The sequence below is a fragment of the Amblyraja radiata genome, chromosome 12 (assembly GCF_010909765.2).
Source record: "Amblyraja radiata isolate CabotCenter1 chromosome 12, sAmbRad1.1.pri, whole genome shotgun sequence".
NCBI classification, from domain to species: Eukaryota; Metazoa; Chordata; class Chondrichthyes; order Rajiformes; family Rajidae; genus Amblyraja; species Amblyraja radiata.
The window spans coordinates 58342685-58605334 of NC_045967.1; the positions used below are offsets into that span (position 1 = coordinate 58342685).

The 262650-nt window shown below is 49.1% G+C and overlaps 3 protein-coding genes across 3 annotated transcripts; all 3 read right to left on the reverse strand.

Moving 5' to 3' along the window:
- Nucleotides 1–371: 371 nt before the first annotated feature.
- Nucleotides 372–19510, reverse strand: LOC116979319 (dedicator of cytokinesis protein 11-like). The gene is made up of 6 exons (XM_033030926.1): nucleotides 19430–19510; nucleotides 18908–19118; nucleotides 16972–17162; nucleotides 9877–9977; nucleotides 7084–7273; nucleotides 372–425 (listed from the first exon to the last, which is right to left on the reverse strand). The coding sequence occupies exons 1-6, from the start codon at nucleotides 19508–19510 to the stop codon at nucleotides 372–374; spliced, it is 828 nt and encodes a 275-aa protein (XP_032886817.1).
- A 3374-nt stretch (nucleotides 19511–22884) lies between these two features.
- il13ra1 (interleukin 13 receptor subunit alpha 1) lies at nucleotides 22885–53021 on the reverse strand. Its single transcript, XM_033030864.1, has 9 exons — nucleotides 52770–53021; nucleotides 44294–44451; nucleotides 40062–40209; nucleotides 38792–38903; nucleotides 35327–35511; nucleotides 29142–29293; nucleotides 27407–27536; nucleotides 24025–24127; nucleotides 22885–23034 (listed from the first exon to the last, which is right to left on the reverse strand). The coding sequence occupies exons 1-9, from the start codon at nucleotides 52858–52860 to the stop codon at nucleotides 22920–22922; spliced, it is 1194 nt and encodes a 397-aa protein (XP_032886755.1). The 5' UTR covers nucleotides 52861–53021; the 3' UTR covers nucleotides 22885–22919.
- A 5939-nt stretch (nucleotides 53022–58960) lies between these two features.
- LOC116979321 (dedicator of cytokinesis protein 11-like) lies at nucleotides 58961–238433 on the reverse strand. Its single transcript, XM_033030927.1, is given in 45 exon segments — nucleotides 58961–59557; nucleotides 71150–71288; nucleotides 73229–73329; nucleotides 80406–80450; nucleotides 80452–80600; nucleotides 81819–82029; nucleotides 94757–94903; nucleotides 97369–97482; nucleotides 98036–98158; nucleotides 113141–113247; nucleotides 118322–118502; nucleotides 120331–120449; nucleotides 121346–121448; nucleotides 123754–123870; nucleotides 136845–137023; nucleotides 147390–147501; nucleotides 147917–148000; nucleotides 148869–149015; nucleotides 150386–150457; nucleotides 151813–151938; nucleotides 153709–153778; nucleotides 156285–156400; nucleotides 159256–159345; nucleotides 161771–161857; nucleotides 165306–165427; nucleotides 166642–166765; nucleotides 167373–167465; nucleotides 168115–168180; nucleotides 168268–168455; nucleotides 168556–168635; nucleotides 171770–171892; nucleotides 172820–172902; nucleotides 180637–180759; nucleotides 181884–182093; nucleotides 184982–185122; nucleotides 188454–188537; nucleotides 189119–189198; nucleotides 190817–191000; nucleotides 194232–194366; nucleotides 194872–194967; nucleotides 195896–195959; nucleotides 198049–198131; nucleotides 201269–201358; nucleotides 201889–202005; nucleotides 238259–238433. Coding segments are annotated over 45 exon segments (5238 nt in total). The 5' UTR covers nucleotides 238361–238433; the 3' UTR covers nucleotides 58961–59446.
- Nucleotides 238434–262650: the final 24217 nt, after the last annotated feature.

A 262650-nucleotide genomic window follows, 5' to 3' on the forward strand; every position in this document is an offset into this window, starting at 1 on the left:
CTACTCTCTCACCCCCCACTCTCCCACCCCTCCCCACTGACTCCCCGCTCACCCCCTCACCCCCATACTTCCCTCCCCCCCACTCTCCCACCTCTCACCCCTCTTGATGCCAAGACCACCTGCCTGTGACAATGTCCCTCCATTCCCTGCGTATCCCATGTGTCAGAGTTTCATAAACACCACTATCATATCTGCCTCCTCCCCAGAGATGCTCCCTGCCCCGCTGAGTTACTCCAGCAGTTTGTGTCTATCTTTGTGTTAAACCCGCATCTGCAGTTCCCTTCTACAGCACTGGGCCCTATTGCACTGTGACTTGACCTCATGGACATTGTGAATGACCACAAACTAAATGGCCATCGGCCCAGAGAAGGTCAGAATGATCGTGGTTTGAAGTAGAAATGCCCGCGGGTGATCTGGAATCCATTCTACAAGGCACAGAGTTCCCACCAGTCACACAAAGACTGCCTTGTGCCAGAATGGGAATGAAAGGAACACCTTGGTTACCTGTCCCAACACGTGTGGAGGTGGATCAAGGCAATAATTGCCTGCATCAGGCACCTCCGTGCCAAACCCAGCCGACAAGCTCCTCGCTATCAACTTTTACTGTGCTCTCCTGCCTGTTAAACTTGCGTTTAGGCAGAGTTTTCAGATAGAGTATTTTGGATCTTAGAGCGTAGAGGTTTCATGTGAGCGGGGCAAAGTTTACAGGAGGTGTGCGGGGCAAAGGTGGTGGGTGCCTGGAAAACACACAGGGGTGGAGGTGGTGGAGGAGGAGGAGGAGGAGGCAGATACGATAGTGGTGTTTATGAAACTCTGACACATGGATAAGCAGGGAATGGAGGGACATGGACACATGCATCGGCTCTGACCTTCCTTCCATCAAGGGGATCTATCGCAGTCGCTGCCTCTAAAAGGCTGGCAGTATCATCAAGGATCCACACCATCCTGGCCACACACTCATCTCCCTGCTACCTTCAGGTAGAAGGTACAGGAGCCTGAAGACTGCAACAACCAGGTTCAGGAATAGCTACTTCCCCTCAGCAATCAGACTATTAAACCTGGCTCGGACAAAACTCTGAACATTAATAACCCATTATCTGTTATTTGCACTTTATTTATTCATGTGTGTATATGTTTATATAATGGTATATGGACACACTGATCTGTTCTGTAGTCAATGCCTACTGTGTTCTGTGTGCTGAAGCAAAGCAAGAATTTCATTGTCCTATCTGGGACACATGACAATAAACACTCTTGAATCTTGAAAATACACAATGAAGACAGCGCAACGTTCAATGCACTTTCAATAAAAGTGGCCGTGTGCTGGATCGAGGGTTCAGCTTCCACACATGATTTAATCTCACTAAACAAATGCAGCATTGTAATCAGTGGCAAATGTGGCAGATGGAGGGAGCTGGATGCAAATCCTCGGGTGCAGACTATTGTTCAGTGCGAGGGCATGTTCCTGGAGTTGCTACTATGCAAAGAGGTGCTTTGCATCCCGACAATGTTCCATTAACAACTCAGTCAACAGAGAGACGGTTGCATGTTGAAGAATATAGCGGAACCCAAGTTATTTTGCCCGCTCCACCCTCTACCTGTAATTAATTTAGCAGCAGTTTCCAGCCCAGTTTGGCCATGTCTCCAGAATGCATTCAAGTGTCTTAATAATAATAATAATACATTTTATTTATGGGCGCCTTTCAAGAGTCTCAAGGACACCTTACAAAAATTTAGCAAGTAGAGGAAAAACATGTAAGCGGAATGAAATAAATAGCAGAGGCATGACTAGTACACAAATTAAAGACAGAATTCAATTCAAAACACAATATGAGGCAATTCAAGCACAGATGAAAAGGGAGGGGGACGTGGGGCTAAGGATAGGCAGAGGTGAAGAGATGGGTCTTGAGGCGGGACTGGAAGATGGTGAGGGACACGGAATTGCGGATCAGTTGGGGGAGGGAGTTCCAGAGCCTGGGAGCTGCCCTGGAGATGTCTTAGAACATCAGCTGAGAGACATTCGCATCTTTAAGAAAGAACTGCAGATGCTGATAAAAAATTGAAGGATGGTGGAGGAACTCAGCGGGTGAGGCAGCATCTACGGAGCGAAGGAATAGGTGACGTTTCGGGTCGAGACCCGGAAGGGTCTCGACCCGAAACGTCACCTATTCCTTCGCTCCATAGATGCTTCCAGGTCTCGACCTGAAACGTCGCCTATTCCTTCGCTCCATAGATGTTTCCGAGTCTCGACCCGAAACGTCAACTATTTCCTTCGCTCCATAGATGCTTCCGGGTCTCGACCTGAAACGTCACCTATTCCTTCGCTCCATAGATGCTGCCTCACCCGCTGAGTTTCTCCAGCATTTGTGTCAACCTAATGCATCTTTAATGTTGCCAGCTCCGGCCATGGTTAACATAGAACGTAGAACAGTACAGCACAGAACAGGCCCTTCGGCCCACAATGTCCGTGCTGAACAACGATGCCAAGATGAACTCATCTCTTCAGTCCGCACATGATCCATATCCCACCACATCCCGGTTCCTTGGTGCACCAGAGATTAGACACAACAGGCTGGAGTAACTCAGCGAGTCAGGCAGCATCTCTAGAGAAAAGGAGTAGGTGAACTACAGAGATGTTGCCTGTCCCACTTTCACGACCTAATTCAAGATCTTTTTTACTCGTGGACATTTTTTATCATTCTAGAAAAAACGCCTCGACCTACTTGATGCCACGAGGAGTACCTACGACTAGCATTACGGCCTGCTACGACCTACCTACGACCTACCTATGACCTCGTGACGACCATGCTGTGAGTATGAGTCAAGGGCAAACTCGGCAGAGGTCGTGAATTAGGTTGTGAATGTTGGACAGGCCCTTACTCCAGCTTTCTGCGTCTGGCTTCGGTTTATACCAAAGATCCTACAGCGAGCAAGATAGTCCACTCGACGAAAAAGACGTAGTACGGCCATGGGCAGATTCATGGGTCATTTTCGGCCCCATTTCCGTAACCGGCTTCCGTCTCTGCACCCATAGATCCCGTAGCGGAGCAAAGGTTACTAGTGCGGAGACGGAAGCCGGTTACGGAAACATCCTCGTAAAAATAAAAGTTATTTGGTAAAAATCTTCTCATTTACAGAATTATAATTCATTAACACAAACTGTTCCCCCGCAACGTTGATTACACTGCGAGTCGGGTCGGGTTACTAAAATGGATGAAAAAAAGACCCACGTTCCGCTCCGTTGCGTACTACACGTCAGCCCATTGCATTTAGCAGGAGTGGTTTATCTTGCTCCGCTATAGGAGCTTCGGTTGAAACCAGCATCTGCAGTTCCTTCCTACACATGCCTGGTACACTGTTGTAAACTCGTTGTATTGTGGATTATTATGTATTTGTGTGTTGACGGGTTAATGGGTCTGTTGAACTGCAGCCAGTAAGAATTTCATTGGCCTGCTGCCAGCACATATGATAATCCGACACTCGTGATTCTTGAGTAGACTTTGCCTCTATCCCCACAGCAGATTAACAGCTGTGTTTGTCTATATAGTATGAGCTACCTTGAAGCTGCCCTGCCCATACCTGTACATCGTCTGAACACTTGTCTGGATGGAGGCCAAGACAAGGGCAAGGGGTGTTTAGCTTAGTCTAGAGATACAGCGCAGAAACAGGCCCTTCGGCCCCACTGAGTCCGTACCGACCAGCGATCGCCACACACTAACACTACCCTACACACACTAGGGGCAATTTACATTTGAACCAAGCCAATTAACCTACAAACCTGTACGTCTTCCCGGGATGGCGGGACTGTCATATGCCGAGAGAATGCAGCGGCTGGGCTTGTACACTTGTACAGTTTAGAAGGATGAGAGGGTATCTTAATGAAACATATAGGAGTATTAAGGGATTGGACACGCTAGAGGCAGGAAACATGTTCCCGATGTTGGGGGAGTCCAGAACCAGGGGCCACAGTTTAAGAATAAGGGGTAAGCCATTTAGAACGGAGACGAGGAAACACTTTTTCACCCAGAGAGTTGTGAGTCTGTGGAATTCTCTGCCTCATGGGGGGGAGGGGGGGGGGGGGAGATGGAGGCCAGTTCTCTGGAAACTTTCAAGAGAGAGTTAGATAAGGCTCTTAAAGATAGCGGAGTCAGGGGATATGGGGAGAAGGCAGGAACGGGATACTGATTGTGGATGATCAGCCATGATCGCATTGAATGGCGGTGCTGGCTAGAAGGGCCGAATGGCCTACTCCTGCACCTATTGTCTATTGTCTTTGGAGTGTGGGAGGAAACCGAAGATTTGGGAGAAAACCCATGCGGTCAGTGGGAGAACGTACAAACTCCGTACAGACAGCACCCCTCGTCGGGATCAAACCCGGGTCTCTGGCGCTGTGAGGCAGCAACTCCACCGTGCCACCTGGCTGGGTGAAGAATCTAACTAACGGTGCAGGAGCAGGCATTAGTTCCAAGTGTAACTGTGGGGAATAGTGAGGCCACATCTAGAATAGTGTGTTCAGTTTTGGTCATCCTGTTATAGGAAGTTTGTTATTAAGCTGGAAATAGTCCCGGGAAAGATTAATGTGTTGTGTTTTAATGTCATGTGTGCTGAGGTACAGGACAAAGCTTTTTGTTGCGTGCTAACCAGTCAGCGGAGAGACCATCCATGATTACATTCGAGCCGTCCACACAATACACAATCGGTGCAGGAGTAGGCCATTCGGCCCTTCGAGCCAGCACCGCCATTCAATGTGATCATGGCTGATCATCCCCAATCAGTACCCCATTCCTGCCTTTGTGTCTATCTTCACTGTATCTGCAATGTTCTGCCCCCCCCCCTCTCTCTATCTCTCTCTGTACCTTGCCCCAACCACCCTGCCGACCTTCTCCCTCCCTCCCCACCCCTGGCAGCTTGTCCCCAGGTCCTTGCTGCCAGATGAAGTCGTCAAGTCAAGTCAGGTTTATTTGCCACATACACATACAAGATGTGCAGTGAAATGAATGTGGCAATGCCTGTGGGTTGTGCTAAAACAACAGCACAGAACAGAACCAGTATTTACATTTCAGATTTAAAAAGTTTGCAGGAAATGTGAAGAATGTCCAGCACAGCTGGCCGGACTGGAGTGAACAACTTGCCAGTAATGGCCTCCAGGGATACTGTGAACCACAAATACAAATCATTATCCCAGAATGTTATTTTGTTATTTCTGTTTGTTTAATTTACTCGGTTTAAGTTTTCCAGCTTTCCTGGTAAGACTTTGACATGTTTTCCTTTTAGTTTTAGAGGTACAGCATTGAAACAGGCCCTTCGGCCCATCGGGCCCTCGCTAACCAGCGATCACTTGTTCACGCGTTCTATGTTATCCCACCTGGTACCCGACACACGTGGCAATTTACAGAGGGACGATTATTAACCTGCAAACATGCACAATAGACAATAGACAATAGACAATAGGTGCAGGTGTAGCCCATTCGGCCCTTCCAGCCAGCACCGCCATTCAATGTGATCATGGCTGATCATCCCTAGTCAGTACCCCGTTCCTGCCTTCTCCCCATATCCCCTGACTCCGCTATCTTTAAGAACCCTATCTAGCTCTCTCTTGTAAGCATCCAGAGAACCTGCCTCCACCGCCCTCTGAGGCAGAGAATTCCACAGACTGTCTTTGGAGAGTGGGAGGAAACCGGAGCACCCGGAGAAAACCCACGCGGTCACGGGGAGAACGTGCAGACTCCGTACAGGCAGCACCCGATGTCAGGATCGTACATAGAAACATAGAAAATAGGTGCAGGAGTAGGCCATTCGGCCCTTCGAGCCAGCACCACCATTCGATATGATCATGGCTGACCATCCAAAAAAGCAGTACCCCGTTCCAGATTGTTTCCCCAGACCTTGGCGGGTCTCTGGTGCTGTGAGGCAGCAACTCTACCGCTGCACCGCCGTGCCATCTACTGCAATTCTATTCTCTCTCTCATGCATCAAACAAACTCCCACCCTACCCCCCCCCCCACTCTGAATCCTTTACCACCCGCACCCCTCTCAAGAAAGGGCGAGTGTGAGTGGGCAAGGGTGTGGCACGGTGGCGCAGTGTATTGAAGAACAATATACTTAAGGGGTTGGACAGGCTAGATGCAGGAAGATTGTTCCCAATGTTGGGGAAGTCCAGAACAAGGGGTCACACACAGTTTAAGGATAAGGGGGAAATCTTTTAGGACCGAGCTGAGAAAAACATTTTTCAAACAGAGAGTGGTGAATCTCTGGAATTCTCTGCCACAGAAAGTAGTTGAGGCCAGTTCATTGGCTATATTTAAGAGGGAGTTAGATGTGGCCCTTGTGGCTAAAGGGTTCAGGGGGTATGGAGAGAAGGCAGGTACAGGATACTGAGTTGGATGATCAGCCATGATCATATTGAATGGCGGTGCAGGCTCGAAGGGCCGAATGGCCTACTCCTGCACCTATTTTCTATGTTTCTATACAATGCAGGGTGAGTACATGGGATGTCTGTGGGGTGGCTGTGTGGACAAACGCCCCAATAAAGGGTTAAAAGGCACACTGTTAATCGTACAGCATAAGAAGGAACTGCAGATGCTGGTTTTCACTGAAGATAGACACAAAAAGCTGGAGTAACTCAGCGGGACAGGCAGCATCTCTGGAGCAAAGGAATAGGTGACGTTTCGGGTCGAGACCCTTCTTCAGACTGAGAGTCAGGGGAGAGGGAAACGAGATGTAGAACAAATGAATGAAAGATTCGCAATAAAGTAAAGATGACAAAGTAGAGAGGCCATGTTTAAGAAGGAACTGCAGATGCTGGAGAAATGGAAAGTAGACAAAAATGCTGGAGGAACTCAGCGGGTGGGACAGCATCTATGGAGCGAAGGAATAGGTGACGTTTCGGGTCGAGACCCAGAAGGGTCTCGACCCGAAACGTCATCTATTCCTTTGCTCCATAGATGCTTCCAGGTCTCGACCTGAAACGTCACCTATTCCCTCACTCCATAGATGCTGCCTCACCTGCTGAGTTTCTCCAGCATTTGTGTCTACCAAGGAGACAGGCCATTGTGAGCTGTGGGCTGTGTGGGTGAGGACTACATGAGGTGTCCACTCCAGCAACACATGGCAGCTGCCGTCAGCTTCACTCACCTGCTCATGAGTGATTTCCGATAGTTCCTTCACCATGTCTTTAAAGTTGGACTTCAACCCTTCGTGATACTCCAGCTGGTCCTCTTTAATCAGCCGCTCGTTCAAATCCAGGGCCAGGCTGCAGGCCGTCACAAATTCCCTGCAACAACGTCAAAACTATCCTTGTTAGTTCACTTTAGTCTGGAGATGCGGCGTAGAAACAGGCCCTTCGGCCCACCGAGTCCGTCCCGACCGGCGACCCCCGCACATTAGCTCCATCACACACACACACACACACTAGGCACAATTTTCCAATCTCACCAAAGCCAATTAGTCTACAAACAATAGACAATAGACAATAGGTGCAGGAGTAGGCCATTCGGCCCTTCGAGCCAGCACCGCCATTCAATGTGATCATGGCTGATCATCCACAATCAGTACCCCGTTCCTGCCTTCTCCCCATATCCCCTGACTCCGCTATCTTTAAGAGCCCAATCTAGCTCTCTCTTGAAAGCATCCAGAGAACCGGCCTCCACCAAATTCCACAGACTCACAACTCTCTGTGTGAAAAAGTGTTTCCTCATCTCCGTTCTAAATGGCTTACCCCTTATTCTTACAGGAAGGGGATGCAGGGTAATGTCTCGGGGAACAGGGCAGGTGGGGTTACCGAGGGCTAGTATAGTAGCAATGGGACAAATGGCCTCTTCTACGTTATATGGACATACAGAGTCACCTGTACGGACCCATGAACAGGGTTTTATTGACCACTCATGTCGCTGCACCGTATACGTGCCGATCCACACTGTTTATACTCCAGTAATCATCACTAACGATGATCTAATCACGTGCTGGAGGCGGCTGTTTGACACACGTACACGCCCAGAACACAGTGTGGAATGTGACTGATCATCACAATGTTCCCACTGCGACCTTCAGCACCTTCACACCAGGTGCACTTCTGCCATTGTGGAGTAGACCGGGCGATGAAAGGACTTTGTCCGTCTACCACCCTCCCCCCACACACGCTGCCCAACCTGCTGAGTCTTCCTGCACCTGTCCATTCTGTAGATGGGTCACACCTGCAGGATGGGCTCAATTATTGATGGGGGAGGGAGGGAAGAGGGGGGAGAAGGGGGAGATAGTGGGGAGGGAGGGAAGGGGGGAGGGAATGAGAGAGGGAGGGGAATGGGGTGGGGAGGGAGCGGGGAGAGGGGGAGATAGTGGGGAGGGAGGGAAGGGGGGAGGGAGAGAGAGGGAGGGGGATGGGGTGGGGAGGGAGCGGGGAGAGGGGGAGATAGTGGGGAGGGAGGGAAGGGAGGAGGGAGAGAGAGGGGGAGAGGGGGGTGGAGGGAAGGGAGAGTGGATGAGGACCAGATGGAGTGGAAGGAGGTGGGGAAGGGGGGAAGGAGGAGGATGGGGTGGGGAGGGAGAGGACGGTGTGCGGGTGGGGACAAGGGGGGGGGGGGGGAGAGAGGGGATAGTGAAGGAGAGGAGGGGAAGGAGAGGGGGGCAAGGGGTTGGGGGACGGGGAGGGGTGGCAAGGACATATAGGGGAGGGGCAAGGACAGGATGATCTGCGGATCTGGAAGGAGGTGGGGCGGGGAGAAGATGACAGTAAATGAACAGAGATGAACGGGCAAGTTGGGAAGGGGCAAGTTGGGAAGGGGCAGGTGGGGAAGGGGCAAGTTGGGAAGGGGCAAGTTGGGAAGGGGCAGGTTGGGAAGGGGCAGGTTGGGAAGGGGCAGGTTGGGAAGGGGCAAGTTGGGAAGGGGCAAGTTGGGAAGGGGCAAGTTGGGAAGGGGCAGGTGGGGAAGGGGCAGGTGGGGAAGGGGCAGGTTGGGAAGGGGCAGGTTGGGAAGGGGCAGGTTGGGAAGGGGCAAGTTGGGAAGGGGCAAGTTGGGAAGGGGCAAGTTGGGAAGGGGAAGGTTGGGAAGGGGCAGGTTGGGAAGGGGCAAGTTGGGAAGGGGCAAGTTGGGAAGGGGCAAGTTGGGAAGGGGCAGGTGGGGAAGGGGCAGGTTGGGAAGGGGCAGGTTGGGAAGGGGCAAGTTGGGAAGGGGCAAGTTGGGAAGGGGAAGGTTGGGAAGGGGCAGGTTGGGAAGGGGAAGGTTGGGAAGGGGCAGGTTGGGAAGGGGCAGGTTGGGAAGGGGCAGGTTGGGAAGGGGCAAGTTGGGAAGGGGCAAGTTGGGAAGGGGCAGGTTGGGAAGGGGCAGGTTGGGAAGGGGCAAGTTGGGAAGGGGCAAGTTGGGAAGGGGCAAGTTGGGAATGGGCAAGTTGGGAAGGGGCAAGTTGGGAAGGGGCAAGTTGGGAAGGGGCAAGTTGGGAATGGGCAAGTTAGGAGGGGGCAGGTTGGGAAGGGGCAAGTTGGGAATGGGCAAGTTGGGAGGGGGCAGGTTGGGAAGGGGCAAGTTGGGAAGAGGAAGGTTGGGAAGGGGCAGGTTGGGAAGGGGCAAGTTGGGAAGGGGCAAGTTGGGAATGGGCAAGTTGGGAAGGGGCAAGTTGGGAAGGGGCAAGTTGGGAATGGGCAAGTTGGGAAGGGGCAAGTTGGGAAGGGGCAAGTTGGGAAGGAGCAAGTTGGGAAGGGGCAAGTTGGGAATGGGCAAGTTGGGAAGGGGCAAGTTGGGAAGGGGCAAGTTGGGAAGGGGCAAGTTGGGAAGGAGCAAATTGGGAAGGGGCAAGTTGGTTGTGTAGACACGTCTCTCTGCTGTGGGCACAGTAACGGGCTGATTGCGTTGGTGTTCAGGTATCTCCGTTCTCCCCACTCACCTGAACGTTTCCTTCAGTAGTTTGACTTTCTTGGCGGGGAGCTTGGCCGACTTGCCACCGTCCAGGAAGGCTCTGGCGTAGGCCAGCGGGCCGGCGTTGACCTGCGGCAAAGTACAGGACAAGCTCGTGTTGTGTGCCATCGAACAATGCACCAGAACAGACCCTTCAGCCCACAACATCCGTGATGAACCAATCTACTCTGCCTGGACCTGATCCATATCTAGTGCCTATCCAATCTGCCCTCTAGACACCACTACCGGGAGGAGGTGGCTGATCTAGCACTCTGGTGCCAGGACAACAGCCTCCTCTTGAATATCAAAAGAACTAAGGAGCTGATCATGGACTTTAGGAGGGCACATCATCCGAGGACGTACACTCCATTGAGGATAAATGGGGATCCTGTGGATAGGGTGAACTGTTTTAAATATCTGGGAGTCCACATCTCTGAGGATATGACATGGGCATCACACGCCTCAGCACTCGTGAGTAAGGCAAGGCAGCGCCTTTACCACCTCAGGCAATTGAGGAAACTCAGAGTATCTCCGAGGATCCTCCAGTGCTTCTACTCAGCGGCGGTGACAAGCATCTTGTCCGGGAACATTACCATCTGGTTTGGGAATTGCTCTGCCAAGGACAAGAAGGCTCTACAGAGAGTAGTGCGTTCGTCCGAACGCACTATGGGAACTTCACTTGCCCCCCTGCAGGAACTATACATCAGGAGGTACAACTCCAGAGCAAATAAAATCATGGGAGACCCCTTCCACCCCTGCAACGGACTGTTCCAGCTGCTACGGTCAGGCAAACGCCTCCGTTGCCATGCGGTGAGAACGGAGAGGATGAGAAGGAGTTTCTTCCCAGAGGCCATTCGGACTGTAAACTCCTATCTCACCAGGGACTAACTTTACTGAACCTTTTCCTTCCGCCCACAATATTTAATATGTAAAAGATTATGTGATTCTGCTCCATTCTGTTTGTTGTTTGTTTGTTTTTTTGCACAAAGTCTGCGAGCATTGCCTCTTTTCATTTCACTGTACATCTCGTATGTGTATGTGACGAATAAACTTGGCTTGACTTGACTTGGTATCTGCCCCACCCCCACCACCACCACCCCTGGCAGCACGTTCCAGGCACCCACCACCCTCTTGCCCTGCACATCTCCTTTCAACTTTGCCCCTCTCACCTTAAAGCTGTCACCTCCGGCCTTTGACATTCCCACCCTAGGATAATTCGCCCTTCCTCAGTGAAGACAGAACCAAAGTACTCGTTTAACTGTTCTGCCATTTCTCTATATCATTCCCCAGTATCAATTCACCTGTCTCTGACTGTAATGGACCTACATTTGTCTTATAGACAATAGACAATAGACAATAGGTGCAGGAGTAGGCCATTCGGCCCTTTGAGCCAGCACCGCCATTCACTGTGATCATGGCTGATCATCCCCAATCAGTACCCCATTCCTGCCTTCTCCCCATATCCCCTGACTCCGCTATTTTTAAGAGCCCTATCTAGCTCTCTCTTGAAAGCATCCAGAGAACCTGCCTCCACCGCCCTCTGAGGCAGAGAATTCCACAGACTCACCACTCTCTGAGAAAAAGTGTTTCCTCATCTCTGTTCTAAATGGCTTACTCCTTATTCTTAAACTGTAACCCCTGGTTCTGGACTCCCCCAACATCGGGAACATGTTTCCTGCCTACTCCTGCACCTATTGTCTATAGTCTATTGTCATCTGTGGAGAACATGGATAGGTGATGTTTCACAGAGTGCTGGAGTAACTCAGCGGGTCAGGCAGCATCTGTGGAGAACATGGATAGGTGATGTTTCACAGAGTGCTGGAGTAACTCAGTGGGTCAGGCAGCATCTGTGGAGAACATGGATAGGTGACGTTTCACAGAGTGCTGGAGTAACTCAGCGGGTCAGGCAGCATCTGTGGAGAACATGGATATGATCTTCCAACTTTCTCCCCCCCACCACAATCAGTCTGAAAAAGGGTCCCAACTCAAAACGTCCTTTTGTGTAAAGCAACATCTGTAGTTTCTAGCTTCTCGGCAAAGGATGGGAGTAGCTACAGAAACATCTGGAACAGATCTCATTATAGTGGAGTGGGAGCTGCAAAGATTTATCAAAATTCCCCTCATCTGTTATCCAACTATCACTTGCCAGGCTTTGTCCTTCCCCACCTCCCTTCCCCATCTCTCTCTCCCCCACTATCATTAATCTGACCAAGGGTTCTGACCCGAAACGTTACCTATCCATGTTCTCCACAGATGCTGCCTGACCCGCTGAGTTACTCCAGCACTCTGTGAAACGTCACCTATCCATGTTCTCCACAGATGCTGCCTGACCCGCTGAGTTACTCCAGCACTTTTTTGTAAGCCGGTATCTGCAGTTGCGATACTGGGACCCGATCCACCTTGGCATGTTCTTGTAATCAATGATCAATCTGCATCATATTGCAGGCTGCATATTTGGCAGCTAGATTACGGCATGCACAAGTTATGTTGGAACGAGAACACAAGAAAGATTTGGGCATTAAATTTGCTTTTCTGAACTGCAAATTCCCAAATCGCCCGCAAGTCCAAGTATGGATGTGCAGTTACAACTTCAAGAGAGAGCTAGATGGGGCTCTTAAAAATAGCAGAGTCAGGGGATATGGGGAGAAGGCAGGAACGGGGTACTGATTGGGGATGATCAGCCATGATCACATTGAATGGCGGTGTTGGCTCGAAGGGCCGAATGGCCTACTCCTGCACCTATTGTCTATTACATATGATGAGCGTTTGTCGGCACTGGGCCTGTACTCGATGGAGTTTAGAAGAATGAGGGGGGACCTCATTGAAATGAGCAAAATAGTGAAAGGCTTGGATAGAATGGATGTGGAGAGGATGTTTCCACTAATGGGAGAGTCTAGGACTAGAGGGCATAGTCTCAGAATTAAAGGGCATTCATTTCAGTAGGAGACGAGGAAGAATTTCTTTAGTCAAAAGGCGGTGAGTCTGTGGAATTCTTTGCCACAGAAGGGTGTGGAGGCCAAGTCAGTGGATATTTTTAAGGAAGAGATAGATTCATAGGAACATATAAAAATAGGTGCAGTAGGCCAGTCGGCCCTTTGAGCCAGCACCGCCATTCAATATGATCATGGCTGATCATCTAAAATCAGTACCCTGTTCCTGTTTTTTCCCCCATATCCTTTGATTCCTTTAGCCCAAAGAGCTAAATCTAACTCTCTGTTGAAAACATCCAGTGAACTGGCCTCCACTGCCTTCTGTGGCAGAGAATTCCACAGATTCACAACTCTCTGGGTGAAGAATGTTTTTTTCTCATCTCAGTCCAAAATGGCCGACCATTTATTCTTAAACTGTGGCTCCTGGTTCTGGACTCCCCAACATCAGGAACATTTTTCCTGCATGTAGCCTCTCCAATTTTTTAAGAATTTTATATGTTTCTATAAGATCTCCTCTCATCCTTCTAAATTCCAGTGAATACAAGCCAGTCGACCCATTCTTTCCTCATATGACATTCCTGCCATCTCGGGAATTAACCTGGTGACCCTACGCTGCACTCCCTCAATAGCAATAATGTCCTTCCTCAAATTAGGAGAACAAAACTGCACACAATACTCCAGATGCGGTCTCACCAGGGCCCTGTACAACTGCAGTAGAACCTCCTTGCCCCAAAACTCAAATCCTCTCGCAATGAAGGCCAACATGCCATTGGCTTTCTACACTGCCTGCTGTACCTGCATGCTTACTTTCAGTGACTGATGTACAAGCACACCCAGGTCTCGTTGCACCTCCCCTTCGCCTAATCTGACACCATTCAGATAATAATCCACCTTCCTGTTCTTGCCACCAAAGTGGATAACCTCACATTTATCCACATTGTGTAGCATCTGCCATGCTTCTGCCCACTCACCCAACCTATCCAAGTCACCCTGCAGCCTCATAGCATCCTCCTTGCAGTTCACACTGCCACCCAGCTTCGTGTCATCCGCAAACTTAGAGATGTTACATTTAATTTCCTCGTCTAAATCGTTAATATATATTGTAAACATCTGGGGTCCCAGCACCGAGCCTTGCGGCACCCCACTAATCACTGCCTGCCATTCTGAAAAGGACCCGTTCATTCCTACTCTTTGCATCCTGTCTGACAACCAGTTCTCTATCCATGTCGATACCCTACCCCCAATACCATGTGCTCTAATTTTGCACTAATCTCTTGTGTGGGACCTTGTCAAAGACTTTTTGAAAGTCCAGATACACCACATCCACTGGCTCTCCCTTATCCATTCTACTTGTTACATCCTCAAAAAATTCCAGAAGATTAGTCAAGCATGATTTCTGCTCATAAATCCATGCTGCCCTTGACCAATCCTGTCACTGCTTTCCAAATGCACTGCTATAACATCTTTAATAATCGACTCAAGCAGCTTCCCCACTACCGATGTAAGGCTAACTGGTCTATAATTCCCTGTTTTCTCTCTCCCTCCTTTCTTAAAAAGTGGGGTTACATTGGCTACCCTCCAATCCACAGGAACTGATCCAGAGTCGAGAGAAGATTGGAAAATGATCACCAATGTATCCACGATTCCAAGGGCCACCTCCTTGAGTATTCTGGGATGCAGACCATCAGGTCCTGGGGATTTATCTGCCTTCAGTCCCAGCAGTTTACCTAACACCATTTCCTGACTAATGTAGATTTCCTTCAGTTCCTTCCTCCCACTAGATCCTCGGTCCCCTAGTATTTCTGGGAGATTGTTTGTGTCTTCCTTAGTGAAGACAGAACCAAAATACTTGTTTAACTGTTCTGCTATGTCCTTGTTTCCCACTATAAATTCACCTGTCTCTGACTGTGAGGGACCTACATTTGTCTTCACTCATCTTTTCCTTTTTACATATCTAAAGAAGCTTTTACAGTCAGTTTTTATATTCCCCCCCCCCCCCCTCTTAATGAACCCCTTTGTCCTCCTCTGGTTAGTAGTTGTGTCAGGGATTATGGGGAGAAGGCAGGAGAATGATGTTAGGAGGGAGAGATAGATCAGCCATCACATTAAATGGCCGAGTAGATTTGATGGGCCGAATGGCCTAATTCTACTCCTATCACATGGTCTTATGAACGCAGTGGTTCAGGCAGCATCTCTGGGGGAACATGGATGGGCGACGTTTTGGGTCAGGACTCTCGTTCAGACTGATGGTGTCGGGAGGATGAAGCTGAGGGCCAGATAAAGCTCGGCAAGTGATAGGTAGATACGGGTGAGAGGCACTGTTTGTCAGATGGGTGGACAAAGGCCAGAAATAGGAAGAAGGCAACAGCTCTCATCTTGAAGGGACTCATCTTTAGTCAGGGGGTGGTGAATCTGTGGAATTCTTTTCCACAGGAGGCTGTGGAGGCCAAGTCAGTGGATATTTTTAAGGCTGAGATAGATAGATACTCGATTAGTACGGGTGTCAGGGGTTATGGGGAGAAGGCAGGAGAATGGGGTTAGGAGGGAGAGATAGATCAGCCAAGTTTGAATGGCGGAGTAGACTTGATGGGCTGAATGGCCTAATTCTGCTCCTTCAGTTTATGAAGACTAATAAAGTTATGGCCTCCAGCCTCTGGGGAGGGTGGAAATGAGGTGTTAAAGATTGTTGGTAGACAAAAATGCTGGAGAAACTCAGCGGGTGCAGCAGCATCTGTGGAGCGAAGGAAATAGGCAACGTTTCGGGCTGAAACCCTTCTTCAGACGGGTTTTAGATTGTTGTCTGGATGAGAGACTATGAGCTACATAAAGAGGTTAGACAAACTTGGATTGTATTCTCTGGAGCGCCAGAGACTGAGGGGAGACCTGATAGAGATATATAAAATTATGAGGCGTAGATAGGGTAGGGAGATCATTATCCCCAGAATGGAAATGTCTAAGATAAGGAAAGAAGTTTTGAAATGCGAAGCTGGAGGAAGGGAAAGTACTCCAGCACTTTTTGTCTCTTCTTTCCTAAAAGCGCATCTGCAGTTCCTTGTATTTACATATGAAAACATATAGAATTCTTAAGGGATTGGACAGGCTAGAAGCAGGGAAAATGTTCCCCATGTTGGGGGAGACCAGGGGTTACAGTTTAAGAGTAAGGGGCAGGACATTTAGGACTGAGATGAGGAAAAACCTTTTCACCCAGAGAGTTGTGAATCTGTGGAATTATCAGGCAACTGCATCAACCTATCACCAACAGGAGAGTGGTCCTGAACTACTATCTTGGTGACGCTCAGACTGTCTTTGATCGGATTTTACTGGCTTTATCCTGCACTAAACATTATTCATTGTTCACTGTACCTTGGTACATGTGACAAGAAACATAACTCAATTCAACCCAACCCAACCACACCCCACCCCACTCGACCCCACCCCACCCCTCCCAACCCAACCGCACCCAACCCCACCCCACCCAACCCCACCCCACCCAACCCAACCGCACCCAACCGCACCCCACCCCACCCCACCCCACCCCACCCAACCCAACTACACCAGACCACACCCGACCCCACCCGACCCCACCCAACCCCACCCGACTCGACCCCAACCCAACCCAACCAACCACACCAGACCACACCCGACCCCACCCCACTCCACCCAACCACACCCCACCCAACTACACCAGACCACACCCGACCCAACCCAACCACACCCCACCCCACCCAACCACACCCCACCCAACCACACCCCACCCGACTTGATCCCACCCCGCCCCCACCCAACCTCACCCCACCCCACCTAACCCCACCCCACCCAACCGCACCCCAACTACACCCCACCCAACCCCACCCCACCTAACCCCACCCCAACTACACCCCACCCAATTACACCCCACCTAACCCCACCCCACCCCACCTAACCCCACCCCACCCCACCTAACCCCACCCCAACTACACCACACCCAACCCCACCCAACTACACCAAACCACACCCGACCACACCCAACCACACCCGACCCCACCCGACAACACCCGACCCAACCACACCCGACCCCACCCGACTCAACGCGACTCGACCAGACCCAACCCGACCCGATCCAACTCAACTCAACCTAACCCAACCCAAGGAAGGTGTTGGGGGTCAGGACTCACTTGCACGGAGACGCAGCCTTGCAGTTTGAGCTGCAGTTGGATCATGTCGAGGCTATTGGAATCACACAGCTTCTGAAGCTCCGCTGTCCGGTCCTTCATCTCATCGAGGGCCACGTCAATGGGCTTCAGATCGATCTGCTGTTCACGTCCGACCGCGATGCGCTTCTTCACGTACGGGAAGGAGTGCGAGGCTGTGCAAAGTCACAACAAATCCGCCTGTTTAGTTTAGAAACACAGCACGGAGACAGACCCTTTGGCCCATCGAGTCTATGCCAAGCACCGATCACCCATTCACACCAGTTCTACCCTGCACATTACAGAGGGCCAATTCATCTACAAACCTGCATGTTTTTGGGATGTGGGTGGAAACCAGAGCACACAGAGGCAACCCATGCAGTCACAGGAAGAACATGCAAACTCCACACAGACAGTACCCGAGGTCAGGATCTCTGGATATGCACAATATGCTGCAGCAGTGATCGTGCAGCATCTGGAGGGACACAGTGTTGGAGTAACTCAGCGGGTCAGGCAGCATCTGTGGAGAACATGGATAGGTGACGTTTCGGATCGAGCCCCTTCAGTTTCTCCAGCATTTTTGTCTCCCTTTGATTTTTCCAGCATCTGCAGTTCATTCATAAACCACAGTGTAAGTTGGATGGCCTAGTGGATAAGGAGAACTAGGAGCAGGGATGTTCTACTGCAGTTGTACAGGGTCTTGGTGAGACCACACCTGGAGTATTGCGTACAGTTTTGGTCTCCAAATCTGAGGAAGGACATTATTGCCATAGAGGGAGTACAGAGAAGGTTCACCAGACTGATTCCTGGGATGTCAGGACTGTCTTATGAAGAAAGACTGGATAGACTTGGTTTATACTCTCTAGAATTTAGGAGATTGAGAGGGGATCTTATAGAAACTTACAAAATTCTTAAGGGGTTGGACAGGCTAGATGCAGGAAGATTGTTCCCGATGTTGGGGAAGTCCAGGACAAGGGGTCACAGCTTAAGGATAAGGGGGAAATCCTTTAAAACCGAGATGAGAAGAACTTTTTTCACACAGAGAGTGGTGAATCTCTGGAACTCCCTGCCACAGAAGGTAGTCGAGGCCAGTTCATTGGCTATATTTAAGAGGGAGTTAGATGTGGCCCTTGTGGCTAAGGTGATCAGAGGGTATGGAGAGAAGGCAGGTACGGGATACTGAGTTGGATGATCAGCCATGATCATATTGAATGGCGGTGCAGGCTCCAAGGGCCGAATGGCCTACTCCTGCACCTAATTTCTATGTTTCTATGTTTCTAACTAGTCTTTGCGAACAGATGTTTGGGTACTCAAGCATTTCAGACAAGCCCCCAGATTCAGGGACAGTTTCTTCCCAGCTGTTTTCAGGCAACTGAATCACCAACTAGAGAGTGGTCCTGAACAGTATTCTTGGTCACCCTCACACTATCTGTGAATGGATTTTACTGGCTTTACCTTGTGCTGAAAAACATTATTCCCATATCATGTATTTTTACATTAAGCCGTATACAGGATTAAATGGCTGTATAGCACGCAACAAAAGCTTTTCACCGTACCTCCATACACGGGACAATAAACTAAACTGCACTAAACACTGCACCTTGCAACACTTCATTTTGAAGAGCGGATCATTTCTGTAGTCTCCTCCCCTCGTGTCCCCTCCCCTCCCTCTGGCCCTCCCCTTCCCTCCTCCTGTCCCCACCCCCTGGCCCTCCCCACCCCCTGGCCCTCCCCTCCCCCTCCCTTCCCCTCCCAACCCTCTGGCCCTCCCCTCCAGTCCCCTCCCCACCCCCTGGCACTCCCTCCTGTCCCCTGCCCTCCCCTCCCCCTCCCCCTCCCCTCCCCACCCCCTCCCCCTCCCCTCCCCTCCCCCTGGCCCTCCCCTCCCGTCCCCTGTACGTTGGACCAGACGGGTGCTCACTGGTGAGAATGGTTCTCCGCTTGAATTGTTCCTCCACGCCTCCTTGCTTCTTCCCGGACACCGTGTACGGAGTTTCAAAGACAAACCGCGCCACATTGTGGTTCCTCTCAAAGGGGGTGGTCCGCTCCTGCAGCTGTTTCTCATCGAAGTACGGCTCCACAAACGTCACCTGAATGTAGGCAAACTTCTGGTCCAGGCTCTTTGTGTTCACCTGCACAGTGAAAGGCAGACGGACAACAAAGCAATGTTAACTTTCTGCATCTAGGGATTCCAAGATGCTGGCAAGTGGGACCAGTCCAGTATGACAATTGGTTAGCATGGGCAAGATGGGCTGAAGGGCCTGGATCCATGCGGTACAGCTTTATGACCCACCAACATAACACAGCGTATCAACGATGATTTATCTAATTTCAAGTAACTCCTATATTACTCCGCCCCCTTCCCTCCCCAATCCCTCCTCGTCCCCACCGTTCCAGCAGCAGCTCCACTGATTATATCCCTGAATTCCTGTAGTTAGCACACGCTCCCCAGCTGCAATGAATCATGATGCACTCCACCCTTGACGAGGTCATCTGATGCCAGGCCCCGTTTTGTTCTGGCCATCTCTACCTTTCAGTCAGAAGAAAGGTCCCCACCCATCCAGATGTTGCCTGACCCGCTGAGTTACTTCAACATTTTGTGACTATCTGTAGAAAAAAATAACTTACTGTCCTGACTTTGATGGTATTGCTCATCATAAACTTAGCTCAGCATGACAATACACAATAGGTGCAGGAGGAGGCCATTCGGCCCAACTTGCCCACACTGGCCAACATGCCCCATCTACACTACTCCCACCTGCCCGCGTTTGGTCCATATTCCTCCAAACCTGTCCTATCCATGTTCCTGTGTAAATGTTTCATAAATGTTGCAATAGTCCCTGCCTCAACTACCTCCTCCGGCAGCTGGTTCCATACACCCACCACACATCATGTCAAAAAGTTACCCCTCAAAAACCTATTAAATCTTCCCCCCCCCTCACCCTAAACCTATGTCCTCTGGTTCTCGATTCTCCTTCCCTGTGCATCTACCCGATCTATTTTTCTCATGATTTTAAATACCTCTAGAAGATCACCACTCATCCTCCTGATCTCCAAGGAAGAGAGTCCCAGCCTGCTCAACCTCTCCCTGTAACTCAGGCCCTCATGTCCTGGTAACATTCTCATAAACCTTTCCATCCTCTCCAGCATAACAACATCTTCCCTATAACATGGTGCCCAGAGCTGAACACAATCTCATCACACAGCCATCTCTGGCAATGATTTATACTTTAATAGAAGGTAGACAAAATGGCTGGAGAAACTCAGCAGGTGAGGCAGCATCTATGGAGCGAAGGAATAGGTGAAGTTTCAAGTTGAGACCCCTCTTCAGACTGATGTGGGGGTGAGGGGGGGGGGGGGGGGGCGGGAAGAAGAAAGGAAGAGGCGGAGACAGTGGGCTGTGGGAGAGCTGGGAAGGTGAGGGGAAGGAGGGAGAAAGCAAGGACTACCTGAAATTGGAGAAGTCAATGTTCATACCGTTGAGGTGTAAACTACCCAAGCGAAATATGAGTTGCTGCTCCTCCAATATACGGTGGGCCTCACTCTGGCCATGGAGGAGGCCCAGGACTGATTGATTTCTGGTCTAAAGAAGGGCCACCCATTCCTTCTCTCCAGAGATGCAGCCTGTCCTGCTGAGTCACTCCAGCATTTTGAGTCTAGCAGAATTAAAGGATATGGGGAGAAGGCAGGAACGGGGTACTGATTGGGGATGATCAGCCATGATCATATTGAATGGCGGTGCTGGCTCAAAGGGCCGAATGGCCTACTCCTGCACCTGTTGTCTATGTTGCTATGTTTCAGTGTCTGTTGTGATTGGAGAGCTCTTCACTGTCCCTCGGTCAAATGTCCTCAACCTTTGGAGGTAGTCGAGGCTTTGGTGTCATTTCCTGACCTGTGTTTAGAGATCCAGTGCGAAAACAGGCCCTTCGGCCCACCAGGTCTGTGCTGACCAGCGATCCCCGCACATTAACACTACCCTACACACACTAGGGACAATGTTAACATTTATACCAAGCCAATTAACCTACAAACCTGTACGTCTTTGGAGTGTGGGAAGAAACCGAAGATCTCGGAGAAAACCCATGGGGAGAACATACAATGTCCAGGTCCAGCTGCGATACTGGTCCACAGTTCGTTGACTAAATCAATGGTTTTTGTTATAAAAGATAATTGAAAGATATGTTCACACCAGTTCCATGTTATCCCACTTTCTCATCCACTCCCTACACACTAGAGACAATTTTACCGAGGGCCAATTAACCTACAAACCCGCACGTCGTTGGAGTGTGGAGGGAAACTCACGCAGTCACAGGGAGAAAGTGCAAACTCCACAGAGACAGCAGCCATGGTCAGGATGGAACCCGGGTGTGTGGCGCAGTGAGGAAGTGGCTCGACCTGCTACGCCACCGTGCTGCCGGTAGCAGTGGACAATTCCACATGGTCTTTCATTTAGTACTTTGTTACGGAGATTAAACCCTAGTGAATGAAAACTCCAACTAATCAATAAACGGGATCCTGTAACCACACACTTTATAAAGTCTCTGTCTATTATAAAGCAGGGGCAGTCACGGTGGCGCAGCGGTAGAGTTGCTGCCTTACAGCGAACGCAGCACCGGAGACCCAGGTTCAATCCTGACCTCGGGTGCTGTCTGTACGGAGTTTGTATGTTCTCCCCATGGGTTTCCTCCGAGATCTCCGGTTTCTTCCCACACTCCAAAGACGTATAGGTTTGTAGGTTAATTGGCTTGGTATAAATGTTAACATTGTCCCTAGTGTGCCCATAAACACAGGTCAGGAAATAACACCAAAGCCTCGACTACCTCCAAAGGTTGAGGACATTTGACCAAGGGACAGTGAAGAGCTCTCCAATCACAACAGACACTGAAACATAGCAACATAGACAACAGGTGCAGGAGTAGGCCATTTGGCCCTTCGAGCCAGCACCGCCATTCAATATGATCATGGCTGATCATCCCCAATCAGTACCCCGTTCCTGCCTTCTCCCCATATCCTTTAATTCTGCTAGACTCAAAATGCTGGAGTGACTCAGCAGGACAGGCAGCATCTCTGGAGAGAAGGAATGGGTGGCCCTTCTTTAGACCAGAAACATCACCCATTCCTTCTCTCTGGAGATGCTGCCTGTCCTGCTGAGTTACTCCAGCGTTTTGTGTCTATATTTGGTGTAAACCAGCATCTGCAGTTCCTTCTTACACAGATCAGATAAACCACATATAACTACAATAGAGTTACGCTCAAGTGCAAGAGGAAGTCACGATCCCTCCCGGAGAGGCCCAGCCACAGATGGGGCTTTCCACCTTGAGACCACACACATGCCCGTCGTGTAAACGACACTGTCGAGAAACGTCTCCAAGTGTCACCATCACTCACACAGATTCCCAGCATCTGGACAAGTCAAGATATTTCCTGGATCTCGCCGCTTGCCCTTGAAGCTGTGAGTCCTCATCTCTCTCACAAACCAAGGCCACCCAGCTTGTCCGTGAGCCGCAAGCTCAGAGCGTAAAATAAACAATGAAGATCAGTCCTCTCACCAACTAGGGAGCGGTCCTGACCTCCCGTCTACCTCATTAGATTATTATCTAAATGGCGTCAAGTTGGGAAAAGGGGAAGTACAACAGGATCTGGAGGTCCTTGTACATCAGTCTATGAAAGTAAGCATGCAGGTACAGCAGGCAGTGAAGAAAGTGAATGGCATGTTGACCTTTATAACAAGAGGAATCAAATATAGGAGCAAAGAGGTCCTTCTGCAGTTGTACAGGGCCCTTGTGAGACCACACCTGGAGTATTGTGTGCAGTTTTGGTAGATAGATAGGGCTCTTAAAAATAGCGGAGTCAGGGGATATGGGGATGATCAGCCGAATGGCCTATTCCTGTACCTATTGTCTATTGGACAACTCACATCTCTGCTTCCACATCTATGCTGATGCCACAAAGAGTTGACCTACCGAGTGGTCTCCATTCCCGTCCAAAAACATATCCTTCAGCAGCCTGCCGGGGTCTGGGATGGGAGGGAGGATCCATCTCCTCAGCCTGCAGTGAGATAGGATAGTTAGTCACGTGGAGGGTAAAGAGATTTGCACCATCCATCGAGTCCGCGCCGACCAGCGATCCCCACACATTAACACGTTCCTACACACACTAGGGACAATTTACATTGGTACCAAGGCAATTAACCTACACACCTGTAAACTTCAAGAGAGAGCTAGATAGTGCTCTTAAAGATAGCGGAGTCAGGGGATATGGGGAGAAGGCAGGAACGGGGTACTGATTGTGGATGATCAGCCATGATCACATTGAATGGCGGTGCTGGCTCGAAGGGCCGAATGGCCTACTCCTGCACCTATTGTCTATTGTCATTGGAGTGTGGGAGGAAATCAGAGAGAGGGTGGGTGGGGGAGAGAGGGTGACAGGGTGGGGGAGAGAGGGTGGGTGGGGGAGAGAGGGTGGGTGGGGGAGAGAGGGTGACAGAGTGGGGGAGAGAGGGTGACAGGGTGGGGGAGAGAGGGTGACAGGGTGGGGGAGCAGAGGGTGACAGGGTGACAGGGTGGGGGAGAGAGGGTGGGTGGGGGAGAGAGGGTGACAGGGTGGGGGAGAGAGGGTGACAGGGTGGTGGAGCAGAGGGTGATAGGGTGGGGGAGCAGACAGGGGGGGAGGCAAGGTGGATGGGGACAGGGTGAAAGGGGGTGACAGGGTGTGGAATGGGGTGCCTTCAGCTGAAGATGTCAAGCTTGTTCGGTGCTGCTGGAGCTGATCCAGGTCAGCGGAGATCTGTGGAATTCATTGCCACAGACGGCTGTGGAGGGCAAATCGTTTTAAGGCAGAGACAGATAGATTCTTGATTAGTGCGGGTGTCAGAGGTTATGGGGAGAAGGCAGGAGAATGAGGTAGAGAGGGAGAGATAGATCAGCCATGATTGAATGGTGGAGTAGACTTGATGGGCTGAATGGCCTAATTGTGCTGCTATCACTGATGGAATTGCCAACTATTGGGCTTGAAGCGAACTGCCAAGTCGTGTCTTACTGCTTCAGCTTGGGGAATAGCATGATTGCAGTCACAGCCACCAGCACCGGGATGAAGATGAGCAGAGCGATGCTCCAATTCCATGTTGTCCCGGCATCTTCCCCTGCGGGCAACACAGGTTTACGCGTAAGATACGTGAGGGTGGGGTAGCGTGATCAGCCCGCATAAAATGGAGCAGAGCCACAGGGGGTGAGACTGGACACACTTATGGCCCTGTCCCACGGTACGCGTTCATTCCAAGAGCTCTCCCGATTTAAAAAAATAATCAAACTCGTGGTAAGTACGGAGAATGAACGTAGCGGGTACGTCGGAGCTCGGGGACGTCTCTTAGCAGCTCGTAACGCTAACGGCAGGCACTCGGGAAGACTCGCTAACGGCAAGTAAGCACGGGAAGACTCGTGAAGATTTTTCAACACGTTGAAAAATGTCCACGAGAGCCCCGAGTACCGACGAGCGGCCATTACCGTAAATCTCCGAGTTTGAATCAGGGCAAACTCGGGGGAACTCTTGGAATGAACTTGTACAGTGGGACAGGGGGCATTAGTTTGTGTTCTCTGGAACTCAGGAGGCTGCAGGGAGATCTGATGCCGGTATATGATATTACGAGGTGCATAGATGGGGTAGACAGTCAGAATGTTTTTCCCCAGGGTGGAAACAACAAAAACTAGAGGGCAGGGGTGTAATATGAGAGGGGGAACGTTGAAAGGAGAAGTGTCTTTATTTAATACTGAGGGTGGTGGGCAACGATCGTAGTAGACTGCTCTGGTATCTTTGGTGGTGGGTGCCTTGGGGGGGGGGGGGGGGAGACAGATACGATAGTAGCGTTTATGAGACTTTTGGATAGGCACATGGACATGCAGGGAATGGAGGGATATCGGTTATGTGCAGGCAGATGAGAGTAAGTCTTGGCATCATGTACAGCACAGACATTGTGGGCAGAAGGGCCTGCTCTTGTGCTAAAGGCTCCATGTTCCAAGTGTAGACATCATTGCATGGAGGAGGGTGGTCTTCTCCCCCAGCAGAATGGGATGGGATGGGATGTATCGTCTAGTTGAGAGATACAGTGCGGAAACAGACACCATGGCCCACAGACCTGTGATCCCCGCACACTAGTCACTTCAAGGCAGGTCAAGTCACTTTTATTTCTATAGCACATTTACAAAACAACTCTCGTTGACCAAAGTGCTTTACATTGGTGGAGGTACTAACGTTATACAACATTGGTTCATAGATTAAGTACATACATCACTACATACATATAGCCCTCATTCAGAGGACGTCAAGAAAGGCACTAACATCGTCCTACACACACGAGCAACAAGTTTACATGTATATACCGAGCCAATTAAACCTGCATCGCTGATGGTCTTTGGAGTGTGGGAGGAAACTGAAGATCTCGGAGAAAACCCACGCAGGTCACGGGGAGAACGTACAAACTCCGTACAGACAGCGCCCGTAGTCAGGATGGAACCCGGGCCTCTGGCGCTGTGAGGCAGCAACTCTACCCGTTACGCCACCATGAGAATGGGATGGGGACCCGTAATTTGAGGGCGGTTTAAGGTGTGAGAGAGAGAGAGAGAGAGAGAGAGAGAGAGAGAGAGAGAGAGAGAGAGAGAGAGAGAGAGCCAGTGCAGTGAATGGCAAACACGGAGGACAGATGGACAGGGAACTGCAGATGCTGGTACATTGAGTAAAGCACAAAGTGTTGGAATGTTGGAGGAACTCAGCAGGTCAGGCAGCATCTATGGAGCAGCCAGCCTTGTTCCTATCCCACCCCGATCATTCCTTCTTCTCCCCGCTCCCGTCCGGCAGAAGGTACAGAAGCTTGAAAGCGCGCACCACCAGACTCAAGAACAGCTTCTTCCCCTCTGTTATCGGGCTTCTGAACAGTCCTTCCATAAGCTAGGGTACTGTCTGATTCACCTCTACCCCATTGTGGACATTGGACTTTGTCTGTGGAACTGATGCTCTACAATGCTGAGAACTATATTCTGCACTCTGTATCTTCCCCTTTGCTCCACCTGTTGTACTGGAGATTGTATTTATGAATGGTGAATGTGTTCTGTTTGGATCGAGTGATACACAATGTTTTTCATTGTATCTTGGTACATGTGACAATAAAACACATAAATGTACAACTAGAGTTGCCAACTGTCCCGTATTAGCCGGGACATCCCGTATATTGGGTAAATTGGTTTGTCCTGCACGGGACTGCCCTTGTCCAGTATTTGACCGCTACCACTCGGGTCGAGGGGACTGTTGGGTCGGAGCGCCGCGTCCAGCCCCGCCTCACCCGTCCCGACGTAGTGCAGCCCATGGAGTGCAGCAGCAGCAGCAGCAGCAGCAGCAGCAGCAGAAGCATCAGCATCAGCGCCTCGCCCGTGGCCATCGTCGGTCGGTCAGCAGCCCGGCCAGCTGTCCGACCTTCGGACCTTGGCTTACTGCCGACACCACCACCACCCCTCCTTCTCATGGCCGATCATCGGTTCACGAGTTGGACGGGGCGCCAGACTTTGCGCGACGTCGCGCGGCCCGGGACAAAACTCCTCAGCTGGCCCGCCGGCTGGGCTTTGTGTGCAGTCCAGCACCCGGGACAACTCATCATTCACCCAGCCACGGCCCAGTCGGTCAACGAATTGCCGTCGGGAATGTGTCCCGCATTTTGACTCTTTGTCCCTTATTTGGGAGTGAGGAAGTTGGCGACGCTACCTACAGGTCAACCCTGGGTGGCAAAGTGGCGCAGCGGTAGAGTTGCTGCCTCACAGCGCCAGTGAGCCGAGTCGATCCCCACTACGGGTGCTGTCTGGACGGAGTTTGCATGTTCTACCCGTGACCACGTGGGTTTACTCCGGGTGCTCCGGTTTCCTCTCGCATCCCAAAGACGTGCAGGTTTGTAAGTTAATTGGCTTTGGTAAATTGTCCCTTGTGTGTAGGATAGAACTAGTGTACGGGTGATCGCTGGTCAGCATGGGCTCAGTGGGCTGAAGGGTCTGTTTCCACGCTGTATCTCTCAACCTGAATCAATCTCAAATGCTGTGGCGGCTTTCTGTCAGAATGTCACGTTTACAAATTAGTTTTAGGAAACCACACAGAGTATTTTTACCATCACAGACTTTGCACAAAACACTCATGAGGCCAGAAGTGGTTCGACTCGAAACGTCACCAATCCGTTCCCCACAGATGCTGCCTGACCCGCTGAGTTACTCCAGCACTCTGTGTAACGTCACCTATCCATGTTCTCCACAGATGCTGCCTGACCCGCTGAGTTACTCCAGCACTCTGTGAAACGTCACCTATCCATGTTCTCCACAGATGCTGCCGGACCCACCCACTGAGTTACATGAAGCCTGCTGACTAACAGAAGGGCAGTGATTTCTCTTACCGAAATAGTGCTTGGGTGTCCACTCACTCCATATCCCAGAGGAGCCACATACGTCGTACATGGCCCGCACCTGGATAGAGTTCTTGGACTTGGTGTCGGCATCATTGATCTTCTCCACTGCATTCTGGCACTGCAGGCAAGAAGAATTTACAATCGTGGACAGAACCATTCTGCAGAGTAGATTACCTGTCACACCTTATGTTTTAGTTGTGGCGCAGCGGGTGGAGCTACTGCCTCATAACGCCAGAGACCACTCTTCGATCCTGACCTCGGGTGCTGTCTGTGTGGAGTTTGCACGTTCTCACCATGACCATGTGGGTTTCCCCTGGGTGCTCCTGATTCCTCCCACATTCGTGTCTTTCACCCAGAGAGTGGTGAATCTGTGGAATTCTCTGCCTCAGAGGGCGGTGGAGGCCAAATCTCGGGATGCTTTCAAGAGCGAGTTAGATAGGGCTCTTAAAGACGGCGGAGTCAGGGGATATGGGGAGGAGGCAGGAACGGGGTACTGATTGGGGATGATCAGCCATGATCACATTGAATGGCGGTGCTGGCTCGAAGGGCCGAACGGCCTCCTCCTGCACCTTCTGTCGTTTGGAGGTTAATTGGCCTCTGAACATTGCCCCTAGTCTGTAGGGAGTGGATGAGGAAGTGGATGAACATAGAACTAGTGTAAACAAGATATCTTTAATCATAAACTCACTGGTCAGGTCTGAAGAAGGGTCTTGACCCGAAACATCACCTATTTTTTTTCTCCAGAGAAGCTGCCAGACCTGCTGAGTTACTCAAGCATTTTGTGTCTATAAACCAGCATCTGCAGTTCCTTCCTTCATATCCTTAATCGGACTTTACCTTGCACTAATGGTTATTCCCTTAATCCTGTATCTGTACACTGTGGACGGCTCGATTGTAATTATATCTAGTCTGTTTGCTGACAGGACAGTATGAAGGTTATATAAATAAACTAATCATTTATTTATTTATTTTACAATAAGTGCACGAGTAGGCCATTCGGCCCTTTGAGCCAGCACCGCCATTCAATGTCAACAGTCTCCTGTCTGCATAGAAACATAGAAAATAGGTGCAGGAGTAGGCCATTCGGCCCTTCGAGCCTGCAACACCATTCAATATGATCATGGCTGATCATCCAACTCAGTATCCTGTACCTGCCTTCTCTCCATACCCCCTGATCCCTTTAGCCACAAGGGCCACATCTAACTCCCTCTTAAATATAGCCAATGAACTGGCCTCAACTACCTTCTGTGGCAGAGAATTCCACAGATTCACCACTCTGTGTGTAAAATGTTTTTCTCATCTCGGTCCTAAAAGATTTCCCCCTTATCCTTAAACTGTGACCCCTTTTTCTGGTCTTCCCCAACATCGGGAACAATCTTCCTGCATCTAGCCTGTCCAACCCCTTAAGAATTTTGTAAGTTTCTATAAGATCCCCCCTCAATCTTCTAAATTCTAGCGAGTACAAGCCGAGTCTATCCAGTCTTTCTTCATATGAAAGTCCTGACATCCCAGGAATCAGTCTGGTGAACCTTCTCTGTACTCCCTCTATGGCAAGAATGTCCTTCCTCAGATTAGGAGACCCAAACTGTACGCAATACTCCAGGTGTGGTCTCACCAAGACCCTGTACAACTGCAGTCGAACCTCCCTGCTCCTATACTGAAATGCACAGCCCTCCACACCCTGTATACCCACACAGCCCCAATAACAAGGGCAGAGACTCACCTCATAGACGACACATGAATCCCGCTTCACACTGCAAACTCTCGCTTCGTATTTGGTGCAATGTGATTTCCAGTCACTGGGAATCTCCCAGCTCACGTTAAAGCCCTCGCGAATGCGCGCCACATTTATCCTTCCTGGCGGGCGTAATTTCACTTCAAGAAAGTAGAAGGTAGTTTAGTTGAGTTTATTGTCACGTGTACCGAGGTACAGCGAAAAGCTTTTGTTGTGCGCTACCCAGTCAGCGGAAAGACAATACATGATTACAGTCGAGCCGTCCACAGTGTACAGATACATGATCAATGGAACAATGAGAATAATGTATAGTGCAAGATGAAGCTGGTAAAGTCCGATCAAAGATAGTCCAAGGATCTCCAGCGAGGTAGAGAGTAGTTTGGGACTGCTCTCTAGTTGTTGGTAGGATGGTTCAGTCGCAAGATTGTTTCTGCTTTGCTTGAGTCTGTGTCTCCATAAAGTATTTTCAGTTATTCCAACTGTTTGAGAGAACATGGGGCATAGGCTAGCACAGCAACAGGCCCTTCAGCCCACAAACTCTGTGCATGATGCCAAGTTAAACTAGTCCCTGCTTGCACGCGATCCATATCCCTCTGATCCACACAACTGCAGTCAGCTTTGCTGAAGAGTTTCACTTTAAGCCACATCACTGAGCACCAGTGTTGCACGGATCATACTATAGAACAGTCTGCACATTTAGTGTTTTATAAACTTCCCGATGTTGGGGGAGTCCAGAACCAGGGGCCCCAGTTTAAGAATAAGGAGTAAGCCATTTAGAACGGAGACGAGGAAACTCTTTTTCCTCACAGAGAGTGGCGAGTCTGTGGAATTCTCTGCCTCAGAGGGCGGTGGAGGCAGGTTCTCTGGATGCTTTCAAGAGAGAGCTAGATAGGGCTCTTAAAAATAGCGGAGTCAATGGATATGAAGAGAAGGCAGGAACGGGGTACTGATTGGGGAAGTTCAGCCATGATCACATTGAATGGCGGTGCTGGCTCGAATGGCCTCCTCCTGCACCTATTGTCTATTGGCCCAGTGTCACTGCTGAACCTGGTGCCAAGCTAATCTAATCAGGAAGCCATGTTGCAGCTTTAGAGGAGGGCTTCGGCCCGAAACGTCGCCTATTTCCTTCGCTCAATAGATGCTGCTGCACCCGCTGAGTTTCTCCAGCACCTTTGTCTACCACAGCTTTAGAGAACTTGGTTCAGGCTGTAATTGGAGTATTGTGTGCTGCGCTGGTTGATGTGGGGGCTTTGGAAAGGGTGCGGAGGAGGTTGGCCAGAGTGGTTTTGGAATTACAGGGTGTTTATTTACTGTAGGACCTTGGACCAACTTGTCTTGTCGTCTCTGGACTGTCAGAGTTTGCGAGGAGAGTTGACAGAAGTTTATAAAATATACAAGAGAATAAATAGGGTCTTTCATCCCAGGGTGGAAATATCAAAGACCAGGAGGCATGGGTTTAAGGTGAGAGTGGCAACAGTTAAAGGTGTCGTGCGGGGCAAGTGTTGTTTTTGCACAGGGTGCCTGGAATGCGCTGCCAGGGCTGGTAATGGGAGCAGATATTACAGTGGCATTTATAGGGGTTTTAGACATGGGATATGGGTCATAGAAACGTAGACAATAGGTGCGGGAATAGGCCATTCGGCCCTTCGAGCCAGCACCGCCATTCATTGTGATCATGGATGATCGTCACTAATCAATAACCCGTGCCTGCCTTCTCCCCATATCCCTTGACTCCACTAGCCCCTAGAGCTCTATCTAACTCTCTCTTACATCCATCCAGTGATTTGGCCTCCACTTCCCTCTGTGGCAGGGAATTCCACAAATTCACAACTCTCTGGGTGAAATTTTTTTTTCTCACCTCAGTCTTAAATGGCCTCCCCTTTATTCTAAGATTGTGGCCCCTGGTTCTGGACTGGCCCAACATTGGGAACATTTTTCTCTGTACTAGTATTATTCTCTGTACTATACACCCTCAGACCCAATAGGCCAAGTGGCTTCCATGCAAGTTACAATAAGTATCAACAGCTGTGAGTGTATAAATATCCTGTGTAACTATGTGGAAAAACAGAGCTACTCTGGACAATATTTATCCCTGGTTCAACATTACAAATGCAGTTTGTGGTCTGTTGCTGGTCCTTCTTTGCTGGGACCTCAGCATGTGTTTACACTGATCACCCTGCTACTAACGTTCCTCGATGAGACTGCACTCTGGCTCAAAGGGCAGTGCGGATGTTTTTTGTGGATGGATTGACAGACGGAATTAACAACTTGCCTCTAGTCTTAATGAGAACAAGACTGTGGGAGGCAAGAGGAACCTGGAGAGACAACAGCCAAGGGGACAAGCAATGGAAGGTCACTGAGGGACTGGAGGTGAGGAGCGGTCCATTCAGAGAGACAAGGGCAGGGATGGACTACTCACCACTTCTGCCTCTTGCACCATTGAGAACATCATCGGGACACACAGCATCTTTGGAGAAAAGGAATAGGTGACGTTTTGTGTCGAGACCCTTCTTCACACCTGAAGGACTCAAGGAATGACGAAGGGTCTCGACCCGAAACGTCACCTATTCCTTCTCTCTAGAGATGCTGTCTGACCCGCTGAGATATTCCAGCTATTTGTGCCTATCTTCGGAGTAAACCAGCATCTGCAGTTCCTTCCTACACATCATAGGAACAGGCCTTCTGCTCACAATATCTCACAACCATGACACCAACTGATGGTCCTTCCATAAGCTAGGGTACTGTCCGATTCACCTCTACCCCATTGCGGACATTGGACTTTGTCTGTGGAACTGATGCGCTACAATGCTGAGAACTAGATTCTGCACTCTGTATTTTCCCGTTTGCTCCACCTATAGAACTGGAGTTTGACTTGATTACATTTATGTATGGTATTATCCAAATTGATTGGACAGTCGGCAAACTGAAGCTTTTCCCTCTGCCTCGGTACATGTGGCAACAATAAATGTAGGTATAACCTCCACGCTATCAGGGCTGCTGTGGTTGAAATCTTGCCTCTGTGTTTCCGTCTGTCCACAAACACCTTTCACCCACTTTCATATCAAACATCTGCCATCTGCTAGTTTAGAAATGACTCGGGCGGCTTCTATTGACCTTCAGAGGAACAAAGTGGTGAGTCGACTTTTCGGGATGCATCACAGTTTGGTTGGGGAACAGCTCTGCGCAAGACTGCAAGAAATTGCACAGTTGTGTATGTAGCCCAGTCCCACACACACCACACTCCCCACCATTGTAGATGTAGCCCAGTCCCACACACACCACACTCCCCACCATTGTAGATGTAGCCCAGTCCATCACACATCACACTCCCCACCATTGTAGATGTAGCCCAGTCCCACACAGTCCACACTCCCCACCATTGTAGATGTAGCCCAGTCCATCACACACCACACTCCCCACCATTGTAGATGTAGCCCAGTCCCACACACACCACACTCCCCACCATTGTAGATGTAGCCCAGTCCATCACACACCACACTCCCCACCATTGTAGATGTAGCCCAGTCCATCACACACCACACTCCCCACCATTGACTCCATCTACACTTCAGACAGGCAGCATGGTGGTGCGTGAAATGTTGGAGGATTATGTGTTGTATGCGGTGGCTGATGGGGTGGAAGGTGAGGACTAGGGGGAATCTTGATCAGTTCACGTATGGACCAAGCTGCTTGCATTCTGCTTCAGGAGAGTCTGAAGAAGGGTTTCGGCCCGAAACGTCGCCTATTTCCTTCGCTCCATAGATGCTGCTGCACCCGCTGAGTTTCCCCAGCAATTTTGTGTACCTGCGTTCTGCTTCCTTCTGTTCCTGGGCAGCTTACACCCCAGTGGTATGAATATTGATTTCTCTCACTTCAGGTAGCCCCGGCATTCCCCCTCTCTCTCTCCCTCCATCACCCAAGTCACACCAGGTTCACCCTACAAACAGCTAACAATGGCCTGTTCCCTTCATCATCGTTAATGTTTGGCAAGTGTCTCCACATCTCTGTCTATATCTCTTGTTTCCCTTTCCCCTGCCAAAGTCTGAAGAAGAATTTCGACCCAAAACATCACCCATTCCTTCTCTCCGGAGATGCTGCCTGACCCGCTGAGTTACTCCAGCATTTTGTGTCTATCTTCGGTTTAAACCAGCATCTGCAGTTCCTTCCTGCACATTGCCCAATGTGTTATCGTGGGTCTCATCCTCACATTTCCTGCATGTCTCATCCTCACATTAGTCATTTGCAGAAGTTTAATAATAATAATAACTGCTCATTTCCTGGTTCAAATATTTACACAATAAAAATCACTAAGATCACAGATATTTTGAATGGAGACGTATTCATGTTAATGCAGAGTTGAATCCTGCCCTTGGCGTAGATCAGCAGTACAGCACACCAGAGGCCCTTCAGCCCACAATGTACAGCACAGGTACTAGCCCTTCAGCCCACAATGTACAGCACAGGGACAGGCCCTTCAGCCCACAATATACAGCACAGGGACAGGCCCTTCAGCCCACAATGTACAGCACAGGGACAGGCCCTTCAGCCCACAATATACAGCACAGGTACTAGCCCTTCAGCCCACAATATACAGCACAGGGACAGGCCCTTCAGCCCACAATGTACAGCACAGGGACAGGCCCTTCAGCCCACAATGTACAGCACAGGTACAGGCCCTTCAGCCCACAATATACAGCACAGGTACTAGCCCTTCAGCCCACAATGTACCGCACAGGTACTAGCCCTTCAGCCCACAATGTACAGCACAGGTACTAGCCCCGCAGCCCACAATGTCGGTGCCCAACATGATGTCAGGTTAAACTAATCTCCTCTGCCAATCTCATGGTGATCCATATTCCTCCATTGCCTGCATGTGTCCATACCCCCACCACCGTGTGTAGAATGCTTGGGCCTCTGGCTCCTGTTACACTTTCTCCTTCTCAACTTAAGCCAGAGTCCTCTGGTTCTCGATTCCCCAACTCCGAGTAAAAGACTCGGTGTGTTCACCCTGCTGCAATCTATTCCCCTCGCCATTCTCTTCACCTCTTTAAGAATCCATCACTAGAAGGAGTAAAGTCTCCGGCTGCCCAACCTCTCCCTGTAGCTCGGGCCCACGGGTTCTGGCAACATCATCTTCAATCTTCTCCGCACTCTCTCCACTTTCTGATAGTGCCATTGAAGAGCCGTTTGGATGTGCAGGGAATGGAGGGATATGGACAATAGACAACAGGTGCAGGAGTAGGCCATTCGGCCCTTCGAGCCAGCACCGCCATTCAATGTGATCATGGCTGATCATCCACAATGGATAGTGCAGGCAAGTGGTCTTGGCCTCGTGTTGGCCAGAAACATGATGGGCTGAAGGGCCTGTTCCTGTGCTGTACATTCTATGTCACTGGGGCACTGCTGAGGGTCACACGAGGTAGCAATGGAGGGGGTAGAGGGGGTGGGGAGTGGAATCACTGGTCACACACAGTTGGCACCAACATGACTGGCCCAAGGGCATGGCATCATCTCACTGGGACGGGCATTGGGTGAGCAGAAGTTGACATGGGACGGAAATCAGTATCAACACATGGGGGGTACACAATTTTGAGACACACACCCACACACGAGGTTTCGGCCGTGGGCCCTGTGGACGGTAACATCGGGAGCCGACCTGGTTGGTGACCGACTCCGAACTCCAGCAACAGCAGCTTCGCCCGCCCCGAATGGTGGGGCTTGAATCGGCCCGTTCGCGGGGCCTTTCATCGCCCGGTGGTGGCTTCAATATCGGGAGCCTCGATCGCCTCGACACAGCAATTTGTACAGCAGGGGCGGTGGAAGAGATCCCACGGCGATGAAAGGCCCCGCGAACGGGACGATCCAAGCTCCGCTCCATGATCTTTGCTCCACCAGGACGTCCCCCTCCTCCAATCACCGCGCTGAATGATTTTGTCCCCCCCCCCCCCCCCCTGCCTGCTGACTGACGTCTCCCTCGTCCAATCGGCGCCCTCCCTCGATCGGCAGTCCCACCCCCGCTGTCTTGCGGAAAGCTGAGATTTTTAAATGGGATTTTTTCCACTGTATTTCAGAATCCGGATTACAAAACATGGTTCCCCCACCCCTCAAAACATGGAGGGGACACACCACCCCCCCAGGATTTCCGCCCATGGAAGTTGAGAATAGTCACGTACCAAAGGCAAAACTCTCCAGCTTGTAGTAGAACGGTTTAATCTTCCCCCTGGCACTCACTCCTTGCACCCGACTGTTCAAAGCCGACTCTTTTAATAGCTTGTCGCCGTCAATCTGGCAGCCGGCGCGGCGGTTCCCTTTGTAGATGTAGTCGCTGCAGTTCTGAACACTCGCCATGGATCTCTGCCTGAGGGAGTACAAGGCAGGCTGGGTTTAGGGGCTACAACATACACAGTGGGCCCCGCAGAGTGACCATTGAACATCCACACTGATCACAGTGTCCGGCTCCGCTCACCCTGGTGTAGGAACAATGTCATTGGACAGGGACGGGCACAGAGGAGGGCAGAGCACCAGCCTGTCTATGAAAAGATTCAAAGGTAGACAAAAATGCTGGAGAAACTCAGCGGGTGAGGCAGCATCATGGAGCGAAGGAATAGGTGACGTTTCGGGCCAATGCAGATGCTGCCTCACCCGCTGAGTTTCTCCAGCATTTTTGTCCACCTTCGATTTTTCCAGCACCTGCAGTTCTTTCTTAAACATGAAAAGATTTGAGGACATTGTGTGGAAGACAGAGTCACTCAGCGGGTCAGGCAGCATCTCTGGAGGACGTGGACAGTTGATGTTTCGGGTCGGGACCCTTCTTCAGACTGATTATAATGTGGAAGAGAAAGCTGCAAGAGGTTTGGACATAAGTGACGGGGAAGAGAGTACAGGTGCATGGTTCCTTGAAGGTCGAGTCACAGGGAGATAAGGTGGTCAAAAAGGCTATTGGCCACCTGAGTATTGAGTATAGACGTGGGGAGGTCATGTTGCAGTTGTGTAAGACGTTGGTGAGACCACGTTTAGAGTATTGTGCTCAGTTCTGGGCACCGTGTTATAGGAAAGAAGGAAAGTGTATGGAGAAGATTTATGAGGATGTTGCCAGGACTAGAGGGTGTGAGCTATAGAGGTTGGTTGAGTAGACTGAGTCTCTATTCCTTGGAGAGCTGGAGGTTGTGGGTGATCTTATAGTGTATAAGATCATGAGAGGAATAGATTGGGTAGATGCACAGTCTCTTGCCCAGAGTAGGTGAATCAAGGACCAGAGGACATAGGTTGAAGGTGAAGGGGGAAAGATTTAAGAGGCGTCTGAGGGTAACATTTTCACACAAGGGGTGGTGGGTGTATGGAACAAGCTGCCAGAGGAGGTAGTTGAGGCCCAATGGTAAAGAAACAGTAAGACACACACACACTGCAGCACTCTATGATGGGTGGATACTGGGGATATTACAAGGATCTTACCATGCCTGGGGGGGTTTAAAGCTGGAGAGAGGAGGGATGCCCTCACCTAATTCATCATTCACCGGTAAATGTGGAATTAGAGGTGGGCACAAGGGGCCTATTCCATGTATGAAATGATTCAAGGACACAACGTCACTCAGCAATGACCTTATAGAGTCTAAAACTAGGGGGTAGACAAAACTGCTGGAGAAACTCAGCGGGTGCAGCAGCATCTATGGAGCGAAGGAAAAAGGCAACGTTTCGGGCTGAAACCCTTCTTCAGACTGATGTAGGGTGGGGAGGGGGGGGGTGCGGGGAGAAGAAAGGAAAAAGGAAGGGGAGGAGCACGAGGGCTGAGGGAGAGCTGAGAAGGGGAGGAGACAGCAAGGGCTACCGGAAATTGGAGAAGTCAATGTTTATGCTGCTAGGGTGCAGACTGCCCAAGCGGAATATGAGGTGCTGCTCCTCCAATTTCCGGTGTTGCTCACTCTGGCCATGGAGGAGGCCCAGGACAGAAAGGTCGGATTCGGAATGGGAGGGGGAGTTGAAGTGCTGAGCCACCGGGAGGTCAGGTTGGTTATTGTGGACCGAGCGGAGGTGTTCGGCGAAACGATCGCCAAGCCTGCGCTTGGTCTCACCGATATAGATCAGCTGACATCTAGAGCAGCGGATGCTATAGATGAGGTTGGAGGAGATGCAGGTGAACCTCTGTCGCACCTGGAACGACTGCTTGGGTCCTTGAATGGAGTCGAGGGGGGAGGTAAAGGGAAAAGTGTAGCATCTCTTGCGGTTGCAATGGAAAATGCCCGGGGAGGGGGTGGTGCGGGTGGGAAGGGAAGAATTGACCAGGGAGTTACGGAGGGAGCGGTCTTTGCGGAAAGCAGATATGGGGGGAGGGGGGATGGGAAGATATGGCGAGTGGTGGGGTCATGTTGGAAATGACGGAGGACTATTTGTTGTATGTGACGGCTAGTGGGGTGAAAGGTGAGGACTAGGGGGACTCTACCCTTGTTACGAGTGGGGGGATGGGGAGAGAGAGCAGTGTTGCGGGGTATTGAAGAGACCCTGGTGAGATCCTCATCTATAGTAGGGGAGGGGAACCCCCGTTCCCTGAAGAATGAGGACATTTCCGGTGCCCTGGTGTGGAACACCTCATCCTGGGAGCAGATGCGGAAATCTAGGGGGCACAGGTTTAAGGTGAGAGGGGAAAGATTTAAACGGAACTTGAGGGGCAACTATCTTCACAACACGGAGGCTGGTGGGCGAATGGAACTGGCAGAAGAAGTTGATCCGGGCATCCGGGAAGATTAAGGGAGGATCTCGAAGATTGAGGGGGGATCATATAGAAACTTACAAAATTCTTATGGGGTTGGACAGGCTAGATGCAGGAAGATTGTTCCTGATGTTGGGGAAGTCCAGAACAAGAGGTCACAGTTTAAGGATAAGGGGGAAGTGTTTTAGGACCGAGGTGAGAAAATCATTTTTCACACAGAGAGTGGTGAATCTGTGGAATTCTCTGCCACAGAAGGTAGTTGAGGCCACAGTTCATTGGCTATATTTAAGAGGGAGTTAGATGTGGCACTTGTGGCTAAAGGGATCAGGGGGTACGGAGAGAAGGCAGGTACAGGATACTGAGTTGGATGATCAGCCATGATCATATCGAATGGCAGTGCAGGATCGAAGGGCCGAATGGCCTACTCCTGCACCTATTTTCTATGTTTCTATGTAATGACATAATTTGAGAGCCTGTGGACAGCAAACATGGATAGAATGTTTAGGGTTACATTGGGGCAAACGCTTGCAAATGGGACTAGTTTAGTTTGATTGGTTTAGTGATACTGTGTGGAAACAGGCCCTTCAGCCCTCCGAGTGCAGGCTGACCAATGATCACCCCTACACTTGTTCCATGATATCCCAGTTTTGCATCCTGCTAACTCAGGACAATTTACAGAAGCCAATTAACCTACGAATCTGCACATCTTTCGAGTGAAAACCCCACGCGCTCACAGAGGGGAACGTATAAACAGGCAGCACCCGTAGTCAGGATCGAATCTGGGTCTCTGGCGCTGTGAGGCAGCAACTCTCCTACTGCCCCCGGAAGCTCAGTTGTTGGAAAAGCTGGCAGGCACCGATGAGATGGGCTGAAAGGCCTGTTTCCGTGCAGCAGGACTCCATGACTAAGGCGACATGACTCAACACTTATTTACCAGTAATGGAAGTGATAGATGGCATCAGGTGCGGTCGGATTCACGTCCCAGGTACAGTTGACGTATTCAAAGTTATAGAATACGCAGATGAAGTTTTCGACAGCAACGACACCTGCCAGAGAGGCCACACAGAATTCAGGCTGTTACTCAATCAATCTCCCGCTCTGTGGAACATTAACCCAGCCCGCAGCACACACACCCGACAAATGTTGGTGTGACAAAGCAACAGCAAGACAAGCCGACAATCCCGCAGATGTGTTTAGCAAACTCTTGTGTTCAACACCCTCTCCCACATGGTCCGTGGTTTATTGTTTCACAGCAGTTGCTGAGTCTTAGTTCTTCCAGGGAGAACATAGGTTAATTAGACCCTCAGAGATACCATGTGGATGCACCACCCAGTCCACGCCAACAACCAATCACCTTGAAACTAGCACTATCCTACACACTGGGGACAGTTTACAGAAGCCAATTAGCCTACACGTCTTTGGAATATGGGTGAAATCTGGAGTACAAGGAGAAAACGCACATAGTCACAGGGAGAACATGCAAACTCCGTACAGACAGCACCCGGAGTTGGGATAGAACCCGGGTCTCTGCCACCGTAAGGCAGCAACTCTACCGCTGCACCAAGACTACTCCGCCATTCAGTCATGGCTGATCTATCTCTCTCTCTCCCTCTCAACCCCATTCTCCTGCCTTCTCCCCATAACCCCTGACACCCGCACTAATCAAGTATCTATCTATCTCTGGCTTAAAAATAATAAATGACTTGTCCTCCACAGCCTTCTGTGACAAAGAATTCCACAGATTCACCGCCCTGTGGCTAAAGACATTCCTTCTTCTTCCTAAAAGAGCGTCCTTTTATTCCGAGGCTGTGACCTCTGGTCCTAGGCTCCCCCACCAGTGGAAAAATCCTCTTCACATCCACTCTATCTAAGCCTTTCATTATTTGTTAAGTTTCAATGAGGTATCCCCCTCATCCTTCTAATCTCCAGCGAGTACAGGCCCAGTGCCGACAAACGCTCATCATAGGTTAACCTACTCATTCCTGGGATCATTCTTGTAAAACTCCTCTGGACCCTCTCCAGAGCCAGCACATCCTTCCTCAGATATGGTGCCCAAAACTGCTCAAAATACTCCAAATGTGGCCTGACCAGCGCCTTGTAGAGCCTCAGGGTGAGACTGGTCCTCGACTATGTTGCTGGCCTTGCCGAGACAGCACGAGGTGCAGATGGAGTCTGTGCTCAAACAGTGAGAAACGTGGCCGTACCTTCATCCGAGGGGATTGTAATGGAAACCCAGTTGCTTGATCGGCAAGATCCAGTTTCGTTTTTCACATACACTCGCACTTTAAAGATAACTTTCCGGTTACGATCCACACATTGCTCCCGGTACAGAAGTGAGTTTATTTTTCTTTGCTAGTTGAAGGCAACAGAAAACAGGTGGTTGGTGCGGGAGGGGGGGGGGTTACAGTAACGGAAAGACATCATACAGAGATAACGCACACCTGGGTACAGGTGAGGTCTGGCCACACCTGGAGAACAAGGTACAGGTGAGGTGGGGCCACACCTGGAGAACAAGGTACAGGTGAGGTGGGGCCACACTTGGAGAACAAGGTACAGGTGAGGTGGGGCCACACCTGGAGGACAAGGTGCAGGTGAGGTGGGGCCACACCTGGAGAACAAGGTACAGGTGAGGTGGGGCCACACCTGGAGAACAAGGTACAGGTGAGGTGGGGCCACATTTGGAGAACAAGGTGCAGGTGAGGTGGGGCCACACCTGGAGAACAAGGTGCAGGTGAGGTGGGGCCACACCTGGAGAACAAGGTGCAGGTGAGGTGGGGCCACACCTGGAGGAGCACACAGACAGGAGCCGAGGTCAGGATCAAATCCGGGCCTCTGAGCAGTGAAGCAGCAGCTCCACCCGCTGCGCCAATAGACAATAGACAATAGATGCAGGAGGAGGCCATTCGGCCCTTCGATCCAGCACCGCCATTCAATGTGATCATGACTGATCATCCCCAAACAGTACCTCGTTCCTGCCTTCTCCCCATATCCCCTGACTCCGCTATTTTTAAGAGCCCTATCTAGCTCTCTCTTGAAAGTATCCAGAGAACCCGCCTTCACCTCCCTCTGAGGCAGAGAATTACACAGACTCACCACTCTCTGTGTGAAAAAGTGTTTCCTCATCTCCGTTCTAAATGGCTTCCTCCTTATTCTAAAACTGTGGCCCCTGGTTCTGGACTCCTCCAACATCGGGAACATGTTTCCTGCATCTAGCGTGTCCAAACCCTTAACAATCTTATATGTTTCAATGAGATGCCCTCTCATCCTTCTAAACTCCAGAGTGTACAAGCCCAGCCGCTCCATTCTCTCAGCATATGACAGTCCCGCCATCCCGGGAATTAACCTTGTAAACCTGCGCTGCACTCCCTCAATAGCAAAAATGTCCCTCAAATTAGGGAACCAAAACTGCACACAATACTCCAGGTGCGGTCTCACTAGGGCTCTGTACAACTGCAGAAGGACCTCTTTGCTCCTATATTCGATTCCTCTTGTTATAAAGGCCAACATGCCATTCGCTTTCTTCAATGCCTGCTGTACCTGCATGCTTACTTTCATAGATTGATGAACAAGGACCCCCAGATCCCGTTGTACTTCCCCATTTCCCAACTTGACGTCATTTAGATAGTAATCTGCCTTCCTGTTTTTGCTACCAAAGTGGATAACCTCACATTTATCCGCATTAAACTTCATCTGCCCACTCCCCCAACCTGTCCAAGTCACCCAGCATTCTCATAGCATCCTCCTCACAGTTCACACTGCCACCCAGCTTTGTGTCATCTGCAAATTTGCTAATGTTACTTTGAATCCCTTCATCCAAATCATTGATGTATGTTGTAAATAGCTGCGGTCCCAGCACCGAGCCTTGCGGTACCCCACTAGTCACTACCTGCCATTCTGAAAGGGACCCGTTAATCCCTACTCTTTGTTTCCTGTCTGCCAACCACTTCTCTATCCATGTCAGCACTCTACACCCAATACCATGTGCCCTAATTTTTCCCACTAATCTCCTATGTGGGACCTTATCAAATGATCCACAGCGTTAACATCAACAGCGTTAACATCAGGACCTCGCTCCCCATGCTGACTGTGAGATACCCCATCACTTGACTCAACATCCGAACACACAATAGTACAGCACAGGACCAGGCCCTTCGGCCCACAATGTCCGTGTGCCCAACATGATGCTGGGACCTACTTTTAGCTGCTTGTACACAATCCATATCCCTGTGAAAGTTTCTTGACCAAGTGACCATCTAAAAGCCCCTTAAAAATACCACTCTCATATCTGCCTCCACCACCACCCATGGCAGCGCGTTCCAGCACCCACCACCCTCTGGGTAATAAAAAACTTGCCCCTAAATCATGTTTAAACTCCTGTCCCTCATCATAAAGCTGGTGTTTCATATTTCCATCCTGGGAAAAAAAGGTTATGACTGTCTACCATATCTATACCTCTCTGTAAGATTGTTAAGGGCTTGGACACGTTAAAGGCAGGAAACATGTTCCCGATGTTGGGGGAGTACAGAACCAGGGGCCACAGCTTAAGAATAAGGGGTAAGCCATTTAGAACGGAGACGAGGAAACACTTTTTCTCACAGAGAGTTGTGAGTCTGTGGAATTTTCTGCCTCAGAGGGCGGTGGAGGCCGGTTCTCTGGATGCTTTCATGAGAGAGCTAGATAGGACTCTAATGTGCCCTAATCTCCTATGTGGGACCTTATCAAATGCTTTCTGAAAGTCCAGTTACACTACACCCACTGGCTCTCCCTTGTCCATTTTCCTAGTTACATCTTCAAAAAATTCTAGAAAATTAGTCAAGCATGATTTCCCCTTCGTAAATCCATGCTGACTCAGACCGATCCTGTTACTGCTATCCACATGTGTGGCCATCTCATCTTCTATAATTGACTCCAGCATCTTCCCCACCACCGATGTCAGGCTAACGGGTCTATAATTCCCCGGTTTCTCTCTCCCGCCTTTCTTAAAAAGTGGGATAACATTAGCTACCCTCCAATCCACAGGATCTGATCCTGAGTCTATAGAACATTGGAAAATTATCACCAATGCATCCACGATTTCTTGAACCACTTCCTTAAGTACCCTGGGATGCAGACCATCAGGCCAATGAAGAGATCTTTCTTCAGAAGGACAAAAGTTTATTGATTTGAAACATGAACTTAGATTTAGGTTTTATTATTGTCACAGGTAGCAAGGTAGAGTGAAAAGCTTTGCTTGCTATCCAATCAGAACAGATAACATTAAACAATAACCATTAGCTGTTATTTTTTCCACAGATGCTGCCTGACCTGCTGAGTTTTTCCAGACTTTCTTAATTTGTCTATAATTCAGCCAGTTTGTTACACCTGCCGAAGGGCCTGTTTCCATACTGTATCACCAAACTAAACCAGGTAAACTAGTCCCATTTGCTATATACCCCTAAACCATTCTATCCATGTTGCTGTCCAAGAGTCTTTTGAATGCCCAGCTCAACTTCCGCGCCATTTCCATTCACCCACCAGCCTCCGTATAGCGAAAATTCCCCATTTACTGGTGCCCTCCCCGAGACAGCCACAAAATGCTGGAGTAACTCAGCGGGACAGGCAGCATCTCTGGAGAGAAGGAATGGCTGATGTTTCAGGTCGAGAGCCTTCTTCAGACTGAGAGTCAAGGGGAAAGGTAAACGAGAGATATAGTGGGTAGTATAGATCAAATGAATGGTAGACAAAAATGCTGGAGAAACTCAGCGGGCGCAGAAGCATCTATGGAGCGAAGGAAATAGGCAACGTTTCAGGCGGAAACCCTTCTTATTTCCTTTGCTCCATAGATGCTTCGGCACCCGCTGAGGGGGATTGCAAGGATTTCTTGAAGTTAGAGAGTTATATATCTCTTGATATCACTGTCTATATCTTTAGTTTCCCTTTCCCCTGACTCACGATCTGAAGGGTCTCGACCTGAAACGTCACCTATCCATGTTCTCCACAGATGCTGCCTGATCCGCTGAGTTACTCCAGCACTCTGTGAAACGTCACCTATCCATGTTCTCCACAGATGCTGCCTGACCTGCTGAGTTACTCCAGCACTCTGTGAAACATCACCTATCCATGTTCTCCACAGATGCTGCCTGACCCACTGAGTTACTCCAGCACTGTGTGAAACATCACCTATCCATGTTCTCCACAGATGCTGCCTGACCCGCTGAGTTACTCCAATTGTTTGTGAGGATATTGCCCATATTAGGATGATAAAGTTTGGCAAGGACAAATAAGGATTGAGGACTAAATCTACTCATGGCAATAATAAGGGCATCAGTGGAGAAGAGTGTGGGGTTGATGCAGTTTATGGAAAATAACATTAAAAGGGATATTAAACTGATTCAGTGGGTCGACTGTTCAGTTTAAAATAAAACATACATGGGCAATGACCAAGTTGGACACCTACCTCCCAGCGGCCATCATCGTACTGAAATGAACTTTTGTATTGGTAGAGGCTGCTGGTGTCGTTCTCCAGGTGCCGTGGTGTGAGCCAGGACCAGGAGCAGTTAACGTGGCCGATCCCTCTCAGCACCACAGTCAGGTTGGTCGGGGCCGGCAGCTCCACTGTAGGGCAGGGAGACACAGGGTGTGAGCAGATGAGAGAGAGAGAGACACACACACACACACACAGGCTAACACACACACACACACACAGACATGCACGCACACACACACACACGCACACACACACAGACATGCACGCACACACACAGACACAGACATGCACGCACACACACAGACACACACACACACACAGACACACACACACACACAGACACACACACACACACAGACACAGACATGCACGCACACACACAGACACACACACACACACAGACACAGACACACACGCTAACCCACACACACACACACGCACAGACATGCACGCACACACACACTCACACACGCTAACACACACACACGCTAACACACACACACGCTAACACACACACGCACACACACGCCCACGCACAGACACACACACACACACACACACAGACACGCACGCACACACAGACATGCACGCGCACACACACACACACACACGCTAACACACACGCACACACACAGACATGCACACACACGCGCTAACACACACACACACGCACACACACACAGACACAGACACTCACGCACACACACACACACGCTCACACACACACACACACACACAGACATGCACGCACACACACACACGCACACACACACACAGACACAAACATGCACGCACACACACAGACACACACACACACACACACACACAGACACACACACACACAGACACACACGCTAACCCACACACACACACACACACACACACACACACACACACACACACACATACACACACACAGACATGAACACACCCACACGCACGCACACACACACACACACACACAGACACACACACACACCCTGACACACACTCACACTCGCACGCACCCGTTGATAGGGAACTGCAGGTAGAATCGTCCTGTAATTATAGACTAATTGACGGTGTTCAAAATGAAAGCAATACTTAAGATGCAAGTACTAATTCCAGGGGTGGCAAGAACAAGAGAGACAGAGTCGAGCACAAGACTGGGTTGCAGTAAAGGGTTAACTGTGTGGGTGAGCAACAGTTGGTGTTCTGTATTTTACAATCTTTGCTAATCTGGCCAACATTTTATGTCACAATATTTGTGGTGTTTTATTTCCAGCGGTTACTTGCTTCTGATAAAAGGTGAAAAAGTTGTGAGGTGTGTTGTCCCACCGTGAGGCTGGGCAGATTCAGACTGAGCTCAGAACAGGTTCGGCAACACTCCCATCCTCAACAGTCAAGAGTGTTTTATTGCCATATGTCCCAGACGGGATAAGACATTCTTACTTGCTGCAGCTCAACAGAATATAAGAATATGTAAACATAGTACACAACGAGGAAAGAGGAACAAAAAAGAAAATACAAGGTTAATTCCCAGGAGAGGGGAACAAGAGGGATCGAATATAGGAGCAAAGAGGTCCTTCTGCAGTTGTACAGAGCCCTACTGAGACCACACCTGGAGTATTGTGTGCAGTTTTGGTTCCCTAATTTGAGGAAGGACATTCTTGCTATTGAGGGAGTGCAGCGTAGATTTACAAGGTTAATTTCCGGGATGGCGGGCTGTCATATGCTGAGAGAATGGAGCGGCTGGGCTTGTACACTCTGGAGTTTAGAAGGATGAGAGGGTATTTCATTGAAACATATAAAATTGTTACGGGTTTGGACACACTAGAGGCAGGAAACATGTTCCCGATGTTGGGGGAGTCCAGAACCAGGGGCCACAGTTTAAGAATAAGAGTAAGCCATTCAGAACGGAGATGAGGAAACACTTTTTCTCACAGAGAGTTGTGAGTCTGTGGAATTCTCTGCCTCAGAGTGCGGTGGAGGCCGGTTCTCTGGATGCTTTCAAGAGAGAGCTAGATAGGGTTCTTAAAAATAGCGGAGTCAGGGGATATGGGGAGAAGGCAGGAACGGGATACTGATTGGGGATGATCAGCCATGATCACATTGAATGGCGGTGCTGGCTCGATGGGCCGAATGGCCTACTCCTATACCTATTGTCTATTGTCAATCTTTCTTATCCATGTATCTGTTCAAATGCCTTGTCAATGTTGTTACCATAGGTGCCTCACCTACCTCCTGTGGCAGCTCGTTCCATACACCCACCACCCTCTGTGTGAAGGCAGCTACAATAACAACATGTGGGCAGGTACGTGGATGGGAAAGGTTTAGAGGGACATGGACAAAGTGGGACTGGTGTAGATTGGGCATTGTGGGCAGAGGAGCCTGTTTCTGTGCTGTGTGGACTCACTGGTGGGATGAAGCACCCAGAACACTAATGCAATTATAAAGAAAGCACATCAGAGCCTCTACTTCCTGAGAAGATTACGGAGAGTCGGTTTGTCAAGGAAGACTCTCTCGAACTTCTACAGGTGCACTGTAGAGAGCATGCTGACCGGTTGCATCGTGGCTTGGTTCGGTAACTTGAGCGTCCAGGAGCAGAAAAGAATGCAGAAAGTTGTGACCACTGCCCAGTCCATCATCGGCTCTGACCTCCCCACCATCGAAGGGATCTATCGCAGTCGCTGCCTCATAAAGGCTGCCAACATCATCAAAGACCCACACCATCCTGGCCACACACTAATCTCTCCGTTGCCATCGGGAAGAAGGTACAGGAGCCTGAAATCTGGAACATCTAGGTTCAGGAACAGCTTCTTCCCCACAGCCATCAGGCTATTAAACTCGCCATCAAACAATCTCTGAACAATAACAGCCTATTGTACTTTATCTGTTTATTTATTGTGTATATATATATGGTCTATGGTATATAGACACACTGAACATTTATCTCCTGTTCTGTATTATGTTTACATATTCCTTTGAGCTGCAGCAAGCAAGAATTTCATTGTCCTATCTGGGACACATGACAATAAACTCTCTTGACTTGACTTGCCCTCCAACCCAGCCCGTATCCCAGCCTTCCCAAGTCAACGGGAATCGTGCGGCACGGTGGCGCAGCAGTAGAGTTGCTGCCTCACAGCGCCAGAGACTTGGGTTCAATCCTGACTACGGGTGCTGTCTGTGTGGAGTTTGTACGTTCTACCCGTGACCTGCGTGGGTTTTCTCCGGGTGCTCCGGTTTCCTCCCACACTTCAACGAAGTGCAGGTTTGTAGGTTAATTGGCTTGGTATAGTTGTCCCTAGTGTGTGTAGGATAGTGTTAGTGTGCGGGGTTCGCTGGTCGACATGAACTCAGTGGGCCGAAGGGCCTGTTCTGTTTCTATGCCAACCCCTAACCCTCGGGGGGTGGGGGGGGGGTGTATATGGAGTCAGTGGCACCGCAGAGCTGTTGAGAGCTCAGCACAGCAGAGTGATACCTGCAGCAGGGCAGAGGAACAGCAAAGACTGTGTTTGTTCCCCATTGTGCAAGAAAGGTCATGGTGACATTTTACAGAAGTGTTGAAGATTTAGGGGGTGGTGGTGGGAGAAAGAGGCTCTACTGCAGAAGGATTGGCATTCAGACAACTCCAGCTCATGAGGCAACATGGACCAGTGGTTTGAAACTGGAGCAATACACAATAGACAACAGGTGCAGGACTAGAGGCCATTCGGCCCTTCGAGCCAGCACCGCCATTCAATGTGATCATGGCTGATCATCCCCAATCAGTACCCTGTTCCTGCCTTCTCCCCATATCCCCAAAACTCCGCTATCTTTAAGAGCCCTATCTAGCTCTCTCTTGAAAGCATCCAGAGAACCGGCCACCACCGCCCTCTGAGGCAGAGAATTCCACAGACTCACCACTCTCTGTGAGAAAAAGTGTTTCCTCGTCTCCGTTCTAAATGGCTTACTCCTTATTCTTAAACTGTGGCCCCTGTTTCTGGACTCCCCCAACATCGGGAACATGTTTCCTGCCTCTAGCGTGTCCAAGCCTTAACAGTGGTTTGAAACTGGAGCACAACACAAAATGCTGGGAGAACTGAGGTTGACAGGAGACTTTGTCCCACACATCTACTTGAAACTTTCCCCTATCACCTTAAACCTATGCACCCCGAGTGCTCTTGGAAAAAGGTTCTGACTGTCTACCCTATCTATGTCGCTGATAATTTTATATCAGGTCTCGTCTCTAATCAGATGCACCAGAGAAATCAGTTCAAGTCTGTGCAGCCTCTTGTTGTAACTAATAGCCGCTAATCCAGGCAACATTCTGGTAAACCACCTCTGTACCATCTCCAAAGCCCCCACATGCTTCCTGTAATGGGGGCGACCAGAACCGAATGCTGCAGTTATGCTTAGTTTAGAGATACAGCGCGAAAACAGACCCTTCGGCCACCAAGTCCACAACAACCAGCGATCACCACACACTAATACTATCCAAGGGATGATTTTACATTTGTACCGCGCAAATTCACCTATAAACCTACACGACTTTGGAGTGTGGGAGGAAACTGAAGGTCTCGGAGAAAACCCACGTAGGTCACGGGGAGAAGCTTCAGACAGCACCAGTAGTCGGGATCAGACCCAGGTCTCTGGTGCTGTAAGCGCTGTAATGCAGCAAGTCTACCGCTGCACCCCCCTGCTGCCCCAGTGCAGCACAGAACATGGAACTGAAACCATTGGGAACAGAGAGGGTCATCGCCACATCTGTACAAAGGGAAGCGGAATTCACAACAGCTTGAACCACAGATAAGCCCTGTTTCTCCAGATTCTGTGAATATGCTGAATATTCCCAGGAGATTCTGGCTCGAGATGTACAGCTTCTGCAGATAGTTCTTCTGATTTTCACAAACAACCAACAATCTGTCCAAATCAGGATTTCTTCCCATACACCAAGCTCATGGACTTGGCAACCGCAAGTATCTCAGATGGGAATTGTCAATCTTCAGAGGAATGGATGTTTTTCTCATCTCAGTCTCAGATCTCTCCCCAAGGCAGTGGTCCCGAGTTTCAGCAGAAAACCAGGAGGGGCAGTAGGATGAGCAGCATCTGAGGAGCAGGAAGGAAGGAAGGGTCGATGTCTGTAGCCAAGGCCTGGCCTCGGGGCTGAGGGTGGAGAGGGATGGCAGCCGGGATGAAGGGGAGAGGGGGAAGAGGCGAGACAGGAGTCAGTCGGTCGATGGATGGATGGATGGATGGATGGATGGATGGATGGATGGATGGATGGATGGATGGATGGATGGATGGATGGATGGATGGATGGATGGGTGGATGGATGGATGGCTGGATGGAGTGAGCAGGGGTGAAGGTTGATGAACACATGGGGCTAGGTTGGGTTGGAGTTGGGAGATTGGGGCAGGTGGAAGCAATAGACAATAGGTGCAGGAGTAGGCCACTTGGCCCTTCGAGCCAGCACCGCCATTCAATGTGATCACGGCTGCTCATCCCCAATCAGTTCCCCATTCCTGCCTTCTCCCCATATCCCATGACTCCGCAATCTTTAAGAGCCCTATCTAGCTCTCTCTTGAAAGTATCCAGAGAACCTGCCTCCACCGCCCGCTGAGGCTGAGAATTCCACAGACTCACCACTTTCTGTGAGAAAAAGTGTTTCCTCGTCTCCGTTCTAAATGGCTTACTCCTTATTCTTAAACTGTGGCCCCTGGTTCTGGACAAAGGAAAGGCAGATGGGAGGAAGGAAGGAGGGAGGGATGAAGGGTAAAAGTGGGGTCCAGAGGGAAAGATAGATCAGCCATGATGGAATGGCAGAGTAGATTTGATAGTAGATTTGATGGGCTGAATGGCCTAATTCTGCTCCTATCACTGATGAATAACCGGTAAAGCAACAAAACGTTAATCTGGAGATGTGGGTCCGGCAGCGTTAACATCAACAGCGTTAACATCAGGACCTCGCTCCCCATGCTGACTGTGAGATACCCCATCACTTGACTCAACATCCGAACACACAATAGTACAGCACAGGACCAGGCCCTTCGGCCCACAATGTCCGTGTGCCCAACATGATGCCGGGACCTACTTTTAGCTGCTTGTACACAATCCATATCCCTGTGAAAGTTTCTTGACCAAGTGACCATCTAAAAGCCCCTTAAAAATACCACTCTCATATCTGCCTCCACCACCACCCATGGCAGCGCGTTCCAGCACCCACCGCCCTCTGGGTAATAAAAAACTTGCCCCTAAATCATGTTTAAACTCCTGTCCCTCATCATAAAGCTAGTGTTTCATATTTCCATCCTGGGAAAAAAAGGTTATGACTGTCTACCATATCTATACCTCTCTGTAAGATTGTTAAGGGCTTGGACACGTTAAAAGGCAGGAAACATGTTCCCGATGTTGGGGGATTACAGAACCAGGGGCCACAGCTTAAGAATAAGGAGTAAGCCATTTAGAACGGAGACGAGGAAACACTTTTTCTCACAGAGAGTTGTGAGTCTGTGGAATTTTCTGCCTCAGAGGGCGGTGGAGGCTGGTTATCTGGATGCTTTCATGAGAGAGCTAGATAGGGCTCTTAAAAATAGCGGAGTCAGGGGATATGGGGAGAAGGCAGGAACGGGGTACTGATTGTGGATGATCAGCCATGATCACATTGAATGGCGGTGCTGGCTCGAAGGGCCGAATGGCCTACTCCTGCACCTATTGTCTATTGTCTATAAATGTTTACACCTATTAAGTCTCCCCTCAACCTCCGACATTCCAGAGAAAATATTCCAGAGGTCTATCCCGGCAGCTGCTGAACCCTCTAATCCAGGCAGCGTTCCGGTAAACCTCTCCTCCATTCTCTCCAGGGCATCCACATCTTTACTGTAATGGGGGCGACTGGAACTGCATGCAACACTTCAAGTGACCAAAGTCTGAGAGAGCTGCACCATGACTTCTTGACTCTTGTATTGAATGCCCCGAGCTATGAAGGCCAACATACCACATGCCTATTTACCAGCCAATCTACCAGTGCTGCCACCATCAGTGAGCTCAGACTCCAAGATCCCTCTGCTCTTCATCATTAATGTTTTATTATTATTAATGTTTAGTGTTTTCTGAGTCATTTGTAACTGTCACTGTATGTCATGTTGTTACTTGTGGGCGGAGCACCAAGGCAAATTCCTTGTATGTGAATAGAAACATAGAAACATAGAAAATAGGTGCAAGAATAGGCCATTCGGCTCTTTGAGCCTGCACCGCCATTCGATATGATCATGGCTGATCATCCAACTCAGTATCCCATCCCTGCCTTCTCTCCATACCCTCTGATCCCTTTAGCCACAAGGGCCACATCTAACTCCCTCTTAAATATAGCCAATGAACTGGCCTTAACTACCTTCTGCGGGAGAGAATTCCACAGATTCACCACTCTCTGTGTAAAAAATGTTTTTCTCATCTCGGTCCTAAAAGACTTCCCTCTTATCCTTAAACTGTGACCCTTTGTTCTGGACTTCCCCAACATCGGGAACAATCTTCCTGCATCTAGCCTGTCCAACCCCTTAAGAATTTTGTAAGTTTCTATAAGATCCCCCCTCAATCTTCTAAATTCTAGCGAGTACAAGCCGAGTCTATCCAGTCTATATACTTGGCCAATAAACTCACTTACATTGTTGCTGTTAACTATATAGAACCTTCCTTCCATTCACCCTCCCAAAGTGCAACACCTCACACTTGCTCAGGTTCAACTCCATCTGCCGTCTCTCCGCCAATTTCTGCAGCTGTATCCTCTGACAGCCCTCCCCACTGTCCACAACTCCTCCGATGTTGGTGTTGCCAGCAGACACTCACCAAGCCATCTACGTCTACTTTGACGTCTAGCTCACAGGCTAGATGCTGCAATCTTGAGAAAAACATGTGTTGGATGGAGGCAGAGGGGGGTCAGAAAAGTCCCAGACCAAAGCCGATGCTGCCCGACTGGCCAAGTTGCTCCAGCACCTTGTGCTTGGTCCAAGGATTGAGTTGACATTTGTTGACAGTGAAAAGCGTTTTGTTTTGGGTGTCAGTGAAAAGACAATATATGATTCCAATCGAACCGTCCACAATGTACAGATACATGAGAACAGTCCTGAGCTACTATCTACCACGTTAGTGACCCCCAGACTATCCTTGATCAGACTTTACTGGCTTTACCTTGCACTAAACATGATTCCCATCGTGTATCTGTACACTGTCCATGGCTCGATTGTAAACATGTACGCATTGCCATTTCGCGGGCTGGTTAGCACGCAACAACATAGTTTCACTTGGTACACGTGACAATAAACTGATGATAGACACACATTGCTGGAGTAACTCAGGAGAAGAGTGGAGGGGGAGAGGATGGGGGGGAGAGGGGAGGGGGAGAGGGAGGGAGAGAGAGGGAGGGGAGAAAGGGAGGGGGAGAAAGGGAAGGGGAGAGGGAGGGGGAGGGGGAGCGGGAGGAAAGACTCACCGGAACAGTTTGCCGCCTTGACGGGCCGGGCGGTCAGCGCCAACCAGCCGGACACACAGAAGGCGAGCAGCTGCTGCAAGCGGCCGGACATGGTGCGGAGCGAGACGGCGGCGCTGGCTCCTTCCTCCCCTTCTCCTTCTCCTTCTCCTTCTCCTTCTCCTTCTCCTTCTCCTTCTCGTTTGTTTCTGTTTCTCTCTCTGTGTCTGTGTCTGTCTGTCTCTATCTGTCTCTCTATCTGTCCGTGTCTCTCGCTCTGTCTGTGTCTCTCTATCTGTCCGTGTGAGTGTTTCCCAACAACGGAACAAGCTGTAATATCCCAGCAGCGTCACAGGGCGTGGGAGGCAGCGCCTCGTCACCGCTCCTGGCAGCGCTCACACCGGCCCTTCGGCCCCACAGCCAGTGCTGTCCCCTCGCCCGATGCACAGACGGGGCGGGGGGGGGGGGGCAACAGTGACGTCTCAGCCAGACACAGCGCTGGGGGAAGACAACGGGTCGGGGTCTCAGCGTCTGTGGAGGGAATTGACAGGCGGAGTTTCAGGTCGGGTTCACCTATCCATGTTCTCCACAGATGCTGCCTGACCCGCTGAGTTACTCCAGCACTCTGTGAAACGTCACCTATCCATGTTCTCCACAGATGCTGCCTGACCCGCTGCGTTACTCCAGCACTCTGTGATTTGCTCGCTGGGTGGAATCTGGAGGCAGCTACTCGCCCACACATCATGTCACACTTTCCAGTAACTTCCCCTCAACCTTCACAACATTACTCTGTCTCCCACATCCTCCACCACCCACACTTCATCAGTCTGTCTTCTGTAAACAATGACACCACCACTCGATTCAGAATCTTAACCTTTCCTGAGGCTTTATTATTTCTCCATCTCCTGATCGGGGGAGAACGGGTCGAGCCAAAAAAACTAATATGCGAAGTCAAATCTCGAGTTGACAATGAACAGGGGGTTTCCAAAGCCCGCACATACCTGAAGGGCACTTGAAGATTCATGGAGAGTGTTTTATTGCCACGTGCCCTAAAATGGAAGAATGAAGAAGGGTTTCGGGCCGAGACGTCGCCTATTTCCTTCCCTCCTTAGATGCTGCTGCACCAGCTGAGTTTCACCAGCATTCTTGTCTACCTTCGATTATCCAGCATTTGCAGTTCGTTCTTAGACATAATGAAATACTTGCATGGGGCAGCAGTACAACAAATCTGTAAACAAAATCCACAATAAACAAGTATCTATCTCCGGTCTAAACCGGTATCTGCAGTTCCTTCCAAAACATCGTTCAGTTCACGACCAGACCCAGGTTCGATCCTGAGTTGAGTATAGGAGCAAAGAGGTCCTTCTGCAGTTGTACAGAGCCCTAGTGAGACCACACCTGGAGTATTGTGTGCAGTTTTGGTCCCCTAATTAGAGGAAGGACATTCTTGCTATTGAGGGAGCCCAGCGTAGGTTTACAAGGTTAATTTCCGGGATGGCGGGACTGTCATATACTGAGAGAATGGAGCGGCTGGGTTTGTACACTCTGGAGTTTAGAAGGATGAGAGGATATCTCACTGAAACATATAAGATTATTAAGGGCTTGGACAGGCTAGAGGCAGGAAACATGTTCCCGATGTTGGGGGAGTCCAGAACCAGGGGCCACAGTTTAAGAATAAGGGGTAAGCCATTTAGAACTGAGACGAGGAAACACTTTTTCTCACAGAGAGTTGTGAGTCTGTGGAATTCTCTGCCTCAGAGGGCGGTGGAGGCGGGGTCTCTGGATGCCTTCAAGAGAGAGCTAGATAGGGCTCTTAAAGATTGCGAAGTCAGGGGATTTGGGGAGAAGGCAGGAACGGGGTACTGATTGGGGATGATCAGCCGTGATCACATTGAATGGCGGTGCTGGCTCGAAGGGCCGAATGGCCTCTACTCCTGCACCTATTGTCTATTGTGTATTGACCACGGGTGCTGTCTGTACAGAATTCGTACCATGACCCGCGTGGGTTTTCTCCGGGTGCTCCGGTTTCCTCCCACATCTTGAAGACATGCGGGTTTGTAGGTGCGCGGGGTGATGGCTGGTTGGCGCGGACTGTGGGCTGAAGAGCCTGTTTCCGTGCTGTATCTCTGATGTATCTTGGTTTATACTCTCTAGAATTTAGGAGATTGAGAGGGTATCTTATAGAAACTTACAAAATTCTTAAGGGGTTGGACAGGCTAGATGCAGGAAGATTGCTCCCGATGTTGGGGAAGTCCAGGACAAGGGGTCACAGCTTAAGGATAAGGGGGAAATCCTTTAAAACCGAGATGAGAAGAACTTTTTTCACACAGAGAGTGGTGAATCTCTGGAACTCCCTGCCACAGAGGGTAGTCGAGGCCAGTTCATTGGCTAAATTTAAGAGGGAGTTAGATGTGGCCCTTGTGGCTAAGGGGATCAGAGGGTATGGAGAGAAGGCAGGTACGGGATACTGAGTTAGATGATCAGCCATGATCATATTGAATGGCGGTGCAGGCTCGAAGGGCCGAATGGCCTACTCCTGCACCTAATTTCTATGTTTCTATGTTTCTATGTAAACAAATAGACTAATACACTGCACTCGCTGGCACATGAGCACACCACAGCAGCAGCAGCAGCAGCATGGTCTTTCCACAACTGTCCCACAGCGGCCAGTAAACACTCAGCAACTTGCTGCGAGGCTCCAGCTGTCCGCACCATTCTTGTCCAGCCTTGCAGATCCTCTTATGGCCAACCAGCTGGGTGTTACACTGTTTAGACCCAGCCTCTGGCAACTGCTGCTTCATCAGACGGTGGATATTTTACAGGCCGAGATAGATAGATTCCTGATTAGTCCGGGTGTCAGAGGTTGTGGGGAGAAGGCAGGAGAATGGGGTTAGGAGGGAGAGATAGATCAGCCACGATTGAATGGTGGAGTAGACGAGGGAGAGAGAGAGGCGGAGGGAGAGGGGAGAGGGGAGGGAGGGGGAGGGGGGAGAGGGGGAGGGGAGAGGGGAGGAGAGGGAGGGAGAAGGAGGAGAGGGGGGAGGGGGGAGGGGGAGGGGGAGGGGGAGGGAGAGGGGGAGGGGGGGAGAGAGGGAGGGGGAGGGAGAAGGAGGAGAGGGGGAGGGAGAGGGGGAGGGGGAGGGGGAGGGGGAGGGGGAGGGGGAGGGGGAGGGGGAGGGGGAGGGGGAGGGGGAGGGGGAGGGGGAGGGGGAGGGGGAGAGGGGAGAGAGCGAGAGGGATAGATAGAACAAAAAGTGGATCAAAACAAACGGCAGGATTCTAATGAGCAGAGAGATTGAGGAGTTCTGCCAGAGAATGTTTGGAACAGAGTTGTTAATGTATCCAACATAGAACAAAGTACAGTAGGGGAACAGGCCCTTCAGCCCACAATGTCCGTGCTGAACGTGATGCCAAGACCAACTCTTCTCTGCCTGCATGTGATCCGTATCCCTCCATTCCCTGCATATCCATGTGCCTGGGTAAAAGTCTCTTAAACTCCACTATCGTATCTGCCTCCACCCCCACCCCTGGCAGTGCGTTCCAACCCCCCACCCCCCCCGCACATCTCTTTTAGACTTTGCCCCTCTCACCTTAAAGCTGTGCCCTCTAGTGTGTGAAGGAAGGGACATTCATACCCGGAGCTCAAGCTGATGATTTGATGCAAGAATCATTGTCTACCTACTTGCTTCCATGGATGCTGCCTGACCACCAGATGTTGGTTTAATGCTCAGGATTGCAGCATCTGCAGCCTTGTGTGTCTCCAGGGGTTTTGCAGCTCATTGCCACCACGTCAAAGAATCAAACACACTCATGAGTCTCGAGTTTGAAAGGCTGTGACCAGGGCAGTTCATGGTTGGAGATGCTGCCTGGCCTTCTCCCTCAGTTCACCACTAACATGATTCAACAAACAGCCGTGTTTCCCAAAATACATCCCCTCCCTTCAGTCTGAGAGGTGCCTTGAAGGGAAATCTAATGCTATTCTGTTGATATGTTCATGTTCACAGGAGCAGAATTAGGCCATTCGGCCCATCAAGTCTCCTCCATCATTCAATCATGGCTGATCTATCTTTCCCTCTCAACCCCATTCTCTTGCCTTCTCCACATAACCCCTGACACCCGTACTGATCCAGAATCTATCTCAGGTAGACAAAAATGCTGTAGAAACTCAGCAGGTGAGACAGCATCTATAGAGCAAGGAATAGGCTACCTTTCGGGTCGAGACCCTTCTTCAGAATCTGCGTCTTAAAAATACCCAGTGACTTGGCCTCCACAGCCGTCTGTGGCAATGAATTCCACAGATTCACCAGCCTCTGACTGAAGAAATTCCTCCTCATCTCCTTTCTAAAGTTACGTCCTTTAATCCTGAGGCTTTAACCTCTGGTCCTAGACTCTCCCACTAGTGGAAACATCCTCTCCACATCCACTCTGTCCAAGCCTCACTATTCTATGTGTTTCAATGAGGTCCCCCCCTCATTCTTCTAAACTCCAGCGAGTACAGGCCCAGTGCCGACAAACGCTCATCATATGTTAACCCACTCATTCTTGTAAACCTCCTCTGGACCCTCTCCAGAGCAGCACATCCTTCCTCAGATATGTTGCCTAATATTGCTCACAATATTCCAAATGCGGCCTGACCAGCGTCTTATAGAGCCTCAGCGTTACATCCCTGTTTTTGTGTACAAGTCACCTCTAAATAAATGCTAGCATTGCATTTGCCTTCCATACGACTGATTCAACTTGCAAACTAATCTTTTGACATTCCATTTGTATCGGGAATGTGGCTGGCTACTTGTACTGGGATAGTACCCAGGCCATTCGCTGAGGACCTCTTTGTGGTACCTTGACATCTATCTTTCCTGAAGATAGACACAGAGTGCTGGAGTAACTCAGCGGGTCAGGCAGCATCTGTGGAGAACATGCAGAGGTGACGTTTCACAGAGTGCTGGAGTAACTCAGCGGGTCAGGCAGCATCTGTGGGGAACATGGACAAGGGGCAGATTCGGGGAGTTCCTGGGGAGCATCAAGGGCGGCACTGTGGTGCAGCGGGTAGAGCTGCTGCCTCACAGCGCCAGAGACCTGGGTTCGATTCTGACCTCGGGTGCTGTCTGTGTGGAGTTTGCACGTTCTCCTGGTGACAACATGGGTTTCCTCCGGGTGCTCCGGTTTCCTCCCACATTCCAAAGACGTGCGGGGTTGTAGGTCAAAATTAGCCTCTGTAAGTCGCCCCAAGTGTGTAGGGAGTGAATGAGAAAATGAGATAACATAGATCTAGTGTGAGTGGATGATCAATGGTCTGCTTGGGCCGAAGGGCCTGTTTCCTTGCTGTATCTCTAAACTAAATTATGCTAAATTAAAATCATGGAGGATTAACACAAAAAGCTGGAGTAACTCAGTGGGTCAGACATCATCTCTGGATGAAAGGAATAGGTGACGTTTCAGGTAATAGAAACATAGAAAATAGATGCAGGAGTAGGCCATTCGGCCCTTCGAGCCAGCACCGCCATTCAATGTGATCACGGCTGATCATCCACAATCAGTACCCTGTTCCTGCCTTCTCCCCATATCCCCTGACTCCGCTATCTTTAAGAGCCCTATCTAGCTCTCTCTTGATAGTATCCAGAGAACCGGCCTCCACCGCCCTCTGAGGCAGAGAATTCCACAGACTCACCACTCTGTGTGAAGAAGTGTTTCCTTGTCTCCGTTCTAAATGGCTTACCCCTTATTCTTAAACTGTTTTTGGATGGCTGATCATCCAAAATCAGTGCCCTGTTCCTGCTTTCTCCCCATATCCCTTGATTCCATTAACCCCAAGAGCTAAATCTAACTCCCTCTTGAAAACATCGAGACCCTTCGAGACATCAAGAAGGGTCGAGACCCACCTTCAGAGGAAAGAGAAACGAGAGATATAGAAGAAATGAATGAAAGATATGCAGAAAAGTAATGATGATAAAGGAAGCAGGCCATTGTTAGCTGTGAGCTAGGTGAAAATGAGTTTCAGACAATGAGACTCAACAAGATGACTGTGAACCTTGTACAGCAACTTGGATGGGGGGTGGGGGGGAGACGGAGAGAGAGGGGATGCAAGGGTTACTTGGAGTTAGAGAAATCAATATTCCATCTGATGTTTCACCAAGGAGGCTCGTGTTGGGGCTTTTTGATTCAATTGGTCCGATTCATTTTGTCCCTACACACAAAAACAAATCGACTCCACACAAAATATATAAAACAATGAATATATTGAAGGTATTTTTACACACAATTGCCTGTTATGTGTAGTTACAAATTACATACACAGCAGTCTGAGATGAGAATGGGACATTTGGAGGAGATACTGGTTCTGTTTTATACTGTACACCTGGACAAGGTGCGGCCACTGTCTAGCAAGGTTTCAGCGCTCTGTTTGTGGGTCAATAACAGGTTGCAAAAGCATGGTGCTGAGGATGTTGGGCTGATCAGGCTGGAGTGCAGGGCATTGCGCTGTCGGGCAAGGCTGGAGCCTTGTGTGGAGAGTAGAGTGCTCCGTTCCATATCCGCATTGTCACCGGCCTCTTTGACTGATCAGGGCACTGGATGCCCATGGCAGTAGGTATCCAATGGCTTGCCCGGCGATGTCCCTCGCCCCAATCCAACGCTGACCCCCAGTAACCCACCACGACCTGGCCATGAGCAGCAGGGGCAGGGTTGTCTCCGATCGCCGGGCGTCAGGGAGCGGACGGGAAGGTAGACGTGCCACGGTACGTTCCGCTGATGGCACTGAAAACGTGCAGCGAGTTCCTCAGCTGCGATTTCACCAGCTCATCTTCTGCCAACATCTTGAGGGGCGGACGGGGGGGGGGGGGAAGAAAAAAAGTCACAGTTACATTGAAAGCTGGAGAGATGCTGAAACACAACGTTTTATCATGCGACACGTCGGAGATTTGCGAAGCGGTCGTGGCGAGGGGGGGCGTGAGCTGTTGGGGGGGGGCAGCATCTCTGGAGTAACAATGGGTCAGGCAGCACACCTCTGGAGGTCATGGTCAGGCAGCATCTCTGGAGGACATGGTGAACCACAGTTTTGGGTTGGGACCTTTCTTCAGAAGCTCTTTGTGTTGGTGGGGTTAAGTTACCAAAGGTGACTGTGGAAGACGTCAATGGAGAATTTTCAGACAGAGATAGATAGACTCTTGATTAGTGCAGGTGTCAGGGGTCATGGGGAGAAGGCATGAGAATGGGGTTAGGATGGAGAGATAGATCAGCCATCATTGAATGGTGCAGCAGACTTGATGGGCCGAATGGCCTAATTGTGCTCCTGTCACTTTTGGATTGATGAAGTTGGTCCGAGTTTTCACTGACCACGACTGCACTGAGGGAGCGGGGGGGGGGGCGGTCCCACTCTCTGGGGGCTCTGACCGTCTGATGGTCAGGGAACGGGCCCCCTCGCTACTCCCCCCCCCCTGCTGGGCAGTGGCTGGAAGCTGCCGGACATCCCCTCCACTCCCCAGACATGTCCTGTATCAGGATCGAGGTGCTGAGAGGGGGGATCAGGAGTTGGGGGAGGGTGGGATGGGGTAGTAGGGAGCGGCCAGACCCAAGGGGACATCACACACACACACACACACACACACACGTTGTGGGGAGCAGTAACAGCAGCTCCACGTTCCAGCCTGCCGAGGCTGGGGATTTACAGGAGACACACGTTGCGAACCCCCCCCCTCGCCCCCCGCCCACACAACAGTGGATGCAGGAATGCAGGCATGCGTTTACCCATTCAAGTCTTCAGCACTTCACAATAAGTTAGCGTGTTTGAAATAAAGGAGAGATCAGAAGGTTAATAACTTCCACAACATTGCAAACAGCGAAGCAGTGAAACGACACAGGATCTGAAGCGTGCGGCCAGATCGGGGATTGTTCAGTGGACATGTGTGGTGGCGGAGACACACGGCCAGCAGCATCATCACGGGCCGAGTGGCCACTCCCTCTTCCCCCCTCTCCCATCAGGCAAGAGGTACAGAAGTGTGAAAACGCACACCTCCAGACAATAGACAATAGGTGCAGGAGTAGGCCATTCGGCCCTTCGAACCAGCACCGCCAATCAATGCGATCATGGCTGATCATCCCCAATCAGTACCCCGTTCCTGCCTTCTCCCCATATCCCCTGACTCCGCTATCTTTAAGAGCCCTATCTAGCTCTCTCTTGAAAGTATCCAGAGAGGCAGAGAATTCCACAGACTCACCACTCTCTGTGAGCAAAAGTGTTTCCTCGTCTCCGTTCTAAATGGCTTACTCCTTATTCTTAACCTGTGGCCCCTGGTTCTGGACTCCCCCAACATCGGGAACATGTTTCTTGCCTCTAGCGTGTCCAAACCCTTAATAATCATATGATTCAGGGACAGTTTCTTCCCAGCTGTTATCAGGCAACAGAACCATCCTCTCACCAACCAGAGAGCGGTCCTGACCTCCCATCTACCTCATTGTAGACTGTTGAACTACATTTGACTTTACCTTGCGATAAACAATGTACCTTTTATCCATTACAGTATGTGTACACTGCGGACTGTTTGAGTCTAATCTTGTGTCCTCATTTATTTAACTGCAACAAAAGCTTCCACGGCAGCTTGGTGGGGTGGGAGATTGCAATCTACACGTGGTCCACCCTGTTTTGACTAATGCAATCAACCCGACGTACACAAACAAGATCAAATAGAACAAGTTGCCCTTCAACTTTAGGCCATACGCAAGAAGAAGAAGCGTACATTGGCACAATAATAAACTGAACTAAACTAACTGAAGATAGACACAAAAAGCTGGAGTAACTCAGCGGGTCAGGCAGCGTCTCTGGAGAGAAGGAATGGGTCGAGACCCTTCTTCAGACTCTCGACCTGCAACGTCACCCATTCCTTCTTTCCAGAGATGCTGCCGGTCCCGGTGAGTTACTCCAGCATTTTGTGTCTGTCTTCGGTTTAAACCAGCATCTGTTCCTTCGCACACGTTTAACCCACAAAACTGCACGTAGTTGGAGCGTGGGAGGAAACCGAAGATCTCGGAGAAAACCCACGCAGGTCACGGGGAGAACGTACAAACTCCGTACAGAGACAGCGCCCATGGTCGGGATGGTACCCGGGTCTCTGGCGCTGTAAGGCAGCAACTCTACCCGCTGCTCCACCGTGCCCTGCCCCAGGACAGCACAGAACACGGAGCGGGTCATGCAGCATCTGTGCAATGACAAGCAGAATTCACAACAGCCTGAAGATGATAAACCCTGTTTCTCTGTGAATATTCCCAGGAAATTCTCCCTCGAGACGTACAGCATCTGCGGATATTTGTTTTCTGATTTTCACAAACAATCCGAATTCCTTAATTTTTTTCGGATCAGGATTTCAGACAGCGCCCGTAGTCGGGATGGAACCCGGGTCTCTGGCGCTGTAAGGCGGTAACTCTACACATGGTGTAAAGAGATTTTCACCATCCATCGAGCCCGCGCCGGCCAGCGATCCCCACACATTAACACTTTCCTACACACACTAGGGACAATTTACATTGGTACTAAGGCAATTAACCTACACACCTGTAAATTTCAAGAGAGAGCTAGATAGGGCTCTTAAAGATAGCGGAGTCAGGGGATATGCGGAGAAGGCAGGAACTGATTGGGGATGATCAGCCATGATCACATTGAATGGCGGTGCCGGCTCGAAGGGCCGAATGGCCCTCACCTGCATCTATTGTCCTGACAGTCGGTTAGGACAATCACCACAATGATTATGCCTCAGTTTATTCTAGAAGGGAAGCAGGAATCCCATTGTATATCTTCAGTCAGACACATCAGTCCCATATTGGTGGTCCCAGGATGGAGCATCCTTGCCCAAGGCCACGCAATGCTGTACACCACTGTTGAATATCTAATGTTGGACTCACTACTGCATTGTACAGCCTTGGACCTGATTCAGTTCGAAAGCTACAATGACAGCTGCATTTAATTCAATAAATATGAATGTTTTCAGTCGGAATCTGAGGGGTAACTTTTTTACACAGGGCTGTATGGAACAAAGTTTGTTTTAAACCAGCATCTGCAGTTCCTTCTTAAACAAACTGTAGATGTGGCAACCCCATCATCGACTCCATCTACACTTCACGCTGCTCACAAAAGCAGCCGACATCATCAGAGATTTGTACCCCTCAGATTCCTATTAAATCTTTTCCATTTCACCTTAAACCTATGTCCTCGATTCACCTAAGAGACTCTGCGCATCTACCCGATCTATTCCTCTCATGATTTTGTAGGCCTCTATAAGATCTCCCTCATCCTCCTGCGCTCCATGGAATAGAGACCCAGCCTACTCAACCTCTCCCGATAGCTCACACCCTCTAGTCCTGGCAACATCCTTGCAGCTTAAAAAAACCCATCTGCTCCCAGTTTAAATTAATTCGGTGTCTGGAAAATCACACTAGCATCTTTACGCAGGGGCCAATGTAAAATAGTTTGGGACTTCTGCCGTGACCATGGAGCCAGCTGTGGAGGTCTCCAGTTCCACCGTGCCTGAGGTCACTTGTGGCTGAACTGCTCCTGTCCATTCTCACCTCCAGCTCTTCACCTCCACCTCCCCCGACTCTCAGTCTGATGAAGGGTTTCGACCCGAAACGTCAGCCCAGCCTTTTCTTCCAGAGATGCTGCCTGACCCGCTGGGTTACTCCTGAACTTTGGGTCCATCTCCGATATGTTGGACTGAGTTTAGGTGTCCAGTTTACAAGCTCCCAACCCAATGCAGACAGACATGGCTGCAAACTCTACCTGCCCGCTCATTGTGAGGGTAAGCCAACAAGACCAAAGCAACGGCAAATGCTGGAAACTTCAGCAAAGATACCCCCTCTTCTCCCCCACCCCCCCCTTCTCCCTCTCCCCCACCCCCTCTTCTCCCCCACCCACCACCCCCTCTTCTCCCCCCACCCCCTCTTCTCCCTCTTCTCCCCACACCCCCCTTCTCCCCCACCCCCACCCCCTCTTCTCCCCCACCCCCCTTCTCTCTCCCCCACCCCCTCTTCTCCCCCACCCCCCACCCCCCCTTCTCCCCCACCACCCATCCCCTCTTCTCCCCCACCACCCACCCCCTCTTCTCCCCCACCCTCCCTTCTCCCCCACCCCCTCTTCTCTCCCACCCCCTCTTCTCTCCCACCCCCTCACCCCCCCTACTCTCTCACCCCCCACTCTCCCACCCCTCCCCACTGACTCCCCTCTCACCCCCCTCACCCCCATACTCCCTCCCCCCCACTCTCCCACCTCTCACCCCTCTTGATGCCAAGACCACCTGCCTGTGACAATGTCCCTCCATTCCCTGCGTATCCCATGTGTCAGAGTTTCATAAACACCACTATCATATCTGCCTCCACCCCAGAGATGCTGCCTGCCCCGCTGAGTTACTCCAGCAGTTTGTGTCTATCTTTGTGTTAAACCCGCATCTGCAGTTCCCTTCTACAGCACTGGGCCCTATTGCACTGTGACCTGACCTCATGGACATTGTGAATGACCACAAACTAAACGGCCATCGGCCCAGAGAAGGTCAGAATGATCGTGGTTTGAAGTAGAAATGCCCGCGGGTGATCTGGAATCCATTCTACAAGGCACAGAGTTCCCACCAGTCACACAAAGACTGCCTTGTGCCAGAATGGGAATGAAAGGAACACCTTGGTTACCTGTCCCAACACGTGTGGAGGTGGATCAAGGCAATAATTGCCTGCATCAGGGGCCTCCGTGCCAAACCCAGCTGACAAGCTCCTCACTATCAACTTTTACTGTGCTCTCCTGCCTGTTAAACCTGCGTTTAGGCAGAGTTTTCAGATAGAGTATTTTGGATCTTAGAGCGTAGAGGTTTCATGTGAGCGGGGCAAAGTTTACAGGAGGTGTGCGGGGCAAAGGTGGTGGGTGCCTGGAAAACACACAGGGGTGGAGGTGGTGGAGGAGGAGGAGGAGGCAGATACGATGGTGTTTATGAAACTCTGACACATGGATAAGCAGGGAATGGAGGGACATGGACACATGCATCGGCTCTGACCTTCCTTCCATCAAGGGGATCTATCGCAGTCGCTGCCTCTAAAAGGCTGGCAGTATCATCAAGGATCCACACCATCCTGGCCACACACTCATCTCCCTGCTACCTTCAGGTAGAAGGTACAGGAGCCTGAAGACTGCAACAACCAGGTTCAGGAATAGCTACTCCCCCACAGCCATCAGACTATTAAATCTGGCTCGGACAAAACTCTGAACATTAATAACCCATTATCTGTTATTTGCACTTTATTTGTTCATGTGTGTATATGTTTATATAATGGTATATGGACACACTGATCTGTTCTGTAGTCAATGCCTACTGTGTTCTGTGTGCTGAAGCAAAGCAAGAATTTCATTGTCCTATCTGGGACACATGACAATAAACACTCTTGAATCTTGAAAATACACAATGAAGACAGCGCAACGTTCAATGCACTTTCAATAAAAGTGGCCGTGTGCTGGATCGAGGGTTCAGCTTCCACACATGATTTAATCTCACTAAACAAATGCAGCATTGTAATCAGTGGCAAATGTGGCAGATGGAGGGAGCTGGATGCAAATCCTCGGGTGCAGACTATTGTTCAGTGCGAGGGCATGTTCCTGGAGTTGCTACTATGCAAAGAGGTGCTTTGCATCCCGACAATGTTCCATTAACAACTCAGTCAACAGAGAGACGGTTGCATGTTGAAGAATATAGCGGAACCCACGTTATTTTGCCCGCTCCACCCTCTACCTGTAATTAATTTAGTAGCAGTTTCCAGCCCAGTTTGGCCATGTCTCCAGAATGCATTCAAGTGTCTTAATAATAATAATAATACATTTTATTTATGGGCGCCTTTCAAGAGTCTCAAGGACACCTTACAAAAATTTAGCAAGTAGAGGAAAAACATGTAAGCGGAATGAAATAAATAGTAGAGGCATGACTAGTACACAAATTAAAGACAGAATTCAATTCAAAACACAATATGAGGGAATTCAAGCACAGATGAAAAGGGAGGGGGACGTGGGGCTAAGGATAGGCAGAGGTGAAGAGATGGGTCTTGAGGCGGGACTGGAAGATGGTGAGGGACACGGAATTGCGGATCAGTTGGGGGAGGGAGTTCCAGAGCCTGGGAGCTGCCCTGGAGATGTCTTAGAACATCAGCTGAGAGACATTCGCATCTTTAAGAAAGAACTGCAGATGCTGATAAAAAATTGAAGGTAGACAAAAATGCTGGAGGAACTCAGCGGGTGAGGCAGCATCTATGGAGCGAAGGAATAGGTCTCGACCCGAAACGTCACCTATTCCTTCGCTCCATAGATGCTTCCAGGTCTCGACCTGAAACGTCGCCTATTCCTTCGCTCCATAGATGTTTCCGAGTCTCGACCCGAAACGTCAACTATTTCCTTCGCTTCATAGATGCTTCCGGGTCTCGACCTGAAACGTCACCTATTCCTTCACTCCATAGATGCTGCCTCACCCGTTGAGTTTCTCCAGCATTTGTGTCAACCTAATGCATCTTTAATGTTGCCAGCTCCGGCCATGGTTAACATAGAACGTAGAACAGTACAGCACAGAACAGGCCCTTCGGCCCACAATGTCCGTGCTGAACAACGATGCCAAGATGAACTCATCTCTTCAGTCCGCACATGATCCATATCCCACCACATCCCGGTTCCTTGGTGCACCAGAGATTAGACACAACAGGCTGGAGTAACTCAGCGAGTCAGGCAGCATCTCTAGAGAAAAGGAGTAGGTGAACTACAGAGATGTTGCCTGTCCCACTTTCACGACCTAATTCAAGATCTTTTTTACTCGTGGACATTTTTTATCATTCTAGAAAAAACGCCCCGACCTACTTGATGCCACGAGGAGTACCTACGACTAGCATTACGGCCTGCTACGACCTACCTACGACCTTGTGACGACCATGCTGCGAGTATGAGTCAAGGGCAAACTCGGCAGAGGTCGTGAATCAGGTTGTGAATGTTGGACAGGCCCTTACTCCAGCTTTCTGCGTCTGGCTTCGGTTTATACCAAAGATCCTACAGCGAGCAAGATAGTCCATTCGACGAAAAAGACGTAGTACGGCCATGGGCAGCTTCATGGGTCATTTTCGGCCCCATTTCCGTAACCGGCTTCCGTCTCCGCACCAAAGATCCCATAGCGGAGCAAAGATACTAGTGCGGAGACGGAAGCCGGTTACGGAAACATCCTCGTAAAAATAAAAGTTATTTGGTAAAAATCTTCTCATTTACAGAATTATAATTCATTAACACAAACTGTTCCCCCGCAACGTTGATTACACTGCGAGTCGGGTCGGGTTACTAAAATGGATGAAAAAAAGACCCACGTTCCGCTCCGTTGCGTACTACACGTCAGCCCATTGCATTTAGCAGGAGTGGTTTATCTATAGGATCTTCGGTTGAAACCAGCATCTGCAGTTCCTTCCTACACATGCCTGGTACACTGTTGTAAACTTGTTGTATTGTGGATTATTATGTATTTGTGTGTTGACGGGTTAATGGGTCTGTTGAACTGCAGCCAGTAAGAATTTCATTGGCCTGCTGCCAGCACATATGATAATCCGACACTCGTGATTCTTGAGTAGACTTTGCCTCTATCCCCACAGCAGATTAACAGCTGTGTTTGTCTATATAGTATGAGCTACCTTGAAGCTGCCCTGCCCATACCTGTACATCGCCTGAACACTTGTCTGGATGGAGGCCAAGACAAGGGCAAGGGGTGTTTAGCTTAGTTTAGAGATACAGCGCAGAAACAGGCCCTTCGGCCCACTGAGTCCGTACCGACCAGCGATCGCCACACACTAACACTACCCTACACACACTAGGGGCAATTTACATTTGAACCAAGCCAATTAACCTACAAACCTGTACGTCTTCCCGGGATGGCGGGACTGTCATATGCCGAGAGAATGCAGCGGCTGGGCTTGTACACTTGTACAGTTTAGAAGGATGAGAGGGTATCTTAATGAAACATATAGGAGTATTAAGGGTTTGCACACGCTAGAGGCAGGAAACATGTTCCCGATGTTGGGGGAGTCCAGAATCAGGGGCCACAGTTTAAGAATAAGGGGTAAGCCATTTAGAACGGAGACGAGGAAACACTTTTTCACCCAGAGAGTTGTGAGTCTGTGGAATTCTCTGCCTCATGGGGGGGGGGGGGGGGGGGGGGAGATGGAGGCCAGTTCTCTGGAAACTTTCAAGAGAGAGTTAGATAAGGCTCTTAAAGATAGCGGAGTCAGGGGATATGGGGAGAAGGCAGGAACGGGGTACTGATTGTGGATGATCAGGCATGATCACATTGAAGGGCCGAATGGCCTACTCCTGCACCTATTGTCTATTATCTTTGGAGTGTGGGAGGAAACCGAAGATTTGGGAGAAAACCCATGCGGTCAGTGGGAGAACGTGCAAACTCCGTACAGACAGCACCTCTCGTCGGGATCAAACCCGGGTCTCTGGCGCTGTGAAGCAGCAACTCCACCGTGCCACCTGGCTGGGTGAAGAATCTAACTAACGGTGCAGGAGCAGGCATTAGTTCCAGGTGTAACTGTGGGGAATAGTGAGGCCACATCTGGAATAGTGTGTTCAGTTTTGGTCATCCTGTTCTAGGAAGTTTGTTATTAAGCTGGAAATAGTCCCGGGAAAGATTAATGTGTTGTGTTTTAATGTCATGTGTGCTGAGGTACAGGACAAAGCTTTTTGTTGCGTGCTAACCAGTCAGCGGAGAGACCATCCATGATTACATTCGAGCCGTCCACACAATACACAATCGGTGCAGGAGGAGGCCATTCGGCCCTTCGAGCCAGCACCGCCATTCATTGTGATCATGGCTGATCATCCCCAATCAGTACCCCGTTCCTGCCTTCTCCCCATATCCCCTGATAGGGCTATCTTTAAGAGCCCTATCTAGCTCTCTCTTGACTCTTTCACACAGTCTTTTACTCTGAAGAAGGGTCTCAACCTGAAATGTCACCCATTCCTTCTCTCCAGAGATGCTGCCTGTCCTGCTGAGTTACTCCAGCTTTTTGTGTCTATCTTCACTGTATCTGCAATGTTCTGCCTCCCCCACCCCCCCTCTCTATCTCTCTCTCTGTACCTTGCCCCAACCACCCTGCCGACCTTCTCCCTCCCTCCCCACCCCTGGCAGCTTGTCCCCAGGTCCTTGCTGCCAGATGAAGTCGTCAAGTCAGGTCAGGTTTATTTGCCACATACACATACAAGATGAGCAATGAAATGAAAGTGGCAATGCCTGCAGGTTGTGCAAAACAACAGAACAACAGAACAGAACAGAACAGAACCAGTATTTACATTTCAGATTAAACAAGTTTGCAGGAAATGTGAAGAATGTCCAGCACAGCTGGCCGGACTGGAGTGAACAACTTGCCAGTAATGGCCTCCAGGGATACTGTGAACCACAAATACAAATCATTATCCCAGAATGTTATTTTGTTATTTCTGTTTGTTTAATTTACTCGGTTTAAGTTTTCCAGCTTTCCTGGTAAGACTTTGACATGTTTTCCTTTTAGTTTTAGAGGTACAGCATTGAAACAGGCCCTTCGGCCCATCGGGCCCTCGCTAACCAGCGATCACTTGTTCACGCGTTCTATGTTATCCCACCTGGTACCCGACACACGTGGCAATTTACAGAGGGACGATTATTAACCTGCAAACCTGCACAATAAACAATAGACAATAGACAATAGGTGCAGGTGTAGCCCATTCGGCCCTTCCAGCCAGCACCGCCATTCAATGTGATCATGGCTGATCATCCCTAGTCAGTACCCCGTTCCTGCCTTCTCCCCATATCCCCTGACTCCGCTATCTTTAAGAGCTCTATCTAGCTCTCTCTTGTAAGCATCCAGCCTCCACCACCCTCTGAGGCAGAGAATTCCACAGACTGTCTTTGGAGAGTGGGAGGAAACCGGAGCACCCGGAGAAAACCCACGCGGTCACGGGGAGAACGTGCAGACTCCGTACAGGCAGCACCCGATGTCAGGATCGTACATAGAAACATAGAAAATAGGTGCAGGAGTAGGCCATTCGGCCCTTCGAGCCAGCACCGCCATTCGATATGATCATGACTGACCATCCAAAAAAGCAGTACCCCGTTCCAGATTGTTTCCCCAGACCTTGGCGTGTCTCTGGTGCTGTGAGGCAGCAACTCTACCGCTGCACTGCCGTGCCATCTACTGCAATTGTATTCTCTCTCTCATGCATCAAACAAACTCCCACCCTACCCCCCCCCCCCCCCACTCTGAATCCTTTACCACCCGCACCCCTCTCAAGAAAGGGCGAGTGTCAGTGGGCAAGGGTGTGGCACGGTGGCGCAGTGTATTGAAGAACAATATACTTAAGGGGTTGGACAGGCTAGATGCAGGAAGATTGTTCCCGATGTTGGGGAAGTCCAGAACAAGGGGTCACACACAGTTTAAGGATAAGGGGGAAATCTTTTAGGACCGAGCTGAGAAAAACATTTTTCAAACAGAGAGTGGTGAATCTGTGGAATTCTCTGCTACAGAAGGTAGTTGAGGCCAGTTCATTGGCTATATTTAAGAGGGAGTTAGATGTGGCCCTTGTGGCTAAAGGGTTCAGGGGGTATGGAGAGAAGGCAGGTACAGGATACTGAGTTGGATGATCAGCCATGATCATATTGAATGGCGGTGCAGACTCGAAGGGCCGAATGGCCTACTCCTGCACCTATTTTCTATGTTTCTATACAATGCAGGGTGAGTACATGGGATGTCTGTGGGGTGGCTGTGTGGACAAACGCCCCAATAAAGGGTTAAAAGGCACACTGTTAATCGTACAGCATAAGAAGGAACTGCAGATGCTGGTTTTCACTGAAGATAGACACAAAAAGCTGGAGTAACTCAGCGGGACAGGCAGCATCTCTGGAGCAAAGGAATAGGTGACGTTTCGGGTCGAGACCCTTCTTCAGACTGAGAGTCAGGGGAGAGGGAAACGAGATGTAGAACAAATGAATGAAAGATTCGCAATAAAGTAAAGATGACAAAGTAGAGAGGCCATGTTTAAGAAGGAACTGCAGATGCTGGAGAAATGGAAAGTAGACAAAAATGCTGGAGGAACTCAGCGGGTGGGACAGCATCTATGGAGCGAAGGAATAGGTGACGTTTCGGGTCGAGACCCAGAAGGGTCTCGACCCGAAACGTCATCTATTCCTTTGCTCCATAGATGCTTCCAGGTCTCGACCTGAAACGTCACCTATTCCCTCACTCCATAGATGCTGCCTCACCTGCTGAGTTTCTCCAGCATTTGTGTCTACCAAGGAGACAGGCCATTGTGAGCTGTGGGCTGTGTGGGTGAGGACTACATGAGGTGTCCACTCCAGCAACACATGGCAGCTGCCGTCAGCTTCACTCACCTGCTCATGAGTGATTTCCGATAGTTCCTTCACCATGTCTTTAAAGTTGGACTTCAACCCTTCGTGATACTCCAGCTGGTCCTCTTTAATCAGCCGCTCGTTCAAATCCAGGGCCAGGCTGCAGGCCGTCACAAATTCCCTGCAACAACGTCAAAACTATCCTTGTTAGTTCACTTTAGTCTGGAGATGCGGCGTAGAAACAGGCCCTTCGGCCCACCGAGTCCGTCCCGACCGGCGACCCCCGCACATTAGCTCCATCACACACACACACACACACACACACACACACACACACACACACTAGGCACAATTTTCCAATCTCACCAAAGCCAATTAGTCTACAAACAATAGACAATAGACAATAGGTGCAGGAGTAGGCCATTCGGCCCTTCGAGCCAGCACCGCCATTCAATGTGATCATGGCTGATCATCCACAATCAGTACCCCGTTCCTGCCTTCTCCCCATATCCCCTGACTCCACTATCTTTAAGAGCCCAATCTAGCTCTCTCTTGAAAGCATCCAGAGAACCGGCCTCCACCGAATTCCACAGACTCACAACTCTCTGTGTGAAAAAGTGTTTCCTCATCTCCGTTCTAAATGGCTTACCCCTTATTCTTACAGGAAGGGGATGCAGGGTAATGTCTCGGGGAACAGGGCAGGTGGGACTACCGAGGGCTAGTATAGTAGCAATGGGACAAATGGCCTCTTCTGCGTTATACGGACATACAGAGTCACCTGTACGGACCCATGAACAGGGTTTTATTGACCATTCATGTTGCTGCACCGTATACGTGCCGATCCACACTGTTTATACTCCAGTATTCATCACTAACGATGATCTAATCACATGCTGGAGGCGGCTGTTTGACACAGGTACATGCCCAGAACACAGTGTGGAATGTGACTGATCATCACAATGTTCCCACTGCAACCTTCAGCACCTTCACACCAGGTGCACTTCTGCCATTGTGGAGTAGACCGGGCGATGAAAGGACTTTGTCCGTCTACCCCCCTCCCCCCACACACGCTGCCCGACCTGCTGAGTCTTCCTACACCTGTCCATTCTGTAGATGGGTCACACCTGCAGGATGGGCTCAATTATTGATGGGGGAGGGAGGGAGAAGGGGAGACGGGAGAAGGGAGGGAAGAGGGGGGAGATAGTGGGGAGGGAGGGGGATGGGATGGGGAGGGAGCGGGGAGAGGGGGAGATAGTGGGGAGGGAGGGAGGGAGAGAGAGAGGGGGAGAGAATGAGAGAGGGAGGGGGATGGGGTGGGGAGGGAGCGGGGAGAGGGGGAGATAGTGGGGAGGGAGGGAAGGGAGGAGGGAGAGAGAGGGGGAGAGGGGGGTGGAGGGAAGGGAGAGTGGATGAGGACCAGATGGAGGGGAAGGAGGTGGGGAAGGGATGAAGGAGGAGGATGGGGTGGGGAGGGAGAGGACGGTGTGCGGGTGGGGACAAGGGGGCGAGAGAGGGGATAGTGAAGGAGAGGAGGGGAAGGAGAGGGGGCAAGGGGTCTGGGGGACGGGGACATATAGGGGAGGAGGCAAGGACAGGATCTGCGGATCTGGAAGGAGGTGGGGCGGGGAGAAGATGACAGTAAATGAACAGAGATGAACGGGCAGGTTGGGAAGGGGCAGGTTGGGAAGGGGCAAGTTGGGAAGGGGCAAGTTGGGAAGGGGCAAGTTGGGAAGGGGCAAGTTGGGAAGGGGAAGGTTGGGAAGGGGCAAGTTGGGAAGGGGCAAGTTGGGAAGGGGCAAGTTGGGAAGGGGCAGGTTGGGAAGGGGCAAGTTGGGAAGGGGCAGGTTGGGAAGGGGCAGGTTGGGATGGGGCAGGTTGGGAAGGGGCAAGTTGGGAAGGGGCAAGTTGGGAAGGGGCAAGTTGGGAAGGGGCAAGTTGGGATGGGGCAGGTTGGGAAGGGACAGGTTGGGATGGGGCAGGTTGGGAAGGGGCAAGTTGGGAAGGGGCAAGTTGGGAATGGGCAAGTTGGGAAGGGGTAAGTGTAGACGACGTCTCTCTGCTGTGGGCACAGTAACGGGCTGATTGCGTTGGTGTTCAGGTATCTCCGTTCTCCCCACTCACCTGAACGTTTCCTTCAGTAGTTTGACTTTCTTGGCGGGGAGCTTGGCCGACTTGCCACCGTCCAGGAAGGCTCTGGCGTAGGCCAGCGGGCCGGCGTTGACCTACGGCAAAGTACAGGACAAGCTCGTGTTGTGTGCCATCGAACAATGCACCGGAACAGACCCTTCGGCCACAACATCCGTGATGAACCAATCTACTCTGCCTGGACCTGATCCATATCTAGTGCCTATCCAATCCACCCTCTAGACACCACTACCGGGAGGAGGTGGCTGATCTAGCACTGGTGCCAGGAGAACAGCCTCCTCTTGAACATCAAAAAAACGAAGGAGCTGATCATGGACTTTAGGAGGGCACATCATCCGAGGACGTACACACCATTGAGGATAAATGGGGATCCTGTGGATAGGGTGAGCTGTTTAAAATATCTGGGAATCCACATCTCCGAGGATATGACATGGGCATCACACGCCTCAGCACTCGTGAGTAAGGCAAGGCAGCGCCTTTACCACCTCAGGCAATTGAGGAAATTCAGAGTGTCTCCGAGGATCCTCCAGTGCTTCTACGCAGCGGCGGTGGAAAGCATCTTGTCCGGAAACATTACCATCTGGTTTGGGAATTGCTCTGCCAAGGACAAGAAGGCTCTGCAGAGAGTAGTGCGTTTGGCCGAACGCACTATGGGAACTTCACTTGCCCCCCCTGCAGGAACTATACATCAGGAGGTGCAACTCCAGAGCCAATAAAATCATGGGAGACCCCTTCCACCCCTGCAACGGACTGTTCCAGCTGCTACGGTCAGGCAAACGCCTCCGTTGCCATGCGGTGAGAACGGAGAGGATGAGAAGGAGTTTCTTCCCAGAGGCCATTCGGACTGTAAACTCCTATCTCACCAGGGACTAACTTTACTGAACCTTTTCCTTCCGCCCACAATATTTAATATGTAAAAGAATATGTGATTCTGCTCCATTCTGTTTGTTGTTTGTTTGTCTTTTTTGCACAAAGTCTGCGAGCATTGCCTCTTTTCATTTCACTGTACATCTCGTATGTGTATGTGACGAATAAACTTGGCTTGACTTGGTATCTGCCCCCACCCCCACCACCACCACCCCTGGCAGCACGTTCCAGGCACCCACCACCCTCTTGCCCTGCACATCTCCTTTCAACTTTGCCCCTCTCACCTTAAAGCTGTCACCTCCGGCCTTTGACATTCCCACCCTAGGATAATTCGCCCTTCCTCAGTGAAGACAGAACCAAAGTACTCGTTTAACTGTTCTGCCATTTCTCTATATCATTCCCCAGTATCAATTCACCTGTCTCTGACTGTAATGGACCTACATTTGTCTTATAGACAATAGACAATAGACAATAGGTGCAGGAGTAGGCCATTCGGCCCTTTGAGCCAGCACCGCCATTCACTGTGATCATGGCTGATCATCCCCAATCAGTACCCCATTCCTGCCTTCTCCCCATATCCCCTGACTCTGCTATTTTTAAGAGCCCTATCTAGCTCTCTCTTGAAAGCATCCAGAGAACCTGCCTCCACCGCCCTTTGAGGCAGAGAATTCTACAGACTCACCACTCTCTGAGAAAAAGTGTTTCCTCATCTCTGTTCTAAATGGCTTACTCCTTATTCTTAAACTGTAACCCCTGGTTCTGGACTCCCCCAACATCGGGAACATGTTTCCTGCCTACTCCTGCACCTATTGTCTATAGTCTATTGTCATCTGTGGAGAACATGGATAGGTGATGTTTCACAGAGTGCTGGAGTAACTCAGCGGGTCAGGCAGCATCTGTGGAGAACATGGATAGGTGACGTTTCACAGAGTGCTGGAGTAACTCAGCGGGTCAGGCAGCATCTGTGGAGAATATGGATAGGTGACGTTTCACAGAGTGCTGGAGTAACTCAGCGGGTCAGGCAGCATCTGTGGAGAACATGGATAGGTGACGTTTCACAGAGTGCTGGAGTAACTCAGCGGGTCAGGCAGCATCTGTGGAGAACATGGATATGATCTTCCAACTTTCTCCCCCCCACCACAATCAGTCTGAAAAAGGGTCCCAACTCAAAACGTCCTTTTGTGTAAAGCAACATCTGTAGTTTCTAGCTTCTCGGCAACGGATGGGAGTAGCTACAGAAACATCTGGAACAGATCTCATTATAGTGGAGTGGGAGCTGCAACGATTTATCAAAATTCCCCTCATCTGTTATCCAACTATCACTTGCCAGGCTTTGTCCTTCCCCACCTCCCTTCCCCATCTCTCTCTCCCCCACTATCATTAATCTAACCAAGGGTTCCGACCCGAAACGTTACCTATCCATGTTCTCCACAGATGCTGCCTGACCCGCTGAGTTACTCCAGCACTCTGTGAAACGTCACCTATTCATGTTCTCCACAGATGCTGCCTGACCCGCTGAGTTACTCCAGCACTCTGTGAAACGTCACCTATCCATGTTCTCCACAGATGCTGCCTGACCCGCTGAGTTACTCCAGCACTCTGTGAAACGTCACGTATCCATGTTCTCCACAGATGCTGCCTGACCCGCTGAGTTACTCCAGCACTTTTTTGTAAGCCGGTATCTGCAGCTGCGATACTGAGACCCGATCCACCTTGGCATGTTCTTGTAATCAATGATCAATCTGCATCATATTGCAGGCTGCATATTTGGCCGCTAGATTACGGCATGCACAAGTTATGTTGGAACGAGAACACAAGAAAGATCTGGGCTTTAAATTTGCTTTTCTGAACTGCAAATTCCCAAATCGCCCGCAAGTCCAAGTATGGATGTGCAGTTACAACTAGGAATTATGTCCAGGCTCCTGCAATGCAGATGTTGAAATCAGTGAGGTAACAACACGCTCTAGTATTGTCCAGATTTCAGCGCTAGTAGGGAAAGAGAGATTGTATATTGTAACAGTATAGAAACACAGGGTGCTGGAGTAACGGCAATGAGTGGGTTTCAAGAGAGAGCTAGATAGGGCTCATAAAAATAGCGGAGTCAGGGGATATGGGGAGAAGGCAGGAACGGGGTACTGATTGGGGATGATCAGCCATGATCACATTGTATGGCGGTGTTGGCTCGAAGGGCCGAATGGCCTACTCCTGCACCTATTGTCTATTACATATGATGAGCGTTTGTCGGCACTGGGCCTGTACTCGATGGAGTTTAGAAGAATGAGGGGGGACCTCATTGAAATGAGCAAAATAGTGAAAGGCTTGGATAGAATGGATGTGGAGAGGATGTTTCCACTAGTGGGAGAGTCTAGGACTAGAGGGCATAGTCTCAGAATTAAAGGGCATTCATTTCAGTAGGAGACGAGGAAGAATTTCTTTAGTCAAAATGCGGTGAGTCTGTGGAATTCTTTGCCACAGAAGGGTGTGGAGGCCAAGTCAGTGGATATTTTTAAGGAAGAGATAGATTCATAGGAACATATAAAAATAGGTGCAGTAGGCCAGTCGGCCCTTTGAGCCAGCACCGCCATTCAATATGATCATGGCTGATCATCTAAAATCAGTACCCTGTTCCTGTTTTTTCCCCCATATCCTTTGATTCCTTTAGCCCAAAGAGCTAAATCTAACTCTCTGTTGAAAACATCCAGTGAACTGGCCTCCACTGCCTTCTGTGCCAGAGAATTCCACAGATTCACAACTCTCTGGGTGAAGAATGTTTTTTTCTCATCTCAGTCCAAAATGGCCGACCATTTATTCTTAAACTGTGGCTCCTGGTTCTGGACTCCCAACATCAGGAACATTTTTCCTGCATGTAGCCTGTCCAATTCTTTAAGAATTTTATATGTTTCTATAAGATCTCCTCTCATCCTTCTAAATTCCAGTGAATACAAGCCAGTCGACCCATTCTTTCCTCATATGACATTCCTGCCATCTCGGGAATTAACCTGGTGAACCTACGCTGCACTCCCTCAATAGCAATAATGTCCTTCCTCAAATTAGGAGACCAAAATTGCACACAATACTCCAGGTGCGGTCTCACCAGGGCCCTGTACAACTGCAGTAGGACCTCCTTGCTCCTAAACTCAAATCCTTTCGCAATGAAGGCCAACATGCCATTGGCTTTCTTCACTGCCTGCTGTACCTGCATGCTTACTTTCAGTGACTGATGTACAAGCATACCCAGGTCTCGTTGCACCTCCCCTTCGCCTAATCTGACACCATTCAGATAATAATCCACCTTCCTGTTCTTGCCACCGAAGTGGATAACCTCATATTTATCCACATTGTGTAGCATCTGCCATGCTTCTGCCCACTCACCCAACCTATCCAAGTCACCCTGCAGCCTCATAGCATCCTCCTCGCAGTTCACACTGCCACCCAGCTTCGTGTCATCCGCAAATTTAGAGATGTTACATTTAATTTCCTCATCTAAATCGTTAATTGTAAATTGTAAACATCTGGGGTCCCAGCACTGACCCTTGCTGCACCCCACTAATCACTGCCTGCCATTCTGAAAAGGACCCGTTCATTCCTACTCTTTGCATCCTGTCTGACAACCAGTTCTCTATCCATGTCAATACCCTACCCCCAATACCATGTGCTCTAATTTTGCACTAATCTCTTGTGTGGGACCTTGTCAAAGACTTTTTGAAAGTCCAGATACACCACATCCACTGGCTCTCCCTTATCCATTCTACTTGTTACATCCTCAAAACATTCCAGAAGATTAGTCAAGCATGATTTCTGCTCATAAATCCATGCTGACCTTGACCAATCCTGTCACTGCTTTCCAAATGCGCTGCTATAACATCTTTAATAATCGACTCAAGCATCTTCCCCACTACTGATGTAAGGCTAACTGGTCTATAATTCCCCTTTTTCTCTCTCCCTCCTTTCTTAAAAAGTGGGGTTACATTGGCTACCCTCCAGTCACAGGAACTGATCCAGAGTCGAGAGAACATTGGAAAATGATCACCAATGTATCCACGATTTCAAGGGCCACCTCCTTGTGTATTCTGGGATTCAGACCATCAGGTCCTGGGGATTTATCTGCCTTCAGTCCCAGCAGTTTACCTAACACCATTTCCTGACTAATGTGGATTCCCTTCAGTTCTTTCCTCCCACTAGATCCTCGGTCCCCTAGTATTTCTGGGAGATTGTTTGTGTCTTCCTTAGTGAAGACAGAACCAAAATACTTGTTTAACTGTTCTGCTATTTCCTTGTTTCCCATTATAAATTCACCTGTCTCTGACTGTGAGGGACCTACATTTGTCTTCACTAATCTTTTCCTTTTTACATATCTAAAGAAGCTTTTACAGTCAGTGTTTATATTCCCCGCAAGCTTTCCTTCAAGCTCTCCCCCCCCCCCCCCTCTTAATGAACCCCTTTGTCCTCCTCTGGTTAGTAGGTGTGTCAGGGGTTATGGGGAGAAGGCAGGAGAATGATGTTAGGAGGGAGAGATAGATCAGCCATCACATTAAATGGCCGAGTAGATTTGATGGGCCGAATGGCCTAATTCTACTCCTATCACATGGTCTTATGAACGCAGTGGTTCAGGCAGCATCTCTGGGGGAACATGGATGGGCGACGTATTGGGTCAGGACTCTCGTTCAGACTGATGGTGTCGGGAGGATGAAGCTGAGGGCCAGATAAAGCTCGGCAAGTGATAGGTAGATACGGGTGAGAGGCACTGTTTGTCAGATGGGTGGACAAAGGCCAGAGATAGGAAGAAGGCAACAGCTCTCACCTTGAAGGGACTCATCTTTAGTCAGGGGGTGGTGAATCTGTGGAATTCTTTTCCACAGGAGGCTGTGGAGGCCAAGTCAGTGGATATTTTTAAGGCTGAGATAGATAGATACTCGATTAGTACGGGTGTCAGGGGTTATGGGGAGAAGGCAGGAGAATGGGGTTAGGAAGGAGAGATAGATCAGCCATTATTAAATGGCAGAGTAGACGATGGGCTGAATGGCCTAATTCTGCTCCTTCAGTTTATGAAGACTAATAAAGTTATGGCCTCCAGCCTCTGGGGAGGGTGGAAATGAGGTGTTAAAGATTGTTGGTAGACAAAAATGCTGGAGAAACTCAGCGGGTGCAGCAGCATTTGTGGAGCGAAGGAAATAGGCAACGTTTCGGGCTGAAACCCTTCTTCAGACGGGTTTTAGATTGTTGTCTGGATGAGAGACTATGAGCTACATATAGAGGTTAGACAAACTTCGATTGTATTCTCTGGAGCGCCAGAGACTGAGGGGAGACCTGATAGAGATATATAAAATTATGAGGCGTAGATAGGGTAAAGAGATCATTTTCCCCAGAATGGAAATGTCTAAGATAAGGAAAGAAGTTTTGAAATGCGAAGCTGGAGGAAGGGACAGTACTCCAGCACTTTTTGTCTCTTCTTTCCTAAAAGCGCATCTGCAGTTCCTTGTATTTACATATGAAAACATATAGAATTCTTAAGGAGATTGGACAGGCTAGAAGCAGGGAAAATGTTCCCCATGTTGGGGGAGACCAGGGGTTAGAGTTTAAGAGTAAGGGGCAGGACATTTAGGGCTGAGATGAGGAAAAACCTTTTCACCCAGAGAGTTGTGAATGTGGAATTATCAGGCAACTGCATCAACCTATCACCAACAGGAGAGTGGTCCTGAACTACAATCTTGGTGACGCTCAGACTGTCTTTGATCGGATTTTACTGGCTTTATCCTGCACTAAACATTATTCATTGTTCACTATACCTTGGTACATGTGACAAGAAACATAACTCAATTCAACCCAACCCAACCACACCCCACCCCACTCGACCCCACCCCACCCCACCCAACTACACCCCACCCCACCCCACTCCACTCCACCCCACCCCACCTCACCTCACCCAACCCCACCCAACTACACCCCACCCCACCCCACCCAACTACACCACTCAACCCAACCGCACCCCACCCAACTACACCAGACCACACCCAACCACACCCGACCCAACCACACCCGACCCCACCCCACCCTGCCCGACTACACCCGACCCAACCCAACCCGACCCAACCCGACCCAACCACACCCCACCCCTCCCCACCCGACCACACCCCACCCTTCCCGACTACACCCGACCCAACCACACCCCACCCCACCCCACATGACCCCACCCGACTCAACACGACTCGACCAGACCCAACCCGACCCGATCCAACTCAACTCAACCTAACCCAACCCAAGGAAGGTGTTGGGGGTCAGGACTCACTTGCACGGAGACGCAGCCTTGCAGTTTGAGCTGCAGTTGGATCATTGTCGAGGCTATTGGAATCACCACAGCTTCTGAAGCTCCGCTTGTCCGGGTCCTTCATCTCATCGAGGGCCACGTCAATGGGCTTCAGATCGATCTGCTGTTCACGTCCGACCGCGATGCGCTTCTTCACGTACGGGAAGGAGTGCGAGGCTGTGCAAAATGACAACAAAGCCACCTGTTTAGTTTAGAAACACAGCACGGAGACAGACCCTTTGGCCCATCGGTCTTGCCAAGCACCGTCACCCATTCCACAACAGTTCTACCCTGCACATTACCAGAGGGCCAATTCATCTACAAACCTGCATGTTTTTGGGATGTGGGTGGAAACCAGAGCACACAGAGGCAACCCATGCAGTCACAGGGATAACATGCAAACTCCACACAGACAGTACCCGAGGTCAGGATCTCTGGATATGCACAATATGCTGCAGCAGTGATCGTGCAGCGTCTGGAGGGACACAGAGTGCTGGAGTAACTCAGCAGGTCAGGCAGCATCTGTGGAGAACATGGATAGGTGACGTTTCGGATCGAGCCCCTTCAGTTTCTCCAGCATTTTTGTCTCCCTTTGATTTTTCCAGCAACTGCAGTTCATTCATAAACCACAGTGTAAATTGGGTGGCGTAGTGGATAAGGAGAACTAGTCTTTGCGAACAGATGTTTGGGTACTCAAGCATTTCAGACAAGCCCCCAGATTCAGGGACAGTTTCTTCCCAGCTGTTTTCAGGCAACTGAATCACCAACTAGAGAGTGGTCCTGAACAGTATTCTTGGTCACCCTCACACTATCTGTGAATGGATTTTACTGGCTTTACCTTGCGCTGAAAAACATTATTCCCTAATCATGCATTTTTACATTAAGCCATATACAGGATTAAATGGCTCGATTGTAATAATGTGTTGTCTTTCTGTTGACTGGATAGCACGCAACAAAAGCTTTTCACCGTACCTCAGTACACGGGACAATAATAAGTTTGAAGAGCGAATCATTTCTGTAGTCTCCTCCCCTCGTGTCCCCTTCCCTCCCTCTGGCCCTCTCCTTCCCTCCTCCTGTCCCCACCCCCTGGCTCTCCCCACCCCCTGGCTCTCCCCACCCCCTGGCCCTCCCCTCCCCCTCCCTTCCCCTCCCCACCCCCATCCCAACCCTCTGGCCCTCCCCTCCAGTCCCCTCCCCACCCCCTGGCCCTCCCTCCTGTCCCCTGCCTGTCCCCTGCCCTCCCCATCCCCTCCCCACCCCCTGGCCCTCCCCACCCCTCCCTCTCCCCTCCCCACCCCCTCCCCCTCCCCTCCCCACCCCCTCCCCTCCCCTCCCCACCCCCTGGCCCTCCCCTCCCCTCCCGTTGCCTGTACGTGGGACCAGACGGATGCTCACTGGTGAGAATGGTTCTCCGCTTGCATTGTTCCTCCACGCCTCCTTGCTTCTTCCCGGACACCGTGTACGGAGTTTCAAAGACAAACCGCGCCACATTGTGGTTCCTCTCAAAGGGGGTGGTCCGCTCCTGCAGCTCTTTCTCATCGAAGTACGGCTCCACAAACGTCACCTGAATGTAGGCAAACTTCTGGTCCAGGCTCTTTGTGTTCACCTGCACAGTGAAAGGCAGACGGACAACAAAGCAATGTTAACTTTCTGCATCTAGGGATTCCAAGATGCTGGCAAGTGGGACCAGTCCGGTATGACAATTGGTTAGCATGGGCAAGATGGGCTGAAGGGCCTGGATCCATGCGGTACAGCTTTATGACCCACCAACATAACACAGCGTATCAACGATGATTTATCTAATTTCAAGTAACTCCTATATTACTCCGCCCCCTTCCCTCCCCAATCCCTCCTCGTCCCCACCGTTCCAGCAGCAGCTCCACTGATTATATCCCTGAATTCCTGTAGTTAGCACACGCTCCCCAGCTGCAATGAATCATGATGCACTCCACCCTTGACGAGGTCATCTGATGCCAGGCCCCGTTTTGTTCTGGCCATCTCTACCTTTCAGTCAGAAGAAAGGTCCCCACCCATCCAGATGTTGCCTGACCCGCTGAGTTACTTCAACATTTTGTGACTATCTGTAGAAAAAAATAACTTACTGTCCTGACTTTGATGGTATTGCTCATCATAAACTTAGCTCAGCATGACAATACACAATAGGTGCAGGAGGAGGCCATTCGGCCCTTCCAGCCAGCACCGCCATTCAATGTGATCATGGCTGATCATCCCCAATCAGTACCCCGTTCCTGCCTTCTCCCCATATCCCCTGACTCTGCTATTTTTAAGAGCCCAATCTAGCTCTCTCTTGAAAGCATCCAGAGAAACGGCCTCCACCGCCCTCTGAGGCAGAGAATTCCACAGACTCACCACTCTCTGTGAGGAAAAGTGTTTCCTCGTCTCCGTTCTAAATGGCTTACCCCTTATTCTTAAACTGTGGCCCCTGGTTCTGGACTCCCCCAACATCGGGAACATGTTTCCTGCCTCTAGCGTGTCCAAACCCTTAATAATCTTATATGTTTCAAGGAGATGCCCTCTCATCCTTCTAATCTCCAGAGTGTACAAGCCCAGCCGCTCCATTCTCTCATGGACTCGGTGAACTGAAAGATCAGTTTCCATGCTGTATTTAGAGTCTTAGAGTCATACTGTGTGAAACAGGCCCTTCGGCCCAACTTGCCCACACTGGCCAACATGCCCCATCTACACTAATCCCACCTGCCCGCGTTTGGTCCATATTCCTCCAAACCTGTCCTATCCATGTTCCTGTGTAAATGTTTCATAAATGTTGCAATAGTCCCTGCGTCAACTACCTCCTCCGGCAGCTCGTTCCATACACCCACCACACATCATGTCAAAAAGTTACCCCTCAAAATCCTATTAAATCTTTCCCCCCCCTCACCCTAAACCTATGTCCTTTGGTTCTCGATTCTCCTTCCCTGTGCATCTACCCAATCTATTTTTCTCATGATTTTAAATACCTCTAGAAGATCACCACTCATCCTCCTGATCTCCAAGGAAGAGAGTCCCAGCCTGCTCAACCTCTCCCTGTAACTCAGGCCCTCGTGTCCTGGCAACATTCTCATAAACCTTTCCATCCTCTCCAGCATAACAACATCTTTCCTATAACATGGTGCCCAGAGCTGAACACAATCTCATCACACAGCCATCTCTGGCAATGATTTATACTTTAATAGAAGGTAGACAAAAATGCTGGAGAAACTCAGCGGGTGAGGCAGCATCTATGGAGCGAAGGAATAGGTGAAGTTTCAAGTTGAGAGTCTTCTTCAGACTGATGTGGGGGTGAGGGGGGGGGGCGGGAAGAAGAAAGGAAGAGGCGGAGACAGTGGGCTGTGGGAGAGCTGGGAAGGGGAGGGGAAGGAGGGAGAAAGCAGGGACTACCTGAAATTGGAGAAGTCAATGTTCATACCGCTGGGGAGTAAACTACCCAAGCGAAATATGAGTTGCTGCTCCTCCAATATACGGTGGGCCTCACTCTGGCCATGGAGGAGGCCCAGGACAAAAAGGTCGGATTCGGAATGGGAGGGGGAGTTGAAGTGCTGAGCCACTGGGAGATCTGGTTGGTTATTGCGGACCGAGCGGAGTTGTTGGGCGAAGCGATCGTTTAACGTAGTTTAGAGATACAGCAGGCAAACAGCCATCCAGTGATCCCCGTACACTAGTTCTATCCTACATACTAGGAATAATATACAGAAACCAAATAACCTCCAAACCTGCAGGTCTTTGCTTCCTACAGAAACGATCATAGGCCCATTGAGCATTTTGTCAAAAACATTCTTCCGTCACCGTTGTAATGAGTTCATAAACCTCGTCAATGCGCTTGTTCATGTTGGTCAAGGAGAAACACTGGGTGCATGAGTCACACAATGTTAGCAGGCAGGTCGGGCGAGTGGTTAAAATGCCAATGGCATGTGGATTTTTACAGCAACAAGATTGCAGTTTAAGATTAGAGGGGTTATGTTACAGGTGAGGCCACACCTGGAGTATTGTACACTGTACCAACCCCCTCTCCTGAACCAGGATGTAATCAATACACAATACACAATAGGTGCAGGAGTAGGCCATTCCGCCCTTCGAGCCAGCACCACCATTCAATGTGATCATGGCTGATCATCCCCAATCACTTCCCCGTTCCTGCCTTCTCCCCATATCCCCTGACTCCGCTATCTTTAAGAGTCCTATCTAGCTCTCTCTTGAACGTATCCAGAGAACCGGCCTCCAGCGCCCACTGAGGCAGAGAATTCCACAGACTCACCACTCTCTGTGAGAAAAAGTGTTTCCTTGTCTCTGTTCTAAATGGCTTACCCCTTATTCTTAAACTGTGGCCCCTGGTTCTGGACTCCCCCAACATGGGGAACATGTTTCCTGCCTCTAGCCTGTCCAAAAACCGCACACAATATTCCAGGTGTGGTCTCACTAGGGCTCTGTACAACTGTAGTACCTCTTTAATCACACTGGGACAGACAGGAGAATCAGCAGGTTAGTTGCTGGGAATGACAGGGTTAATACGATACGATAGGACTTTATTGATCCCAGGAGGGAAGTTGCTCTGTCAACAGTCATAAAAACACAACATAGATGAAACATGAAATTAAAGTGAGAGTGGAAAGGATTGTGGGTGTGTAAAGATTGGGGGGGAGGGGAGGGGAGGGGGGGGGGATCAGTCTCAGTCTAGCCCACGACAGAAGGGGGAGGAGTTGTACAGTTTGATAGCCACAGGGAAGAAGGATCTCCTGTGGCGTTGTGTGCTGTATCTTGGTGGAACCAGTCTGTTGCTGAAGGTGCTCCTCAGGTTGACCAGTGTGTGATGGAGGGGGTGAGCTGTATTGTCCAGGATGCTCCACAGTTTGAGGAGCATCCTTGGAACAGAACGTTGGATCTACTGTCGTTAGACTTGTGGATAATCATTTTATTCTCTAATCAAGAGCCAGATTGTTACCTATTTAAGTCTGTTACGGATGGTGGTGGGTGTATGGAACGAGCTGCCACAGGAGGTAGCTGAGGCAGCTATGAAAACACCATTTAAAATATACTTGTTTAAGAAGGAACTGCAGATGCTGGATAAATCGAAGGTAGATAAAAATGCTGGAGAAACTCAGCGGGTGAGGCAGCATCTATGGAGCGAAGGAAAGAGGTGACGTTTCGGGTCGAGACCCTTCTTCAGACTGATGTGGGGGGGGGGGGGGGGGGGGGGGGGGGAAGGAAGGAAGAGGCGGAGACAGTGGGCTGTGGGAGAGCTGGGAAGGGGAGGGGAAGGAGGGAAGAAAGCAAGGACTACCTGAAATTGGAGAAGTCAATGTTCATACCGCTGGGGTGTAAACTACCTAAGCGGTATGAGATATGGGAAAAAAAGGTACTTGGACAGGTGCTTGGGTAGGATAGGTTTAGAGGGATGTGGGCCAAATGGGACCAGTATAGATGAGGCATCTTGGTTAGCATGGACGGGTTGGGCCAAAGGGCCTGTTTCCGTGCTCTTTGACTCTGTGACTCTATTAATGGTAAAGGAAAGAGTGGGTGGAGATGGCTGACTCACTTCTGGGCTTTGACTTTTAGTCAGAGGTACCCAGTGGAAAATTGTCACCCTTTAGTTGAAAACAAGAACAAAAAAAGTCCCAAAGATAGACACAACGTGCTGGAGTAACTCCTCGACTTCCTCATCCACAGACCACAGTCTGTTCGTATTGGTGGAAATGTTTCAGCCTCGATAACAATCAGCACGGGAGCACCTCAAGGCTGCGTGCTCAGCCCCCTGCTGTACTCACTCTATACTCATGACTGCGTAGCCAGTCACAGTGCGAACTCCATCATCAAGTTCGCTGACGACACCACTGTTGTGGGACGTATCACTGATGGGGATGAGTCAGAGTATAGTAGAGAGATCGAGCATCTATCCATATGGTGCCAGCGCAATAACCTGGCCCTCAACACCAGCAAAACCAAGGAACTGATTGTGGACTTTGTAAGGAGTAGGAGGGGGACCCACAGCCCCGTTTATATCAACGGGTCGATAGTTGAAAGGGTCAAGAGCTTCAAATTCCTGGGCGTGCACATCTCTGAAGATCTCTCCTGGTCCGAGAACACTGAAGCAATTATCAGGAAAGCTCATCAGCGCCACTGCTTCCTGAGAAGATTACGGAGAGTCGGTTTGTCAAGGAAGACTCTCTCTAACTTCTACAGGTGCACAGTAGAGAGCATGCTGACCGGTTGCATCATGGCTTGGTTCGGGAACTTGAGCGCCCTGGAGAGGAAAAGACTACAAAAAGTAGTAAACACTGCCCAGTCCATCATCGGCTCTGACCTTCCTTCCATCGAGGGGATTTATCGCAGTCGATGCCTCAAAAAGGCTGGCAGTATCATCGAAGACCCACACCATCCTGGCCACACACTCATCTCCCTGCTACCTTCAGGTAGAAGGTACAGGAGCCTGAAGACTGCAACAACCAGGTTCAGGAATAGCTACTTCCCCACAGCCATCAGGCTATTAAACCTGGCTCGGACAAAACCCGGTTTATTAATAACCATTTTCTGTTATTTGCACTTTATCAGTTTATTTATTCATGTGTGTATATATTTATATTATGGTATATGGACACACTTATCTGTTTTGTAGTAAATGCCTACTATGTTCTGTGTGCTGAAGCAAAGCAAGAATTTCATTGTCCTATACAGGGACACATGACAATAAACTCACTTGATCTGTAGAAATGGAATGGGTGATGTTTCAGGTCAGGACCCTTCTTCAGACTGGGGGGAAACGGAGGCTAGAAAAGCCAGAACAAACCAGAACCGGCAACATGTCCCGACCCGTTCTCACCTCCAGCTCCCCCCCCCCCCCCCCCCCCCACACCCCAGCTCACCTCTATCCTTCAGTCTGAAGAAGGGTCTCGACCCGAAACGTCACCTATTCCTCCTCCCCGGAGATGCTGCCTGACCCGCTGTTACTCTAGCATTTTGTGTCTATCTTCGGTGTAAACCAGCATCTGCAGTTCCTTCCTACACAGGAAGTCCCATATCCAGGCAGAGCCTCCACGTGACCCCGGAGGCTGTAATTTCCCCGTGTGTGCACTGGGATTGTTGTCTGTGACTGAGACAAGGGCAGGGGTGAGACCAGAGAGATCGCACCCAAACCACAAACAGCACCGAACTCCGTCTGTAACAGCAGTGATGCAGGAAATACATCGCGCTCACAAGTTAAAGGAGGAGAATTCAGCCATTCGGCCCATCGAGTCTACTCCGCCACTCAATCATGGCTGATCTCTGTCCCCTAATCCTATTTTCCTGCCTTCTTCCCCTACTGTAACCCTTGAATGAATGAATAAGTCTATTGGCCAAGTATTCACATACAAGGAATTTGCCTTGGTGCTCCGCCCGCAAGTGACAACATGACATACAGTGTTTAGAAGGAACTGCAGATGCTGGAAATCGAAGGTAGACAAAAGTGCTGAAGAAACTCAGCGGGTGCAGCAGCATCTATGGAGCGAAGGAAATAGGCAACGTTTCGTGCCAAAACGTTGCCTATTTCCTTCGCTCCATAGATGCTGCTGCACACGACATACAGTGACAGTTAGGAATGACACATAAAACGTTAAACATTAATAATAAAACATTATTGATTAAACATGTGAATTAAATAAAATACCAGAGCAAAAGGAGGCTACATGTTTTTGGTTATTGAGTAGAGCTACTACTCGTGGGAAAAAGCTGTTTTGTCACCCGCTCTAATCAAGATTTTGTCTATCTCTGCCTTAAAAATATCCGCCGACTTGGCCTCCACAGCCCTCTGTGGCAATGAGTTCCACAGATTACTAACCTCTGACTGAAGAAGTTCCTCCTCACCTCCTTTCTAAAAGTATGTCCAATGTCTGAGGCGTTGGCCTCTGGTCCAATGTTTAACGAAAATTTAGTTTAGTTTAGTTTAGAGATACAGCGTGGAAACAGGCCTTTTGGCCCACCGTGTCCGCTCGGACAAGCCAACACCCCGTACACAAGTGCTATCCTACACACTAGGGACAATTTACAATTCTTAATGAATCCAATTAAGCTAAACATCTTTGGAATGTGGGAGGAAACTGGAGCACCCGGAGAAAACCAACATAGTCTCAGGGAGAACATGCAAACTCCACACAGACAGCACCCGTAGTCAGGATCGAATCCAGGTCCCAGAATATAAGTTCACTGGGATATCTGTCCAAAATATTGAATATAAAATGACAACAGGCATAACATGACGGTCAGCATTCAGAACCTTTTTTTCCCCAGGTGAAAATGTAAAAGACTAGAGAGCACAGCCTCAAGGCGAGTTATTATTAAGGGGTTGGACAGGCTAGATGCAGGAAGATTGTTCCCGATGTTGGGGAAGTCCAGAACAAGGGGTCACAGTTTAAGGATAAGAGGGAAGTCTTTTAGGACCGAGATGAGGAAAACATTTTTCATACAGAGAGTGGTGAATCTCTGGAATTCACTGCCACAGAAGGTAGTTGAGGCCAGTTCATTGGCTATATTAAGAGGGAGTTAGATGTGGCCCTTGTGGCTAAAGGGATCAGGGGGTATGGAGAGAAGGCAGGGATGGGATACTGAGTTGGATGATCAGCCATGATCATATTGAATGGCGGTGCAGGCTCGAAGGGCCGAATGGCCTACTCCTGCACCTATTTTCTATGTTTCTATGTTTTACACAGAGGGTGGTGGGTGCCTGGATCACACTGCCGTGGGTGGTGGTGGAGGCAGACATGATAGTGGCATTTAAGCGACGTTTAGATAGACACAGAGTATGGATCACGTGCAGACTGTGGAGATTAGTATAACTTGTTCATCGTGTTATATAAATGTTGTAGTGCCTGCCTCAACTACCTCCTCTGGCAGCTCGTTCCGTATAACGACCACATTCTGAATAAAAATGCTGCCCCTCGAGTTCTGATTAAACTTTTTCATCTGTGTCCTCTGGATCTTGATCCCCTATCCTGGGTGAACGACTGCTCATTCATCCGATCTATTCCCCTGATGATTTTATACACCTCTACAAGTACACCCCTCATCCTCCTGCGCTCCAAGGAATAGAGTCCAGGCCAGCTCAACCTCTCCCTGCTGTTGTGGCCCTCGAGTCCCAGTGAATCATTCTCTGTACTTTTTCCCAGTGTGACTAAAACAATATGTTTGTCTGAACATTTGTCTGAAGAAGGGTTTCGGCCCGAAACGTTGCCTATTTCCTTCACTCCATAGATGATGCTGCACCCGCTGAGTTTCTCCAGCAATTTTATCTACCTTCGATTCTCCAGCATCTGCAGTTCCTTCTTGAAAACAATATATTGGATAGACAGAGACGCTGGCTCCCATGGTAACGGCAATGTTGACAGAGCTCTCCAGGTTAATCACAATGAAGGGGATTCACAGGGGGACGCATTTGTTTGTGTGTGCAGTCTAATTATACATGACAATAAATACAGTTACCTACCAATCATCCTCACTATTCAGCAGCCCAGATAATCTAGGTTCTGATGGAGCCAATTCAGAATCAGTAGTGCAGGAGTTACTATTTGTGTAGAACCTGTTTTGCAAAAAGCCGTCCCTCCATAAACAGGAGGTAATGGTCGACTTCAGGAAGCTGCACATTCCCCAGTTTGCATTGATGCTGCCGAACTAGACATTGTTATGAAGTTCACATTCTGAGGAGCCAATATCACCAACAACTTCTCCTGGACCACCCATGTTGAAGCAACGACCAAGAGAGCACACCGACGCCTCGACTTCCTTAGAGGGCTCAGGAAATTCAGTAAGTCCCCTACAACTCTCATCAACTTCTACAGATGCGCCGTAGAGAGCATTCTATCCAGATACATCACAGCACGGTTTGGGAACAGCTCCATCCAAGACAGGAAGAAATTGTAGTGAATTGTGGACGCAGCCCAGACCAACCTCCCTTCCATTGACTCCATTTATACCTCATGTTGCCTCGGCAACCCAGCAGCATCATCAAGGACCAGTGAATGGAGGAGCCTGGTTGGTAAGTTTACGGATGCCACTAAAATTGGATAGCGAAGGTGGTTATTTAAGAAGATTACAATGGGACGATCGACTTTAGACTGGGTCAATGGGCGGAGGAATGGCAGATAGAGTTTAATTCAGATAAATGTGAAGTGTTGCATAGTTGGACAAACCAGGGCAGGACATTCTTGCCATAGAGGGAGTACAGAGAAGGTTCACCAGGCTGATTCCTGGGATGGCAGGACTTTCATATGAAGAAAGACTGGATAGACTCGGCTTGTACACGCTGGAATTTAGAAGATTGAGGGGGAATCTTAATGAAACTTACAAAATTCTTAAGGGGTTGGACAGGCTAGATGCAGGAAGATTTTTCCCGATGTTGGGGAAGTCCAGAACAAGGGGGTCACAGTTTAAGGATATGGTGAAGTCTTTTAGGACCGAGATGCAAATTTTTTTTTTCACACAGAGTGGTGAATCTGTGGGATTCTCTGCCACAGAAGATAGTTGAGGCCAGTTCATTGGCTATATTTAAGAGGGGGGTTTGATGTGACCCTTGTGGCTAAGGGATCAGGGGGTATGGAGAGAAGGCAGGTACAGAATACGGAGTTGGATGATCAGCCATGATCATATTGAATGGCGGTGCAGGCTTGAAGGGCCGAATGGCCTACTCCTGCACCTATTTTCTATGTTTCTATGTTTCTAGGACTTACCCAGTAAACAGCTGGTCCCTGGGGAAGAGAACTCAATATGTCTCATCATGTTATAAACACATTAACGCATTAATAAACACTGAAGTACTCAAAAATAAATACTATTAACAAAGTCAGCTCTTTACCCACAATCCAGCCTCCCACTCCTCGATTTCATCCACATCTCACGCTACCTCAGAAAGCAAGGACCACTCACTCTTCTCCCCTCTCCCATCGGGCAGAAGCTACAGAAGTTCGTAAGCGCACACCACCAGACTCAGGAACAGCTTCTTCCCTGCTGTTATCAGACTAGTAAACGGAGCTCCCATCAGCTGAAGGTGTCGTCACGATCTCCCAACCTACCTCATTGCAGCCCTTGCACTTTAAAAAAAAAATCAGCGCTTTCTGTGTAAGTGAAACATTATAATGCTGTGAAACAATATTGTGGTGTTTTTCATTGGCTGTTGTACTGGTGTACTGTGGGTAGATTGAATACATGCAGTGTATGGTCTGTCTGGATAGCCCACAATGAAAGCTTCTCACTGGATCTTGGAGTGCAAGACAATAATAAGGCAGTACTAATGGAGACTTGTACTGTGGGCAGTCATGTTACACAAGCGGTCTGGATACTGACACAATCATTGATTCCTCAATTTTTAGTTTTACTTCAGAGATATAGCGTGAAAACAAGCCCATCGGCCCACTGGGTCCGTGCTGACCAGCGATCCCCGCACATTAACACAATCCTGCACACACCAGGGACAATTTACACTTATACCGCCAATTGACCTGTACGGAGGAAGCCGAAGATCTCGGTGATAACCCACGGGGAGAACGTACAAACTCCGTACAGACGGCACCCGTAGTCGGGATCAAACCCGGGTCTCTGGAGCTGCAAGCGCTGTGAGGCAGCAACTCTACCGCTGCGCCACCGTGCTGCCCGATGTGTTTGATAAGCTGGAGTTGCCACTGGGGTGAGCGATTGTCCACACAGGGACAAGGGCAGAGAGGTTACAGAGTGCCACAAAACACCTTGACATGTCATGAGCGATTCATGCTTTGTGCATGATAATTATGCCTGGCTGAAGCAAAAGCATTGCATGGGAAAAGTTTAAAAAGGAACTACAGATGCTGGAAAAATCAAAGCTAGACAAAAATGCTGGAGAAACTCAGCGGGTGAGGCAGCATCTATGGAGCAAAGGAATAGGTGGCGTTTCTGGTTGAGACCCTTCTTCATACTGATGTGGGGGTGGGGGGGGTGGGAAGAAGAAAGGAAGAGGCGGAGACAGTGGGCTGTGGGAGAGCTGGGGAAGGGGAGGGGAAAGAGGGAGAAAGCAGGGACTACCTGAAATTGGAGAAGTCAATGTTCATACCGCTGGGGTGTAAACTACCCAAGCGAAATATGAGGTGCTGCTCCTCCAATATACGGTGGGCCTCACTCTGGCCATGGAGGAGGCCCAGGACAGAAAGGTCGGATTCGGAATGGGAGGGGGAGTTGAAGTGCTATACGGTAAAATGATCACGTGGGTATTGATTACGGTAAAATGTAATCACACAGACTATGAACAAAGCTGATAATTGCAACTGAACACACAGTGCTGGAGTAACTCAGTGGGTCAGGCAGCATCTGTGGAGAACATGGATAGGTGACGTTTCACAGAGTGCTGGAGTAACTCAGCGGGTCAGGCAGCATCTGTGGAGAACATGGATAGGTGACGTTTCAGAGTGCTGGAGTAACTCAGTGGGTCAGGCAGCATCTGTGGAGAACATGGATAGGTGACGTTTCACAGAGTGCTGGAGTAACTCAGCGGGTCAGGCAGCATCTGAGGAGGGAGTGGACAGGTGACATTTTGGTTTCAGACTACACAAGGGTCTCGACCCATTCCCTCCAGAGATGCTGTGTGTAGCAAGGAACTGCAGATGCTGCTTTAAACTAAAGACACACACACACACACACAAAGATGGAGTAACTCAGCAGGTCACAGCATCTCTGGACCTCCACAGATGCCGCCTGACCCACTGAGATCCTCCAGCACCTTAGTGTTTTGTTCAAGATTCCAGCATCTGCAGCCTCTTCTGCCCCAGAAAGGCATCTGGATATCGTCACAACTTGCCCCCAAGGCACTCTGAAGGCTGCTTACAATGCAGACTCAAGCTTTGCAGACAAGGCAATGTCGAGTTAACCTTAAAGGACAGGGAATAGTGAATACTCAGTGGGTCAGTCAGCATCTGCGGGGAGAGGGGAGTCAACACTTTGCCATCAATGAGCCTTCACCAGTTAGAACATGGGAGAGTACAGCACGAGGTGGCCCTTCGGCCCACAATGCTTGTGCTGAACATGATGCCAAGACCATCGCTTATCCCCCTGCCCATGATCCATACAACTCCACTCCCTGCATATCCACGTGCTGGTCCAAATGTCTTTAAACCACCAATATCGTATCTGCCTCAAGCACTGGCCCCAGCAGCACGTTCCAGGCACCCTACACCTGCTGTGTTAAAACAATCACCCCGCTCATCTCCTGTACACTTTATCCCTCTCACCCGACAACTGTACATAGAAACATAGTAAATAGGTGCAGGAGTAGGCCCTTCGGCCCTTCAAGCCTGCACCGCCATTCAATATGATCATGGCTGATCATCCAACTCAGTATCCTGTACCTGTCTTCTCTCCATACCCCCTGATCCCTTTAGCCACAAGGGTCACATCTAACTCCCTCTTAAATATAGCCAATGAACTGGCCTCAACTACCTTCTGTGGCAGAGAATTCCACAGATTCACCACTCTCTGAGTGAAAAATGTTTTTCTCATCTCGGTCCTAAAAGATTTCCCCCTTATCCTTAAACTGTGACCCCTTGTTCTGGACTTCCCCAACATCGGGAACAATCTTCCTGCATCTAGCCTGTCCAACCCCTTAAGAATTTTGTAAGTTTCTATAAGATCCCCCCTCAATCTTCTAGTCTTGGATATCTCCCACCCTGGGAAAAACGTTCTGAACTAATCTCTAAATCTAGTATTGTCTAACTTACCTATGCCTCTCATAATTTTACATATTGTTCTTAGATAGATTTTAAATACTTTTGTACACTTTGTATATAGTTCTGATGTAAACCCTGTTCCTCACAAGCCACCCGACTTGCTATGTTTCTAACGTTCTATTTTTACATTCCAGCACCTGCGATTATTTTAATTGTCAGACTTCAGGGATACAGCACGGAAACAGGCCCTTCTGCCCACTGAGTCCGTGCCGACCAGCGATCGCCCCGCTCACACACACACACACACACACACACACACACACACACACACACACACACACACACACACACACACACACACCAATGTACAATTTACAGAAACTAATGAAACTGCAAACCACGCGGTCACAGGGAGAACGTGCAAACTCCTCACAGACAGCACCCGTGGTCAAAATTGAACCCTAGTGAAGATTACTTGATTGAAGGAAGGATGGAATTACTCAGTAGGTCAGGCAGCATCTGCGAAGGGCGGAACAAAGCTAGTATTTCAGTTTGGTAATAGTTCTCTCTCTGCACAGACACTGCCCGACCTGCTGAGTATTTCCAGCACTCTTGGTTTGGTGTTAAAGGTTTTCCAGGATCCACGGCCTTTCTCCGGTCAGTTACCTTGTTGGAATCCTGAATGATTTTCACGTTCTCCGCTCCAAACTTATCACCGTACAGTTTGAGGAGTCTCTCCGAGATCTCGGGCAGTTTTGTCAGCTTGGGCTCCTTGTAGATGTACTCCTTGCCATCCTCCTCTTCAAAGAAGGCCTATAGAACAGAAGGGCAATACGACCACAACGGTGTTTAGGTTTTTTTTAATTTAGAGAAACAGACCCTTCGGCCCAACGAGTCCGTGCCGACCGCCGATCACTGGTTCTATCACATACAAGAGCGACAATTTATTGAAGCCAATTAACCTGCAAACCTACGTGTCTTTGGAATGTGGGAGGAAACCAGAGGACCTGGAGAAAAGCCACGTGGTTACTGGGAGAACGAACAGGCAGAACCCGTAGTTAGGATCAAAGCTGGTCTCTGCCACCGTGCCGCCCCTGAAAACCAATCCTGGGTGAATGGTGTCATAAGGTCATAAGTGATAGGAGCAGAATTAAGCCATTAAGCCCATCAAGTCCCCCTCTCTCTCCCTCGTCTGCTCCGTCATTCGATCATGTCTAATCTATCTCTCCCTCCTAACCCCATTCTCCTGCCTTCTCCCCATAACCCCTGACACCCGTACTAATCAAGAGTCTATCTATCTCTGCCTTAAAAATATCCATTGACTTGGCCTCCACAACCGTCTGTGGCAAAGAATTCCACAGATTCACCACCCTCTGGCTAAAGAAATTCCACCTTATCACCTTCCTAAAGGAACGTCCTTTTATTCTGAGGCTATGACCACTAGTCCTAGATTCTCCCACTAGTGGAAACATCCTCTCCACATCCACTCTATCCAGGCCTTTCACTATGCTATAAAGGTGCTGCCCTGTGTGGGAGCTTGAGGCACCTCCAGCCCGTCGCATGTCCTGGCCAGGAGGGCTAGCATGAAGGGCGCTGAGGTGGCTGCCACCCTTGTGATGGGATGAATAGTCCGAGTCCAAAGACAAGATCACAGTAGATCACACCCAGACCCAGCCACAAGTGCCCAGAGCAGGCAAGGTGCACACAGGCCACCTTCAAGTTGAAAAAGGTGCAGAGAGGATTTACGAGGATGTTGCTAGGCCTCGCGTACATGAGCTACTGGGAGAGGTTGAGCAGGCTAGGACTTTAGTTAGTTTAGTTTAGTTTACAGATACAGCGCGGAAACAGGCCCTTCAGCTCACTGGACCCGCTCCGACCAGTGATCCTCGCACATTAACACAATCCCGCACGTCTTTAGAGTGTGGGAGGAAACCGAAGATCTCGGAGAAAACCCACGCAGGTCACGGGGAGAATGTACAAGCTCTGTACAGACAGCACCCGTAGTCGGGATCAAACCCGGGTCTCCAGCTCTGTATTCGCTGTAAGGCAGCAACTCTACCGCTGCACCACTGTGACTGCCTTGGAGCGCAGGAGGATGAGGGGTGTATAAAATCATGTGAGGAATAGGTCAGGTAGATGTACACAGTCTCTTGCCCAGCGTAGGGGAATCATGAACCAGAGGCCATAGGTTTAAGGTGAGGAGGGAAGAGTTAATTGTTTACACAAAGGGTGGGTGGGTGGGTGTATGGAACAAGCTGTCAGAGGAGGTAGTTGAGGCTGGGACTATCGTAATGTTCAAGAAGCATTTGGACTGGTCAATGGATAGGATGGGTTTTGAGGGATTATGGGCCAAATGCAGGTAGGTGGGACTAGTGTAGATGTGGCATGTTGGTGGGTGTGGGCAAGTTGGGCTGAAGGGCCTGTTTCCGTGCAGTGTGACAATGACCTGCATCACCCACACCTGCCACTTCCTGCAGCATCACTGGATCCCCACGGCCCCATCACCCCACCACAACCAGCGAGCAGTGGTCAAAGGTAGACAAAAATGGTGGAGAAACTCAGCGGGTACAGCAGCATCTATGGAGCAAAGGAAATAGGCAACGTTTCGGGCCGAAACCCTTCTTCAGACTGATGTAGGGTGGGGGGTGGGGGGAGAAGAAAGGAAAAAGGAACGGGAGGAGCCCAAGGGCTGAGGGAGAGCTGAGAAGGGGAGGAAACAGCAAGGGCTACCAGAAATTTTAGAATTGAATTGGAGTTTATGCCGCTAGGGTGCAGACTGCCCAAGCGGAATATGAAGTGCTGCTCCTCCAATTTGCGGTGGTGCTCACTCTGGCCGTGGAGGAGGCCCAGGACAGAAAGATCGGATTGGGAATGGGAGGGGGAGTTGAAGTGCTGAGCCACAAGGAGATCAGGTTGGTTATTGCGAACAGAGCAGAGGTGTTCGGCGAGATGATCGCCAAGCCTACGCTTGGTCTCACCGATGTAGATCAGCTGACACCTAGAGCAGCGGATGCAATAGATGAGGTTGGAGGAGGTGCAGGTGAACCTCTGCCACTACTGTCCGCCTCATTGGTGACCCTTGCACTATCCTTGATCGGACTTTACTGGCTTTACCTTGCACTGAACGTCATTCCCTTATCATGTATCTGTACACTGTGAACGGCTCGATTGTAATCATGTCTGGTCTTCCTGCTGACTGCATAACACACGACAAAAACATTTCACTGTACCTCGGTACACCCGACAATAAACAGGCCAAAACTGAACGGAACACTGACCTGCCCATAGAAGGCCACGCGGAAAAACGTGCCCAACAGCCGGCGGCCCGTGCGGCCGACCTGAATTATCTTCTTGTAAGCTTCGTTCAAGGTGTTGTACACGAAGGCCAGCTTCTAAAATACAGAGATGAGGACCAGTCAGCAAGTCCATGAGATCCGAAGTAATACTGCGCAGCAGTTACTGGGTAACAATGCGCGAGAATCAGAGTAATAATGTGCGGGAATCAGAGTAATAATGTGTGGGAATCAGAGTAATAATGTGCGGGAATCAGAGTAATAATGCGCGAGAATCAGAGTAATAATGTGCGGGAATCAGAGTAATAATGTGTGGGAATCAGAGTAATAATGTGCGGGAATCAGAGTAATAATGTGTGGGAATCAGAGTAATAATGTGCTGAGTCACAGTGACCCGCTGAGTTATTCCAGCACTCTGTTGTCGTGGGGATTATTACTCTGGGCTGACACACATGGGATGATACATTCGGAACCTGTGTTCATGCTGCCGAACGCCTCAGTGTTTCAGTGGTGGGTGTCTGGTGTTTGTCACCACATCCATGTCCACTCCAACACACTGGGACTGCCCAGAGCAGTCGCTGGGTCAAGGCTGTGCATGTCTGGGTCGCCAGCAATAGCTAGAATGTTCCGGCAACGCTCCGCCACCTCTCACCTCAAAGTCCCTGCGCCTCTCGTAGATGGGGATGATGAGCTTGTAGATGACGGCCATCAGCTCGTAACGCTCAGCGTTCCACAGCCCGTCCACGCACTGCTCCAGTAACTCCACCAGCACGTCCTGCAGGCAAACCGGCACCACAGTTAGCAGCCTGACTACTCCCCGCTAGAGTTACTGTGTGTGGGTGTGAGTGAGTGTGTGAGAGAGTGAGTGTGTGAGAGGGTGAGTGTGAGAGAGAGTGAGTGTGAGAGAGAGTGAGTGTGAGAATGAGTGTCAGAGCAGGCGTGAGAGCGAGGGCACAATAGTGCGAGGGTGTGAGAGCGTATGTGTTTGTGCGTGTGTGGATCTGCACGTGTGTGTGTTTGTGGTTGTGCGTGCGTCTGCTTGTGCATGTGTCTGCGCACGTGTGTGCGCGTGTGTTTGCATGTGTGTGTATGTCTGCGTGTGCGCGTGTACGTGTGTGTGCATGTCTGCGCGCTTGTGTGTGTACGTGTGTGCGCGCGCACTTGTGTGTGCGTGCGTGCGTGTGTGCGCGTGTGTGTGTGCGTGTCTGCGTACGTGTGGACGTGTGTGTGTGTGTGTGTGCGTGTGTGTGTGGTCATAAGAGTCATATAGCACAGAGATCCAACTTGCCCACACTGACCAAGATACCCCATCTACACTAGTCCCACTGCCCACGTCTGGTCCATATCCCTCTAACCGTGTCCTTTCCATGCACCTGTCGAACTGTTTCTTCAAGGTTTCAAGGCTAGTTTATTGTCACGTGTACTAATTAAGGTCCATACTGTCAAACTAAAAAAAGCAGCAAGACACACAACTACATAAAAGTTAACATAAACATCCACCACTCTTAAACATTGGGACAGTCCCAGCCTCACCTACCTCCTCTGGCAGCTTGTTCCATACACCCACCACCCTTTATGTGAAAAGGTTACCCCTCAGATGCCTATCAAATTTTTTCCCCTTCACCTTAAACCTCTGGTCCTCGATTCCCCTACTCTGTGTAAGAAGGAACTGCAATTGCTGGTTTAAACCGAAGAAAGACACAACATGCTGGAGTAACTCAGCGGGACAGGCAGAATCTCTGGAGAGAAGGAATGGGTGATGTTTCGGGTCGAGACCCTTGTGTTTACCTCATCCACTCCTCTCGGGATTTTATACACATCTACAAGATCACCCCTCATCCTCCTGTGCTCCAAGGAATAGAGTCCCAGCCGACTCAACCTCTCCCTATAGCTCACAACATCGTCCTGGCAACATCTTCGGAAATCTTCTCCGAACCTTCTTCAGTCTGACACCATCTTTCGTATAACACGGTGCCCACAATAATGATGAGACATTAACGGACTTTGATGCAGATGAATGTAAGGTGTTGCATTTTGGAAAGTCAAATCGAGGCAGAACCTTGACAGTGAATGGCAGGACCCTGGGCAGAGGGATCTCGGAACGCAGGGTCATAGTTCCCTGAAAGTGGCCTCAAAGATGGTAGACAAAAATGCTGGAGAAACTCAGCGGGTGAGGCAGCATCTATGGAGCGAAGGAATAGGTGACGTTTCAGGTCGAGACCTGGAAGCATCTATGGAGCGAAGGAATAGGTGACGTTTCGGGTCGAGACCTGCAAGCATCTATGGAGCGAAGGAATAGGTGACGTTTCAGGTCGAGACCTGGAAGCATCTATGGAGCGAAGGAATAGGTGACGTTTCGGGTCGAGACCCTTCCGGGTCTCGACCCAAAACGTCACCTATTCCTTCGCTCCATAGATGCTGCCTCATCCGCTGAGTTTCTCCAGCATTTTTGTCTACTTTCCATTTCTCCAGCATCTGCAGTTCCTTCTTAAACATGGCCTCTCTCCTTTGTCATCTATACTTTATTGCGAATCTTTCATTCATTTGTTCTACATCTCTCTACATCTTTCTGTATCTCTCGTTTCCCTCTCCGGGAAGAAGAAAGGAAGGTGCGGAGACAATGGACTGTGGGAGAGCTGGGGAGGGGAGGGGAAGGAGGGAGAAAGCAGGGACTACCTGAAATTGGAGAAGTCAATGTTCACAAATAGATGGGATGGTCAAGAAGGCTTTCAGCACATTGCCCTTGTAGAGAACCAGTGTATGGGGTGTATATATAGCTGAAGAAACTCCACACTGTATCTCTAAACTGACCAATAGCCTGAGTATTCCAACATTTAGACTCACCTTTTGTTTTCAGAAACTATCTCAGGCAGTTTTTTACCCTAGACTTTCATCTGGTTGAGATTGTTGCCAAACCAAACAAGCAACTCACTAGACACCATAAACCACTCCCGTAAATATTAACCTGGACTCATTACTGGAACTGGTAAATCGTCTTGGGGTTATTGGGAGTGGCAAGATCACCTTGACATGCCCATAAACTCTTAAAGAAGTTCTATCCTGAAGCATCTCCCATGGCCCCCGCACATCCAAAGGCCAACGTTGCCATTTGGACCAATTCAAACTCAGAGTCGACATGCTTCACACAGCTCTCACTACACCTGGATTAGTACAGGTGGCAGGGGTCATGGGTAGAAGGCAGGAACATGGGGTTGAGAGGGAAAGATAGACCATGATTGAATGACGGTGTTGACTTGATGGGCCGAATGGCCTAATGCTGCTCCTATCACATGAACATGATCTGTGCCTGGCGTCTCTGGTGTGGAGGAGACCCCATTGTGAATACACCTGCATCCCTACCATCACTGGTAGTCTGTCTGTGGCACACAGCGGTAGAGTTGCTGCCTCACAGCGCCAGAGACCCGGGTTCCATCCTGACTACGGGCGCTGCCTGAACGGAGTTCGTACGTTCTCCCCGCGACCTGCGTGGGTTTTCTCCGAGATCTTTGGTTTGCCCCCACACTCCAAAGACGTACAGGTTAGTAGGTTAATTGGCTTGGTGTAAATGTAGGTGTAAATGTACATTGTCCCCAGTGTGTGTAGGGTGTGTTAGTGTGCGGGGATCGCTGATAGGTGTAGAGACAAGAGTCATATATACAGCATGGAAACAGGCCCTTCAGCCCAACTCATCCATGCTGGTCAGGATGCTCCATCCAACCTAATGTCACATGAATCGATATGAAATTCACCAAAATAGCCACCAAGTGGTCACAGGAATGGAAGGCAACCTCATCTCCGTTACACAGCTACACCTCTTCACCAGATTAAAGCTGTCCAGGGTCTGACCTCCCCAGAGGAGCATGGGGGAAGCTCAACAGGCTTGGTCCCAAGCCACGATGCTACCCCAGTAGACAGCATGCTGACTGGTTGCATCGTGGCTTGGTTCGGCAACTTGAACGTCCAGGAGTGGAAAAGTATGCAGAAAGTTGTGACCACTGCCCAGTCCATCATCGGCTCTGACCTCCCCACGAGGGGATCTGTCGCAGTCGCTGCCTCAAACAGGCTGCCAACATCATCAAGGACCCACACCATCCTGGCCACACACTTATCTCACCACTGTCATCGGGAAGAAGGTACAGGAGCCTGAAATCTGTTCCAACCAGGTTCAGGAACAGCTACTTCCCCACAGCCATCAGGCTATTAAACTCGACATCAAACAAACTCTGAACTGTAACAGCCTGCTGTACTTTATCTGCTTATTTATGTGTATATTGAACTGAACTGTTCTGTATTGTTTGCCTACAATGTTCTGTTGTGCTGCAGCAAGCAAGAGTTTCATTGTCCTATCTGGGACACATGACACTAAACTCTCTTGACTTGACTACTGGAGTTGGGCGTTTCAATGCCAGCGTGTGGAGATGGGGACTCCCTCCGCCAGAGCCCAGCCTGTGAATGTGGAGCAGGACAACAGACAGCCAACCATGTCATCTCTGGGTGCCCGCTCTACCACCCATCAAATGTTGCTGTGTCAGGGCCTGGCAGATATTGACGCCAACAGAGACAACAACAAGCTGGCTGCTCAACACCCACCCGGCGCGAGATCTAACTATTCCTTTGGTTTATTGATGTTTCATTCGCATGAAGGCGACCAATTTAAAGGTGACAAACCAACAAACCCTCCCCTCACTTCTCCCATCCGTTATTCTTCCACCCCATCCTTCGGTCCCCTCTGCCCCATCTGGATCCCCACCCACCCCCCCCCCCCCCCCCCCACCCCCACCCCCCCCCCCCCCCCCCTCCCCCCCCCCCCCCCCCCCCCCCCCCCCCCCCCCCTCCCCCCCACCACCTACATTACCTTCCGCTGACTCATCATTCACCAGCTTTTCTCTCCTTATCTCACATCCTTTCTTGTCTTTTCATCTTTGGCCTTTGTCCAACCAAGTGCTTGTCCACACCCCCCCCCCCCCCCCCCACCTGTATCCACCATGCTTTGTCCTGCCCCTCCTCTCTTCCACCTGTGTCTCCCTCCCATCTCCCACCATTCAGTCTGGAGAAGTGTCCCGACCCGAAATGTCACCAATCCACATTCTGCAGAGATGCTGCCTGACCTGCTGAGTTACTCCAGCACTTTGTGTCTCCTTTTGTAAACCAGCACCTGCAGTTCCTGGTCACCCGCACCTGGTTATTTTTGTGCACAGACCTACCTCAAGTAATGTTTAACTCCGTGCCGACGTTGTACCTTTACAGCGCATGATGTTTACACAAAAAATTAATAAAATGCCAGAGGCAAATAACTCCTGCAGTCGTACGTACACGTTAGTCGTGTTTTACTTTGGGTGTGGTGCCTATTGGACTTTCCACACCCAGTCATATAACCATATAACCATATAACAATTACAGCACGGAAACAGGCCATCTCGACCCTTCTAGTCCGTGCCGAACACATAATCTCCCCTAGTCCCATATACCTGCGCTCAGACCATAACCCTCCATTCCTTTCCCATCCATATAACTATCCAATTTATTTTTAAATGATAAAAACGAACCTGCCTCCACCACCTTCACTGGAAGCTCATTCCACACAGCTACCACTCTCTGAGTAAAGAAGTTCCCCCTCATGTTACCCCTAAACTTCTGTCCCTTAATTCTCAAGCCATGACCCCTTGTTTGAATCTTCCCTCCTCTCAGTGGGAAAAGCTTTTCCACGTCAACTCTGTCTATCCCTCTCATCATTTTAAAAACCTCTATCAAGTCCCCCCTTAACCTTCTGCGCTCCAAAGAATAAAGCCCTAACTTGTTCAACCTTTCTCTGTAACTTAGTTGCTGAAACCCAGGCAACATTCTAGTAAATCTCCTCTGTACTCTCTCTATTTTGTTGACATCCTTCCTATAATTAGGCGACCAAAATTGTACACCATACTCCAGAATTGGCCTCACCAATGCCTTGTACAATTTTAACATTACATCCCAACTTCCATACTCAATGCTCTGATTTATAAAGGCCAGCACACCAAAAGCTTTCTTTACCACCCTATCTACATGAGATTCCACTTTCAGGGAACTGTGCACAGTTATTCCCAGATCCCTCTGTTCACCTACATTCTTCAATTCCCTACCATTTACCATGTACGTCCTATTTTGATTTGTCCTGCCAAGATGTAGCACCTCACACTTATCAGCATTAAACTCCATCTGCCATCTTTCAGCCCACTCTTCCAACTGGCATAAATCTCTCTGTAGACTTTGAAACCCTACTTCATTACCCGCAACCCCACCTATCTTAGTATCATCTGCATACTTACTAATCCAATTTACCACACCATCTAGATCATTGATGTACATGACAAACAACAGTGGACCCAACACAGATCCCTGTGGCACCCCACTCGTCACTGGCCTCCAACTTTACAAACAACCATCCACCATTACTCTCTGGCATCTCCCATTCAGCCACTGTTGAATCCATCTTGCTACTCCACCATTAATACCCAACCATTGAACCTTCTTAACCAACCTTCCATGAGGAACCTTGTCAAAGGCCTTACTGAAGTCCATATACACAACATCCACTGCTTTACCCTCATCAATTTCCCGAGTAACATCTTCAAAAAATTCAAGAAGATTAGTTAAACATGACCTTCCAGGCACAAATCCATGTTGACTGTTCCTAATCAGACCCTGTTTATCCAGATGCTTATATATATTATCTCTAAGTATCCTTTCCATTAATTTGCCCACCACTGACGTCAAACTAACAGGTCTATAATTGCTAGGTTTACTCTTAGACCCCTTTTTAAACAATGGAACAACATGCGCAGTACGCCAATCCTCCGGCACTATTCCCGTTTCTAATGACATTCTAATGACAGTCATTAATTACCGTCAGAGATTTGCCTTTCTAAAGTTAATCTCATGACCAAACACAGTCAGGTGGGACTAGTGTATGTTGCATGTTGGTCAGTATGGGCAAGTTGGGCTGAAGGGCCTGTTGCCACACTGTATCATTCTATGACCACACTCATCTCAAAGTGGCGCAGTTGGTAGAGCCGCTGGTGTCACAGTGCCCATCCCAACTGCCCAAAACTGGAGTCACATCTCTGTGTGAACACAGAACGGTACAGCACAGGAACAGGCCCTTCGGCCCACAATGTCTGTGCCAACCAAGGTGCCAAGACCAACTCTTCTCTGCCTGCACCTGATCCATATCCCTCCACTCTCTGCGTATGCATGCACCTATCCAAAACACCACTGTCGTATCTGCCTCCACCACCACCCATTGGCAGCACGTTCCAGGCACCCACCACCCTCTGTGTAACATACTTGCCCCACACATCTCCAGTAAACGTTGCCCCTCCCACCTTGAAACTGCGCCCTCTTGTGTTTGATATTTTAACCCTGGGAATGAGGTTCTGGCTGTCTACCATATCTAAGCCTCGCATAATTACATAGACTGTTATCAGGTCTCCCCTGAGCCTGTGGCACTCCAGAAGGGAGGGGAGCAGGAACAGACCCAAACCAGCGGGCACCAGATGCTTGTGCAACAAACATGAAGACCAGTGCGTCGAACTACACCTCCGCCAGTGAAGCTTCCACATCTGTAGGAACTTGAAACATTTGATAGAAAGTATTTTACCAGGATACATCACAGCTTGGTTTGGGAACAGCTCCATCCAAGACCGCAAGAAATCGCAGCGAATTGTGGACGCAGCCAAGACCATCACACAAACCAACCTCCCTTCCATCGACTCCATCTACACCTCACGTTGCCTCGGCAAGGCCAGCAGCATCATCAAGGACAAGTCGCAACCTGGCCACTCCCTCTTCTCCCCTCTCCCATTGGGCAAAAGTGTGAACACGCACACCTCCAGATTCAGGGACACTTTCTTCCCAGCTGTTATCAGGCAACTGAATCATCCTACCACAACCAGAGGGCAATGCTGAACTACTATCTACCTCATTGGTGCTCCTTGGACTATCCTTGATCGGACTTTGCTGGCTTTACCTTGCACTAAACGTTACTCCCTTATCATGTATCTGTACACTGTAAATGGCTCGATTGTAATCATGTATTGTCTTTCCCCTGACTGGATAGCATGCAACACAAACTTTTCACTGTACAAGGTTAATTCCTGGGATGGCGGGACTGTCATATGCTTAGAGAATGGAGCGGCTGGGCTTGTACACTCTGGAGTTTAGAAGGATGAGAGGGTATCTAATTGAAACATATAAGATTATTAATGTTTTGGACACTAGAGTCAGGAAACATCTTCCCGATGTTGGGGGAGTCCAGAACCAGGGGCCACAGTTTAAGAATAAGGGGTAAGCCATTTAGAACGGAGACGAGGAAACACTATTTGTCACAGAGAGTTACGAGTCTGTGGAATTCTCTGCCTCAGAGGGCGGTGGAGGCCGGTTCTCTGGATGCTTTCAAGAGAGAGCTAGATAGGGCTCTTAAAGACAGTGGAGTCAGGGGATATGGGGAGAAGGTAGGAACGGGGTACTGATTGGGGATGATCAGCCATGATCACATTGAATGGCGGTGCTGGCTGGAAGGGCCGAATGGCCTACTCCTGCACCTATTGTCTATTGTCTACCTGGGTACACGTGGCAATAAACTAAATCAACTGAACTGAACTGCAAGGATTGATGCCAGAAACGCGGTGAATCTTGGGTACTGTCTCTGTGTAACCTGCTATTGTTACACACTTGTACCTGTGCATGTGCATAGTAGGATTGTTATTGAATTGCATGCACAAAAGGGATTTCACTGTACCTAGGTCCATGCGGCGATAAGTACCAGTATCCCATCCATCCAGCACATTGATGAACTGCCCTGACTGAAAGATACAGCGGGGAAACAGGCCCTTCAGCCCATCAAGTCCATGCTGACCAACGATCACCCATTCACACTCGTTCCATGTTATCCCACTCACTCATCCACTCCCTACATACTAGGGGCAATTTACACAGGGCCAATTAACCTACAAACCCGCACGTCTTTGGAATGTGGGAGGACTCAGGAGAACCCGGAGTAAACCCACGTGGTCACAGGGAGAACGTGCAAACTCCGTACAGACAGCACCCGAGGTCAGGATTGAATCACTGTGTCTGTGCTGTGAAGTAGCACCTCTACCTGCTGCACCACTGTGCCACCACCAATATTGGCCCTGAACTGGCATGCAGTTAAGGAGACACATGCAGACATGAATGTGTTAAAGCCAACTGGATCAGTCTCATAATGAACACTGTTGCATCAGACGGGATTTAACCACAATGAACAATGTATATATAGTTACCCTAACTGGCTGCCTATTCTTCATAGTCATACAGTGTGGAAACAGGCCCTTCAGCCCAACTTGCCCATACTGGCCAACATGTCCCACTAGTCTACACTAGTCCCACCTTCCTGCCTCTGGTCCATAAACCTGTCTAAATGTTTCTTAAACGTTGGGACAGTCCCAGACTCAACTACCTCTTCCGGTAGCTGGTTCCATACACCCACCACCCTTTGTGTAAAAATGTTATCCCTCAGATTCCAACTGAAAAAGTTCATATTTATTGAATGAAATGCAGCTGTCGTTGTAGCTTTCGAACTGAATCTGGTCCAGGGCTTTAGTTTGAGTACAGTGAGTCCAACATTAGATATTCAACAGTGGTGTACAGCATTGCGTGACCTTTGGCAAGGATACTCCATCCTGGGACCACCAATATGGGACTGATGTGTCTGACTGACTTTATACAATGGGATTCCTGCTTCCCTTCTAGAATAAACTGAGGCATAATCATTGTGGTGTATCCAACTGCAATTAAATGAAATGCGTAGGGTGGCACGGTGGCGCAGCGGTAGAGTTGCTGCCTTACAGTGCTTGCAGCGCCAGAGACCCGGGTTCCATCCCGACTACGGGCGCCGTTTGTACAGCGTTTGTACCTTCTCCCCGTGACCGCGTGGGTTTTCTCAGAGATCTTCGCTTTCCTCCCACACTGCAAAGACGTACAGGTTTGTAGGTCAATTGGCTTTGTATAAAATTATAAATTGTTCCTAGTGTGTGTGTGTGTGTAGGATAGTGTTAATATGCGGGTATTGGTGGTTGGCGTGGACTTGAGGGGCCAAAGGGTCTGTCAGCGCTGTATCTCTAAACTTAATTCTAGGTAGATGAGTAATGTTAGTCAGCATGGACTTTATGGGCCGAAGGGTCTGTTTCCCTGATTTAGACTCCCCTGATTTAGACTCTTTAAAAATAGGAACTTCAATATCCCTTTGTTGTGTTTTAGAATGATACTTTAAATAAACATGTAGGGTATTTAGATTTAGTTTCGTGAGACGGGATTAAGAATAAGGAGTAAGCCATTTAGAATGGAGACGAGGAAACACTTTTTCTCACAGAGGCGAGTCTGTGGAATTCTCTGCCTCAGAGGGCGGTGGAGGCAGGTTCTCTGGATACTTTCAAGAGAGAGCTAGATAGGGGTCTTAAAAATAGTGGAGTCAGGGGATATAGGGAGAAGGCAGGAACGGGGTACTGATTGGGGATGAACAGCCATGATCACATTGAATGGCGGTGCAGGCTTGAAGGGCCGAGTGGCCTACTCCTGCACCTATTGTCTATTGGCATGTAAATGGCTCACACCGACTTCACCGACCGCCCATTCACACTATTTCTATGTTATCCCACATTCTCATCCACTCCCTACACACTACAATGTTACTACGGGCCAATTGATCTACAAACCCGCACGTCTTTGGGATGTGGGAGGAAACATGAGCACCTGCAGGAAACCCACGTAGTCACAAAGATATCTACAATCTCACACGACTAGACGGAGGGATGATAAAGCCGACTCAGATCTCTGCATTGTTCAGTGTGTGAGGTGTGGTGAGTAATCGTGAAACATCAGCCCACAGAACGGATCGTAGATCCATGGGCAGATATAACAAACCTCACTCCTCACTATCAGCCCGTCTCCCAGTCATACCTAGACCCATGTCATCGTTTTCACTGAAAATGAATATAGTGGCAGTGAAATAGAGAGCGCAGAGCGGGTCTGGCAGCATCGAGCGGCAGACAAGCAGAATTAATGACTGCTGCAAGACAACTGCATGAGAAATCACGTGTTGTCTTTCCGCTGACTGGTTAGCACGCAACAAATGCTTTTCACTGTACTTTGGTACAGGTGACGGGAAATGAAACTGAAACTGAACTCCAGTCAACTGGGAAAGGAGAGGGGGAGCGAGTGTTGTGGTGCACCAACCCACCACCACATGTGTCGAAGCAATGATGCCCAACAATGCTGAGAACTATATTCTGCAGTCTGGAACTTCCCAATGTAGGGGAGTCTATTACACTCACAGAGTAGTGAGTACGTGGAAGAAACTGCCAGAGGGGGCAAGAAAAATGAACTGCAGAAGCTGGTCTGTACCAAAAACAGACACAAAATGCTGGAGTAACTCATTGGAGTAATGGGCCTGTCCCACCCACGTAACATTTTCGGCGACTGCCGGCACCCATCATAGGTCGTTACAGGTCGCCGAAAATGTTCAACATGTTGAAAATCCAGTGACGACCAGAACAAGGTACAACTCTTAGGGTGACTACTCACCACCGTACAGGCTTCACCCCGCGACATGTCGCCTGTACGGTCGTGAGTCGGCTCCTCAGTCGCCCAAAGAGTCATGGCGTCTTTCTGGTCGCCGCTGGATTTTCAACACGTTGAATATTTTCGCCGACCTGTAACGACCTATGACGGGTGCCGGCAGTCGCTGAAAAAGTTGCGTAAGTGGGACAGGCCCACAACACATCAAAAGCTTTTCAATGTACTTTGGTTCACGTGACAATAAACTAAACTAACTCAGCGGGTCAGAGAACATCAGGCAGGATTGTTGGCTTGCTTCCACTTGCTCGCCCCTACAATCAGTCTGAAGAAGGGTCCCGAGCCAAAACATCACCTCTCCATGTTCTCCACAGATGCTGCCTGACCCGCTGAGTTACTCCAGCACTCTGTGAAACATCACCTATCCATGTTCTCCACAGATGCTGCCTGACCTGCTGAGTTACTCCAGCATTCTGTGAAACGTCACCTATCCATGTTCTCCACAGATGCTGCCTGACCTGCTGAGTTACTCCAGCACTCTGTGAAACATCACCTATCCATGTTCTCCACAGATGCTGCCTGACCCGCTGAGTTACTCCAGCACTCTGTGAAACGTCACCTATCCATGTTCTCCACAGATGCTGCCTGACCCGCTGAGTTACTCCAGCACTCTGTGTCCATCTGTGCCAGATATTTTCTACCTTAGTGTCTATCTTTTATCAGGCAGATGTAATAAAAACATTTGAAAGACAATTGGACAGGTGTCTAGATGGGACAGGTTTTGAGGGATACGGACCATACGCGGGCAGGTGGGATTAGTCGAGATGGGGCATCTTGGTGGTCATTGGCATTTCCGTGCCGAATGGCTCTAGGGGTAACCAAGAAAATAACGCTAATGCAATGAGCATTCGGAGTCTCGGAGTTCAGCACTAGTTGACAAGGTGATGTGACAATCCAGTTACTCATTGAGTGTTCATATTCATAAGTGATAGGAGCAGAATTAGGCCATTCGGCCCATCATTTACTCCGCCATTCAATCATGAATCTATCTTTCCCTCTCAGCCCATTCTGCCCATAATCTCTGACACCCGTACTAATCCATCCGTCTCTGCCTATAAAACTATCAACTGGCGACCTCCACAGTCGTCTGTAGCAAAGAATTCCACAGATTCACCGCCCTCTGACTAAAGAAATTCTCATCTTTCTAAAGATACATCCTTTTATCCTGATGTTTAAGAAGGAACTGCAGATGCTGGAAAAATCGAAGGTAGATAAAAATACTGGAGAAACTCAGCGGGTGAGGCAGCATTTATGGAGCGAAGGAATAGATGACGTTTCAGGTCGAGACGTCACCTTATCCTGAATCTTATCCTGAGGCTATGACCTCTAGTCCTAGACTCTCTCACTGGTGATAACATCCTCTCCACATCCACTCTATCCAGGCCTTTCGCTATTCGGTAAAGGGCCTGTCCCACTTGCATGCGATTGCATGCGTGTGGCGCGATCAAACGTGGTCGCTTGAGGCGTACGGGCACCATATTATCTGAATGGTGGCCGATTAGGAAAAGGAGAGATGCAACGAGACCTGGGTGTCATGGTACACCAGTCATTGAAAGTAGGAATGCAGGTGCAGCAGGCAGTGAAGAAAGCAAATGGTATGTTAGCATTCATAGCAAAAGGATTTGAGTATAAGAGCAGGGAGGTTCTACTGCAGTTGTACAGGGTCTTGGTGAGACCACACCTGGAGTATTGCATACAGTTTTGGTCTCCTAATCTGAGGAAAGACATTCTTGCCATAGAGGGAGTACAGAGAAGGTTCATCAGACTGATTACTGGGATGGCAGGACTTTCATATGAAGAAAGACTGGATAGACTCGGCTTGTACACGTTGGAATTCAGAAGACTGAGGGGGGATCTTAGAGAAACTTACAAAATTCTTAAGGGATTGGACAGGCTAGGCAAGGCAAGGCAACTTTATTTATATAGCACATTTCATACACGAGGCAGACTCAAAGTGCTTCACATACAAACATGTCATACAATAAATGAAATAATAAAATGAAATAAAATAGAAGAACTAAAAGAAAAGAAAAACAAAATTAAAAATGCATTATAAAAAGTGCAAAAGTTAAAAGTGCAATGTAGTTAAGATTTAGCTGAAAGCTAAAGTAAACATAAAAGTTTTCAGTCTTGTTTTAAAAGTGGTCAAAGTTGAGGCAAGTCTTAAATCTTCAGGAAGTTTATTCCAGCTATTTGTTGCATAGTAACTAAATCCTGCTTTCCCATGTTTTGTATTTACTCTGGGAATCACTAGCAGATTGGTTTCAGAAGATCTTAGCGGTCTAGAAGGCTTATATAGTGGAAGCATGTCAGTGATATACTTTGGCCCTAAACCATGTAGTGATTTATAGGTGAGCAGCAGGATTTTAAAATCAATTCTCTGACATACAGGGAGCCAATGTAAGGATTTAAGAATTGGTGTAATATGCTCAAATATTTTGTTTTTTGTTAGAACTCTAGCAACAGCGTTCTGAACAAGCTGTAGCTGCCTGACAGTTTTTTTTGGAAGACCTGCAAGGAGACCGTTGCAATAATCTAGCCTACTATTAATAAAGGCATGTATAAGTTTTTCTAAATCTTGAGCTGACATGAGTCCTCTTAATCTTGCTATGTTTTTGAGGTGATAGTAGGCCGATTTTGTTACTGATTTGATGTGACTGTCGAAATTTAAATCTGAATCCATAATGACCCCAAGATTTTTGGCTTTGTTTGAAGTTTTCAGGGACAGAGAGTGAAGGTGTTGGGTTACTTTAAGCCTTTCTTTTTTAGCACCAAAAACAATTATCTCCGTTTTGTCCTTATTTAGTTGGAGAACATTTTGGCACATCCAGTCTTTGACTTGCTCAATGCACTGGCACAACAGATCTATGGGGCGATAATCATTTGGTGATAGCGCTACATAGATTTGAGTGTCATCGGCATAGCAGTGGTGGTCAATATTATTATATCGCATGATTTGCCCTAGTGGGAGCATGTAGATGTTGAATAAAGAGGGCCCTAAGATCGAACCTTGCGGTACTCCACACGTCACGTTGGTTGGTTCTGATACAAAGTCTCCAATGGAAACAAAATAGTTCCTATCTTGTAAATATGACCTGAACCAACTTAAGACTGTGCCTGAGAGCCCCACCCATTTTTCCAACCTGTCCAAAAGTATTGAGTGATCAACAGTGTCGAATGCAGCACTGAGATCTAATAGCATTAATATTGAAACTTTGCCAGAGTCTGTGTTAAGACGGATGTCGTTTACAACTTTAATAAGGGCGGCTAGATGCAGGAAGATTATTCCCGATGTTGGGGAAGTCCAGAACTAGGGGTCACAGTTTAAGGATAAGAGGGAAGACTTTTAGGACCGAGATGAGGAAATCATTTTTCACACAGAGAGTGGTGAATCTGTGGAATTCTCTGCCACAGAAGGTGGTTGAGGCCAGTTCATTGGCTATATTTAAGAGGGAGTTAGATGTGGCCCTTGTGGCTAAAGGGATCAGGGGGTATGGATGGAAGGCAGGTACAGGATACTGAGTTGGATGATCAGCCATGATCATATTGAATGGCGGTGCAGGCTCGAAGGGCCGAATGGCCTACTCCTGCACCTATTTTCTATGTTTCTATGTTTCTATATGGCCGCGCGGGGCCGGGCCCACTTAGAAGCGCGGAGTTGTGCGGGGCTGGTCCCGACATCGCGCGGAGCTCCGAAAAATTGACACTGTCCGAAATCTTTGCGCGCCAACGGCCTGTCGGCACGCAGGCGCATTGCGGTCGTACGCAGCGTCTAAGACGGCGTACGCCTAGCGCGTGGCGTTGCGTGATGACGTCACCACCCGATGCCCAAATTCAGTCGGCACGCCTCCTGCCCAGCTGATTGGTAAGTATGACGCAAATTACGAACTTCGCGTGTACTTAACGCGTACTTAGCGCGAACTCCGCTTCCGTTTGGTCTTGCTAAACGCATGCAATCGCATGCAACTGGGACAGTCCCTTAAATTTCAATGAGGTCCCCTTCATCCCTCTAAACTCCAGCGAGTACAGGCCCAGTGCCGACAAACGCTCATCATATGCCAAGCATGGGGCAGGTGATTTTGGAAGAGGTGGCGACAGACAGGGCTTTTACCTCGGTGTAATGGACATCTTGCATCCCCGCATCCTCTTTCATCGCTGCTTCCTCCTCGATGTTGGGAGTGATGGCTTTGAAAGCTGCACAACCTTTAGGAAACAACTCTGACAGAGGGAGAGAGAAACCAGTGTAAGAACAGATCCACCAATGCCCTCTCCAGCCCAAGTATTGCCTTCACAGACTTGTCCATGACATCACCTGTCCGTCACCCTCTCCAGATGCTGCCTGACTGACTGAGCATTTCCATAATATTATTTTATTTCACATTCCCTGTACATACAGTTTTGGTTCCCGTCTCAAGAGAAGGTTGAAGGTGATTTAGTGTTTTTCTGGTTTTGCACTTTAAACTGTCATAGTGGTTTAAACTACGATCTGGAGAAATAGAACTGGGACTTTACCAAGTAAACAAACATCTAATGCCCTTGTATAAAACCCACACCACCCTGGCCACGCTCTCATCTCGCTGCTACCATGGGGTAGAAGGTACAGGAGCCTGAAAACCGTGACCTCCAGGTTCAAGAACAGCTTCTTCCCAACAACCATCAGGCTCTTGAACACCGCACAACACGAACCTCAGCAACTGTGATCTTCCTAGATTATAGACAATAGGTGCAGGAGTAGGCCATTCGGCCCTTCGATCCAGCACCGCCATTCAATGTGATCATGGCTGATCATCCCGAATCAGTGCCCCGTTCCTGCCTTCTTCCCATACCCCTTGATTCCTCTAACCCTAAGAGCTCCATCTAATTCTCTTTTGAAAGCATCCAGTGAATCGGCCTCCACTGCCTTCTGAGGCAGCGAATTCCATAGATTCACAACTCTCTGGGTGAAAAAGTTTTTCCTCATCTCCGTTCTAAATGGCCTACACCTTATTATTCTTAGGTCGACAAAAATGCTGGAGAAACTCAGTGGGTGAGGCAGCATCTATGGAATGAAGGAATAGGTGACGTTTCGGGTCGGGATTGAAGAAGGGTCTCGTCTATGCCTCATAGTTAAACCATGGCCCCTGGTTCTGGACTCCCCCAACATCAGGAACATGTTTCCTGCCTCTAGCGTGTCCAAACCCTTAATAATTGTATACGTTTCTATAAGATCTCCTCTCATCCTTCTAAATTGCAGTGAATACAAGCCCAGCCGCTCCATTCTTTCATCATATGTCAGTCCCAGACTATGGACTGTGTCTTTGATTGCACTACTATGGTGACCTGGTTTAGTTTAGAGATACAGTGCAGAAACAGGCCCTTCAGCCCACCCTTCTTCAGACACAAACCAAAATGTCATCCATCCAGAGATGCTGCCTGACCCGCTGAGTTACTCCAGCACCCTGGGTCTTTTTTTGTAAACCAGTATCTGCAGTTACTTGTGTCGACATAGGTTTGTTGCCTGGCTGGGAATTTTAGTGAAAGTACACTTCTTTATATCGATAGCATCCGACCTTAAACATGACCACAAAAACACAGAAAGATCAAAGAGAAATATGTGTATATATTACTGCGTAGAAATAGGTAGGTGTTTACAGTAAAGTGGAAGCAACCTGAACAAATGGGAAGGAAACAATAACCACAGCTAGCTGCGGCTGCAGATTCTCCCACCGTGCTGACTGGGGCTAATTGTAACACAATACCAACTGCACGTTCTGGGATCTAACATAGAATACAAAGTGCTGGAGTAACTCAACGGGGCAGGCAGCATCTCTGGAGCACATGGCCTGAAGATGGGTCTCGGCCCGAATCATCACCTGTGAACGGTTCTCCACAGATGCTGCCTGACCCGCTGAGTTACTCCAGCACTCTGTGAAACGTCACCTATCCATGTTCTCCACAGATGCTGCCTGACCCGCTGAGTTGCTCCAGCACTCTGTGAAACATCACCTATCCATGTTCTCCACAGATGCTGCCTGACCCGCTGAGTTACTCCAGCACTTGGTGTTGATCTGTTGATCGAGCTGGGTTAGCTGGAATGAGAGGTTGGACAGACTTGCATTGTTTTCTCCCGCAGTTGCAGGCGGACTTGCTACGAGTATATAACATTATGAGAGGCAAAGATAATGTAGATAGAATCTTTTCCGCTGGGTTGAAATGTCATATTGCTTTAAGGAGGGAGGAGCAGAGTTTAAAGGAGATGTGCGTGCCAAGTTTTTTCCCCCACAGGGAGTGGTGAGTGCCTTGAACGCGCTGCCAGGGGTGGTGGTGGAGGCAGGTACGATAGTGGTGTTTAAGAGGCTTTTGGATAGACAAGGATATGCAGGGAATGGAGGGATATGGATCACGGGCAGCCAGAGGAGCTTCCTACAACATTGGCATTATGGGCCGAAGGGCCTGGTCCTGTGCTTTAGACTTTGGAGATACAGCCTCTTCGGCCCAACGAGACTATGCTAACCAGCGATCATTCTGTACACTAGGACTATCCTACACACACTAGGGACAATTTACAATTTCACCCAAGCCAATTAATCTACAAACCTGTACGTCTTTCGAATGTGCGAGGAGCCGGGAGCACCCGGAGAAAACCCACGCGGTCACTGGGAGAACGTACAAACTCCGTAAAGGCAGCACCGCAGTCAGCGTCAAACCCGGGTCTCTGGCTCAGTGAGGCAGCAACTCTACCGCTGTGCTCTACATGCAGTGGTGAAGTTGTCGATTTGGCAATAGATTATCACTGGAGGCATTGAACACAAATAGATTGGTCGTCATTACCAAGGGTACGGAAGAGACCACTCCTGCTCTCCCTGTAAATACATTGGCTGCAGCTCAGGGAAGCTTCCATTCACTAATATTTGGTAATGGGGGGGGGGGGGGGGGGGGGGGGGGGGGGAGGGGGGGTACTCTTCTGAGGCACAACTTATATGAAACAGGGCATGGAAAAGATTGAAGATTCGAAGAGAAGGTGGAGAGGGAGAGGAGGTTTCATCTAGAACTAGTTTTTATTTGTTGTACAATTCTTTTGTACCATTTTTCCAGATCCAGTGCGGATTGCTTCTAATTGTTGGTTGCATTGACTCATGGTTGACTCCCGAACCATCCAATACCTGCACCAATTGTCTTCAACCTGCCAACAACTTGTTGTCAATGGGCAATAGTTCCTGAAGAGTAACTCCTCACGCAGCCTGATCCTCTGTGAATCACTGCTGTGGTTTCACAAACTTCCGGGAGACTCATTTAAGTTCCAAAACTTCTAACAAATCGAACATGCCGAGCTAGATGTACATTGATAGCAACTCTTGCCAGCTTTCCGATGGAGTTTTGCAAATTTCAGTGAATATGCGTCACGTCTGGCCCTTTCTCCCATATACACTCAACAAACATCACTTCAAAGTGCAAAAACTATTGGTATTGTGGTTTTGGCAAATGCCTTGCAACTTTCAGTTCATTGGTCTGCTTTTGACGTGTTGCCTCACAGAGTCATAGTGTGATACAGTGTGGAAACGGGCCCTTTGGCCCAACTTGCCCATGCTGGCCAACATGTCCCCAGCTACACTAGTCCCACTTGCCCATGTTTGGTCCATACCCCTCCAAACCTCCTACATTAGAGTAGCTAGATGCATTTTCCACATCACTTGTGCAATGATGGTCTATTGAACAAAGACTTTCTTTATTTTATTATCTTTTATTAGCCCGGTGCTGGGGCGGCAGATATTTACAATATATATTAATGATTTAGATGAAGGGATTACAAGTAACATTAGCAAATTTACAGATGACACAAAGCAGGGTGGCAGTGTGAACTGTGAGGAGGATGCTATGAGAATGCAGGCTGACTTGGACAGGTTGGGGGAGTGGGCAGATGCATGGCAGATGCAGTTTAATGTGGATAAATGTGAGGTTATCCACTTTGGTAGCAAAAACAGGAAGGCAGATTACTATCTAAATGGTGTCAAGATGGGAAAAGGGGAAGTACAACGGGACCTGGGGGTCCTAGTTCATCAGTCTATGAAAGTAAAGGGCTTGTCCCACTTTCACGACCTAATTCACGACCTCTGCCGAGTTTGCCCTTGACTCGTACTCGCAGCATGGTTGTCACGAGGTCGTAGTAGGTCGTGATACTAGTCGTAGGTACTCGTGCATCAAGTTGGTCGGGGCGTTGTTTCGGGCATGATGAACAATGTCCACGAGTAAAAAAGGTCGTGAATTAGGGTTGTGAATGTGGGACAGGCCCTTAAGCATGCAAGTACAGCAGGCAGTGAAGAAAGTGAATGGCATGTTGGCCTTCATACAAGAGGAGTCGAGTATAGGAGAAAAAGGTCCTTCTGCAGTTGTACAGGGCTCTAGTGAGACCACACCTGGAGTATTGTGGTCCGGGAAACTGAGTGTTGTTTACGCAAGGCAAACGAACTTTCAACATGCCCTTTGTACACGGGGTTGGCCTGCTGCCAGAATCGGTGAGGGAATCACATCACACACAAAGTATGTTCCATAATTGCACGGGATGGCTCCAACTGGTTAGAGAGGAGTTTCCAGCGCTGCTGTTCACTGCACTGTGGCCAGTGTAATTATTTTTGCTGCCTTCACTGTTGCAGCCGTTAGAAGTGTTTCTCGTAGCTCAAGATTCAAGATTGAAGAGAGTTTATTGTCATGTGTCCCTGATAGGACAATGAAATTCTTGCTTTGCTTCAGCACAACAGAACATAGTAGGCATTGACTACAGAACAGATCAGTGTGTCCATATACCATTATATAAACATATACACACATGAATAAATAAACTGATGATGTGCAAATAAACAGATAATGGGCTATTAATGTTCAGAGTTTTGTCCGAGCCAGGTTTAATAGCCTGATGTCTGAACCTGGTTGTTGCAGTCTTCAGGCTCCTGTACCTTCTACCTGAAGGTAGCAGGGAGATGAGTGTGTGGCCAGGATGGTGTGCGTCTTTGATGATACTGCCAGCCTTTTTGAGGCAGCGACTGCGATAGATCCCCTCGATGGAAGGGAGGTCAGAGCCGATGGGGTCTTGTGCCAAGGTCAAAGGGCAAGATCCCATCAACTTGTGAACAGCAGCATCTCTGGAGAGAAGAAATGGGCAACGTTTCAGGTCAGTCTGAAGGGTCTCGACCCGGAACATCGCCCATTCCTTCTCTCCAGAGACGCTGTCTGACCTGCTAAAGTTACTCCAGCATTTTGTGTCTACCTTGGATTTAAACCAGCACCTGCAGTTCTTTCTTATACGCGGTCTACTTGCGATCTACCGTTACTCCGGGGCATGCGGTTGGAGAGGGCGATCTCCGCAGAAGGACACACCTACCTTCTGACATTGTTTTAATGATGTGAAGGAAACACATGAGGAGACTTCTGACTTCCTGTTGACTGAACTTGCAATAAGTGGGTGCCCCGCCCCCTGCTGATGCTCTCCTTTGTCCAGTCTGCAAGAGAGGTAGACAACGGATAAGTGCCAGAGAATTAAATTGATGGTTTAGTTTAGAGATACAGCGCGGAAACAGGCCCTTCGGCCCAGCAAGCCCGCGCTGACCAGCGATCCCCGCACATCAGCACTATCCTACACACACTAGAGACAATTTGGGGATGATCAGCCATGATCACATTGAATGGCGGTGCTGGCTCGAAGGGCCGAATGGCCTCCTCCTGCACCTATTGCCTATTGTCTAATTTACACTTATACCAAACCAATTAACATACAAACTGTACGTCTTTGGAGTGTGGGAGGAAACCGAAGATCTCGGAGAAAACCCACGCAGGTCACGGGGAGAACGTACAAACTCCGTACAGACAGCACCCGTAGTCGGGATTGATCCCGGGTCTCTGGCGCTGTGAGGCAGCAACTCTACCGCTGTGCCACCGTTTCGCCACTGGTCTGCGTTAGTTGAGTTGAGTTTATTACTCAGACGTGTTCCGAGGCACAGTGAAAAGCTATTTTGTTGCGTGCTGGCCAGTCAGCGGAAAGACTATAGAAGTCCACAACCGATTATCCAGCAACTGGACTGATGGGTGGACTTGATTGGGGTTATGTATAGCATCATCTAATCAGATTGTACAGCACGCAAAACAGTTGCTCACTGTATCCCTGTATACATGACCATAATAAACCTGACCCTGAGCCTAGACCTCCCTGCTCTGGGGAAATGTCTGTGGCCATCCATCTTATCTCTGCCCTCGTGATTTTGCAAACCTCAATCAGGCCTCACCTCATCCACCTACACTTCAGGGAAAATAATCCAAGCCTTTCCCAGCCTCTACCTTTCCAGCCCTCCGTACCCACAGAATCTTACTGGGCCATGGGGATTAACTCAGCGGGCCGGACAACACCTTGGAGTGAGAGAGTGAGTTAATGTTTCATCATGCTGGAACCACTGCTGTTTCTCCCTCCACAAACGCTGCCCGACCCACCCAGTATTTCCTGCATTGCCACATGTTACTTGACATCCTCATACCTTCTCTAAAGCAGCATGTAACCAAATTGAATGTGCACATTAAGGTGAACAGTAGCCTATCCACCACACCCTAGCACTAGAAATTCACACACCAAGTGCTGGAGGAAGTCAACGGGCCAGGCAGCATCTTTGGAGAACATGCATGGGTGATGTTTCAGGTTGGGACCCATCTTCAGGCTGCAGAAGGGTTGCAAGAAGGGTCCCAACCCAAAATATCACCTACCCATGTTCCCCAGATGTTCTGCTTGAACTGCAAAGTTACTACAGCACTTAGTGTGTGTTTTTTTTGTAAAAGAGAGATACTTTTGCCATTAATCTATAACCACTCTAGGAGAAACAAGGAACTGCAGGCGCTGGTTTAAAAAAAAAGAGCAACTCAACGGATCAAGCAGCATCTGTGAAGAACATGGATAGGTGACGTTTTAGGTCGGGTCTGAAGAGGGATCCTGACCTGAAGCATCGCCAAACCATGTTCTCCACAGATGCTGCCTGACCCGCTGAGTTACTCCAGCACTCTGTAAAACGTCACCTATCCATGTTCTCCATAGATGCTGCCTGACCCGCTGAGTTACTCCAGCACTCTGTGAAACGTCACCTATCCATGTTCTCCACAGATGCTGCCTGACCCGCTGAGTTACTCCAGCACTCTGTGTGTCTACATTCTAGTACTATAGGGGGCACCTACTCTGGTGCTCCAGACTGGCTAATGATAGGAAAAGTATCCCTCTTTTACAACTCAATGTATGAAGAACAGATTTTTTTTTTAAATGCCCTTTAGACAAATTGAAGGAGTTTATTTTACAAAGTCCACGGAATCGCGGCGATCCTCGGCTCTCTCCGGCGTGCCCGCGCCCGTCTCTGTGCTCAGGGAGCTGCGGGAATCATCATGTTTCAGCAGCAATCCCAACGAGGTAACGTAACCTGTTGACAGAAACACAATGCAGACTCAGTGCCCGAGACACGGCAGAATATCAATGGGAACCAGACGGACATAAAACCTCCATAAAACCACTCCCTCCTTCGCAGATAACCCGAACACAAAAACATAGGCAATAGGTGCAGGAGTAGGCCATTCGGCCCTTTAAACCAGCACTGCCATTCAATGTGATCATGGCTGATCATCCACAATCAGTACCCCGTTCCTGCTTTCTCCCCATACCCCCTGATTCCTTTAGCCCCAAGAGCTAAATCTAACTCTCTCTTGAAAACACCCAGTGAATCGGCCTCCACTGCCTTCTGTGGCAGAGAATTCCACAGATTCACAACTCTCTGGGTGAAGAAGTTTTTCCTCATCTCAGTCCTAAATGGCCGACCCCTTATTCCTAAACTGTGACCCCTGGTTCTGGACTCGCCCAACATGGGGAACATGGACAACATCATGGAATCTCTATCCCGATGGATATGGGGCAAATACAGGCAAATGGGACCAGCTTGGAGGGGGCATCGTGGTGGGAATGGGCAAGATGGGCAGAAGGGCCTGTTCTGGTGCTGTCTGACTCTGACATCTAACAGCCGACACTTGTAGTTAGAACCTTGAGGCAGAGCGCGAGTAATCAGAGGGAGTGACGCCAATCATAAAACCACAAGTCATCGGAGCAGAGTAAGGCCATTCAGCCCATCGAGTCTTTTCTGCCATTCAATCACGGCTGATCTATTTTTCCCTCTCAATCCCATTCTCCTGCCTTCTCCCTGTAACCCCTGATGCCCTCACCAACAAAACGCTGGTAAATAGGACTAGCATAGGTAGTGTGCCTTGGACAGCATGGATGAGTTGGGCTGAAGGGCCAGTCTCCGTGCTGCGCGACTGTAAGTTGTACCTGCGGATGTTAACTCTTTGTCGGTGAAGATGGCCGATCTGCGGGCAGTGGACCCGTTGATTGTTGACGAGATATTGAAGGGCAGCTCATCTCGAACACTCTGCTTTGTACAAAATGGAAGTTTAGTTTAGAGATACAGCGCGGAAACAGGCCCTTCGGCCCACGGAGCCCGCGCTGACCAGCGATCACCCCGTACACTAACACTATCACACACACACACACACACACACACACACACACACACACACACACACACGGACACACACACACACACACTCACGCACACACGCACGCACGCACACGCGCACACGCGCACATGCACACACGCACACACGCACACGCGCACACGCACACACGCACACACGCACACACACACACACACACACACACACGGACACACACACACGCACACGCACACACACACACGCACGGACACACGCACACACACACACGCACGGACACACACACACACACACACACGCACACACGCACGCACACACGCACGGACACACGGACACGCACACACGCACACACACACACACGGACACACACACACACACACACGCACACACGCACACACACACAGACACACGGACACGCACACACGCACACACGCGCACACGCGCACACACGCACACACGCACACACACACACGGACAATTTACAATTATGGGTGTTAGAGGTTTCGGGAGAAGGCGGGAGAATGCGTTAGGACAATAGACAATAGGTGCAGGAGTAGGCTATTTCGCCCTTCGAGCCAGCACCGCCATTCAACTTGATGGCGACTTGATGGGCCGAATGGCCTAACTCTCCTCCTAACACTAATGACGTTTCGGGCCAGGACCCTTCTTCATACAGCCAACATTCCTTTTCTCCATAGATTCTGCCTGACCCGCTGAGTCATTCCGGCATTCAGCCAACAAACATGTACGTCTTTGGAGTGAACATGTCGGCCACAATTCAGCAGCATGTTGACATTCTCTAATACACTTGATCCATCACAGCAGACTATTCACCAGCATGCCTATTCAGGCTCTCTGTGAGTGTTGCAACCACAGTTGACAGACAGCTCACTCTTTACTGGTGAGTTTCACCCCAACTATTTACCTCAGCCCAATCAGAATATATTATTGCAACAGGTTCCCACAGCTCTGCTCATTGTCAGGAGGAAAATATCACCATTCTCATGTGGGAGATACAAGGTACTGGTGCTGGTTTTACAAACACGGGCACAGAGTGCTGGAGTAACTCAGCGGGTCAGGCAGCATCTGTGGAGAACATGGATAGGTGACGTTTCACACAGTGCTGGAGTAACTCAGTGGGTCAGGCAGCATCTGTGGAGAACGTGGATAGGTGACGTTTCACAGAGTGCTGGAGTAACTCAGCGGGTCAGGCAGCATCTGTGGAGAACATGGATAGGTGATGTTTTGGGTCTGGACTCGTTGGGGGGAGGGGAAAAAGTGCGTCAGGTAACAGGTGAACTCAGGTGAGGAGGGCTGTGATAGGTAAATGGATGGACAAAGGCCAGACATGAAAAAAAACAGATAAACAGGCCCTTCATCCCACCGGGAGCCCACCAACCAGCGATCCCCGCACATTAACACTATCCTACACCCACTAGGGACAATTTACATTTACACCAAGCCAATGAACCAACACATCTGCATGTCTTTGGAGTGTGGGAGGAAGCCAAAGATCTCGGAGAAAACCCACGCAGTCACAGAGAGAACGTACGAACTCCGTAAACACAGCAGCCGTAGTTGGGATCAAACCCGGTGTCTGGCGCTTAGGGTTGCCAACTGTCCCGCATTAGCAGGGACATCATGTATATTGGGCTAAATTGGTTTGTCCTGTACAGGACCGCCCTTGCCCTGTATGTGACTGCTACTACAATAAACCCATCGTAAATCCAAAATATCGTAAGTGGAAAATGCATTTAATACACCGAACCCACCATCACCCCCCCCCCCCCCCCCACCCCCCCCCCCCCCCCCCCCTCCCTCCTCTTCAGTTCTCTGCCTCTGGAAGTGTTTTTAATTTCCACGTTTCAAATATCAAATCTCTTTGGCGTCTCTCAACAGCCCACCGCCACCCACCCCCAAACGACCCCACCCCCACACCCAACCCCCACCCCCACCCCAGCCCCACACCCAACCCACATCCCCACCACAACCCCCACACCCAACCCCCACCCCCATCCCACACCCACCACACCCCCACCCCATCCCCCACCCCAATAGACAATAGGTGCAGGAGTAGACCATTCAGCCCTTCGAGCCATTCAATGTGATCATGGCTGATCATCCCCAATCAGTACCCCATTCCTGCCTTCTCCCCATATCCCCTGACTCCGCTATCTTTAAGACTATCTAGCTCTCTCTTGAAAGTGTCCACAGGTTCACACTTACGGCGTTAGAGAAGGTCAGGCTGAGGGAAGTCAGGTCCTTGAGTTTGAGCCGCTGCACATTGTCAAACAGCACCTTCAGCAGCGGCAGATAGAGCAGTGCGATCCGTGCCTGCTGGCCCTGCAATAAACAAAGCAGTCATCAAACGCCCGGCAAAGACTGAACTGTGAGAGCCTGCCTGCCTGCCCCCAGCTATTTACCCAAGTCCCTTCAGCTCTGCCGCGGAGACAATCAACTCTGCAGGCTGTCACCGAGAAAAGATCACCATTCTCATTCAGTAGACACTAGGAACTGCAGATGCTGGTTAGCAGTAAAAGACACAAAGTGCTGGAGTAACCCAGTGGATCAGGTGGCATGTTTGGTGAACATGGATGGGTGATGTTTCGGGTCGGGACCCTTCTTTAGGCATTGTAGGAAGGGCAACACAGACACAGGCCCTTCGGCCCATCAGGCCCATGCTGACCGAGTCGCCCTGCATCTGGGCCATTTCTCTCTAAATCTTCCTATCCATCTATCTGTTAAAAGTCAGAATAGCATCCACTTCTGGACCTTCCTCTGGCAGCTCGTGCCAGATACAGACCACCCTCTGTGTGGAAACGTTGCCCCCAACCTCCCCCTTAAATTCATGAGTGCTTCAGTAGGAGCAGAATTAGGCCATTGTTACCCATGTCCCTTGATTCCTTTAGCCCCAAGAGCTAAATCCTATGGCCCTGTCCCATTTACGTGTCCTTGGCATGCAAATTACATGACCTCGTGGTCGGGTTGAGGCGCACGGGAATCGTTTGGCCGCGCGGGGCCAGTCCCACTGAGAAGCGCGGAGGGGTATGTACTTGCGCGGATCTCCGAAATTTTGTAGCGAACAAAATCTTTGCGCGCCACTGGCCTGTCGCGTTACTGACGGCCAAAGTGGGACAGGCCCAAGACCTTGGCGCGACGCAACGTCTCACCTGCAACAGCAGCAGAAGCAGGCAAACAATCGCCGAGCTCGGCCTGGGGCTCACGGCCGTTGCGGTCCGGATCCGCCCCCACATCTACTGTGAAGATAGACACAAAATGCTGGAGTAACTCAGCGGGACCGGCAGCATCTCTGGAGAGAAGCAATGGGTGGCATTTCGGGTCAAGACCCTTCTTTCAGACTGAACATCACCCATTGCTTCTCTCCAGAGATACTGCTGGTCCCGCTGAGATACTCCTGTATTGTGTGTCCGTCTTCAAATGACGTCACGTGCTCCAGACGGCTGTGCGGTCGAATGAAGTCGCGTGCGACCTTCGTGGGACCGTCGCACCTCAACGCGACCACGAGGTCGCATAATTAGCGTGCCAAGGACACGCAAATGGGACAGAGGCTTAACTCTCTCTCGAAAACACCCAGTGAATTGGCCTCCACTGCCCTCTGTGGCAGGGCACGGTTACAGTTGTCGTCTGACAGTGGGGGTGAGGACTCAATCCAGCATTGTTGTACAGAGGGTATGTTGGGGTTCCAGTCCACAACTCCCTGACGGTGGGTGAGAAAGCAGGCGGTGTGCTTGCCTTCAACGGGCGGGGCATCGAGTGTATTTACATTGGGAGTTTTGTGTTCACTTCTGGCCACCCCATTACGGGAAGGATGTGGAGGCTTTGGGGAGGGAGCGGGCAGGACATTTACCGGGATGCTGCGCGGATTAGAGAGCGTCGGCAATAAGGAGAGGTTGGACACGGGTTGGATTGTTTTCCCTGCAGCGCTGGAGGCTGAGACACAATCATGTCGCAGTACACAGAATGAGATATGAAGGCGGGCGCTCAGCATCGATGTGGAGTCCTGGGAGAGAGAACCTTGCAGCCGGCCCCACCAATTGGAGAGCTACCCTGAACCAACATCTCAAAACGGGGGAAGAGAGCCTGATAACGGCAAAAAAACTAGTACTTAAATTTTGGAAACACACAACTTCTTCCACTGGGTGCTTTCAAGGGGCCAAGGAAAGAGCGTTCACGTCGCGGCCCTGTTTCAACCAATCTTTCCACCACCACGCACAAGAAGCACAAGAAGCGCAAGACAGACACCATTGGGCAGATGCCGAGAAGTGTGTTCAGCTCTGGCTGAACAACTTCTATTCTTGTGTGTGGACTCGATAAGAAGAAGTAGAAGAAGTCCCTACTGTGAAGATGTGGATTACAAACATGTCCGAGACACTACATCTTGAAAATATTAGACTTGTCTTGGCAGAAAAACCAGATCATTTTTCCAAGACATGGACACACTTACCGATTTCTTACAGGGATAGTACGGCACAACTTAACTTTGGATTTAAATCCAACTATGGGTTGGGTGAGGTGGGTGGGGAGGGACGAGAGGCAGCTATATTCCCACTTTTCTCTCTCTTTCTGTTCGTTCTTTTTTTTCTATTTCTCTCTTCTCTCTTTCATTTACTCACTCTTTGGCCACACTACACTGGTAGTCTAGGGCTCCTATAATTGCTCCACTCACTTCTTCTCTCTCTTGTTCTTTTCTTTTCTTTTCTTCAAATTCAAAGCAAAAAAGTCAAAATTGAAGCTGTACAATAACTGTATAATTTTATACACCGTTTGTTCTATTCTTGTACATTTGCTACTAATAAACACATTTTTTTTTTTAACGGGGTGGGGGTGGGGGGGGAAGAGAAACTGATGAAGGCAGCGACAGACAAGCAGGTGCGCAGAAAGGAGCACGGCAACTTCAACAAACCAGAGACACACACACACACACACACACACACACACACACACACACACACACACACACACACCCAACCACACACACACACAAACACACACACACACCCACAACCACTCACACACACACACACACATACACACACACACACACACACACACACACACCACAACACACACACACACACACACACACACACACACACACTCACACCACCACCCACACACTCACACACACACCCAACCACACACACACCCAACCACACACACACACACACACACACACACAACCACACACACACCCAACCACACACACACCCACACACACACACACACACACACACACACACACACACACACACACAGACACACACACCCAACCACACACACACCCAACCACACACACACCCAACCACACACACACACACACACACACACACACACACCCAACCACACACACACACACACACACACACACACACACACCCACACACACACACACACACACCCAACCACACACACACCCAACCACACACACACCCAACCACACACACACCCAACCACACACACACACAACCACACACACACACAAACCCAAAAAAACACACACACACACAAAAACAAACACACACACACACAAACCCACACACACACACACACACACACGTGACCTTTGCCACAGGGACTGTCACTCCTGCAGCCGCAAGCGACGCTGGTTCAGCCGAGGCTTGGAGCAAGCAGCCACCAACTAGGATGCATCACCCATGGTCAGACATGACCGGGGGGGGGGGGCCTACACTGACATGATGCAGAACAGTTTGTGTCTCACAGTTTGACAGAGTTTTACACGATAACAATAACGCTCTTTCCTCCGGATTCCAGTTTCCTTCCTCGACCCATAGACGTGGGGGTTAAATGTACATTCTGCTGACAAGATGGTGCCCGACACAGGCGACTGTTTGGGTGCCGGCCACACCAGCACATCTACAATCACATATTACAATCGCTCCACACTCTTATATCTCTGCTCCAACGGCAACATATCTTACGTCAATTATGATCTTTTTAAACTCCTCCGATCTTATAAACATATAAGATTATTAAGGGTTTAGACACACTAGAGGCAGGAAACATGTTCCCGGTGTTGGGGGAGTCTAGAACCAGGGGCCACAGTTTAAGAATAAGGAGTAAGCCATTTAGAACGGAGACGAGGAAACACTTTTTCTCACAGAGAGTGGTGAGTCTGTGGAATTCTCTGCCTCAGAGGGCGGTGGAGGCAGGTTCTCTGGATACTTTCAAGAGAGAGCTAGATAGGGTTCTTAAAAATAGCCTATAGTCAGGGGATATGGGGAGAAGGCAGGAACGGGGTACTGATTGGGGATGATCAGCCATGATCACATTAAATGGCGGTGCTGGCTCGAAGGGCCGAATGGCCTCCTCCTGCACCTATTGTCTATTGACTCTCAGATCTGTAACCTTGGACTATCTTTGATCGGACGTTGCTGGCTTTACCCAGCACTAAACGTTATTCCCTTATCCTGTATCTGTACACTGTGGCCGGCTCGATTGTAATCATGTATTGTCTTTCCGCTGACTGGTCAGCACACAACAACAGCTTTTCACTGTAGCTCGGTACACGTGACAATAAACTGAACATTGCCCTGAAGGTGGGTGGTGGGAGGAGGATCAGGGGGGAGATGATGGGAAAGTGTAGAAGAGGGAATGAAGTGGGATTTGAGGGAATGAGATTGTCGGGCTTTCACTGACAGCCAGCGGGTTTCTTCATAGTCATGAGGAAATCAGAAGTGATAGCATCTTATCCTGTTGCATAACAGCTTGGTTTAGTAACAGCCCTGCCCAAGTCCACAGGAAATTGCACAGTTGTGTATGTAGCCCAGTCCATCACACAGTCCACACTCCCCACCATTGTAGATGTAGCCCAGTCCCACACACCACACTCCCCACCATTGTAGATGTAGCCCAGTCCCACACAGTCCACACTCCCCACCATTGTAGATATAGCCCAGTCCATCGCACAGTCCACACCCCACCATTGTAGATGTAGCCCAGTCCCACACACACCACACTCCCCGCCATTGTAGATGTAGCCCAGTCCATCGCACAGTCCACACCCCACCATTGTAGATGTAGGCCAGTCCCACACAGACCACACTCCCCACCATTGTAGATGTAGCCCAGTCCCACACACACACCACACTCCCCACCATTGTAGATGTAGCCCAGTCCCACACACACCATACTCCCCACCATTGTAGATGTAGCCCAGTCCATCACACAGTCCACACTCCCCACCATTGTAGATGTAGGCCAGTCCCACACAGACCACACTCCCCACCATTGTAGATGTAGCCCAGTCCCACACACACACCACACTCCCCACCATTGTAGATGTAGCCCAGTCCCACACACACACCACACTCTCCACCATTGTAGATGTAGCCCAGTCCCACACAGTCCACACTCCCCACCATTGTAGATGTAGCCCAGTCCATCACACAGTCCACAATCCCCACCACTGACTCCATCTACACCTCACACTGCCTCGGGAAATCAGCTGACATCATCAAGGACCACTCCCACCCCGGTCATTCCCTCTCCTCCCGTCGGGCAGAAGATACAACAGTTTAAAGTCGCCCACCACCAGATTCACAAACAGCTTCTTCCTGGCTCTTTAGTTTAGAGATACAGCGCGGAAACAGGCCCTTCGGCCCACCGAGTCCGCGCTGACCAGCGATCACCGCACATTAACACTAAGCTATACACACTAGGCACAATTTACACATCCGCCAAGCCAATTAACCTACAAACCTGTACATCTTTGGAGTGTGGGAAGAAACCGGAGATCTCGGAGAAAACCCACGCGGTCACGGGGAGAACGTGCAAACTCCGTACAGACAGCACCCGTAGTCACGATCGAACCCAGATCTCTGGTGACGCAAACGCTGTAAGGCAGCAACTCTACCGCTGTGCCACCGTGCTGCCCACCATGTTATTAAAATATTGAACAGTCCTGCCATAAGTTAGGGTGTAGTCCCAATCTTCCAACCTACCTCACTGCAGACCTTGCATTTTTTGTATTTGCACTTTTGGCCTGATTGTGGATTTTGGAAGGAGTAGGAGGGGGACCCACAGCCCCAAAGCCCCATTTATATCAATGGTTGAAAGGGTCAAGAGCTTCAAATTCCTGGGCGTGCACATCTCTGAAGATCTTTCCTGGTCCGAGAACACTGATGCAATTATCAAGAAAGCTCATCAGCGCCTCTACATCCTGAGAAGATTACGGAGAGTCGGTTTGTCAAGGAAGACTCTCTCTAACTTCTACAGGTGCACAGTAGAGAGCATGCTGACCGGTTGCATCATGGCTTGGTTCGGCAATTTCAGCGCCCTGGAGAGGAAAAGACTACAAAAAGTAGTAAACACTGCCCAGTCCATCATCGGCTCTGACCTTTCATCCATCGAGGGGATTTATCGCAGTCGCTGCCTCAAAAAGGCTGGCAGCATCATCAAAGACCCACACCATCCTGGCCACACACTCATCTCCCTGCTACCTTCAGGTAGAAGGTACAGGAGCCTGAAGACTGCAACAACCAGGTTCAGGAATAGCTACTTCCCCACAGCCATCCGGCTATTAAACCTGGCTCGGACAAAACTCTGAACATTAATAACCCATTATCTGTTATTTGCACTTTATCAGTTTATTTATTCATGTGCGTATATATTTATATAATGGTATATGGACACACTGATCTGTTTGTAGTAAATGCCTACTATGTTCTGTGTGCTGAAGCAAAGCAAGAATTTAATTGTCCTATACAGGGACACATGACAATAAACTCACTTGAACTGTCTCTGTAAATATGGAGCTATAACATTGTGACTGTATATTCCACACTCGGGTATTTACCACATGCATGACAAGTGGTGCTTGTGTGTGACATGACTGTGTCATGCGTGGTATAATTTGACACGGCATCAGAACACACCCGGATAGTCACGGTTATAATACAAAATATTCAAATAACATAATATCTTTATATGCAGACGAAGTATTACTGTATATCACAAAACCCCAAATCAGTATACCAAACATATTAAATCTAATTGAGGACTTTGGATCTTTCTCAGGATATAGATTAAACTGGAACAAAAGTGAAATTATGTCGATAAAACCGAAAGACTCAACACATCTCAACATCTCAACCGAAAGACTCAACACAGGCAGCTTTGCCACTGCTACACGGGTGGTTTTAAACTGAATAAGGGGGGTGGGGTGTCGAATGTGCTAGTGGAGGATGGAGTTAAAGGGAAAGGGTTTCTTAAATGTGTGAGCGTAGAGACAGAGGGGTGTAAAATGAGGGTAGAAGCAATAGGTAGCAAGGTGAAAAGTAAAAGTGGCAGGCCGGAAAATCCAGGGCAAAAATCAAAAAGGGCCACTTTTCAACAAAATTGTATAAGGGGTAAGAGTGTTGTAAAAACAAGCCTGAAGGCTTTGTGTCTCAATGCAAGGAGCATTCGTAATAAGGTGGATGAGTTGAATGTGCAGATAGCTATTAATGACTATGATATAGTTGGGATCACGGAGACATGGCTCCAGGGTGACCAAGGCTGGGAGCTGAACATCCAGGGATATTCAATATTCAGGAGGGATAGAGAGAAAGGAAAAGGAGGTGGGGTAGCGTTGCTGATTAGAGAGGAGATTAACGCAATGGAAAGGAAGGACATTAGTTTGCAGGATGTGGAATCGGTATGGGTAGAGCTGCGAAACACTAAGGGGCAGAAAACGCTGGTGGGTGTTGTGTACAGGCCACCTAACAGTAGTAGTGAAGTTGGAGATGGCATCAAACAGGAAATTAGAAATGCGTGCGACAAAGGCAAAACCGTTATAATGGGTGACTTCAATCTACATATAGATTGGGTGAATCAAATTGGCAGGGGTGCTGAGGAAGAGGATTTTTTGGAATGTATGCGGGATAGTTATCTAAATCAACATGTAGAGGAACCAGCGAGAGAGCAGGCTATTTTAGACTGGGTATTGAGTAATGAGGAAGGGTTAGTTAGCAGTCTTGTTGTACGTGCCCCCTTGGGCAAGAGTGACCATAATATGGTTGAGTTCTTCATTAGGATGGAGAGTGATATTGTTAATTCAGAAACAATGGTTCTGAACTTAAAGAAAGGTAACTTTGAGGGTATGAGACGTGAATTGGCCAAGATTGACTGGCAATTAATTCTAAAAGGGTTGACGGTGGATATGCAATGGAAGACATTTAAAGACTGCATGGATGAACTACAAAAATTGTTCATCCCAGTTTGGCAAAAGAATAAATCAGGGAAGGTAGTGTATCCGTGGATAACAAGGGAAATCAGGGATAGTATCAAAGCGAAGGATGATGCGTACAAATTAGCCAGAAAAAGCAGCATACCGGAGGACTGGGAGAAATTCAGAGACCAGCAGAGGAGGACAAAGGGCTTAATTAGGAAAGGAAAAATAGATTATGAAAGAAAACTGGCAGGGAACATAAAAACTGACTGCAAAAGTTTTTATAGATATGTGAAAAGAAAGAGATAAGTTAAAACAAATGTAGGTCCCTTGCAGTCAGAAACAGGTGAGTTGATCATGGGGAACAAGGATATGGCGGACCAATTGAATAACTACTTTGGTTCCGTCTTCACTAAGGAAGACATAAATAATCTGCCGGAAATAGCAGGGGACCGCGGGTCAAAGGAGTTGGAGGAACTGAGTGAAATCCAGGTTAGCCGGGAAGTGGTGTTGGGTAAATTGAATGGATTAAAGGCCGATAAATCCCCAGGGCCAGATAGGCTGCATCCCAGAGTACTTAAGGAAGTAGCTCCAGAAATAGTGGATGCATTAGTAATAATCTTTCAAAACTCTTTAGATTCTGGAGTAGTTCCTGAGGATTGGTGGGTAGCAAACGTAACCCCACTTTTTAAGAAGGGAGGGAGAGAGAAAACGGGGAATTACAGACCAGTTAGTCTAACATCGGTAGTGGGGAAACTGCTAGAGTCAGTTATTAAAGATGGGATAGCAGCACATTTGGAAAGTGGTGAAATCATTGGACAAAGTCAGCATGGATTTACAAAAGGTAAATCATGTCTGACGAATCTTATAGAATTTTTCGAGGATGTAACTAGTAGCGTGGATAGGGGAGAACCAGTGGATGTGGTGTATCTGGACTTCCAGAAGGCTTTCGACAAGGTCCCACATAAGAGATTAGTTTAAAAACTTAAAGCACACGGCATTGGGGGTTCAGTATTGATGTGGATAGAGAACTGGCTGGCAAACAGGAAGCAAAGAGTAGGAGTAAATGGGTCCTTTTCACAATGGCAGGCAGTGACTAGTGGGGTACCGCAAGGCTCAGTGCTGGGACCCCAGCTATTTACAATATATATTAATGATCTGGATGAGGGAATTGAAGGCAATATCTCCAAGTTTGCGGATGACACTAAGCTGGGGGGCAGTGTTAGCTGTGAGGAGGATGCTAGGAGACTGCAAGGTGACTTGGATAGGCTGGGTGAGTGGGCAAATGTTTGGCAGATGCAGTATAATGTGGATAAATGTGAGGTTATCCATTTTGGTGGCAAAAACAGGAAAGCAGACTATTATCTAAATGGTGGCCGACTAGGAAAAGGGGAGATGCAGCGAGACCTGGGTGTCATGGTACACCATTCATTGAAAGTGGGCATGCAGGAGCAACAGGCAGTGAAGAAAGCGAATGGTATGTTAGCTTTCATAGCAAAAGGATTTGAGTATAGGAGCAGGGAGGTTCTACTGCAGTTGTACAGGGTCTTGGTGAGACCACACCTGGAGTATTGCGTACAGTTTTGGTCTCCAAATCTGAGGAAGGACATTATTGCCCTCGAGGGAGTGCAGAGAAGGTTCACCAGACTGATTCCTGGGATGTCAGGACTGTCTTATGAAGAAAGACTGGATAGACTTGGTTTGTACTCTCTAGAATTTAGGAGATTGAGAGGGGATCTTATAGAAACTTACAAAATTCTTAAGGGGTTGGACAGGCTAGATGCAGGAAGTTTGCTCCCGATGTTGGGGAAGTCCAGGACAAGGGGTCACAGCTTAAGGATAACGGGGAAATCCTTTAAAACCGAGATGAGAAGAACTTTTTTCACACAGAGAGTGGTGAATCTCTGGAACTCCCTGCCACAGAGGGTAGTCGAGGCCAGTTCATTGGCTATATTTAAGAGGGAGTTAGATGTGGCCCTTGTGGCTAAGGGGATCAGAGGGTATGGAGAGAAGGCAGGTACGGGATACTGAGTTGGATGATCAGCCATGATCATATTGAATGGCGGTGCAGGCTCGAAGGGCCGAATGGCCTATTCCTGCACCTAATTTCTATGTTTCTATGTTTCTATCTCTTGAAATTCCCCTTTAAAATAGCCATAGAAAAATTCAAATATTTGGGAATTGAAATTACTAGAAACTATCATGCTATGTTTAATGCCAATTATAGTCCCTTCCTTAAGAAACTAAATAATCTAATCAAATTCTGGAAAATGCTCTCGATGTCTTTAACAGGTCGAATAAATGCTATAAAAATGATCTTTTTACCACAAATCCTATATTTATTTCAATCAATTCCAATATATCTTCCAAAGAAGTTTTTCAAAAAACTAGACTCAGACATTACAAATTTTATATGGGATTATAAATCCCACAGAATACAAAGAGCACACCTTAGTAAACCAAAAGAGATGGGTGGTCTAGCGCTCCCTAATTTTATGTACTATAATTGGGCAGTAAATATTAAAAATATGATTCACCTGCTGGACAATTCTGCCCAGCAGGTGGACTGGATTGTAATGTAGAGAGAGGACTGCGCTCAGTGTAATACAGGAGCGACTCTCCTCTCACCAATGAATCTGAATAACAAAAATTATAATAAAAATCCAATGATACATAGTACAAATAGAACTTGGAAACAAATAAAACAGAATCTAAAATTAAGAAATCTATCTCTTTTAATGCCAATAGTCAATAACCCGTCGTTTAAACCTTCAATTATAGATAAATCATTTACACAATGGGAAAGAATGGGAATTAAAACGCTCGGAGACTTGTATGAATTAGGAAAATTATTATCATTTCAACAATTACAACTGAAATATAATTTGAAAAATAATCAATATTTTAAATATCTTCAAATCTGTGACTATCTGAAAAAATACACAAAAGACTATCATAACATGTCCCCAGACTTATTGGATGAAGCCATGAAGACAAAGGCTGAATCAGCAAACCTAATATCATACTTATACAACATTATTTTAAATATAGAAATACCTACAACTGATGGTATTAGAAGAGACTGGGAACAAGAACTAGCTATAAAAGTTTCAAGAGAGCTGGGATAAACACTTACTATATGTGCATAAATGCTCGATCAACGTACGACATACTCTAATTTAATATAAAACATTACATAGACTTGACTCTCTGAATAGCCGCACAAGAGTTCCTATGTGTGTAAGCACAAATGGCAAATAAAGTTTTTGACCTTTGACCTTGACATAGACTATATTATTCAAAAACTAAAATAAATAAACTTTTCCCCAATGTCTCACCCACTTGTGATAAATGTCAGTCACAAGAAGCTAACATAGCGCACTCTTTTGTTTTTTGTATAAAAATCCAAAAATTCTGCAACAAAATATTTGAAATCTTCACAAAATTAATTAAAATAAAACTTGTACCAAATGCAGAATGGAACATTTTTGGAATATCGGAAGGTAACCCCGAACTAAACGTGTTTCAAAAGAACTTACTTAATTACGGGCTAATAATGGGGAAAAAAGCTTATACTCAAATTCTGGAAAAACGCTCCAATACCAACAATAAAAATGTGGATTTCAAACATGTTCGAAACACTACACTTGGAAGAGATGTGACTCCTCCTAGCAGGCAAAGCAGACCACTTCCAAAAGACGTGGTCTGCATTTATGGAACTATTACAAGCATAAGGTGCAATAGTAATTTAAAAAAGAAATGGTACCAGGATCTGGTAACGGGGGGGTAAAAAAAAACAAAACGCAGTTGGTATATCCTTTTTTGCGAGTTTTGTGTTACAATAGAGCGATTGTTTTTCCTTTTTTTTCTTTTCTTTCTAGGGTCTTATTTCCTTTCTTTACTTCCTTCTCTAACTTCTTCCCTAAGGGGCTTTCTTTTCCAAACACTTTCCTGCACCTTCACGATTCTTGCTCACTTTCCTTACTTCTTTTATTTCTACCTTTTTTAAAGCTCGAAAAACGAAGTGGTACAACAAATGTACTAAGATATATCGGATGTGTATTACTGTAATTTACTGTACTTCTAATAAAAATTAATTAAAAAAATAAATTAAAAAAAACTTGACACGGCAGTGTACAGACAATGTTTCCCCCTGCATCTTGGTACGTGTGGCAATAGTTGGCCAAATACAAAATAGAGAAAATGTAGACACAGAGTGCTGGAGTAGCTCAGCAGGTCAGGCAACATCTCTGGAAAACAAAGATCAGTCTGAAGAAGGGTCCCCACCTAAAACATCACCTGTCCATGTTCTCCAGAGATGCTGCCTGTCACGGAGTTACTCCAGCACTTTGTGTTGTTTTAACAACCAGCATCTGCAGTTCCTTGTTCCCAGAGGAGGTGTAGGTAGATGTTTGCATTGGGAAAGGTCAGGACATGGACCTACACTGGCACCTAGTGGTAGAGGCTTGAACTACAATGTGAGACAATGTTTAACAAATGACGACTAAACTGGGGCAGGAAAAAACACGATGACTCATCATGAATAACCGCACCCATACTGGCCGCACTGTGGTTCATGTCTGGCACTGTCCCAAATATACCCAACATAAGCTCAAAGACAAGCACTAAACGACACAGAGTGCTGGAGTAACTCAGTGGGTCAGGCAGCATCTCTGGAGAACATGGGGGGTGGCATTTCGGGCCAGGATCTTTCTTCAGACCAAGTTCTCCACAGATGCTGCCTGACCCGCTGAGTTACTCCAGCACTCTGTGAAACGTCACCTATCCATGTTCTCCACAGATGCTGCCTGACCCGCTGAGTTACTCCAGCACTCTGTGAAACGTCACCCATCCACTACCATGGGCAGGGCAGGGCAGGGCAGGGGAGGAGAGGGCAGGGCAGGGCAGGGGAGGAGAGGGCAGGGGAGGGGAGGGCAGGGGAGGGGAGGGCAAGGGCGGGGGGGGGGGGGGGGGGGCGGGGCGGGGCGGGGCGGGGCGGGGCGGGGCGGGGCGGGGCGGGGCAGGGCAGGGCAGGGCAGGGCAGGGCAGGGCAGGGCAGGGCAGGGCAGGGCAGGGCAGGGCAGGGCAAGGCAGGGCAGGGCAGCTGAGGTAGGCGTGGCATTGGTACCTTGTTTGGATAGCGTCCGTCGAAGGCGTGCTTCATCATCAGGCCCTTGATGTTGGCGATGGCGGTGTGCCGGATGTCCTGGGGCTCGGCGAGGGAGAGGCCCAGCTCCCGCAGCGCCAGACCCACCAGGAAGTGGTGCCGGCAAAAGTCATCGCTCAGGGTGGAGTCCAGCTGCAGGTCTGTGGGGAGAGCACAACGTTAACACAAACCACACGGGTACAGAAGTGTGAACACGCACACGCACACATCCAGATTCAGGGGCAGTTTCATCCCAGCTGTTATCAGGCAACTGAATCATCCTACCACAACCAGAGAGCGGTGCTGAACTACTATGTGAGTCAGTGCCGGGAAAACAGTTGAAAACTGAGGAATTTGGTTTGCAAATTGGTAAATCAGGCAATTTTTTCAGTCAATTTAAGCAAGACTGCTCTTGGGGAGCGGCGGTGAGGAGCGACCTTGCAGGTCTGTGCACGGGGCAGGGATTTAGATTCTTAGATCACTGGGATCTGTTTCGGGGTAAGGGGGAACTGTACAAAAGGGACGGATTGCATCTTAACAGGTGTGGGACCAGCATTCTGGCAGGCAGGTTTGCCACTGCTACACGGGTGGTTTTAGACTGAATAAGGGGGGTGGGGTGTCGAATGGGATAGTGGAGGATGGAGTTAAAGGGAAAGGGTTTCTTAAATGTGTGAGCGTAGAGACAGAGGGGTGTAAAATGAGGGTAGAAGCAATAGGTAGCAAGGTGAAAAGTAAAAGTGGCAGGCCGGAAAATCCAGGGCAAAAATCAAAAAGGGCCACTTTTCAACATAATTGTATAAGGGGTAAGAGTGTTGTAAAAACAAGCCTGAAGGCTTTGTGTCTCAATGCAAGGAGCATTCATAATAAGGTGGATGAGTTGAATGTGCAGATACAGTGGCTTGCAAAAGTATTCATACCCCTTGAACCTTTCCACATTTTGTCACATTACAACCACAAACGTAAATGTATTTTATTGGGATTTTATGTGATAGACCAACACAAAGTGGCGCATAATTGTGAAGTGGAAGGAAAATGATACATGGTTTTCAAATTTTTTTACAAATAAAAAACTGAAAAGTGTGGCGTGCAAAAGTACTCAGCCCCCTTTACTCTGATACCCCTAAATAAAATCCAGTGCAACCAATTGCCTTCAGAAGTCACCTAATTAGTAAATAAAGTCCACTTGTGTGTAATCTAATCTCAGTATAAATACAGCTGTTCTGTGAAGGCCTCAGAGGTTTGTTAGAGAACATTAGTGAACAAACAGCATCATGAAGCCCAAGGAACACACCAGACAGGTCAGGGATAAAGTTGTGGAGAAGTTTAAAGCAGGGTTAGGTTATAAAAAAATATCCCAAGCTTTGAACATCTCACGGAGCACTGTTCAATCCATCATCCGAAAATGGAAAGAGTATGGCACAACTGCAAACCTACCAAGACATGGCCGTCCACCTAAACTGACAGGCCAGGCAAGGAGAGCATTGATCAGAGAAGCAGCCAAGAGGCCCATGATAACTCTGGAGGAGCTGCAGAGATCCACAGCTCAGGTGGGAGAATCTGTCCACAGGACAACTATTAGTCGTGCACTCCACAAATCGGGCCTTTATGGAAGAGTGGCAAGATGAAAGCCATTGTTGAAAAAAAGCCATAAGAAGTCCCGTTTGCAGTTTGCCACAAGCCATGTAGCCATGTGGGGGACACAGCAAACATGTGGAGGAAGGTGCTTTGGTCAGATGAGACCAAAATTGAAGTTTTTGGCCTAAATGCAAAACGCTATGTGTGGCGGAAAACTAACACTGCACATCACCCTGAACACACCATCCCCACTGTGAAACATGGTGGTGGCAGCATTATGGTGTGGGGATGCTTTTCTTCAGCAGGGACAAGGAAGCTGGTCAGAGTTGATGGGAAGATGGATGGAGCCAAATACAGGGCAATCTTGGAAGAAAACCTGTTGGAGTCTGCAAAAGACTTGAGACTGGGGCGGAGGTTCACCTTCCAGCAGGACAACGACCCTAAACATACAGCCAGAGCTACAATGGAATGGTTTAGATCAAAGCATATTCATGTGTTAGAATGGCCCAGTCAAAGTCCAGACCTAAATCCAATTGAGAATCTCTGGCAAGACTTGAAAATTGCTGTTCACAGACGCTCTCCATCCAATCTGACTGAGCTTGAGCTATTTTGCAAAGAAGAATGGGCAAACATTTCAGTCTCTAGATGTGCAAAGCTGGTAGAGACATACCCCAAAAGACTTGCAGCTGTAATTGCAGCGAAAGGTGGTTCTACAAAGTATTGACTCAGGGGGGCTGAATACTTTTGCACGCCACACTTTTCAGTTTTTTATTTGTAAAAAAATATGAAAACCATGTATCATTTTTCTTCCACTTCACAATTATGCACCACTTTGTGTTGGTCTATCACATAAAATCCCAATAAAATACATTTACGTTTGTGGTTGTAACGTGACAAAATGTGGAAAAGTTCAAGGGGTATGAACATTTTTGCAAGCCACTGTAGTTATTAATGACTATGATATAGTTGGGATCACGGAGACATGGCTCCAGGGTGACCAAGGCTGGGAGCTGAACATCCAGGGATATTCAATATTCAGGAGGGATAGACAGAAAGGAAAAGGAGGTGGGGTAGCGTTGCTGATTAGAGAGGAGATTAACGCAATGGAAAGGAAGGACAATAGTTTGGAGGATGTGGAATCGGTATGGGTTGAGCTGCGAAACACTAAGGGGCAGAAACCGCTGGTGGGTGTTGTGTACAGGCCACCTAACAGTAGTAGTGAAGTTGGAGATGGTATCAAACAGGAAATTAGAAATGCGTGCGACAAAGGCAAAACAGTTATAATGGGTGACTTCAATCTACATATAGATTGGGTGAATCAAATTGGCAGGGGTGCTGAGGAAGAGGATTTCTTGGAATGTATGCGGGATAGTTATCTAAATCAACATGTAGAGGAACCAACGAGAGAGCAGGCTATTTTAGACTGGGTATTGAGTAATGAGGAAGGGTTAGTTAGCAGTCTTGTTGTACGTGCCCCCTTTCAATCTCTCACTGGCCCAGGGTGTTGTCCCCACTTGCCTCAAGACATCAACCATCGTGCCAGTGCCCAAACAGTCAGCCACAGGGAGCCTCAACGATTTCCGCCCAGTGGCACTCACCCCTGTCATTGCTAAGTGCTTTGAGCGGCTGATCTTGGCTCACCTCAAAGCCAGCCTCCCCCCCACACTGGACCTCCATCAGTTTGCCTACCGGGCCAACAGGTCTACAGAGGACGCCATATCGGCGGCCCTACACTCTGCCCTGACCCACCTGGACAACAACAACTCCTACATCAGGTTGCTGTTCATTGATTTCAGCTCCGCTTTTAACACTGTCATCTCCGCCAGCTTGATCACCAAACTCAGCGGGCTTGGCATCTCCACCTCCCTCTGCAACTGGACACTGGATTTCCTCACCAACAGACCACAGTCTGTTAGGGTCAACAACCTCACCTCCACCACTATAACACTGAACACCGGCGTGCCACAGGGCTGTGTGCTCAGCCCTCTCCTCTACTCCCTCTTCACCCACGACTGCATCCCTAAGTACGGATCCAACGCCATCATTAAGTTTGCTGACGACACCACGGTGGTAGGACTGATCAGTGACAATGATGAGTCAGCCTACAGAGAGGAGGTCCAGCACCTGACAACCTGGTGTGCCAACAATAACCTCGTCCTCAACTCCAAGAAGACGAAGGAAATTATTGTCGACTTCAGGAAGGTCAGAGGGGGCAGACATACCCCCATCCATATAAACGGGACTGTGGTGGAGCGCGTCTCCAGCTACAAATTCCTCGGGGTACACATCTCGGAGGATTTGTCCTGGTCCCTCAACACCTCCAAGCTGATCAAAAAGGCACAGCAGCGCCTTTACTTCCTGAGGAGGCTCAATAAAAAGCCCACCTGTCCCCCCAGATCCTGACCAACTTCTACCGCTGTACCATCGAGAGCATCCTGACCACCTGCTTCACGGTATGGTACAGCAGCTGCACTGTTGCGGACAGGAAGGCACTACAACGGGTGGTGAAAACCGCGCAGCACATCATCGGTGCCCCGCTCCCTGCCATGGATGCCCTCCACCGAAAACGGTGTTTGAAACGGGCTGGGAAGATCATTAAAGACCTCTCCCACCCCAACCATGGACTGTTTGCCCTCCTCCCATCAGGGAGGCGGTACAGGAGCCTCAGGTCTCGTACCAGTAGGATGAGGAACAGCTTCTACAATCATACCGTCGCATTGCTGAACTCGGAGTCCCGCCGATAGATTCCTCCGGTCCCTCCGTCCCCATTGTTTAATTATTCTGTATTTTTTATTATTCTGTATCCTCTTTTTTTTTAAATTTCTATATGCACTGCTACTACGGACTGACGCAAAACTGCATTTCGTTGTACCCATACTCAGTATTTGTGCAATGACATTAAAGTTGAATTGAATTGAATTGAAGAGTGACCATAATATGGTTGAGTTCTTCATTAAGATGGAGAGTGATCTATACCGGTATATATACCAAAATATTTTTTTTTTAAATTAGACTCTAATATTACTAATTATATTTGGGACTATAGATCACATAGAATCACAAAAAAACACTTATGTAAACCAAAAGAGGTCGGGGGACTTTCACTTCCGAATTTTATGTATTATTACTGGGCAGTGCATATTAAGAATATGATTTATTGGTTGGATAGTTCTACCCAATGCTCGGTGTTCTGTTTCACAGAGACATGGCTCACCCCCAGCTCCCCAGACTCAGCGGTCCAGCCTGAAGGGTTCTCCATCCACCGCATGGACCGTACCCTGGCATCTGGGAAAGGGAGAGGAGGGGGCGTCTGCCTCATGGTCAACTCTGCGTGGTGTTCCGACGTGGCAGTCCTGTCCAACTCATGCTCTCCACACCTCGAACATCTGGCGGTGAAGTGCCGTCCCTTCTACCTCCTGAGAGAATTCACCTCCGTTATCCTGACCGCGGTCTACATCCCACCCCAGGCAGACGTCCGTCTGGCACTGGAGGAGCTGCAGGCCGTGGTCAACAAACACCAGACGTCTTACCCCGAGGCATTTACCACCATTGCTGGGGACTTCAATAAGGCGAACCTCAAGAAATCACTCCCCAACTTCCACCAACATGTCTCCTGCTGCACCAGAGGACCTAACACCCTCGACCACTGCTACACCACCATCAAGAATGCCTATCGTTCTATCCCTCGCCCTCACTTCGGTAAATCCGACCATACCGCGGTGCTGCTTCTTCCTGCCTACAAGCAGCAATTAAAGAGCGCACCCCCAGAAGTGAGGACAGCACAGAGCTGGTCGGGAGGGGCAGAAGAACAACTCCAAGACTGTTTGGAGTCTGTAGACTGGGCAATGTTCAAGGACTCGGCAACGGACTTGAACGAATACGCCACAGTCGTTACAGACTTCATAAAGAAATGTGTGGAGGACTGCATCCCTACAAAAACCTTCCGAGTGTTTCCCAATCAGAAACCTTGGATGAACTTTGAGATCCGCACTCTCCTGAAGTCCAGACACAGGGCATTCACCTCCGATGATACAGTGGCCTAAATGAAGACCAGATACGACCTTGGTAAGGCCATCAGAAAGGCCAAAAGGGACTTCTGCTCCAAACTGGAGGACGAGACAGATGTTCGGCAGCTGTGGCTGGGTCTGAATGCAATCACCTCCTACAAGGCAAAACCAGGAGGCAGCTCGAATGCCGGTGTAACATCACTCCCTGACGAGCTCAATGCATTTTACGCACGCTTTGACAGGGAGAATACTGATGTGCCTTCCCGATCCCCCATTCGCTGCGATGGCATTTCAGTCTCAGTCACAGAGGCCGATGTCAGGAAATCCTTCAGAGGGGTGAACCCCCGAAAAGCACCTGGTCCTGATGGTATACCCGGCCGTGTTCTAAAAACCTGTGCGGACCAACTGGCGGGAGTTTTTACGGACATTTTCAATCTCTCACTTCTGAGGTCTGAGGTCCCCACCTGCTTTAAAAGGGCATCAATTATACCGGTGCCCAAGAAGAGTAAGGTGACATGCCTCAATGACTATCGACCAGTGGCACTAACGCCGGTGGTGATGAAGTGCTTTGAGAGGTTGATCATGGAGCAAATCAACTCCTACATCGACAAAAACCTGGACCCACTGCAGTTCGCGTACCGCCACAACAGATCAACGGTGGATGCGATCTCGCTGGCCCTCCACTCCGCACTGGACCACTTGGACAACAAAAACTCATATGTCAGGATGTTATTCATTGATTACAGCTCGGCATTTAACACAATCATCCCCTCCAAACTGGTTACCAAACTCGCAGAACTGGGTCTCTGCGCATCCCTCTGCAACTGGATCCTCGACTTCCTCGTCCACAGACCACAGTCTGTTCGTATTGGTGGAAATGTGTCAGCCTCAATAACAATCAGCACGGGAGCACCTCAAGGCTGCGTGCTCAGCCCCCTGCTGTACTCACTCTATACCCATGACTGCGTAGCGAACCACAGTGCGAACTCCATCATCAAGTTCGCTGACGACACCACTATTGTGGGGCGTATCACTGATGGGGATGAGTCAGAGTACAGAAGAGAGATCGAGCAACTGTCCATATGGTGCCAGCGCAATAACCTGGCCCTCAACACCAGCAAAACCAAGGAACTGATTGTGGACTTTGGAAGGAGTAGGAGGGGGACCCACAGCCCCATTTATATCAACGGGTCGATGGTTGAAAGGGTCAAGAGCTTCAAATTCCTGGGCGTGCACATCTCTGAAGATCTTTCCTGGTCCGAGAACACTAATGCAATCATCAAAAAAGCACATCAGCGCCTCTACTTCCTGAGAAGATTACGGAGAGTCGGATTGTCAAGGAAGACTCTCTCTAACTTCTACAGGTGCACAGTCGAGAGCATGCTGACCGGTTGCATCGTGGCTTGGTTCGGCAATTTGAGCGCCCTGGAAAGGAAAAGACTACAAAAAGTAGTAAACACTGCCCAGTCCATCATCGGCTCTGACCTTCCTTCCATCGAGGGGATCTATCGCAGTCGCTGCCTCAAAAAGGCTGGCAGTATCATGAAAGACCCACACCATCCTGGCCACACACTCATCTCCCTGCTACCTTCAGGTAGAATGTACAGGAGCCTGAAGACTGCAACAACCATGTTCAGGAATAGTTACTTCCCCTCAGCCATCAGGCTATTAAACCTGGCTCGGACAAAACTCTGATTATTACCAACCACTTTCTGTTATTTGCACTATCAGTTTATTTATTCATGTGTGTATATATTTATATCATGGTATATGGACACATTTATCTGTTTTGTAGTAAATGCCTACTATTTTCTGTGTGCTTAAGCAAAGCAAGAATTTCATTGTCCTATACAGGGACACATGACAATAAACTAACTTGAACTTGAACCCAACAGACAGAATGGATAAAAATGGAGAAGGAGGATTGCCATCCTTGTAATATAGGAACGATCCTCTTCTCCCCAAAAAAACTGAATAACACAATATATAAGAAGAACCCAATTATATATGGTACAATAAGAATTTGGAAACAAATAAAATTATCTTTAAAATTAAGAAATCTATCACTGTTAATGCCAATAGCGAATAACCCTTTATTTAAACCATCTCTTATTGATAAGACATATAACCAATGGGAAAGTCTCGGAATTAGAAGGATCGGGGATATGTACGAAATGGGAAACCTACTATCATTCCAACAACTACAATTAAAATTTAAATTGAAAAACAACCAATATTTTAAATATCTTCAGATTTGCGATTTCGTGAAAAAATATATACAAGGATATCAAAAAGTAACTCCTGACTTATTGGAAGAAGCAATGAATATTGAAGCTGACTCACAAAAATTAATATCATATTTATATAATAGTATTCTAAATATAGACCTACCATCGACAGAGGTACTTAGAGAAGAGTGGGAACGGGAACTAATGATAAAAATTACGAAGGTTAAATGGGAAAAATACCTGATATATATTCACAAATGTTCAATTAATGTAAGACATAATCTAATTCAATTTAAAATTGTACATAGATTATATTATTCAAAAACAAGATTGAACAAATTTTATCCAAATATATCCGCCACTTGTGATAAATGTCTAGCCCAAAAGGCAACTATAACACACTCCTTAGTTTCCTGCATAAAACTTTATAGATTTTGGAAGGATATTTTTGAAATATTTACAAAATTATTCAAGACAAGAATGGAACCTAATACTGAAATGATTATATTTGGCGTAATGGAAGATGGGAATAAATTGAACACATCTCAAAATCTATTCCTTAACTATGGTTTAATAATAGCAAAAAAATTAATTCTTAAATTTTGGAAGGGTACATCAATACCAACGCTTAAAATGTGGATTGCAAGTATGTTGGACACCGCTCTTCTTGAGGAAATGCGTCTCCACCTAATGGATAAATCAGACCAATTCATAACGAGTTGGTCTCCATTCGTCGTTTTTTTGGAATCATATGGTGCAACACAATTGTAAAAAATAACTGTTTCAGGACTGGACGAGGGTTGGTCAAGACTATAAATAATGATCTTCTTTTCTTTTTTTTAATTTTCTTTTCTTTTCTCTATTCTCTCTCTCAACTTTCTTCATTTACTCGTTTTCTTTTTTCACACACTATATATTTCACATCTTTCTATTCTTTACTATCTAACTTCTTTTTCTTATTCTAATCTTTTTTCAGTGTAATAAAAAAAAAAAAAAGAAGTTGTACATAAAATGTATTATGAAAATATATATTAGGCACTTTGGTGCCATATGACTGTACTTACTTCTAATAAAATAAAATATTAAAAAAAAAAAAAGATGGAGAGTGACATTGTTAATTCAGAAACAATGGTTCTGAACTTAAAGAAAGGTAACTTTGAGGGTATGAGACGTGAATTGGCCAAGATTGACTGGCAATTAATTCTAAAAGGGTTGACGGTGGATATGCAATGGAAGACATTTAAAGACTGCATGGATGAACTACAAAAATTGTTCATCCCAGTTTGGCAAAAGAATAAATCAGGGAAGGTAGTGCATCCGTGGATAACAAGGGAAATCAGGGATAGTATCAAAGCGAAGGATGATGCGTACAAATTAGCCAGAAAAAGCAGCATACCGGAGGACTGGGAGAAATTCAGAGACCAGCAGAGGAGGACAAAGGGCTTAATTAGGAAAGGAAAAATAGATTATGAAAGAAAATTGGCAGGGAACATAAAAACTGACTGCAAAAGTTTTTATAGATATGTGAAAAGAAAGAGATTAGTTGAAACAAATGTAGGTCCCTTGCAGTCAGAAACAGGTGAGTTGATCATGGGGAACAAGGATATGGCGGACCAATTGAATAACTACTTTGGTTCCGTCTTCATTAAGGAAGACATAAATAATCTGCCGGAAATAGCAGGGGACCGCGGGTCAAAGGAGTTGGAGGAATTGAGTGAAATCCAGGTTAGCCAGGAAGTGGTGTTGGGTAAGGGGTCACAACTTAAGGATAAGGGGGAAATCCTTTAAAACCGAGATGAGAAGAACCTTTTTCACACAGAGAGTGGTGAATCTCTGGAACTCTCTGCCACAGAGGGTAGTCGAGGCCAGTTCATTGGCTATATTTAAGAGAGAGTTAGATGTGGCCCTTGTGGCTAAGAGGATCAGAGGGTATGGAGAGAAGGCAAGTACGGGATACTGAGTTGGATGATCAGCCATGATCATATTGAATGGCGGTGCAGGCTCGAAGGGCCGAATGGCCTACTCCTGCACCTAATTTCTATGTTTCTATGTTTCTATCTACCTCATCGGTGACCCTTGGACCAGCCTTGATCGGACTTTGCTGGCTTTACCTTGCAATAAACGTTATTCCCTTTACCATGTATCTGTACACTGTGGACGGCTCGATTGTAATCATGTATTGTCTTTCTGCTGACTGGATAGCACGCAACACCAGCTTTTCACTGTACCTCCGTACACGTGACAATAAACTACACTGGACTGAAACAGTGCACAGAGGCACGCTGCCAGGATGATGCCAGGACATTCACCAGGCTGGTGAATCTGTGCGATTCATTGCCACAGAAGGCTGTGGAGGCCAAGGCAATGGGTATGATCAGATTCTTGATCAGTGCGGATGTCGGAGGTTATGGGGAGAAGGCAGGAGAATGGGGTTTGAGAGGGAGAGATAGATCAGCCATGATTGAACGGTGGAGTAGACTTGATGGGCCGAATGGCCTGGTTCTATTCTGAGAACTTGTGAACATGAGTGGCAGGTGTGAGCTATAGGGAGAGGTTGAGGAGGCTTGGAGTCTAGTCCCTGGAGCACAGTTGGATGAGGGGGGATCTTATAGAGGTGTATAACATCATGACAGGAATAGATCGGGTATTTCATACAGTATGTTCCCAGTGTCGAGGAATCGAGAACCAGAGGGCATGGGTGATGACGGGTGACTGACCTTGGGTCCGCAGCAGCCTGGCCTTGGTGAAGGACATGGGCAGGTTGAGCGGCACAAAGTGCTCGTGCTGACACACCGTCTGGAGGAAGTCTAGCCGGTACTCGGCAAGGACCTGCGGAGAGAGAGAGAGAGAGTGAGAGGAGAGTGAGCAGGGGAGAGAGAGAGAGAGGGGGAGAGTGAGAGGGGGAGAGGGGAGAGAGAATGAGGGGGAGAGAGAGAGTGGGGGAGAGAGAGAGTGGGGGAGAGAGCATGAGGGGGAGAGAGCATGAGGGGGAGAGAGAGAGTGGGGGAGAGAGTGGGGGAGAGAGAGTGGGGGAGTGAGCAGGGGTTGAGAGGGGGAGAGAGAATGAGGGGGAGAGAGAGAGTGGGGGAGAGAGAGAGTGGGGGAGAGAGCATGAGCAGGGGGAGTGGTTGGGGCGGCGGCGGCGGTGGGGGGGTTGGACAGGGCTGGTTGGTGAAGGGATTGAAAGTGCAAGACAACAGGGTAGAGTGCGGAGTCACGGTGATGGTGGGGGTGAGGCTCTGACCTTTGTGTCCTTGGAAGAGAAGCAGCTGAGGTAGTCGTTGATCAGGTTGAAGATGAACCCTCTGTCCATCAACGTCAGGCACCGCTGTGAATGATCAATAGGGCAAGTTATTGACTCCATCTACGCCTCATGCTGCCTCCGCAACGCCACCAGCATCATCAAGGTCTAGTCTCACCCCGGCCACTCCCTCGTCTCCCCTCTCCCATCAGACAAGGCGTACAGGTTTATATTTTAATTGTGTCAGGAGGAACTGCAGGTGCTGGTTTAAACCGACGATAGACACAAAAAGCTGGAGTAACTCAGCGGGACCGGCAGCATCTCTTCATCCGCTATCTTTAAGAGCCCTGTCTAGCTCTCCCTTGAAAGTATCCAGCACCACCATTCAGTGATCACGACTGATCATCCCCAATCAGTACCCCGTTCCTGCCTTCTCCCCATATCCTCTGACTCCGCTATCTTTAAGAGTCCTATCTAGCTCTCCCTTGAAAGTATCCAGAGAACCGGCCTCCACCGCCCTCTGAGGCAGAGAATTCCACAGACTCACCACTCTCTGTGAGAAAAAGTATATCCTCATCTCCGTTCTAAATGGCTTACCCCATATTCTTAAAATGCGGCCCCTGGGTCTGGACTCACCCAACATCAGGAACATGTTTCCTGCGTCTAGCGTGTCCAACCCCTTAATAATCTTATATGTTTCAATTAGATTCCCTCTCATCCTTCTAAACTCCAGAGTGTACAAGCCCAGCTGCTCCATTCTCTCAGCATATGACAATCCCGCCATCCCAGGAATTAACCTTGTAAACCTACACTGCACTCCCTCAATAGCAAGAATGTCTTGGTTCTTGGTTTCCTGGTCCTCCAAAATATTCCAAATGGAATTTAAACTGGATGCCCTTCCTCATATTTCCTCAAATGAGGGAGGTTGCAGGGAGTGGTGGACAGGGTTACTCACCTTCATGAAGTGAGCCCAGCTGATGTTGACACTCCGCGCTTCGTCAGGAATCTCCCCGCACCGGAGGCTGACGTGCGGAATGATGGCCAGGAGCAGTGATTGGACGGCGTGGCGGTATCCCGTTGGGAATCTCTGCGTCCTGGACACCTGGAATCACACAGAGGCCCAATCAGCAGTGTCACAGTCACAGAGTGGAAACAGGCCCTTCGGCCCAACTCGCCCATGCCGACCAGCATGCCCCATCTACACCAGCCCCACTCGCCCATATCCCTCTCAACCATTCCTATCCATGAACCTGTTTGACAGTCCCAGCCTCAACACCTCCTCCGACAGCTCGTTCCATACACCCACCACCCTCTGTGTAAAAAGTTACCTCCTTAATCCGATGTCCTCTGGTTCTTGATTGCCCTAGTCTCGGTAAAAGACTCTGTGCATTTATCCTATGTAATCCTTGCTGGATCTTGTACACCTCTATAAGATCACCCCTCATCCCCCTGCGCTCCATGGAATGAAGTCCTAGCCTGGCCCAACCCTATAGCTCAGGCCTTCAAGTCCTGGCAACAAATGTGTCCTCACCCATGTCCTGCACATCTGCAACGTGACCTCCCGACTTCAATGCTCAACACTCTGACTAATGAAGGCCAACGTGACTCAAGCCTTATTCACCACCCTGTTGACCTGTGACTAGGTTCAAGGAACTGTGTACCTGCACTCCTAGATCCCTCAGCTCTATAACACTCACTCCCTGTCTACCTGTGACACCAGTTTCATGGCAGTGTGTACCAGCGCTCCTAGATCCCACTCCTCTACAACACTGCCCAAAGCCCGACTATTCACACAGAGACATCACACAGAGGTGGGACCGGACAGAGCGAGTGTGGAATGTAGCTGGACACATGGTGAGTGTCGCTGGTCACCGTGCGGTGAGGAGTGGCACTGGAGATTAGAGGGATGAGGGGGTATCTTATAGAAACATATAAAATTATAAAAGGGCTGGACAATCTAGATGCAGGAAAAATGTTCCCAATGTTGGGCGAGTCCAGAACCAGGGGCCACAGTTTTAGAATAAAGGGGAGGTCATTTAAGACAGAGGTGAGAAAAAACTTTTTCACCCAGAGAGTTGTGAATTTGTGGAATTCCCTGCCACAGAGGGCAGTGGAGGCCAAGTCACTGGATGGATTTAAGAGAGAGTTAGATAGAGCTCTAGGGGCTAGTGGAGTCAAGGGATATGGGGAGAAGGCAGGCACGGGTTATTGATAGGGGATGATCAGCCATGATCACAATGAATGGCGGTGCTGGCTCGAAGGGCCGAATGTCCTCCTCCTGCAACTATTTTCTATGTTTCTATGTTTCTATGTTTGGTCACATGGTGCAGTGAGGAGTGTCGCTGGTCACATGGTGCGGTGAGGAGTGTCGCTGGTCACATGGTGCAGTGAGGAGGTACATCGACACAGTGATGTCTTCAGCCACACAGAGCTGTTCTTCATTATCCCCAGGAACGAGGAACTCAGCCTTACCTTCATACCGTTCTTCGCGATCAAATGCAACACCATCGACTTGTTCAACAGGTCAAAGAAAAACCACGAATGCTGGAAGATTAAACACAAAGAATCACTCAGCCAAGCTCGCCCTCTCAGTACAGACCCGGATTAAACATAGTCCTTCTGTGGCCTCTCCAGGTCTGCATGACTCGCTGAGTATTACAGCACATGGCCCCAGATCACCGCCAATCCACCTTGATCTCCCTCCTCCCCCCTCCCGAGTTCTTGCCGACCTTGTACCTATTCCTCCCCTACCCCCCTCTTGAGCACAATAAACAAAACTGAACTGAAGAAGGGTCCCGACCCAAAACGTCACCTATCCATGTTCTCCACAGATGCTGCCTGACCCGCTGAGTTACTCCAGCACTCTGTGAAACGTCACCTATCCATGATCTCCACAGATGCTGCCTGATCCGCTGAGTTACATAGAAACATAGAAAATAGGTGCAGGAGTAGGCCATTCGGCCCTTCGAGCCTGCACCGCCGTTCAATATGATCATCCAACTCAGTATCCCATACCTGCCTTCTCTCCATACCCCCTGATCCCTTTAGCCACAAGGGCCACATCTAACTCCCTCTTAAATATAGCCAATGAACTGTGGCCTCAACTACCTTCTGTGGCAGAGAATTCCACAGATTCACCACTCTGGGTAAAAAATGATTTTCTCATCTTGGTCCTAAAAGACTTCCCCCCTTATCCTTAAACTGTGACCCCTTGTTCTGGACTTCCCCAACATCGGGAATAATCTTCCTGCATCTAGCCTGTCCAACCCCTTAAGAATTTTGTAATCTTCAATCTTCTAAATTCTAGCGCGTACAAGAGTTACTCCAGCACTCTGTGAAACGTCACCTATCCATGTTCTCCACAGATGCTGCCTGACCCGCTGAGTTACTCCAGCACTCTGTGAAACGTCACCTATCCATGTTCTCCACAGATGCTGCCTGACCCGCTGAGTTTCTCCAGCACTCTGTGTATTTTTTAATCTTGTTCATTTGATGTTCATCAGTGACAGGAGCAGAATGAGTCCATTCACCCATCAAGTCTTCTCCATCATTCAGTCATCGCTAATCTATCTTTCCTTCTCAACCCCATTTTCCTGCCTTCTCCACATAACCCCCGACACCTGTACTAATCAACAATCTATCTATCTCTGCCTTAATAATATCCACTGACTTGGCCTCCACAGCCGTCTGCGGCAATGAATTCCACAGATTCACCACCCTCTGACAAAAGAAATTCCTCCTCATCTCCTTCCTAAAGGATGGTCCTTTTTTCCGGAGGCTGTGACCTCTGGTCCTAGGCTGTCCCAGGAGTGGAACCATCCTCTCCACATCCAGTGTATGTTAGTTGCCTGCGAGTGAGAAGCCGGGAGCAAGCGGGTGGGTGATGGAGAGAGACTGACCTTCAGCAGCTTGTTGATGGTGAGGATGTCGGCCGATTGCTTGAGGATGATGTTGATGGATTTTGCCAGCTCTTCGTGCGTGGTCCTGTCACCCAGCGGCACGCACTGGTCCGTTCTGAAAACATACTGGGGAAGGGAACTAGTCAACTCAAGGTCGCTCGCTGCCTCTGCATCTCTCTCTGCTGCCACTCATCTCCTCCAACTCCACCTGCCCTTGCTCCTGCTTGTACGGGCCATGGACTACAAGCTACAAGCACCTTCACTCTGCATTGTAGAGCCAACCTCTTCACACCCACAGCCCACAGATGACATCCCTGGTGAACAGGTACAGGGATAGAGGGGGGTTTGGGCCAAACATGGGCAGGTGGGAGTGGTGTAGATGGGGCATCTTGGTCGGCGTGGGCAAGTTGGGACGAATGGCCTGTTTCTGTGCTGTATGTCTCCATGACTTAATGACCACACAGAAACTGGTCTCTTGACCCAACTAATCACGTTGTTGTCTATGGTCAACGCTGCTTCAACACTGTGCTGTTGTCTATGGTCAACAACTGACCTATTGGCTGTCCACGCCAGGGCGGAAACCGCTGTCAAAACATGGGGGGGGGACACAATTTCTTGGTTGCCGCATGCGCACACCCGCTAGGCTTCGGACGTGGGCCCTGTGGACGGTAACATCGGGAGCTGACCTGGTTGGTGACCGACTCCAGCAACAGCAGCTTCGTCCACCCCGAACGTGGGGCTTGAATCGGCCCTTTCGCGGGGCCTTTCATCACCCGGCACGGCATAAAACCGGCTGCAGGATCTTCCATCGCCCGGCGGTGGCTTCAATATCGGGAGCCTCGATCGCCTCGATGCAGCAATTTGACCGCGGGGTCATGGAAGATCCCGCGGCCGATTTTAAGCCGCGCCGGGCTGGGCCGGGCGATGAAAGGCCCCGCGAACGGGCCAATTCAAACTCCGCTCCATGATCTTTGCTCCACCAGGACGTCTCCCTCCTCCAATCAGCGCGCTGAATCATCATGTCCCGCTCCCGCACTGCCTGCTGGCTGATGTCTCTCTCGTCCAATCGGCGCCCTCCCTCGATCAGCAGTCCCACCCCCACTGTCTCACGGAAAGCGGAGATTTTTAATAAAAAATTTTCACCGAATTTCAAAATCCAGATTACAAAACATGGGGGGGATTGTCTCCCACCACTCAAAACATGGAGGGGACGTGCCCCCCCCCCCCCTTGTCCCCCCAGGATTTCCGCCCATGCACTCCTAACCTTCTGCACCTTTCACCCAGGTGGCTGGCACCATGGCACAGGTGGTCGAGTTGCTGCCAGTGCCCGAGACCAGGTAGAAGCGGCTGGTACCTGTGTGGATGACTATCTGACTATGGACGTCTACTCAGTTCAAGTCAAGGAATTTCAGCCTGGCACTAATTAATGTTCCCAATCTTGAATCTCTCCAGGTGTAACATAGAAACCATCCTACTGGGATGCATCACAGTTTGGGAACAGCTCTGCCCAAGGCTGGGAAAAACGGCAGGGATTTTTGGATGTAGCCCAGTCCGTCACACAGACTAGTCTCCCCACCATCGATCCCATCTGCACTTCACACTGCCTAGGGAAAGCAGCCGACAGAAACAAGGTCCACTCACCCCGGCCATTCCTTCTCCTCCCCTTGGCTCAGAGATATGAAAGCTTCAATGCAAGTACCTGTGTTTCCAGCACAACCACCTGCTGGCTCCACGAGACACATCATCATCTACCATGTGTTCAACAGAGAGGTCGACCTTTGCGTTAAACAGTGACATTGGCAACGCCAAGTGGAGTGACCACGATCACAGCTTCAACATGTGCTTCTGTCCAACTTGCAGCCCAAGTAGATATATATTCTTAAAAAGTTTAACTACCTTTATATAAGATCGCAGAAGGTGGTCCAAGCCCTCCTCGTGACACTTCGATACCATGTGTATCATTACTCTGTAAAACAGACCGTGACAGCAAAGTGTTCATGTAATGAAAGAAGAAACATCAAATAAACAGCAGCCCCTTGTGTTTCCTGGCCTCTCACTCAGTACAGGCACCAAGTCGATTGTCTATAGGATCTATAACACAGGGCGGTTACTGGACTAGCAATGCAGAGACCAGTGTTCCCATCCCAGCACAGAACAGAATTGACAGCATGCTGTTGTGATTCACACAAGACTGCACAATATAATGTCTCAGGGACCACACACACACACAGGGCTGGGTGGCTGGGTGAGTGAGTGGGTGGGTGGGTGTTTAGTGTGGGGGCCGATGCAGCAGAGGCAGACTCAGGGTTGAGAACACACACACACACGCACGAGCACACACACACGCGCGCACACGCACGCGCGCACACACACGCACACACGCGCACACACACACACGCGCACACACACACACACACACACGCGCGCACACGCACGCGCGCACACACACACGCGCACACACGCACACGCACTCACACACACGTTCCCCAGTAATGTACATGCGAAGGACACGTAAGTGGGACAGGCCTTTACTCAGAGGGACAGGCAGCATCTCTGGATAGAAGGAATGGGTGATGTTTCAGCTTGAGACAGAGATGCTATCTGCCCCGTTGGGTTACTCCAGTATTTTGTATTTATCTTCGGTGTAAACCAGCATCTGCAGTTCTTTCTTATCACAACTAGAAAGCAGTCCTGAACTACTATTTACCTCATTGGTGAATCTCAGACTATATTACATTGGACTTTATCTTGTACTAAACGTTATTCCCTGTTCATGTGTCTGTACACTGTAAGTGGCTCGATTGTAATCATGTATTGTCTTTCCACTGACTGGTTAGCACGCAACAAAAGCTTTTCACTGTACAATAGACAATAGGTGCAGGAGTAGGCCATTCGGCCCTTCGAGCCAGCACCGCCATTCAATGTGATCATGGCTGATCATCCCCAATCAGTACCCCGTTCCTGCCTTCTCCCCATATCCCCTGACTACGCTATTTTTAAGAGCCCTATCTAGCTCTCTCTTCAAAGCATCCAGAGAACCTGCCTCCACCGCCCTCTGAGGCAGAGAATTCCAGACTCACAACTCTCTGTGTGAAAAAGTGTTTCCTCATCTCCGTTCCAAATGGCTTACTCCTTATTCTTAAACTGTGGCCCCTGGTTCTGGACTCCCCAAACATCGGGAACATGTTTCCTGCCTCTAGCGTGTCCAAACCCTTAACAATCTTATATGTTTCAATGAGATCGCCTCTCATCCTTCTAAACTCCAGAGTGTACAAGCCCAGCTGCTCCATTCTCTCAGCATATGACAGTCCAGCCATCCCGGGAATTAACCTTGTAAACCTACGCTGCATTCCCTCAATAGCAACAATGTCCTTCCTCAAATTAGGGGACCAAAACAGCACACAATACTCCAGGTGTGGTCTCACTAGGGCCCTGTACAACTGCAGAAGGATCTCTTTGCTCCTATATTCGATTCCTCTTGTTATAAAGGCCAACATGCCATTCGCTTTCTTCGCTGCCTGCTGTATCTGCATGCTTACTTTCATAGACTGATGTACAAGGACCCCCAGATCCCGCTGTACTTCCCCTTTTCCCAACTTGACGCCATTTAGATAGCAATCTGCCTTCCTGTTTTTGCTACCAAAGTGAATAACCTCACATTTATCCGCATTAAACTGCATCCACCATGCATCTGCCCACTTCCCCAACCTGTCCAAGTCACCCTGCATTCTCATAGCATCCTCCTCACAGTTCACACTGCCACCCAGCTTTGTGTCATCTGCAAATTTGCTAATGTTACTTTGAATCCCTTCATCAAAATCATTGATGTATATTGTAAATAGCTGCGGTCCCAGCACCGACCCTTGCGGTAATTCACTAGTCACTGCCTGCCATTCTGAAAGGGACCCGTTAATCCCTACTCTTAGTTTCCTGTCTGCCAACCACTTCTCTATCCACGTCAGCACTCTACCCCCAATACCATGTGCCCTCATTTTGCCCACTAATCTCCTATGTGGAACCTTATCAAATGCTTTCTGAAAGTCCAGTTACACTACATCCACTGGCTCTCCCTTGTCCATTTTCCTAGTTACATCTTCAAAAAATTCCAGATTAGACAAGCATGATTTCCCTTTCGTAAATCCACGCTGACTTGGACCGATCCTGTTACTGATATCCACATGCGCTGCTATTTCATCTTTTATAATTGACTCCAGCATCTTCCCCACCACCGATGTCAGGCTAACTGGTCTATAATTCCCCGGTTTCTCTCTCCCGCCTTTCTTAAAAAGTGCAATAACATTAGCTACTCTCCAATCCACAGGAACTGATCCTGAGTCTATAGAACATTGGAAAATTATCACCAATGCATCCACGATTTCTGGACCCTCACAATAGAACGTGACAATAAACTGAACTGGGCTGAAGGTGAGATGGAAGAGAGGGTGTATATGAAAATGAAACGGATGAGGTACCTGATGGAATTGACAGCCACCTCGCTCTGGCTGGTCCTGGAGAGGATCTGGAGTAGCTGATTCAAGATGGTTGGCAGGAAGTTGACCATCACACACATCTCCATGGCGTGCAAACACTGGAAACAAACAGAGTCACATCTCACTGTGAGCGTGTGCACCTGGAGGTGTTAATGCTCGCTGCTCCAACTCACATTGGAACAGAGGGCACAGCCTCAGAATAGTTGAGGAGTTGAGTACAGGAGCAAAGAGATCCTTCTGCAGTTGTACAGGGCCCTAGTGAGACCACAGCTGGAGTATTGTGTGCAGTTTTGGTTCCCTAATTTGAGGAAGGACATTCTTGCTATTGAGGAAGTGCAGCGTAGGTTCACCAGGTTAATTCCCGGGATGGCGGGACTGTCATATGCTGAGAGAATGGAGCAGCTGGGCTTGTACACTCTGGAGTTTAGAAGGATGAGAGGGGATCTCATTGAAACATATAAGATTGTTAAGGGCTTGGACACGCTAGAGGCAGGAAACATGTTCCCGATGTTGGGGGAGTCCAGAACCAGGGGGAACCTTCATAACTTTTGTACTATTTCACCGATTGGAACAAAACTTATTTGCCTTGCAGCAGAAAATGGTGAGTCAGGTGGCAAAAAATCGTAGCGCTATGGGGAATGGTTTTTGAGCAAATTTAATTACAACGCAGACAGGAAGTGGTCAAGATGAGAGTTTTAGTAATACATATAGATAGAATGATGTTCATGGCATATTCTATTTTCACACAGAGGGTGGTGGTGGAGGCAGATACGATTGAATTTAAGAGACTTTTTATAGGCCCATGGATATGTGGGGAATAGAGGAATATGGATTATGTGGAGGCAGATAAGTGATAGTCTTGGCAACACGTTTGGCACAGACATTGTGGGCCAAAGGGCCAGTTGTTTGCTGCACAGTTCTATATTCCATGTTGTATGTCCAAGCTCTATAATATCAGCATAAGCCTGGCATTCAGCTGACTTCCTCGTTGCTCCTCACACAACCCTGTCGCACAGTACTGGCATTGGCTGTGAGATGTTGGCTGTGGGAAGTTTCACAGGCCCATCGATTGCTGGAGTAACTCAGCGGGTCAGGCAGCATCTGTGGAGAACATGGATAGGTGACGTTTCACAGAGTGCTGGAGTAACTCAGCGGGTCAGGCAGCATCTGTGGAGAACATGGATAGGTGACGTTTCACAGAGTGCTGGAGTAACAGCGGGTCAGGCAGCATCTGTGGAGAACATGGATAGGTGACGTTTCACAGAGTGCTGGAGTAACTCAGCGGGTCAGGCAGCATCTGTGGAGAACATGGATAGGTGACGTTTCACAGAGTGCTGGAGTAACTCAGCGGGTCAGGCAGCATCTCTGGAGAACATGGATAGGTGACGTTTCACACAGTGCTGGAGTAACTCAGCGGGTCAGGCAGCATCTGTGGAGAACATGGATAGGTGACGTTTCACACAGTGCTGGAGTAACTCAGCGGGTCAGGCAGCATCTCTGGAGAACATGGATAGGTGACGTTTCACACAGTGCTGGAGTAACTCAGCGGGTCAGGCAGCATCTGTGGAGAACATGGATAGGTGACGTTTCACAGAGTGCTGGAGTAACTCAGCGGGTCAGGCAGCATCAACGGAGGGAATGGACAGAGAACGTTTTGGGTGGGGGCTATCATATATTAAGAGACATATGGGCAGTAAATTTCGTTTAGTTAGGACTGGTACATGGATAAGATAGGACAGACTGAGAGGGATATGGGCCAAGCGTGGGCACAGAAAGCTCCCAGAACCCAGGCCATTGGTTAGAACTGGAACTGGGTTGGATACAAACGAGGGCTGAGGTTGGCTGGTATGTTTGTTGTAAACTGTCTCCTCGCTAAATCTCAATTTCCACTCCAAATTTGGACAGAAACACAAGGCTAAGATTTGCTCGGCGAGATTTGCTTTAATGATCACAATCCTGATCCAAAAACAAGAGAGAAAGAAAGGGGGAAAGGGAGACAGAGAGACAGAGAGACAGAGAGACAGAGAGACAGAGAGAGAGAGACAGAGAGACAGAGAGAGAGAGACAGAGAGACAGAGAGAGAGAGACAGAGAGAGAGAGACCGAGAGAGAGAGAGAGACGAGATGAGAGAGAGAGGACCGACGGAGAGACAGAGAGAGCGAGAGACAAGAAGAGAGAGAGAGAGAGAGAAGAGAGACGAAGGAGAGCAGAGAGTAGAGAGGAGAGAGGAGAGAGAGAGGGAAGAGAGAAGAGGAGAGAGACGATGAGAGAGAGAGTGCACGAGAGAGAGATCGAGAGGACGAGCGAGGATCGAAGAATATTGAGTGCACATCACCACACTTTAAACTTAAAAGGGTAGTATGATCTGTTAAAATTTGCATGAGCAAATATATGATATATGGAATAAATCTATAGGTTTTCAAATAATACTGTCCACAGATGGGGACTGTAGGTGTCATGGAGTCATGGGGAGAGAGGCCATTCTGCCCACAACATCCGTGCCAACCATTGTCACTAATCCTACATTAATCCCATTTTATTTTCCACACGTTCCCATCTGGTGCTCCCAGACTCCAGCACTCACCTACACTAGGACCCATTCACAGTGGACATTAGTGACCAACATGCACGTCTTTGGGATGTGTCAGGAAACTCACGTGGTCACAGGGAGCACGTGCAAACTCCACACAGCCGGCAGCCGAGGTCAGCATCGAACCTGGGTCTCTGGCACTGAGAGGCAGCTGCTCTACCCGCTGCAACAAATAGGGCCTCTTATGTACGAGATTATACAAGAGTTACTGGAATGAATATCCTGCACAATACAACATGCTGAGTTACTCCAGCACTTTGTGTCTTTTCCCCCCGTGCTACAAAAGCTTTTCACTGTACCTCAGTACACGTGACAATAGACTCAACTGGAAGATTCGCAGCTCACTCGCCACCCAGCAATTACCTTCAAGTGTTTGACAAGGTCCGCTGTCATCTCCTGCCCTGGTGACTGGTTCATCTGGCAATGGTGGAAGAAATTGTGCAGGTACTGGTCCTGTGGACAAAGCACACATCACATGGGCAGCGGAGGTTAGTAGGGCTTGTGGCTGGAACTACAAGACATATCATTCACCTCACCCATGCAATCTTCTTCATTGCCTCCATTAACCTGTGCGTGCCTCTGACCAGCTGGTTGTGAGTTGGAGTTCACTTGCAGGTCTCACCTCCCATCTCTGGTGTCTACCGGATATGTGGGAGAGGATTGGGCCCTACTTCTCGTTTTCCCCGAGCCCACAGCCACCAATGGCCTCTTTCCTTTACGGTTGATACTTTCATTCATTTGTTCTACATCTCTCTACATCATCGTCTATATCTCTCGTTTCCCTCTCCCCCTGACTCTCGGTCTGAAGAAGGGTCTCGACCCGAAACGTCACCCATTCCTGCTCTCCAGAGATGCTGTCTGACCCACTGAGTTACTCCAGCGTTTTGTGTCTCTCTTTGGTTTGAACCAGCACCTGCAGTTCCTTTCTACACACCAGGTGCTACATTTGCTGGTGTACACACACCCCGGCTGAATTATAGACAAAGTAGGAAAGTCTGGAAAAACTCAGCAGGTCAGGCAGCATCTGTGGAAAGAATGTTGCCTGACCCGCTGAGTTACTCTAGCATATTGTGAGGTAGACAAAAATGCTGGAGAAACTCAGCGGGTGAGGCAGCATCTATGGAGCGAAGGATTAGGTGACGTTTCGGGTCGAGACCCTTCTTCAGACTGATGTGGGGGGGGGGGGCGGAAAGGAGAAAGGAAGAGGCAGAGACAGTGGGCTGTGGGAGAGCTGGGAAGGGGAGGGGAAGCAGAGAGAAAGCAAGGACTACCTGAAATTGGAGAAGTCAATGTTCATACCGCTGGGGTGTAAACTGCCCAAGCGAAATATGAGGTGCTGCTCCTCCAATTTACAATGGGACTCACTCTGGCCATGGAGGAGGCCCAGGACAGAAAGGTCGGATTCGGAATGGGAGGGGGAGTTGAAGTGCTGAGCCACAGGGAGATCAGGTTGGTTAATTCGGACCGAGCTGAGGTGTTGGGCGAAGCGATCGCCAAGCCTGCGCTTGGTCTCACTGGTGTAGAGCAGTTGACACCTAGAGCAACGGATGCAATAGATGAGGTTGGAGGAGATACAGGTGAACTTCTGCCTCACCTGGAACGACAGCTTGGGTCCTTGGATGGAGTCGAGGGGGGAGGTAAAGCGACAAGTGTAGCATCTCCTCCTTGGATGGAGTCAAGGAGGAGGTGATTCCTGCCATAAGTCTGTGGAGGTTTCTCATGTCTGTTACTCAGTGTCCATGTCTGCCCCTTTGCCCTGCCACACCCAGCAATGGACTGGGCTGCCATCTTCAGTGCTGCTCAACACTCTGAGACATTGAGTCCTGGACCTTGCTGCTGAGAGGGCAGCGTTTGGGGAGATATCCTCACCACTCCTCCATGTACAGAGGCAATTATCACACCACAGATTTACACTGACAGGAGATGGTCACTTGGTGATTCCCAGCCGCACCAACTCAAAGCCCCACCCAACAATCTCTCCAGTGCTTTTGCAAATCTCCAATGCTAACTCTGTATCACAGAATCTGCTTCCACGCTGCTTCCGATAGAGTTGACATGTCATGGCAACTTTCAGGATCAGAGATATATTCCTCTGCCCTTGTACCAGTTTACTCAAAATCGTGTGCTGCGGTTATCATTTCTCCTGTTAATAAAAGCAGTTTCTCTCCAAATAACAACATTCATTAAGTGCAGGAAGGAACTGCAGATGCTGGTTTAAATCGAAGGTAGACACAAAATGCTGGAGTAACTGTGGGACAGGCAGCATCTCCGGAGAGAAGGGATGGGTGACATTTGGGGTTGTGGAGGGTCTTGACTTGAAACGTCACCCATTCCTTCTCTCCAGAGATGCTGCCTGTCCCGCAGAGTTACTCCAGCATTTGGTGTCTACCTTGTAATTCATTACACACTTCATTAAATCATTAGTTGCCCTTCTTCCATGCTCTAAACTGAAGTGCCAGCTCCGGGTGGCCTTTCATCTTCCTGTTCCTCTCTGGAGCATGTTTGGTTCCTTCATCACTGGTCCTCTTTGGGAGAAGTCCTCTCCCCCATCTCTCAGGTCTGGAGGTCCATTGGAAGCTGTTGCCCACAGATGGACCAGGTCCACATCCATCCAGGTGACAAACTAGAACACCTCCCTCTGCTCCACCTTGGTTTCTTGGTCCTCCAAAATATTCCAAATGGAATTTAAACTGGAGGTGGTGGAGGGAGGACTTAAGCCAGAAAGGGTTTTTGGGAAGAAAGAGCTACTTTAAATGTAATTGTATCTGGTTGGGTAACTATAGTTGGGTGGATATTATTCCATGCTTGAATTGTGCGGGGGAAGAATGAACCTGGAGTTGTGTGACACTTGTGGGACCATCACGCTGGAGATACTTACCTCCGTGTAGATGGTGGACACCAAGAGGTTTCTCACTTTCAGCAAAGGCTTTCCTCCATCGACCCACTTAATGTCTGGAGCTGCATGCTGCCAGGGGAGGAGGAGAAGTAGAGATAAACGTTCATACTGCAATTCAGGACATTTTTATGTGGATTAGTTTTCAGTGCAGGCTCTAGAATGGCCGGATACGAGCTTGTATTGTCATACAACATGCAAACAGGCCACTCGGCCCATCCTGTCCCTGCCGACCAATGCGTACCCCTCCATATTGATCCCATTTTCCAGCACTTGGCTCTTGCCCACACCTCTACACATGTGATATTCAAACACTTATCTATTCACTAGGGTTCAACTACCTTCTGTGGCATAGAGTTCCACAGATTCACCACTCTCTGTGTGAAAAATGTTTTTCTCATCTCGGTCCTAAAAGATTTCCCCCTTACCCTTAAACTGTGACCCTTTGTTCTGGACTTCCCCAACATCGGGAACAATCTTCCTGCATCTAGCCTGTCCAACCCCTTAAGAGTGTTGTAAGTTTCTATAAGATCCCCCCTCAATCTTCTAAATTCTAGTGAGTACAAGCCGAGTCTATCAGTCTTTCTTCATATGAAAGTCCTGACATCCCAGGAATCAGTCTGGTGAACCTTCTCTGTACTCCCAGCTTTAGAGGGATATGGGCCAAACATAGGCAGGTGGGACTAGTGTAGATGGGGCGTGGGCAAGTTGGGACGAAGGGCCTGTTTCCACGCTGTGTGACTCTGACCAGCTTTCCTGACAGTACTGTAGCTGGCTTGTGATGGGACCAGCTAACTCGCACTGTGACCAAGCAGTCAGCTCCAAGAGTTCACAACCACAAATAAACTCTGATGGTTCACAAACTATGAATGGGACAGAAGCCAAGTCTTGTGATTACAGTTCAGTAGCACACAGTTAAATGTTGACTTTCATTCCCAGTTGCATCAGAGCAGCTACAATTCCAGCGGTCTGAGGATAAATACAGGCCCCTGTTTAAACGCTGGCTTTGTGCGGCACGGTGGCGCAGCGGTAGAGTTGCTGCCTCACGGCACCAGAGACACGGGTTCAATCTTGACTACGTATGCTGTCTGTAGGGAGTTTGCACGTTCTCCCCGTGACCGCGTGGGTTTTCTCCGAGATCCTTGGTTTCCTCCCACACTCCAAAGTTTGTAGGTGAACCTCCAAAGTTGCAGGTGAATTGGCTTTGGTATAATTGTCAATTGTCCCTAGTGTGTGTAGGATAGCGTTAGTGTGCGGGGATCGCTGGTCGGTGTGGGCTTGGTGGGCCGAAGGGCCTGTATCCGAGCTGTATCTCTAAACTAAACGAGTCTGTGGCAGTCTCTGGCCTCACCAACACTGTACACTCACTGATGGTGACTTCATCACCGCTTCCCTTCTGGAGAAGAGCACGGCCAAGACATCGACAGCCAGAGAGAGTTTGTGTCAGAAGCTTCAGCTGCCACAACTGAGCAGATCATTAATCTACACTGAGTGCCGGAAATCTCCAAGGACCATGGGGTTTCCACAAAAACATTCCTTTCCTGCTAAGGGCCATGTGTTGCCTTGGCTATCTCAACCCTTAACTTGTACAATCTCTGCTTCCTATCACGTGGCCGGCCACATTGTACAATCATCACTGAAGCCAAACACAGCGAGAATGTCAAATCTCAAGGCGCTCAGCAGAGTGATTCAACTGAACTGAATTGAAGATCCCAGCAACAGGTCACATCGAGTCCGTGCCGGCTACCGGACACTCGTTCACACTCATTCACACCAGTTCACACCCGTTCACACTCGTTCACACCCATTCACACCCATTCTTCACCAGTTCACACCCGTTCTACATTACCCAACATTCTCACCCACTCCCGACACACCAGCAGCAACCCACAAACCCGCACGTCTTTGCCATGAGGGAGGAAACCGGGTCACCCAGAGGAAACCCACGTGGTCACAGGGAGAACATGCAAACTCCACACAGACAGCAGGCAAGATCAGGATTGAACCAGGGTCTCTGGCGCTGTGAGGCAGCAGCACTACCCGCTGTGCCGCCGTGTTGCCTCCCTAGGGGTTAGGATGGCAGTCAAGTGTTACACAGCCCCTCAGCTTTCCCCCTTGCTAATAGCTTGGGCCATGAAGCAAATGTGATCAAGGGTTATATGGCATGAAGTGGCCGGCAAGGCTGCAACCTCCCTCTGACTGTCTCACAGTCATGTGTAGTCACTGCTCGCTGGAAAGCCTCACACGTAAACGGGAGAAGTTGTGATAGAACAGTATAGCACAGGAACAGGCCCTTCGGCCCACAATATCTATGATGCCAAATGAAATTCATCCCATCAACCTGCATATGGTGATATCCCCCCAATCCCTGCCTGGTTGAACAGCCCCTCAATCACCACTATATCTGCCTCCAGCACCATGGTGGCGCAGCGGTAGAGTTGCTGCCTCACAGCACCAGAGACCCGGGTTCAATCCTAACTACGGGTGCTGTCTGTGTGGAGTTTGTACGTTCTCCCCGTGACCTGCGTGGGTTCTCTCCAGGATCTCCGGTTTCCTCCCACACCAGACTGATTCCTGGGATGTCAGGACTGTCTTATGAAGAAAGACTGGATAGACTTGGTTTATACTCTCTAGAATTTAGGAGATTGAGAGGATATCTTATAGAAACTTACAAAATTCTTAAGGGGTTCGACAGGCTAGATGCAGGAAGATTGCTCCCGATGTTGGGGAAGTCCAGGACAAGGGGTCACAGCTTAAGGATAAGGGGGAAATCCTTTAAAACCGAGATGAGAAGAACTTTTTTCACACAGAGAGTGGTGAATCTCTGGAACTCTCTGCCACAGAGGGTAGTCGAGGCCAGTTCATTGGCTATATTTAAGAGGGAGTTAGATGTGGCCCTTGTGGCTAAGGGGATCAGAGGGTATGGAGAGAAGGCAGGTACGGGATACTGAGTTGGATGATCAGCCATGATCATATTGAATGGCGGTGCAGGCTCGAAGGGCCGAATGGCCTACTCCTGCACCTAATTTCTATGTTTCTATGTTTCTACAAAGACGTGCAGGTTTGCAGGCTAATTGGCTTGGTATCAATGTAAAATTGTCCCCAGTGTGTGTAGGATAGTGTAAGTGTGTGGGGATCGCTGGTCGGTGCGGGCTCGATGGGCCGAAGGGCCTGTTTCTGAAGAGGTGGTGCTTCTCGTGGAGATGAACAGAACACTACCAGCAGTCTCCACCCTCGTGTGAAACACTTGGCCCGCACATCTCCTTTCAACTTTGACCCTCTCACCTGAAAGCCAAGTCCTGTGATATTTCCACCCTGAGAAAAAGGTCCCGTCTACCTGACCTATATAGCAATGCTGCCGTCGATATTCTGTTGTGCTGAAGCAAAGCAAGAATTTCATGTTCCTATCTGGGACACATGACAATAAACTCTCTTGAATCTTGCTCTTAATGCTCTAAACATCTCCCTGGTCTCACCTCGACCTGGGAAGGGCCAGGTGGATAGATGATGGACATCTCACCTTCTTGCTGTCAGCAGTGTGCTGGCCCAGGTATCCTGGAGGAAGGTTGGTCGATATCGCTAGCTGCTGCTCCGACGTCACCACACGGCCATCCCTCAGCAGCGGCAGCCAAGCAAACCCAACTAAACGAGGGAGAGAGGAAGCAAGGCAGTCACTGGGTGCAGCACATTCACACATTGAGTCCATGCCCCGTTTTTGGCCCATATCCCTGTGTCAAACATCATCAATGATAGCAGCAGAATTAGGCCATTCGGCCCATCGAGTCTATGCCACCATTCAATGATGGCTGATCTATATTTCCCTCCTAACCCCATTCTTCTGCCTTCTCCCCATAACCCTGACACCCGTACTAATCAAAAATCTATCTATCTCTGCCTTAAAGATACCCATTGACTTGGCCTCCACAGCCTTCATAGAACATAGAAGTATCCAATTCAATCCATATAATACAGATACTGTTTCCCAATTCATCCATTGCATTATATTAATTTAGTGTTGTGGAAACATGTGTAACAGCAGGTCTGCCTGTACATGACATTAGAGGCTGCACACATGTCTTTTGCCACTAGATGTGTCATTAATATTGAATGCTAACTGTAACATGGAATTAATTCCCAAAAAAGGTTCAGTGGAGAGATATCTATCTATCTATCTATCTATCTATCTATCTATCTATCTATCTATCTATCTATCTATCTATCTATCTATCTATCTATCTATCTATCTATCTATCTATCTATCTATCTATCTATCTATCTATCTATCTAACTATCTATCTATCTATCTATCTATCTATCGGTTGATATCAATATATCTATCTATAGATCTATCAATCTGTACAGGAAGTAGATAGAGAGATAGAGAGAAAATAGGAGCAGGAGGAGGCCATTCGGCCCTTCGAGCAAGCACCGCCATTCATGGCTGATCGTCCCCTATCAATAACCCGTGCCTGCCTTCTCCCCATATCCCTTGACTCCACTAGCCCCTAGAGCCCTATCTAACTCTCTCTTAAATCCATCCAGTGACTTGGCCTCCACTGCCCTCTGTGGCAGGGAATTCCATAAATTCACAACTCTCTGTGAATAGATAGATAGATAGATTTTTTTTTGATTAGTGTGGGTGTCAGGGGTTATGGGGAGAAGGCAGGAGAATGGGGTTAGGAGGGAGAGATAGATCAGCCGTGATTGAATGGCAGAGTAGACTTGATGGGCCGAATGGCCTAATTCTGCTCCTATCCTTTATGAAAAGTGTTCAACCAAGATGAGTGAAGACAGGACATGGATTGGATTGTAGGTCAGCATCAGTCTCGGTCGCTGGGCTGATGAACCACACTTACCCTGCGACTCCACGGCCTCCCGCTTCTTTGTCGTGCCCTTGCTGTTGATGTCACAGCTGACATGGTAGAAGGTGAACAAGAGGTGGTGCTTCTCGTGGAGATGAACAGGCAGCTCCACCTTGATCTACAAGGGCGTGGAAAGACCAGGTGAGGAGTGGTCCCATGTCAGGATTCACAGACAGAGCCCACTTTGCAATAGACCTTACTTGACAGGCTAGAGGCAGGTAACATGTTCCCTATGTTGGGGGAGTCCAGAACCAGGGGCCACAGTTTAAAAATAAAGGGTAAGCCATTTAGAACGCAGACGAGGAAACAATTTTTCTCCCAGAGATGCGAGTCTGTAAAATCATGGGGCGGAAATCCTGGGGGGATCAGGGGGGGACATGTCCCCCCCCCCCCCCCCCCCCCTGCTTTGAGAGGTGGGGGACAATCCCCCCCATGTTTTGTAATCCGGACTTTAGCAGCCGCTTTCTAAGGGCTGAATCGGCCAGTTCGCGGGGCCTTTCATCGCCCGGCGCGGCTTAAAATCAAACTTATGCGTCGAGGCGATCGAGACTCCCGATGTTGAAGCCCCCGCCGGGCGATGGAAGACCCCATGAACCCACGCAGGTCACGGGGAGAACGTACAAACTCCGTACAGACAGCACCCGTGGTCATGATTGAACCTGGGACTGGTGCCGTGAGGTAGCGACTCTAACGCTGTGCCACCGTGCCGCGATGCGGGGACTCACCTCGTTGTAAAACTCTGGACTCTGCTGATGATGCAATACCGTTGCACAGGTTCTGGTGGTGAATATTGGATCTCCCGGCTTCCCATAGATACACTGTGGACAGTTATAAACAGGTTCACATTCTCATTCTCAGCACAATCTAGTTATTACCATCATTCTCAAAGCAACAGCAATTCCACAGTAACTGCATGAAAGCTGCACTGATGACATATGGTTTTTGCAATGATGTGTTATTGATATTAAATGGTAAAATGTTGCATTGGACATATGCTGAGAGTTTAGAAGGATGAGAGGGCATCTCACTGAAACATATAAGATTATTAAGGGCTTGGACATGCTAGAGGCAGGAAACATGTTCCCGATGTTGGGAGAGTCCAGAACCAGGGGCCACAGTTTAAGAATAAGGGGTAAGCCATTTAGAATGGAGACAAGGAAACACTTTTTCACACAGAGAGCTGTGGAATTCTCTGCCTCAGAGGGCGGCGGAGGCCGGTTCTCTGGATACTTTCAAGAGAGAGCTAGATAGGGCTCAAAGATAGCAGAGTCTGGGGATATGGGGAGAAGGCAGGAAAGGGATATTGATTGGGGTTGATCAGCCATGATCACATTGAATGGCAGAGCTGGCTCGAAGGGCCGAATGGCCTCCTCCTGCACCTATTGTCTATTGTCACATAATCACCTGGGGGTTTTGATTGTACCACCCTGTTCTGCATTGAATCACAAGATACACAGACTCTCTCACCTTCAATGGGGATGTCTTATCTGCATCAGAATCCCTCACCTCCACACAGACTGCAATGTTCCTTGCCTGAGGGCAGGGAGAGAGACATCAGTACAAGACACAGTCAGGGACTTGGTAAACGAAGGGTTCAGACATCGGCTTTGAAATAAATACCTTTGCAAAGGTTTTCTGGTTGTCATATTTCAGCTGAATGGGATAAACATACATGTGGTTCTTGAAGGTGGTGAAGGGATACATATACTTGGCGATGTCGGCCACAAACTCCTCAACTTCAAAGGTGACATGATCGCAGCCGGCTTCTGCAAAAGGCTTCACGGGAATGTAGGATGAAGTCACACAATCTGAATGAGACAAAGAAGATGTATTTCACTGCCCGCAGCGGCTACAGGTTTCCGACAGACGGCTGGCTCAGCAGGCTGGATAAAGAGATGAAATACTCACTGGGAATGTCGGGAGAAACAGGCTCGATGGTGACCTCAAAGTTTCCGGGAATCACCTGCAGCTTGGATATTTTCTCTGCCCTAAGTAGGAACATCGGGAGTGGATTGGAAACACACCACAAAATAATCGGAATCAACGACTCCTTGCAGGATAATGGTTTGCAAAGCTGCAATTATTTCACATATCCCTTCCTCAGTAGACTGAGGAAATTCAACACGGCTTCAATGACTGCTACAAACCTCTACAGATGCTGCACAGAAACAGGCTGCCGGGATGCATCACAGCTCGGCTCGGGAACAGCTCTGCCCAAGAACACAAGGAATGACAGAGAGTTGAGGATCACACAGACCAGACTCCCCACCATTGACCCCATCGCCAACTTAATTGAAGGCATGTTCCTTCCCGGCTAATCCTTCTTCTCCCCACTCCAGATGGGCAGAAGGTGCAGAAGCTTGAAAGTGCGCACCACCAGACTCAGGGAAAGCTTCTTCCCCTCTGTTATCCAAATCCAGTGTCTATCTGAGGATCCTATCTGCCTCTACCACCACCTTACAAAGTATCTAGACACCCTGTGTAAAAAAAACGTGCCCACTCTGACCTTAAAGATATGCCCTCTAGTCTTTGCAGGAAAAAGGTTCTGACTGTCTACCCTATCAGTGCCTCTCGAGGTTGATTACGGCAGAATCATTGAAATAACTGTATATCACTGTATGTCATGTGCGGGTGGAGCACCAAGACAAATTCCTTGTATGTGAATACTTGGTCAATAAATGCATTCATTCATTCATTCATGATCATAGACCATAGAACAGTTCAGCATAGGGACAGCTCCTTCAGCCCACAATGTCCATGTCGAACATGATGCCTAGTTAAACCAATCTGCCCGTGATCCATTTCCTTCTCTCAAGTCTCGCGGTGCTGGCTCGAAGGGCCGAATGGCCTACTCCTGCACCTATTATGTATTGTCTCCCCATCAGTAATCCCAGTGCTCCTGTTACTAACATCACATACTTGTCAAGGACCAACATTCCCGGAAAGACCAGAGAGAACAAGGCAAACGTGCAAATATATCACGAAAATACATATGTTGATAGAATGGAGCAGCTGGGCTTGTACACTCTGGAGTTTAGAAGGATGAGAGGGGATCTTATTGAAACATATAAGATTGTTAAGGGTTTGGACACGCTAGAGGCAGGAAACATGTTCCCGATGTTGGGGGCGTCCAGAACCAGGGGGCCACAGTTTAAGAATAAGGGGTAAGCCATTTAGAACGGAGACGAGGAAACACTTTTTCTCACAGAGAGTTATGAGTCTGTGGAATTCTCTGCCTCAGAGGGCGGTGGAGGCCGGTTCTCTGGATACTTTCAAGAGAGAGCTAGATAGGGCTCTTAAAGATAGCGGAGTCATGAGATATGGGGAGAAGGCAGGAACGGGGTACTGATTGGGGATGATCAGCCATGATCACAATGAATGGCGGTGCTGGCTCGAAGGGCCGAATGGCCTCCTCCTGCACCTATTGTCTATTGTCTGTTTCCTTGCTGTATCCATGACTCAGCATGCCATAAATATCAACCTCAATGAAAAGGCCTTCGAAGAGTTAACAAAACCTGCGGGGAGAAAGCAGATCAGGTTTTCACGGTCGATCTGAAGCCAGAGGTTTCGGAGAAGATTAGAGTTCAAGTAATTAGTGGCAAATGTTTGGATAAAAAGCGATTGAGCAATGGCAAGTTGCCGATGAAAGAAAATGCAAAACACCAGCTGCAGGAAGCTGCTCCAGGTCTCTCAACGCAGGGGGAAATATCACAGAGCACGGCAAGGGTTTAGAACGTTCGAACGCAGAGAGGAATGGATAGTTAGCATGTGGTTGTGTCATTGTGGTTGGCCCAACGGCACATGAAATGTGAGCATTCAAACCTGACATCATGTCTCCTTCTCTCCCCCCCCTTGGTCTGCCCTGGCAGGAAGTGTGGGAAAGTGGCAGAAATATTAACCAATTCATCTTACGCCAATAAGCTGCTTTATTCACAAAGGAACGGGGGGGGGGGGGGGGGATGACAGACCAGAGGGCAGGAGTTCAGGATAATTAGCACAAGGCTCACAGTAAGATTTAATTACATTTACTTCACTGGATCAGTCTTGGATAAGGCTTTCAGCATTTACAGTGATCCAGACTCTCCAATTTAGCCTCATATCTGAAACATTCTTTCCCAAGTTCAGAAGTGATAGGAGAAGAATTAGGCCATTTGGCCCATCAAGCCTACTCCACCATTCAATCATGGCTGATTTCCCTCTTAACCCCCTTCTCCTGCCGTCTCCCCATAACCCCCGACACCCCAGCAAACACCCTGGTGAATTGAAGACTCAGGAACAGCTGCATCCCCTCTGTTATCAGGCTTCTGAACGGCCCTTCCATAAGCTAGGGTACTGTCTGATTCACCTCTACCCCATTGTGGACATTGGACTTTGTCTGTGGAACTGATGCGCTACAATGCTGAGAACTATATTCTACACTCTGTATCTTCCCCTTTGCTCCACCTATTGGAGTTCAATTTGACATGGTTTACAAGGTTAATTCCCGGGATGGTGGGACTGTCATATGTTGAGAGAATGGAGCAGCTGGGCTTGTACACTCTGGAATTTAGAAGGATGAGAGGATATCTTATTGAAACATATAAGATTATTAAGAGGTTGGACACGCTAGAGGCAGGAAACATGTTCCCGATGTTGGGGGAGTCCAGAACCAGGGGCCACAGTTTAAGAATAAGGGGTAAGCCATTTAGAACGGAGATGAGGAAAAACTTTTTCACCCAGAGAATTGTGAGTCTGTGGAATTCTCTGCCTCAGAGGGCGGTGGAGGCCGGTTCTCTGGATACTTTCAAGAGAGAGCTAGATAGGGCTCTTAAAGATAGTGGAGTCAGGGGATATGGGGAGAAGGCAGGAACGGGATAGTGATTGGGGATGATCAGCCGTGATCAGAGCGAATGGCGGTGCTGGCCATTGGTATATCTGATCTGTTTGGACAGCATGTACAACAAGTTTATCACTGAACCACAGCACTTGTGACAATAATAAGCCTGAACCAAGGATACAAGGAACTGCAGATGCTGGAGTCTGGAGCAAAACACTAACTGCTGGGGAGACCCAGAGGATCAGGCAGCATCTGTGTAGAGGCGCTGGTATTTTTTTAACATAGCGTAACAAAAATGTTGCTCACTTTTTGAAGTCTGCCAGCATTTTGAGTAAGTCTTCAGTAGACAACTTGCTGCTATCTTGCTTGTAAAGTGGTGAGAACTTCCCACTTGTGTCCAAAGTGCCTTCAGAGTCTTTAAACACTGGTCTGGAAGGGGGAGAAAACACAATATTCATTATTTCAATCTAATTTAGAAAGATATTTAATTTGAAGAAATGGAAGTATTAGACCCTGCAGCTTTTCAAAGTGAATTAAGAAGGACACAAAGTGCTGGAGTAACTCAGTGGGTCAGACAGCATCCCTGGGGAACATGGACCTTGATTAGTAAGGTTATGGGGAGAAGGCAGGAGAATGGGGTTGAGAGGGAAATGATTGAATGGCGGAGTAGACTCGATGGGCCGAATGGCCTAATTCTGCTCCTATGACGTATGAACTGATGGATTGGTGCCATTTGGGGTCGGGACCCTTCCCCAGACTTGGCTGGGAGTGATTTGTGAAGTTTCAAAGATGTAAAAAGACTTTCTTAAACCCGTCTTTTCTTCATTCTTAATGTCAAATTTAATCTCGGAAACCTGAGGGAATACAGCACATCTACAATAGCTCTGACCAATCTCTACAGATGCCGCACATCTTGCCTTGATTTGTGATAGTCTGACTTGGCAACAGCTCTGCCCAAGACAGCAAGAAACTGTTGAGTTATGGATGTAGCCCAGTCCATCACACAGACCAGACTCACCACCATCAACTTCACGCTGCCTCGGGAAGGCAGCCTACATACGCAAGGACCACTCACACCCCGGAAATTGTCCCTCTTCCTTTGGGCAGAAGCTACAAAGGCTTGACAACACCTTGCAGCAGAAGTAGGATAGGTATGCGTTCAAGAGAGAGCTAGATAGGACTCTTAAAGATAGCGGAGTCAGGGGATATGGGGAGAAGGCAGGAACGGGGTACTGATTGTGGATGATCAGCCATGATCACATTGAATGGCGGTGCTGGCTCGAATGGTCTACTCCTGCACCTATTGCCTATTGTCTTTCAGTCGTGGGTTGGTGAGGGTCTCTGTGAACCACTGACCTTGCAGCCCAGGCGAAGGCCATCCTGTACCCGCCCAGCCTGCTACAGATCTGCTTTGCAGCTTTCAGGACCTTCTGCACCGTCTGGAGATAGAGAGCAAAGTGTTAGAGCAAAGGTGGCCACAGGTCACACTGTGTGGGTACCACTCACACCCCTGCTGATCAGCATCCACACTCCACACCATCTTCACCCGCAACACATCAACACCATCCTGGGAAAGCAGCCGACATCATCAAATACTGTCCCTGTCCCACCCCGGTCATTCCTTCTTCTCCCCGCTCCCGTCTGGCAGAAGGTACAGAAGCTTGAAAGCGCGCACCACCAGACTCAGAAACAGCTTCTTCCCCTCTGTTATCAGGCTTCTGAATGGCCCTTCCATAAACATAGAAAATAGGTGCAGGAGTAGGCCATTCGGCCCTTCGAGCCTGCACCGCCATTCAATATGCTCATGGCTGATCATCCAACTCAGTATCCCATCCCTGCCTTCTCTCCATACCCCCTGATCCCTTTAGCCACAAGGGCCACATCTAACTTCCTCTTAAATATAGCCAATGAACTGGCCTCAACTACCTTCTGTGGCAGAGAATTCCACAGATTCACCACTCTGTGTAAAAAATGATTTTCTCATCTCGGTCCTAAAAGACTTCCCTCTAGGAAGTCTAGGGTACCATAAGCTAGGGTACTGTCTGATTCACCTCGACCCCATTGTGGACATTGGACTTTGTCTGTGGAACTGATGCGCTACAATGCTGAGAACTAGATTCTGCACTCTGTATCTTCCCCTTTGTTCCACATATTGGACTTGAGTTATCTTGATTATATTCATATTTAGTATTATCTGATCTGTTCGGTTATCATGTATAACAAAGCTTTTCACTGTACCTCGGTACACAATAAGCCCAGCCAGGTGCAGTCTGGTGGCTCTGATCACCACCAGATGATGTGTCCATGTGCATGTCTCTTGTCCCTCTTCCCCCCTCTCCCATCAGGCAAGAGGTAAAAAGTGTGAACACGCACACCTCCAGATTCAGGGACAGTTTCTTCCCAGCTGTTATCAGGTATCTGAACCATCCTACCACAACCAGAGAGCGGTCCCAAGCTATCATCTACCTCATTGGATACCCTTGGACTAACTTTAATCAGACTTCATCTTGCACTAAACGTTATTTTTTCAGAATAAGGGGTAAGCCATTTAGAACGGAGACGAGGAAACACTTTTTCTCACAGATAGTTGTGAGTCTGTGGAATTCTCTGCCTCAGAGGGCGGTGGAGGCCGGTTCTCTGGATACTTTCAAGAGAGAGCTAGATAGGGCTCTTAAAGATAGCGGAGTCAGTGGATATGGGGAGAAGGCAGGAACGGGATACTGATTGGGGATGATCAGCCATGATCACATTGAATGGCGGTGCTGGCTCGAAGGACCGAATGGCCTACTCTTTATCCTACATCTGTACAATGGTGAGCTCGATTGTAATCATGTATAGTCTTTCAACTGACTGGATGGCATGCACCAAAAAAGCTTTTCACTGTAGCTCGATACACGTGACAATAACTAAACTAAAACTGATGTTGGCCTCGTCAAGGGGACATAAGGCCCTCATTCACCAATGAACAGCCCGTCTCTGTGCTGCATGTTATGGGCGGAAAGGTCAGCAGTGTTACATCTTCAAACGTCCCGGCAATCGAGCAACAAAATTATACTTGCAGCAACTTTACAGTCAGGTTAACTCAGAATGGAACAATGATGAGAACTATATTCTGCACCCTGTATCCTCCCCTTTGCTCTACCTATGGTGCTCGAGTTTGACTTGATTGTATTTATGTGTAGTATACCTGATCTGTTTCGACCCGATCTCTGTGGATGGTCACCTTGTCGTGGTGGAGAAGCTTGTGTGGACCTGAGATCCTGAGAGCGATGCCATCTGGAGCTATGCTCCTGGTAGGGCCACCCATGGCGGTAAGGTCAAGGGGGAGGTCTCTGACAAAGAGCCAATCCAACCAAGACCTCAACGGTGGTCCGGTTTCCTCCCACACTCCAAAGACACACAGGTTTGTAGGTTAAGTGGCTTCTATAAATGATGTCTAGTGCGTGTAGGATAGTGCTAGTATACGGGGTGATCGCTGGTCGGCGCCGACTCGGTGGCCAAAGGGGGATGTTTCTGCGCTGTATCTCTAAACAAAATCAAAGCCCAAGGACCAAAGGCACCCTGACATGGAAGTGGCATTGGAACCATAGATATGGTAGACAGTCAGAACCTTTTCCCCAGGATGGAAATATCAAAGACTAGAGGGCATAGCTTTAAAGAGAGGTGCGAAGTTTAACGACGACTAGACCAAGTGGGACCCGTTGGTTCCTGTCCCCTCAACGCGCGTTTGCGGGGGTGCGGCCTGTGGCGTCACATACACTGACCATCCCCCACACACACACTGACCCCCCCTCTTGATATTATATTAATATTATTCATTCACTCCTTTAACCCCATCCCCCGCCCTATCCACTCACACATAGCCCCCAACTCGCAGGCACGTCTAGAGAGGGAGAGAGAGGGGGGGTAGAGAGAGAGGGGCAGAGAGAGAGACAGAGGGGCAGAGACAGAGAGAGAGGGGCAGAGAGAGAGGGGCAGAGAGAGAGAGGGAGGGACAGAGAGAGAGAGGGGGAGGGACAGAGAGAGAGGGGGAGGGGCAGAGACAGAGAGGGAGGGGGTGAGGGGTGGGGGGGGGAAGAGGTTTTTTTACATAGCGGGTGGTGAGTGTATTTCAGATGGTGGTATTTCAGAGACATTTAGATGGGCACATGTACATGCAGGGAATGGAGGGATACAGGTTATGTGCAGGCAGATTAGCGGTGATCCTGACCATGTCCAGTACAGACATTGTGGGGCTGAAGGGCCTGGTGTATGTTTCTATGAATGAGCATGATTGTGCTGCACACAGATAAACATCAATGTTTTATTGCCCAGTGCTAAAAATAAAGATGATGTAACTGAACTGGATATTTGGAATCACATACGTTAGTTTACTCATCAAACTGAGGCATAATAATGTATAAATATGTTCTGGACATACTGTAACCGCAGATGTCAAACCTTCAATCAAGGAACAAAATCAACTCTATACTTTTCATACAACATTTCCTTCTTTGTAACATAGATCTTCTGAAGCATCTCAACTCGTGAGTTAACAGTGCGTTAACAGGCCATTCGGCCCACTGAGCCCACGCCGACCAGCGATCCCCGCACACTAACACTATCCTACACACTAGGGGCAATTTACATTTATACCAAGCCAATTAGCCTATAGACCTGGACGTTATTGGAGTGTGGGAGGAAACTGGAGCTACAGGAGAAAACCCAGGAAGGTCATGGGGGGAGCACACGGACTCCACACAGACAGCACCCGTACTGAGGATCAAACCCGGGTCTGTGGTGCTGTAAAGGCAGCAACTCAACTGCTGGGCCACTGTGCATCCCTGGCAGTGTCCTGGCAGTGGGACTTAGACTACTGTTAGATGCAGCTTCACCCCACAGGCAAACTCAAATCTGTAGCAACACTCGAAGCCTGTAGCAACACTCGAAGACTGTCCACCTCACTGGGACTGTCCACCCCACTGGGACTGTCCACCCCACTGGGACTGTCCACCCCACTGGGACTGTCCACCCCACTGGGACTGTCCACCCCACTGGGACTGTCCACCTCACTGGGACTGTCCACACCACTGGGACTGTCCACCCCACTGGGACTGTCCATCCCACTGGGACTGTCCATCCCACTGGGACTGTCCACCTCACTGGGACTGTCCACCCCACTGGGACTGTCCACACCACTGGGATTGTCCACCCCACTGGGACTGTCCATCCCACTGGGACTGTCCACCCCACTGGGATTGTCCACCCCACTGGGACTGTCCACCCCACTGGGACTGTCCACCTCACTGGGATTGTCCACCCCACTGGGACTGTCCATCCCACTGGGACTGTCCACACCACTGGGATTGTCCACCCCACTGGGACTGTCCACCCCACTGGGACTGTCCACCCCACTGGGACTGTCCACCCCACTGGGACTGTCCACCCCACTGGGACTGTCCACCCCACTGGGACTGTCCGCCCCACTGGGACTGTCCCCCCACTGGGACTGTCCACCCCACTGGGACTGTCCACCCCACTGGGACTGTCCACCCCACTGGGACTGTCCACCCCACTGGGACTGTCCGCCCCACTGGGACTGTCCGCCCCACTGGGACTGTCCACCCACTGGGACTGTCCACCCCACTGGGACTGTCCACCCCACTGGGACTGTCCACCCCACTGGGATTGTCCACCCCACTGGGACTGTCCACCCCACTGGGACTGTCCACCCCACTGGGACTGTCCACCCCACTGGGACTGTCCACCCCACTGGGACTGTCCACACCACTGGGACTGTCCATCCCACTGGGACTGTCCACCCCACTGGGACTGTCCACACCACTGGGACTGTCCACCCCACTGGGACTGTCCACACCACTGGGACTGTCCACACCACTGGGACTGTCCACACCACTGGGATTGTCCACCCCACTGGGACTGTCCACACCACTGGGATTGTCCATCCCACTGGGATTGTCCACCCCACTGGGACTGTCCACACCACTGGGACTGTCCACACCACTGGGATTGTCCACCCCACTGGGACTGTCCACCCCACTGGGATTGTCCACACCACTGGGACTGTCCACCCCACTGGGACTGTCCACCCCACTGGGACTGTCCACCCCACTGGGACTGTCCACCCCACTGGGATTGTCCACACCACTGGGACTGTCCACCCCACTGGGACTGTCCACCCCACTGGGATTGTCCACCCCACTGGGACTGTCCACCCCACTGGGACTGTCCACCCCACTGGGACTGTCCACACCACTGGGACTGTCCACCCCACTGGGACTGTCCACCCCACTGGGACTGTCCACCCCACTGGGACTGTCCACCCCACTGGGACTGTCCACACCACTGGGACTGTCCACCCCACTGGGACTGTCCACCCCACTGGGACTGTCCACACCACTGGGACTGTCCACCCCACTGGGACTGTCCACCCCACTGGGACTGTCCACCCCACTGGGATTGTCCACACCACTGGGACTGTCCACCCCACTGGGACTGTCCATCCCACTGGGACTGTCCACCCCACTGGGACTGTCCACCCCACTGGGACTGTCCATCCCACTGGGACTGTCCACCCCACTGGGACTGTCCACACCACTGGGACTGTCCACCCCACTGGGACTGTCCACCCCACTGGGACTGTCCACACTACTGGGACTGTCCACCCCACTGGGACTGTCCACCCCACTGGGACTGTCCACCCCACTGGGACTGTCCACACTACTGGGACTGTCCACCCCACTGGGACTGTCCACCCCACTGGGACTGTCCACCCCACTGGGACTGTCCACCCCACTGGGACTGTCCATCCCACTGGGACTGTCCACCCCACTGGGACTGTCCATCCCACTGGGACTGTCCACCCCACTGGGACTGTCCACCCCACTGGGACTGTCCACCCCACTGGGACTGTCCACCCCACTGGGACTGTCCACCCCACTGGGACTGTCCACCCCACTGGGACTGTCCACCCCACTGGGACTGTCCACCCCACTGGGACTGTCCACCCCACTGGGACTGTCCACCCCACTGGGACTGTCCATCCCACTGGGATTGTCCACCCCACTGGGACTGTCCACCCCACTGGGACTGTCCACACCACTGGGACTGTCCACACTACTGGGACTGTCCACACCACTGGGACTGTCCACACCACTGGGACTGTCCACACCACTGGGACTGTCCACCCCACTGGGACTGTCCACCCCACTGGGACTGTCCACCCCACTGGGACTGTCCACACCACTGGGACTGTCCACACTACTGGGACTGTCCACACCACTGGGACTGTCCACCCCACTGGGACTGTCCACCCCACTGGGACTGTCCACCCCACTGGGATTGTCCACCCCACTGGGACTGTCCACCCCACTGGGATTGTCCACACCACTGGGACTGTCCACACCACTGGGACTGTCCACCCCACTGGGACTGTCCACCCCACTGGGACTGTCCACACCACTGGGACTGTCCACACCACTGGGACTGTCCACACTACTGGGACTGTCCACACCACTGGGACTGTCCACACCACTGGGACTGTCCACCCCACTGGGACTGTCCACCCCACTGGGACTGTCCACACCACTGGGACTGTCCACACCACTGGGACTGTCCACACTACTGGGACTGTCCACACCACTGGGACTGTCCACACCACTGGGACTGTCCACCCCACTGGGATTGTCCACCCCACTGGGACTGTCCACCCCACTGGGACTGTCCACCCCACTGGGACTGTCCACCCCACTGGGACTGTCCACACCACTGGGACTGTCCACACTACTGGGACTGTCCACACCACTGGGACTGTCCACCCCACTGGGACTGTCCACCCCACTGGGACTGTCCACCCCACTGGGACTGTCCACACCACTGGGACTGTCCACCCCACTGGGACTGTCCACCCCACTGGGACTGTCCACACCACTGGGACTGTCCACCCCACTGGGACTGTCCACCCCACTGGGACTGTCCACCCCACTGGGACTGTCCACCCCACTGGGACTGTCCACCCCACTGGGACTGTCCATCCCACTGGGACTGTCCACACCACTGGGACTGTCCACCCCACTGGGACTGTCCACCCCACTGGGACTGTCCACCCCACTGGGACTGTCCACCCCACTGGGACTGTCCATCCCACTGGGACTGTCCACACCACTGGGACTGTCCACACCACTGGGACTGTCCACCTCACTGGGTTTCGGACATTGTGGGAAGCCAGCAAAGGAATTACTGGGCCCCCGACAGGGAGATCTTGCACCTTCATTAGTCAATGGGGCAGGTGCTGGAAGACTGGAGGGTGGCTACTGTTGTGATTTTATTTAAGAAGGGCAACCAGGACAAGGCAGGGAACTACAGGACGGTGAGCCCGATGTCCGTGGTGGGAACGTTACTGGAGAGGATACCAAGAGACTTGATCTATCTGCATTTGTAAAGACATGGACTGCTGAGGCCTTAAGGGGTTGGACAGGTTAGATGCAGGAAGATTGTTCCCGATGTTGGGGATGTCTAGAACAAGGGGTCACAGTTTAAGGATAAGGGGGAAATCTTTTAGGACCGAGATGAGGAAAACATTTTTTACACAGAGAGTGGTGAATCTGTGGAATTCTCTGCCACAGAAGGTAGTTGAGGGCACAGTTCATTGGCTATATTTAAGAGGGAGTTAGATGTGGCCCTTGTGGCTAAAGGGATCAGGGGGTATGGAGAGAAGGCAGTTACAGGATACTGAGTTGGATGATCAGCCATGATCATATTGAATGGCGGTGCAGACTCGAAGGGCCGAATGGCCTACTCCTGCACCTATTTTCTACGTCTATGTTTCTGGTCAGCATGGTTTGGGTAATCGAGCTTCATGAACAAGCCGGGTATTTTGAAGAAGTACATTTCCTTTAAACATTCCCTCCCGCACCTTGTACTTATGCCCTCTAGTGACGGACATTTCACCCTGGAAAATAATGTTCTGACTGTCTACCCCGTCTATGCTTCTCATAATTTTATATATTTCCATTAAGTTTCCCCTCAATCTCCGACGTTCCAGAGAAAACAATCCGAGTTGATCCAATCGCTGCCTGTGGCTGTGATCCAGGTGGATGTGAGGATGTAGAGGGGAGCACATTATAATGAGGGCCCCTACATGTGGGGCCCGGAGCCTGAGACCATGGACATACCTTGCTGGTGTCAGAACCTTTAATGTACGGCTCGACACACTGCGCGATCCCGCCCTGCAGCACCTTCTCCACACGGGCCACCAGGTAGATATCTGGGTGTGGGGCAGTTACGGAGAATAATCCCTGTGGTAAACACACACACACACACACATTGGTCACACAATGGCCAGCACAGATCCCACCCAGTATACAGTTCATTCACCTTCATTATGCACAAGATAGTACCCCATGACAACCTGGTTCAGGACACCTGTGGCCAGCCCAGGACAAATGTCCAGGACAATTGGCCAATCACCAGGACAATGGCCAACGGACAGGCAATCCAGCCTTCGTCCACTGATTCATTCAGGTTCATTGCCCATACACAGGGCAACGTGAGAACCTGCTGCAGGAGGTCCTTGCCCTGAGATGTTGGAGATGAGCTGGGACCACCGGTCACCCTCGCTGTGTCAGGGACCCCCTGTCTGGCGGTATTGGCCCTCCACAGTGTCTGAGACCCCCTGATTTGGGGTACAGATCCTCACAGTGTCCAGGTCTCCCTGAGACGGGGAGTGGGACCCCCACTGTGTCAGACACCCTTGTTTCGGGTGAGAGACCCTCGTTTGTCAGAGCCCCAGTGTTGGGGTATCAGGCCCTCCGTGCATCAGAGACCCCCTGATTTGGAATGACGGGCCCCCCTCACTATTGGTTTGCCCCTGTTTAGGGTAACAAACCCTCACTGTGTTGTAGACCCCCGGTGATAGGGAGTGAGACTCGGAGACCCCAGTGTTGGGGTAATAGGACCCTTGGTGTGTGAGACCTCAACCTCCCCCTCCCCCCACTCATGGTGGGATATTGGACCCTCAAGAGACCCCATGTTGGGGCATCACTCACTGCATCAAAGACCCCCTGTGTGAGATATCGGACCCTCAGAGATACCCGTGCAGTGGTATCAAACAGTCACTGTCTGAGAGACCCCCCCCCCTCCCATCCTGGGGTATCAACCCCCATTCTATCAGAGACCCCAGTACTGGTATATCTGACCCCCACAGCATCAGAGACCCCCGTGTTGGAGTATTGAACCCCACTGTAACAAGACTCCCCCCCCCCCATCATGCCATGGACCCCTTCAGTATCAGAGCCCCCCTGTGTCGGTGTGTTGGACCCCCACAGTATCAGAGCCCCCCTGTGTCGGTGTGTCGGACCCCCACAGTATCAGAGCCCCCCTGTGCTGGGGCATTAGACCCCCCACTGTGTCAGCGACGTACCTCTCTAGGGTAGCGGAGCAGCGCCTCGTCCACCACCCTTGCCCGTCTGCCAGGACTCTCGCCGGCCGTCCCGTTCACCGCCCCTTCCTCCGCTCCGTCCTGCAACATCTGCCGCACAGCTGGCGGGTTGAGGTCCACCTGGAAATCCGCGGAGATCTTGCAGTTTTTGTTTGTGTCGAAGAGGGCCAGCGTGACGAAGAAGGGCTCCAGCTGTAGTTGGCACAAGGGGCACGGAGAGAGGTGGCAATGAGGGTGACGTTGGGCAGGTTCATCACCCCAATGGGAGATGACACTTCATCGTGACCAGTCTCAGTGACATCCACAACTGACGTACACCAAGAGTCGCCACATAGACAACGCCGACAAATTCACAAAGTCACAAAAACATAAACCATCTGTAACACAAGGTGCCCATGTACATTTATCTAGCACCCTGCATCATCCTACTCCAGTACAAGCAACGACTGAACAACCTACACAGGTTTGCATGTTCTTCCAGTGACCACGTGGGTCTCCTCCAGGTGCTCCGGTTTCCTCCCACATCCCAAAGACGTTCTAGTTTGTAGGTTAATTGGCTGTAGATCTCCGTCAGCGGGTGGGAAGTGAATGAGAATGTGGGATAACAAAGAACTTAACGGGTGATCGGTGGTCGGCGTGGACTCGGTGGGCTGAAGGGCATGTTTCCACGCTGTATCGTGTACAGTTTTGGTCCCCTAATTTGAGGAAGGACATTATTGCTATTGAGGGAGTGCAGCGTAGGTTCACCAGGTTAATTCCCGGGATGGCGGGATTGTCATATGTTGATAGAATGGAGCGGCTGGGTTTGTGCACTGAAATTTAGAAGGATGAGAGGGTATCTCATAGAAACATATAAAATTCTTTAGGGATTGGACAGGCCAGATGCAGGAAACATGTTCCCGATGTTGGGGGAGTCCAGAAACAGGGGCCACAGTTTAAGAACATGGGGTAGGCCATTTAGGACTGAGATGAGGAAACACTTTTTCACACAGAGAGTTGTGAATCTGTGAAATTCTCTGCCACAGAAGGCAGTGGAGGCCAATTCACTGAATGTTTTCAAGAGAGTTGGATATAGCTCTTGGGGCTAACGGAATCAAGGGATATGGGGAGAAAGCAGGAACGGGGTACTGATTTTGGATGATCAGCCATGATCATATTGAATGGCGGTGCTGGCTCAAAGGGCTGGATGGCCTACTCCTGCATCTATTTTCTATATATCTTTTGATCAATCAACACAACGGAATTTTTCACATGCACTCATGGTTGAAGCGTCGAACACGTAAACCACCATTTGAACCGCATATTGATCCCAAAGCAATACCCTGCTAAACCACCAGGAGGCACTGACAGAGGTAAACACTGGCCTGGTCCCCAGGAGGAACCCTCTTCTTCTGACCAGACACCTTCATGAAAGAGGGATGGAGTCATAGAGTCATAGAGTGATGCAGTGTGGAAACAGGCCCTTCGGCCCAACTCGCCCACACCGGCCAATAATGTCCCAGCTACACTAGTCCCACTTGCCTGTGTTTGGTCCATATCCCTCCAAACCTGTCCTATCCATGTACCTATCTAACTGTTTCTTAAACGTTGGGATAGTCCCAGCCTCAACTACCTCCTCGGGCAGCTCGCTCCATACACCCACCACCCTCTGTGTGAAAAAGTTAACCCTTTAATTCCTATTAAATCTTTTCCCCTTCCCCTTCATCTTGAACCTATGTCCGCTGGTCCTCGATTCCCCTTCTCTATCAGAGACTCTGTGCATCTACCCAATCTATTCCTCTCATTACTTTGTATACCTCTAGAAGATCTCCCCTCATCCTCCTACGAACAGAGACCCAGCCTTCCCAACCTCTCCCTATACTCACACCCTCTAGTCCTGGCAACAACCTCGTAAATCTTTTCTGAAACATTTCAGGCTAAATGCGGGCAAATGGGACTAGATTAGATTGGACATCTTGGTCGGCATGGGTTTTTGTGCTCTGTGATTCGGAAATAAGTTTCAGAGACAGAGTTGAACACTCTCAGTTTATTTCCCACGGTGGAGGATTCTAAAACTAGAGGGCACAAGCTTAAGGTGAGAGGGGAGAGATTTAAGAGCGATTTATTCAGGGAGTGGTCATATGTGGAATGAGCTGCCAGAGGAAGCTATAGAAGTTGATTCAGTAAAACATTCTAAAAGACATCTGGAAAGATAAATGGAAAGGGTTTAGGGTCTGGAGGTCAAATGCAGGCAAATGGGACTAGCCCAGTTTGCAGACGTGGATTAGATGGGCTGGAAGGCTGTTTTCATGCTGGGCAACTCTTTGACTGTCTGTAGCCTTCCTAAACAAAGTGAAACTTTTTAAAAATAGGAGCGGAAATGATTCAATTTCATACCAATCCAGCCCTCCGCAGCCAATACTGACATTCCTTGAATTCCAGAATGAATGCACACAGCAGAATTGTTCCATTCATAACCGGAGACCCCTCGTGGGAGTCTGGAGATAGATACCCAACATTCTGGATGAAACCAAGACAGAGTGCTGGAGTAACTCAGCGGGTCAGGCAGCATCTGTGGAGAACATGGATAGGTGACGTTTCACAGAGTGCTGGAGTAACTCAGCGGGTCAGGCAGCATCTGTGGAGAACATGGATAGGTGACGTTTCACAGAGTGCTGGAGTAACTCAGCAGGTCAGGCAGCATCTGTGGAGAACATGGATAGGTGACGTTTCACACAGTGCTGGAGTAACTCAGCGGGTCAGGCAGCATCTGTGGAGAACATGGATAGGTGACGCTTACAAGTGGGCCCCATCTTCAGTGCCCCCATAATGGAGTCAGGGGATATGGGGAGAAGGCAGGAACGGAGTACTGACAGTAGATGATCAGCCATGATCACATTGAATGGCGGTGCTGGTTCGAAGGGACGAATGGCCTACTCCTGTACCTTTGTCTATAAAACTCGTTCTTATCACTTATGTGGGTTATTTAACTGGGAGCTATGTTCGAACACACATGCCTTCATCAATTGTTTTAACGGTGCATTTATATTGCATAAACGGAACATTTTGCACGTGAACGGATTGAGACAAAGACAACTCACGTTGGTCATCGTTCCATCTCCCTGCTCACTGACCAGGCCTTGCAGAGCGAAACTCAAGTTGTGGCATTTGACCAGAAAGCGCTTGCCAAACTTTTCCTCCAATGGCCTCACCTCTGGTTCAATGCCCGAAAAATCCAGTTTCTTAAATAAAAATATGGCACATGGTTTTAACAGCTGATGTCAGAAGTGGATGAACATGCATCACACAAGTATTTCCCACAAAGACCTGGCTATGCTGTGTTCTGGCATTCCTCCTTCTCTTTCCGTTTGCAAACATACGCAAAGCCCAGTCCATCATTGGCTCAGATCTCCCCACCATCGAAGGGATCTATCACAGTCGCTGCCTCAAAAAGGCTGCCAGCATCATCAAAGACCCACACCATCCTGGCCACACACTGATCTCTCCACTGCCTTCGGGAAGAAGGTATAGGAGCCTGAAAACTGTAACGTCCAGGTTCAGGAACAGCTGCTTCCCCACAGCCATCAGGCTATTAAACACAACAACAAATAAGCTCTGAACTACAACAGATTATTATTATTATTATTGCACTATATTTGGTATTTATTGGGTATATGTGCATGTGTACACACAGTGAACTTTTTTATCTCCCGTTATGTATTATGTTTACATATTGTGTTGTGCTGCAGCAAGCAAGAGTTTCATTGTCCTATCTGGGACATCCTGACTCTAAAACACTCTTGGCAGAAGTTCAGTTTAGTTTAGTTTAGTTTATTGTCACGTGTACCGAGGTACAGTGAAAAACTGTACGGTGCATGCTAACCAGTCAGCGGAAAAATCACACATGATTACAATCAAGCTGTCCACAGTGTACAGATACAGGATAAAGGGAATCATGTTTAGTGCAAGATTAAGTCCAGTAAAGTCTGATTAAAGAGAGTCCAAGGGTCTCCAATGAGGTAGATAGGAGGTCAGGACCACTCTCTAGTTGGAGAGGACGGTTAGTTGCCTGATAACAGCTGGGAAGAAACTGTCCCCGAGTCTGGAGGTGTGTGTGTTCACACTTTTGTACCTCTTGCCCGATGGAAGAGGGGAGAAGAGGGAGTGGCCAGGGTGCGACTTGTCCTTGATTATGATGCTGGCCTTGCCGAGGCAGCGTGAAGTGTAGACGTGTAGATGGAGTTAATGGAGACACACGGCTCTGACTTTGGTTCCCACTCCTCTCCAGTGACTGACTGCCCGCCCATCCAGTCTCAGTCAACTGACGTCGACCGAACCAACAACGACCAATTGGGCCTTACAGGAGAGCACTAGGTCACTCCTCACTCTCTGTAGCTGCCTTATGAGGAATGTGGAACCTGACCAAGTAATGCACAGTTCGAGCATCTTTGCTTCATGCTCCTCTGGGTACAAACATGAGCTACAATAAATACACTGTACAACATCATGAGGGGAATAGATCGGGCTAATGCAGACTCAAGGTTCAAGAACCAGTGGACGCAGGTTTAAGGTGACAGGAGAAAGAGTTAATAGGAACCTGAGTGCGAGATTTTTCACACAGAGGATGGTGGTTGTACAGAACGAGCTGCTGGAGGAGGTAGTTGAGGCAGGAACTATAACAACTTCTAAAAGACACTTGGACAGGTACAGGTTTGGAAAGGTTGTGAAGATGGAGGCCAAACATGGACTGGTGGGACGAGTGTAGATGGGGCACAAAAAAATGCTGGAGAAACTCAGCGGGTGCAGCAGCATCTATGGAGCAAAGGAAATAGGTAACGTTTCGGGCCGAAACCCTTCTTCAGACTGATAGGGGGTGGCGGGGAGAAGGAAGGAAAAAGGGAGGAGGAGGAGGAGCCCGAGGGCTGGGGGATGGAAGGAGACAGCTCGAGGGGTAAGGAAGGGAAGGAGACAGCAAGGGCTAACAAAATTGGGAGAATTCAATGTTCATGCCCGCCGTATGCAGGCTCCCCAGGCGGAATATGAGGTGCTGTTCCTCCAATTTCCGGTGTTGCTCACTCTGGCAATGGAGGAGACCCAGGACAGAGAGGTCAGATTGGGAATGGGAGGGGGAGTTGAAGTGCTGAGCCACCGGGAGGTCAGGTAGGTTCTTGCGGACCAAGCGGAGGTGTTCGGCTAAACGATCGCCCAACCTCCGCTTTGTCTCACCGATGTAAATCAGCTGACATCTAGAGCAGCGGATGCAGAAGATGAGGTTGGAGGAGATACAGGTAAACCTCTGTCGCACCTGGAACGACTGCTTGGGTCCTTGAATGGAGTCGAGGGAGGAGGTAAAGGGACAGGTGTTGCATTTCTTGCGGTTGCAACGGAAAGTGCCCGGGGAGGGGGTGGCATGGGAGGGAAGGGAAGAATTGACAAGGGAGTTGTGGAGGGAGCGGTCTTTGCGGAAGGCAGACATGGGGGGAGATGGGAAGATGTGGCGAGTGGTGGGGTCACATTGGATGGGGCATATTGGTCAGCATGGGCAAGTTGGTCTGAAGGGCCTGTTTCCATGATGTAAGATTCTATAAGCTTTATTCTTGTATGTAAAATTCCAACAACAGAAAATCAGGAGATTTATGAAACTGCCTCAAACTGGGGGTAGAAACATTTCATTCAATAAATGCAAAAGGCAATGAAGGTAGACAATAATGCTGGAGAAACTCAGCGGGTGAGGCAGTATCTATGGAGCGAAGGAATAGGTGACGTTTCGGGTCGAGACCCTTCTTCAAGTACTGTTACACTTGATTGCATTTTTGCTATATTGTATTTTTCCACACAGCAAATTGAATATAAACCAATTATTGAATCAGGAAACACAATTTATGTATTATTGGGGCCAAATTGGATATAAAACGATTTCAATCAAAAGCTAGACAACCACTTAAATGCTACTTTGGAAATTCACAAGCAAGACAAATGCTGCCTTGGAAAAACAACAGTTTCAGAAAAAAACTGTTTCCATGTAACCTCCCCGCGGTAATCAGATTCCATTGTGTTTTAATAACACAGTCTGTCAGTTTCACAATGGGAAGCCATTGAAATTGGCAAGCAATCACTTCCTTTGACACTTGACGGAATATCTTTGATCGGACTTTACTGGCTTTACCTTGCACTAAACGTTATTCCCTTTATCATGTATCTGTACACTGTGGACAGCTCGATTGTAATCATGTATTGTCTTTCCGCTGACTGGTTAGCACGCTACAAAGGCTTTTCAGTGCACGTGACATAAACAATAAACGATACTCTATTGAACCATGTGACATGCAGCCGTTATTACTTTAGCTTTCAGTAACAAATATAAACTTATTGCTATTAACAAGTTTATTTTGGACAATCATGTTGGGGAAAAATAACTTATTGCGAGTCTGATGCTCTCTGGATGCAAACCCCATTATCCCCGTTGTCACGGTTGATTGGATACAATGCAAGGTTTCATGGCAATGCAACTATCACACTGTCACAATAACTGTGTGTACTTTACACAGTAGATCACGCTGCCGCCATCCCTACCTGTGCCTCCGCATCCATCGCAAAGAGTTTACATCTGCCTTCGTTGCGGCTGAGTTTGTTGTGGTAATCTGATTCACGGGCATACTAGATAAAGAGAGGGAATAAAGAGAGAGAAACGTTAGCAACTTTCCCCACTGGCCTCTGCATCTCCCCCTTTGCTCTATCTATTGTACTGGGGTTTGACGATTCTATTCATGGAGTGTACCATCTACTCTCTTACGACAGCATGCAATAGACAATAGATAATAGGTGCAGGAGGAGGCCATTCGGTCCTCGAGCCAGAACTGCCATTCAATGTGATCATGGCTGATCATCCACAATCAGTACCCCGTTCCTGCCTTCTCCCCATATCTTTAAGGACCCTAAACAAAGCTTTTCTCTGTACCTCGGTACACGTGACAATAATGAACCTAAACCCCTTCACCCTTACCTACAGACGAGGGTGTCAGGGGTTGGGGGGGCAAAGGCAGGAGAATGGGGTTTAGGGAAAGACAGATCAACCATGATTGAATGGCAGAGTAGACTTGATGGGCCGAATGGCCTAAATCTGCTCCTAGAAATGATGAACAACAAATATTCCCCGGCAAACGGGACCCACTTGGTCTAGTTAACCTATAAACCTGTCTTTAAGTCATTTCCAATCAAACAATTCTAAATAAGATTACCTTCATTAACTCAGGGTGCATACTCTTCTCCAGACTCTCCATCATGTTTTCAGATTTGCCCTGGCTCAACGAGTCTTCGTCTGGAAAACAAACAGAGGCTTTCAGAAGATGCCGGTCCCAGCAAGGCCCTGGTCTCAGCATGGGCGATGTATTGGATCACCAGGCTGGTCCAGACCACAGCCCAGGTGTGGGGTCGGGGGTAAGTGAGTCAATGTGATCCTATCCCTCATCAGGACCAGAGAGAAAAGCAGGTCCCAGCCACCCACCACCCTCTGTGTACCCTCTTGCCCTGAAGAAGGGTCTCGACCCGAAATGTTGCCTATTCCTTCGCTCCATAGATGCTGCCTCACCCGCTGAGTTTCTCCAGCATTTTTATCTACGTTAGAGAGAAAAGCATGGTCTGTACGGACCTCTCATATGCGGAGGATTCATTCCCAATCTTCCAATCTACCCTATAGTGACCCGGGCAATTGTGCATTATTGACACAATTTAAGGTGAATCTTTCGCGGAAAGGGCGATGGTTGTTTGGAACGAGCTGCGAGAGGAGGTCGTTGAGGCAGTGACTACCCCAACATTTAATAAACAGTTAGATAGGTACATGGATACGACAGGTTTGGAGGGATACAGGCCAAACGCAGGCAGGTGGGACTAGTGTAGATGGGGCATGTTGGCCAGTGTGGGCAAGTTGGGCCGAAGGGCCTGTTTCCACACTGTTCAGGATGACTCAATTAACTTTCTCTGGAGCTACAACAGCATATTGTGCACTGGATGCTGTCTGCATCAGGGGGTAACAGCAACAAGGAGATGAGGGAGGAAGTGGGATTGTTTTCTCTGGAATGCTGGAAGCTGGAGGGAGACTTTCTGGATACATAACACTGATGGAAGGCATGGATGCAGTAGAGAGTGAGAACCATCATCCCAGAATGGGAATATCGAAAACTAAACCACATGGCTTTAAAGTGAGTGGGTCAAAGTGTACAGATGATGTGCAGGGCAAGTGATCGTACACAGAGGGTGGTGGGTGCCTGGAACTTGCTTCTTGGGATGATGGTGGTAGATGCACATGCCATAGTGGTACTTAAGTGGCTTTTATAGACGCATGGATATGCAGGGAAGGGACGGATCACTTATAGGCAGAGGAGATTAACTAGGCATCATGTTCGGCACAGACATTGTGGGCTGAAGGGCCTGTTCCTGTGCTGTTCCTCGTTCTATGTGGCATGGGATACTTTATTGTCGCCCGTGACAAGGCAGGGGGAGTTTCTTTGCTGGAATACCAAAGGAATACAGATGGAGACCAGCTACGGTGCTGACAAACTTATGGCCCCTGTCCCACTGTACAAGTTCATTCCAAGAGTTCTCCCGAGTTTGCCCTGATTCGAACTCTGAGATTTACGGTAATGGCCGCTCGTCGGTACTCGGGGCTCTCGAGGAAATTTTTCAACATGTTGTCTTCCCGAGCTTACCTGCCGTTAGTGAGTCTTCCCGAGTACCTGCCGTTAGCGTTACAAGCCGCTAAGAGACGTCCCCGAGCTCCGACGTACCCGCTACGTTCATTCTCCGTGCTTACCACGAATTTGATTTTTATTTTTAACTCAGGAGAGCTCTTGGAATGAACGCGTACCGTGGGACAGGGCCATTACTCAGTCCTCCTTCGTCCACCCCCACAGTGGTTCCCCTGGGCAAGAGTTAATTACCGATTCCCGTCTCTGACAAGTCGCCGTTCCTCCTCTCTGACATGGAACCGTCAAAGTTGCTCTGGATGACTTCCCGCAGAGTCGTTATCCACTCGTCCATCTCCTGCTCACTCTCCGCAGCCAAGTGACAGCTGCACTTCTCCTGCATTCGGAGCTCAAAGCCGTAACGCCGCATCTTGGAGCACTGGCGGTGGAAGCAGGTGCATGGATTTAGTGCCCGCACACTGGACTCACAGCAGAGGCATGGATCTAGTCCCCGCACACTGGACTCACAGCAGGTGCATGGATCTAGTCCCCGCACACTGGACTCACAGCAGGTGCATGGATCTAGTCCCCGCACACTGGACACACAGCAGAGGCATGGATCTAGTCCCCGCACACTAGACTCACAGCAAGTGCATGGATCTAGTCCTCGCACACTGGACTCACAGCAGGTGCATGGATCTAGTCCCCGCACACTGGACACACAGCAGAGGCATGGATCTAGTCCCCGCACACTGGACTCACAGCAGGTGCATGGATCTAGTCCCCGCACACTGGACACACAGCAGAGGCATGGATCTAGTCCCCGCACACTGGACACACAGCAGAGGCATGGATCTAGTCCCCGCGCACTGCGACTAAATGGCCTCACAGTTTAATGGGCCGATATCGGGCACGGTTTTATCAGGTTTTATTTTGTTTGGAGATTCAGCACGGAAACAGGCCCCTTAGCCCACCGAGTTCATGCCAACCAACGATTCCCGTACACTAACGCCATTCTCACACGAGGGACAATTTACAATTTTACCAAATCCAATTAGAGTACAAACCTGCACGTCTTTGTAGTGTGGGAGGAAACCAGAGATCCCGAAGAAAACCCACGCAGGTCACGGGGAGAACGTACAAACTCCGTACAGGCAGCGCCCGTAGTCAGGATTTAACCCGGGTCTCTGGCGCTGTGAGGCAGCAATTCTACCGCCACGCCACCGTGCTGCCCTTGTCTTATGAAGAACGTTTTCACACAGAGAGTGGTGAATCTGTGGAATTCTCTGCCACAGAAGGTAGTTGAGGCCAGTTCATTGGCTATATTGAAGAGGGAGTTAGATGTGGCCCTTGTGGCTAAAGGGATCAGGGGGTTTGGAGAGAAGGCAGGTACAGGATACTGAGTTGGATGATCAGCCATGATCATATTGAATGGCAGTGCAGGCTCGAAGGGCCGAATGGCCTACTCCTGCACCTATTTTCTATGTTTCTATATTTAGAGGGGCTGGGTTGTATCTGCTGTATAGAAGCGGGAGAGAGGGGCAACTGATACAATGAGACCCTGTGAGGTCTTGTCGGGGTGGATGTGGAGAGGAGGTTTCCTCTTGAGGGGGAAGCTCAAGACCACGAGATGAGGAATTTTCACTCTCAAGTCAAGGGTCATTGGAAGCTTCTTCCTCATAGGATAGTGGAAGTCGCGTCCCGGGATATTTTTAATGCAGATCTAGCGAAATTGTCATGTTGTCAAATGCTGTCTTGGAAAAGAAGTTAAAGGGAAAAACACTGCAGTTCTGGGCACCACATCTTAGGAAAGAGGTGACAGTTCTAGAGGGGGTTCAGGAGGGATGGACCTGAGATGGAGAGTGAGGAGGAGGGACAGGAGAAGCAGGGATGGTGGGCCTCGCAACTGGGAGACACTTTTCCCATTGCCAGATATTAAAAACACGGGAACGTGGAATGATGGGAACCAACCAAACGTGATGTGAGGAAAATCTCTGGGAATTTCTGGGAAGAGAATGATGGCTTGTTCAAGTGCGGTGGCCAATAGAATCAGGAAGGATGCAGACATGTGGGTGGTGGGCAGGTGGAACTAGGTGGGAGGGGTAACAAGTCTTGGTGACGAGGAGAAAGGGATAGAATGGGTAAAGGAGGGGAGGAAGAACCAGGGAAGAGCGATGAGGCTGCGGACAACACTAAATAATGTGGAGATTAGATGGGTCAGACGTATTCTTGGTGCAAAAATCTGTATGGGTGATAGTATCATCTCAATGGGCCAAAGGGTCTGCTTCCATGTGGCACGACTGTACAAGACCTCTTAATCCTCTTCTCCCCACCCCTCTCCCCCACGAGTGTGGATATGAAGGACAGTCAAACAAGATCTTTGTTTTACTGTTTAAAGGGCCTGTTCCACTTGGCAATTTATTCGGTGACTGCCAGCATCATTGACTGACGTATCAGGGTGACCGAAACAGTCGCAGCGTGACCACGTATTGACGTGCGGTGTTTTCTTCAAGTGTCGCAACAGTTTTTTGGCGCTGCTGGATTTGGCAATTTTCTAAATCTTTTGGTGACCCTGATATGACGCCAGCAGTCGCCGAAAAAATCACCAAGTGGGACGTGGAGCATGTGGAGCAACGGTGAATCAACCTCCTGGAGTTCGGGTCAACATCGATGAAACGTGGGTGGAGAGATGAATGGCTTCCCCTTGTGTTGATGCTTCGAACTCCGGCTCATTGGGCCAAACTCTCCATTGAACCATAATGACAGAGGGAGACTAATAGGAGATTGGTCACCTGAATGATTCAAGCAACAAGTAATAAGATATATGCTGGACAGCACGGTGGTGCAGCGGTAGAGTTGCTGCCTCACGCTGCCAGGACCCAGGTTCAATCCCGACTACGGGTGCTGTTTGTATGGAGTTTCAACGTTCTCCCCGTGACTGCGTGGGTTTCCTCCGGGTGCTCTGGTTTACTCCCACACTTCAAAGACATACAGGTTTGTAGGTTCTTTAGCTTCGTATAATTGTAAATTGTCCCCAATGTGTGTAGGATAGTGCAAGTGTGCAGGAATCGCTGGTCGGTGCAGGCTCGGTGGGCCGAAGGGCCTGGTTCCCTCCTGGGGATCGCTGGAGAAGAGCTCCGACAGCCGGTCTGTGGCCTATAACATCCTGAGGCTGCAGTCTCCCGTGAGAAAGCGCCGATTCGGGACCTCCAAGCCGCGGAGTGTGTTAGACCGTCGAGGTTTCAATCATCGCGACGAGAGGGCTGTACATCGGCCGTCTGTAGCGGCGACTACGGAGGGTTCATGGCCCCGACCACAGGTGAACAAGGAGGAGGACTGGCTGAACTTTGTTGCCTCCCACCACAGTGAGAATGCTGTGGTGGATGTTTGTGTTAAATCCTATTGTGTATTGTGAGTTCTTTTTAAGTGTATCGCTGCTGGCAAATTCATTTCACTGCACCTTCGGGTGCATGTGACAAATACAATTGACTTTGACTTTGGTTCCGCGCTGTATCTCTAAACTAAACAAAGCAATTCACTGCAGACTGATCACACCCCTTTCTCACTGAGGGAGATGGGCAGGATTTACAATGGCTAGTTTTTGGGCCTGACTGATTTTCCACACGAGATGCATTTGGATTATTAGCCAGCAAATATGTTGAAGATATACCTGAACAACATCAATGCAAGAATCCAAAAATATCGATCCTTTAGACTCCTTGAAACTCTTCTCGTCTTTGCAGAAACAGAGACTGTAGGAGCCATCGGGAAGTTGGGTGAGGTAACAGAATCTTCTCTTGAAAACCTGCAGAGAAACAGAAGTTTATTTGGTTGGAGTAAATGGTGCCGTTACCTCTCAGCTCATCAATCAACGGTCCAGGATTCGGCAATGCAATGCAGACTTGAATCTACAAAACTGGGCTGCAATATCAGTGCGAGTCTTATAAACGATATCAGATCCCAGGCTGAATATGTCTGTGGTGTTTGATAGTATCGGCAGAATCAAACCACGAGGAGCTGGTAAATATGAGAAGATTTAACAAATATCGGCCAGCTGAGTGCTGGAGTAACTCAGTGGGTCAGGCAGCATCTCTGGAGAACATGGATAGGTGACGTTTCACACAGTGCTGGAGTAACTCAGTGGGTCAGGCAGCATCTGTGGAGAACATGGATAGGTGACGTTTCACACAGTGCTGGAGTAACTCAGTGGGTCAGGCAGCATCTGTGGAGTGGATGGACGGTTGATGTTTCAGATCAGGACGTTTCATTGTTTATCCTCCCCTCTCATCGCCAGCAGCCGTTGGTCTTACCCGGATGGTTACACTCATGGCGTTGTTCATGTGGGCTTTATAGAGCCACCCTTCCATGACGTTGCCTCCTTTCTGTGAGCACAGCGATGCAGCGTCCTGTGGAGACACAAGGTCACGGATGAGTCACCGGTGTTCGAGTCATTGCATTGCAACGCTGAGAAACAGGAATGAATGTGTTAACATATGATGTGTGTTTATCGGCACTGGGCCTGTACTCACTGGAGCTTAGAAGGATGAGCGGGCAACCTCATTGAAACTGACCGAATAGTGAAAGGCCTGGATAGAGTGGATGTGGAGAGGATGTTTTCATTAGTGGGAGAGTCTAGGACTAGAGGGCACAGCCTCAGAATTAAAGGATGTTCCTTTAGAAAGATTAGGAGGAATTTCTTTAATCAGAGGGTGGTGAATTTGGGAAACTCATTGCCACAGAAGGCTGTGGAGGCCGTCATTGGATATTTTTAAAGCAGTGATAGACAGGTTCTTGACCAGCAAAGGCATCAAAGCTTATGGGGAGAAGGCAGGAGAATGGGGTTAGAAGGGAGAGATAGATCAGCCATGATTGAATGGTGGAGTAGACGAGATGGGCCGAATGGCTTAATTCAACTCCTACGACATGTGAAGGGACTTTGGACGCTGGAATCTTGAGCAGAGCACAAAGTGCTGGAGTAAATCAGCAGCTCAGCCAGCAATTAGGGCATGGACAGGTGACGTTTCAGGTGGTCTGAAGAAGGGTCCCAACCTGAAACATCACATATCCATGTCCTCCAGATATGCTGCTCCAGCACTCGTGTGTTATTAAACTGAGGTGTATTGAACATGCAGTCTAATGGGAAATTCTTATCAATAGAAGCCACTTGCTCACTACGGGGTGTCTACATGTTTGGCTTCAGAACCTGCCCTGTTTGCGGCCACCATAGGACCACCTCCCCATCACATATCACATGCCCCCCCCCCCCACCCACCCACCGTCACACGCACCAACCTCCTGCAGCCCACTCAATCTGGTGGGAAAATCACTGCGTACCTCATCTGCGTCTTCATCAACTTCAAACAGTTGCACTGGCAGCTTCTCCAGCTGATGTACTTTGCTACGGGACAAAAATCATTACAAAGTGATTCAAATCCAGGAGTTAAAAGAACAAAGAGCGGCAGAATTTGACAGCAGAGAGAAATCCTGTAGTGGGACCTTGTCCATTCACTGTCCCCAACACTCCCTTCCTGGACATTCCCCCCCCTCCCCCCCTGGACACTCCCCCCTCCCCTGGACACGCCCCCCTCCCCCTGGACACTCCCCCCCTCCCCCTGGACACTCCCCCCTCCCCCTGGACACTCTCCCCTCCCCCTGGACACTCTCCCCTCCCCCTGGACACTCTCCCCTCCCCCTGGACACCCCCCCCCTCCCCCTGGGCACTCTCCCCTCCCCCTGGGCACACCCCTCTCCCCCTGGACACTCCCCCCTCCCCCCCCATGGACATACCCCCCTCTCCCCCTGGACACTCTCCCCCCCCCCCCTGGACACTACCCGCTCCTCCCAGACAAACTCCTCTCTCCTGTGTGATATTTCTCCCTCTCCTCTCCCAATTCCATTAGCATGGGTAGGCTAAACAACTGAGGCAGGCAGTGGGGCTGCAGGTACATGGGACAACATGAGGGCATTTCTTTCTGGGGGGGGGGGGGGGGGGGAGAATCTGGTGGTGCTGGTGTTATGGGTGCTGACACTGTGTGGGTCTTGGTGCACAAGCTGACACTGCCTGTAGACTGGGACAAACCACATCACAGGAAGCACGTTCCCTCCAATCTTACAGACTGGACAGGTCGCTGAAGAAATTTGCAAAACACACTTGAACCTTGGAGATCCAAGGCTGTAGTGGGTGGTGCGTGCAGGATGTATGACTGCATGGTATTGCACAGATGTGGATGTAGGCTAATCTAGTTACAGGCCAGACATCCCCCCATTGACTCCATCTACACTTCACGCTGCCTTGGGAAAGCAGCCAACATGATCAAGGACTTGTCCCAGCCGCTCAACTCTTCTCTCTGCACCCATTATGTGGCGCAGCGGTATAGTTGCTGCCTGAGTGTTTCAATAGACAATAGACAATAGGTGCAGGAGGAGGCCATTTGGCCCTTCGAGCCAGCACCGCCATTCAATGTGATCATGGCTGATCATCCCCAATCAGTACCCCGTTCCTGCCTTCTCCCCATATCCCCTGACTCCGCTATCTTTAAGAGCCCTATCTAGCTCTCTCTTGAAAGCATCCAGAGAACCTGCCTCCACCGCCCTCTGAGGCAGAGAATTCCACAGACTCACCACTCTCTGTGAGAAAAAGTGTTTCCTCGTCTCCGTTCTAAATGGCTTACTCCTTATCCTTGAACTGTGGCCCCTGGTTCTGGACTCCCCCAACATCGGGAACATGTTTCCTGCCTCTAGCGTGTCCAAGCCCTTAACAATCTTTCAGCGTCAGTTTCAGCGCCAGAGACTTGGCTCCATCTACCACGGGCACTATGGAAGTTTGTACGTCCTCCCCTTGAACTGCGTGGGTTTTCTCCAAGAACGTTGGTTTCCTCCCACACTACAAAGAGGTACATTTTTGTGGGTTAATTGGCTTGGTGTAAATGTAAATTGTCCCTAGTGTGTGTAGGATAGTGGTCGTGTGTGGGGATCACACGGAGTGGGCAGAAATTTGCACACAGCGTGGAGACCTTCTCACAACAAACTGAGAGAATGGAGCGGCTGGGCTGGTACACTCTGGAGTTTAGAAGGATGAGAGGGCATCTCATTGAAACATATAAGATTGTTAAGGGTTTGGACACGCTAGAGGCAGGAAACATGTTCCCGATGTTGGGGGAGTCCAGAACCAGGGGCCACAGTTCAAGGATAAGGAGTAAGCCAATTAAAACGGAGACGAGGAAACACTTTTTCTCACAGAGAATGGTGAGTCTGTGGAATTCTATGCCTCAGAGGGTGGTGGAGGCCAGTTTTCTGGATACTTTCAAGAGAGAGCTAGATAGGGCTCTTAAAGATAGCGGAGTCAGGGGATATGGGGAGAAGGCAGGAACGGGGCACTGATTGGGGATGATCAGCCATGATCACATTGAATGACGGTGCTGGCTCGAAGGGCCGAATGGCCTACTCCTGCCCCTATTGTCTATTGTCTAAACCAAAGTCAGTCTCACCTGGGCAATGACCGGAAATCCCCACCATAAGCTTCATATTTGTAGTTGACCACAAGCCAGTCGGAGTTGTAGGTTCTGATGCACTGTAATAATAATAATAATAATAATAATATCTTTTATTGTCATTGCACGTCAGTGCAACGAGATTTAGTATGCAGCTCCAACCGATGAAAAAGAAAAGTAAAATAAATAAATAAGCTGTGTGTCGTGACCATCCGAGGGAGACAGTCCAGGGGGGGTGGGGGGCACTCAGCAGGGCTGGTTCAGAGCCGCTATAGCTCTTGGAATAAAGCTGTTTCTGAGTCTGGAGGATCGGGCGTAGAAGGCCTTGTAACGTCTGCCGGAGGGAAGTAGTTCGAACAGTCCATTACAAGGGTGTGAGGAGTCTTTATGGATGCTGACGGCCTTCCTGAGGCACCGTGTGTGGTAGATGCCCTCCAAGGCTGGTAGCTGTGTCTGAATAATCCTCTGCGCTCTGTGGACGACGCGCTGAAGAGCTCTCCTCTCCGCCTCCGTGCAGCTGAGATACCACACAGAGATGCCATACGTTAATATGCTCTCTGTGGTGCAGCGGTAGAATGTTGTCAGCAGCTGTTGGGGCAGACCAGTCTTTTTTAATGTCCTCATGAAGAACAGTCGTTGCTGTGCCTTCTTGACCAGCGCAGCGGTATTGATGGACCATGTGAGGTCTTCTGAAATGTGAGTGCCCAGAAACTTAAAGCTGGACACTCTCTCCACACTTTCCCCGTAAATGGAGATTGGGGCGTATTCTCCATTATGGGACCTCCTGAAGTCAATAATCAGCTCCTTGGTCTTGGAGGTGTTTAGTGCCAAGTTGTTACGTGCGCACCAGTCCACCAGGTTCTTCACCTCCGCTCTGTATTTTGTTTCATCACCGTTGGTGATCAGCCCAATCACTGTTGTGTCGTCTGCAAACTTCACGATGGTGTTGGTGTCGAATGCAGGAACACAGTCGTGAGTGAAGAGGGAGTAGAGCATGGGGCTTAGTACACAACCCTGTGGAGTGCCGGTGCTCAGGGTGATGGTGGAGGACAGGTGCGGGCCCAGTCTCACTGCCTGCGGTCGCTCCGTCAGAAAGTTCAGGATCCAGTCGCATATCGGTGAGCTGAGGCCTAGCTGGTGGAGTTTGGTGGTGAGCTTGGTGGGGATGACCGTATTGAATGTAGATAAATAACCAAACACCAACACACTTGTTTGAGCTACGTGACACCAAACATCAACCCCACCACATCCCCCACTGCTGAAGAGCAAAACATCCCGATATTCTCCCCCAAAAAAATCCTACTCAGACTCTCACTGATGTTAAGACACAAAGTGTTGGAGTAATGCCCCTGTCCCACTTAGGTGATTATTTAGATGACTACAGGCGACCAGGCTGTCACCAGATGGTCACATCTGAGGACAACAGGTTGACGAACAATGACGCAGGCTGTCGCCAAATGACTTAGCCGAGGTCATGACCTTGCGTCACCGGGCATCACCCGCAGGACAGATTACGTCAGCGTGCGACAGGGCACACGGCATAAGACACGCAGGTGTCGCGGAAAAGTTTTGAACATTCCAAAATCCAGCGGCGACAAGGAGACACCGCACGATACTACATGCGTCATGCCACGTAACGCTGCCACCACGCCACGTAACGTGCCACCACCCGTGTAACCCTGCCACCACGCCACGTAACCCTGCCACCACCCGCGTAACGCTGCCACCACGCCACGTAACGTGCCACCACCCGTGTAACGCTGCCACCACCCGTGTAACCCTGCCACCACGCCACGTAACGTGCCACCACCCGTGTAAAGCTGTGACCACGCCGCAACAACCTCTTTTCAGGCTGTCTCCCAAAATGTGGCCCAAGTAGGACAGGCCCTTAAGGCACAAAGACTGTGAGATGCACTGCAGCTCTCTCTCTCCATCCCCTCCTCCTTCCCAGTTCCTGACTAATCTGAACGTCCCCCTGATTAAATGTATCGTTTACTTCGTGCTCACCTTCTGCATTTGGAACGGAGACGAGGAAACACTTTTTCACACAGAGAGTGGTGAGTCTGTGGAATTCTCTGCCTCAGAGGGCGGTGGAGGCCGGTTCTCTGGATACCTTCAAGAGAGAGCTAGATAGGGCTCTTAAAGATAGCGGAGTCAGGAGATATGGGGAGAAGGCAGGAACGGGGTACTGATTGGGGATGATCAGCCATGATCACATTGAATGGCGGTGCTGGCTCGAAGGGCCGAACGGCCAACTCCTGCACCTATTGTCTATTGTCCCAGCTAACAATGATCTATTCTACATTTTCCTTGAACCTCATCCCCTTGTCTCATTTTCACATCTTACCCGTCCTTATCTCTATGTCTCCCTCTCCCCGACTCAGTCTGCAGTATTGTCCCTACCGGAAACTTTCCCATTCCTTCTCTCCAGAGATGCTGCCTCACCCGCTGAGTTACTCCAGCATTTTGTGTCTATCATCACTGAGTGATTAGTTTATCAAAATAAGGTGGACACACACACACACACGCATACACACGCATACACACACACACACATACACATATACCCTTACATACACACGCATACACATACACACACCCATATACACATACACACGCACACACACACGCATACACACACACACGCATATACCCTTACATACACACGCATACACATACACACACCCATATACACATACACACACGCATACACACACACACACACACACACACACGCATATACCCTTGCGTGCACACATACGCATATACATACACACGCATACACATACACACCCATATATCCATCACACGCATACACATATACACACACACATGCACACACACACACATGCACACACACACACACGCATATACATACACACGCATACACATACACACCCATATACACATACACACGCATACACATATACACACACATGCACACACACGCATATACAAACACACGCATACACATACACACACCCATATACACATACACACGCATACGCATATACATACACACGCATACACATACACACCCATATACACATACACACGCATGCACACACACACACGCACACACGCACACACACGCATACACATACACACGCACACATACACACACCCATATACACACACACCCATATACACACACACCCATATACACATACACCCACAAACACACACACACACACTTGGGGTGCCCCACAGACTGTACCTCTTTGACCAACAGGCCATGAGCCTGTGCCTCGGCATCAGGAGGCAGCGCGGAGCACACTGTCCGTCTGTGGTGTGGAACCGTAGCGATCTGGACAGGGAAAAACATTTGTATTTAGAACCTCTTCTGACACCGCTGGGCGTGGATGTTCTGACTTTAGGCTTTAGAGATACAGCGCGGAAACAAGCCCTTCTGCCCACCGAGTCTGTGCTGGCCAGCGATCACCCCGTACACTAGCACTACCCTACACACTAGGGACAATTTTACAGAAACCAATTAACCTACAAACCCACTCGTCTTTGGAGTGTGGGAAGAAACCGGAGCACCTGGAGAAAACCCACGTGGTCATGGGGAGAACGTACAAACTCCATACAGGCAGCACCCGTAGTCAGGATCGAACCTGGGTCTCTGGGTCGGTGAGGCAGCAGCTCTACCCGCTGTGCCACCGTGCTGCCCTCCAGCTGGGTTGTGCCAGGCTGTGACATTGCTCCAACTGGCTAGACGGTCCCTGCATCAGACGCCACGCTGCCAACTGCGCGTTTCCATATCCTGTGTCCAATAACTACAAGCTCCACTTGACCGTTGCCACGGGACACGGACTTTATTGATGAGCTACTCACCGAGACCTCGTCCACGGGGAACTGCAGAAGATCCCGCAAGCTGTCGCCTTGGATCTGGGATCTCTTCTGCTCAATTACATTCTCATAATCCAACGGCTCCACGATCTTAGCTTTCTCCTGCAAAGACGAAAATAGTTCAAGTTCAAGTTCAAGTGAGTTTATTGTCATGTGTCCCTGTATAGGACAATGAAATTCTTGCTTTGCTTAAGCACACAGAACATAGTAGGCATTTACTATAAAACAGATAAATGTGTCCATATACCATGATATAAATATATACACACATGAATAAATAAACTGATAAAGTGCAAATAGCAGAAAGTGGTTATTAATAATCAGAGTTTTGTCCGGGCCAGGTTTAATAGCCTGATGGCTGTGGGGAAGTAGCTATTCCTGAACCTGGACGTTGCAGTCTTCAGGCTCCTGTACCTTCTACCTGAAGGTAGCACGGAGATGCGTGTGTGGCCAGGATGGTGTGGGTCTTTGATGATACTTTAGTTAAATTTCAACTAAAGAAATCTAACCAACATGAAGAAAGCAGACCATTTAAGATAAGATAAGATATATAAGATAGCCTTTTATTGTCATCCAGACCGAAGTCTGAACGAAATTGAAGCAGTCATACATACAATACAATACAATAAAAAAACAACAATAAACACATATTAACATCCACCACAGTGAGTCCACCCAACATCTCCTCACTGTGATGGAGGCAAAAGTCTTAGGGCTGCAGTCTCTTCCCTCCTCTTCTCCTTCTGCGCTGAGGCGATACCCCCCGGGCGATGTTAAAACCTGTCCTGCGGCTCAAACACCGCGGCCCGGGGTAGTCGAAGCTGCCGCTCACCAGACCTGCTGACGCAGCCGCTGGCCCGCGGCCGAACCCCGGTCTCAGGCCACCGCCACCAGAACTGCCGTCCCAGCCCCCGGAGCATCGTTCCAGCCCCGAGCCGTGTCTAGGTGTCAACTGCTCTACATCGGTGAGACCAAGCGTAGGCTTGGCAATCGCTTCGCCCAACACCTCCGCTCGGTCCGCCTGATCTCCCGTTGGCCCAGCACTTCAACTCCCCATCCCATTCCGAATCCGACCTTTCTGTCCTGGGCCTCCTCCATGGCCAGAGTGAGGCCCACCGTAAATTGCACCTCATATTTCACTTGGGTAGTTTACACCCCAGCGGTATGAACATTGACTTCTCCAATTTCAGGTTGTCCCTGCTTTCTCCTTCTTTCCCCTCCCCTTCCCAGCTCTCCCACAGCCCAGTCTCCACCTCTTCCTTTCTTCTGCCCACCCCCCATCAGTCTGAAGAAGGGTCTCGACCCGAAACGTCGCCTATTCCTTCGCTCCATAGATGCTGCCTCACCCGCTGAGTTTCTCCAGCATTTTTGTCCACCTTTGATTTTTCCAGCATCTGCAGTTCCTTCTTAAACACCAGACTGAACGCACTGCCCTAGCATATATTAGAGTAATACAGCATGGAAACAGGCCATTCAGCCCATTTCAACCATGACCATTAACATGCCCATCTATACTCATACTCACTTTATTAACCAAGTATGTTTTGCAACACACGAGGAATTTAAATTGCCATGCAGTCATACTAATAAAAAGCAACAGAACACACAAACTACATAATTAACATAAACATCCACCACAGTGACTCCTCCACATTCCTCACTGTGATGGAAGGCGAAATAAAGTTCCCCCTCTCCCTTCTTTGTCCTCCAGTGGTCGAGGGCCTCTAGACTTCCGTTGATGGGACGATCTTACTCCCGTAGCCAGCGGTGGGCCTCCTCGTTGGGGCTCAGTTCAGCTCTATGATTTATGAGCGTGGGGGAAGCTCCTTGATGGCATTTGGCACCATGAACAACTCCAATTGCAAACACTAACACGCTCGACAATTCATCAACCGGACTGTTGTACCCAGAAAGGTCGCCCTCCACAGACGTACATGTTTGTAGGTTCATTGTCTTGGTCTAAACGTAATAAATTGTCCCGTGTGTGTGTGTGTGTGTGTGTGTGTGTGTGTGTGTGTGTGTGTGTGTGTGTGTGTGTGTGTGTGTGTGTGTGTGTGTGTGTGTGTGTGTGTGTGTGCGTGCGTGAGTGTAGGGTATTGTGAATGTGTGGGGATCGCTGGTCGGCGCGGACTCAGCAGGCTGAAGAGTCTGTGTTTCCGCGCTGTATCTCTAAACTAAAAGTCACCAGTTGTGGACGGGATCAGTGTGGGCAGTCAGTGCCCTGGTAGAACGCATCACGAGAGCCATCTGACAGAATTATAGGTGTGTTTGTTTTATCTTATGCCTGGGGTGGGAGATTGCAACCTTCACGTGGTCCGCCCTGTTTCGACGAATGCAATCAACCCGGCATGCACGATCAAATAAGATCAAATAGAACAAGTTGTCCTCCAACTTTAGGCTGTGCACGCCATACACAAGAAGTAGATCTTATTCCTGCCCACATTGTTTCAATTCACTCAGTTGTGTTTTTTCACCCACGGGGACAATTCCAATCTTGTCAAAGTTAAATCTCTTGCTTCCTCTGGTAAAATGAGTCAGAATTAATATCTCGCCAGTGTTTCACACACCCAGAATGTGCCCCTTGCAGCAATTAACGCACCAGATTAATCTGGAAAATCATCGGCTCACCAAGTACATACGTTCATAAGTGATAGGAACAGAATTAGGCCATTCAGCCCATCCAGTCTACACCGCCATTCAATGTTGGCTGATCTATCTCTCTCCTGCCTTCTCCCCAGAAGCTTTGATACCTTTACTGAAATAGAATCCAACTAAGGTAGACAAAAATGCTGGAGAAACTCAGCGGGACAGGCAGCATCGCTGTAGGAAAGGAATGGGTGACGTTTCGGGTTGAAACCCTTCTTCAGACTGATAGGGGAGAGAGAGACAAAGACATGGAAGGGCAAGGTGTGAAAACGGCAGATCAAAGGGGACAGATCAAGGAAAATGTGGAAGGGTTCTTTGTTAGCTGAGGGGAAGACTGCAGTTGCTGCAATCCTGCATGGAACACACACTGCTGGAGGAAGTCAGCTGGTCAGGCAGCATCTGTGGAGGAAATGAATTGGCAAAGTTCCTCAAATACTCAGGATTTCAGCAGCTTCTTGCACTCAACATTATTCCCTTTATCCTGTATCTGTACACTGTGGACGGCTGAATAATTCATTCTTTTCACAGACTGTACCTCGATGCACTGATTGTACTGAAACTGCATTTCATTGTATTTCCGGTGGCGCTGGTGCTAGCTGCCTCCACCTTCAGTCCCGTATCTTTTTGTGTTTTTGTTATGTTGAAGTGTGTTTTTTGTGTTTTTTTAAATGTCTTTATGTGGGAGAAGACATTAAGGGGGTTACCGTCCTTCAGTCTCTTCCTGGAGAGGATGCGACTATTATTCGAGTCTCATCCCCCCCCCCCCCCCCCCCCAGCCCCCCCCAGCGGCCTACCTACTGGATTGGCGCGGCCTTTCCTGCCGGGACTGACCAGAGCTCCAGCAGCAGCGGCACAGCATTGGAAACATTGCGGGGCGGGCGATGCCTTACCGGGGATCGCCGTTTGGAGCTCCGGAGTGCTGGGCCTACTGCACCGACATCACGGAGCTCCCAACGCAGGCGGCGTTGACCAACATCGCGGAGTCCTGCGACTCCGCCCGGCTTGTCCTGCGACTCCGCCCGGCTTGTCCTGCGGACTCGGGAGCCGCGGACTCCAGTGGGAGGTGGCTGAACGGGAGGTCCGGGCCGCTGAGGATGTTCTCCGTCGTGGTTCTGCATCGGCATACCATCATCCCGGCGAGAGGGTCTGAGCATTGGACCACCCGTGGTGGCGACTGCGGGTGCTCGGGAGGCCCCGACCACAGGTGAACATCTGGGAAGATCGGCGGGGAGGTTGGCTGGACTATGGTACCTTCTCAACTTTGGGGATATGACATTCTTGCCATAGAGGGAGTGCAGAGAAGGTTCACCAGACTGATTCCTGGGATGTCAGGACTGTCTTATGAAGAAAGACTGGATAGACTCGGCTTGTACTCGCTAGAATTTAGAAGATTGAGGGGGGATCTTATAGAAACTTACAAAATTCTTAAGGGGTTGAACAGGCTAGATGCAGGAAGATTGTTCCCGATGTTGGGGAAGTCCAGAACAAGGGGTCATAGTTTAAGGATAAAGGGGAAATCCTTTAAAACCGAGATGAAAAAAACTTTTTTCACACAGAGAGTGGTGAATCTCTGGAACTCTCTGCCACAGAGGGTAGTGAGGCCAGTTCATTGGCTATATTTAAGAGGGCGTTAGATGTGGCCCTTGTGGCTAAAGGGATCAGGGGGTATGGAGAGAAGGCAGGTACGGGATACTGAGTTGGATGATCAGCCATGATCATATTGAATGGCGGTGCAGGCTCGAAGGGCCGAATGGCCTACTCCTGCACCTATTTTCTATGTTTCTATGTTTCTATGTTTGGTGCCACTGTGCTGTGTTGTGTTGTGTCGTGGACTTCTGTGTTTGTGCTTTTCTTTATTTCAATATGTTTTATTTATTATTTATTTATTTATTTATTATGATGCTTGACTGTAAGGAAAATGTATTTCGTTGTCTCTAATATGAGATAATGATTATAAATTGAATACAATACAATACAATACATCCAAAACTTACTTTCAGTTTGCAACAGCACAGGAAGTGAGTCAACAACTTCATTGTGGCTTTGCCTCTCCTCCCCCCCATCTGAGGCCTTGCATTGTCACTCAAACCCTGGAGTAGGACTGGGGGAATATACCACATACAGAGGGCGGGGCGGCGGTCGAGTGGCCTTACAGCGCCACAGACCCAGGTTCGATCCTGACTACGGGTGCTGTCGGTACGGTTTGTACCTTCTCCCCATGACCTGCGTGGGTTTTCTCCGGGTGCTCCGGTTTCCTCCCACACTCCAAAGACGTGCGGGTTTGTGGGTTAATTGGGTTCAGGCTTTGTCAAAAAATTGCAAATTGTCCCTAGTGTGTAGAATGGTGTTAGTATACAGGGATCGCTGGTCATCACAGAATGGTGTTAGTGTACAGGGATCGCTGGTCATCACAGAATGGTGTTAGTATACAGGGATCGCTGGTCATCACAGAATGGTGTTAGTGTACACGGGTCGCTGGTCGGCACAGAATGGTGTTAGTGTACAGGTGATGAAGCCGAATTTTAGTTAAAATATAAGAAGATATTAAATTGGCTTCTGGGCTAGCTTACAGCTTATATTTAGTCTCAAATTAGGCTTGCCTCAGGTTGCGGTGTGTGAGATAATAAATACCATAACATTGTCTCCCAAGTGACAAGCAGAGAAGAGCTAGATCTCTTTGAAGTAAGATGCCGTAAACAAAATGGCCAATGTTATGAGGGAGGAGGCAAGAAAGGAAGAGAGAAACAGCTAGTCATATCTGTGAAGTAAGATGCCATAAACCAAATGGCCAATGTTTATGAGGGACCAAATGACAGAGAGGAAGCAGCGAAAGAGCTAGGGTGATCTCTGTGAAGATAAAATGGCATTATCCAAATGGCCAATGTTTATGAAGGACGAGAAAGGAACCAGGGAAGTAGAAAGATAAAATGTCATAAACCAAATGGCCAATGTTATCTTGTACTATGTAAACAAAAGGCCTTTGATGTGATGCATTCTGTGGAAACCTTTTCCTGTACCTCTGACCATGACTAATGTCTGTGGAATGTGCTAAGGTGACAAAGAAACACTATATAATGCAATGTAATTCTGTTGTTCAGGGGAGTGGACGGAGGACAGTCAAGTGTCTGTATTGGTCACTTGACTGGAGTTCTCCCTCCCTTCCATCTGCCGATGTTAAGTAAAGTTTTGAACTAGTCTACCAAACAGTTTGTGTGGTGTCTGTTTATTAAGAAGCGAACCTGGTTTAGTAGTTATAAAAGGAGCTTTTTCACAGGGATCGCTGGTCGGCACTGAATGGTGTTAGTATACAGGGGTCGCTGGTCGGCACAGAATGGTCTTAGTGTACAGGGGTCGCTGGTCATCACAGAATGGTGTTAGTATACAGGGATCGCTGGTCGGCACAGAATGATGTTAGTGTACAGGGGTCGCTGGTCGGCACAGAAGCAGTAGCTGAAGGGCCTGTTTCCACGCTGTATCTCTACACTAATCTAAACTAAGAAGGTCAAGATGATCAGAGCAGTTCAACGAATTAGTGCCTTGTTTCAATGCCTTGCATGAAAAGCGCTCAAATTAGCAAGAACCGGACGACTGAGCTAATGTGGTTGGATCTGCGGGAAAGCACCGTGCAAGGAGTTCACTGAAGGGGAAGTACGGACAAGGGGAACTTTTTAGGCAACGTTGCCAGAGCTCCCAGCATGCACTTCACGCACGGGAAATGAGCCCGGATTTAACAAGGGGTTTGTGATGGGAGGACGGACAGCGCGGAAGGAGGGAGCGTTAGGGGGCAGGGGTCAGGGAGCCTGTGGCCTGGGGTCAGGGGTCGATAGTCCTGGGTGCAGAGGGCAGGGAGCCTGTGGCCTGAGCTCAGGGGGTGATGGTCCTGGGTGCATAGGGCAGGGGTCACGGAGCCCAGGCACTGAGGTCAGGGGTCGATGGTCCTGGGTGCAGAGGTCAGGGGTCATGGAGCCAAAGGGGTTATGGGGAGAAGGCAGGAAAATGGGGTTAGGAGGGAGAGATAGATCAACATGATTGAATGGTGGAGTAGACTTGATGGGCTGAATGGCCTAATTCTGCCTCGATCATTATGAACCGTGGAGGATGGGTCTGAAACAGAGAGCCGCACGTGGGCAAGCTGTGTCTGTCACACACACACACACACACACACACACACACTGACTACAGCAGTGGTGCCTCGGTCAAAAGGCCACTAAGTGTTGCTCACACAGCAGATATCATGATCCAAGTACATCTTTGACATCATTAACGGTGCACTCGAGTACGGCAAAGCAAAAAGCTGCATCGATTCACCGCACAGCCCGGCTAACTGAAGGACAAACTAGTATGATAACAAGCAAAAAGAATAAAAGTCACCCAATGTTGGAAATCAGAAATTAAAAAAACAGATAATGCAGACAATAGACAATGGGTGCAGGAGGAGGCCATTCGGCCCTTCGAGCTAGCACCACCATTCAATGTGATCATGGCTGATCATCCACAATCAGTATCCCGTTCCTGCCTTCTCCCCTGACTCCACTATCTTTAAGATATCTAGCTCTCTCTTGGAAACTCTCTCTTGAATGTCGATACAAGGAACTGTGGTTTAGTTTAGAGATACAGCATGGAGACAAGCCCTTCGGCCCACCGCGCCGACCAGCGATCCCCACACATTAACACTATCCTACACACACACTAGGGACAATTTATACTTATACCAAGCCCAATTAACCTACAAATCTGTACGTCTTTGGTGTGTGGCTGGAAACCGAAGACCTCAGAGAAAACCCACGCAGGTGACGGGGAGAATGTACAAACTCCGTACAGACAGCGCCCGTAGACAGGATGGATCCCGGGTCTCTGGTGCTGTGAGGCAGCAGCTCTACCCGCTGCGCCACCGTGCCGCACAGTTGCTGGTTTACAAAAAAAGACACAAGGTTCACACTTTCTTCCTGCACTTTCTCAGGGAAAACGTGCAAACTCCACGAAGACAAACAGATATTTCTCAACAAATCAGGTAGCATCTGTGGGGACAGAGATTTAACTAAATTAAATGCGTAGGAAGGAACTGCAGATGCTGGTTTAAACCAGAGATAGACACAAAAAGCCGGAGTAACTCAGCGGGACAGGCAGCATCTCTGGAGAGAAGGAATGGGTGACGTTTTAGGTCTGAAGAAGGGTCTCGACCCGAAACGTCACCCATTCCTTCTCTCCAGAAATGCTGCCTGTCCCGCTGAGTTACTCCAGCATTTTGTGTCTGTCTTTACACTGGCACAGTCCTTCTTGATTAGTGCGGGTGTCAGAGGTTATGGGGAGAAGGCAGGAGAATGGGGTTAGGAGAGAGAGATAGATCAGCCAAGATTGAACGGCAGAGTAGACTTGATGGGCTGAATGGCCTAATTCTGCTCATATTCCTTATAACAGTCCCGGTGAGGGTCAGGAACTACACGTCCACCACAGAGGCTCAACTCATCTTGGTGGCCGGGGGGGGGGGGGGACTGTGGGCCAGATTATTGAGGAGCATGGGTTTGTGCAGTTAGGCTGGCAACTTGCCAATGAAGATGATTTACTTCATCGGGCCAGGCTAAAATTAAACTGAATTGATCCCTACCATTCCTGGAAGAGACATAGAAATCATCTCTCCAAAGGCAATCAATGCTGTTAGGCTAAATGGACTGAGAGTGCAGGGGTGTCAGCATGAGGCTGCAGAAGGTTCCTCCGCACGGCTTTGAGATGACAATGTCTGCAGTTGCTTGTGGCTCTGAGAGTCTCCACACTCCCAGCCACCTCATTGTGTGTCCTGGGGACTAGGAAATCTCCATCTACACCACACGCTGCCTCGGCAAGGCCAGCAGCATCATCACGGACCAGGCTCACCCCCTCATCTCCCCCTCTCCCATCAGGCAAGAGGTACAGAAGTGTGAATACGCACACCTCCAAATTCAGAGACAGTTTCTTCCCAGCTGTTATCAGGCAACTGAATCATCCTCTCACCAACCAGAGAGCGGCCCTGACCTCCCATCTACCTCATTGGAGATCCTGGGACTATCCTTGGCTGGACTTTACCTTGCACTAAACATTATTCTCTTATCATGTATCTGCACATTGTGGATGGTTCGACTGTCATCATGTATTGTATATTCACTGACTGGATAGCACGCAACAAAAAGCTTTTCACTGTAACTCGATACACGTGACAATAAACTAAACTGATCTCTAACTCACAGCCTGCATGGGGCAGCAGGGACATTAGTGTTGCCAACTGTCCCGTATTAGCCGGGACATCCTGTATATTGGGCTAAATTGGTTTGTCCCGTACGGGACCGCCCTTGTCCCGTATTTGACCGCTACTACTCGGATCGATGGGACTGTCGGGTTGGAGCGCCTGTGTGCGGGACATGGGTGCGTGCGTGGCACGTGGGTGTGTGCTTGGGAGTGGGTGTGTGCGTGGGAGTGGGTGTGTGCGTGGGACGTGGGTGTGTGCGTGGGTGTGTGCATGGGAGTGGGTGTGTGCGGGGGAGTGGGTGTGTGAGTGGGAGGGTGCGGGGGAATACGTGGGTGCGTGGGACGTGGGTGTGTGCGGGGGAGTGGGTGTGTGCGTGGGTCGTGGGTGTGTGCGTGGGACGTGGGTGTGTGCGGGGGAGTGGGTGTGTGCGGGGGAGTGGGTGTGTGCGGGGGAGTGGGTGTGTGCGGGGGAGTGGGTGTGTGCAGGGGAGTGGGTATGTGTGTAGGAATACATGTGTGCGGGGGAGTGGGCGTGTGGGGGGGAGTGGGTGTGTGCGTGGGACGTGGGTGTGTGCGGGGGAGTGGGTGTGTGCAGGGGAGTGGGTATGTGGGGGGAGTGGGTGTGTGTGTAGGAATACGTGCCTGCGGGGGAGTGGGCGTGTGCGGGGAACAGGTTGTGCGTGGGACGTGGGCGTGTGCGGGGAATGGGTGTGTGTGCGGGGGAGTGGGAGTGTGCGGGGGAGTGGGCGTGTGCGGGGGAGTGGGCGTGTGCGGGGGAGTGGGCGTGTGCGGGGGAGTGGGGCGTGTGTCGGGGGAGTGGGGCGTGTGCGGGGGATGGGCGTGTGCGGGGGGAGTGGCGTGTGCGGGGGAGTGGCGTGTGCGGGGAGTGGGCGTGTGCGGGGGAGTGGGTGTGTGCGGGGGAGTGGGCGTGTGCGGGGGAGTGGGTGTGTGCGGGGGAGTGGGTGTGTGCGGGGGAGTGGGTGTGTGCGGGGGAGTGGGTGTGTGCGGGGGAGTGGGTGTGTGCGGGGGAACAGGCTGTGTGTGGGACGTGGGTCACAGAGAGGCCATGTGACGGAGCACTCAGCAGTGGGTGTGTAGCCGAGCTTCCTCTCGCTGTCTCACGGCAACACACCCACAGGAAACCGGTAACCACGAGCTGTGGCGAGGAGTGTGTCACCCCAGCCCGTGCACCTCATTGGTGTGAGGACATCACGTGAGCACGCTGAGCCCTGCAACACAGCGACATCAACCACCTCCAACCGCCCAGCTTGCAACAGGAAGCTTGCTGCTCTAGCTCTGCCGGCCCAGGCTCTGGAGCTGACTAACTACATTGGCATTACAAACATGACAAGAGTTAGTCACTTCAGATTACACACACCCATCAATTCTCTAATTGTGGACACAGGAGGAGCTATAGATGCTGGAATCTTTAGACTTTGCTTTAGACTAGAGATACAGCACGGAAACAGGCCCTTCAGCCCACCTAGTCCGCACTGACCAGCGATGACACGTACACTAGCACTACCCTACACACTTTACAATTTCACCAAAGCCAATTAACCTACAAACCTGCACGTCTTTGGAGTGCGGGAGGAAACCGGAGCTCCCGGAGAAACCCACGCAGGTCATGGGGAGAACATACAAACTCCGTACAGATGGCACCCATAGTCAGGATGGAACCCGGGTCTCTGGCGCTGTGAGGCAGCAACTCTACCGCTGCGCCACCGCGCTGCCCCTTGAGTAAAACACAACGCGTTGGAGGAACTCAACGGTCATGCGGCATCTGTGGAGGCAACGGAATCGGGATCGTTCTGCAACCTGCTGGATTTCAGACTCCACATTTCTGGAGGTGTACATCTTTGCTAAGAGCTACAAGTTTATGTTTGTTGTCAGGTGTACTGAGGCACAGTGCAATGCTTTGTCTTGCATTGTATCTAATCAGATCGGATAATACTACACGCAAATACAATGGAGTCCATACTTTCCCCAACGTTAAGAACAATATCTGGTTCCTGGTGGCGGCGCGACTCGTTGCAGCGGCTCCTACAGCCTGTCTGTCTTTTTTTTTATTTTTGTCTAGTTAAATGTAGTGTTTGTGTTTTTTTAAGCTTGGTTTTAAATGTGTATATGTGGGGGGCGGGGGGAGGGGAGGGGGAAACCGTTTAAAATCTCTTCCCTGTACGGGAGACCCGACCTTTTCCCTGTCGGGTCTCCGTTGTCGTTGGGGCCTAGCACCGTGGAGCGGCCTCCAGCCTGAACGACCCGGGGGCTCGGGAGACTGCGGAGCGGTGGAGCTGCGGACTACTCACCATCGTGGGGCTGGCCGGCCTCGGAACGTGGGGAGCGGTGGTGACTCGCTGCTGCGACTCGACTCCTGGGGCTCGGAGGCTCCAGCAACGCAGCCGCAGGTCCGGTGGACTGGGACATCGGGAGCTCGCGGGTCCGGGGGGAGAGCGAGACCGCTTCCCGGAGCTCCCACAACGCGACTTCTCCAGCCCGTGTCGCGGGGTTGGAACGACCTGGAGCGGGGAAGTACATCACCCGGCACGGCTTCATGGCCGTGGGACTCACCAGCGCACGCTGGGGCTCCGACCTTGTACTTTCAGACCGGGAGCGGGGCCGTAAATCGCCCCGCACGGCCTAAAATGGCCGTGGGACTTATCATCACCCGCCTGGGGCTTGGATATCGGGAGAGACATGGAGAGCAGGGGAGAGAAAAGACTTTTGCCTTCCATCACAGTGGGTTCACTGTGATGGATGTTTGTGTGAACTTAATTGTGTGTATGTCTGTAGGACATTGTCTTTGTTTGTATGGCTGTGGAAACAAAATTTCGTTTGAGTCTCACTGGGGCTCAAATGACAATAAATTCGTATTGTAATATCTTCCTCTGGGTGTAAAGCGTTTGATGACCTGACCTCCACCATCTTCTGTGGTAGACAACACCTCCAGGGTCACCATTCACTTGGTGAAGACATTTCTCTCCTGGTCTGTAAATGACAATCCGGCACCCGACATAGGCTGGTGTAGGTCGGCGAAAATGTTCAACATGTTGAAAATCCAGCGGCGACCAGAAAGACGCGACGACTCTTTGAGCGACTGAGGAGACGACTCACGACCGTACCGTGGACATGTCGCGGGGTGAAGCCTGTACGGTCGTGAGTAGTCACCCTCAGAGTCGTACCTTGTTCTGGTCGCCGCTGGATTTTCAACACGTTGAGCATTTTTGGCGACCAGTAACGACCTATGACGGGTGCCGGCAGTCGCCGAAAAAGTCACGTAAGTGGGACAGGCCCATAACTTTGCTGGCACCGGGATTCGTACCGCACTGTACCCATTGCAGTTTGTCTGAGAGGACGTCAGCGTATACTCTCTGTCAGGCTGGACTGGAAGCAGTTGGGGCGATGATAAGGAGGAAGAGGGATTCAGGGGCCTCCCGTGGCGGGGGAATATCTGGATCCCCTCGACACACGCAGGACTCAAGGACAGCGAGCAGCTCCAGCCAAGTCTACAGGGGACCTGGCCTTTGCCAGTTGGCCCTCGCCGGTGGCTACGCAGCCAAAACAAAGTCCAAATATATGAAATTAAATCAATTTAACTACACTGAGGAATAACCCCTTCCCAACGAGGCCACAGAGTCACTCATGCAGAAAATGCATTCAATTATCAGAATCCCACCGATCATCGGATGCGCTTTTGTGTAATAAAATTCAGGTGCTGTCTGCGTGGAGTTTGCACGTTCTCCCTGCGACCGTGTGCGTTTCCTCCGGTTTCCTCCCACATTCCAAAGACGTGCGGGTTTGTAGGTTAATCAGCCCTCTCTAAATTGCCCCCTAGTGTGCAGGGAGTGGATGAGGAAGTGGGATAACAGGGAACTAGTGTGTGTACGGGTGATCGATGGTGGGCACGGACACGATGGGCTGAAGAGCCGGTTTCAGTGCTGTCATTTTTAATCAATCAAAAAATGACAGTGTGAAAAAGCGTTATAACTGGGCTTCAGATACGTTCACTGAGCATGTTATTTCGATCTGAACTGACAACTGTGAATCTTCTTGGATCTGCATGAAAGGGTTTCAACATGTTGTAGCCTCTGAAATCAAATCACCACACCCACATCTGCTGAGGTATCTGACTACAGTCACCAGTTGACACACAATGTGTAACTGAGTTCAAGCCAGCAGCTGTGTTATATCTGGACTTTCAGAAGGCTTTCGACAAGGTCCCACATAAGAGATTAGTTTACAAACTTAAAGCACACGATATTGGGGGTTCAGTATTGATGTGGATAGAGAACTGGCTGGCAGACAGGAAGCAAAGAGTAGGAGTAAACGGGTCCTTTTCACAATGGCAGGCAGTGACTAGTGGGGTACCGCAAGGCTCAGTGCTGGGACCCCAGCTATTTACAATATATATTAATGATTTGGACGAGGGAATTGAATGCAACATCTCCAGGTTTGTGGATGACACGAAGCTGGGGGGCAGTGTTAGCTGTGAGGAGGATGCTAGGAGACTGCAAGGTGACTTGGATAGGCTGGGCAAGTGGGCAAATGCATGGCAGATGCAGAATAATGTGGATAAATGTGAGGTTATCCACTTTGGTGGCAAAAACAGGGAAGTAGACTATTATCTGAATGGTGGCCGATTAAGAAATGGGGAGATGCACCGAGACCTGGGTGTCATGGTACACCAGTCATTGAAAGTAGATATGCAGGTGCAGCAGGCAGTGAAGAAAGCAAATGGTATGTTAGCATTCATAGCAAAAGGATTTGAGTATAGGAGCAGGGAGGTTCTACTGCAGTTGAGACCACACCTGGTGTATTGCATACAGTTTTGGTCTCCTAATCTGAGGAAAGACATTCTTGCCGTAGAAGAAGTACAGAGAAGGTTCACCAGACTGATTCCTGGGATGTCAGGACTTTCATATGAAGAAAGACTGGATAGGCTCGGCTTGTACTCGCTAGAATTTAGAAGATTGAGGGGGGATCTTATAGAAACTTACAAAATTCTTAAGGGGTTGTACAGGCTAGATGCAGGAAGATTGTTCCCGATGTTGGGGAAGTCAAGAACAAGGGGTCACAGTTTAAGGATAAGGGGGAAATCTTTTAGGACCGAGATGAGAAAAAAAAAATTCACACAGAGAGTGGTGAATCTCTGAAATGTTCTGCCACAGAAGGTAGTTGAGGCCAGTTCATTGGCTATATTTAAGAGGGAGTTAGATGTGGCCCTTGTGGCTAAAGGGATCAGGGGGTATGGAGAGAAGGCAGGTACAGGATACCGAGTTGGATGATCAGCCATGATCATATTGAATGGCGGTGCAGGCTCGAAGGGCCGAATGGCCTACTCCTGCACCTATTTTCTATGTTTCTATGTTTCTATATCAGGATGGCTAGGATTGAAGTTCACCCACCCAAGAGATCCCTGCTCGAATGAGAGAAGCAGCTCGTTTCAGTGAAACCTCAAGGCTTGTGTAGAAGGATGAGAGGGTTCCTTATTGAAACATACAAGATTATTAAGGGTTTGGACATGCTGGAAGCAGGAAACATGTTCCCGATGTTGGGGGAGTCCAGAACCAGGGGCCATGGTTTAAGAATAAGGGGTAAGTCATCTAAAACGGAGACGAGGAAACACTTTTTCTCAGATAGTGGTGACTCTGTGGAATTCTCTGCCTCAGAGGGCGGTGGAGGCAGGTTCTCTGGATGCTTTCAAGAGAGAGCTAGATAGGGCTCTTAAAAATAGTGGAGTCAGGGGATATGGGGAGAAGGCAGGAACGGGGTACTGATTGGGGATGATCAGCCATGATCACATTGAATGGCGGTGCTGGCTCGAAGGGCCGAATGGCCTACTCCTGCACCTATTGTCTATTGTCTAAGAGTCAAAAGTCAAGAGGGTTTCATTCTCCAATGCAGCAGAACAATTCAAGTCTTGCTTGTTGCAGCCTAACAGGCCCATAAGCGTCACAAATCAACCTTCGATAATCTGTGGAAAACAACCCTTCACTGAGAGTTGTCTACACAGAGTTCAGTGAACTGGTGGAGCTGTGCCAGATACACTGATCAACGTGGGCTACAGAACTGCATTTTGTTTTTAGTTATTCATTGAAGGATACATTATAGTAACAGGCCCTTCGGCCCACCGAGTCCGCACTGACCATGCTATCCCACTTTCCCATCCTCTCTCTACACACTAGGGGCAACTTAGAGGCCAATTAACCTACAGGCCCACGTGTCTTTAGGGTGTGGGACAAAACCTGGTATTAAACCCACACAGTCAGGGGGAGAACATGCAAACTCCACACAGACAACATCCAAGGTCAGGATTAAACCTGGGTCTCTGGCGCTGAGGTAGCGGCTCGACCTGTTGCGCCACTGTGCTGAGTTATAAATGAAGGAGGATATTTCAGTGGAAGGGAGTAGAGAGATCGTGGGGACAAGTTTACATTGTAAAGCCAGGCCGTGTGATGAATGTAAGTCGGCGAGCACAGGGTGGAGAGTGGGCAGACTCTGGCTTTGGTGGTGGTCTGATGGTTGGGGAGGGGGACGGATTGGCTCAGATGGGTCTTCAGCCCCCTCCCATTTTCCAAGAGAGCTTTGAGAATCCATTAGAACCCTTGGCTCAAGAAAAGTGAAGTCAGGGCCACAGATATTTTTAAGGCAGAGATTAACAAAGTCTTGATTGGTACAGGTGTCAGGGGTTATGGGGAGATGGCCGGCCATTGGGGTTGTGATGGAAAAATAGACCAACCATGGAGTCGACTAGATGGGCGGAACAGTCTAATTCTGCTCATAGAACTCAACAACTGATGAGTCCTTGCTTCACTGATGCTATTATAAAGAAAACACATCAGCGCCTCTACTTCCTGAGAAGATTACGGAGAGTCGGTTTGTCAAGGAGGACTCTCTCTAACTTCTACAGGTGCACAGTATAGAGCATGCTGACCGGTTGCATCGTGGCTTGGTTCGGCAACTAAAGCACCCTGGAGAGGAAAAGACTACAAAAAGTAAACACTGTCCATCATCGGCTCTGACCTCCCCACCATCGAGGGGATCTTTCAGTCACTGCCTCAAAAAGGCTGACAGTATCATCAAGGAACCACACCATCCTGGCCACACACTCATCTCCCTGCTACCTTCAGGTAGAAGGTACAGGAGCCTGAAGACTGCAACGACCAGGTTCAGGAATAGCAACTTCCCCGCAGCCATCAGGCTATTAAACTTGGCTCGGACAAAACTCTGAACATTAATAACCCATTATCTGTTATTTGCACTTTATCAGTTTATTTATTCATGTGTGTATATATTTATATAATGGTATATGGACACACTGATCTGTTCTGTATTCATGCCTACTATGTTCTGTTGTGCTGAAGCAAAGCAAGAATGTCATTGTCCTATCAGGGACACATGACAATAAACTCTCTTGAATCACACAACAGAGAAACAGGCCCTTCAGCCCAACTTGTCCATGCCGACCTAGTTAAACACTATGTAGTTTAGGCATCTTCTCCTAGTTGAATAATATATATTGTAGGGTGGCGGGGGAACAAGGAAGAGTGAAGAATATTTAACTCCAATGCCCCGCGCACACCCACACACTTTTCTCAGCGTGGATCTGCCTCAATCTGTCTCTTCACAAACAAGCATCATCTTGACCTCACCCACCCCTCTGTGCCAACGAGCCCACACTACTCCTGGATAAACACCGCCTAAATATTAACATTCTTTCCTTGTTTTGAAAGTCATTCAAGAGCAGATCCTTGACTCCGTAATCTCTCCCACTCCGTGGCTGGCAGCTGCGTCTCTTGTGCTTGCAAGCCTTAAGCTCCAGAAATCCCTCCCTAAGCCCTTACATGCTTATTAATACATCCCAGAAGGCCAGAGCTCATTCGGCCCATCGAACCCATGCTGACCCCATTGCACCAAAACAAGGGTTTCTGCCCGAAACGTTGCCTATTTCCTTCACTCCATAGATGCTGCCGCACCCGCTGAGTTTCTCCAGCACTTTTGCCTTCCTTCGATTTTCCAGCATCTGCAGTTCTTTCTTGAGCAACAAAACAATTCCGCCCCCACCCCCCCCCCTCGCTCCAGCCCTTTGATGTTGGAGGCAAAGGATACATTGTTCTACTGGCTAAATGGTGGCGCAGCGGTAGTGTTGCTGCCTTATGGTGCTAGGGACCCGGGTTCGATCCTGACTACGGGAGCTGTCTGTACGGAGTTTGTACATTCTCCCCATGACCGCATGGGTTTTCTCCGAGATCTTCAGTTTCCTCCCACACTCCAAAGACGTACAGGTTTGTAGGTTAATTGGCTTGGTATAAATGTAAAAATTGTCCCTAGTGTGTGTGTGTGTGTGTGTGTGTGTGTGTGTGTGTGTGTGTGTGTGTGTGTGTGTGTGTGTGTGTGTGTGTGTGTGTGTGTGTGTGTGTTGGATAGCATTAGTGTGCAGGGATCGCTGCTCGGAGCGAACTAGATGGGCCGAAGGGCCTGTCTCCGCGCAGTATCTCTAAACGAAACTAAATGTGGCCAGAGGTAAATTTTAACAAGATTTTGGTCAGCTGTATTGTCATCTCCATTATCTGCTGTGATTAATTCATGTTGATAGCTCTCCTGAGAAAGGTTTTCCTCATTTTGCCAGGTTGTAGATGGAAGCTGTTGCCCTTCATGTATTTTTCCATTTTATTTATTTGGCACCAATCCCAATGCATTTGTCAATGCCACAACCCAACAAAATGTACAGCAGGAGAAAGCTGGCAAATGCTCTTGGGACTGCGGGCACTTGGTCAAGGAAGGATGTTTTAGGGAGGGGCAGGAGAATGTGGGTTATCCACTCCAGTCTGCTCCACAATTCACCAAGACCCATAGAAACATAGACAATAGGTGCAGGAGTAGGCCATTCAGCCCTTCGAGCCAGCATCACCATTCAATATGATCATGGCTGATCATCCAAAATCAGTACCCCGTTCCTGCTTTCTCCCCACAAGGCTTGATTCCGTTAGCCCCAAGAGCTAGATCTAACTCTCTCATGAAAACATCCAGTGAATTGGCCTCCACTGCCTTGTGTGGCAGAGAATTCCACAGATTCACAACTCTCTGGGTGAAAACGTTTGTCCTCATCTCACAGCTGATCTGATCATTGACTCAACTCCAATGTTCCTGTAGCTCAGATAAACACAAAAAGCTGGAGTAACTCAGCGGGACAGGCAGGTTCTCTGGAGAGAAGGAATGGGTGACGTTTCGGGTCGAGACCCTACTGACCCGAAACGTCACCCATTCCTTCTCTCCAGAGAAGCTGCCTGTCCCGCAGAGTTACTCCAGCATTTTGTGTCTATCTTCGGTTTAAACCAGCATCTGCAGTTCCTTCCTGCACATTCCTGTAGATCTCAGCGTCTCTCATTTCCCCTTCAGCCCAAATCTCTGTCTATCTCCCCAGGTCATCCCAGGTGAAGCCCACATCACTCAGAGAGAAGAAACCCCTCATGTCAGCCTCAAGTGCCCGGCTACGTGTTGAGACTGAGTTCCCAATGTCCAGACTCTCCACCTGGGAAATTACTTCCATAACATCTATACGAGCCTGACAAGGAGATGGAAGATGGGACATAGAGCCTGCAGTTTATGAAGCAGAGGTACAGAGGCCTTGACACTACCTGGTTAGTTTATGTAAGGAACGCGCCTCAACATGAAGTTAGTTGTGGGCATTAGTCACTGGGAATGAATTGTCATCAATAGATCTCGTGCTCTGATTAAAGTGAAAGTGGAAGCCCTCTTCTGTTAACCCAATGAAAACTGCGTTGAATTGGTGGTAAGGAAGGCAATCACAATGCTAGCAGTTATTTCAAGAGGACTAGAATACAAAAACAGGGATGTAATGCTGAGGCCCCAGAAGGCGCTGGTCACACCGCATTCGGAGTTTAACGAGCAGTTTTGGGCCACAGATCTGAGGAAGGGTGACCTGGCTCTGGAGAGGGTCCAGAGGAGGTTTACGAGAATGATCCCAGGAATGAGTGGGTTACCATATGATGAGTGTTTGTCGGCACTGGGCCTGTACTCGCTGGAGTTTAGAAGGATGAGGGAGGGCCTCATTGAAACTTACCGAATAGTGAAAGGCTTGGATAGAGTGGATGTGGAGAGGATGTTTCCACTCATGGGAGAGTCTTGAACTAGAGGCCGTCACCACATAATTTTAGGCAGGTGATGAGGAGGAATTTCTTTAGTCAGAGGGTCGTCAAGTCACTTTTATTTCTATAACACAATAAAAAACAACTCTCGTTGACCAAAGTGCTTTACATTGGAGGGTGGTGAATCTGTGGAATTCATTGGCTGTAGAGGACAAGTCAAGGGATATTTAAGGCAGGAACAGATAGATTCTTGATTAGCACAGGTGACAGAGATTATGGGAGTAGGGTAGAAAATGAGGTTGAGAGGGAGAGATAGATCAGCCATGATTGAATGGTGATGTAGACTTGATGGGCCGAATGGCCTAATTCTGCTCCTATCACTTGTGAACTTATGAAAGTAAAACCACCCTCCCACCCGAGCGAAGGGGAGGAATAAGAGTGGCAAGACAAGGGGGGGGGGGGTGGGCAGGTGAGAATTCACAATGGAGGGCAGGTACACACACACACACACACACCTGAGAATGGACGTAGATCTAGGTACAGGTGCTACTGGCCTTTCTTTAGTTAGCTTGGAGCAAGATTCTAAATGAGGTACAAATCCATTTCATAATCACCAGGTCTCTTTTGCTGAGACAGCATTAACTACCATGGACTTCCAATTAAGGATTCTTCCATTAATAACAGAATACTCTTGCAAAGTGTTTTATATCGAACAAACTAATTTATGGTAGGATTAGTAATAGGAATGTCAAGGATATTATCATAGAGTCATACAATGCGGAAACAGGCCCTTCGTTCCGACTTGCCCACACCAACCAACATGTCCCACCTGCCTGCATTTGGCCCATATCCCTCTGCACATTCTGACCATGTATCTGTCTAGTCCCAGCCTCAACCACCTCCTCCGGCAGCTCGTTCCATACACCCACCACTCTCTGTGAGGAAATGTTCCACTCAGGGATATTGGTTACAGTGAGAGAAGAGGTAACATTCTTGTGGATAGAAACATAGAAAATAGGTGCAGGAGTAGGCCATTCGACCCTTCGAGCCTGCACCATCATTCAATATGATCATGGCTGATCATCCAACTCAGTATCCCATCCCTGCCTTCTCTCCATACCCCCTGATCCCTTTAGCCACAAGGGCCACATCTAACTCCCTTTTAAATATAGCCAATGAACTGCCCTCAACTACCTTCTGTGGCAGAGAATTTCAGACATTCACCACACTCTGTGTGAAAAATGTTTTGCTCATCCCGGTCTTAAAAGATGTCCCCCTTATCCTTAAACTGTGACCCCTTGTTCTGGACTTCCCCAACATCGGGAACAATCTTCCTGCATCTAGCCTGTCCAACCCCTTAAGAATTTTGTAAGTTTCTATAAGATCCCTCTTCAATCTTCTAAATTCTAGCGAGTACAAGCCGAGCCTGTCCAGTCTTTCTTCATATGAAAGTCCTGCCATCCCAGGAATCAGTCTGGTGAACCTTCTCTGTACTCCCTCTATGGCAAGAATGTCTTTCCTCAGATTAGGAGACCAAAACTGTACGCAATGTGAGTGTGTAAGGATGTGAGTGTGACATCACAAGTTATCACTAACCATTACAAAAAGCACATTCACCCCGAGGGAAAAGTTACAGAGAAGGTGTGCAAACACACACACACACACCTCCAGATTCAGGGACAGTTTCTTCCCAGCTGTTATCCGGCAACTGAATCATCCTGAAACAACTCGAAAGCAGTCCTGAATCGGTGACCCTCAGGCTACCTTTGATCAGACTTCACTGGCTTTACCTTGCACTAAACGTTATTGCCTTATTGTGTATCTATACTCTGTGAACGGCTCGATTAGAAACATAGAAACAGAAACATAGAAAATAGTTGCAGGATGAGGCCATTCGGCCCTTCGAGCCAGCACCGCCATTCATTGTGATCATGGCTGATCGTCCCCTATCAATAACCCGTGCCTACCTTTTCCCCATATCCCTTGACTCCACTAGCCCCTAAAGCTCTATCTAACTCTCTCTTAAATCCATCCAGTGACTTGGCCTCCACTGCCCTCTGTGGCAGGGAATTCCATAAATTCACACTCTCTGGGTGAAAAAGTTTTTTCTCACCTCAGTCTTAAATGACCTCCCCTTTATTCTAAGACTGTGGCCCCTACTTCTGGACTCGCCCAACATTGGGAAAATGTTTCCTGCATCTAGCGTGTCCAGTCCTTTTATAAATTTATATGTTTCTATAAGACCCCCCTCATCCTTCTAAACTCCAGTGAATACAAACCTAGTCTTTTCAGTCTTTCCTCATATGACAGTCCCGCCATCCCAGGGATCAATCTCGTGAACCTACGCTGCATTGCCTCAATCACAAGGATGTCCTTCCTCAAATTAGGAGACCAAAACTTGTAATTATGCATTGGATGATTGAACTTTGGAGCCTTCCCTCACAGTGGGAAATTTTGATTCCGCTGTGTGTGGGGATGTCTATGTTAAAGACTATCGTATTCTGTGCTCTTTTTTATTCATATGTCTGTATGGTGACCACAAATTTGACTGTACCAGTTGGTACATGTGACAATAAATGTTTCGTCTTGTCTCATTGTCTTTCCGCAGACTGGATAGCAAGCAACAAAAGCTTTTCACTATACCTCGGTACACGTGACAATAAACCAGACGAAACTAGACTATAAAAGTTGGCTCCTCATTCGAAGTCACAGTAAGGTATTTGTAAACCATTCTCCCCTCAGTCACTTGTACCCAGGCCTCTAGTACAGGCCCGTCACTTCTGCCCTTCCTGTGATGGGACAGGCATCATGGCAGGTAGTGTTCAGCACACTGCAGAGACACCCGAGTGAACTCAAAGGAAACTTTCCCAATGCAGGAAATAAGTGAACGATGGTGGAAACAATAGACAACAGGTGCAGGAGTAGGTCATTCGGCCCTTCGAGCCAGCATACACATTCAATGTGATCATGGCTGATCATCCACACTCAGTACCCCGTTCCTGCCTTCTCCCCATATCCCCTGACTCCGCTATCTTTAAGAGCCCTATCTAACACTCTCTTAAAAGCATCCAGAGAATTGGCCTCCACTGCCTTCTGAGGCAGAGAATTCCACAGATTCACAACTCTCTGGGTGATAAAGTTTTTCCTGATCTCCGTTCTAAATGGCCGACCCCTTATTCTTAAACTGTGGCACCTGGATCTGGACTCCCCCAACATAGGGAACACGTTTCCTGCCTCTAGCGTGTCCAATCCCTTAGTGATCTTATACGTTTCAATGAGATACCCTCTCATCCTTCTACATTCCAGTGTACACAAGCCCAGCCGCTCCATTCTTTCAACATATGACAGTCCCGCCATCCCAGGAATTAACCTTGTGAACCTACGCTGCACTCCCTCAATAGCAAGAATGTCCTTCCTCATATTTGGAGACCAAAACTGCACACAATATTCCAGGTGTGGTCTCACCAAGGCCTTGCACAACTTCAGAAGGACATTGCTCCTATATTCAACTCCTCTTGTTATGAAGGCCAACATGCCGTTAGCTTTCTTCACTGCCTGCTGTACCTGCATGCTTACTTTCAATGACTGATGAACAAGGACACCCAGATCTCGTTGTACTTCCCATTTTCCATCAAAGTGGATAACCTCACATTTATCCACATTAAACTGCATCTGCCATGCATCTGCCCACTGACCCAAACTGTCCAAGTCAGCCTGCATCCTCATAGCATCCTACTCACATTTCACACTGCCACCCAGCTTTGTGTCGTCTGCAAATGTGCTAATGTTACTTTTAATCCCTCCATCTAAATCATTGATGTATATTGTAAATAGCTGCGGTCCCAGCACCGAGCCTTGCGGTACCCCACTAGTCACTGCCTGCCATTCTGAAAGGGACCCGTTAATCCTTACTCTTTGTTTCCTGTCTGCCAACCAATATTCTATCCATGGCAGCATTCTACCCCCAATACCATGTACCCTAATTTTGCCCACTAATCTCCTATGTGGGACCTCATCAAATGCTTTCTGAAAGTCCAGATACACTACATCCACTGGCTCTCCCTTGACCATTTTCCGAGTTACATCCTCAAAAAATTCCAGAAGATTAGTCAAGCATGATTTCCCCTTCGTAAATCCATGCTGACTCGGACCGATCCTTACTGCTATCCAAATGTGCGGCTATTTCATCTTTTATAATTGACTCCAGCATCTTCCCCACCACCGATGTCAGGCTAACTGGTCTATAATTCCCCGTTTTCACTCCCGCCTTTCTTAAAAAGTGGGATAACATTAGCTACTCTCCAATCCACAGGAACTGATCCTGAGTTTATAGAACATTGGAAAATGATCACCAATGCATCCACGATTTATAGAGCCACCTCCTTAAGTACCCTGGTATGCAGACCATCAGGCCCTAGGGATTTATCAGCCTTCATTCCCATCAGTCTACCCAACACCATTTCCTGCCTAATGTGAATTTCCTTCAGTTCCCCATCACCCCAGATCCTCTGGCCACTAGTACATCTGGGAGATTATTTGTGCCTTCCTTGGTGAAGACAGATCCAAAGTCTTCAGCAAGGAGACTCATCTGCCATTTCCTTGTTCCCCATAATAAATTCACCTGTTTCTGTCATCAAGGGACCCACATTTGTCTTAACTAATGTTTTACCCTCAACATACCTAAAGAAGCTTTTACTATCCTGCTTTATATTCTTGGCTAGCTTACCTTTGTACCTCAGCTTTTCTTCCCTTATTGCCTGTTTAGTCATCTTCTGTTGCTCCTTAAAAGATTCCCAATCCTCTGGCTTCCTGCTCATCTTTATGTTATACTTCTTCTCTTTCATTTTTATACTGTCCTTGACTTCCCCTGTCAGCCACGGTCGCCCCTTACTCCCCATGGAATCTTTCTTCCTCTGTGGAATGAACTGATCCTGCACCTTCTGTATTATTCCTAGAAATACCTTCCATTGTTGTTTCACTGTCATCCCAGCTAGTGTCTCTTTCCACTCAACTTTGGCCAGCTCCTCCCTCATGGCCCCATAGTCCCCTTTGTTCAACTGTAATACGAACCCTTCCGATTTTCCATTCTCCCACTCAAATTGTAGATTAAAACTTATCATATTATGGTCACTACCTCCTAATGGCTCCTTCATCTTGAGTTCCCTTATCAAATCCGGTTCATTATACAACACTAAATCCAGAATTGCCTTCTCCCTGGTAGGCTCCAGTACCAGCTGCTCTAAGAATCCATCATGGAGACACTCCACAAACTTCCTTTCTTGTGGTACAGAATATAGTTCTCAGCATTGTAGCGCATCAGTTCCAGAGACAAAGTCCAATGTCCACAATGGGGTAGAGGTGAATCGGACAGTACCCCAGCTTAAGGAAGGGCGGTTCAGAAACTTTTCAAGCTTCTGTACCTTTTGCCCAACAGGGGCAGGGAGAAGGAGGAATGACCGGGGTGGGATGTCTTTGATTATGTCGGCTGCTTTCCTGAAGCAATGTCATATGTTGGTGGAGTCGATGGTGGGAGTCTGGTCTATGTGATAGACTGGGTACATTTACATCACTCTGCAATCTTTTGTGGTCTTGGGCAGAGCTGTTCCCAAACCAAGCTGTGATGTAACCCAGCAGTGTGTTTCTATGGTGCATCTGCAACCGTTTGTCAAACTCACTGGTGCCAGGCCGAGTTTCCTCAGTATTCTGACGAAGTAAAGGTGTTTGTGTTTCATCCCGGGTGTTGTATGAATGAGGTTGACACAAGAAACTACGGATGCTGATGTACCGAAAAAAAATAAAGTGCTGGAGTAACTCAGCGGGCCAAGCAGCATCTGTGGAGAACATAGATTGCTAACATTTCATGTGTGGAACCTTATTGACTGAAGCAGGTTCCCAATATGACAAGTCACCTATCCATATTCTCCACAGATGCTGCCTGACCCTCCCAGTTACACCAGCACTCTGTGAAACGTCACCTATCCATGTTCTCCACAGATGCTGCCTGACCCGCTGAGTTACTCCAGCACTCTGTGAAACGTCACCTATCCATGTTCTCCACAGATGCTGCCTGACCTGCTGAGTTACTCCAGCACTCTGCATCAATGTGGTGGTCATTGACAGATCCCTGGTAAAATCCCTATGGAACTCTCTGCCACAGAAAGTAGTTGAGGCCAGTTCATTGGCTATATTTAAGAGGGCGTTAGATGTGGCCCTTGTGGCTAAAGGGATCAGGGGGTATGGAGAGAAGGCAGGTACAGGATTCCGAGTTGGATGATCAGCCATGATCATATTGAATGGCAGTGCAGGCCGGAAGGGCCGAATGGCCTACTCCTGCACCTATTTTTTATGTTTCTAACAACGCCCAAGTGGAGAAGATGCTGATACCTTGGGGCCATGTGTCATGGGTGCCGAAGCCCTGGGTAAGTGATGGGCCATTCACCAACCCCCCCTCCCCCACCCCCACCTCCTGTGGAGCCGCGTCAGACCCCACAGAGGGGGCAAGTCACCCCCGATCCTCAGGGGGGGCCACAGGAGAGCAGCAGACCTGGAGCTGCAAGCAGGGCCGGTGCTAGGAATTGCGGGGCCCAATTAGAAAACTGATGGCGGGGCCCCTACTCTAGAAAAGTAAAAATTTATGTATGCTTATATTTCGTGTAGTTTCGGGAATTTTACGGCAAGCTGGTTGGTGATTGGATGCACCCCCCTTAGAGACAGCGTTTGATTGGCCGCCAAATAAATTTGTCAAATCTGTAACAAAAATCGCTGGTCGGTGCGAACTCAGTGGACTATCTGGTTGTATCTCCAAACTAATCTGGTTGTATCTCCAAACTAATCTGGTTGTATCTCCAAACTAATCTGGTTGTATCTCCAAACTAATCTGGTTGTATCTCCAAACTAATCTGGTTGTATCTCCAAACTAATCTGGTTGTATCTCCAAACTAATCTGGTTGTATCAACCAGATTATCTGGTGGTATCTCCAAACTAAACAGTATAACATGCAGGTACATTCATTTAAAATTAAATTCAGTGATTATTTCACATGATTTCTCACTGTGTAAAGCTCAATATCTGACCAATTTCTGTTTAACACGTTTGGTCTGCCGTGAGCATTTTTCGTTGCATCTCCCCTTTTCCTAATCGGCCACAATTCAGATAATAGTCTACTTTCCTGTTTTTGCCACCAAAGTGGATAACCTCACATTTATCCACTTTATACTGCATCTCCCATGCATTTGCCCACTCACCCAGCCTATCCAAGTCACCTTGCAGCCTCCTAGTTTAGAGGGGTTTAAACGGTTTAGAGGGCTTCAGATGGGTTCAGGTGTGTTTACAATTGTTTAGAGGGGAATAGAGGGAAATAGGGGGGCTAGAGGGGGTTTAGAGGTGTTCAGAGGGTCCCAGAGGGGTTTAGAGACGTTATAAGCCCCCCGTGAGAAATTGTAATTCTCTGAAATTGAAGATAGACATAAAGCTGGAGTAACTCTGCAGGACAGGCAGCGCAGCGACTCTGGAGAGAAGACCCTTCTTCAGACCGAACTGAACTCGCGTCGATGAGAGTACTTGTGATTGTCTGAAGAAGGGTCTCGACCAGAAACACAACCCTCTCCCCAGAGCCGCTGCCCGTCCCGCTGAGCCAACTTCAACTTCAGAGCCAAACAAAAAACACAGAGTGCTGGAGGAACTCAGCGGGCCAGGCGGCTGCCTCACCCGCAGGGTTTCTCCAGCATTTTTGTCTACTGCAAAACGTCATTCCGGGAATGCTGAGGGGACAGGGTGATAGAGAGGGAGTGGGAGAGCTAGAGAGAGACAATATGGGGAGCGGGAGAGAGAGCGCGAGAGAAAGAGGGAGGGAGGGAGGGAGTGAGCAAAAGACAGAGAGACACAACCAAAGATCCGCTATAAGATGTTCAAAAGGGAACTGGATCCAAGATCTTTGGACACAACGTGGGTCGGTAGGTGAATGACTAACCTGCACACCAGGAAGAAGCCCCTTCTCGCGGTCCGGGGCCCTCACTCATGATGGTGAGTTAAATGAAATTCTCAACGTGTCACCGATCTACATTCCTCAGTAAATGTAATTGTGTTTTAAACAAGTATTAATGACGCCGCGTGAATTTTATTCAAAGGAACACGGCGTCATTAATACTTGTTCAAAACACTATAACATTTACTGAGGAATGCGGATAGATACAGATTCATGACATTGCATAACAAGGTGTTAAGCACTTACCGTTAAGATGTGCTAACAGCACTAGTTAACAAATCGTTTGTGTATGATGGCCGTGCAGCGGTTGTTATACATGTTCGTTTAAAAAAATCCGGATGGCGAATTAAAAAAATCTTTATTTAACAAAGAGAATTCGTATTTCCGTACGAAATACTGAACATTAGTGCGGGGCCCCGCTTAGGCGCGGGGCCCAATTGGGAGCAATCGGTCAAATCGGCTTAACGCCGGCCCTGGCTGCAAGAGTCCCAGGTGGTTTCTTGCAACCTAAGACAAGAGACTAATTGCAAAGCTGATCTCCCTGACCTCAGCTTGGTTGCAGAGGTCAAGAGATGATGCATTAACCCCCCCTGCTCCTGCTGCCCCTCACCACAATCGACTCGCTGCAAACAACGAGGCGGAGATCATCTTACAGTCCGTGTGGTTGCAGCCAACAGCCGCCTCCTCCCCTCAGTTTAGTTTCACTAAGGTACCGTGAAAAGCTTTGGTCCACATGACGACAAGCTAAACTGAGGAGAGTAAGAGGCTGCTCCTGCCAGCAGTGTCTAGGCACCAACACAAACTCTTCCTCTTACTCTCCATGTACACACGCAGCCAGACAGTTCACGCTAACGTTACCAAGACTGAAGAGGATTATCAGAGCCAGCAGTTTCAGAACCACCTTTGGCACGACCACCACAACGTAATTCTCCTCGTTTTTCCCCCCAAGCCAGGAGCAGGCTGTTTTCTATTCATTTTGAGTTATCGGGTTACTCTCGATCAAATATGCGCCTCAAACCCATCCATCATTCTATCCCTCCCACCCTCAGGACACAGACTCACAGCCCTGTCATCCCCAGCCACATGGAAACCCAGGAAGCCACGTCGTTAATAAGCAGTAGACACACAAAGCTGGAGTAACGCAGCGGGACAGGCAGCATCTCTGGAGAGAAGGAATGGGTGACGTTTCAGGTCGAGACCCTCCTTCAGACTGAGATTCAGGGGAGAGGGAAACGAGAGATACAGACAGTGCTATAGAGAGATGTAGAACAAATGAATGAAGAATGTGCAAAAGTGTAACAATGATAAAGGAAACAGGACAAGTTCTTTCTCTGTCAGTCCAGGGGCATCTTTCGTGAAGCTCAGTTGAAAGCAAAATAAAGTCCGTCTGGAGAGGTCATTGTGCAGCCACCAGTACTACATGTCAGCCCACAGAGGCCGATACCTGTTACACTGCGGGGGGCATAGTGGGTGTAAAATGCTCTCGCTGTTAGTGCCCTGGCTACAGATTAGAGATACGGCAGGGAATCAGGCCCTTCAGCCCACAGAGTCCATGCCAACCATCGATCACCCATTCACACGAGTTCTGCGATATCCCATTTTCTCATCCACTCCCGACACACCAGGGGCAAGTTACAGAGGGCCGATTAACCTACAAACCCGCACGTCTTTGGTAGGTGGGAAGAAACCGGGGCCAATCCAGGTGGTCACAGAGAGAACGTGCAAACTCCACACAGACAGCACCCGAGGTCAGGATCGAACATGGGTCTTTGGCATTGTGAGGCAGCAGCCCTACCTGCTGCGCTAATGTTCCAACAGGCAGCATCTAACCCGGCAGTAAACAAGTCTCCACTCATTATAAAATAGCTGGAATACCTAGAGGCAAAACCAGAAGCCAAAATAAAACGTCAACGTTTCATCAAGTCCTGAGTAAACCCCTGATCACTGACGACCAGGAATTGTGAGAAATCTGAAGGCATTCTGAGCCATATCCAGGATAATGTACAACAGATGTGCTCGCAGCTAAACTGATCCTGGGCACATCTGCACAAGCGATCAGCACACCGACATCTGTTGTACACATCAGCACCTTCTGTCTCATCCCACACAGCAGCTGCCCGGCTGCCGAGACCCTACTCCATCCGGGTACATTCTGTCTCATCCCACACAGCAGCAGCCCGGTTGCTGAGACCCTACTCCATCCGTGTACAGAGCACAACGCAGACAACTAGAGCCCTCTCAATAGGGAGCTCTTATGCAAAAATTAAAATCAAAATGCTCACGGCCAATTAGCCTCCCCGAGCACTCACGCAACTCAGTCAGAGCCCACTGCCACGAGTCCTCAGTTCAAATCAAAGCCATATTTACGTCACCAAGGGTCACAAGTTTAAAGAGGAAAAAATTGTTTCAGTCCAAAATCCATAATAACTTTTTTTTTAAAAAGGGATCTGGCAGTCACTGTGTGCTTCCTGATGGGGGCCTTAATACAGAAATGCTCCTCATTCATATTTTTATACAGTCAGAGGCATACAGCACATATCCTCCAAACCTTTACTATCCATGTGGCCCTCCAAATGTTTTTTAAATGTCGATATCGAGCCTGCCTCAACTATTTCCAGCTCCTTCCATATGGAACACATACCCAACACCCCCTGTGCGACAAAGATCCCCCCCTCACCCTCTTGTTCTTGATTCCCCTTCCATGGGTAAAAGACAGTGTGCATTCACCCCGTCTAGACACATAGAAACATAAAAAATAGGTGCAGGAGGAGGTCATTCTGCCCTTCGAGCCAGCACCACCATTCATTGCAATCATGGCTGCGAGCATGATCATATCCCTTGACTCCACTAGCCACTAGAGCTCTATCTAACTCTCTCTTAAATCCATCCAGTGACTTGGCCTCCACTGCCCTCTGTGGCAGGGAATTCCATAAATTCACAACTCTCTGGGTGAAAACGTTTTTTCTCACCTTCGTCTTAAATGGCCTCCCCTTTATTCTAAATCTATTTGTCTAATTCCCTCATGATCTTGTACCCTTCATCCTCCTGCGCTCCAAGGAATAAAACCCCAGCCCGCCCAACCTCACCCTGTAGCTTGGGGCTTCAAGTCCTGGCAGCATCCTCATAAATCTTCTCTGTACTCTATTCAACTTAGCAACTGTAAGTGTCCTACTGTAGACAGAAATGCTGGAGAAACTCAGCGGGTGAGGCAGCATCTAGGGAGCGAAGGAATAGGTGACGTTTCGGGTCGAGACCTTTCTTCAGACTCAAGTGGGGGGGGGGGGGGGGTTGGGAAAAGAAAGGAAGAGGTGGAGACAGTGGGCTGAGGGAGAGCTGGGAAGGGGAGGGGAAGGAGGGAGAAAGTAAGGACTACCTGAAATTGGAGGTCAATGGGAAATTGGAGGCCAATCATACTGCTGGGGGTGTAAACTACCCAAACAAAATATGAGGTGCTGCTCCTCCAATATACGGTGGGACTCACTCTGGCCATGGAGGAGGCCCAGGAATAGCTGGTAGAATACACCCCAGCAATATGAACATTACCTTCTCCAATTTCAGGTAGTCCTTGCTTTGTCCCTCTTTCCCCTCCCCTTCCCAGCTCTCCCACAGCCCACTGTCACCGCCTCTTCCTTTCTTCTCCCCCCCCCCCCCCCACCCCCACATCAGTGTGAAGAAGGGTCTCAACCCGAAACGTCACCTATTTCCTTCGCTCCATGGATGCTGCCTCACTCGCTGAGTTTCTCCAGCATTTTTGTCTACCTTCCATTTTCCAGCATCTGCAGTTCCTTCTTAGAAACATAGCAACATAGAAACATAGAAAATAGGTGCAGGAGTAGGCCATTCGGCCCTTCGAGCCTGCACCGCCTTTCAATATGATCATGGCTGATCATCCATGATCATCGTAAACATCTTACCTGTGGTAGGATGACCAAACTGAACACAATCCTCCAAATGTGGCCTCACCAACCTCTTGTACAACTGTAACAAAACATCCCAACTTTACCCTGGCTGATGAAGACCAATTTACCTAAGGCCTTATGTACCCTGCCTCCCTGTGATGCCACTTTCAAGGAACTATGTACCTGCACTCCTAGATCCCTCTGCTCTACAACACTCCTCAAATCCCTACCATTCACTGTGAATGTTCTGCCCTGGATTGACTTCCCAAAATGTAACACTTCGCACTTCTCCGTTAACCAATCATCAGCCCACTTGCCCAACAGGTCACGATCCTGTTGAAATGTTTACTAATCATCTTCACCATCTACGATGCCACCCACTTCAGTGTCATCTGCAAACTTAGTAACCATGACGTACATTCTCATCCACATCGTTGTTATAAACCACAAACAATAATGGGCCCAGCACTGAACGCTGAGGCACACCACGTCACAGGCTTCCAGTCCAAAAGACAAGCCTCCACCATCACCCTCTGCTTCAGAAGGTCAAAAGTCACAGGAGTAGAATTAAGACATTCGGCCCATCAAGTCTACTCCGCCATTCAATCATGGCTGATCTATCTCTCCCTCCTAACCCCATTCTCCTGCCTTCTCCCCATACCCTCTGACACTAGTACACATCAAGAATCTATCTGTATCTGCCTTAAATATGTCCACTGGCTTGGCCTCCACAGCCTTCTGTGGCAATGAATTTTCCCTCTTCACCTGTATGGCAACTTCTTCGAAAGATTCCGATTCATTTGACACACGATCTGCCAGATACAAAAGCACACTGACGATTCAAATGACATCTTACCCTCAGAAAACTATCCAGTAATTTGCCTACCGCAGATGTTAGGCTCACTGGTCTATAGTCACTAGGCTAATAGAACTATAAAAGTCTTTGCTTGCTCGAAGGACATGGGATTTTATCAACAGGCATGGCTAGAGTTTGCATTTTCTGACCAAATCCTGTTCTGTCCTGGGTTTCAATTACAGACCAAATTCTCAGTTCTTCCAAAAACAGTCTCCTAGCTTTGTACTCATCAGCCTCTTCACCCTGCACTTGCTCATACTACAAGTGTTTTACCCCAACACTTTCCCTCACCTCCAGACCTGCTGCAGGTAAAGATTGCATTGTGTAGGAAGGAACTGCAGATGCTGGTTTGTATTGAAGATAGACACACAAAATGCTGGAGTAACTCGGCGGGTCAGGCAGCACCTCTGGAGGGAATAATAGGTGACGTTTCAGGCTCATTGTTCTGGCCTCAGTTCACCTGACATTAAACCCCCTGATTCTCTCATCACTCACCGACACAGTGGAGGCAATCAATCACAGTGGAGGACAATTAACCCGCCTGCATGTCTTTGGGCCGGGGGAGGAAACTGAACTGTGCAATCATAAAGAGTGTGCAATTTCCGAACCGACATTGCCCAAGGTCAGGATCGAACCAGGGTCGCTGAAGCTGAGAGGAAGCAACTCCACCTGCGGCACTACGGGAAGTCCAGACTGCTAGTAAAATGCAGTTTAGTTTAGGGAGACAGCGTGAAAACAGGCCCTTCAGCCCACTGAGTCCACACTGACCATCGATCACCCCATACACTAGTTCTATGCCTGCACACCATGGACAATGTACAGAGGGCCAATTAACCTGCAAACCTGCTCGTCTGTGGGACGTGGGATTAACCGGAGCACCCGGAGAAAACCCATGCAGTCACGGGGAGAACGTGCAAACTCCTTACAGACAGCACCCGTAGTCTCCGGCATTGTAAGGCAGGAGCTCTACCCACTGCACCACCGTGCCACCCCAGAGATTGTGCGGGAGATCTAACCTATCGCGAGTACTATCCTTCACGTCATCGGTTAATCTAAAGATTCACCCATCCTCTCATCTGGCTGCACAAATGACACGGTGCCTGAAGCACCTGCAATGTTTGCCCAGACCCACGGAGCAACTGGGCAGGGGGGATGTGGAGGCTTTAGAGAGGGTGCAAAGGAAGTTCCTCACAATTATGCCTGGATTAGGGGGCGTTAGCTCCAGCGAGAGGCTGGATAGACCTGGACTGCCTTTTCTGGAATGACAGAGATTGCAGGGAGACCGGATAAGATTTATATAAAATTATAAGGCAGAGAGAGGGTAGACAGTCAGAACCTTTTTAACAGGATGGGAAACTAAAATACTAGAGAGCAAAGTGTTATAGTGAAAGGGGCAAAATTTAAAGGAGATATCCGGGTCAATTTTTCTTGTACACGCGAGTGCTTGGAACACGCTGCTGGGGGTGGTGTAGATACGACAGTGGTGTTTAAGAGACTTTAGTCAGGCACATGGATATGCAGTAAATACAGGGATAGGTGTAATGTACAGGCAGATGAGGAAAAACGTTTTCACCCAGAGAGTTATGAACCTGTGGAATTCTCTGCCTCAAAAGGCAGTGGAGGCCAATTCTCTGGATGCTTTCAAGAGAGAGTTCGATAGAGCTCTTAAAGATAGCAGAGTCAAGGGATATGGGGAGAAGGCAGGAACGGGGTACAGATTAGCCATGATCACATTGAATGGTGGTTCTGGCTCAAAGGGCCGAATGGCCTACTCCTGCACCTATTGTCTATAAGAGTTGGTCTTGGCATTATGAGAGTCATTGTGGGCTGAAGGGCCTGTTGCTGTGCTGTCCTGTTCTAGACATCATCTGGTCATCAGCATGTTGCTGGTCCATAAGACCTTGCTCTGCATGTTGATGGCCACATTAAGCAGTGACCACACTCTCACACTCCCTCTTCCCCCCTCTCCCATCGGGCAAAAGGTACAGAAGTGTGAAACGCACACCTCCAGATTCAGTCTAAAGAAGGGTCTCAACCGGAATAGTCACCTATTCCTTCACTCCATAGGTGCTGCCTCACCCGCTGAGTTTCTCCAGCATTTTTGTCCACCTACAGATTCAGGGACAGTTTCTTCCCAGCTGTTATCAGGCAACTGAATCATCCTACCACAACCAGAGAGCAGTGCTGAACTACTATCTACCTCACGGGTGACCCCCGGACTATCTTTGATCGGTCTTTGCTGGCTTTACCTTGCACAAAACATTAATCCCTTATCATGTATCTGTACACTGTAAAAGGCTCGATTGTAATTATGTGTTCAAGAAGGAACGGCAGATGCTGGAAAATCGAAGGTACACAAAAATGCTGGAGAAACTCAGCGGGTGCAGCAGCATCTATGAAGCGAAGGAAATAGGTGACGTTTCGGGCCGAACCCCGTGTTGTCTTTCTGCAAACTGGTTAGCGCACACTGTACCTCGGTACATGTGACAAGAAACTGAACTGAAGTGTGACAACATTCCCAAACCTTGTCTGCAACCAGTCTTGGGATGTCCCGTCTCAGCAGAAGGCACGAATGGCAGGGGATCACCAGAGGCCAGACACGGGGATGGGCCAGGAGCAGGTGAGTGGGTCCCCGGTGAGAATCGTCCAGCAGGCAAACACTGGCTGTAAACTAACGCCATACTATGCAGGCAATCTGTGGTCGGCATTCACACCCATCACCTCCACAACACAGACACATTCCCTGATTAGAACAGATTCATCGACTGGCCACATACCATGATTAGGCCATTTTTAAAGTACTGCCAATTACTTCTAAGTTCTTTAAGTTTGAAAGATCGCTAATGTAAATGGAAAATATATTGACCAGCCTGAGTTTTTGTCAGACATAGAACTAATGTTCATCTCCCTGAAGAGGTTCCTCTGATTTATCATTAGCTTAATGCAGTGTCTATATATGGCCTCAGCAGTTTAACAGAGACATGCAGTCAGAGCCCAGAAACAGGCCCTTTACTCCAACTCCTCCATGCCGACAAAAATGCTCTCTCATCCTTCTAAATTCCATTGAACACGAGCCCAGTCGAGCCGTTATTTCATCATGGAAGCTAACAACAAAGCAAACAGAGATAAAAATGTAAATGAGGACAGTGAGACGAGTCAGTCCAGGGATATTTCCTGCAGCAGGGTGACTAAAACTGAACACAGTTCTACAAGTGCGGCCTCACCAACATTAGTCCACATTGTTTTAATAGACAATGTCATTATGGAACACTGTGAAACAAACTGCAGTAAAACAGGTGTCGGAATATCCTTCTGTAACAAGCTGGAGTACAAGGAACTCCAGATGCTGGAGTAGTGAGTAAAATACAAATTGCTGGAGGAACTCAGAGTCTTGTCCAGATTAGGAACTATATCTGTCCATTTCCTTCCACAGATGCTGCCTGACCCACAGTGTTCCTCCTGCACTTTGTTTTTTGCTTGCTCTCTCTCTACAGCAAGTCTCCAGAAGGTTAATGCATTGAAAATTAGATTTTGAAAGCACTCGCCCGTTTCCGTACACTTTCTGAAGAACCGCTGCTCAGAATCTCCCCTCCCCAACCTGCCGCTCAGTTGCCGGATGTACACACTGACACTGACACACACACACAGACAGATAGACACACACACACTGACACATAGACAGACAGATAGACAGACACACACACACGACCTTGCATTTCAGACACATTTGGTTTCTAAAGCATAATCGCAAACTAGTCAGTCCAGGTGCAAAATCGCAACCGTTAACGGGAACTTCACCGGATCTCATACTTCCAGTTAGAAGATGTGAGAATCACCGCTGTCCTTTCTCGGGGGGTCACAGACAGACAGGGACTCGCTCGATGCTTCAGGGACACACACACGCACAAAGAGACGGGTGGACAGGCGCACACAGATGCACACACGGATACACACACACACACACAAGGCCAGGGATACAGACAGGCACACACAGGGACACAGACAAGGGACACGCACACACGAGGGCAGGGACACTGACACAGACACACACAAGGACATAGACACACACAGGGACACAGACACACACAGGGACACAGAGAGACCCTCAGAGACACACACAGACAAGGGACACGCACACACAGGGACACATAGAGACCCACACACAGACAAGGGACACGCACACACAGGGACACAGAGAGACACACACACAGGGACACAGACACACACAGGGACACAGAGAGACCCTCAGAGACACACACAGACAAGGGACACGCACACACAGGGACACAGAGAGAGACACACACAGGGACACAGAGAGACACACACACAGGGACATAGACACACACAGGGACACAGACACACACACAGACAAGGGACACGCACACACAGGGACACAGAGAGAGGCACACACAGGGACACAGAGAGACCCACACACAGGGACATAGACACACACAGACACACAAAGACAAGGAAGAACAAAAGAGACGGATACACTGAGTGACGGAGCGTCTCTCACACGCCAGGGGTGCGGGCAGCGGACAAGTGCGGGGGGAGCGGGGCCGGGGCTGGGGCTGGGACTGGGACTGGGTCTGGGTCTGGGGTCTGGGGTCTGGGGTCTGGGGTCGGGACGGACACACTCACCGTCGGCAGCGAGTGACGGACAGCCTCGGATGCGCTCTGCCGGAGCTCGGCGGCCGTGCCGGGTTTGCTGAGCCGCTTGGTGAATCTCCGCACCTCCGCCATCTCCAGCGCCGGGGATGGACAGCGCGGCCCCGCTGGAGACGCCCTCAGTTGCCCCGCCCAGGGAGGGGAGGGACGGGGAGGAGTGGAGGGAGGGACGGGGGGAGGAGACAAGTGGGGGGAGCGGGAAAAGAGGAGGCAAGAAGTTCGGGACAGAGGGAAGAGGTAACAGAAAGGGGAGGGGCGGGAGAGAAGGGGGGCAGAATGGGGAGGGGGAGGAGAGAGGGAGGGGTTGGGTGGGGAAGGAGGGAGAGAGAGTGGGAGAGAAACAGAGAGGGAGGGAAGGAGAGTGGGAAGAAGGGATGTAGAGGGGTGATGTGGGTGAAGGAGGAGATGGGATGGAAGGGGGAGGGGAGGGGTGGGGTAGAAAGGGGGAGAGGCAGGAGGACTAGGAAGGGGAGAGGTGGATGAAAGACAATAGGTGCAGGAGGAGGCCATTCGGCCCTCCGAGCCAGCACCGCCATTCAATGTGATCATGGCTGATCATCCCCAATCAGTACCACCCTCTGAGGCAGAAAATTCCACAGACTCACAACTCTCTGTGAGAAAAAGTGTTTCCTCATAGAAACATAGAAACATAGAAATTAGGTGCAGGAGTAGGCCATTCGGCCCTTCGAGCCTGCACCGCCATTCAATATGATCATGGCTGATCATCCAACTCAGTATCCCGTACCTGCCTTCTCTCCATACCCCCTGATCCCTTTAGCCACAAGGGCCACATCTAACTCCCTCTTAACTGTAGCCAATGAACTGGCCTCGACTACCCTCTGTGGCAGGGAGTTCCAGAGATTCACCACTCTCTGTGTGAAAAAAGTTCTTCTCATCTCCGTTCTAAATGGCTTACTCCTTATTCTTAAACTGTGGCCCCTGGTTCTGGACTCCCGCAAGATCTGGAACATGTTTCCTGCCTCTAGCTTGTCCAATCCCTTAATAATCTTATATGTTTCAATGAGAACACCTCTCATCCTTCTAAACTCCAGAGTGTACAAGCCCAGTTGCTTCATTCTCTCAGCATATGACAGTCCCGCCATCCCTGCACTCCCTCAATAGCAAGAATGTCCTTCCTCAAATTAGGAGACCAAAACTGCACACAATACTCTAGGTGTGGTCTCACTAGGGCTCTGTACAACTGCAGAAGGACCTCTTTGCTCCTAAACTCAACTCCTCTTGTGATGAAGTGGGGAGGAGGGAGAGAAGGGGGCAGAATGGGGAATTGGGGGGGGGGGGGAGAAGGGAGGGAGAGTGGGAGCGAAACAGAGAGGGAGGGAAGTAGAGTAGGAGAAGCGATGTAGAGGGGTGATGTGGGTGAAGGAGGAGATGGGATGGAAGGGGAGAGGCGGGGAAGAGTAGGGAGGGGGAGGGGTATGAGGGGGAGAGGGGTAGTGAAGGAGGGGAGTGGAGGAGGGGTTGGATGTGGAGGAGCATAGGAAGGGGAGAGGGGGGGGTCAGTGGGGGTATTGAGTGGAAGACATTCTCCCCAGTGTGCTGGTCCATTGTTGATCCTTAGATTGACTCACCATAACTGGCCATTTCTTTGGGGGAGATGAGTGTGGGATCTTGTGCTTCGATCGGTTGCCGCTCCCCTGACTTTGGAAGTCCTCCACAGAGGACACCCCATGGGCTACGGACAAACCTGCCTCGACTACCCTCTCTTTCAAGAGAGAGCTAGATAGGGCTCTTGAAGATAGCGGAGTCAGGGGATGTGGGGAGAAGGCAGGAACGGGGTACTGATTGGGGATGATCACATTGAATGGCGGTGCTGGCTCAAAGGGCCGAATGGCCTCCTCCTGCACCTATTGTCTATTGTCCACTCATCGACATCCATCACTACAATCTCCAAATGGCTGTGAGACACAGAGGTGACTGAACATGTGCTCACACAAGGTCATCTGGAGGTCTTTAGGAAATAGTGAGGGAATGAAAGGAACTCTGGCACAATTCCTACTGATTTTAATAGAAAGTTTCCTTGGGATCGGGGAAAGATGGCTAGTAGTCCTCTTCATAATAAACAGATTCAACATGCAGAGCAAATAAGTATTTTTAGAGAAAGGATTGTCTTTCACGTGAATTCCACTGTATTTTTTTCCCCAATATTATCATTAATGATGTAAATCCTGGAACACAAGGACTTTATTTCCAGATGATAAAAAAATAGAAATTGGAAAGGCAACTGGCAGATTAAACTCTGGGGAAAGTAACGGAATGCAACACTACAGGAGAACAGAAATAAAACCAGGAATCGTCCAGTGTTCAGAATGAATGATGATGAACGGGGAATATGAGAAAAAGATCGAATTAACAATAGGTTTAGGTGGAGGTTTATTCATGTCCCTTGTGCCAAGGAACAGTGGAAAGACGATAGACACAAAATGCTGGAGTAACCCACTTTGTTTTGCTTGCTATCCAATCAGATCAGATAATCCTGTAAATATATACATCAATCGAGCTAGATTTAGCTCTTAGGGCTAACGGAATCAAGACATATGGGGAGAAAGCAGGAATGGAGTACTGATTTTGGATGATCAGCCATGATCATATTGAATGGCGGTGCTGGCTCGAAGGGCTGAATGGCCTACACCTGCACCTATTGTCTATGTTTCTATGTTCCTAAGTCAAACTCAAGTACAATGGGTTGAACGAAGGGGGAGATACAGAATATAGTTCTCAGCATTGTAGGGCATCAGTTCCAGAGACCAAGTCCAATGTCCGCAATGGGGTAGAGGTGAATCGGACAGTACCCTAGCTTATGGAAGGGCCGTTCAGGAGCCTGATAACAGAGGGGAAGAAGCTGTTCCTGAGTCTAGTGGTGCGCGCTCTTAAGCTTCTGCACCTTCTGCCGGACGGAAGCGGGGAGAAGCAGGAATGACGGGTGGGAAATCTATTGATTATATTGACTGCTTTTCCAAGACATCTTGTACAGATGGAGATGATGGTGGGGAGTCGTGTCTGGTATCTTTCAATCAATTGATCGATCGATCGATCAATCTCTCAAGCTGGCCGCATCTTGTCAAATTGAATACATAATATTCCTGCTCTGTCTCCACAGCCTAACTAATCCCTTTGCCATGTTAGCAAGTTATTTTCACTTCCATGCCCCCCCCCCCCCCCGTTATATGTCGACAATGTAGAAATATATTGTTTTTTGCAATTCCACAAACTATTCTCCACTTGTCACGGTAATTACTTCCTCTAAGTTTCCACCAGATTTGAGTTTCACTTTGATGTGAATTTGCCTTCTCTAAGTTAGTGCTGACTCTCTCGAATGTGTTCGCATTTGTCTGAGTGTTTGACCACTCTGCTCTCAGCTAACTGGTAACTGTTCCAGGACAAATGATACAATAGTTAGTCTGTAATCTCTCCGAACCGTCTAAAATTGTCCAATGATCATGGTCATTTTCCAATACAAGGAGTACGATTCTTAAAGCGAGGGAACTTCAGAAAACCCATGACAACTCGACTTTCTTTAATGCCATGAGAAAGAAGACACTGCTTCCTGTCACAGTTCACTCAAAGCTTTCATTGATACTGGAGCTTTGGGGAGAGGTTGTTGACCTTGCTCTTTACTTCCAGTTTTCCTTTGAGCACCCATTCCCTATGGAGGAGGTTGCCACATACGACACAGACAGTTCATCTGGAAAACCTATTTTCCTACAACTATCAGATGAAAAAAAAAACTGCCCAACACATCTCATAGGATCATAAGTGATAGGAACGGAATTAGGCCATTTGGCCCATCAAGTGTGCTGCCCCAATCAATCATGGCTGATCTATCGTTCTAATAGTCACCCATTCCTTCTGTCTAGAAATGCTGCCTGACCCGCTGAGTTACTCCAGCATTTTGTGTCTCACTATGGCTAATCTATCTCTCCCTCCTAACCCCATTCTCCTGCCTTCTCCCCATATTATCTGAATGGTGGCCGATTAGGAAAGGGGGAGATGCAACGAGACCTGGGTGTCATGGTACACCAGTCATTGAAAGTAGGCATGCAGGTGCAGCAGGCAGTGAAGAAGGCGAATGGTATGGTAGCATTCATAGCAAATGGATTTGAGTATAGGAGCAGGGAGGTTCTACTGCAGTTGTACAGGGTCTTGGTGAGACCACACCTGGAGTATTGCGTACAGTTTTGATCTCCTAATCTGAGGAAAGACATTCTTGCCATAGAGGGAGTACTGAGAAGGTTCACCAGACTGATTCCTGGGATGTCAGGACTTTCATATGATGAAAGACTGGATAGACTCGGTCTGTACTCGCTAGAATTTAGAAGATTGAGGGGGGATCTTATAGAAACTTACAAAATTCTTAAAGGGTTGGACAGGCTAGATGCAGGAAGATTTTTCCCAATGTTGGGGAAGTCCAGGACAAGGGGTCACAGTTTAAGGATAAAGGGGAAATCCTTCAGGACCGAGATGAGAAAAACATGTTTCACACAGAGAGTGGTGAATCTCTGGAACTCTCTGCCACAGAAGGTAGTTGAGGCCAGTTCATTGGCTATATTTTAGAGGGAGTTAGATGTGGCCCTTGTGGATAAAGGGATCAGGGGGTATGGAGAGAAGGCAGGTACAGGATACTAAGTTGGATGATCAGCCATGATCATATTGAATGGCGGTGCAGGCTCGAAGGGCCGAAGGGCCTACTCCTGCACCTATTTTCTATGTTTCTATAACCTCTGACACCCATACTAATCAAGAATCCATCTGTCTCTGAATTTAAAATATCCATTGACTTGGCCTCCACAGCCTTCTGTGGCAATGAATTCCACAGATTTAGGACCCTCTGACTAAAGAAATTCCTCCTCATCTTCCTAAAGGAACGTCCTTTAATTCTGAGACTTGACCTCTCGACCTAGACTCTCCCACTAGTGGAAACATCCTCTCCACATCCACTCTATCCAATCTTTTCACTATCCAATAAGTTCAATGAGGCCCCCCCTCATTTTCCTAAACTCCAGCGAGTACAGACCCAATGGTGCCAAACGCTCACCTTATGTTAACCCGCTCATTCCTGGGATCATTCTTGTAAACCTCCTCTGGACCTTCTCCAGAGCCAGCACATCCTTCCTCAGATATGGTGCCCAAAATTGCTCACAATACTCCAACTGAAATTAAACATGCAGGTACAGCAGGCAGTGAGGAAAGCTAATGGCATGTTGGCCTTCATTGCGAGAGGATTTGAGTTTAGGAGCAAGGAGATCCTACTGCAGTTGTACATGGCGCTGGTGAGACCACACCTTTTGTGTGCAGTTTTGGTCTCCTAACTTGAGGAGGGACATTCTTGCTATTGAGGCAGTGCAGCGTTGGTTCACCAGGTTAATCCTGGGTTGGCGGGACTGACATATGATGAAAGAATGGGTTGACTGGGCTTGTATTAATTGGAAGTTAGAAGGATGAGAGGGAATCTTATAGAAACATGTGAAATTCTTAAGGGGTTAGATTGGCTAGATGCAGGAAAAATGTTCCCGATGTTGGGGCAGTCCAGAATCAGGGGTCACAGTTTAAAAATAAGGGGTGGGCTATTTATTGGATTGGATTGCTTTATTGTCCTTGAACGAAATTTCGTTGCCTGCAGTCATACATATAATAATAAATAACGAAACACACAATAAACACAAATGAACATCCACCACAGTGAGTTCACCAGGCACCTCCTCACTGTGATGGAGGCAAAAGTCTTAAAGTTACTGTCTCTTCCCTCCTGGATCGACTCGGTTTGTACTCACTAGAATTTAGAAGATTGAGGGGGCATCTTATAGAAACTTACAAAATTCTTAAGGGGTTGGACAGGCAAGATGCAGGAAGATTGTTCCCGATGTTGGGGAAGTCCAGGACAAGGGGTCACAGTTTAAGGATAAAGGGGAAATTCTTCAGGACCGAGATGAGAAAAACATTTTTCACACAGAGAGTGGTGAATCTGTGGAATTCTCTGCCACAGAAGGTAGTTGAGGCCAGTTCATTGGCTATATTTAAGAGGGAGTTAGATGTGGCCCTTGTGGCTAAAGGGATCAGGGGATATGGAGAGAAGGCAGGGATGAGATACTGATTTGGATGATCAGCCATGATCATATTGAAGGGCGGTGCAGGCTCGAAGGGCCGAATGGCCTACTGCACCTATTTTCTATGTTTCCTTATTCTCCCTCTGCGCTGAGGCGATATGTTGTTACTCCACCAGGCGATGGTAGTCAGTCCCGCGGCTCAACCGAGCTCTGCGAATGGGCCGGTTCAAGCTCCGCGGCCCGGGGTGGTCGAAGCTGCCGCCCTCCAGTCCAACGGACGCAGCTGTTGCCGCGGGAGCTCCGTAAAAATAGGTCACCAACCAGTGACCTGCGAGCTCCCGACGATGTCGTCCACTGGGCCCGCGGCCGAGCCCCGGATTCAGGTCGCCGCCGCCGGAACGCCGCCGCAGCCCCGAATTCGGCCAGCCTCGCGTTGGTAAGTCCTGGTTGGCTCTGCCTTCGGAGCCTCGAGGTCGGTCGCAGTTGGAGGCCGCCAGCTCTGCCATTAGTCCTCAGCGCAGATGGAGGCAGAGAAGGGGGATACGACAAGAAGAGTCGCAATCCCCAAAGGCAGAGACAGAAATCATGTTTCACTCACCTCCCCTTCCCCCCCCCCCCCCACCCCACATAAACACAACCTAATAAACTAAAATTTAACTAAAACAAGACAAAAGAAAACAACAAGAAAGTGAAAACAGACGGACTGCAGGCGAGCTGCAGCTGTCAACAGAGCCGCCACATCCGGATTTAGGATTGAGGACTGAGATGAGGAAAAACTTTTTCACCCAGAAAGTTGTGAATCTGTGGAATTCTCTGCCACTGAAGGCAATGGAGGCCAATTCACTGGATGTTTTCAAGAGAGAGTTACATTTAGCTCTTAAGTAAGTAAGTAAGTTTTATTTAAGGCTAAAGGAATCAAGGGATATGGGGAGAATGCAGGAACAGAGTACCTTTTTAGTTTAGATTAGAGATATAGCACGGATATAGGCCCTTCGGCCCACCAGGTCCGCGCCGACCATCGATCCCCGCACATTAACACTATCCTACACACACTAGGGTGTGCAGGGTACATTTACCAAGCCAATTAACCTACAAACCTATGTACGCTTTGGAGTGTGGGAGGAAACCAAAGATCTCGGAGAAAACTCATGCGGGTCACGGGGAGAACATGCAAACTCCGTATAGACAGCACCCGTAATTGGGATCGAACCCGAGTCTCCGGCTTTGCATTCACTGTAAGGCATCAACTCTACCGCTGAGCCACCGTACTGATTGTGGATGATCAGCCATGATCATATTGAATGGCGGTGCTGGCTCGAAGGGCCGAATGACCTACTCCTGCACCTATTTTTGATGTTTCTATGTTTCTGACCAGTGCCTTATGGAGCCTCAGCATTACATCCCTGGTTTTGTATTCCAATCCTCTTGAAATAAATGCAAACATTGCATTTGCCTTCTCCTTTAAACTGCAGAGATCCAGTAAGGAAGCAGGCCCTTCAGCCCACCGAGTCCGCTCTTCCTAGTAAGCCCCATACACTAGCACTACCATAAACACTGAGGACAATTTACAGTTTTTACCAAAGCCAATTAATCTACAAACTTGCAAGTCTTTGGATTGTGGGAGGAAACCAGAACACCCGGAGAAAACCCACGCGGTCACGGGGGGGAAAGTACAAACTGCGTACAGGCAACTCCCATAGTCGGGATTGAACCTGGGTCTCTAGAGCTGTGAGGCAGCAACTCTACCTCTGTGCCGCGCCCCCTACATGTTATCTCACTTCTGCCCTCCCAACACTAGAAGGGCAATTTACGGAGGCCATTTCACCAACAAACCCACATGTCTTTAGGATGTGGGAGGAAATCGGAGCATCCGGAGGAAACCCACGTGGTCACATGAAGAACATGCAAACTCCACACAGACTGCACCCAAAGTCAGGATTGAACCCGGGTTTCTGGCGCTGTGAGTCAGCGGCCATACCCGCTGCACCATTGTACCACACTTACAGATGCCCCTCTCAGCTAAAAGCTATTCCTTCTAGTATTTCTTGTGAATTTTCTTCAGCATCAGCTATTTCTGAGAAGTTTAGTTTAGAGATACAACATGGAAACAGGCCCTTCAGCCCATCATTCACACCGACCAGCGATCCCCGTACACTAGCACTATCCTACACACTAGGGACAATCTTCAATTTTTTTAACCTGAAGCCAATTAACCTATAAAGCTCTACATCTTTGGAATGTGGGCGGAAACTGGAGCTCCTGGAGAAAACCCACACAGTCACAAGAGAGAACGTACAAACTCCGTACAGACAGCACCTGTTGTCAGGATCAAACCTGGGTCTCTAATGCTACTGCTGCACCACAATGCCACTTTGCTGCCCCAAGTCCAATTAACTTCCAATGTTCAATTCAATCTCTTCCCACGCTTCACAATGGCAGGCAGTGACTAGTGGGGTACCGCAAGGCTCAGTGCTGGGACCCCAGCTATTTACAATATATATTAATGATCTGGACGAGGGAATTGAATGCAACATCTCCATGCGGATGACACGAAGCTGGGGGGGCAGTGTTAGCTATGAGGAGGATGCTAGGAGGCTGCAAGGTGACTTGGATAGGCTGGGTGAGTGGGCAAATGCATGGCAGATGCAGTATAATGTGAATAAATGTGAGGTTACCCATGTTGGTGGCAAAATGATAAATGCTTCCTTTTTGTTTCATTGTGAAGGTGATGAAGATATCATCATGTTCTTGCCACTGTCTGATTGCTCATCGAGTGGGGCATTGAGGATGAGTCAGGAATCCAAGCTTGGGTTAGGCCTCATTTGGAGGAATGTGTGGTTCTGGTCACCTCATTACAGGAAGGATGTGGAGATTTGGGGGGGGGGGGGGGTGCAGAGGAGGTTTACCAGAATGCTGCCCGGATGAGAGGATATTGGCTATAAGGAGAGGTCGGACAGACTCAGATTATTTTCTCTGAAGCGATGCTGTTGATGGTGGAGAGACCTGGAACTGCAGATGCTGGTGTTTACTGAAGATAGACATAAAGTGCTGGGTTAGCTCAGCAGGTCAGACAGCATCTCTGGAGAAAATGGGTGGGTGACCTTTTGGGTCAGGACCCTTCTTCAGACTGAAAGAATAGGGGAGGGAACTGGAGGTAAGAAAAGGCCAGAACAAAGATGATACATGGATGATTCCAATCGAGCCGTCCACAGTGTACAGATACAGGATGAAGAGAATAATGTTTAGTGCAAAGTAAAGTCAAGTCAAGTCCCATTAAAGTGCAGTGAAGAAAGCTAATGGAATGTTGGCCTTCATAACAAGAGGATTTCAGTATAGGAGTAAAGAGGTTCTTCTGCAGTTGTATAGGGCTCTGGTGAGACCACATTTGGAGTATTGTGTACAGTTTTGGTCTCCTAATTTGAGGAAGGACATCCTTGTGATTGAGGCAGTGCAGCATAGGTTCACGAGATTGATCCCTGGGATGGCGGGACTGTCATATGAGGAAAGATTGAAAAGACTAGGCTTGTATTCACTGGAGTTTAGAGGGATGAGGGGGATCTTATAGAAACCTATAAAATTATAAAAGGACTGGACAAGCTAGTTGCAGGAGAAATGTTCCCAATGTTGGGTGAGTCCAGAACCAGGGGCCACAGTCTTAGAATAAAGGGGAGGTCATTTAAGACTGAGGTGAGAAAAAACTTTATCAGCCAGAGAGTTGTGAATTTGTGGAATTTCCTGCCACAGAGGGCAGTGGAGGCCAAGTCACTGGATGGATTTAAGAGAGAGAGAGAGATAGAGCTCTAGGGGCTAGTAGAGTCAAGGGATATGGGGAGAAGGCAGGCACGGGTTATTGATAGGGGACGATCGGCCTCCTCCTGCCCCTATTTTCTATGTTTCTAAAGTTAGTCCATGGGTTTCCAATGAAGTAGATGGGAGGTGAGGACTGCTGACAAAGAGAGGTAACACTTCAGAAGAATATCTCACCAGTGCTATGACTACACAGTAGGTCGAGCAGTGATGCACTAATACACTATGTTCCTGAGCAACCCACAGAGGAATGTTCCTGGCTTGGCCAGTGGTTGCAAGTGTAAGATAGAAGATGGACAACTACCAGATCAGGCACTAAACCATCCCCATCCTGAGAGAGGCTGCAATGTTTCCTTGTGTCAGCTCTGACTGAGGTATTGGACAGATGTTTAAGAAAGAACTGCAGATGCTGGAAAAATCGAAGATGGACAAAAATGCTGGAGAAATAAAGCGGGTGAGGCAGCATCTATGGAGCGAAGGAATAGGCGACGTTTCGGGTCGAGACCATTCTTCAGAATTATGTGGGGGTTGGGGGGGGGGGGCAGGAAGAAGAAAGGAAGAGGCGGAGACAGTGGGAGAGCTGGGAAGGGAAGGGGGAAGGGAGAGAAAGCAAGGACTACCTGAAATTGGAGAAGTCAATGTTCATACCGCTGAGGTGTAAACTACCCAAGGGAAATATGAGGTGCTGCTCCTCCAATTTGCAATGGGACTCACTCTGGCCATGGAGGAGGGGGCGGAGTTATTCCCTTTATCCTGTATCTGTACACTGTGGATGGCTTGATTGTAATCATGTATATTAAATTTCTTTATTTATATAGCACATTTTTAGTCAACTTGCATTGACCCCAAAGTGCTTCACATAATTACATCCACACACACAGGCAAAGGTGGGTGAAGTGTCTTGCCCAAGGACACAACGACAGTATGCACTCCAAGCGGGATTCGAACCAGCTACCTTCCGGTTGCCAGCCGAACACTTACCCATTGTGCCATCTGTCGTCCGCTGACTGGTTAGCATGCAACAAAAGCTTTTCACTGTACCTCAGTACACGTGACAATAAACTAAACACAAAGTCAACTTCAATTAATTGCAGGTACCTGAACAAACATAGAAACAGTCACTTGAGCAAGAGTTGAATGGCTCCACTGTGCTGGGTAAAATGGAGAGGCAGCAAGGTTTGGGAGGAGACTGTCCACTTCAGGAAGCAGCATGTGAGGCTGGGAAAGCACATCTCTGACCCGCAAACACTCAGCATAGGATCACCGCAAGGCTGCATACCCTCACCTCTCCTCTACTCTCTCTACACCAACGACTGCACCTCCACAGACACCTCTGTCAGTCAAGCTTCTCAAGTTTGCGGACGACACAACCCTGATTGGACTGATCCAGGATGGGGAGGAATCTGCCTACAGACAGGAAGTGTCACAGCTGGCGTCCTGGTGCCATAGCAGCAACCTAGAGTTCAATGCTCTTAAGACAGTGGAATTGACTGTAGACTTTAGGAGAGCTCCCCCTCCCCTCACCCCACTCACCATCAACAACACCACAGTCACATCTTTTAAGTTCCTGGTAACCATCACCTCCAAGGACCTTAAGTGGGGGGGACTACCATCGACTCCACAGTCAAAAAGGCGCAACAGAGGATGTACTTCCTGCGGCAGCTGAGGAAACACAATCTGCCACAGGCAATGATGATCCAATTCTACACGGCCATCGTAGAGTCTGTCCTTACCTTCTCCATCATGGTCTGGTTTGTCTCAGCCACCAAGCACGACACCTGGAGGCTGCAGCGAATCATCCGATCAGCTGAGAAGATTATTGGCTGCAACCTTCCCTCCATTGATGAACTGTAAACTGCAAGGGCCAGGAAGTGAGCGGGCAAGATCATCTCTGACCCCTCTCACCCTGGCCACAAACTTTGAATCACTTCCCACTGGAAGGCGACTCCGGATTGTCAAAGCTGCCACAGCCAGACATAAAAACAGCTTTTATCCACGAGTGGTTGCTCTACTCAACAGCCAACAATCTGTAGCCTCCCCTTGATCTGGTATTTTGTTGGTTCACATGTTTGATCAATGGTGTTTTATCATTAATGTCTTATTATTATTAATGATTAGTGTTTTCTGAGTCATTCGTAACTGTCACTGTATGTCATGTTGTTACTTGTGGGCGGAGCACCAAGGCAAATTCCTTGTATGTGAATACTTGGCCAATAAACTTACTTACTTACTTCAACAGCATTGACACATCAAGTGCTACTGAAGTATTCACCTTCATGGAATTCCCAGCCCTTTAGGAATGAAGTTTACTGCATTCCATTCAAAGGCATGAACGGACTCATCTATCTTCTTGCAATTAATTGGCTTGCGGTCGAGATTTGGAAATGCATGCTACCCTAGGTAATTCACAACGTGCCGGGGATGTGTCTCCTGCTTAGCCTGTCTGCCTCAGTGAAATCAGTCTGCCAATGACTGTGTTCAAGTCTGAAGAAGGGTCCAAATCCAAAATGTCACCCATCCTGACCCGCTGAGTTACTCCAGCACTCTGTGAAACGTCACCTATCCATGTTCTCCACAGATGATGCCTGACCCGCTGAGTTACTCCAGCACTCTGTGAAACGTCACCTATCCATGTTCTCCACAGATGCTGCCTGACCCGCTGAGTTACTCCAGCACTCTGTGAAACGTCACCTATCCATATTCTCCACAGATGCTGCCTGACCCGCTGAGTTACTCCAGAACTCTGTGAAACATCACCTATCCTCGAAAATCCTCATCCACAGACCACAATCTGTTCGTATTGGTGGAAATGTGTCAGCATCGATAACAATCAGCACGGGAGCACCTCAAGGCTGCGTGCTCAGCCCCCTGCTGTACTCACTCTATACTCATGACTGCATAGCCGGTCATAGTGCGAACTCTATCATCAAGTTCGCTGACGACACCACTGTTGTGGGACGTATCACTGATGGGGATGACTCAGAGTATAGAAGAGAGATCAAGCAACTGTCCATATGGTGCCAGCGCAATAACCTGGCCCTCAACACCAGCAAAACCAAGGAACTGATTGTGGACTTTGGAAGAAATAGGATGGGGACCCACAGTCCCATTTATATCAACGGGTCGATGGTGGAAAGGGTCAAGAGCTTCAAATTCCTGGGCATGCACATCTCTGAAGATCTTTCCTGGTCCGAGAAGACTAATGCAATCATCAAGAAAGCACATCAGCGCCTCTACTTCCTGAGAAGATTACGGAGAGTCGGTTTGTCAAGGAGGACTCTCTCTAACATCTACAGGTGCACAGTAGAACATGCTGACCGGTTGCATCGTGGCTTGGTTCGGCAACTTGAGCGCCCTGGAGAGGAAAAGACTACAAAAAGTAGTAAACACTGCCCAGTCCATCATCGGCTCTGACCTTCCTTCCATCGAGGGGATTTATCGCAGTCGCTGCCTCAAAAAGGCTGGCAGTATCATCAAAGACCCACACCATCCTGGCCACACACTCATCTCCCTGCTACCTTCAGGTAGAAGGTACAGGAGCCTGAAGACTGCAACGACCAGGTTCAGGAATAGCTACTTCCCCGCTGCCATCAGGCTATTAAACCTGATTCAGACAAAACTCTGAACATTAATAACCCATTATTTGTTATTTGCACTTCATTAGTTTATTTATTCATCTGTTTTGTAATCAATGCCTACTATGTTCTGTGTGCTGAAGCAAAGCAAGAATTTCATTGTCCTATCAGGGACACATGACAATAAACTCTCTTGAAATTGAACTTCTATCCATGTTATCCACAGATGCTGCCTGACCCGCTGAGTTACTCCAGCACTCTGTGAAACGTCACCTATCCATGTTCTCCACAGATGCTGCCTGACCCGCTGAGTTACTCCAGCACTCTGTGAAACGTCACCTATCCATGTTCTCCACAGATGCTGCCTGACCCGCTGAGTTACTCCAGCACTCTGTGAAACGTCACCTATCCATGTTCTCCACAGATGCTGCCTGACCCGCTGAGTTACTCCAGCACTGTGTGAAACGTCACCTATCCATGTTCTCCACAGATGCTGCCTGACCCGCTGAGTTACTCCAGCACTCTGTGAAACGTCACCTATCCATGTTCTCCACAGATGCTGCCTGACCCACTGAGTTACTCCAGCACTCTGTGAAACGTCACCTATCCATGTTCTCCACAGATGCTGCCTGACCCGCTGAGTTACTCCAGCACTCTGTGAAACGTCACCTATCCATGTTCTCCACAGATGCTGCCTGACCCGCTGAGTTACTCCAGCACTCTGTGAAACGTCACCTATCCATGTTCTCCACAGATGCTGCCTGACCCGCTGAGTTACTCCAGCACTCTGTGAAACGTCACCTATCCATGTTCTCCACAGATGCTGCCTGACCCGCTGAGTTACTCCAGCACTCTGTGAAACGTCACCTATCCATGTTCTCCACAGATGCTGCCTGACCCGCTGAGTTACTCCAGCACTCTGTGCTTCTGTGCATTAACCAACATCTGTAGTTTGTTGTATCTCTCGCAGTACATCCGAGTTCAGTCAAATACAGGAGCTGCCAGCAGAGGGAGAGAGGATGAGGTCAGTGTGGCTGTGATCCAGTAGAGAGAGAAAGAGAGAGAGAGAGAGAGAGAGAGACATGGTTGGTGTGGCAGTGGACAAATTAGATACACCAGCAGAGGGAGAGGGAAACCATGACATAGAAGCAGAGTTAGGCCATTCGTCCCATCTAGTCTACTCCGCCATTCGATAATTGCTGATCTATTTTCCTTCACAACCACATTCTCCTGCCTTCTCCCCATAACCTTTGATGCTCAGCCCTGCTCGGTCGGACCCAGAGGCAGGCTTCTTAAACTGCGATTCCTGGTTCTGGACTCCCCCAACATCGGGAACATTTTTCCTGTATCTATCCTGTCCAATCCTTCAAGAATTGTATATCTTTCTATAAGGTCCCCTTCTCATCTTTCTAAATTCCAATGAATACAAGCCCAGTCGACCCATTCTTTCATCATATGTCAGTCCCGCCATCCCGGGAATTAACCTGGTGAAACTGCGCGGTACTCCCTTAATAGCAAGAATATCCTTCCTTAAATTAGGAGACCAAAACTGCACACAAGTGCTGTCTCACCAGGGCTCCGTACAACTGCAGTCGGACCTCCTTGCTCCTAAACTCAAATCCTCTCGCAATGAAGATCAACATGCCATTCGCTTTCTTCACTGCCTGTTGTACCTGTATGCTTACTTTCAGGGACTGACGTACAAGGACACCCAGGTCTCACTGCACCTCCCCTATTCCTAATCTGACTTCACTCAGATAATAATCTGCCTTGCTGTTCTTGCCAAAGCAGATAACCTCACATTTAAGAGACAGTTAAGAGAGAGTTAGATAGAGCTCTAGGGGCTAGTGGAGTCAAGGGATATGGGGGGAAGGCAGGCACGGGTTATTGATAGGGGACGATCAGCCATGATCACAAAGAATGGCGGTGCTGGCCCAAAGGGCCGAATGGCCTCCTCCTGCACCTATTTTCTATGTTTCTACGTTTCTATTTATCCACATTATTGTATTGTATTCAATTTGTATTGTATTCAATTTATTGTCATTATCTCATATTAGAGACAACTAAATACACTTTCCTTACAGTCAAGTATCATAAAAATAAATAATAAATAAATAAAACATATTAAAATAAAGAAAAGCACAAACACAGAAGTCCACGACACAACACAACCACAACACAACATAGTGGCACCAAAGTTGACGAAGGTACCATAGTCCAGTCAGCCTCCCCGCCGATCTTCCCAGATGTTCACCCGTGATTATACAGCATCTGCTATGCATCTGCCCATTCACCCAACCTATCCAAGTCACCCTGCAGCCTCATAGAATCCTGATAGCATCCTAATCCAGCTCACCCAGTTTTGGGTCATCCGTAAACATGGAGATGTCACATTTAATTCCCTTGTTTAAATCGTTAATATCTATACAATTACTAAAAATCTCATCTTGACCACTTCCTGCCTACGTTTTAAATACATTTTAGAAAAAACATTACCCTCTGTAGATATGATTTTTTTCCCCATCTTCGTCACCGTGCTCCTCTCCTCCAACCGCACCAAGGTTTTTTCTGATCGGTGAAATAATAAAAAAAGTTATGAATGTTTAAAATTCATGAGATCAGCTGACTGGTCTCCTCGCCTGTCAGTCAGCATGATGAAGGTAACACCACTTCCGGCGGGCCAAGAGAATAAAGCCCTGGAGGCCGGACGTGAATCAGTTAACCCGGAAGATCGTGAGTGAGAGTTGAGTCCAGAACTGTGAGTCTATGCGCCAGTGAACTGAACTGTGAGTCTGCACTCTGCTTGAAATGAAATGAATTGGTCGCCTACACTCTGCTTGAAATGAAATAGACAATAGACAATAGACAATAAGTGCAGGAGTAGGCCATTCGGCCCTTCGGGACAGCACCGCCATTCAATGGGATCTTGGCTGATCAACCCCAATCAGTACCCCGTTCCCCATATCCCCTCACTCCGCTATTTTTAAGAGCCCAATCTAGCTCCCTCTTGAAAGCATCCAGAGAACCCGCCTCCACTGTCCTCTGAGGCAGAGAATTCCACAGACTCACCACTCTCTGTGAGAAAAAGTATTTCCTCATCTCCGTTCTAAATGGTTTACCCCTTATTCTTAAACTGTGGCTCCTGGTTCTGGACTACACCAACATCGGGAACATGTTTCCTGCCTCTAATGTGTCCAAACTCTTAACAATCTTATATGTTTCAATGAGATACCCTCTCATCCTTCTAAACTCCAGAGTGTACAAGCCCAGCTGCTCCATTCTCTCAGAATATGACAGTCCCGCCATTAACCTTGTAAACCTACGCTGCTCTCCCTCAATAGCAAGAATGTCTTTCCTCATATTAGGGGACCAAAACTGCACACAATACTCCAAGTGTCGTCTCACTAGGGCTCTGTACAACTGCAGAAGGACCTCTTTGCTCCTTTACTCGATTCCTCTTGTTATAAAGGCCAACATGCCATTCGCTTTCTTCACTGCCTGCTGTACCTGCATGCTTACTTTCATAGACTGATGTACAAAGACTCCAGATCCCGTTGTACTTCCCCTTTTCCCCACTTGACGCCATTTAGATAGTAATTTGCCTTCCTGTTTTTGCTACCAATGTGGAGAACCTCACATTTAGCTCTCTGGAATCAAGTCCTTTCAACCCACAACACCCATACTATCGCTCCAGAAATCCTCGTCCCCTCCACTGGCCACCGATATTGGAATTGGTGGAGAGGTGGAATATTGCGTTGGGGACAAGCCCTCCCGTGTGAATATGGGACCCAACGGGTCCACTTGGTCTAGTATATTGTAAAAACTGGTGTCCCAACACCGAGCCTTGCGATACTCCACTAGTCACTGCCAGCCATTCTGAAATGGACTCTTTGGCTCCTGCCTGCCAATCCTTGTCAATACCTTACCCCCAATGCCATGTGCTCTATTTTTGCACACTAATCTCTTGTGTGGGACCTTGTCAAAGGCTTTTTGCAAGTTCAGATACACCACATCCTCAGACTCTCCCTTATCCATTCTACTTAATACATCCTCACAAAATTCCAGATTAGTCAAGCATGATTTCCCCTTCATAAATAATTGCTGACTTTGACAAATCATGTCACTGCTTTCCAACTGTACTGCTATACCATCTTTAATAATCAAGTATCTTCCCCACTACTGATGTAAGACTAAAGGGGCTGTCCCACTTGGGCGACATAATCTGCGAGTTTAGAAGAGTGGCTTCGACCTTCAAACTCACAGCATGGTTGACACATGGTCCTAGGACGTCCTATGAGGTGGCTGGAACTCTCCTTCTTGCTCGAGGGAAGTTCCCGAATACTTGTGGCCTCAGCTAGGTTGCGGGAAATATTTTCAGCATGTTGAAGAATTTTCCGTGAGTAAAATTTGGCCGGCATGGGTACTTTTAACTCGTAGTGCAGTGGAGTGGGGTCACTATTTAGTTGCAGGCAGTCGAGGGCAGCCGTAGGCAATCTCCTTCGCTGACCGGGGATTTTGATTGGCTCATTGGAGTTTTCAGGACCAGGGAAAACTGACCAGTAGGTAAAATGCCCGTTAAATTTTATTATACATCTTAAAAGTGTCTCCAATCCTTCTCCTCTCTTCTCCCCACTTCTCCCCCCCTTCCCCTCACCCCCCTTCTGTCCCCTTCTCTCTCCTTCTCTTCCCCTCTCCCCCCCCCACCACTCCTCTCTGCGCTCTCTAAAGGACACCATTACTGTGCAGCTGTTTTACCTTCTTCTTCATCGCAGGTCTGAATTTCACACAGCCTTCCCCCGCTCTCCCTGGCCCCCGCCTTTGTGGTGTGTGTGTGTGTGTGTGTGTGTGTGTGTGTGTGTGTGTGTGTGTGTGTGTGTGTGTGTGTGTGTGTGTGTGTGGTCGGTCGATCCAGCTCGAGGCTTTCCAGGCAAGGGCCCTCGAGCTTGAAGGTCGAAGACGCCCTTCTGGACCCGCGGATTAGGTCGCCCAAATGGGACAGCCCCTTAACTGGTCTATAATTCCCCGTTTTCTCTCTCCCTCTTTTCTTAAAAAGTGGAGTTACATTGGCTACCCTCCACTCCACCAGAGTCGAGAGAAGATTGGAAAATGATCACCAATGCATCCATGATTTCTAGGGCCACTTCCTTGAGTACTCTGGGATGTAGACCATCGGGCCCTGAGGATTTATCTGCCTTCAGCCCTAACAGTTTACCTAACACCATTTCCTGACTAATGTAGATTCCCTACAGTTCCTCCCTCCCACTGGATCATCGGTCCCCTAGTATTTCTGGGAGATTGTTTGTGTCTTCCTTAGTGAATACAGAACCAATGTACTCGTTTATCTGTTCTGCCATTTCCTTGTTTCCCATGAAAAATGCACATCAGCTCAGTGCCAGGAAAGCTGCAGTCTCCACCATCGCCTGCAGGTGGCAGGTGTCTCCCACTCAGCTCCACTGCGATTTTTGGACATCCAAGAGGAAAATACAATACAATACAATACGGTTTATTTGTCACATTGCACATAAAGTGCAAATGAAATAAATATGTCAGCAGCGGTACAATGATAAAGAACACACACAAAACACAATAAAAATTTAACACAAACATCCACCGCAGCATTCATCACTGTGGTGGAAGGCACACAATTTGACCAGTCCTTCTCCATTTTCCCCCGTGGTCTGGACCTCCACCCTCCGCAGCCGTTGCTGCGGGCGTCCAGATGGTAAAAGGACATGGTACAAGTCCAGGTAAGTCCAGGATCGGCTCTTCCCCACCGGAGACCGCGGCTTTAAGTTGGTGTAGGCCGCAGGCCGGCGGTCGAGATTTAAAGTTTAAAGTTCCCGCCGCGCCGCAGCCAGAAGCACCGCAGACTGCAGGGCCGGCGGTAAAAGCTCCCCTCCAGGGGTGATGGTAAGTCGCCACCGGGCCCACGGTAGAAGTTGGCCGCGGGCCGGCAGTGATGGCTTCTTCTTCCCCCGGGTCCCCCACGAGGGATCCCGGGCTGTAGACGCCGCGCCAGCTGGAGCTGTGCAGACCGCGGCTTCAGGCTGCCGGCTGCCCCGGGCCAGCGAAACGGAGCGCTCCCCTCCAGCGAGCCCCAGTGAGGGCTCACCCGCTCCACGCCGAGAGCCCACGCTGCGCCCGCCGCTGAAGCCCCGGGCGCGTCTCCGGGAAAGGTCGCGCCGATCCTTGCTGTTAGGCCACGGGGGAGGCGACCTGGAAAAAGTTGCCTCTCCATGGAGGAGGCGGCCAAAACGGTTTCCCCCTCACCCCCCCACACAAAACACACGAAGAAACATTAAAAACATACTTTAAAACATACTAACAAATAAATAAAAAGTTGAAAAAAACTAACGCGCTGCTGACAAGGCTGCCACCATTGCAGCGCCCCCACCAAATAGGTGCATGAGTAGCCATTTGGCCCTCAAGCCAGCTCCGCCATTCAATATGATCATTGCTGATCAACCAGATTCAGTACCCTGTTCCTGCTTTCTCCCATATCCCTTGATTCCATTTGCCCCAAGAGCTAAGTCTAATATCAGAATCAGAATCAGAATCAGAATCAGAATGCTTTATTGTCATTGCATGTATCACATACAATGAGATTACTGAGTCTCTCCATTTAAAAGAACTTCAAACATTCACATACTCATATTTTTTACACTCCCTCCCTCCCCAAACCCACCCATGGATTCACATTTACATAAATTAACACTGTCTCCCACCCCCCTCCTTCCCCATAACCCGCTCCCGAGACAGAGTTCAGTTCCAAGATTGCTGATGGGTAAAAGCTGTTCTTGAGTCTGGCAGTGCATGACTTTAGCGACCTGTACCTTTTTCCTGAGGGCAGCAGTGTGAAAAGGTGGTGACAAGGATGTGTAATGTATTTCACGATATTACAGGTCCTGCTGCGTCATCTGGAGTGGTAAATGTCCTCCAGATGGAGCAGTGGGAGTCCAATGATACCCTGGGCAGTTTTTATCCCCCTCTGGTGAGCTGCTCTGTCAGCTGCTGAACAGTTCCCAAACCAGGCAGTTATGCAGTAAGTCAGTATGCTTTCTACCGAACAGCGGTAGAAAGACTCCAGCAGTTTAGCAGACAGATGGGCCTTCCTCAGTGTTCTGAGGAAGTAAAGTCTCTGTTGCGCCTTTTTTACAACTACAGCAGAGTTCACAGACCATTTAAGATCCTCACTGATGTTGATCCCCAGAAATTTAAAACTAGGCACCCTCTCCACCTCCTCGCCCCCTATCTCCAGTGGCCTGAGCTCCGCTCTATGTCGTCTGAAATCAGTGATGATTTCCTTTGTCTTTTTAGTGTTCAGAGAGTGATTGTTGTGAGCACACCACTCAGAAAGTCTGTGCACCTCCTCTCTATAGGCGACCTCGTTCCCATTTGAGATGAGCCCCACCACGGTTGTATCGTCCGCACATTTTATGATCCTATTTGCGGGGTGATGGGGCAAGCAGTCATGTGTGTATAGGGCGTAGAGGAGCGGACTGAGCACACAGCCCTGCGGTGCTCCTGTGCTGAGGGTCAGGGATGTCGAGGTGTAGGGTCCAAGTCTCACCGTCTGTGGGCGTTCACTGAGAAAGTCCAATATCCATCGACACAGTTGACTGCTGAGGCCAAGGTCTAGCATCTTTGTGATCAGCTTGCTGGGTATGATTGTATTAAAAGCTGAGCTGTAATCAACAAAAAGCATCCTGACATATGACCCATTCTCCTCTAGGTGTTGTAGTGCAGCATGGAGGACAGTGTTTATGGCATCCTCTGTAGATCTATTAGCCCTATATGCATACTGGTGTGGGTCGAGTGAGGGGGGGAGAGATCATTTAAGGTGACCTAGGACCAGCCTTTCAAAGCACTTGAAGACTACAGATGTAAGAGCAACGGGCCTGTAGTCATTGAGGGAGTTGATGTTTGTCTGCTTGGGCACCGGGATGATAGTGGTGGTTTTCAGACACGCTGGCACGGAGGAGTGTGCTAGGGAAAGGTTAAAAATGTCTGTGAATACCCCAGCGAGCTGGTGAGCACAGTCCCGGAGCACCCTGCCTGGGATCTCATCTGGGCCAGCAGCCTTACTGGCATTAACAGTTCTCAGGGCCCGCTTTACCTCCTCTAACTGGAGGGTAAGTGGCTGGTCAGCAGTTGGAGAGAGGTCCTTTCATTCGGACCTCTCTCGAAACGGGCAAAAAAGTGGTGAGCTCCTCTGCCAGCGATGTATTTGCAGCTGTCGGAGGGTCCCTGCTGCCCCTGAGGTTTGTTAGGTGATGTATTCCCTGCCACATGCGTGCTGTATCCCTGGAGGTGAAATGGTCCTCGATCTTCTCCTTGTAGGACATTTTAGCTGAATTAATGCCCCGCTTAAGGTTGTGTCTGGCAACGCTGTACAGTTCTTTGTTGCCAGATTTGTGGGCCAAGTCCCGCTCCTTCAGAAGGCGCTGGACCTCCGTAGTCATCCATGGTTTCCTATTCGGAAAGACACGGATGCACGGATCCCCCACATCAGATTGGGTTTTTAAACCTAACACTTTAATTATCTATATTATTACTAAAACTCTCATCTTGTCCTCTTCTGGTTTGCGTTGTTTTTAAATTGGAGCAAAAACGGTACCCTATATCGCCAGGATTTTTTTGCCACCTTACCGTTTCCCTCTGCTCCAACCGCACCAGGTTCATAGGTGGAATATTACATGAGTTGTGAAGGTTTAAAAATCGTGAGATCAGTAGATTGGTCTTCTCGCCTGTCAGTCGCCAGGAAGATAACACTCCTTCCGGCACTCGCTGTCAATCACCAGGGTGAGGAGAATAAAGTCCTGGAGCCGGGCGTGAGTCAGTCAGCCCGGAAGCCGTGAGTGAGAGTCGAGTCAAGAAGCCATGAGTGAGTGAGAGTCGAGTGCAGCTTTCGTGAGTGGGTGAACTGTGAGTCCAGAAGCCGTGAGTGAGTTAACTGTGAGTCCAGAAGCCGTGAGTCGGGGAACTGTGAGTCCAGAAGCTGAGAGTCTGTGAACTGTGAGTCCAGAAGCCGTCAGTCAGTGAACTGTGAGTCCAGAAGCCATGAGTGAGTGAACTATGATTCCAGAAGCTGTAAGTTAGTGAACTGTGAGTCCAGAAGTCGTGAGTGAGTGAGTAAACTGAGAGTCAAGAAGCCGTGAGTGAGTGAGAGTTGAGTGCAGCATTCGTGATTGAGTGAACTGTTAGTCCAGAAGGCGTGAGTGAATGTACTGGTAATCCAGAAGCCGTGAGTGAGTGACTGTGTCCAGATATCATGAGTGGGTGAACTGTGAGCCCAGAAGCCGTGAGTGAGTGAACTGTGAGTCCAGAAGCCGTGAGTGAGTGACTGTGAGCCCAGAAGCCGTCAGTCAGTGATTGTGAGTCCTGAAACTGTGAGTCAATGCACTGTAATTCCAGAAGCCGTGAGTCTGTGAACTGTGAGTCCAGAAGCCTTGAGTGAGTGAACTGTGAGTGCAGAAGCCGTAAATGAGTGAACTGTGAGTCCAGACTAGAAGCCGTGTGAGTGAACTGTGAGTCTGGCAGCCATGAGTGAGTGAACTGTGGGTCCAGAAGCCGTGAATGAGTGAACTGTGAGTCCAGAAGCTGTGAGTGAGTCAGTGAACTGTGAGTCCAGAAGCCGTGAGTCAGTGAACTGTGAGTCCAGAAGCCGTGAGTCAGTGAACTGTGGGTCCAGAAGCCGTGAATGAGTGAACTGTGAGTCCAGAAGCTGTGAGTGAGTCAGTGAACTGTGAGTCCAGAAGCCGTGAGTCAGTGAACTGTGAGTCCAGAAGCCGTGAGTGAGTGAACTGTGAGTCCAGAAGCCGTGAGTCAGTGAACTGTGAGTCCTGAAGCCGTGAGTCAGTGAACTGTGAGTCCAGAAGCCGTGAGTCAGTGAACTGTGAGTCCAGAAGCCGTGAGTGAGTGAACTGTGAATCCAGAAGCTGGCCGGAGCACGGAGCCTGCCTGATTGCTGCAAGCTCGAGATCCTGGGGAAGTGAGGACTGAGAGTGGGGGATTGAGTGAGTCGGGTACTGGCGGGGCTCACCAACCCCACCCACACACCCCCATCCCCTCACGGCAGGCCATGGCAGCGGCAGGGGGCAGCAGTCTCCCCCCACTGGTCGGGGGCAGGGGCAGAGTGGTGGGGGGGGAGGGGAGGAGGGGGGATCAGGGGTGTCACAACGGGAACCCATCAGGTTGGGGGCTATGCGTGAGTGGTGGAATATTGGAATTGGTGGGAGAGGGTGGAATGTTACATTTGGGGTCCAGTCCTCCTGTGTGAGAATGGGACCCAACGGGTCCCACTTAGTCCAGTCAATAAATAAATGTCAACGGGGCCAGATTCCCCAAACATCTGGGAACCCCATTTCCCACATTACTGCTTCAGTAAGGCAAGGCAAGTTTATTTGTATAGCACCTTTCAACAACAAGGTAATTCAAAGTGCTTTACATAAAACATTAAAAGCATTGGAAGGAAACACATATGAAATGACATTTAGATGTAAAACGATTATTAGATTATTCAGATAAAATAATTACTAAATTAAAAGCAATCAAATAAAATATTTAAAATAGAATAAAACCAGGAATAGAAGTTACAGTGCAGTATAGGTAATTAATAAATTGTGTTGTTTACTGAAAGGCAGCGGCAAACAGAAAAGTCTTCAGTCTAGATTTAAAAGACTGAGAGTTGCAGCAGACCTGCAGTTTTCTGGGAGTTTGTTCCAGATATGTAGTGCATAAAAACTAAATGCTGCCTCTCCATGTTAGTTCTAACTCTGGGGGAAACAGAGCAGACCTGTCCCAGACGTCTGAGAGGTCTGGGTGGTTCGTAGCTAAGCAGAAGATCAGAAATGTATTTTGGCCCTAAACCATTCAGTGCTTTGTAAACCAACAGTAGTATTTGAAATCAATTCTTTGACAA

Bases quoted from the DNA above. Each gene is read 5' to 3' on its own strand.
- LOC116979319 (XM_033030926.1), bottom strand. From the start codon at position 19,510: ATGGCCAGAACAAAACGGGGCCTGGCATCAGATGACCTCGTCAAGGGT. The intron at 19,119-19,429 runs GTGTGCTAACTA...TTCACTGTGCAG, and splicing joins ATTCATTGCAGCTGGGGAGC to GTGAACACAAAGAGCCTGGA. The intron at 17,163-18,907 runs GTGAGCACCCGT...GACTTTGCACAG, and splicing joins GCGGAGAACCATTCTCACCA to CCTCGCACTCCTTCCCGTAC.
- il13ra1 (XM_033030864.1), bottom strand. From the start codon at position 52,860: ATGTCCGGCCGCTTGCAGCAGCTGCTCGCCTTCTGTGTGTCCGGCTGG. The intron at 35,512-38,791 runs GTAAATAAGTGT...GTACTCCCTCAG, and splicing joins ATCTATCACTTCCATTACTG to GCAGAGATCCATGGCGAGTG. The intron at 23,035-24,024 runs GTAAGACACGAC...ATCTCACTGCAG, and splicing joins CTATTCCCCAAGCTGAAGCA to GCTGAGGAGATGGATCCTCC.